This window comes from Epinephelus lanceolatus, chromosome 18, assembly GCF_041903045.1.
Source record: "Epinephelus lanceolatus isolate andai-2023 chromosome 18, ASM4190304v1, whole genome shotgun sequence".
NCBI lineage: Eukaryota > Metazoa > Chordata > Actinopteri > Perciformes > Serranidae > Epinephelus > Epinephelus lanceolatus.
The window spans coordinates 6,643,686-6,886,700 of record NC_135751.1 but is presented as its reverse complement, the minus strand read 5'-3'; the positions used below and the strand labels follow the sequence as shown (position 1 = coordinate 6,886,700).

Genomic DNA, 243,015 nt, shown 5'->3' with positions numbered 1-243,015 from the left:
GCAATTTCTTTTTTTCAGTTGTTTTCCATTTTCTGGTATTTGGGGATCAAATTGTAGTTTGAGCTTTCTATGATTGTATTCCTCCAGAAGTATAATCTTTTCCTCCTCTGACTAATATGGATTTGTTGTCTTTGCCATTTTTTTCACTGTGCAACTTTGTGAGATGATAACAGGCATCACAAGCATGAGTTCAAGCAAACAAACAATTTCCATGGAAAGTTTTACTGCTATAACAGTAAAAGAGTTAACATTTTTCCTTAACAAATGAATCCTTTTAAGGGATTCTGTGCAACTGTGTAAGTCCATCGGCTAAGTGTCACATGTAAGGAGAAAACTTAAGGTGTTTTGTGCAACCGGTCCCTGATTTTGTAGATCCACAGAGTGTTTTTTATAGCAATATAGCAATATAGCAAAACAAGCTTTATTCTATTGTAGTGTATTCAGTTGTGAAGCAGAAAGTGTACCCCTATACTCAGAACATTCTCTGGCTGCTGGTGCAGTTCCAGACTTTTTTTAGGCCATATGAATAAAATTTATACATTTTGAAACTGGGTGTAGCATTGCTATCTTGTATGTCATATATATATATATATATATATATATATATATACATATATAATATATATACATATATATTATATATATATATATATATATATATATATATATATACATATATATATACAGTACAAGCCAAAAGTTTGGACACACCTTCTCATTCAATGCATTTTCTTTATTTTCATGACTATTTACATTGTAGATTCTCACTGAAGGCATCAAAACTATGAATGAACACATGTGGAGTTATGTACTTAACAAAAAAAGGTGAAATAACTGAAAACATGTTTTATATTCTAGTTTCTTCAAAATAGCCACCCTTTGCTCTGATTACTGCTTTGCACACTCTTGGCATTCTCTCCATGAGCTTCAAGAGGTAGTCACCTGAAATGGTTTTCCAACAGTCTTGAAGGAGTTCCCAGAGGTGTTTAGCACTTGTTGGCCCCTTTGCCTTCACTCTGCGGTCCAGCTCACCCCAAACCATCTCGATTGGGTTCAGGTCCGGTGACTGTGGAGGCCAGGTCATCTGCCGCAGCACTCCATCACTCTCCTTCTTGGTCAAATAGCCCTTACACAGCCTGGAGGTGTGTTTGGGGTCATTGCCCTGTTGAAAAATAAATGATCGTCCAACTAAACGCAAACCGGATGGGATGGCATGTCGCTGCAGGATGCTGTGGTAGCCATGCTGGTTCAGTGTGCCTTCAATTTTGAATAAATCCCCAACAGTGTCACCAGCAAAACACCCCCACACCATCACACCTCCTCCTCCATGCTTCACAGTGGGAACCAGGCATGTGGAATCCATCCGTTCACCTTTTCTGCGTCTCACAAAGACACGGCGGTTGGAACCAAAGATCTCAAATTTGGACTCATCAGACCAAAGCACAGATTTCCACTGGTCTAATGTCCATTCCTTGTGTTTCTTGGCCCAAACAAATCTCTTCTGCTTGTTGCCTCTCCTTAGCAGTGGTTTCCTAGCAGCTATTTGACCATGAAGGCCTGATTGGCGCAGTCTCCTCTTAACAGTTGTTCTAGAGATGGGTCTGCTGCTAGAACTCTGTGTGGCATTCATCTGGTCTCTGATCTGAGCTGCTGTTAACTTGCGGTTTCTGAGGCTGGTGACTCGGATGAACTTATCCTCAGAAGCAGAGGTGACTCTTGGTCTTCCTTTTCTGGGTCGGTCCTCATGTGTGCCAGTTTCGTTGTAGCGCTTGATGGTTTTTGTGACTCCACTTGGGGACACATTTAAAGTTTTTGCAATTTTCCGGACTGACTGACCTTCATTTCTTAAAGTAATGATGGCCACTGGTTTTTCTTTAGTTAGCTGATTGGTTCTTGCCATAATATGAATTTTAACAGTTGTCCAATAGGGCTGTCGGCTGTGTATTAACCTGACTTCTGCACAACACAACTGATGGTCCCAACCCCATTGATAAAGCAAGAAATTCCACTAATTAACCCTGATAAGGCACACCTGTGAAGTGGAAACCATTTCAGGTGACTACCTCTTGAAGCTCATGGAGAGAATGCCAAGAGTGTGCAAAGCAGTAATCAGAGCAAAGGGTGGCTATTTTGAAGAAACTAGAATATAAAACATGTTTTCAGTTATTTCACCTTTTTTTGTGAAGTACATAACTCCACATGTGTTCATTCATAGTTTTGATGCCTTCAGTGAGAATCTACAATGTAAATAGTCATGAAAATAAAGAAAACGCATTGAATGAGAAGGTGTGTCCAAACTTTTGGCCTGTACTGTGTATATATATATATATATATATATATATATATATATATATATATATACAGTCAGGTCCATAATTATTTGGACAATGATACAGTTGTCATCATTTTGGCTCTGTACACCACCACAATGGGTTTTAAATGAAACAATGAATACCTGCTTAAAGTGCAGACTCTCAGCTTTCATTTAAGGCTTTTTTCAAAAATGTAGTATGAACCGTGTAGGAATGACAACCATTTCTTCACACAGTCCCCCAACGTTAAGGGCTCATAAGTATTTGGACAAACTAACATAATCATCAATTAAACAGTCAGTTTTAATACTTGGTTGCAAATCCTTTACAGTCAATGACTGCCTGAAGTGTTGGACACATAGGCATCACCAGATGCTGGGTTTCTTCCCTGGTGATGCTCTGCCAGCCCTTTACTGCAGCCGTCTGCACTTCCTGCTTGTGTTTTGGGTGTTTTGCCCTCAGTTTTGGCTTCAGCAAGAGAAACGCATGCTCAATTGGATTCAGGTCAGATGATATGACTTGGCCATTGCAGAACATTCCACTTCTTTGTCTTAAAAATGTCTTTGGTTGCTTTTGCAGTATGCTTCAGGTCATTATCCAACTGCACTGTGAAGCATCGTCCAATGAGTTTTGAAGCATTTGGTTGAATCTGAGCAGATAATGGTGCCCCAAACACTTCAGCTTTCATCCTGCTGCTCTTCTCAGCAGTCACATCATCAATAAATACAAGAGAACCAGTTCCACTGGCAGCCATACATGGCCATGACATAACAGTACCTCCACCATGCTTCACTGATGAGGTGGTGTGCTTTGGATCATGAGCAGTTCCTTCCCTTCTTCCTTCTCTTCTCTTCTCTTCCCATCATTCTGGTAGTTGATCTTTGTTTTATCTGTCCATAGTATGCTGTTCCACAACTGTACAGGCTTTTTAGATGGTTTTTGACAAACTCTAATCTGGCCTTCCATTTTTAAGGCTAACCAATGGTTTGCATCTTGTGATAAACCCTCTGTATTTATTCTAGTGAAGTCTTGTCTTGCTTACAAGAGCAGCAGGATGAAAGCTGAAGTGTTTGGAGCACCATTATCTGCTCAGATTCAACTAAATGCTTCAAAACTCATTGGACGATGCTTCACAGTGCAGATGGACATTGACCTGAAGCATATTGCAAAAGCAACCAGAGACATTTTTAAGACAAAGAAGTGGAATGTTCTGCAATGGCCAAGTCATATCATCTGACCTGAATCCAATTGAGCATGCGTTTCTCTTGCTGAAGCCAAAACTGAGGGCAAAACACCCAAAACACAAGCAGGAAGTGCAGACGGCTGCAGTAAAGGGCTGGCAGAGCATCACCAGGGAAGAAACCCAGCATCTGGTGATGCCTATGTGTCCAACACTTCAGGCAGTCATTGACTGTAAAGGATTTGCAACCAAGTATTAAAACTGACTGTTTAATTGATGATTATGTTAGTTTGTCCAAATACTTATGAGCCCTTAACGTTGGGGGACTGTGTGAAGAAATGGTTGTCATTCCTACATGGTTCATACTACATTTTTGAAAAAAGCCTTAAATGAAAGCTGAGAGTCTGCACTTTAAGCAGGTATTCATTGTTTCATTTAAAACCCATTGTGGTGGTGTACAGAGCCAAAATGATGACAACTGTATCATTGTCCAAATAATTATGGACCTGACTGTATATATATATATATATACAGTACAGGCCAAAAGTTTGGACACACCTTCTCATTCAATGCGTTTTCTTTATTTTCATGACTATTTACATTGTAGATTCTCACTGAAGGCATCAAAACTATGAATGAACACATGTGGAGTTATGTACTTAACAAAAAAAGGTGAAATAACTGAAAACATGTTTTATATTCTAGTTTCTTCAAAATAGCCACCCTTTGCTCTGATTACTGCTTTGCACACTCTTGGCATTCTCTCCATGAGCTTCAAGAGGTAGTCACCTGAAATGGTTTCCACTTCACAGGTGTGCCTTATCAGGGTTAATTAGTGGAATTTCTTGCTTTATCAGTGGGGCTGGGACCATCAGTTGTGTTGTGCAGAAGTCAGGTTAATACACAGCCGACAGCCCTATTGGACAACTGTTAAAATTCATATTATGGCAAGAACCAATCAGCTAACTAAAGAAAAACCAGTGGCCATCATTACTTTAAGAAATGAAGGTCAGTCAGTCCGGAAAATTGCAAAAACTTTAAATGTGTCCCCAAGTGGAGTCGCAAAAACCATCAAGCGCTACAACCAAACTGGCACACATGAGGACCGACCCAGGAAAGGAAGACCAAGAGTCACCTCTGCTTCTGAGGATAAGTTCATCCGAGTCACCAGCCTCAGAAACCGCAAGTTAACAGCAGCTCAGATCAGAGACCAGATGAATGCCACACAGAGTTCTAGCAGCAGACCCATCTCTAGAACAACTGTTAAGAGGAGACTGCACGAATCAGGCCTTCATGGTCAAATAGCTGCTAGGAAACCACTGCTAAGGAGAGGCAACAAGCAGAAGAGATTTGTTTGGGCCAAGAAACACAAGGAATGGACATTAGACCAGTGGAAATCTGTGCTTTGGTCTGATGAGTCCAAATTTGAGATCTTTGGTTCCAACCGCCGTGTCTTTGTGAGACGCAGAAAAGGTGAACGGATGGATTCCACATGCCTGGTTCCCACTGTGAAGCATGGAGGAGGAGGTGTGATGGTGTGGGGGTGTTTTGCTGGTGACACTGTTGGGGATTTATTCAAAATTGAAGGCACACTGAACCAGCATGGCTACCACAGCATCCTGCAGCGACATGCCATCCCATCCGGTTTGCGTTTAGTTGGACCATCATTTATTTTTCAACAGGACAATGACCCCAAACACACCTCCAGGCTGTGTAAGGGCTATTTGACCAAGAAGGAGAGTGATGGAGTGCTGCGGCAGATGACCTGGCCTCCACAGTCACCGGACCTGAACCCAATCGAGATGGTTTGGGGTGAGCTGGACCGCAGAGTGAAGACAAAGGGGCCAACAAGTGCTAAACACCTCTGGGAACTCCTTCAAGACTGTTGGAAAACCATTTCAGGTGACTACCTCTTGAAGCTCATGGAGAGAATGCCAAGAGTGTGCAAAGCAGTAATCAGAGCAAAGGGTGGCTATTTTGAAGAAACTAGAATATAAAACATGTTTTCAGTTATTTCACCTTTTTTTGTTAAGTACATAACTCCACATGTGTTCATTCATAGTTTTGATGCCTTCAGTGAGAATTTACAATGTAAATAGTCATGAAAATAAAGAAAACGCATTGAATGAGAAGGTGTGTCCAAACTTTTGGCCTGTACTGTATATATATCTTGAAATCCTAAGAAGCACTTTTTTTTTTTTGGTGAAGAATCCCAAAAGAAAGATGTATTCAAAACAAAATGTTTATGTTACCCTTAAATCGTTCAGTGGAAGGCACCTCTTTGGAGTTCACTATCAAAACAACAACTACTGATTTCATGATACTAACAAAATTTACAGTAGCACAGCTTTATTCTTTGAACTGTTGTGTTTTATTATTACAAAATAAGCAACTGCTACTGCAATGATATTTGGATCAATTCAATTTGGTTGCATGAGGATTCAACTTTAGGTCATTCTGAATAATTCAGTAAACTCCCCCTCTAGCCCTGCACTCAGGATACTGCCTGATAATGGGCAAAGATTCGAGTACTGAATGGTTTGGCTGTGCTGTTGAACTTATGTTATAAAACTTACATTACATAGATATAAAAGTGATGATGACAAAGATGATAAAAGATAAATGTGGCAATATTGTTTTTATTTTGAATGGCAGACATCATAAAAACAAAAAGTATCTAATGAATGGAGTATAAATAATTTACATAGGCCTGAATGTGGAAATGAATAGCCCAAATCTGGAGAAATTATTCCAATAATACTAGTATGAGGACAACTCCAAAATAAGTATAGGGCCGCTTAATCATCGAACATACTGCTTTGATGAAGTTTAAAAAAAAAACAAAAAAAACAGACTCTCTTTGTTTGCAATCAATCATCTAAATGGTAGAGGCCAAACTTATATCTACTTTTTTTTTTTTTTTAAACAAACCTCAAATATGAAGTTTTGACATTTTCTGAAAATGAGGTTGCTGAACCACATAAAATACATATCAGGGTAAAATGTAAGGTCTAATCTACTTGCTGTTTGTGCCAACTGCAGTAATTGGTGCCAGTGTGTACCAGAGTGCACTGTTTTTCTTTTTTATACTCCCACTTGGAGTCGCCAAAGTGATATTTTCAGATCCAACACACAGCAGCTTGAGACTAAGCAGTTGGAGGAGATACTGTGAGACCCATGCTCGTCCAGTCTGTTACAATGGCACAATGGTAAAATCCAAAATGACAATTTCTTTCAAAAAGATTTGTCATCATCTTGGATATCCAAGTTTTAACCACACACGTAGTCAATCCTGGCCTCTGAGAGGCTGTTCCAGAACTTCAGCTGACACCAGGTGAACATGGCCGCTAATGATGGGTCAGAGAGTCTCTGTAGACTTTTCTGTAGAATCTATCAGAGAGAGAAGGTGCTGTGGTTAAAATGGATTTCTCATTCTGTTATCTTGCTGAGTAGGGCAGTCCAACTTAGACCAACCATAGTGTACTGATAACATGCATGGATTTGGTGGGTTTACTGACATTGATGGGGATTAACCTCCAATGATTATATAAATATTAAACATGCTGGGTTTTAATAATGATCCTGGTCAGAAAAGTAAATAATAATAGTCAAAAAAAGTAAATAAACTCCACCTGAATACTGGGAACCATCCATCCATCAATCCATTTTGTAACCGCTTATCCTCTTGAGGGTCGCGGGGGGCTGGAGCCTATCCCAGCTGACATTGGGCGAGAGGCAGGGTACACCCTGGACAGGTCGTCAGGCTATCACAGGGCTGACACATTGAGACAGACAACCATTCACACTCACATTCACACCTACGGACAATTTAGAGTCACCAATTAACCTGTATGTCTTTGGACTGTGGGAAGAAGCCGGATTACCTGGAGAAAACCCACGCTGGGATCGAACCCCTACACCACCTTGATGCCCTACTGGGAACCAGACAATGGGGAATACTAACAGAAAATAAATCAAATTTTATTTCTTTCCTTTTTTTAAAATGAAGTTTCTAGTAAGATGTGCAGTCACCAATTTATCTATCAAGTACCATGTACCAAGTGGTGGCTCATGACCTCAGTACTTCCAAAATAAAGAGCTAATACTGGCTGTATTCCCCTGCCTGTTATATCATTCTCTGTCAATGATCTGATGTCACTGAGAGTAGTAGGGGGTGGGATTCAGTGTGCTTCATCCTTTTAAACTCCCATTAGTCATCTGAGATTCAGTGCTATAGCATTATGTAGACAGCTACTTTTTTGCATTACATGTAGTGTTATTTTATATTATTTCTTTTCCATTTCTACAAATGAACAACATGGAAACAAAGGAAACATATGACACAGCACGAGACAAGCAGGGGAAAACAAAAAATATATGAATATCAAAATAAATAAGCAAATAGATAAATAAATAGATTATTAATAATGATATATTTTTTTAAATAGTTTATTATTTTTTTTTTATGTGTGTGTGTGTGGGTGTGGGTGTGGGTGTGGGTGGGTGGGTGGTTTTTCATGTGAAAGAACCTACGCTCATTGGAGGGTGTCTCTGGTAGGTTCCAGAGGTCAAAGAGGCGCAGGAGTTGATCTGGGGTGGGTCAGGACAGCCAGGGCAGAATTTTACTGTAACACTTCAATCAATAGCCCAGGCTATTATTTGCTTAAATCACTGAAATCCAATGGCTTATTATTGGGACAGGCATCTATATGGGACAGGCCTTTAATTCCTTTTGCACCAAACTGTTGCTCAGCAAAGATTGGGAACTGCGATCACATTGTTTATTATTACTATTACTTGTATAAAAATTAGGCTTCAGATAACATATTAATTATGAATCATTCATTTGATGCCTGTGAATATTTCACAGGGGAATTGAAGAATGGACACATAATCTGAAGTAGCCAACAACCCAGTTTTAAACATCGGAAGAGCTTCTATAAAAAAAAAAAAAAAAATGAACTCCTTGATAACCAGACTAGGCATCTTATTGAAACAGGTATTTATTTATCAAAATGTGTATCCACACCGGGCTAGTAAAAAGGACTAGGCTTTTAATTGAAGTTTTATAATATTTATTCATTCTTTTTATTTATTCAATTATTTTTACTTATTTATTTAATTTTCTTTTATCTGTCTCCCCCCTGATTTTTATTTTTTCTGCCTGCTTTAGCCTGCCTCCAGGCCTGGGCTTGATTAGTTTACTTTTTCCCACCCTTGTCACTAATGATATACGTTGTCATAGTAAATTTGTGAATCCCACTTCAGCACTGAAAGTGGTTGAATGGGCTTCTTTACAGTGTACTTGCAGAATTAACAGTGCAGGCAGACATGACTGAGTTAGAGCAGAGCCACAGTCAGAGGAAGCAGCAATATAATAAAACCAACTGGTTCCAAAGGTTACACACCGACGCTTGTTATCTACATGGGTGGGAACAGTGAAGCCTGCTACCAGCCACACCTCTTTTTACACAGCAATCTTTCACCAGTACACATTTATTGACATTAAATATTCATATTCAATTTTCCCCCACCTTATCGGTAACATAACATAGAATCATAAACATGGTGTTTGTGGGGGTAAGGGTCACAGCATGAACCTGGATGAGCTGTTAGTCTGATCCAAACACATTTCCTGCTGTTATCACAGCAGAAGCTGCTCCTGCTTTATGAACTACCTGCTGGGTGTGTTTTTTTCTGATGTTTTTATTTAGCTTCTAACTATACCCAAAGTTAATAAAGTTTGACTGAATGGATTTTCATTTTAGGCTATTAAAAATAATCCTACATGTTTTGTAAGGTGGTGTATGATTTTAGTATCCACAGTGCTTCAGGTGCATAGACTCCCCTGTGTAGCTGTCATTACCAGCTATGACTGACAATGCTGACACAACACCTGTGGGAATTTGTGCGACTCAGCAAGTTAACAGCTTGAGTTGATTACTTAAACCTTCAATTAGCCTACTGATTTTTGTGAGGGGTGTTTTTTGTTTAATTACTGATTCAATGATATAAGCAACATTGTCATTAATTTAGAATTATATTTGCATCCACTTGATGAATCTAAGCCCAATATTCCCTCTTTTAGTTGTGTTGTTTGCTGTACAATCAGTTTTCAGAGCTTTTTGCTGAAAACTGCTTCAGTCAAAAAGACTCTATGAGAGTGGTGGGAGTGATACAAAACAGTCAAGTTTTGAGCTGGACCTCTGACCAAGGAGCTGAAAGTCATTACAAAGTTCTGTACAGCCGAGGGGAGCTCCAGATTCAGATGATAATTATCTGTAGGTTTATTATTACAAGTAACTCCTTTTACATTCGTTGGGTTTCTATCCAAATGTGGCACAAATTTCACCCGAACTTTCAGACAATGAGCACAATAAAAAAAATGTCCATGCTTTTCTATCCACTAATGTCATGCAGATATTGGGAGTTGGTTCATCGATTCTTCAAATTCTTTGGTCACTACACCACTGTAAGAGAGGGTGCAACACAAGTGGCAACCTCCGGGGGAACGAGCTGAGGGTTGAATTTTTATAGCACTTAAACATTTTATTAAGGCTTAAATTTACGCCTAATTAGGAGTGGGCTGCTTTGAGTGATAGGCTGACCAACGATGGTCACTTCTGGCTCCAAAATAACAAAATGGCAACAGCTGAAATGCCAAACACGTCCATTATTTTTACATTCTATGGCACAACAAGATGTCGTAATTAAAAGCACACTAGACAATGGAAATAGAGTGTTTTGAACCGCTAATGTTACAGCTCTGTGCTCTTGGAAGAGTTTTGCAATGTGGTCTCAAATTTGGTGCATGGGCAGTGACTTCCGGTGTCAGACACCACTGAAAAAAGCTGTTCTTTAATGTTGATATGATAAGCGGCCGGTCGCCGTTACAGTTTAATGGTGGATGGGTTCATCAAACAACACCTGTCACCCAGGCGAGTGGTGTTCACGTCCTGTAAGATTATTAAGCCAAACCCTGGTCTTTTTTCCTAAACCCAACCATGTGAATTTGTCGTTGAAGAAAAGAAAAACATCATTTAACGTCATAAATTTCCTGTGAAAACTGAAGTGTATTTTGTAAACAGAAAATGCATCTAACAGGCAGAACTTGACATGGCTTCCCAGAACATCAACAACCAACACACAGGCCACCCTGCACGTCGTATCGGGAAGTGGCAAGTCCATGACCAAACATCGCTATGCAACAAGGTCGCACTGAGAATGTGTTGTTTGGTAACAGCCCTGTGTTCATCCATACTATAAGAATGTTAAAAGACATCGAGAGACATACGACGTACAAATGTAACTAATCTGTGGTCTGCCACATTGTACAATGCCAACATTTATTCTGGTGTCTGGATTGTGAGGAACACTACAAGACATTGGGTGGAGAGAAGAGGAATAGTTGCAGTGAAGAAATCATCTTGTTAGAGAGGCACAAGACAAACCATATGTAGTGCAAAAATGTATAAAAATATCTTTTAACTCCATAGAGACTGAATGTTTCAACTAGTGATCAAGTGATGCATTATTAGTTCGTTGTAATTATTTTTAAATCAGAAAGTCTCATCGAGATCAATGACTTATTATAAAAGAGACCTGATGTAAACAACATTACAAGACAGTTTAGTCACTCAATCAGTCATCACATACACCCATATAGACACTATTTAAAACCACAAATATTATCAAAATTGTCTGAAATGTGACTACAACTTTAAAGTCCCAGTCCAAGATTTCACCTACAAATAATGATAACTCTATCATTATTTACTATTTCTTATTATACTCATCTCTAATCAGTATCATGTTTCATACACTGGACATAACTATAAACTTTCTGTGGCTCATTTGAGCAGCTAACATCATGATGAATTGCTATAAGTTTGTCCTAAAATTTTGACTAAGTGATTTTAAACAGACTGAATCAATGCAGCCATACTGATTAACAACATAACATTTATTAGGAAAATATACATGTAATAAGACATTTATTAAAGACTCAACAACACATCTTCCAAATATCATCAGTTATGAAGAATTTCTCATAAACACCAACAGTACAAAAAAGTTGAGCATCAGCTGAAGACACTGTAGGACAGGCTCTCTCCTGTCTCTGTGGGGAGGAAACAAAATGATGCATCGTTATTAATAAAGCATGAACACAACGTGAAGATGAGTTTTGTGTTTAAATCTACAATCAGATAGTCAGTCTGTGGATGATGTTTTTTTTCAGGGAAGTAAGCCTGCTATTGTTTAAACTAAGGGCTTGTCTTTAGGTGAGCAGTGAACTGTGGTTAATGATTCAACCAGTGATAACAATTTTAACTGCCAAAGCCACAGGTAGTGCTTTTAGTTCCGCATTTAAACCACATTAAACTCAAACAATATAAAGTCACACTCAGCTAGAAGAACGTCCTTACAAAAACAAGATCTATTTCTCAGAGATCTAGAATATCGTATCAAATAAAGATCATTTACACAGTTAAGGCCCATTTAACAAGGCCTATGATTTCTTTTGTGTCCATACCCTCATACCCAGATGCTTACTTCTATGCTTTAATCCAACATCAAACACACAAATACAGCACTATAAACTTTATTTTGTTAATGTCTGGATATTCCTTTTCACTGGTATAGCAAATAATACTACTACTAGTACTACTACTACTACTACTACTAATAATAATAATAATACAAAAGCTTTTGTTGGAACAAATTCAGCTGTATTATTATAATATTAATATCAATAATATCAATTAATTTAAATAATGTTGCTTGATGCTTTAGGAGTTGTGTTGTGCTTGCTTATGGTGCTCTGCTGTGTGCAGGTGTTATGTGCAACACATGAATGGCTGATGTGCAATACTGTTATGTGTAGTATGTGTTTTTATGTTTTTGTGGTGTATGCTTTTCATTTCTTCTAGATTATTATTGTAAGACAGCAACACTTGTCCAGCTCCTGAGATTTCCCTACAGTGACAATAAAGTATATAGTATCACATCATATCGTATATTGTGTTGAAACCACGTGTTGCCAATGGAAAAAATATGTAATAAGGTTATGGGGACCACTGCTACCACTGAGGACATTGTATTATTTCAGGTAATCAGGGCTGGGCAACACATCAATATTATACTGATTTTGTGATATAAGACTAGATATCATCTTAGATTTACCAGAAATAACGAGACTGTTCTAAACATTCTATTCTGCAAACACATATAAATAACACGAGGTGTTTTTACAATCTTCTCTCAGTTTTCGGGTTAAAAAATACAAAAGAATATATATATATATTTTCTTCAGAATTATTTTCCTGTTAGTTTGAAGGGATCTTTGAAAGAACCTTCTAAGCATAAATAAGGGACATTTACAGAAAATATACCTGCACAGCTAAAGTGCAGAAAAAAACCCAAACAGATTTGAAAATAGATTTTTTTAATGTTCCTTGTTTTGTGGTTAGTAAAGGTTTCTTAGTTGGATGGGGTCACAGTATAACTACACAGGGAATTGACCTCAGTATCGTTTAAATCCTGGCTACAGCCCAGGCTATTGCTAGCCTATATGTGCACATAAGTGTTGTCAAAAATACCCATGATTCCTTACATATAATTAATGAATATTTGAAATGGTATCATTACTTATTTTCTGCAGCATCCATACATCGGTGCCTGCAGTGTTTTCTCTCTCTTATTGTTAGTGTTTAATACAGTTATTCTGCAGTGCTCTGCTACTAACCAAGAAAAGAAATGTGGTCATCGTAACATGATAGCCTTGTTATATTTATCCTCTAATAAAAAAATAAATTGTACGCCCTAAATGTCAATTTCTCCCTGTGATATTTAAAATTGTAAATAAAATTGTAAAAAAAAACATGTTCTTTATTGAAACCTCACCACTTTTCACAATCATCATTTTAAAATTAGATTTTAAAAGTGTCAAATTTAAGTGTCAAGTTTCAGGGTCTTTATTGTAATTTGCACAATTACAGTAAAGCAATGAAATTAAGGTCTCAGGCTCCAATAGTGGTCTTACAGACAGACAGCGCACGCTGTTAGCCATTTTGAACACAGGCATATTTTCAAGGTGGCAGTTACTCATAAGGGCCCATTCTCCACCCAACACATTGTTGGAGGGCCCACTCTCTATTGGCCCCTCCACCTCACGGGCCCCTGTGCAACCGCACTGCCTGCACTGTCTATATTTACACCCCTGAGGCAGACTATATAAATAGGCCTATAAAGAAAAAAAAAAACTTTCAAAGTGGAACAAAGTCTAATTAATCAAAGACATAAAATAGTGCTGCACTGAAGAAATATAATATAATATAACACCACAGAGTAATAACTAATTTGACATTCAAAATACATCCAGGTAGTGTTACGGCCTCACCTGTCGGCCTATGTAGGTGAAGTCTCTGTTGTTGTGTGCGGCATTTCTACGTCACAGCCCGCCACTGAGGGGACAGCCGTGTGCGGGGTATCCTCCCGTGGGGTCAACGTTGCCATGGCAACAGCCACCTGCTCCGCCTGCGGGGCCCGCGGAGGCCCTCCGGCGGACCTGTGCGTACGGTCCGTGTGGCTGCTAGACGGCCCTCCGTTCCTCCGGAACGAGTTCCTGATGCCGCTGGACACTCGGCTGGAGAGACGCCTCACCGCGCCGCTGATGCCGCCCAGAGCGCCCTTGTCCTTCTTCAGTAACCCGACATCATCCTCGAGCTCCGCCGGGGGCACCTCGATGTTCCCAGAGTACCAGAACACCCACCAGATGAGGCTGAGGAAGATGACGATGGCTCCCGCATAGATGAGCAGGTCATAGAAAAATATGTTCACAAACACCCCGATGAGCAGCACAACCAGTCCCACAATGTCAAAGGCTACTGCGAGCCAGAAGCAGCACACACAGCGGCCCAGACCCCGGTACGCTGGCTCCATGTCAGCATACAGTGGGGCTGTAGGACTCCGAAGAGACGCACAGGTCTCTGACAGATACAGCTTATTTCCAGGTGCCTCTGTGCGCTGGCATTGAGTTACAGAGCGGCTGTAAGGTGAGTCAGGTGAGGTGCTCTACCCCGCTCAGGTCGCTGCCTCAGATAGGAGGGGCGTGGAGCCCACTGGAGGAGGAGCTGGCAGCACCACCTGCCCGCCCCTATAGGTGCAAGGTGTTTCTGTTTTCCATTTGATTCAGCTGCAGTTTTTACAGGTATGAGTGCCACCTGGAATATCTGTCCTGCTTGTGTTGGGACTGCCGTTATTCTGAGTCACTGACTTGATTGCAGGTATTTCTGTGGAAGAAAAAAGGAAGGTTACCGTCCATTTTACTTTCAGCAGACTGATGGTTAAAAAGTCAATGCGTGGACTGTCTTCAGCTGTAATATACACTGATGCATACAATTACAGGGGCATCTGTTATTTTGAGATCACTGCAAATAAGAGAAACACACATGAAGGATGAACTAAAAGAAGTTATTTATCAGATGTTAATTTGCTTTAACAAATAAAATGTCTGAAACAAATGACACTGGCGGGGAAAGCTTAGAAAATATTAAATACACTGTGAAGGTAAAAGTACTTATTGTCAAACACAGTCCCTTTCAGAGTGGTAAAGGTCCATTGTGTGAGATTCAGGGGGATTTAGTGATGCCTTGCAGTGAGGATTGCAGATTGCAACCAATTCAAACTTCTCCTGGTTAGCAGTAGCCTACTGTGCACAGGCATTTTGCAGGACAGGTGCACAAGTGGAAAAAAAGGCATCCTTCCCTCTTTTTTTTTTGCATGCAGAAAAAATTGTGTGCATGCAAAGTGCACTCTGCTGGGAGATTCCTATCTTCTAGAGCTTGAGGTCTGAATACACAAAGGACATTTGTGCACAGTTAATGAGCAGGGAAATTTTTGTCTAGCTTACTCAGGAGGTGTTTGAAACATTTTCTGAATAACTAAAATAATAAACCAACCAATATGACCTCCAAATTACAAAGTAGGCCTGTGTTCAGCTGCAACAATCAAGCTAAGTGCAGTCTCCTCTCCTCTCCTCTCCTCTCCTCTCCTCTCCTCTCCTATCCTATCCTATCCTCTCCTCTCCTCACTTTGTTCTCCAATCTTTTCCTTTGCTCTCCTCTTCACAATTTCTTTCCCCATTCACTTACCCTCATTTTTTTAATAGTAATGTGCTAATTCTTACAATTATCTTCTAAAGAAGCTTTAAGAAACCCAGAAAACAAACGTACAGCTCCTCCTCTTCTCCTCTGTGCTCTTTACGCAGTGCAGCCCCAAACTGCATGTCATTTTTGTTTACATAAATTATCAAAGATGTAACGTGGGAGATATAAACTTTATTTTAAGTTGAGTTTTGCTTTTAAAAGACACCAGTTAGACGCAAAGTAACTTGCCGTTTGTCTCTGCTCGCACTGGGCAGTTGGTGAACCTGAATCAGCCAGAGAGTTGGAGGGAGACGGAGCAATTTTACGCTAGACTAGTTTACTTGTTGTTACAGTTTTTCTTACAGTAACAGTGGGTTATTGCCTTAATTAGACTGGCTGTATTGAGATGTTTTAATAGTGGTTTATTTAAACAACAGTGACAAACAATGCTGAGGCTGAGGGCAAGCACACTTGTTACCTGGCTGTCCATGATGGCAGGTCAGGGAGATGTGATGCTGCTCTGCAAGGCGCTGTGTTTTGTGTGGCTGCCAAAAGTGAAGTTGAAGAGGGAGGGGCAGAGGCTCGACTACAATACAGTTGTCAGGCATACACCTCACTTTTAATTGGGAACTGATGCCATGGACCAACTCTAAAGAAAAGTAATTGAAAGGAAAAAAAACATGTCTTGAGAAAAGGGCACTTACTGTATCTAGACAGAGGTCAAAAGGGCAGGTGCTTGAGCACCACCGGTCTATCTGTGCACATGCCTGCTGATTAAAATTGCCTCTGTGTTCATTGTTCAGGTCTCTTCCTCTCTAAAGCAAATTGATCAGGAGATTGAAATCAGCCCGTTCTCCATCGTCAAACTCGTCATATGTTGGCACTTTGTCAATGAGTTCAGTGCCAGACACAGACGCAAAAAGGCACCTTTCGTAGCTACACCACTGGACAGACAGACTTAGTTTGAAATGCTGCTGTTTCACCTTTCACAGGGTGAGGAAACTGCCGGTAACAATGCTATAAAAGGTGCTGGAAAGTCCCTTGAGGTGGGTGTGAAAGGAGGTGGATGGGTCCATCAAACCCTGGACTTTCACCCAGGAACCCAGTGTTCACTTCCTGTTTGAATGTTGAGCGAAAACATAAGTTTATTTTGAAGAAGACTGTATGCATCTAAGGAGCAGAAAGTGTACAATTCCTGTGAAAACAAAAGTGTATTTTGAAAAGACACATAATGTAACAGGTATAAACTGACACGCCATCCTGGAATGTCAGCAACAGACGCAGGAGGATACCTAGCGCGTAAGGCCACGTGAAAGGCCACAGATAAAGTGGTGATATTTGATAAGGTGGGATGAGAACGTGTTGTTGAAATCAGTAAAAACACTGAATTAAGCAGTTTCATGGTACAAAGTAGTCTTTCCTCTACACTTTTTGGCACATCACAGACAGCCTGTTTGTCCAGCACCTGCTACGTGTGCTCGCTTATTCTGATCCTCACGTTCAAGAGGTTTTTACCGCAAGCTGAAATATCTACAGACATCCCCTCCTCTTAACAACAACCTAGTTAGGTGATTTAAACCAGTAAAATACCACAGATAGTTGCAAAGATGGGCCATCCTGTATAATACCACAGAACAACAGTGTTCCTTATTTGAATCCGGCTGGGGACTTTTGATGCATCCTCCCCCGTCTGTCTCCCTTCACTTCCTGTCTCTATCTCTACTGTCAGTATCAAATAGAGACATACATTTTTTGAATAATATTTGCATAGAGTCACCCCTTGTTACATTATTATTATACTGACATACAACTACATATATTATTTCACAATAATACATGAACTCTCATGTAGGTTAATAAATAGAGCATTGGTTGGTTCATAGTAATTTGATTAGTTCACAATTCTTATAGCTTTCTTATGTAGCATGAACATTGTTTGCATGTTTGCATTAGTGTTTTTTAATGACAAAGCTGTCATCTCACAGGACATTTCCTCTTGTATTTGCATATGGCACACAGACAGATGGCTGTGCTGTAGGTTACACTAGGTCAGACCAGTTCATGTGCTGGTCTTTGGCCTGGAGCCACTATACAAAGCTGCAGTGTGTGTGTGTGTGTGTGTGTGTGTGTGTGTGTGTGTGTGTGTGTGTGTGGATGGGTGGGTTTAGGGGTGGAGTCTGGGAGGTCGGCAACCGGCAGCCAAGTTGATCTGAAAACAATCAGAGATGGATATGTTCAGTTGCATTTCTCTGCCTCAGTAATCCTGTTCTAAAGGATTTAAACAGCCCACAATGAGCAGAAAGGCTTATGGAGAAGATGACAAATAAATAAATAACAGACAACAACAACCAACAGGGATACAATGAGACAGATGGGCAGCAGAAAATAACTCATATAGGATGGCCTGTGTAACATATTCGTCAAAAAAGATATTAAATTTTCCCCAGTATGTAGAGGGATTCATTCATGCCGTGTCCCACAGGGGAGCCCTGCCCTGCACAGCTGTAATTAGTGTTTAAAAGATATAAAGTAATGACAGCATATGCTCCTTTTGAAAGATGTTTATTGTATGTTTTAGCTTGTTTGGCTACAAGCATTTACCTGGAGGGTTACTCCAGTGATTTAGTATATAAATCACATATAACATGCATATAACATCATACATCAGTGCACTGTCCAGATGGAGGGCAGGCAACAAGAGGCAAAGAACACTGCACAGATGCCTAGGATTTGTGCTGTTTACGGCTGAACCAATCAATCAAATTGTGGAAAAACAAGCACCACTTTAAGTCCTGAAAATAATAGGACAGATAGGGGAGAAATCACAAAAAAAACCTCACTGAGAAACAGCGGGAGATGTGGATCAAAACCTCCATCGTCAGTCTAGATGGGTGAAGTCAACTAAGTTGTTGTTCACTTGAGTTGGATGTACTTAAACTGCCCAAAACAAGACAGCAGCAATTCCAGTCACAGACCCAACACAGAACAGTTGTAGTCTCCTAGACTCCTGTACACTTTCATCACCCTACCACGTAACGTTAGGGATGGAGGATGAGGTAATTTGTAACAATGATCACGTCCACACTGGGTAAATCGGTCAAGTTGCAAGAGAAATCACTTTTCTTAATTCTGTATGTACCGCATCTAACATCATTTTCAGTTTCCTGACGATACCTGTTGGCTGCAGGTTCATTCAAACCTTTCATATAGTCACTTTCATCTATATCCAATTTATGCAGTGTAAGGATTTACCACTTCCTGCCCTCCCTCTGAATTTTGTGCATCATAATAGTCACATAATTGCAAACAAGCTATTGCACTTGCATAAAATTTGGAGACCCACAGAAGCCTGGTCCCAGACCTCTGAATCACAGGCAACACTGTCCTTTTTGAGTAATTAAAGACATACAATGCATGATTTCCCTATAACATAATGTATAGACTCATACAGAAGTAATCTCTCTCTATCATCATTTACAACCCACTCAGCTGATGTAGTTAACTGCAGAGACCCTGCCCTCTGCCTGGATTTTCTAATTTTCTTCTTATTTTCTGTGCTCAGAACATTTATGGATGTGCACCCCCACAAGGATCAGGTGAGGTCAGCGGATTATAAAAAGGTAGCAACCAGGTGCCAGACTGTAAGCAGCAGGCATCCAGGAGACACAGTGCTGAAAAAAAGAAAAAAATATAGCAAGGTGAAATACATGCATAATATACCTTTAAAGTTAGGTCTACTGTTGTGCTCATTGGTGGCTGTGTCCCTGGTTGGAGACACAATTGGCCAAGTAGAGCTTTGTGAGGAGTGTTGTTGATACTGCCTACATGTCATGCTCTTGAGTCAGAGCTGGAAGATTGGCCACAAAAACTGTGACAAGAGTGAATAAGGTGGACCTAGCTATCCATTTGTTGTGAGCTGAATTAAAGAAATGATTCTTATATCAACATAACATTTAGCTAGCCTGCTAGCCAAAGACATGTTTCATTTATCATCCAAGATATTTACATCTTCACATGCAAAGTGTTAACATCTATTAATATCTGTCATCCTAATAAAAGCATTATGAAAATTGATGTGACAGATGCTTCCATGCCGTTGGCTGGCCCTGTGATGCCCTCCCTTTTTAAATGCAAGGACTGACCCAGTGGTAACCTCTGGGGCTGAAAAATGAAGCCAATGCTGAAGTGCCAAAAACTGCAGTTCCTCTAATGGCCACTTGGGGCTGGTTCCAAGAGCAAGTCAATCCCCATAGACCTCCATGGTAAAATGCCCAACTTTACAGCAGAAATAAACATGTATACAGCCTGGTACAAAAAAATGGTTTTGGTCTCTATAGCTAATTTCAACATTCATGACAACTATACAGGGGCTGAATATTAACTCACCTGTTTAAACGTTATTAAGGCTTAAATTTATGCATATTTAAGGGTAGGGCTGCTTAAATGAAACACAGCTCCACCCTCTCATCCAAATATGGTCATTTCTGACTCATAATCTGATATGGCGACGGCCAAAACTCAAGGCTTCAAAACAGTAGTCTGTAAACCAATAGGTGACATTATGATGGATGACGTCCATTATTTTTACAGTCTATGGGATTGACCCATGCCTACACTGTTGTCATATGTGCTCATATGACCTCTTACCTGGCTCTTGAATCTGTTCAGGTTCCGGCACCCCCCTCACATGACTATTACCCAGTTGGGACATCTTGCTGTAATGGGTCCATGTCAGGTTCACCACTGAAAGCTGATGAATCTACAGCTAATAGACTTTGGTATGTATTTCAACACTTAAATGATGAATAATATAAGTTCCTACTTATCTACTAACTAACTAACCACTAAATAGTCAACTACTACTGTTCTTTAAGGCTTTATTAAATCAAATAATAAAAACTAGAATTACCACCTCGCAATCAGTACAGTTTGTTGATGGGTACCCAAGATTCGTGTCACCATTTTCAGTATCTGACCACATGTCTCCCATTCTGTTCCTGATATATGTGTTTTGCAGAACATTATGATGTCACAGTGAAGTTGACTTTTGGCATTTGGATGTAATTCATGTGAAATTTTCTTATAACTAGTGTATGAATTCTTGAGTTATGGCCAAAAGCATGTTTTGTGAGGTCACAGTCACCTTTGACCTTCAACCACCAAATTCCAATCAGTTCATATTTGAATTCTAAGTGGATGTTTGAGCCAAATTTGGGGAAATTCCCTGAAGGCCTTCTTGAGATACTGCATCCACAAAAAGGTCCCAAGGTTACAAGGTCATTGTGATCTTGAACTTTGACCACAAAAATCTAATCAGTTTGTCCTGGAGTCCAAGTGGACAGTTGTGCCAAATTTGAAAAAATAAAATAAAATAAAATAAATAAATAAATAAATTCCCTCAAGACATTCTTTAGATATTGTGTTCATGGGAATGGGATGGACAGACAACCCCAAAACATAATGAGCCTGGCTAAGGCTAGCGTTGTCGCAGTAGCATAATAAGTAGTTTGAAGTGGTAGGAAAATTGTTTATTTAATATTTGGTTGAACAGAGCAAGACGCAGGAAGTGGAGGGCCGTATTACAAAACAATGATATTGCATAGTAGTACAACAATGTAAAACAGAAGTCTTGCCACATCTGTCTCCTCATGAATCACAAGAAAAATGGTTAACCTGTTAAGAAGCAATCATTTATCATGTAAAGACAGAAAGATCTTACTCTCTAACAGCCACAAGAAGCTACATGTTTTTAGCCAACTAGCTTGTGATACCAGCCTGCTATTATATCTTCCAGGTCGACTGCAAATAAAGCTGTAGCTACAACTGAGATCATGTCCTTGGTTTTTCTGGAAATGAGGGGGTTTAAACAGCCTGGTGGCAGTTTATGTTATACATTAACATATACTTTAAAGGCTTACTCCACATTTTCTTTTGTCTAATATATTCCATTTTGACTATTTTTAGGCCAATAGATAAATCAATTCATCAATTATCCAGAGTTTTATTCTTAGCACTTCACAGAGTTGATGTTAATAAAAAAAAAACATTTTTTCCAGATAAAGGTAAGGATTAAGTGTTTGTTATTGGGATGAGCTTATTCTAATAAACCATTTCTCTAAAAAAACACACTGTCACAAATCTGAATAGGACTGTATGTCTTTGCACATTAAAAGTTGACATTTAGGAGACACAAGGATTTTACAGAACATAGACCTTCATGATAAAGTGTTCAGACAATAAAATACAACTGTCAGCAAAAAAAAACAAAAACAAAAAACAACTACTACTTTTCTTTGGTGCCCGGTCAGAGTTTTAGACTTGGGGGACCGGATGACCTCAGTATTTCTAAAGTCCTGGCTACGGCCCTGAATGAAAGTGAATGAAGAATGAAGTGAGACATAATGGTAATTCAAATTAAGAATGTTCAAAATGGAGGCAGCAGCAGAGGCTGAGATATCCTGACTGTTAGTCCCCTGGTACAGTATGGGTCAAGTTCCAAAAATACTGGATCCCACACTCCCACAATGCAAGTCAACTCTCTCCAAAAGTGTGACCACACACTGCTTTCAAAGCAGATGGTTCATTAGTTTCCCATCAGTTTGTGCTCCACTTGGAGGCCCCTGCCATGGTTGATCTTGATGAGCATATTTTGCTCATCAAGGCTCTGTTTGAGCACAGGGATCCAGACCAGGCCAGTGACCAGGAACATCAGACCCACAGAGAGAAACAGTGGCCCCAGCAGATAGGGGAAGTTGCCCATATGCGTGAAGTAGAGCAGGGACAGTGCTGTGCCCGATCCAAACAGCAGTGTGCCAACACCAATGGCCATAATAGGCTTAAAGTAGAGGAGCCAGCTGGATGGAGCCAGACTGCCCTGACAGCCTGGTGACTCAATGTCCTGGAGAGGGTTGAGCGGTGTGGTGGCGTCAGTGTCCTCCCCATCCTGAGAAGAAGGATCCATGGTTGATAAGGTGACTGCTGTGTTGAGCATGGCCACACTGGAGGGCACTGCTGGAATTAGATACACCACATCACAGATCACAAAGTCTGATGTGTACAGACAATTCTGGCATTATTCTACATTTTCCTTACTGTCCACAAATCCCATGAAGAGCAACCCTACCCCGTTTGTGACTCTCAATCCAAAGCCTACTGGTTCCTACTGAAAATGTAAATCTTTACACTTTATATTGTTTCATTTTTAGCCATGCTAAAATTTGGACAGGAGGTTCACCACTTTGGTTCACGCTGAAATAACATTTGGATAAATGTCTTTTTAATGTGGGAAACACATTCATGTTGTTTTCAGTGTGAATTTTAATAACTTTGGTGATCCTGATTTTCCATCTACCGCCATTATCAGGGCAAGACTCTAATCTGTCCAGTGGTTTACAACCAAATAGTGTGGTGGAGGAATGACTACTAAAACTCAGAAATGAGTCAACAATTTAGCACTCCTGGTTCCCTTGTCTTGAAGTCACTGGATTTTTTGACCAGGTTTTTGTTTAGATGCCTGAAATAAGGTCTGTGGTGAACACAAGCTTAAGAGACTTTAAAGTTTTGTTCTTCCACACAAAAAATACATACGACATTAAAACTTCTGGTGATTGCATTTATGCTTCAAAACTCATAAAAGGGGTGTTCATTTGTGAAGATAATCTTGCTGAAACGTGTAAGTATTATAAACATTTGTTACCCACAGAGCTTATTTTCTAATAAAATCCAAATTCCAATGGATGAATCCCACTGGCTTTTTGTTGAGGGAACAAGGGCGAAGAGAACTTATGCATTGGCCAACATAAAAAAACATCATCCCTGGGCACTCTGTACCCACAAAACTAATGACGTGCCCATCAGCCTCAGCTGTACGTTGTGTCTACTAGTGTTAGCAAATGTTGGCATATCAGCACATGAAACTAAGATGACAATCAAACTTGATAAACAACAAAACTTGTAAACATCAGCATGTTGACATTGTCAGTGTGAGCATGTTAGCATGCTAATGTTAGCATTTGGCTCACAAGTCTCGCAGAGCTGCTAGCATGTCTGGAGACTTGTTAAAAAGGCCCAGAAATTTCCTAAAACAGCTGGTAATTGCAGTTTTTAGCAAATGTTACAAAAACAGGAGGATATAGTGCATTTGTTGGGAACTATTTTTAGTGGTGGATTAATCCACATTTGGTGCTCTAATTAGTATTTGTGGAGGCAGGACGATGTACGTAGGACTGAGTTAAAATACAGTGCAGAGTGTGCATTCATTGTAATGAAAGAACATGTTACCCAGGACAGCAGAGTGGCTCACTGATGTGTTCTTTGCTGGACTGTGGGAAAGCCGGGCCAGTCATAGAACCTTGGAGGTTTGCCATTGACTGAGTGGGTGATGATGTCACACCCTTGGTCAGTCAAGTGTCAGCGTTTCCCCATTGGCCCTACTTTTTTTTTTTGCTTATCCCCTGCAGTTTATGCAGATGATTACCCTTACAGTGGCAGATTTATCAGACTTGGAAACATTTATCAGTCACTACTGCTATCAACAAGACAACATAGACTCTAACACTGGCAGCTGCACATCCACCAAATCTTTGGAAAGAAAACAAATCATATTCATCCACAGACCTACAGACAAAGGAAGCCTTTTACACTGAGATCGCACTATAGGGCCACTACGAAGTCAATTCTTTATGCTGCCTTTGCATTTTTATTTTGTCTTCACATCGGGTGTGAATGAAACAATATGCACAAGTGAATTACATGTTAAGTTAATGTAAAAACACAATTAAACATAAATTCCTGCCAGGTGGCATGATGGATGCGAAATACATGAATTAAGCATCACAAATTAAGCGAATAGCATGATTTCGTGTCATACGCTAAGAGAGTTGAAAAATCTGAACTTTAGTGAACATTTGCATCGTGATAGCCAATCAGCACTGAGATCCTCCAGGGATGTATGATGCCAAGGATGTAACAGCGAAAGTCCATTCATTGATTCATTGATTTCACGCATGTATGAAGCAAATCAACACAAAATATTTCAGCGTTCAGACTCGAAAATTCGCACCGTATCTTATGTGAACACAACATTACACAGAACCAAGAGAATGCTGTTCCCGTGTGATTTCAGATAGCGTGCCAGCATCATGGAAGCAAAGGAGGTGTGACGGGTGTGATGTGTAACACAGCAGCATCAGCCTCCAGTGTGACTTATAACATGGTGGCAGCATTTTTTAAATAATAACAATGGCATAACATGGCAATAACAATCATTCACTGTCCCTGTTACGTGGCAGCTGATCTCGTCCTCTGTTCAGAGGAAAAGAAGCACCTGGACCTGGACTGTCTGCTGTTCTTCTTTGAGTTAGCTGCTAACTGCTTCCAGCTGCTTTTTAAATCTCTCACAGTGGGAGAATCTCCCACAGTACCGCACGCATAACACATTGTCAAAACATCACACCTGTCCTGTGCATGGTCCCATCCTGTTCCCTTTATACAGACACAATTCTGCACCGTTGCTACCTCCGCTGCCCCCCCCCCATTCCATGATTGTACTTTTTATACAGGACGGCGAGGCAGCATAATGGCGCGATATTCCTGCCTTGAACAGTAAGTGTAAAAGGTGCCAGAATGGAGGTTAGTGTCCTGTCCAGCATTAACTAGAAACTTGATTTGTTTGTATCTATTCACAAAAAAAGGAAGGAGTCAAGTTTGGAATTTGGCCACAATTACATTACAACTATTTAAAAAGTAAAATTCAGTACAGTTATCAGTCACAACTCTTATTGAGAAAATTAAAAACATCACAAGAAAAAACAAATCATGTAAGAAAACATCTTAAACCTGCAAACTTGAAGCATGTGGCATTTCTCAAACTATGCCTGACAATTCTCAGACAAACCTCAGCTACTGTAAACAACAGAGCCTTCCATCGAGTACACCGTATCAGTACACCACCAACCAAAGGACCCAGAGCAATTACGTTTAAACATTTTCAACAGAAAAAACAAATACAAAGGAAAGGGAGAGAAATGTTTGGTCCATTAAGCTGCTTAAGTTTCAGGGTCCAGATATTTTTCATGCTTGCCCACTATCACTCTGTCATGACCCACTGGTACACTTGAATTGAACAGAGCCATTGTTATTGTTATTAGTAATACTTTTCCTACTATGGTAAGTCAAAATGTCTGCTGGGGAAAAACAAGGTGAATTAAATGGCACAGAAGAATAACATATGTCAGACACACACAAAACCTAGTAATAAGATACATCATTGGTTTTGGTCTTTCCATTAGATTTGTTGACAGTAAGAAAAACAAAGTATAATGACACACATTATGATTAAGAGCACTAAAACATACACTGTATTTTCAACAATCTGTATAAATAAAGATCTCTATTGTAGTTTAATGAAAAAACTTTTCCGGAAAACTGTCTGCATAACCTGATTAATGAAATAGAGAATGTGCAAAAAACTTGAACTCTATCATAGAAACGATCACAGCAACTGCAATATCATCTCAGTCTGACAGAGAAAACAGATTTTGGTATGGATCTAGTGTGGATTAATGTGAGCGCTCAGAATTATTAAATGATAAAAGACTGAATCTCCATCTTACCTAAAGCCTATCTGTGCGTCTCCCTGTTGGACTGGTGCTGACACGGACTGAGTGACTGCTGCTGGAAAACTGCTCCCATCAAAGCCACACCCATGCCCACCCCTACCCCACGGCCCCCATCCATCATCCAGATGGAGAAATGAAATAAAATAAATAAATAATGAATAAATACATTCAAAAATGAATTAATGCATTTATAAATATAATGAAAACTTTAAAAAAAATGTATAAATAAATATATATATATATAAATAAATAAAGGAAAAGCTAAATAGGAAAGTAAATAAATATGTGAATTAATACAAAGGTAATATATACAGAAGCAAATAAAACAGAAATATTAATCTATGTCACATTTCATCAGTTAATTGTTGCCTACATGTATTTTTCAATACTATTTTTGGTACATTTAATGGCATTTTAATTTATTCATTACGTCACTCATCTATTCATTTATTTTTAATTTTGGCAGCCTCCATCCTCCATAAATTCTGTAGGAAAACTTTTTTTTTAATAGCATGCCTCTTGTGAATGAAGATTCCAAAAACAGCACACACTCCTTAATAAATTTAAATCATGTGAGACTGCACTTAACAACAGCAAAACCCTAACAAAACATGTGTTTACAAACTCTCAAACAACTCCTGCAGTATCATGCAAGCCTAATTTATTCAGTCGTAGTTATGCTTCTGTCAAACACGATCCCCTCTGACTTCAATTCATCAAGAATTTTCTCTGTTTCTGGATTCTTTGTTCACTGTGGAGGCATCAAGGAAAAGGATCTTCCTCCTGGACTCAGCGTTACCAGGGGAGAGGATACTAATGGTCATTTGGGGGTGAATTATTCTTTGAGTAAAAGTACCAATACAACAACCTTAAAATACTCGAAAATTACAAGTACCACTTGTACTCCAAGTATCAAAGTTAAAAGTAAACTGCACAAAAATGACTATACTGTATATAACAGATTGTTAATACAAATTTATCGGTCAGTAGCTTAGTATTTTAAGGATGTAGCTGGTAGGTGGACCTAGTTTATGTACAATTAGACAGCCACCAAGGTCATCAGGTAGGCCTAAATCTGAGGGGTAGTGAGATAATTAATGTTCTGGAAAGTTCTGCTCCACAAATCTTTAGTTAGATTACAGACTTTTCTCTTTGTTTTTTTTTTTCATGAAATTTGACCTTGTTGAGCCCGAACAGCTTTTTCAAAAACACAAATGAGGAATTTTGAGGGGAACTGTCTCTTTGGTGGAACTGCAAACATCTCATAGATCAGTAATTTTTAAAATTTTTGTGCTCATGGCCCCACAACAGCCTCCATAATGTGTGTTATCACACTTATCAGGATATAAGACAATAAAAATAAGAAAAAATAAGACAGGTAGCTTTTGTTTTACTGCCTACTGAGAGGTTTTTTTTCTCTTTTCTTTCGGTGGTAGATTGGCTTTGCTCGTGCTTTGTTTTAATTTGCTCCATACAGTAAAGCAATCCTTTATCCCACTCGCAGGTTTCTCCTTTTAAATGCTATCATCCCTCACACTGGCTGCCAATCAGGGCTTTTGATGTATCATACACTTAAAATTCCCATGCACAAACGGCGACAAATAGGCACCTAAAGAGGGTGCACAACATGCTGATACAAATAAATATTCACTCTTAAGTTTGTATAGACCTAGTTCAATATTGCCATAATAGTGTGTGGTTATTACAAAATCCCACGGCACACCTGGATTGTCCTTTGAGAACCATCGTCACAGACACCTGAAAAGTGACAGGTGGACACTAGAAACTGTTTTTGTTAGGGGTCAAAAGTCAAAAAGCTGAGGAATCTTGGGTTCAATCTAATATGTGTTGCATTTTATGAATGTATCATTAATATTATTATTATTATTATTACTGTTGTTGTTGTGATGATTATTATTGTTATTATGATTATTATTTTAGTGTAAAATATTAACATGCAAAGTACAAAATTTCCACCTGAAATATAGTGAAGTATAACATATATGGAGGAAATTCTCAGGTAAAATATAAGTAAAATATACATTACTTTTTGATGAAAACTGCAATATCAAGAAGACAGATGTGGTGTGAAGTTGTAATAAAGTTCGAAATTAAATAAAGCCATACCATTTAGAGCCTATGAAAAACAAATTCTTTCAAAGGGACAGCATAACAGATCAGTATAATTGATTCTAAAACTTGCCTGACAGAAAACACACAAAAGAACCAAAACAGAGTTAGAATTTTGAGAACAAAAAGTATTTAACCGAAACTTTATTCCTCAAAATGGGGGCGTATAGTGTTGGTGAAGCAGCTTTAACTTTAACCACTTTATCATTTTAAGAAAATCTAATTAAAATCTTTGCTCAGTATGAAATACAAGAACATTGTGATTCCTATGAAGCTCCTTTAAATTCAGATATATTTCAGCCATATTCACCTTCACTCCACTTGAAGTCAGTTTGTTTTACGATTCCAGCTCGCTCTTCAGCGGCTAAAATCACTTTTTCACTTTATCTTAACCTGACATGTGTCATTAACGCACAGTGAAATTGTATTCACAATTCACATTCAGCTGTAAATCAGGCAGAGTTTCAAAACGTCAGTAATGAGGACTACTTTTGGAATATGGGTGTCTTAAGGCATTGTAAAATTTAAGTCAGGAAGGGCATCTATGATTACAGTGAATGGACAACCCTATATACTGACTGAAGCAGTGAGCAGTGCAGAGACACCACCTGCTGGTATTTACTCTCTGTCCGTAGAATCAACAGGCCTACAGTATGTGACAGAGATTTAAAGTTCAAAACTGTCATTAAACAGATTCATCTTTTGGTAGCAGCCCTCTGAGGTTTTGAATCTGTCAATAAACACATAAATCAAACGTCCACTCATCTTGAATGTTGTTCAGTTAGTGAGAGCTTATGCTCCAAGTGTAGCCACACAAATACAGGGTTTTTAAGGTCAATACTGAACGTAATATAACCCCCTTTTTTGCATTTAAATAAACATACCTGTAAAGAATCCTTACATGTTATTATTGAAGAACTGAGGCCAATATATGTTGTAAATGAGACATTGTACAGTGTAAAAATAGACTTAATGGTAACACTGTTTCCAAGAGATCCAAAACATATCTTTGGTACTTCTGAACTGACATTTGTTACCCATCAGCCTATATTGGCTCAGAATATGAACCAAGCCAATTTACTGCACCAGTCTGGTGCTTGTTCTAAGGTTGTGAAAATGCTGTTGGAATGCAGGAATGTTGAAGTGCAAATGCATTAAATTTCATTGCTGAAAAACCTGGAAACTGAACTGCACTTCCTTAAGAGGCTATGAGCGGGAATACAGTGAGAAAAGCTGGAAGCTAAACTGTACTACTGGCACACAGCTGAAATTAACTAAAAGGCTGAAAAAGAAACGTTTTGTACTTTGAAAAACCATATAACACAAACGTTAATATAAGCATAGATGTCTTTTAAAGAGCATAATGTTCTGGCATTTGAATGGTTTCTGTGGCTGAAAGAATGCAGAGGTAGTAGTTCATCAAAAAAAATGTACATGGAAAGGTATAATTTGCGACGTGTTAAATTATCAACCATCAAGTCTGTAAAATAAAGTAGGGAGAACAGTTAAATGTCAAGTGGAGTATGAAGATTTGAAGATACTTTTCAATTTACTAAAACAGTTGAAGTTAAATTTGATATTATTACCATTAAAAGTCAGGCTTGTCCGGGCACCCCTCTGAGTCAAAGTTTCTATCTGGGGGCCTTAGGTTTGAAATTCCGGTCTTGACCAGGACTCCCAGTAAACCGTTACCATCTAGGGTCTTTTATTTTGAAAATCCTGAGTTTGAGTGGGTGATGTCATCCACTCTAAGCAGCGCAATACACACCAATTGTTAACTCAGAAGTGTCAGAAAACAGCATATGTACACTGCGGTAATCCAAAATTTGTAATAGTTCATAGTCTTGTAACCAGCGTAGAGTTTAAGTATGTGGAAGTGGTTTAAGTTCAAAGTGAAGCATGTTTGAAGATCTGAACATGCCATCCATTCACTACCATTATAAAAAAATTGCTGAAAAAAGCAGAATATTTTAAAAAGTATGAAAGGGATACAACATTTGAATGTAAGCACACGTCCTTAACGAGCTCAACACTTCCGATATTTGAATGGTTTCTGCAGCTGAGAATTCAAAAGTAGTTGATGTGCAACAAAGGCATGGAAAAATGATCAAACAGATAACAGTGACTGCTAAATCAGCATTCACACAAATAGTTCAACGTGTCCAGACTGTGTTTAAACTGCATGTAAAAGCAATCATTCAGTGTTTGTGAACTCTTTCTTGAACACCACAAAAGTTGAGCAAGTACATAAAAACTAAAATATGAAACCAGCCACTGGACTGTGCTCTGAAAATGAACACACTCTCTTTATCCAATTTATTATTTTATTGTCATAGTTGTTTGCTTTAATAACATTTGAACACGCTCAAGCACACTGCCAGAACGCCACGAGAAACCAAAAACTGGGTAAAAGCAAAGGGAGACATGTACACCCAAGATAAACATTTTGGTTTCAACTGGTTAAGTTCTTTCAAACAATTTCTTTGCAATTTACTTCTGAAAATCATCCTTAATATTCCAAGCAAAATCCTGGTCCACATCTGTTTACAGATATAACTTCTGCCATTTGTTGTCATTGTCATTCATGAAAGCAAAAAATAAAAAAGTGGAAGAAAACAAAAAAAATCATGTAATGATGAGTAGATCAGAGTAGGGAGGTGGGGAGAGGTGGAGGGAGGGCTAACCCGGAAATGGCATAGCTGAGCTCTCAATATGAGAAAGCTGACTCGTGTGGACTTCATCTTGGTGTCATTTGCTTAAAAACGGGTTCTTTTTCACATGAGTTTTTTTTTCTGAAGCTGTTCTTCGGCACGCAGAAGGGGGGCGTGACAGGGAGGTGCCGTCGCCGCTGACAACTGTGTGGGCGGGTTATTACCGAGCTCCGCCCATTCCTTTTCACCAGGACTCTCAGGCAGCTCTGAACTCTTCAGTCCCGCTCTGCGACCAGCTTCAGCACCTTACCAATGGCGATGGTCTTACCTGAGACACACAAACAAAAGACAACCATCACATCGCTGTCTCAGCTTCATTCAAACTGATGAGTTCTTTCAAAGTCAAATCCACTTATCAAATCAAAAGCTTTTTGAATCTCTTAGATCTGCCTTTCAACATTTCTAAGCAGGCTTATTAAAGACTGAAATTATTCCAATTCAAACGTATCTAATCCCCTTTTGTTGGCAGAGATGACAGAAACCATAGAATTTTTAGTGACAGCCTAATTAATGTTCACAACCTATAGCTCCAATGTGAAATTGAAAAGAGTTGCAGAATATTATGAAATATTAATTAAATGTATGTGACACATTGAGAGAACAGCTGCAGTCTCCTGTACTCCACCAGCTCCTATTTCACAACTATGAAGCTTAATTTTGAAGCAGGAAATAAGGTATAACAAGTTAAGTTTACTTTGAGCACTTTCACCTTTGATTTTGTGAAACTGAGCTGATTCCTTTTGTTAGCTGAGGAAGGGCTTGAACCCAGCAGTGTCACTTGTGGGTATATTTCCATTTAATGTTAGTATGCATGTGTTGTGTATTTTACAATGTATGTATATACAGTATATTTACGTTATGATTACTAAGCATTCTGTGAACAAACATATCCACTAGAAGGAATGAATTATATATATATTTTTATCTGGCTCTAAAACTGAGTTCATTCTGTGCTGTTTGCATGTGTGTTAAATGAAGGAGGTTTATTTTGGCCGAGTGGGTTCGGTTATAAAATGACATTATTTTCTAATAATGACAGCAAAAGTATGAATATTATTGTTAGCAGTAGAGCTAAAAATAATTAGTGAACTGATGGACAGAAAATGAATTTGAGAAAATTATGAGTACTTAATATTTTAAGTAATTTATCAAGCAAACAACAAACATTCTCTGATAACAGCTTCTCCAATGATTATCTGCTGCTCTTCTCTGTTTTATATCACAATATCAACTAGGGCTGAACTCACATAACTTTATTACTTAAACAATCTGTGGGTGCAGCCCTATTACAAACTGAACATATTAAAGATTAAAGGGATGGTTCGGATTTTTTGAAGTGGGCCTGAATAGGGTACTTAGCCACAGACAGTATTTTATGCATAGTATATATCAGTCAGCACACCCCTAGGTTGGGTTAGTGCACTGGAATCTGACACTGAAGATAAGCAATGAACTGCTGTGGACGGGTCAGCAACAAAATGTATTTTAGCCACCTAAAATAGCCCAACCCAAAAACATCAAGGAAGTACCTTCATCCCGTAAGGTAAACCGCCCCATCTGAGGAAACTCTTTAAAGGTCTCGAGGCAAATGGTTCCTGCCGTGCGCAGACGGGCGATGCAGACCTGGTCCTGTTTGACGAATCTTGGCCTTGTCTTACTCTTGTCTCCTGTCTTCTTGTCTACCAGACAGATTAAGGCCTGCAGACGGAAGTAACAAAATATCAGCACATACACAGTTATGACACAATCATTCATCCAAAACATCCTACAACAATAAAAATAAAATGAAGCGAGCTATATTTGTGCAAATGTTACTATCCCTCTCTTCAACCAATCATTATTCCTCAATAGCTTCAAACACTAATGTGAGACTGTGTGTTGTTTTTTAGGGAAGCCTCATTTTATCAGGGTAACAGTGAAGATATCATTAAGCTCTTACTGTAATTTGCACTTCTTCGATGCAGGTGTGAATGTGAAGGACTGCATTGTAACCTGGACAGATGATGGATTTGTGTTCGATGATGACAATCTGTTAGGACAAGAGGTACAGTGGTTATGAGAAAGCACATCAAAAAACAACAAAAATGTAACTTCAGTGAACACTCCCAGTGCACAAGCTGACTCGTCCCATTGCTCTGAGGGCTACATAGCACTTCCAATGGTGCAGTTTGCTCAAACGGATCCAGACAGCGGTAACGGAGGAGGGATTAACCAACACACCAGCTGGATGCTCAAGTCCTACAGTCAGGATATGATCCCTCAGTGGATTCCCAGTGGCTGACCCATTAACTCAACATGTGATGGCTGCAATACCGGGCTGAACCAGATGCAGGGAAGTAAATCAAAGTTTTTGTTGGGGTATCCTTACACTAATACAGTTTAACACCAAAATACATGGGACACAGTGGCAGGGCGCACATCTGCTGCAGCATGCCCAAAGCAGAGAGCATCCCTTATAATGAACTGAAGCTGCTACACTGACCATGGAAGCTGCACTTGCCCATGCAGGCACTGCACCGCTCAATGTTATTTTTATGCTGCTGGTGTATTTTTCTTTTCTACGCATGAATCCTTGGCCCTCCAACAGGTAAGAACTGTACAGAACTGTGTACAATCTGTTTAAAAATTATAAAAAAAAAAACATGAATACATCAGTGTACCATAAGCAATGTGAAGCAGCAGAGCAACCTTGTGAGTGTTTTTGCATTTCACATTAAAATCAGTCAAATCAATGCATCCTTTAGTTAAAACGATCCAGTTAATGAATTCAGTTCCAGTTAATATAGTGTATACTTCCAAAACCTGCATAAAGAGCTGTATTATTATTTTAAACATCAGTATCAGACCAGAATTTCACAATTGGTGCAATCCTACTCATGATATGCATAAGATTACTGCAGTATGCACAAAACCTTTTAATTGGATTATATGCAGGTTATGACAATATGAGTTTAGACTGTTTTCATTTCATGTATGCAGTCATTACATCACAGTCTACTTATTCACTCCGTAGGACAGGCTGAGATGTGTCAACTTGAATTCTGAGATTGACTCCTGATTGCTTTTGGTGCAGCTGCGTACACTTATTGCTGATTAGGACCACGTACAGTCAGCTGAGGCTCTGGGACAGTTGCATTCAGCTGATGAGTGATACTGACCTGGGCGTCGAAGGTGCGCCCTGAGTGGCAGAGGTTCTCAGCGTTACACAGGATAAAGCCGGGCAGGATCTCCTCCTCCTCGATGCCCTTCAGCCGCAGCTTGAGGTTTTCACCTGGCCCGGCGTCGTCTGTCTCCACATCATCTGACAGGAGACTCAACACCTCCACCACATGCTGCATGATAGACAGATAAACAAACAACATGGAATGAGACAAGCAGAGAGGCAAGGGCAGGGATAAAGACCAGTGTAGCTGAAAAGTGTATGATGGTGTAAAATAAAAAAAAAAACACTGAACACAGAGCGGTAGTTTTACAGTAGACTGAAGATTTAATCACTTACTTGCAGTGAAAGAATTAACTGTAAAAACAGTCCAGTGTTTATCACAGATTGAAGATTTATTTCTCAGCAATGACTGCGCGGAGACTACACTCAAAAAAGAGGATTTGCTTTGCTTGTGCTGTCCGTTTTTTTTGTTTTTTAAAAAGGGGCAAACTTGCATTTAGACTTTTTATTACAAAAATGCAACCAAACTGGAAAAGTGCTGTAAGTAGAGGGCACATCATAATATCTGTCAGTATGGTATTAATCACACTACTGTTCAAAATGAGACCTGACTTTTCTAAGGATGTCAGTTTTGAGCCACGATGAAGGCCAAAATGAGACCTGCAACAGATGGTAAGGTTTGTTGTTTATAGCAAAGATGATTTCTGGAAAACCTGCAACAGGTTTTCAACAATTGTCAATCACTGCAACCATGAAAGGTCTTCACAAAATATTAGGCTGACTGGTCCAGTAGTTCGCATTATTAGCAACAGACGGATAGACAGGCAGAGACATACACACCCAAACGTGTGATCCCCCACCAGGCTTTTGCCTGGGAGAGATTTTTAAAAAAAATTTCCATAGACTGTTTCAATGCTATTCCATTGCAAGGGCAACAGCTTTGGTCCCTGTTTACTTCCTGACAGTGAGTGCATTAACAAATGTTGTAGCAGAAATATAAAGGGACCCATCTAGAATGTTTATGTTGCTAAGGTTGTCTCTCGTCTTTCATGGTTCCAACTGATGGAAGTAAAGGCTTGTGGGATATCTTACCCTGTTGGGCATCATGACCAGCTGCTGTGCTTTACTGATGGAGCCTGACTCTAGTTTGCCGAGAATCACAGTGCCCATGTCCTGATGAGACAGATTAACAGAGTGTTACAGAGCAGGTGAGAACAATCATGTTTGCATCAAAGACAGGAGAGAGTTCAGCCACCAGAAAAACACAAATATTTTCAGTGGATACAAAGTGACTCTGTACACTCCTTAGACTCATGTCTGAGGCTTAAGAGTGCAACATGACAAGAAATAACTTCATTCACTGACACATAAACCTCGCTGTTCAGTGTGGATCCAGAGGTTGTGTCAGTCTGGGGAGAAGACTAATTCAAAGATTTTGCTAAAACTTGGATCTATGATGATTAAGTGTTGGACAATAGCACTGTCCATCTGCACATTAAACTTATACTCCCGCAACTCTGAACACAGTTCACAGTCTAGTATCTAAAGGCTAATAGTGAGCCAGGAGGAAATGATGGGATTAGAGATTAGAGAGAGTCAATCTTTAACCAACAGGCGGTAATATATATTCCTCTGCAGATTCCAACAACAACTGACGCACCTGTGGGTGCATTCAGCACTTGTCACCATAAACAAGGCATTCTAAGTCCTTTCTAAGCACCAGCATTTGAGAGAAAACAATTATCCACATCTAAAGCTCTATGCTTTTTGAATGCAGACTTCCACAAAACTGCAGCCAAAGAAAGCTGAATTGTGTTTGTCAATGCCTGGTGGCTGAAACCAACAATCTTTCTATGTGCTTCACTGTAAATGTATAATTTAAGCAAGGGGGTAAAAATCATATTCTTACCTTGTATTTGTCTACGATGGGCAATCTGACAGGGCCATCACTTGATCTGTTGAAATTTGGCAAACTGTCCAAGTGTGGAATGAATGGTAACCCTCTGAAATAACATCAAATATGGAGAGTAGTTAGGAGAAATGGATGAACAAGTCAATTCATTTCAGTATATATATATATATATATATATATATATATATATATATATATATATATATATATATATACAGTACAGGCCAAAAGTTTGGACACACCTTCTCATTCAATGCGTTTTCTTTATTTTCATGACTATTTACATTGTAGATTCTCACTGAAGGCATCAAAACTATGAATGAACACATGTGGAGTTATGTACTTAACAAAAAAAGGTGAAATAACTGAAAACATGTTTTATATTCTAGTTTCTTCAAAATAGCCACCCTTTGCTCTGATTACTGCTTTGCACACTCTTGGCATTCTCTCCATGAGCTTCAAGAGGTAGTCACCTGAAATGGTTTCCACTTCACAGGTGTGCCTTATCAGGGTTAATTAGTGGAATTTCTTGCTTTATCAATGGGGTTGGGACCATCAGTTGTGTTGTGCAGAAGTCAGGTTAATACACAGCCGACAGCCCTATTGGACAACTGTTAAAATTCATATTATGGCAAGAACCAATCAGCTAACTAAAGAAAAACCAGTGGCCATCATTACTTTAAGAAATGAAGGTCAGTCAGTCCGGAAAATTGCAAAAACTTTAAATGTGTCCCCAAGTGGAGTCGCAAAAACCATCAAACGCTACAACGAAACTGGCACACATGAGGACCGACCCAGGAAAGGAAGACCAAGAGTCACCTCTGCTTCTGAGGATAAGTTCATCCGAGTCACCAGCCTCAGAAATCGCAAGTTAACAGCAGCTCAGATCAGAGACCAGATGAATGCCACACAGAGTTCTAGCAGCAGACCCATCTCTAGAACAACTGTTAAGAGGAGACTGCGCCAATCAGGCCTTCATGGTCAAATAGCTGCTAGGAAACCACTGCTAAGGAGAGGCAACAAGCAGAAGAGATTTGTTTGGGCCAAGAAACACAAGGAATGGACATTAGACCAGTGGAAATCTGTGCTTTGGTCTGATGAGTCCAAATTTGAGATCTTTGGTTCCAACCGCCGTGTCTTTGTGAGACGCAGAAAAGGTGAACGGATGGATTCCACATGCCTGGTTCCCACTGTGAAGCATGGAGGAGGAGGTGTGATGGTGTGGGGCTGTTTTGCTGGTGACACTGTTGGGGATTTATTCAAAATTGAAGGCACACTGAACCAGCATGGCTACCACAGCATCCTGCAGCGACATGCCATCCCATCCGGTTTGCCTTTAGTTGGACGATCATTTATTTTTCAACAGGACAATGACCCCAAACACACCTCCAGGCTGTGTAAGGGCTATTTGACCAAGAAGGAGAGTGATGGAGTGCTGCGGCAGATGACCTGGCCTCCACAGTCACCGGACCTGAACCCAATCAAGATGGTTTGGGGTGAGCTGGACCGCAGAGTGAAGGCAAAGGGGCCAACAAGTGCTAAACACCTCTGGGAACTCCTTCAAGACTGTTGGAAAACCATTTCAGGTGACTACCTCTTGAAGCTCATGGAGAGAATGCCAAGAGTGTGCAAAGCAGTAATCAGAGCAAAGGGTGGCTATTTTGAAGAAACTAGAATATAAAACATGTTTTCAGTTATTTCACCTTTTTTTGTTAAGTACATAACTCCACATGTGTTCATTCATAGTTTTGATGCCTTCAGTGAGAATCTACAATGTAAATAGTCATGAAAATAAAGAAAACGCATTGAATGAGAAGGTGTGTCCAAACTTTTGGCCTGTACTGTGTGTGTATACATATATATATATATATATATATATATATATATATATATATATATAAAAAAAGCTAACAGCAATCGCTGGAAGCAGTATCAGCCAATCACTGATCACGAGGTCTATTTGAAGCCATCTACTTATTGTGTAGCACTATTTATTAATTTATCTATTATTAAAGGTTCAGTGTGTAGGATTTAATGGCATCTAATGGTGAGATCGCAGAACTGAAACTTCTGTGTTCAGCATGTAATCATAATGCTTCATAGTAACTAGTAGTTAAGTTATTTACAGCTTTTTAGATGGCCTTTTAATAATCGACGATGAACATAACTTTGGTTGTTGTTGTTGAACACACATTTATTTGAACAATCATTTTCTACATGACGACATGTTAAACAGAATTTGAGCTGGGCTTGACGCTAACTTTCTTCCCAAGGAGCACATGTGCTCCTAAGTTGAAAAGTAAGGAGCACACAAAGAACTTTAGGGGCACAATGTAAATTGATCAAGTAATGTGTTTTCCGTAATAAACGTGATGCAAATAGGCAAAATTATTTAATGAATTTGTATACAAAATGTAAAGAAAGGTAAAATCATCAAGTTTTGAAAAAGTATTGCAATTTAATTTTGTCTTTAATGTTATTATTTTATATATATTATCTTTGCAATATGATTATCTTATATAATGTTATTACTATCCTAAAACATTCTCCAGGTCCTCTGAAACTCTTATTTCCACCCTGCCCAGCAGTGGTACCATGGCAAACGGTCCCTAACTGTGGGGAGAACGGAGCAGGCCTCCCTGACAGTGGCTTAGAAAACCGCCCATAACCGTGTCACACGGGGAAGAGGGAAGGCGGCTGGAGTTCCTCCAACATTTGCGGTTAGATTATCATATTTTTTTATTGACAAAAACATAGGCTGCTTCGGCTGATTTTTTTATGCGCACGTGCCCCTAAATATTTTTTACAGTTCGCACACACCTATTTTTAGTCGCAAATGCGAGTGAAATGCTCGCACTGTTGAGCCCTGTTGAGGTATTCACAGAAAGACAGAGTCCCATCATCACTTTAAGAAAGCTGTTGTGTTATTACTGCAGTCAATCAGTGGGTCCGCTCCATTTCAGTGCACCAATGCACCATTTAACATGTAATGGCAAGGACAGGGAAAGCCGTTTAATTGGAGTATCATCTGTCTGCTGGTGGCAGCAACCACACCTGTCAACTGACAAAATGTATGATTTTCTTTAAGCCTGAATGACATTCATCGGTTCTCTGTCCTAACAATCTCCCTCGTTTTGTTTGTGTTTGTATGGGCGACGTGGTCGTGGTGATGTATACGATGCTCTCGCTGCTGTTATCTGCTGGCAACGATGACTGTCAAATGGTTTTCAGAATCCACCTACTCGGTGCATCAGTCTTACACCAGCATGCATGTATCTCCAGCTCAGACAAGTCCAATCAGATCACAGTTCACTTGTAAACAACCTCTGAAGGCCAAATGACGACTCTGCTCTTACACCTACCCCAGGTAGGTCCTGCCTACATTACTTAACCCTTTGCTGGATATATTTGATACCTTTGATACTTTTTGGGAGTTTGTCAGAACTGCCATAGTTGATGCCATTTTAATGGCTCTGTTTGGTGCCATCTAATGGGCTTTTCTGATCTGCCTCCGTAGAGGCCATAGGGGTGTAATGATCCATACCACAACACAGCAGCATGTCAAGTGGGCCAAACCCGACCAAAATACAGTCAAATACTGTGAAACCGATAGGATTTTAAAAAACAAACAAAAAAAAAAAACAACAAAAAAAAATATGATATGAAAATTTTGTCATACCGCCCAGCCCCAATCTCCGCTAGCTGCTAGGCTAATTTCTGCAATGTAAATATGCTTAAGCTAATAATGAGTGACTAGCAAAAAATAACTGTCTTGTCTATGAGCCTTGACAGTTATTATTGAGCCAAATTTGATACTTTTGTTTAATGATGTTGCTGTTAATCCATGTTTACTGGCTACTGGGCTGCCTTCAGGGCTTTAAGGCAGATAGTTCGGAATTTTAGAACAAAGATGATTGTTTGGGTTAAAATGGAAACATTTCTCAGAGAAAGGGCTTTCACTATGTATGTGTTATGTTTATCTTTTGTGGCCAAAAGCAAAGAAATGGGTGGCAGCTTCTTCTGTACCAGATTGTGTTAAATGGGCTTATAGTACTTATGGCCCCTGAATCCCGATCGTATTATGGCAGATTTTGTTATACTGGAAAATATTGTATCATTCGAAGAATCAATGTAATAAGAGATCACTAATCAAACCCTTTAGAACAAATATCATCTGATAACAATCAGTAGCTGATTGATTGAAACACACCAACTATACAGTAATCACAGGGACAGTAGATAGCTGATGAGAGGAAGCTAAAGGACTTACGTGTACCAGGAGCACATGTCAGTGGGCTCCTTCAGGTTGGCTCCCGTCAGTCCGGAGCACGGCATGAAGTGAATGTCTTTCTTCGGGTTGAAGCCCACCTTCTTCAAAAATGGCACTAGTTTCTCCTTACACTCTTCATACCTGAGGGTTCAACAACAGGACTGATGTCAACATCTTTAAGCAGGAATGAATACAGATATGGCTGCAGCCATGGACATACACATACATACATGCATGGATTCTGACAAAATAACATAGATCCTAGGTGACTGTGTTAGCATTCTTTACCTCTGGGTACTGCCACTTAAATATAGTGCATAAGGGGGACAAAAGTCCATTAAAACACTGCCGCCACCTCTGCGTCAGACTATCTACAAAGTGTGTTGGGAGGTGTTGAGAGAGATGGGGGGAGTATGAATAGCACGCAAGGTTAGGCTATACATTCCAGTCCAGGTCGAGTATAAAGTATATTTTTTTCTGATTGATCCGATGGCATTGTCCCTGACGTACAGTTGATAATGGGGCTGGGTATCAGTACTCGATACCTTTAAGGTATTGACCTAAATTCAAAATCAAAATTAAAATATTACGACACCATTACTAGGGTTGCAGATGTATACAGGTTGTTTTCAGTGTTGTTTTTTTTTTTCCTTTTGTGGTCAAAACAAAGAAGAAAGAGGTGGCAGCTTCTTCTGTAAACAACTGTGTTAAGGGCCTATGATATCTTCTCATATCAACCTCAGGCCCCTGAACTGAATTGAAATTGTATCGTGGGAGACTTGATATCAGCAAATACAGTAACACTGTCCAAAGAAGTGATATATCATAACGTGATGAAACTAGTAATTTACACATCTACTAAAAAGCTAAATAGAAACCCTAAAATGTCTTTCTCCAGGAAAAATCTAGCAAAGGAATTCAAGTTTTCTCAAATCCCCTAGTCCAATAATAAAAACTTGGTTTCTTGTATACAAGATGTTTAAGAAATCAGATTACTGCAGAAAGCTGGCAGTCGTGAAAGAATGCAGAAGCCCAGGTTGTCAGAATGCTCTGTCACATGCAAACTGCTTTAAAATTCCATTACACATCTGCTTTTTTCCTTTTCTTTTAGATGACTTATCAACACTAGGTGACTCATGAACTACTGTTTAGTGTTGTGAGTGTTTATGAGATTAGCCATTGTCCATACTTTTGCACTCCTACTGTTTGATCATTTTTAATTATGTACCCACCTCTCCAGGCTCCAGTTGACTGTGGGGTCATCCATTTTGTTCACCAAAACTATCAGGTGTTTAACACCAGCTGTTTTGGCCAACATGGCGTGCTCCCGTGTCTGTCCACCCTTCTCAAAACCAGTTTCAAACTCACCTTTTCTGGCAGAGATTACCTGAGGGTCAAGACATTTATTTGGTCAGTGCTTTTGTCTACAAGTGCTACAAAAACACAAGGTGTAAAAGGTGTTTCCTTGCTTCAGCTGACTAACAACTCACAAAAATGATCATATCTGAATCAAAGTAAACAACAACCCTTAACCTTTGTTACAGGTTACATACAGTATCTCACATAAGTGAGTACACCCCTCCCATTTGTGCAAATATTTCATTATATCTTTTCATGGGACAACACTATAGAAATGACACTTTGATATAACTTAAAGTAGTCAGTGTACAGCTTGTATATTAGTATAGATTTACCTTCCTCTGAAAATTACTCAAAACACAGCCATCAACATCTTAACAGCTGGCAACATAAGTGAGTACACCCCACAGTGAAAATGTCCAAATTGTGCCTCAGGTGTCAATATTTTGTGTGCCAACCACTATTATCTAGCACTGCCTTAACCCTTTTGGGCATGGAATTCACCAGAGCTCACAGGTTGCTTCAGGAATCCTCTCCCACTCCTCCATGATGACATCATGGAGCAGATGGATGTGAAGACACCTTGCGCTCCTCCACCTTCAGCTTGAGGATGCCCCACAGGTGCACAGGTGAGTTTAGGGCTGGATACATACTTGGCCAGTCCATCACCTTCACCTTCAGCTTCCTCAGCAAGGCGGTTGTCATCTTCTAGGTGTGTTTTGGGTCATTATCATGTTGGAAAACTTGATAATGAAAACTTGCAGCCCAGTTTCCAAAGAGGGGTGATTATGCTCTGCTATGAATTCATGTTTCCCTAAATGAACCGAGTTCCCCAGAGTCAGCAGCACTCATGCAGCCCCAAACCATGATGCTGCCACCACTATACTTGACTGTAGGCAAGGGACAGTTGTCTTGGTGCTCTTTCAGCATGTGTGGCACCTTGGTGCATGATCGCCCCTCTTCAGAAACTGGGCTGCAAGTTTTCATTATCAAGTTTTCCAACATGATAATGACCCAAAACACACCTAGAAGATGACAACCACCTTGCTGAGGAAGCTGAAGGTGAAGGTGAAGGACTGGCCAGGTATGTATCCAGCCCTAAACTTACCTGTGCACCTGTGGGGCATCCTCAAGCTGAAGGTGGAGGAGCGCAAAGTGTCTTCACATCCATCTGCTCCATGATGTCATCATGGAGGAGTGGGAGAGGATTCCTGAAGCAACCTGTGAGCTCTGGTGAATTCCATGCCCAAAGGGGTTAAGGCAGTGCTAGATAATAGTGGTTGGCACACAAAATATTGACACTTGAGGCACAATTTGGACATGTTCACTGTGGGGTGTACTCACTTATGTTGCCAGCTGTTTAGATGTTGATGGCTGTGTTTTGAGTAATTTTCAGAGGAAGATAAATCTATACTACTATACAAGCTGTACACTGACTACTTTAAGTTATATCAAAGTGTCATTTCTATAGTGTTGTCCCATGAAAAGATATAATGAAATATTTGCACAAATGGGAGGGGTGTACTCACTTATGTGAGATACTGTAAAGAGACTTATTTGTGGAAATTTAGTTTCATAGCAACTGAGAAAGATCAAAAACTAAAAAGTGCTTGCAAAGACGTGTAAAACTGACCGCCAGGGCCACCGCTTTCAGGAGCACTAGGAAAATGAATACTTCGCTACTGAAAAATTATGATGACAGTTGCTTTTGTCTCATTTGTATGTGATTTTTTTCTCTCCAAAACAACCCATATGATGAAAGAAGGACCTGGCCCTCAGGTATTTCTACATTATTACATTATGTATTTTAACCCCCATTCAAAAACTTTTGGACACCCCTGTATTAAGTGGTTGTGTGTCCTTCGAAAGACTACCTGGTGGACAAACATACTAGTTAAGTTCTGATCTGATGTACAACACTAGTCATTCTCTGAACTCACCAGAACAGCCAAGTCTGCTTGCGATGCACCTCCAATCATGTTGGGCACAAAGCTTTTGTGGCCTGGAGCGTCTAAGATGGTAAAGTGCTTTTTGTCTGTCTCAAAATATGCTCGGCCCACCTCCACCGTCTTGCCTTTGTCCCTCTCCTCCTGGTTGGTGTCTAAAGCCCAAGAGAGGTACCTGGGAGACAGAAAAGTAATATTCTACTGTTGATTTGGTCACTAGTGGGGGTGACAGAGGGATGTCGTATGCTGTAAAGCCCTGTGAGGCAAATTGTGATTTGTGATATTGGGCTTTATAAATAAAATTGATTGATTGACTAGTGAAGAATTAGAGATGGCTTCTAAAAACACTGACTTATGCACCAATACTGATATATCTGTTATAACTACATTGATGATCTACGCTAATGTTGGCCCAGCTGAATACAGTCACATGTGGTTCTTGACCATATTAAGTAAATCAAAAATTGAATATTAAGAGTCAAACTTCAGAACTATAGTGTACTGTAAGGCCATCACATTTTAATGGAAGAGTGCCCACTCACCAGGTTTCCCGGTTCTTTTCCTTGGCTTCTCTTTCGTACTTCTCTAAAGTTCTCTTGTCTACCATGCCTGTTAGATACCTGTTGGTGAGAAGCAGAACACCAGTGAACATCATGTCAAAGGTGGTGAATATAATTTCAAGGAAAGGTGGCAACCCAAAAACAGAGACTGCTACTCACATGATTTGTCCGCCAATGGTGGACTTGCCAGCATCTGGAGAAGCAGCACACAGAGTGGGTTTAGAATTCACAAAATTGTGACATTACATGTGTTAGGCTTTATTCTGTGCAACCAGATGAGCATGGATTACCTGAAGCTTTTTTTTTTTATCAGCTGTTTTTCACTGAATAATACCATAATTCCACACGCATATACAAATAATTAAATAAAAATAAAATAAAAAAAATAACCCCAGTCAAACCAACAGAAGAGAATTAAAACAAAGCAGACAATGCCATCATTACAACTTGGGAAAAAAAAATGTACGAATAATATCAAAACATCTTTTCTTTTAGTCCCTCCGACAGCACCCAATACCCATCGTCCCCTCTACCCTGCTGATCAGTAGAACAAACAAAACATGCATACATATACATATACATACATACATACATACACATATGCACACATACACATTTGTGCATGTGTGTGTCTTTCGGACCTGTGTGTTAATGACAAAAGAGTGAAAAAATTGAATTTCCCCTCAGGGGGATTAATAAAAGTATATAAAAAAATAAAAAATAAATAAAATAAATACATGTAAGTACGCATATGCATGTATACCTCTGTACATACACGCATACCCACATGCATATATACATACATACAAAGTCATACACATACGCACTTATACATAGTGAAAAAGCATATATAAACCAAACCAAAATAAAATAGATACATTAATTAATACACAAATAAATACATATTAAGATTACACACATAGCATACACATACATAAAAGTACATATCAATAGATTCCTCCTAATGAAGATATCATTCATAGTATCTATGTGTACCCTCCAGGCCTTAACTGTATCTGAACTCCTTGAAGCCTTTGAGTTGCCAGCCTGAAAAAGTCTATGCTGAGGGATAAGAGGCCATAATGACAGTTAAAGCTTGTTGGGAAGTACGTCACTGATGACACAGTGTGAAGACAGATTATCTGTGACAGCTGTGTAAGCAAATAACTAGGGACAGGGAACATAAACATGACAGCTGGAATAAGAGCTGGGCCTAACTAATATATCAGTAGATTGTAGGGCTTTTTTTTTTAACAGTCAGAGCTTCTATTAAGGTTTTCAAATAAAGCTTCAAATGTCTGTTGTATTTTATGATGTCATCACCCCCGTAACTAAAAATCCTCTATTTGAATCAAGTGATTCATCCCATTAGTTAATCTTAAACAAAACAAAAAAAACAAAAACAAAAAAACAACAACAACAACAACAACTTTCTTTATTAAAAAAGGTTGGTGATGCACCGATTTATTGGCTGAACATCGGTATTGGCTGATATTGGTCATGTTGACTGCCATCGACCTATGGACATCATTGATGGCAGTGGCTGATGGTTTTCTGTTGTGTCACATCAGTTTTGCACAAGCAGCTGGTAGCCACAACTAACAGTTTACAGAGGTTGCTTTGAGTTACTTTATGATGCATTCAAGCTCTACTCAGTAAAAACTGATATTGGGCAAAGGTAAATTATAACATAATTGTGATGTGTTCATATGTAATCTTGTAAAATGTAGTTTTTGGGGAGAAACTTGAATAAATACAGCTGTTTGAAAGAGAAATGTGTTAGATAGATATGAGAGGAAAATATGATATATTTTGTATAGGAGAGAGGCTGTTGAATGGATAAATGTTTTGTTTTTTAAAGATGTTTTTCATGTGAAAGGAGGATATTTTAAAGGCTGTTTGTTGTGTGATTGAATTTGTTCTCATTCAAGGATAGTGCAAGTATCATTCACTAAAAGGCCTACAGCAGCCAGGTGTACTAACCTACATGTCCGATGAACACGACATTGATGTGTTCCTTCTTGGGGGCATCTGGCGGTGGAGGTGGAACCTTCGGCGCTGGCGTTTCCTCTTCCTCCTCCATCATCTCCGGAGCCGTCTCCTCCATTGTCGCTGCCCCCGATGGTCCCCTGTCCCCACAAGACCCACCTCCTGGCTCCTCTTCATTTGGCTCGGCCTCCTTCTGGTCCCATGGCTCCTCTGTGGTCATCTCTGTGTCGCCGTTTTCCACTGGAGCTGCACAACCACAAACATGGTCGACATTATACAAGGCTTTTTCCTTTCGTGTTGACAAACTCCTTCAAACAACTCACCGGGTGAAATACTGACAGGACTTTATTTTCTCTTTTTATTTACTAAAAAAAAAAGTCTTTTCAGTATTAATTCTGAGCATTAATACTGAGGTGAATATCAACAATCAGCAGGATATTTGAGTTTTCCATGTACCCCCCCCCCCCCCCCCCCCCTTTTGTAACTGGAAACAATTTCTGAGCTGTCTGTGTCACAAAAGACTTTGTTTACTGTAAACTGCAATGATCAGTGTCTTGTCACAAAAGAAAAGACAAGAAGCAAAGACGCTATTTAGAAATAAAACAACAGTGACAAACAGTAAAAGCTGTGAACAATTAGCCCCATGCAAACCTGAGGAATAAAAATCCTAATTCATGTTAAAAGACAAATGGTCACTGTGCAGTGTACCATGTCACTACTGCAAAAAGCAGTAAAAACATATTTTACCTGTAGGAACCTGACTTGAGAAAATGCGATATAAAAACTAATGTTATGTTTCACAATTTACATAAACAGTCACTGTAACAAAAAATCTACAAATCTGCAGAACAACTCGCATCGTATTGTAGTTGCAAATTTGTGGTGGGTTTGACACTTTTTACACAGAGATCACACTATAAAGCCTCTTCAAAGTCAAAGTCTTTATGCTGCCTTGACATTTCTACATAAAATCAAACATAGGCAGCATCATGCCACTCCAAAGTGTGATTTTAGACAGTATGCTGGCATTGTGGAATCAGAGGAGGCATGACGGGCATGACATGTAACACAACGGCGTCGCCCTCTGGTGTGACATCAAACATATGCATCGGTAGCACTTCATTACCAACAACAACCGCATTAATACGGCAATAACAAGCATTCACTGTCCCCGTTATATGGCTGACCTCATCCTCTGCTGGGAGGGTATGGAGCTCCTGGACCTCATTGTTTTCCCACTTTGTGTACATTTTCAGTTGCTGTCCTTCTTCTTTGAGCTAGCTGCTAACTACTATCAACTGCTTTTTAAATCTCCTGTGGTGGGTCCCCTCCTGACGGCAGTCCCTTTCATACAGACCTTGTTTCGGCACTGTAACTATCACTGCTGCCAGTTCAAAGGTAACACAACTGTGTTGCCCGATTCCGTGATCATACCTGTAATGTAATATCTACACCGGGTAAAAGAGAGAGATGACTGGTAGCTCTTTATATTCAAACACAGATCAAAACCTTATGTCTTGGGGCATTGGTGGCTTAGTGGTAGAGCAGGCGCCCCATGTACAAGGCTGTTGCCGCAGCGGCTTGGGTTCGAATCCAGCCTGTGGCCCTTTGCTGCATGTCATCCCCCCTTCTCTCTCTCCCCCTTTCACGCTTACCTGTCCTGTCCATTAAAGGCAAAATGCCCAAAAAAATACCTAAAAAAAACCCCAACCAAACAAAAAAAAAACCTTATGTCTGGTACTCAGGGAGAATGGGAAACAACAAGATACACAGGAAGGCAATCCAGGCACTCCAAAAATATAGAAAACGAGGAGTATTAAAAAGTATTAAGTAGCCTTTTCAAATATACACCAGGTACTCAAAATACGGTTGACCAGTCAGTCATTCAAATAGTCATTCAGGCTTGAAGCATTGGCCTTAACTCTGCCAAGACCAGCAACTCCACGAGGCAAATTTATTTTGGCTTACTCTGACATTCTTCACCTAACCCTGACCAATCTTACTTCTCTTGCCTAAACCTAGCCAACTCAACCAACAAAGGTAATGAATACTAGCCAATCAGAGGGAGAGGAGGGCAGGTCATGCCTTTGTCATACCAGGAAAAGGAAATTTGCCTCCAGGTGAGACTCCAACTTGAATACAGTCATCCACTGAATTGATCCTCTTCCTGATATAGACTCAAGACAAGGCTTGTTTCCCACAAGGAAGCTACAGGGACTTTACAGCACTTTCCAATGCGATCTGATACTAAGGGTAAGCTGAGGTATTCCTCCTTCACTGACTGACACACTGGCGACTCTGGGACACACTAATAGATTTTTCTACAGGGTGGTTCCACCTATGCAGTTTGTCTGGAGTTGTGATTGGATAATTGGAGGACTGTGGGTGTTAATTTTATGAAACATGAATGAACTCGAGGGGTGGGCGGTGATGAAATTCTGACAGCTGGTTGCTGCAACATCTGCCAGGGGGGCTTTCCACATTTCTGTGTTTGCAATCTTCGTCCAATCAGGAACCAATTAATGAATTATGTTTTGCTCCCATGCCTCTGTTTGACAACAGCTTGACATACAGTGAACCTTTACACAACCATTACACTGGTAGCCACCAGCATGAGTGACAGCCACCACGGCATGCCAAGATTCTATAGCAAATATCATAGAAACATTAACAGTGCAGCAACAATGTTTGGTAATTTTCTGTCTGTGAAGTGCAGTGCTACAACAGAATGGCAATGAACACTTGGCACCAAAGACGGAGACAAAATAGGAAACAATGACAGTGGTCTGACATAAAGCCTCCTACACAGTTCAGCAAAACAGCAAAAATCAGATTCTGGTTCAGTGTGTGTTACCAGTTCTGGTTCCTTATAAAACTCATAAATCTTATTTGAAAAACAAACTATTTATATGTGCTTTGACAAATATATGTTTTCATTTATGCTTTTGTATTTAAGTAGGGCTGGGTGACATATTGCTGTTTTTTTCCACCTGGGACAAATAAAGTTACGATATTACGAATATCAAGCCATGCTGTCAGTGATTTTGTTTAAGCCACCAGCATGAGACTCGCTTTGACGTTTCAATTCTCTCACTCTCTCCCTGTCACAGACACACACACACACACACAAAAAAAGACTCTCAAACATGATTCGTCACACACACTGCCCTGCCTATCCCGACAGGGCTCTCCTGGGTGTTGTTTGATCAAACCGCACATTTAAGAGTGTCCTTTTATTGTGACCATCCAAAGGCACACCTGTGTAGTAATGATGCTGTTTAATCCATTTCTTGATGTCACATGTGTCAGGTGGATGGATTATCTTGAAAAAGCTGAAGTGCTCACTAACACCGATTTTAACACATTTGCAACCAAAATTTGAGTGAAATGTGTTTTGTGTACATAAAAAAATTTTTTGGGCCCCATTTAAATGATCTATAGCTCCTGGTAAAGAGTGTGGGACACATGCATTTAGGGTTTGTCCAACTCCACTTTTTCTACTTAAATGGTGGATAATTCGGGTATAAAGTTAGGCACCAGGGGCTAAGGGGTTGTATTTAATTTCCTCAAGTTCTGAAGAGTCAGTCAGAGCAGTAATGTCAATGTAGCAAATATCAAGGGACATTTAAACAGCAAAACTGAAAACTGTACTTACAAACTTGACAGAGGAAAGAGAACTAAACGTTTAGCTTCTAAAATAACCAATCAGGTTATGCTGTTCCTCAAGTGTACCTGTGCACATTGTCTCTCAATGTTGAGTCGAAAAGCAGCTCTGCTCTGATCTCTGCTATGTTCACATTTCAGAAAAGATAATTAATATTTTCCTAATTAAAGACATACTTCGCCCACCCGAAACCTATCTGTGCATCCCAGTTTGGGAAGTACTGAGCATACAACTGAATAAATGGGACTTGGTTTGTACTACATTAGTTGTGTGGGAGTTTGTACACAGATGTTTAGATAAAGTTTTGCTGTTGTTTACCAGGACCCTTATGACTTAAATTATTCAAGAATTTTCTCAGTTTTTAGATTCTTCGTTAACATTAAGGCATGAAAGACAACATGCATTTTGGGCTATCTAACCACAAGTTGACAGTGATTGGTAAGGGAATATCGATCAGTTAGATTGTATGCAATGTTAGACTGAAGATCAAAACGGGGTGTAACGTGTTGGCAAGTCTCTCTAAAAATCAGGCAAGCAATACTTAGTAGTACCAACGCAATTCGGCTGAACACTTTAAAATGAGTGCACTTCACAACATGATGTACGTCCATTATTCTGGTGGTGCTATACTAACAACCACTGCCATTTGTACACGTTTTCATTTCACTTCTCACACAATTCCATATATTCTGAAATTTTACTTTTGGTTTGTGACCATTAAAGGTGCTGACACACCAAACCAACATCAAAGAACTAGCAGCGATGAAAGCCAACTGTTGCGTTGTCTACGTCGCCTCATGTCGCCCTGTGTCAGTTGCATTTGAACGTGCTACAAAGACTACATCCGACGGCCAAGTAGCACGAACGTTCTGCACCTGCGTGAGAGGAAATAACGCAAAAAGGGAAACCAGAAGTCCGAGGAATGCATGAGATAAACAAAGTAGCGGAGTGAGAGAGTGGTACGTCCTGTCAGCCGAGGGGTTTCCTATCTGTACAGCCAAGCACCTCCATGGATAACATCCAGGCGGTTCTGGTGTTTCCTCCGCAGGTTCCACTTCACTCAGCTGCCCGACAAACCCGCTGCTTCTTCCCACTTCAACCTGAATAACAAACCGGGGCTCGGTGCTCTAGTTGGATCCAAACAGAGAGCCGGGGCTAGCTGGGAAGCTAGCAAAGGCTAACTGGCTGTGCTTCCCGCCGGTCATGCTGAGGCTAACACTCCGCTAGCCTCACATCTGGCCCAGGTTTCTTATTCAGGCTGAAGTGGGAAGAAGCAGTGGATCTGTCGGGCAGCTGAGTGAAGTGGAGCCTGAGGAGGAAGCACTGGTTAGCCCCGGTTTCACTACAGGCAGATTCACTCACTACAGAGGCGAGGAAATAAAACCTGAACAGCCAATCAGAGTGATCTCTCTCACCGACAAGCTCCGCCACCAAAGTGCCAACGGTGCGGGACACACCGCAAAAACTAGGGTGACAGACGCTCACCGACGGCCCGACTTTGACCGATGGCCAACCATCGGCTGTGCTAAGATGCATTTTTTATTCATGGCCCCTCACCACAGGTTGTATGGCTATGTGTTAGATTATATTGTACTGATATAGTGATAATATTACTTTATATATCATTTTAACCAAATATCCTGCACTTTTGTAAATTCCCAGTCTTACTTTACAATGTCTTATAAGTTCCATTAATGTCTAGTAAATCAACAAGAGGCTCCCTAACAATCAATTAACACAGGTCAGGACTATAGGGGCTTTTGAAAAACCTCAAAAATTCACTATGATGGCAGACCTTTACACATTTTCTGGGTTGATTACACTTAAAAATGACGAAGGCTTTATTACAACAGGGGGCTTTGATTTAACAATGAGGTTTAAAGAGACATCATTGTTTTACATATTGTTTGCAGATTTCTAGTGGTTTAGGAAATGTTTAATACCTTTGAACAGTTACATGACAGTATTTGCTCTGAAATATTAACTTACAATGTCAACAACAGAAACCTGCCAAATGTATGCACAGTCAACAAGCTTTACAACCCAGACAAGGGGGTCACACCTCAACTCTTGTGGTCTTCATGTGTAAACATCCAACCACAGTTCTCTGCTTCCCTTTCTTCCAACAACGTGACACTGTTTCCCCTGAAGACTAAACAAATACTACAGCCATTTAAGCATAATGGAATGTTTATATGAATGACAGCAGAATTAAATGACCCAATAACAATACTGGTAGAGTTGCTGTATGTATAATTTGGTCTGATACTTAATCTTGCTATAGGCTAATGTTATCAACTATTTCCAACCATTAACGTTCTAAATGGTTGAAATATATATATATATATATCATAATACATACAATACATATATATCATAATACTTAATCAATTCATAGCTCAACTGATTCTGTATGGTGGATTCACTGCAAGCCTCTCTGAAATGTTCCTGTACATTTTGTGGCGTTATCTACCACTGAAATAAAGCTGTGTCTGTTTAAAGTGATAATTAAAGAGTCCCAGTGAATGTGGTACAGCAAGATCCAGACAGCCTGAGACAAAGCAAAAGACAAACAGATGCTAATCTACAACAAAACTCACTGTTCAGTCGGTTTGTGGTCACCGTTGCCATTTTTTTTTTTTTATCTGCAGAACCCCCTCCCCACCCCATGGCAGATGTAGATACATAAAGCCAATACTGCAAAAAGACTAGAGAAAGGGGGAAAGGAGCTTCTGTATTTGGGTCTCTGTAACTCATGATGTAAGAGCCACTATAGGCTTTGTTAATCCAGTCTATTCAATGTGGGCCCACACATGTCAGGACAAATAGGCGAACAGTAACAGCATGTATGTGACAAAAGGCACAGAGGCAGTCTTAACACTTAAACACAGAGTCCATACATACCAGCACATTCTGACATCTCCATGTTGGATATCTTTTCAACAGCAACTGAAAAAGAAACAATGGTTAAGTTAAAGTTTAAGTTAACTTAAAGGAGTTTCACATATTCTACTAGGCTGCAGTGTGGATTGAATTAAAGGAAAAGTGTTGGAATTTGAAGAATTTATAATCAGACTGTAGCTAACAGAAAAGAAATGTATTTCCATAAACAAATCTCACTATGCCCTCAGAAGCAACTTTAAAGGGAACCACCACCTAAATTAAGAATTCCAGTATTATATCTCCATAACCAAGGAAAGTTCAATCAACATTTGTGAAAATGAGCTACTCTCTGTCAAAGCCAGAAACAAGAGAGGTAAGTCTCAAACTTGTGATGTCATCAAGTATAGAGTCTGGAGCTGCTCCATAGACAAAGAATGGAAGACTGATTTTGTGGACCCACAAAATGTTTTTCTTTTTTTATACCCAAATGAGCTTTGTTCTGTTTTAGTGTTCTCAGATCCTAAACAGAAAATGTTCCCATATAAACGGAATTGTCATGGTGACTGAATGTCGCGCTAACAACAACACTTCAGGGAAGAAAACTGGCAATTTATTTCAATTGTGGAGATAGATGAATTTGGGAAATTTGTTGATTTCTGTTGTTTTCAGCTGCAGCTGTAAAGTTAAAGGATATATAGTTTAACACTGTGGTCCGACCTATCTGATGCTTCTGCTGTGCTAATTTTACGTACTTTGCTGCTTTGCTATCATCTTTGATTAACTAAAGCTACAAACACAGAAACCAAGCAACGACTGCTGTAGACAGGGCTGCAGCAAAACATATTTCAGCCACCTAAAAAAATCATTATCAGTAGAAATGTGTGCTATATTGAAATATTTTCTCAGCTTTACCTAACATACACACCAGCCACGGTAGACCAGCACATCAGTGTTTTAAGTGACATTACTGTTTTTGTCAGTGGAGTCTGGTGGCTTTGGTATAACAGCTTTGAATTCCTGTCGAAAAAGGCTGTTTGACCCCAAGGTAAAGTGGTGAAAATATTCTAATCATAGCGTACACTTGTACTGACATTGAGTTTTTTGAGGTGGGGGGTCTTTTTAAGTGACTAAAAAATAACTTATGGAGCCATAATCTGCTAAGCACCATTTGACCTTATGTACATGACATGAGCGTTTTCTACCTGGGAGTAATTAAAAATAATCAGAACATCCCCCTGGGTGCTCTCAGTCTCATCTATAACACTTTTCCCAATTCACTGTCTGTGGAGCAGCTCCATACTTTATACTCTATGACATCACAAACTTGGGTTTAAGCACTCGAGCTGTTGGATTTGGGAGAGGGAACTAATATTTTTGGATAGTTTTAGACCCTAGGAGTAAAATGTTCCCCTTAAGTCACGCCCAGGTAAAAAGATAAGAACCCTTTAAATATGGAGAACTTGAACAGTTTTCACGTCAAGAACCTCCATAAGTTGGAGCACGAGCTTCCATTTGGTTATGATATTCATGAACTGTGTACATGGGGACAATAGTGGAAGGTTTTAAACCAATGACACTGAATTTGAGACAAAGTGTCTGTCAGACAATTTATTGGAGTTATGTGCAACATCCTAACGTTGAATAAAAAATGCTTTCCAATGAGGACTGCCGCGTTACAGCCTCGACCAGGTCTGTGGTCTGCTTTTACGCGGTTTCCAATGACACACTTTGCTCCACTCCTGACCAGCAGTGCGTCAGAACATCCACGTCACACCAAACACTCGCGTTCCCACTAAATTCTTTTCAATGACGAGCTTAGCTTTAATCATCAGGTAAGACTGGGCTGTTTCACAGTGACAACATGGATGTTTGCCAACAGCACCTCTGCCCTGGTTCCATTTACTGCTTAGAACAAACAGTTAACGTTATTAGCTAAACGGCATTGACCTAACACTGAGCGACACGGGTGCTCAGTTGTGAAACCAAAGCTAACCAAAATGCTAGCTAGCTACTCCCGGTTACTTGCAACAAGCTAATGCCGGCTGGGCTGATGACTTTAGACACAGTTATGACAGAACTCAACAAGCTAGAACACCACTCTACAGCCGAACGGCTGAGTAGCATTAACAGGACTGATAGACTGCATTTTAAGTTACAGTGGCTTATCATCTAAAATACTGGTATAACCACCAGCGCAGCAGCTAAGTTAGCTAGTCTGTCGCGCTTCAAGGAACGCGTGTCTGTACTGTGGCTAGCAAGCTAGCAACTACCCAGCCCAGGCTCCTGCTAGCAACTAGCTCAGTGCTAGCTAACGTAGCTCCCCCAACGTGACTCTGAACTCACCGACAGAATCGAGATTTTCCGAGTTTGCCTTCATGGCAAAAGACGGAACAAATTCGGCGGCATTCACATTGGGCACAAACGGTTTAGCATTCACATTTAGGGATGTGAATGCCGATTCAAGTTGTCCGTCGATTGTGGCCTCCACATCGTCCTCTTGTTCCCAGGAATCAGGGGCAGTGTCTCTCGGGTCCATCGTGGGTCTTGAATTTTCACTACTGTGAGATTTCAGCTGCGCAGTTCTTGGTCCACGGAAATGTCCGCCCAAAACCCGATGTTAAGGTCACCCCTTGGAGAAATGGAGAGCGTCCCAACTCTACGTGTAATGTTTTCTCTCCGTTACAGGTGAAAGAAATCAGCCGGTTTCTAACGGTTAGAACGACAGAGAGGATATTCGACTCAGCACTCCCAGAGACAGTCCGCGTGAGCTCATGCGTCCCGTCAGTCGACGCGCTACCCGCGGTGACCTCTGGGATATGAAGTCTCATTCAAAAGCGGAAAACGTTTGCCTTGAAACAATTTTGGGCTAAAGAAAACTACATTCTCCAAAGACTAGAAAGAGCCAGTTTACGTCAGTAGTTTCTGTCCTTTTCAACACAGAAACCGCAGATTCGTTTTGTTGTAGATGCTCATCAAGACAACTTAATTCTCTCACTAAGGGACTGTATTTTACTTGTCAGTGTATGAAGGTGGCTGCGATGTGGCCTAATTTTTTATACATGTATAATGAACCTCCCCGGAGCTACAAATATTTTTCCTTGAACCTCCCTGAGTGACCGGGGAAAATGCACGACCCTCCCTCCACCATAAATAATCACATTTCACAGTTGATGATAAATGGTGTGATTTGACTTTTTCGAGAAAAACATGCCTTTAAAACCAGCCTGTGGTTTTTAGGGTTTTGAGGGTATTTAAAATAAATATAAATTACAACCATTTAAGACTGAATGTCCCTCCAGTAAGCCAAATCCTAAAAATTACCCCTCTCCCTAGTGATTAAAAAATTCTTTGAGGTGCCTCCCCTGTTGTGCACCAGCCCCTCCCCTCTCATAAATAAGGAACAGTCATTTCACTAACTGTAACAACAACAATAAAATTGTTAAAATATTTGCCATTACTGAGAAGTAATAAGGAAAATGATAACAATGCAACTTACTGGGTTCATTATTTAATAAAATTATATTTTGTTTTGCATCAGACCAACCTCCATCACTATATAAAACCATTCCCTTTAAATTCCTTTTTCATTTTATCAACTAATGCATGTCACTTTCGGGCACAAGAGGTATATCACAGCTTTGTAACACAACATACAAACTACACTGAGAGAATTAATAAATAAGCATACAACAGTGTATTGGTTCAATGTCCTCATGATGATATATACCCCTGGGATAATCATATCTGATGAAATGGAACACAAGTCATTATATAGGTTACATAACAGGAATCATATCAAAATATTTTGTGGTTTTGAACATGCCCTCAGGCATTAAAGCAGTCCAAATTTCCAGTTCAACCAGAGGAAATGGCCTATTCATTAAAAAAAAGTCCCCGAAGGCATAAACTTCAAATTCAAAGGACACAACTCTGCTTTTAGATAAGCAGTATCTGAAGAGTGATGTTATTATTAATTGTAATATTATGGTTAGTTATTTGCCTATTTTAGATAAAGGCAACTCAATAAAAGCAACATATCTACAATATCATGCAATCCATGACTTACTGGCTGTGCATAAAAGATGTCATTGATTTTCGAGTCCTAAAATAGTCAATAACAATGAAATGATAAAGTAGACTTAAAAAACAGAAAAGAAAGACGAATCCCCTTTAAAGTTTTTTTTTGCGGAAACAGGTTTGAAGTTGTTGCATCTTCATCTGTAATGTTTGACCTGCATGTTTTGCATACTGCAATTTGTTTTTTGTTTACCACAGCATAGCTTTTCTATGCAACCAAAATTATCTTTGGTATCATTTTTTTCCCAACTGGCACTCAGTAATGTCATTTCTTCATGGTTCTCTACTGCACTTTGACTGGATGCTATCAGATTGGATCAGACATAGTGGATTAGGGAAATTAAATGTCAGTTTGCAGGGAATGCATAGCGTTAATGTTTGCTGCATCGGGAAAAGGACTGATTTGTGGCACATTTTTCAAATAACATACTGTTTAATCTTAAGGTTTGGGGGAAGGTATCAAGTATTCTCAAGTCAAAAAGCTCAAGTCAAAGTGAAGTCATGGGTTATTTGTGTTTAAGTCCAGTTGAAAATCATTTTTTTATTTCGTTGAGTCTAAAGTCATCAAATTTGTGACTCCAGTCTGACTTGTGTCAAAGTCATGTGACTCAAGTCCACACCTCTCTGAGTTTCACTCTTCAACTGCTGCTACAGACTGGTCCTCTTTTAGGTGTAAGACAGTCAGTGTACATTTCTACAGATTAAAACTTGTCTGGGTCTGTTCTGGCTACATTACAGATAGACTGTAGTATTACCCCTTTACCTTCATGTGTACAATTCTGTTAACGTCTCTTAAATGCATTTATTCACACAGCACTTTTCCATTTTGTGATTCTCATTTTGTCTGTAAATGTGCTCATTGTAACTAAAGCCTGAAATTGCTTTTGCTTTTCTTGTTTTCTTCCATTTACTGCTCTGCTTTCAGACATCTAGGGCTCACACACAATTGCAGATGTAATTAAGAATGTAGACTGACCAACTGAACCACAAACATGCCAGTTGCATTTAATGACCAATGCCCAGCAGTACAAAGGAAGACTTCAAATCAGATAGGGAGGTATTTTTAGAATTATAACTGATCCACAGAAAGCTGTGGCCTCACATTAAGACTAGAAAACTTTGAATTTATTCTGTTAAGAGACAGAATTTACACAAAATGTCAAAGCGTTTCTGCACTGTAAACTAATAGTAGAAAAGATTCAAGAGTAAAGATTCTGCTTATCAAATACAATCAATCATTCAGACAGTGACAGAGGCAGGACGGCCCAGGACATTTCACAAATCAAAAGTTCTTCATCAAACATGTTCTTATAGGGTTATAAAGTTATTGATTTAGCTTTGCATTATAATCACATAACAGAAATAATCATCAACACCATTCTGCTTCATTTACACCATGAAAGAAATAAAGAACAGTAGTAAAGAAATTATCTACAGAACAAGTGCAATAACGCTGAAATAGATTCTTTTGTAATCTTCATTCTCACTGTTATTTCCTTATCAAAGCACTGTATGTCACCCACATTTTACAACTCTTTATGGTAAATGTTCCACCAGTGCTAAAGGTTGGGTTTTGGCATTTCTCATTGTTTTAAGATTTAGTTTTTACATTCAGGCACCTCCATGAATACAAATTTTAAAACATTGTGCCAAACCTATTGAGACTTATTCGCTTCCATTCAGTTCCAAAAGGCGTAAAATGAATGAGAATCCCTCACTAATGAGAAACTGTCAATCCTGTTGTGTAAAGTTGCATCAAAATGCTTACTATCAGGTGACAGAACTTTCCATTTTCAGAGTAGTTCCCATTGTAGCCTTATATCAAGTGTGACGTCATAACACACTTCCATTTTCTGCTACTCCCATGGTTTCTTTGCCAAAATAAAGCTTTAAGAAATTTCCAACACTTTCAGTGAGACATTAAGGAGTCTAGACAAGGTGGCATTACAGTGATCTCACAGGTGTGTTATGTGTCACACTGTGTAAGATGGTGCGGCACACATTTTAGTTGACAAGATGTTGAAGGACCAGTGTGTAAGTTTTAGTGGCATCTAGTGGTGAGAATTGCAGATTGCAACCAGCTGAAACTTCTCCTGGTTAGAATTCCTTTAGTGTTCATTGTTCAGGATGTTTTCACTGGGAGCCGAATTATCCACTGAGGTCCCTTCCTCTCTAAAACAAACGACCAGGTGATTAAAACCAGTAAATACACTGAATAAAGCAGTTTAACATTATAAATCAGTGTTTCTCTTACGCTATTTGGCACGTTGCAAACGGGCCGTTCGCCCAGTGCCTCCTAATGTGTGCTCACCTTATTTCTGATCCAAACATTCAAGAGGTTTTTACCGGGAGAAGAATTATCCGCAGAGGTCTCTTCTTCCCTTTACCAGTGATTTCAACCAGTAACACACTAAATAAAGAATCTTCACATAAAAAACAGTGTTTTTCCAATACTGCTCATTGTGGAGGGACTGCTAACTACAGTGACTAGGGGGGACAAAAACACAACGATTCTTTTTTTTCAGGTGATTATGCACAAAAGACAACATAATTATTATATTGTATTCGATTTCTGCTGATATATCCCCCTAAATCCTACACACTGGACCTTTAAAACATTTTAATTCAGTGTATAGGCTACACATTTTTATAATTAAAGAATAAGAATCACTTTAGGCTTTTAACAATGATAAATGACAATTAAAACAAGCGTTATTCACTTTCATTTCTGTCCTTGCCACAGAGAGCCATTGGAGAGGGGCTAAAAAGCCACATGTGGCTTTGGAGTTGCAAGTTGCCTACCCCTGGTCTAATGCAATATTGGTCACAACCAGTCATAATATCAGTTTTGAAGGCATGTTTACGAGCAGTTACAGTGTGATGTCAGGACTGGGCAGGTCAGTTTGAAGCAGGCTGTCTTTGAAAACTTGTGTAGCAGTTGTGGGTGGAGGTGCCTCACTGTGAAATCTGGGACCACAGTTTAGACTGACATCCACAGATTTCACCACATTTCTCTCACAACTGACTGACTTTCATCTGGGATGACCAAAACCACACCGTGTATAGGGTCCTTTAAGATCTACCCTAAAAATGTCTGTCCTGGTATGATGGACACACTGGATAATAATGTTCACACATGTAAAACAGATTGCAAAAGGAATGCAGGACATGAACATCTCAAACCATGATAAACTGTTCTTGAAAACTGCCCGATTCATTTAGCTCACTTTGTGAACTTCTGCACACAGAAATCCTTTCAAGAGACATTTAAAAAATGCAAACAACATGCTCATCATCGGCCTGTGCTATCTGCCATTATTAGTCCCAAAAGACATCAAGGGAACAGGGGCAAAAGATGGACCTCAGCGTTGGCTGAGTGAATTTCCAAGCCCAGCAGAATCGACTTAATTGTTACGGAAGCAAAAAAGACACACACTGTTAGTAACTGAGTTTTAATAGCTACAAAATATTTGATAATAAAATTTAGACAGCACGGAATTCATAGAAATTAAGATATATTAAATCTTAATTATGTTATTTACATGTTATCATATATTTCTTGATTTGCAATTTCAAAAGCTGAATTTGAACACACACATATATATATATATATATATATATATATATATATATATATATATATATACACACACGTGTATATATATACGTATATATGTTCACAAGTTACATATGTTCAGAAGAGTTACAAAAAATAGATTCAGGTTGCTCAAATTCAACTAGTCAAATTCAGGTTGTAAAAAAATTGAAATAGCAACATCTAAGTTACCCAGGAAAGGATAGACATTTGAGCCTGAATGTTTTGATTAATCGACATTCTATCCAAATTTTTTTCAACTTCAATTCTTAGATCTAAATTTGGGCAATGTAAGCTGAACTTTTTTGAAAATTCTGAAACTTGAATTTTTGGTTCTGAATTTGTGAACATTGAAAAAAGTATTCATATTCAGCTTCTGAAATTGCAAATAAAAAAACAGTTTAATTTCTAGGAAGGTGAATTCCAAACAGAAAATTCAGATACATGGTTTCAAAGGAAATATTTCAATGCTATGAATTAAGTGGTGCTTAAATTTTAATTATTCAGTGGCTGTTAAAATTCAAATACTTTTGTTTCTTATTTGCTTCCACAATTGACAAAGAAAAGACAAAAAAACAACAACACACAAACAAGAACAAATAAGCAAACAAAACAAACTGAACAAACAAACAAAAACATCCAGTTGGCCCTCTATTATGGCAGTTGGAAAATGTTTGAATAGTAATCAGGACGGGATTTTCTTGGACAGATGTCTGGCAGGATGTATTTGGCAAGACAGAAATATTCCTACAGTTTAAGTGCCTGTGAGGCAACAGTCCTCTGTGACAGCTCACTTTTGCTCAAGCTGCATTACTGACAAAATAAAATACATTCACATAAAACCTTAACATTACTCTGATCTCAGCTGCATTTGCAATAATAAAGGGAATCTGATTTTGATACATGGAGCTGTGGCTGGAGTTTATATTGTAAAATGGAGTATTAGAGCCATTGTTAGAACACTATTTTGAAATTTTGAGAATAAAGTCACAGTATTTGAAGAGGGGGTCCTCACACTATCAAAATAAAGATGTAATTTTACTAGAAAAGGACACAATCTTATTGGAGCAAAGTCCTAATTCCTAGGAAAATACTTGAAATGAGAATAAATTTGTTGTGAAATAAACGTATTAGGCTTGGGTGGTATCAGGGTATTTAGACATTCCAAAGGTATGACTTTCAATACCTTCAAAAATGCAGATGCTCCCCTTTCTACTAAACTACTACAGTGATGCTGTAGTGAAGGGAATGATTGGACTACACAGTATGTACCACAAGAGGTCAGTCTCTACCAGTGGATCTGACAGCTAAGCTGAGAAAGATGGCAATTGCAAGTGGCGGGGATAACGTTACAGGATGAGTAAAAAAGAAAAATGCTTCTGCTCCTGTTTGGGAGTATTACCAAATGTATCTTTATCTTGTTTTTCCAACTACAAAAGCAGTTTCTTAACCGCAAGATTTTATCCAACACATCATCTGCGTTGACACCAATAATGTGTCGGTATCTGCTATGGCAATAAGTATCATTGGGTCCTCCAGCAAGAAGGACGCTTATTTCCTATCTATTCATTATTCTATGGGTTATAACTATTTAAACCCATCAAAACCTGTCTCAGTAGGGTAATCACATATTAATTAACACAGCATTGTAGGCTAGCTCAGACAATGACCTCTATCACCACTAGCTTAGCTTTCACATTTTCTTCATTAACACAAGTACCATCATATACCGTATATCCAGATAAAGTGTCAAGGATGGTATGAAGGTATGAAAAAATAGATACTGCCCAAGCCTAAAATGTATATTTCATTACTCAGTCGTAGTAAACAGAGAACAGTCTGTCCACCTCTATTTTAAAACACCAGAGCTGTATACTGTACTGTACTGTACATTGTATACTCGTAGGGAAATGAATGTAGTCAAAACACAAAGGAAAAATAGTAACTTTATATGTGTGTCTGTATAACTGTACAATAATACAATTTATTTTTGCAATATTGTGACTATTTCTCATGAAGTTAAAAAAGTGATTTTTGTCTCAAAATATTCAGACTTCATTCTTTGTTTAAGAGTTCTTTCAGTACAAACTTAACCGTAGTGTGTAGAGGCCGAAAGCAAGAGATTGCTATTATCTGTAGGCTTTTTTAAAAATCAAATATATTATGATACTCTACTCCTTCTATACAGATTTATTTTATTATAAATAATTAGTTAGTAATTTCATGGGTTAGATAAATGACGTCTGTGTGGACTATTTACAGTAAGGAATTTGGATTTCAGTGAGACTCATTGCTTTAATATCAGGCTGCTGTATTTCCAGTTCAGTGTTGAGGTGATGATTAGACGGGGACTCTGATCCTGAACCAATCATATTTCTCTTTAGCGCTAAAGTAATTCTATGTGTTACTGGCTCCTCCTCCGCTCTAATCCAACAAGACCCCCCGAATAGATCGGTGTAAAAACACAGAGCTGGGCTGAATGTCACTCTGAAAACTCTTGTCCAGCCTACCTTTAAAGGAAAAATCCACCCTAAAACACTTCAATCAGTCGTTTGACTCCTGTTATACCTGTGAATACAGGGCCAGTCAGAGATGATATGACCAGAGGTGAGTAGTTACATTTACTCCATTACCCATTTGAGAGATACAGACCAGGAATATTGTCCTGGTGTATGTGGCAGGTTATCTAATCAGGAGATGATGAATTGTCATTTCATCATAAATCAATATAGTTGTTAGTCCACTTTTTCACTTTTACCTGAGGAAGACCATCTGTGGTTAAAATATTTCCAGTCAAATCCACAACAAATGAAAGACTACCGGAAAAAGACAGTAATGTGCCGAGGTTTTTCCTTTTTTAAATTTTTTTAAAGAAATACTTCACCCACAAAATGACTATTATATTAATTACTCACGGTGTGTTGCCTTAAAATCAATAAGAAAACTGTTTTTCTCGCATGCTTCAATGGTGAACGGAGAATAAAAAAAAAAAAAACATTCTTCATGAACTGAAGTCATTGGTTCCACATTTAACTACATCAAAACATCCTTTTACAAACTCTCACACAACTCACGCAGTATAATGCAAGTCACATTTATCCATTCCCAAACACATGCATTTTTACTAAAAATTATGATTTAAAAAAACATTAGTACTATGGCTGGGGGATATGGCCTACAAATAATATTGCAATATTTTTAGGCTTTATTGCGATATAAACACACACACACACACACACACACACACATATCTATATCTATATTTTTTTTTTTACCTTTTTTCAAATCCCCTCTAATCTACTGTACTCTGAAGTTAATTAAAGTAGCTACTGTTACAATAAAGTGAAATAAGGTACTATTATAATAACATTAAATAAAGTATTCTTATAATTTAATAAATCAAAGGAGAACCACTGGTGCTTTTATTTTGAAACACCTGACTCATCTTGAGCCAAAGTGTTGATGTTTTGGTTGTGAACTTGAAGCTTCTGGTCAAGAGTTATTGTTAAAAGTTAGAAGAAAGTTAAACCATTAACGTGGTGCCATTAAACACGAGGATTTGTTCACTGCGAGTTGGAAACAAACAAACTGCTCTCCAGTTCATACAGTGATACATTTTGCAAGTCGCACTGGTGCTCCATGGTTGTAAAATGTGACTTAACAATCGTGGCCTGGAGCCCTGCAGATACAAAAATACACACCTTGCCTGCTAACACACTATCATTAAATTTGTTAGAAGTTAAACTGTTACCTCAGTGCCATTAAACATAAGCGGAACACAAACTAACAGCTCTTGAGTTCATATATTAATAATATCTGCAAGTTACCCTGGTGCTCCAAGGTCACAAAACATGACTAAATAGTCTGGAGACCTGCAGATACAAAAATACATGCCTTGCCTGCTCACACACTATCCCTGCCGGAAATGGGTCTGGGTGGGCAAAACATGACAAAACATGTTTGTGAGCCTTTAGTTTTCTTTTTTTGGAAGCGAGTGTCATGCCAATGGCTTAAAAAAATGACAAGAAATTTATACCCAATGTTCACAATATGGTCACTGTCTACATCCCACGTGGAACAAGCAGAGATACAACGACTATAATTAATACATCGCCCACCACCTACGTCAATACAGATAGTCTCATGCACGGCAAAGTAGCGTGCCTGGGCACGCACATATGTTTAAACTTTGCTCAAGCGGATTTCATAAGCACGTGCATGCTTAGGCACGCTCAGAGCCCACTACTCATAGGTGAAAGTGTATGATATTGTAACATTTTAGTGAAAATGCATGTGTTTAGGATGTACTGAGCATACAACTGGATAAATGAGTATGGGATTATATGGGTTGTGTGAGAGTTTATACACAAATGTTGTGATACAGTTTTGCTGTTGTTAAACGTGATCCCCAGTGACTTCAATTCATGAAGAATGTTCACCTTTTTTAGATTCTCCATTCACAGAGGAGGCATGAGATAAAAATACAGTTGTCTTCAGGAATTCAACGTAACATGCGGTGAGTAATTGCTATACAAATGGTCACATGGTGGGTGAAGTGCTCCTTTAAGTTGCTCACTACTCAAGTCGTTTTTTCAGTAAGTACTTTAATACTCTAACTCAAATAGTCATTTAAATGACTACTTTTACTTCTACTTGAGTCCTTGTTGTTGCAACGTAACAGTACTTTTACTCAATTACAGTTTTTGGTTCCTCTACCCACCTCTGGACATGATCTGTCAAGATATTTTGAGTGCAGCTACAGAGGAGTTTGATAGCAGAACATTTTTCATAAATGTACAGAAAAAAATGATACCATGAGAATTCAGCACATAAGAGGCAAGGCAGATGTGCTTATTTTTTTCCCCCAGACATATGTTTTATGTATACCAGTACACTGTGGAATGAGAGCAACCCTCTCATGTCCAGTGTTGGAGTGGTCAAAAGGCAATTCTGAAAATTGTTGGAAAACATATTTATCAGACTGCTGCAGCAACAGGCATTATATTAGAACACTATCACTAAATAACTAGAATGCACTGAACTGAGCATCACAGTAAAAGAATCCAGGGTGGACTTTGCCATTAACTGTGACAGAGACAAACAGCCCAGTCTAGCTCTCAATCGGTTTCCCTTCAAAATTGGAAAAGTTAGATTCTTAATGTAATAACACCTTTCTTTTTAACATCTGTTAGACTGGTACCATTTGGAGGACGGTTGGAGGACACCTGTAGAGAGAGTCATCCTATCTCTCACTCTGCTCCACCTCTGGGCCTTCAGGCTGCCTCTCCTCTGACGCCACTTCATCCTCGACCTGTGAGTGCTCCTGCACAGAGGATTCCTGGATTTTCTCTGGTGTGACATCACAAGCAGTGTGAGAGTCCTCTTTAGGTACGGGTGGAGAGGTGGGTGGGTGGATGCTACCACTTTGAGTGCTGCTCCCGTCCCTGGTTGTCTCCTCAGCTTGTCCAATGGAGCTGGTTTCACTAAAAGAGTCAGAGCCCACCCCTGAACGTCGGAATAACCTCTGACCTGAGAGGATAACATCAAAACGGGAAGTACACAAGGTGAGTGTGATGTCATTTTCCACAGATACCCAAAATTCTACAAGTGTCACTGGTAACAAAGACCTTGAACTGTGCAGAAAAAAACGACTATCCTCCATGCTCTCCAAAGATACAAATTACACTAAATTGTCAAATTGTATAACAATGCCTGACGAAGACCTCGGTTAAATTGAAATGTTGCACAGTTCAAATTCCTGGGAGCTTTTAATACAGTTTGCAGATCTAGTATCTGATTCCTGACTTATTTTGACATGTTGATCCAGCACCTGTACAAGTTTTTTGGGATCTGCATACCCTATATCCTGTCTGTCTTCAAAGAAAATCGGACATCAACCTGCATCTGTCAAACATTAACAAAGTAACTAGAAGCAGTAGTGGGGGAAAACATTTCTGAAGACAGAAATGGACAAGAAGCTAGAATAACTGCCTTGCGGTTGTATGCCTTCACAAACCAGTCAAGTTGCAATTACAGTTTACATCCATGTCTGTCCAGACTCATATGTAGCCATGACGGTAGATAATGCTTCATCTATGGATGTTGCTGCAAAAACACTACATATTCTAAAACATACATGCTTTACACACATCTTCAACCCGCAGCACAAAAGACTAGATTAGTGTCACCAATTCAGTGTCTGACCAAATGTCCTCCCTTCTTTTCCTGAGAAATGACGTTGAATAATAGCCAGTGAAGTGTTTTTGTCAAACATTATGATGTCACAGTGAAGTTGACCTTTGACCTTTTGAATATAAAACGTCATCACATAATTGGTGTATGAATATTTGAGCTATGACCAAGAACATATTTTGTAACGTTACAGTGACATTTGACCACCGCATTCTAATCAGTTCATCTTTAAGTCCAAGTGGACATTTGTGCACAGTATAAAGAAATACCCTCAGCACGTTCTTGAGATGTCACATCACAAGAATGGGACGGACGGACAGATAGACAGACAAACAACCAGAAAACATAATACCCCCTCTTTTCGGCACATAAATCCTGGAAAGCTATCTGCCACACTGGCAGGTAAATGTTTGTACCAAAGTGGTCATGTAATAAAAAAAACTATGCTGAGAGTTAGTGTTTTGGTGTAACTTGCAGGCGCAATACTCTGCTGTCATTGTCAGATTTTGACATACACGTACAATGTAGATGTGTTTTTTTTTTCCCAAATATTTGGGTACAGCCCTAATATCTAGATATTTTTGACCAAATACCTTGATACTGATATTGCAGCAATATTGTAGCTTGACTATTGGTGCTTTCACAAAATACTTAGACAATGAGATTTTTGATAAAGAATTAGTAATCATCAGTAATGTGTATATCATGACTAAGTGGGTAAAGACAAATATTTAGAACAGCTAGCACACTTTATTGTAATGCAGGCTTTAAGACCAGGAAAAGACAACACTTAGACATTACAATATCAAAAATCTAAGACTATATCTATTCATATATCATGGTATCAATAAATGATAAAACCATTTAATAACAGGATAACTGATGGACTTTTAATTTAAAATATGAAAGAGAAAAAGCTCAGTCTCACTGAGGGCAGCTTAACGTGTCATTTATCAGCTGGCTGGCCCAACAGACCTATCAGATTCTGATAGGTCTGTTGGGCCAGCCAGCTGATAAATGACACGTCAGTAACACGTCGGATGACACTTATGAGGAAGACAGGAGTCACAGTCGAAACTGTCAAGCAAGTAAAAGAAACATCTCCTACACTTTTTTGTCTGAAGATAAGAAAATATTGAACAATTCTAAAAAGAAGACAAAATGAACCTAATCAATCTACCTTAACAGTGGTATAAAAAAAGACAGTCCTACCTGGTAATTTCTTTGATGAGGAGGTGGGAGTTTCTTGTAGGTTGGGCCTGCCTGCCTGAGCCTTGGTGGAGTATGTGGTCTCTGTGGAGTCCAGGGAACCTATGGAGACACACACCATTAAAATGCATATGTATGTTACACACACACATACTGACAAAGATTGCCATAGTTTGATATTAACTTTTTATAAGAGCTTATCTGCATAATACACAGTGATATGGTTAGTATTATGGTTATGGAGCAACACATATCAAACAAAATGACAACTAGAAAAGTGCACTCAGTAGAGTGTGGATGTCTGCCGGGTGTGTCTGGGGTCATGTGTGCGGGGTACAGAGAGCGCAGGGCAGGCTGTGTGTCCAGAGTGTATGCATGACAGTAGTGGAATGAATCTCACTCAGCTGTCCTTCCCGGCTCTCCTACAGTTAAGATGGTGGTGAAGATAACAAAAACACGGACTCATTCAACTGATATTGTGCCTAACTTTAGTGGATTACACATGACAAGTATGGAATTAATCTGCAGATGCTCAGGTTCAAATTGAGACCAAACTTTTCTATGGATTTCAGTTTTGGACAAGACAAGACAAGGCTTGTTTTTAGCCTAGATGATAGCTGGAAATGCCTTCATCTACATGATTTTGCTGACAACTTGCAGCCGTGCCACCGGTTAAGAGGAGTGAGGAGTCAGCAGACTATGATGGTATAAAACATTATACATAACAGCTTTTTCATAAACTGTAAATTACTGCAACGATGAGAGGTCCTTGAGCATACAGTCATAAATGTTCTGACTGACTGGTCCAGTAGTTTGCAAGACTAGCTTAGTACTGACAGATACACCTGTATGCACGCACACAACCAAACACATGATAACCTCCAGGCTTACTCCTGGCGGATATAATGAACATTCAGTTTGTCTTAAAAGGTGGTATCTTTTACATCACATGCATATTTTAGAGTTGTATCTCAACATAAGCTCTTTACAACTGTCCACTCATGACTGTGGGACACTTCCACACAAGCCAACAACAAAGCAGTCATGTTAAATGAAGTCTGAAAAACTATAAGAAGGGCTGGGCGATATGGCTTTAAAATAATATCATGATATTTTTAGGCCATATCGCAATACACAATATATACCTTGACATATATATACCGCAATGGTGTCACTTTGGCGTTTGAGTGTGCCTGCTGCATGTCTACATTTACAACAATGAATTTCAGGGCATAAAAAATGTGGCATGTGTACGGCCCCTGGAAACACACAAACAGCTCTCCAGTTCATATATGAATAGTATGTGCAAGTGGCAGTGGTGCTCCATGGTTGCAAAATTCAACTAAATAGTAGCGGTCCAGACCCCTGCAGACACAACACATGCTTTGCCTGCTCACAACTATCACTCAATAGAATGTGATCTGGATGGATGGAGGCGCGTGTGTAAATGGACTGCACTTGTGTAGCGCCTTTCTAGTCTTATGACCACTCAAAGTGCTTTTTACACTGCATGTCAGATTCACCCATTCACACGCACAGTAAAACACTGGTGGCCGAGGCTACCATACATGATGCCACCTGCTACTCAGTAACCATTCACACACACACACACACACACACACACACTGATGGAACAGCCATCAGGACCAATTTGGGGTTCAGTATCTTGCCCAAGGATACTCCGACATGTGGGCTGAAGGACCCAAGGATCAAAATCCTGATCTTCTGACTGGTGGATGACCCACTCTACCTTTGACATGATCTATGTATCATGTTTGTGAGTCTTTCATTGTGTGTGTGTCTGAGAGAGAGACAGCCACAGGAAGAGAGTCCCGTGGCTAAAAAAAAAAAGACGGGACAACAAGCTGCCATACATCAAGTATATTTGATAAATCGGCCACCCTTAACTGCAAAGATATTTATGTGACATTGGACCTTGCGTTTTGGACCACCACAAAGCTTCCTTCAGGTTTTGTTGTGCTTCAAGTTCAACAAAGGGGTTGAGAAGTTACACCTGATGTTACACAGTGACTTCAAAGTGTCATCTATAATTGACACCATACAATGACACAGTGTACCTGCAGCCAAGTTGAAGGTCCTCCCCTTTATGGAGCTTTCAAATGGAGAGAACCAGTTTAAGACAGAGCCAACCAGAGGAATCTGTCGCAGCATCCCCTATAGGACAGAGACAAAGGAAGTCAAATGTGAACAGACTGGATTTGTATACTCACATATAAACCTTCACATACACACACACCCAAACCCACACTAACACTCAATGAAACAAGAAAGCAAAAGGACATGTTAGTCCTTACTTACCCTACACCTAATTTTACCCATTATCCAACTGTAAATCCTTACCTCACACAGCCTTTGATCCTGAATTCTAATCTCCACCCTAATCCTAAATGCAGAGCCTCAACAATGATTCGTTTAAGGAGTGAATATAAGCTTCGTCATTTTAAAAGTACACAATTCTAAATGAATTCTAGCAAAACATAAGACACACTCAAGGGCACTCACACACCTCTTCCATGAGTTTCTCCTCATTGGCCTTCTGCAGCTGCAGCTCTGCCTCCAGGATGCCTTTCCTCACCACCTCTGTCATGTTCTCCAATAGCTACACAAGAAAGAGTCACTGCCACTTACACAGTAAACATACTGTATATCACATTGATTACACATTCTTAAAAACAAAACATAATTGTGAAACAACTGAAGCTGAGTGGTTATTCCACTTTAACAATTTGGGACATAACTGAAAGGGCGCCTTTTGATACACTGACAAATTATCAATCTGTTATCATTTAATACATTCTAGGTTATTATGTATTTCTTCCTGCACTGTTGTTGTTTTTAAAGAAGCCCTCTATCATTCATTTTTGATGTAGTTAATGCTAAAATCTCACATCTCCTGCTATGAAACTGCTTTGTACCTCTGCTGTAAGGCATGGTGTCATGTCATCTACATGTTCATCAAAAAGATGATGAGTCACTGCTGGTTGCAGATGTTGAGACACACAGTGATTAATAGATGAAATGTGAGTTGTGATGTGAGTACCATGCTGAGATAAGCCCAAGCAGCAAACCTCTGAGACTGAAGAATGAAGCCAACGAATTGCAAAAAACTGTAGTTCCTTTAATGCCCATTTGAGGCTGGCTCCAAGAGCGTGTCAATCCCCATAGACCCTCATGTTAAATGCCCAACTTTACAGCAGAAATAAACATGTTTACAGCCTGGTACAAAAAACAGTTTTGGTCTCTTAAGTAGGCTTGGATATGATTTTCAATACTGCTAAAAATACAGACGCTACTCTTTCTATGAAGCTCATATGGAAAGGCTGTATTGAGCGTGTCCTCTTTTGTAACTACTGTTGTACAATAAAGTTAGATAAACTACTGTTACAATAAAGTTTAAGTATTGTCACAATAAAACAAAATAAAGTAATTTCGAATAAAAATAAATACAGTACTGTTAAAACGAAATACAGTACTGTTGTAATAAAGTATAATAAGAGTTATAATGGAATAGATCAAAGTGGAACCACTGGTGCTTTTATTCTGAAGCACCCTGCTCGTCTTGGGTTGGACGTATTGATGTTTTTGCTGTGAACTTGAAGCTTAGTTATTAGCATTTAGCAGAAATTTAAACCGTTACAGCTACACCGCTAAACATGAGGACTGATCGACTGTAATCAGAAACAAACTAACAGGTCTCCAGTTCATATATTAATAGCATTTGCAAGTCGCAGTGTTGCTCTATGGTTGCAAAATGTGACTAAATGGTTGGGGTCTGGAGCCCTGCCCCCCACCTCACCTGCTCACTTCAGCACCCAGTAGAGAGTGGTCTTAATGGGCAGGGAGTGCACTGGACATATCTTACTCGTGAGACTTTTTTCTTTCTTTCTTTTGTGTCTGTTAGAGGGAGAGGGCCATAAAAAAGAGCATAAGAACCAAAATGCTGTCTCATGCAAGTTGCTTAAGAAATGAAGTGAAAATTTCTACTCAGTGTTCGCAGTATACTATATACTTTTTTTTCTACATCCTGCATGGAAAAAGCCATGATACATTGAGTATAATCGATAAATCGCCCACCCCTATGTACCTGAGGTCAGTCTCTACTGGTGGATTTCTTTATATGACCATCTGCTCTGGGAAACATGCAAACTGTGTTGCCAATGTTGTAAATTTCTCCCTGAATTCAGATCAGATTCCTGCTTGAACATGTCCAGTTGTGTTTAGAAGCTGTTATTTGTGATGTTTCATTCTTGTTACAGTCATTCCCCAGCTGCTACGATGGTGCAGAGACGCCGAGATGCAGCAACCTGGTCATGCTGACCAAATAATAGAACACTGGGGTTTTTTGGAGGGGGCTAAACAGGTGCTAAACGGAGCCTGTTTAGACAGAGGGTGAATACAGGTGTTCCAGCACAAACCGTGTGAGGAACATAATGTGTTTTTTATCCTTAAAGCCTATAAACATGTTCTAGTAGAAACCTTAAATACACTGAAAAATACTGAGCATAATCAGTCCTCTTAAAAGATGGAGTAAGATTACACAATGTCCCTCAGTGATTATGATCATTCCTCTTACAAATAAGTACCGTTCCTGCTTTGTTAGTACTGGGTGAGAGGCTTCATTTAATCTTTGATTTGACTTTTTGTAATTATCTAACGGCCTTCAAGTATATTATAAAAAAATATAGCTGTTACCCTTCCGCTCTCCTCTATGTCCCTCCCGAGGGCCGCAACAGTATCCACCAACTCTGTGACATCAACGTCCTCTGTGACCATGCCAACAAAAATACAGTCCTCCTCTGTCCCAAACTCAGGGCCTGTGGAGACAAAACAAAACAGTGTGATAAATACTGAGATATATTTCTTACAGGCCTCTCAGATGTTTGTGAAGAGGTACTAACCAGTGGAGAAAATGATGTCAGTATCCAGGTCTTGTAGTTTCTTCAGCAGCTCAGTGTTGATTTTCTCCAACTCCTGCTTCCTCCTGCTCTCATCCATTCCTTCAGCCTGAGGCTCGTACCTGAACATCAACACATCCGTCACAGTCCTACCGAGCACCACAGCAAATCCCACCATTGTTAAAAGGACATTAAGTATAAGTGGAATTTGTAACACTGCTGGTTTTATCTGTCTGTTAAAGAGATGCTTTTCATCTCATTTAGACAGAGGTGTCTGCCACACAATTGTTGCTTGTGGCTTTATTCAGACATGGCAAGACTGACCATTATATTTGCACTATATTTCTGGTACACAGAAGGAGAACTACTTCAGAAATTTTTGTAGAAAGCAATGAAAGCATCTAGTCCATTTATCAACCACACTTTGACTAATAGGTCCTCACCTAACTAGCATCTGAATTATCACTGTAACCAACCAAACCCCACTCATTGCCTGTTCCAAGGGTACAAACTACAGGGGAGCAAGGGGGAGCTTGGCTCCTCCTAATAAGACATGAGTTCCACTATAAACATGATTTGTGAAATTTTGGGGGTTATTGACAATATGCTGTTTTTGCTATGAACTTCAGTTTTTCTGTATCTTCATCATTGAGGATCATGCGTAAAATCAGGCCACTATTGATGTATGATGGGTTGATGAGTATGATCGGGAAATTATTGTGCTCATCTGTATGAGATGGGTAATTTAATAAACGTTGATGAGGACTGGACCACATGTAGGCAGCGGGGCATGCTCTGTTTTTGATTTAATGCTCATGCTTTGTGGCTGTTTTGCTATTTCACCAAATTGTATCTAATTTGTGGTGATAAACTATAGAAAACAGCCCATCAATCTGCAGAGTACACTGTGCCCTGCTTTAGTTTGCCACATTGTATCATAATGTGATGTTTGGTTTTGACACCCATGCTGAGGTTTGTCTGAATGTCTGAATGATAATTACATGCTGTACATTTAGCAAGTAGGCCTACATGCTTGCAGCTACAAAATAATTCTTTGCAACAAGTGTCAATCGATACAGTATTATATCACAATATTTTACTTGGCAATATGGTGTTGATACATGGAAGGCAGGAATCAATATTTTATTACATAAATTACTGATGTTGCAAATACAAATTAAACTTTTGTTAGCCTACTAGAATGATAAAATCAATTCGTTTTTTTTTTTTCAATTTACTAGATACATTTTGCTTCAATGAAAATGACTGAAATGAGGTGAACAACTTTATAAGATGATAACAGATGTTGATAAAGTTTTTTCTTATTTTGCAATTGAAAGGATAAAATCAAATAGTAACATAAATATGTTATTTATGTTACTACAATACTCAGCATATTGCAAAACATTTAAAATTGCAATAGCATTTTATCATGACCCACGTATCATGATAGTATCTTTTTTTTTGTCCTCAACAATAGAGACATAAAATAATTTGTGGTGCCACAAGATAATGATTAACAAATCAATCTCATTGAAAACATTTGAAGTGATTATTCTGATATTGATTATAAAGTGTAGAAACTATTTTTTCATTTTTCTGTGTCTTTGTAAAGCAGCATATTGTGGCTGCTGGATTAAGAATATTAAATGTCATGTAACCAAATGTAAGGTAACAATGGTAACAATGGAGTCAAGGCAGCCAGAGTACAGCCAACAAAAGAGAACAAAAACAATCTCTTTCTCTATCTCTCATGTCACTTGAAGTAGATCAGCATATACACCGATCAGGCATAACATTATGACCACTATGATCTCATCCACAACACCTGTTAGTGGGTGAGATATATTAGGCAGCAAGTGAACATTTTGTCCTCAAAGCAGGAAAAATGGGCAAGCGTAAGGATTTGAGGGAGTTCTGAGCCAAATTGTGATGGCTCGACAACTGGGTCAGAGCATCTCCAAAACTGCAGTACTTCCGGGGTATTCCTGGTCCGCAGTGGTCAGTATCTATCAAAAGAGGTGCAAAGAAAGAACAGTGGTGAACCGGTGACAGGGTCATGGGTGACCAAGGCTCACTGATGCACGTGGGGAGCGAAGGCTGGCCTGTGTGGTCCGATCGAACAGACGAGCTACTGTAACTACAATAGCTGAAGAAGTTAATGCTGTTTCTAATAGAAAGGTGTCAGAATACACAGTGCATTGCAGTTTGTTGGGTATGGGGCTACATAGGCAGACCGGTCAGAGTGCCCATGCTGACCCCTGTCCACCGCTGAAAGTGCCAACAATGGGCATGTGAGCATCAGAAGTGGACCACGAAGCAATGGAAGAAGGTGGCCTGGTCTGATGAATCACGTTTTCTTCTCACGTGGATGGCTGGGTGCGCGTGCGTCGCTTACTTGGGGAACATATGGCACCAGGATGCACTGTGGGAAGAGGGCAAGCCGGCGGAGGCAGTATGATGCTTTGGGCAATGTTCTGTTGGGAAAACTTGGGTCCTGCCATCCATGAGGATGTTACTTTGACACGTACCACCTACCTAGGCATCGTGCAGACCATGTACACCCTTTCATGGACACGGTATCCCTGATGGCAGTGGCCTCTTACAGCAGGATAATGTGCCCTGCCACGAAGCAAAAATTGGTCAGGAATGGTTTAAGGAAAACAACAACGAGTTTGAGGTGTTTCCTTGGCCTCCAAATTCTTCAGATCTCAATCCAATCGAGTATCTGCGGGATGTGCTTGACAAACAAGTCTGATCCATGAAGGCCCCACCGTGCAACTTACAGGACTTAAAGGATCTGCTGCTCACGTCTTCGTGCCAGATACCACAGCACACCTTCAGATGTCTAGTGGAGTCCATGCCTCGACGGGTCAGGGCTGTTTTGGCAGCAAAAGGGGGACCTACACAATATCAGGCAGGTGGTCATAATGTTATGCCTGATCGGTGTATGATGAAGTTGAAGTCATTCCATGACTCTTGCGCATTTTGGGGTTGCAACCACATGACTGAGTGCACTTCTTGTAATTTGCTTTGGATAAAATGTAAATCTAATGTACATGGCAGGACTTTCAAAGCCTATCCATTCTTACCTGACAACACCAAGGCCAGGCCAGCTAAGGTCCTCTATGTATCTGAGTGAGGGTGAGTGTCGGTGGATTTCCTCTCTGAAGTCCTGTCTGAGGCACATCGTGGAGCACATCAAAGGCACCAGCTCTGACAGCTTCTCCACCAGTTCCTCTACGTTCTCCTGCTGGGTCCCCAGAACTGGACAGAACAGAGAAAGTCATGGTCATGCCTTCTTACTGGTGAGGTTTAACCTTGCTGACAGTATTTGACATACATTAAAAATATATTACGCAGACTGTCTTGCTTGTGTGCCTGTGTGTGTGTGTGTGTGTGTGTGTGTGTGTGTGTGTGTGTGTGTGTGCATGTGTGTGTGTGTGTTCAAGTTACCTGCCGCAGTCAGGAGGGGACTGAAGCGAACACATGTACCTTCGTCCTCAAGCTCCACTACATCTACCCCACTGGTGGGAACCAGCTGAACCAGTTGTTCACCCAGCTGCACCCAGGAGATATTGACAAGGAATACATCAACTGTGTGGTCACTGAGAGTTAACTTGTGAGATTACTCCCAACAAAATAGGTGGAATATTTGTGGTTATATGGTCAGCTCTGACTTCTTAAACTTTGGTATAGCACACAAGAGCCCCTTAAAAATTACAAACTTCTCTTAATTTTTTTTAGAGCCAAAACATTAAAACCACTGACGGACGAAGTGAATAACATCTATTATTTTTATTACAATGTAATGTTCTGCTGGGAAACCTTTGGCCCTGGCATTCATGTAGATGCCACTTCATGCGCTCCAGATCACCCAAAAACTGTTGCAGACCAAGTATCCCTCCTCATGGCAACAACACTCTCTGATGGCTATGGCTGTCCAGCCAGGCAATGCCCTGTGCCACACCCCAAAAACTGTTCAGGAATGACCAAAGGAATGTGACAAAGAGCTCAAGGTGTTGACCTGGCCTCCAAATTCCCCATATCCCAATCCGATCGAGCATCTGTGGGATGTGCTGGTACCCCACAGGACTCAAAGGATCCTCTGCCAACGCCCTGGTGCCAGACACCACAGGACATCCCCAGAGGTCCTGTGTCCATGTCTCAACAAGTCAGAGCCAAGTCTGAACCAAGGAGGCCCCACCGTGGTTCGCATGTGTCTCTGCTGTACATGTACCTCGAATACTCAAGCAAGTTGGTATTCGGGGAATTTGGAGGCCAGGTCGATGTCTTGAGCTCTTTGTCATGATCCCCAGGCCACTCCTGAACAGCTTTTGCAGTGTGGCATGGGGCTTGTCCTGCTGTGGAGGGGACACAGCCATTGTGGAGTGCCATTGCTCAGGTGTGTACTTGGTCTGCAATGGTGTTTGGGTGGGTGGAGCGTGTCAAGTGGTATCCACATGAATGCCAGGACCAAAGGTTTCTCAGCAAAACATTGATTTGTAACAAAATGCTCAGTGTAATTCACCTCACCTGTCAGTGGTTTTAATGTTTTGACTGATCGGTGTATAGGCTACGTATTTAAGGAGGAAACACTCACCCATCTGTTGAAGGAATCAAGCACCTCTTTCTCCCCAGCGCAGTAACCTTCCACTGAACCCCCACTGGATGCTATCAAAACAGGAAAAAGAGAAATGCAGACTAGAGTAAGAATACAACAATATACCATGATTACTTCTGTGTATAGTTACATTACTATCCCGCTACTTTCTCATTTATTTCAGAACTTTTATTTCAAGTTTAAAGGTAAACTATGCAGGATTTTCACATTAGACTAATACAGAAGTAATCCCTTTCTATCATCACTTATGACCCACATCATCATCAACCTGTTATTATATGACTTAAGTACCATTGTTGGGTTCTGTGATAATAACAAAGCCGATGATGACAATGAGACTTGGTTGAAAAGTAGTAAGTGGTCCTTTGAGCTACAGATTTTTTTATGGCACAATCCTTTTAAAAAAACAATTAAGTAATTCTAATAATCTCCACTAACACGAAAATAAATAAGATCAGCACAGACATTCTATCCTGTAGTGCATTACTGTTCCATTATTGTTTCCAACTGACAAAGGCTGTATCAATATTAGCTCAGTCATGTTTGTAGGTTCAGGGAGTGTGACTCTTACCAGCACTACTTTCCTGGGAAAACTTGAACAGTACCACAGGAGAGCTGAGTTCATCCTCCACCTGTTGGACACATAGAGCCACAGATGAGCCATCTAAGACTCAGGGATCATTATTATTACACTTAACAAGTGATCTGCTGTATGGCATGCAAAACAATTATCATCAGTTGACAGGGTGCGATGTAAACATGGATTAAAGATTTTGTTTTTCGTCCATGCCTACTGAAACTAACATATGTTTTATCTGTGGTAACTGTAACTATATGTCACACACATTTCTTGTTTGATTTGTCAAACTGGTCATTATGGGAGAGGTGCCCTGAGTCATTGCCTCTCAGTGTTATGGAGCAGCCAAAACCAAAGCTACAGCTCCAGTGTAGAGGATCTGGCTGACTTACTTTTTAGTGCAAACTGATCAATATATGTTGGATTGGGCATTTTAACTACTCCATTATCACTGTAGAATATTTCAAAAGCAAGTCTATGAACCATGCAACCAGGTTACTGATGCAGGCAGTACCTGGACACATCTGTGTTTGAGTAGATCACCTAGGGTTGGTGCGTCCTGTTTAGTATTACTGTACAATTTGTGTCAAATTGTGAGATGCTATTTTATCAGAATAAAATTCAGCAGACAAATGATGTCAGTGAAGTTGCATTTAGTACAATTCCTTACTTTTTGAACCACTAAGACAGGAAATAAACCCAAAGTGAAACCCATTATTGATGACATCCAGGTGAAAGGTTAGGGCAAGCATCATGCCTGGGTGGGACTGAGATGAAGGCTAGTGTGTCTGGGGTGTTGATGTGAGGGTCATGAATAATTCACAAGCGTGTGTGATGTTGTCAAGTTAGAAACCAGAAAAATAACTGTTATATCCATGAGAAGAGCCAAGTGGTAACTGCACAAAGAACAGTTTCAAGACCTCAATATGCTTCAGAGTGCTGTCGTAGTCTGAAACCTCCTCTCTTATGGCAGAATCACACTCAGGCATCGACTAGCCTGGTGTGTGGAGGTGTGAAAGAAGGCAGGATTTGAATTTCTGTTTTTCATTCTTCTTCACACTACTAAACAGTTTCTTTCATATTTGTGTGAAGGTCAAAATGCCTTGGTTGCCTAGGAGGACAGACTGTTTGAAAATGTGTGCCTTTATCCTTTTTGAACAATTGATCACATCGTGTCCCTCTCTATAGCCCCTTGTACACAGCCTGTTCAAGGCAGGAATATGGCGGCATTATGCCACCTCGCCGCTGCGTATAAAAATACAATCATGGATTCGGGGGAAAGAATTGTCTTGCCTTTGAGCTGGCAGTAGAGGTAGTAACAGCACTGAATCAATGTACAGTACAGGCCAAAAGTTTGGACACACCTTCTCATTCAATGGGTTTTCTTTATTTTCATGACTATTTACATTGTAGATTCTCACTGAAGGCATCAAAACTATGAATGAACACATGTGGAGTTATGTACTTAACAAAAAAAGGTGAAATAACTGAAAACATGTTTTATATTCTAGTTTCTTCAAAATAGCCACCCTTTGCTCTGATTACTGCTTTGCACACTCTTGGCATTCTCTCCATGAGCTTCAAGAGGTAGTCACCTGAAATGGTTTTCCAACAGTCTTGAAGGAGTTCCCAGAGGTGTTTAGCACTTGTTGGCCCCTTTGCCTTCACTCTGCGGTCCAGCTCACCCCAAACCATCTGGATTGGGTTCAGGTCCGGTGACTGTGGAGGCCAGGTCATCTGCCGCGGCACTCCATCACTCTCCTTCTTGGTCAAATAGCCCTTACACAGCCTGGAGGTGTGTTTGGGGTCATTGTCCTGTTGAAAAATAAATGACCGTCCAACTAAACGCAAACCGGATGGGATGGCATGTCGCTGCAGGATGCTGTGGTAGCCATGCTGGTTCAGTGTGCCTTCAATTTTGAATAAATCCCCAACAGTGTCACCAGCAAAACACCCCCACACCATCACACCTCCTCTTCCATGCTTCACAGTGGGAACCAGGCATGTGGAATCCATCCGTTCACCTTTTCTGCGTCTCACAAAGACACGGCGGTTGGAAGCAGAGATCTCAAATTTGGACTCATCAGACCAAAGCACAGATTTCCACTGGTCTAACGTCCATTCCTTGTGTTTCTTGGCCCAAACAAATCTCTTCTGCTTGTTGCCTCTCCTTAGCAGTGGTTTCCTAGCAGCTATTTGACCATGAAGGCCTGATTGGCGCAGTCTCCTCTTAACAGTTGTTCTAGAGATGGGTCTGCTGCTAGAACTCTGTGTGGCATTCATCTGGTCTCTGATCTGAGCTGCTGTTAACTTGCGATTTCTGAGGCCGGTGACTCGGATGAACTTATCCTCAGAAGCAGAGGTGACTCTTGGTCTTCTTTTCCTGGGTCGGTCCTCATGTGTGCCAGTTTGGTTGTAGCGCTTGATGGTTTTTGCGACTCCACTTGGGGACACATTTAAAGTTTTTGCAATTTTCCGGACTGACTGACCTTCATTTCTTAAAGTAATGATGGCCACTGGTTTTTCTTTAGTTAGCTGATTGGTTGGTGCCATAATATGAATTTTAACAGTTGTCCAATAGGGCTGTCGGCTGTGTATTAACCTGACTTCTGCACAACACAACTGATGGTCCCAGCCCCACTGACAAAGCAAGAAATTCCACTAATTAACCCTGATAAGGCACACCTGTGAAGTGGAAACCATTTCAGGTGACTACCTCTTGAAGCTCATGGAGGGAATGCCAAGAGTGTGCAAAGCAGTAATCAGAGGAAAGGGTGGCTATTTTGAAGGAACTAGAATATAAAACATGTTTTCAGTTATTTCACCTTTTTTTGTTAAGTACATAACTCCACATGTGTTCATTCATAGTTTTGATGCCTTCAGTGAGAATCTACAATGTAAATAGTCATGAAAATAAAGAAAACGCATTGAATGAGAAGGTGTGTCCAAACTTTTGGCCTGTACTGTATGTGTGAAAGGGACAGCAGGCAGGACTGAACCATAGGCAGGACGGGGGTAACGTTTGGACGATGTATTATGTTGATAACCCACTCAGAAAAAGAAGAAGGTAGCAGCTAGCACCTAATCTAAAAGCAGGAATGTCCACGAATTCGGAAGACAACAAGTACCAGGAGCTCCTTAACCTCAGAGCAGAGGATGAGATCAACTGTCAAATAACAAGGGCAGTGAAGGATGGCTCGATATTAGAGGGGCTGGCAAGTAAACTTCAAGAGTGGGGCATTGCTCAGGACAAGACGCAGATCATGAGCAAACTGAAGACCAAAATGCACCACCAGGTAAATGACCGTAATAGCAGGAGTAGTAGAGGACATTTGGAATGGCCATATTTCTTATGCCTGGTTCACACTACACAACATATTTGTCCATTCTGACAACTTGTCACTTTGTCACTTTAGGCGATTGTCTTTTTATTGTCATAAAATCATGCCGTGAGTTGGCCGACAAACATGACACACTACATGGTGGTCCACACCAATAATCCCAGATTGTCTTTCAGGACGTGTGTAATGTCATCAGGTTATATTTGTCCTGTTTTTATTACTTTTACTATTATTTCAGTCACTGTGTCTGTTCATGTGTCAGCTGAAATGTTGTTATAGTAATGTAAAAAGTGCCACCAGATGGCGGGAGCTACATTTGAAGTACTGTACGTAAACATACAAGTCACTAAATCCTCCACAACAAGTTCCTGCAAATGTTTCACAATAAAAGCCTATTTAGAAAATGAAGGGATTCTCTCAACCGATGTTATAAGGGGCTTTTAATTTGAAACACATACAGGGAGTGTTGAGTTTGAAATGACAGCGCAATGCATTAACTTCATCAAGGCAAATGGGAGCGGGTAAAAAGTAAAAATATAAAAATACAGAGGGAATGATAAATAACAACCCGTTCATAATGTAGTCTTTTTCAAATGAAGCTGGTTCCCCCTGCAGTTGTGGTGAGTAAAAGCCACTATTTTTTTTAATTTTTCTTACTTTATGTCCATCTCCATTATAAAGAAATTACATTCTTTGCTAGCTTGATGCTAAAGTGCCTCTGCTGTTTCACACCATAATTCGTGAACCAAGCATTAGAGACCCACTCAAGCAGCAGCTTCACCATGAAACAGATAAAAAAAACTTTTGTTTGTGGGTAACTTGTCTTTTCATCTATTATTTTATGAGTGTGTTTTCCCTTAAAGTGCTGTGTCGATGACATGGCTTGAGTGCTGCTGTTCTCTTCTGTATCATCATCATCTAAGATGGCACCGCTGATGGTAGCCGCCATTGGGAGAAGTTTGTCTTCGGGGGCTTTTGACCAGAAAGCTAATTCTTGGGTAGGTTTAGGGAAAAGATAATGGTCAGAATTAAAATGAACAGCCCTAAAGACTAACTTTTCCCATGACATGACAGCCTTGGTGCCGCAAATGTAAAAAGTAGTCAAATATTTGTTTATCGTGATCAGCTTTATAGTCGTTACTTTTTAGCTGTATGTTTATTCTGTGTCTGTACATTGAGAGCTACCAAGAACCACAGTCAAAATCATTTATATGCACAAACTAATTCTGATTTCTGATTCTGATTCATTAAAATACCTGCTCCCCCCATAAAAATAAGGAAAACAACAAAAGTCCACACTGTGATGAGAAAAAAATCAAGAACATAATGATGCATTCTTTTCACCCCACCTTTGACTGTGGCCGCTAAGAGGTTAAAAAAGCGTTTGCCTTTGGATGTGGACAGACAATGCATTGCATGACCTTGCACATTTGAATCATACTGAGAGTTTCAAATATCTATTAAGGGCAAACTGTTGGTGAGCTGAGGCACATGCACCAGCTTCAGGGTTTCCTCCTCTCAGTGGTGGACCCCACAGAGCAGTGGACAGAGCCAGTGAAGAGGGCTATGGTTAATTGGAATCAGAAGTATATAACCTTAGGATTATATAAATATATGACCCAGCATTACATATAGCAACAGACTTAGACAGCACCCAAGAGTTAACAACAGGCATGCCTGAAACAGATAACTGAAGGTTAAAGTCCACACCAGAGGCCCATACATACAACTGTACAGTTGGAAACAGCAGGAAGAAGAGACAGAAATTCAGACAAAGAACCGAAGCAAGAAAAGAATAAAGAAAAGATCACCAGATGGGATGCCTCTACTTGTGCTCTGACGGTCATAGCAAACACTATGCCAACAGAAATTTATTGGTCAAACAGAGGTAAAGAAGAGCTCATGGTAATAAAAATCCTAAAACCTATGATAAAAGCAGAGAACATCTTTTTAACCACACCAGAATCAAGACAGTCCCAGCACAGTTAAGGTTAGTCTAAGACTAGATACTGGTGAACATTAATGTTATCAAACCAGTATTCAGAAGACCACTATGAATGCCATGGATGCCATGTGCCTGGTCTATTGGTTACCAAAGAAATACACACAACATTCACTGCTGAGAATTAGCTGGACAAACAAAACACAACCCACAGTGCTACAGAGACAACAGAGAATGAGTCACAATCATTATAGCAACATTTAACATTATTTGAATTCAGCTGACAGCCAGTATCAATTGCTCTGGACTTAAAAATTGAAGGAGTCCCTTTTGATTAGAAACATTGCTCCTCCATGTTGACTTACTGGGACACCTGATTAAAAGATGCCTGTCTGTGGAGATATTTCAAGCACTTCCAGGTGAGAGGAGACCCAGAATAGGCTGGACGGACTATACAGCATATTTCAACGACGAGGTGGTTAAGTTATTGAAAGGCACTGATGTGAGAAAAGCCCCAGGTCCTGACGGTATATGTGACCGTACATTGCATCACTGCGCTGAGCAGCTTGGTTGTGTTCTTAAACATATTTTTCAAATGATAGTTGATTCTTTTCAGTATCCCAATACATGGAAAATATCTCATATTGTGCCACTACCAAAGAATAGTAAGCCTAGACAGCCTAATGACTTAAGGCCAATTGCCCTCACTTCATTGATAATGAAAATCCTGGAGAAAATAATTAAGAATGAGATTCTCACAGCTATCGAGGGTAAACTCGACCCTCTACAATTTGCTTACCAGGCTGGAAAGGGTGTTGAGGACGCTAAGATTTTTATTCTTAACGCCTTGTATAAACATCTGGAGAAACCTAATGCCCATGCTAGACTGTTGTTTGGAGATTTCTCCTCCACTTTTAATCACATGCAACCTTGTCTTTTAATCGAGAGACTGATTTCTGATTTTAAACTACCACATCAACTTGTTTTATTGATTTTAGACTTCTTGACCAACAGACAGCAGAGGGTCATTGTGAATGGTCATTTGTCTGACATTGTTGTAACTAATACCGGTTCACCACAAGGGTGCGTATTGTCACCTCTTCTTTATATCTTATACACTGACAGCTGCAGATCATCTTGTGACAGCAGCTTCCTTGTTAAGTTTTTGGATGATACTGTGTTGTTGTCTCTCTCTCCCTGCATTTGTAGATTGGTGCAAGGACAACTTCCTAGAGTTAAATGCATCCAAAACTAAAGAAATGATGATTGATTTTAGACGTAACAAGAAGGCCTTCACTGAGAGTGTCATAGATGGAGAGAAGATTGAAATTGTCAGCTCCTATAAATATCTACGCACTGTGTTTGACAACCAGCTTAAATGGGATGTTAACACTGAAGCTCTGGTCAAACGTGGACAGCAGAGGACTCATCTCCTTCGAATGTTAAATTCTTTTTCTGTCAGTCCAGTGATTCTTTGTCGTTTTTATCAGTCCTTCATTGAAAGCCTTTTGACTTATTCTTTTATCTGTTGGTTCAACAACCTGTCACTCAGGGACAAGAATAGCCTGAACAGAGTTGTGAAAATTTGTTCCAAGATTATCGGACTTAAGCAGAGAGACCTAGGTCCTCTATGGGAGCAACAGGTTCTGAGGAAGTCACACGGCATTCTAAGTATTTCCGGGCATGTTTTAGCAAGTGAATTTTCACTATTGCCTTCAGGGCGTCGTTATGCCCAACCTGCTTGTAAGGGTAATCGCTTTTCCAAGTCTTTCATCCCCTCTGCTGTCCTATGGTTAAACACATCCTTATGAATTGTATTGTGTGTATTGTGCATTGTGCATTGGGTACTGTGTACCTCTATGTATTTTTATCATCCGGTATTGCCGGTATTGATTACTTTTTAATGAACATATTTATTGGTATTTTCTTCACATTTTAATGTAATTCATCATGGCGACTAACAAAATTTGCACACAGCTTTTAATTTTCTTTCTATGTTCTATGTGTTGTGTGTGTGTTGTTGTGCGAGCTGTCAAATGAAATTGCCCTTTAGGGGATTAATAAAGTTGTCTTGAGTCTTGAGTCTTGAGTCAATAGGCCTGAGAATGCCTCCATGAGCTGGGTGTCATGGGTAAAGATAAAGACATTTAGACTGCTTTGCAGTGGTGTAGTGGTGCTCCAGCGCAGAAACAGAATATATTTCCCATAATGCAGTTAAAATACATTTATTCAAATGCTTGAAGATCCAATCATCACTAAAGTGTACATCATGTAAGAGCGAAAATAAAAACAAATGGATTGGTCAGAGTTATCATACTGACATTTAAAGTGTGTTAATTGATTCATGACGTCAAATCTTTCACTGAGTAACATGTAAGAAAACATTGCTGTTGAGCAGCACAATGAATTAAAATATTTTCTCTCAGTCTGAAGCTAGCCAACTGTTAGCTAGTAAAGATGAAAAGGCAGCAAAACATCTTTTATTTTTATACTTCTAGTTGACCAAAGTATGTATTGGTGAGTTCAATTTGCACAACGAAGTGGGGATTTCTGAATTTCCAGTTGGAGATCTCAACTAGAAAGCCCCCTGAAGTCAGATATCTGACTCAAAACGTCAGAGGAACCTCACCAACTAAGAATCGGTAACCACACTAACAGGCAAGTTAACATGGTAACATCTACATGCTAACATGCTCACTATGACAAAAAAACAAAGTGCTTAAAAAAAATAACATTTTGACCTGATGATGCTGCTAGAGAAAAAGTCAGGGGATGGCCAAAGTTCAATTCATCCTGTTGGGACCATAAATGTTCATACATTTCTTGGCAATCCATCCAGTAGCTGCTGAGATAATTCAATCTGGCCAAAAGTGGCAGCCTGACTAACCGACAGACAGACATTGTTCTTTAGTCTCGCTCCTAGCTTGCATAAGAATACAACAAAACCACTGGCTTTTAATAAATCTGCAAGAAGATCTTTAATCCACACAACTCTTGTTGAGTGTCATTACTTTTAATATCTCCACTCTTTATAATTCAGGCTCACTCTTTTTTGAGTATTGCAGTAATTAGCTTTTTGTTTTGATGATAGTAAAAACGTGCTAATTCTAAAGTTGTTATTTTTGTAATTCAACATGACTTAAAACAACCTGTACAGCTATACTGATGTCATCTACACTTATAGCCATTTATCTGGCCATTTCTCTGTCACTATTTACTACTACCCAGAGGGTAAAGCTGTCAATGAGCACAACAAATCTACATATCTAAATCACTGAACAAATTGGGGACACATGCAGTGATTCAGACAGTAGAACCAGCTAGGATTTCTAAAACCCTTAAACCACCCCTAAACCCCTAAAACCACGCTGTCCCTGGATCCTGGACTTTGTGACTGCCAGAACTCAGGAGGTCAGTCACACTTCAAACCCCATTATCCTCAACGCAGGTGCCCTCCAGGGTTGTGTACCTGGCCCCTGCTGTACTCCACTCATCATGTTTGCAGATGACGCAGTAGTGTTAGTCCAGATCATCAACAATTATGAGAAGGCCTACCTGGAAGAAGCGGGGGAACTATCACTATAGTGCAAGGCCAACAACTCCTACTGAACGTCAGTGAATAGGACTCTTATGGAGAGGGTGGGGAACTTCGGGTCCATGTCAGAGAGAATTTGACATGTCACATTACCTGAAGAAATTCAAGGTCTCTCTAGGAGTCCCAAAGACCTTATACACTGTTGCGGTGGAAAGCATCCTGACAGAGGCCACCACCAACTGGTATTTTGACTTAAAAAAAAAAGGAAGAATTGCAATGCAACAGCACATGACACATTCATTAATTATTCATGACCCTTGTATTTCTTCCAAAGGCAACAAAACATAATGAGTGTGGAGAGGCATTCCCTGAAGTACCTCAAAGAACATGCCTGAGTGGTCCACATCCTAAACAATTAGGAAGAAGTGAACAGTCCATCAGCCAATGGAGACCCAAATACAGCTGAGCTGATGTGAGTGAAGGAAAATGGTCAGGAGTGACAGGAAGAAAGAAAAGGAAGAGAAAGAGGGACAAAGGGGAATGGGGAAGTGAGGGAGACAGGCAGAGGCTTGGTCCCACCTACAATAGAGAGCATGAGAGAGCCCAGAACGTCCCGCAGTGAAGCCCCGGAGATGGGCGGGAACGGAGACACCACGCCCTGGAACCAAGGCAACCCACACTGACTAAAACTACAGCTATACACACACATACAGAAGAGATTCACACATGGACCTGCAAGTTCATTTGCATCTTACTAACACAGTGGTACTTCAGACTCAAACTGCAGCATCTCCACAATGAATGTGGCTGACAAAACTGAAATTCCTCCTTCTTTTACCAAGATACTGTGAGTTTGAGTACCAGTGTGGAATGATTCCGATCCCCAACATACTGATTGTTCACTGCATAAGTACTCCAGCAGTGTTAATGTATAATGCTACATATCCCAGCCACTCTGCTGGGATGAATTCACATCCCATTACGTCTTAGTGTAGGGTTGTATCGAATAGTTCAAAGCTTCAAAGCTTCATTCATGATGTTGACATTTGAATTCTAAATTAACACATAAATGCTACTCAGTTCATTTTTTGTTTATTTTTTGCATGTCTATTCAATCTGTTTAAACCTACACTATGTCTAGACAGTTGCAAATAAAGATTAGGCATTATTAGTATACTATTTTTAGTGGCAGATTTTGGGGTTTGGTGATAGTTCAATGTCAAAATTTTCCGACAGGCCTCAATTCTTAAGAATTAACAAAATAAAATCACAAAATGTCAAAAGAATACATATTCTTACACCTATATTCTTCATAAAACTAAGACTAGATTTAATCGCCTTATTTACTCACTTCATTAAATCTCCACAAAAACAAAATAAAACTCACCAAAATTGTCTTGGTTAATCTTTCCACTTGTTCGAACAATCACCAACTCTTTTGGTCAAAATAAACCCTTAACTCACCGAGTAAGATGTAAATATGCTGGCTCTGTATGCTGTCTCTCTTGTTCTTCAAAGGCAGACCAAATCAGCAAAATAAAATAACAAATATCGCCGCCACATTACATTAGGTAGCAAATGTACTTATATAACCTAAAAGATGTTTTTTTTTTTCTTACCCTAACCCAGTCATTGTATTGCCTAAATCTAACCATGACCATTTCACAACACTAACCAAGTGTTACAGTGTGTTTCAGCTGTGAACTGTGTGTCTCATAGCAACATACAGGGTTGTGACAATTCAACTGTATTTAATGACCTGGGAAGAGATCCAGTTGTATGTCATAAAATACAGCGACAAACATTCATGGCTTTATTCTAAAACTTCAGTGAAAGCTTTGAAAGTATGACATTCGGTACAGCCCTACCTCAGTGACTGTATGGATGCAGTGTTTGCCTTTAGTTTATACCAGTGAACAAGCCTTATAGCCAAGTCTGTACCCCTGAGACTGTTTCAGTATCAGTTTTACCATGGTCAGAGCCTCGACGAGAGAGATCTCTGTCTCAAGCACATCCTATAAACACAAATGGATTTTGTCTTTGAACAGCTCAGCTGGGGTTATACATGTTATTTATGAATACATGAAGAGGCCCTGATCCTTGTACCAAAAAGAAAAATTGCACTGGAGCGGTATATTATGCAAATAAGATGATTAATTAGCCAATATTTCCATGTCCATGTATGTCTATTAACTTTACATGTGGGTGTGATAATATCTAATAACTGCTTACCTATGGGCTAAATCTAATCAGGTTCTCTAGTATACAGTAAATATTACATTTATCACTGCTCATAAGTTAGTGTGCTTAGAAAAGGTCCAAACAGATACAAAGGCCTCTAGTGTCATGGTGGTGTGATGGGGCTGTTAAGGAAAGGCTAATCAAAAATAATGAACTATATGAGTTGTCCCTCTGCCAGCCATGACAATTACTAATATCATGAACATCTTCACAGTTTAAAGCAGAAGTTTATCCATCAAATTTTAGTTCACAATTGAGATCAATCAGCTTTCAAATTGATTTTTACCTCCAGCAACTAACAGAAAGCAGTTACTCTATTAACCTAAATATAAAAAAAATGTGTCATCTACATCTTTGTATCTAATTTCATTATCAAATGATAAATTTGGTGATATTTCATATTTTTCTTCTTGTAAACAAATCCCATGGCCAAACCAACAATGAACGTATCTACTATCAAGTATTGTGTTGGTATCCAAAGCCTGATATATCAGTTTCCTCAATGCCATACAGCTCCATTGTTCCCCAAAACAGTGAGCCACACTCAGTACGTTTACATGCACAGTTAAGTGGAGCTAGGGTTACACCTCAACAAGGCAATTAAATTGGAATATTGTCCTTGTCCCAGTATACAAGCACAGGAAAAGAATCGATTTATAGACCGAGGTATGCCCAATTCCGCTACAATAGGTCGTGATGTGCCCCCTTTCAGCTTGCTAGAACTGGACCTTTTTCTGATTGCCTATTATGTTACAGACCAAACAATCAACAAACAAGTTAGTAATAGTTTGCTAGCAGCATGTGTTTTGTATGTATTCTAAAATATTTAACCCTTTCAGCTGACACAGAATGAACTGTGCCTCCTTGTGTGTCCAAAAGTGCACAGCCCTGGATGTACATTTCACCATGATGTAACCGACTTCTTCTTCTGTTACGCATATAATGCTTTCGACTTCCTGGTCAAAGCCCGGGGCGGAAATTGTGGAGTATGTGCAGAGTGCCTTGGCCAGTTTGGGTCTGATTGAGTGTATACATGCAGAAGTAATTCCACTCCCAATCACATTATCTGGGTGTGTTAGTCCGACTTTGAGGAATTCCATTTAGTACAATTTCAGTCGAACTAACATGTTTACATATATCTTAAAAGTTTTTGTCAGAATAACAGAATAAATCAATTTTCTCTTGTGTCATGTAAACATATTGGCTGTTGCACTAGTGACATGTTCTTTCATTCTCATAAACTCACTCTAGTTTATTCTGACTCAATCCCACAAACCCATTAAAGCATCAAATGGGGATTAATCCATCAATGAATATAGTCCCAAAAGTTGTACTACTTACTCCTATTTGAGTAACATTTGTTTTAAAAACACAGTGACCAGCTGTTTTAGGAAAATACTGAGCTTTTTACAAAAAAAACTATGCATTGTGCTGTTTTTAAAGATCTAAATCTTTAGAATCAATGGGTTTGGGGCTGAGGGCCACAGACAGGGTAAAGTATTGAGAGACAAACTAAAACATTGATGGTTTTGGTCTTTTCACGACAATAAGATAAAGCATAAAATAAAGGCAGCAGCCGAATTGTGATATTCTTCAGCAGGACTGCATTAAAAAATGAAAACAGCTGGGAAACTATCAACAAGTACTGAAACATATTAAACTTTATTACTTTGAGGTCTGCATAATGTATTGATTATATACCTGTAGGGAAAAAGAACATTTCTGGAAGGTTTAATAACTTCACAGTGAGCTTAACATAATCCTCCTATTTTTTTTTAACATCAATATAATATTCTAAAATATTCCTTAACTAATGTTTTTCTGTTATCAGTGTTGTATTTTGTGACTTTATGTAACTTTATCTTAAGTTTTAATGTATCCTCATATACTAATATGCATTCTGTTATAACTACACAACAGTGAGTATATACTTTTCTCATATGATATCAGTACAATATTAAAGTGACTGATGAGTCACAAGTGAAGGCATCCACAGCACGCAACATACTAATTACAACATTACAGGCCGATAACAGCAGTTTACCACAATGAAACTAGAGGCCAAAGTCAGATACTGCTACTACTACTACTTATCTGAGAATGTTTTCTTATAATGGCTGTTTTTTCATTATCTATTTTGTTATAAATCTCTCTCTATGACCATCATACCCAAAATGTCCTACTTATTAGTTAAGATGACTGGTTTCCTAAAGACTGACCTCCTTCAAATCTCAGGTGTTAAATGGTGATCAAACCCAGGCAGGGCAGCATGTAGTGGGCAGGCTGCAGCACCATGACATACACAATATGGCTCCATTTTTAGCAAGGCGTAATGCAAAGGTGCACAGAAATATCGCTTTTTGTATATTTAGTGGTGAGTTACAAACAGTAACTGCACAGACTGTTATTTTTCAGTCACTTTACTCACAGTGGGGTTTCTCTGACTCAGTACTGTCTTCCTGTCAGTGCATATTCTCACAAAAACTAACAAAATATCTGTTCACCTTATAAAAATTGGGTTATTATATATGGCAGAACATTAAGAGAACACCTACTGATGTTTTGATGGAGGTGAGAGCTTTTAGCTTCTGCAGGAGTTGCTGGCTCTAGAGGGGAGAGACATAAAGGTGAAATGAGTGAGCTCTCGTATCTACAAAAGACAAGAAAAAGATTTTATTGCCTAACTCCATAATAATGGCAGTGTGTGCTATATTACATTTCTGGCAATATTCAATTTCTTTAAAAAAAAAAATTAAAGGAATAGTTAAACTTGTGAAGAAAGAAGCTTATATAACTATTTACAGAACTGGAAAAATGACAGTTTGTGGTTTAGGAGGTGTTAAGTGATGCTTACTAGAGCTGTGGCATGTCTGATCTTTTCCACAATGCCATTGTGACCAAGGTACTGCAGGGAGAGCCAGAGAGGCAGTGCTCGAAGCTTCGCTACCGGCTGGCTGGAGGTCAAACCTGCTGCCAGTGACTGAGACACCGAACACAGAGACACAGAGCAGTGAGTCATTTAGACAAAGACATAGACAGTGGTCATGGAGAGCTAAGAATATTCTGGGGGTGGGGATCACCAGAGGATTCACGATATTATATTATCACGATACTTTAGTCATGATACAATATTATTGCGATTTTAAATGTTTTGGGATATGCTGAGTATTGCTATAAAATACCTCAAGGCAATTGAATCGAACGCAACTGGACTTGGCTTTGTCTTAGAAGACGTTTCACCTCTTATCCAAGAGGCTTCATCAGTTCATGCTTGTCTGACTAGGCTGGAACTAGTCTGACAAACTGGTGTGGAAGCACCCAGGTATTTAACCTCTGGGGAGGTCTTCACAAGGCCAATGATGTCACTGGTTCGTTAGTGCTCCAATGGTGTGTCAACGACAGTCGTTGAAACTCCTGCTGCAACGGTTGTCACTGGAGTCATTAGAGTCACATGAGGCCATTTGTGAACGACCGTTGTTTTTAGAGGTTAAGTTGTTAAGCCTCCTGGGCAAGGATGAAAGGACAGCATTATAGGTGGGGGATAGGTGGTGTCGCAGACCTCCTCCTCTATTGAGATGGCTTTTCCAATTTCACATAGATGGCTTCTTTTACACCTCTTTCAAACCATCGGTCTTCCCTGTCCAAAATGTGCACATTGCTGTCTTCGAAGGAGTGTACTTTCTCCTTGAGGTATAGATAGACAGCTGAGTCTTGCCCTGATGAGTTAGCCCTTCTATGTTGGGCCATGCGTTTGTTTAGTGGTTGTTTTATTTCACCAATGTACAAGTCTGGGCATTCCTCACTGCATTGGACAGCGTACACTAGGTTGCTCTTCTGAGTGTGTGGTGTACAATCTTTTGGGTGTACCAGTCTTTGCCTGAGTGTGTTACTGGGTTTGAAATACACAGGGATGTGGTGTTTGCTGAAAATCCTCCTGAGTTTTTCAGATACCCCAGACACATAGGGGATGACAATGTTATTGCGCTTGTTCTTTTCTTCCTCACCCACCTTGTTCTTTCTGGAACAGGCTGCTGATTTCACAAAGGTCCAACTGGGGTAACCACAAGTTTTTAGAGCCTCCCTCAGATGTTCATGCTCTTTCCCTTGGGCCTGAGTGCTGGTAGGTACGTTATCAGCTCTGTGTTGTAGGGTCCTGATAACACCGAGTTTGTGTTCCAGTGGGTGATGAGAATCGAACAGTAAGTATTGGTCTGTGTGAGTGGGTTTCCTGTATACCCCAATGTGGAGGCCTCTGTCCTCTGTAATGTGCACATCACAATCCAAGAAGGGCAAACTATTCTCCTTAACATCTTCTCTTGTGAACTTGATGTTTCTGTCCACCGAATTAATGTGTTCAGTGAAAGCTTGTACCTCTTGAGTTTTGATTTTAACCCATGTGTCATCCACATATCTGAACCAGTGGCTCGGTGCTGTTCCCTCAAAGGAGTTCAATGCTCTGTATTCTACATCCTCCATGTACAGGTTAGCCACAATGGGAGATACCGGTGAGCCCATGGCACAGCCATGTTTCTGTCTGTAAAAATTGCCATTGTATTTGAAATAGGTAGTGCTCAGGCAGAGCTCCAGTAGTTGGCATATCTGGTCTGGGCTGAGCTTGGTTCTGTCGTGGAGGGTGTTGTCATGTATCAACCATTGCCTGACTGTTTCCAAAGCATCCATGGTTGGAATGCAAGTGAACAGGGAAGTCACATCATAGGATACCATTGTATCATCTGGATCCATTTTTAAACCTCTTACTTTGTTCACAAAGTCTATGGAGTTCTGGATATGGTGGGGCGTATTGCCCACCAAGGGAGCCAGGATGTTGGCTAAATGTTTGGCAATGTTATACGTGACCGAGTTAATGCTGCTGACAATGGGTCTGAGGGGTCTGCTATAAAATACATTAAGATATTACCTGTTTTCAAATAATTTCCCCAAAGGAAAACTTTGTCAACATTTGTGTTATCTAATAAGATGAAGTTTTTAGTCTGTTCATCTCAGTTTAGTCTTTTTTTTCTTCTTTTTTTTTTGCAGCAAAATGTATAAGATAAGATATACTTTATTGATACCCAGAGGGGAAATTCATTCAATGTATCGGACTTAAACAGCTACTGATTATATCATTTAAGCAGGCTACCCAATTTGTAACTTCATTTGTATTGGTAATATTAATAATTCATATAAATAAAAAAACGATACTTGGCACTGTGTGACAATACAATATTAACGCACAAAATTATCGCGATACTATGCTGTATCGATTTTTCCCCCAGCCCTAGAATATACTGCAATTAATATTAATGAAATTAAAAATAAATCTTAACTTGGGCAGTTAAAATAGTAGTTATTGATGGAAAAGGTTACATCATTTCGAAAATAATATCTCCTCAGCTGGGATTAGGTAACTAAAAGTACAGCAAAACCTGCCACAAAACTCCCAGAAACAACTATCACTCTGTGCTGACTCAATTTGTATGAAATGATATGAGCCTACCAGTGCTGGGTCCTCATGTCTGTAAAGGGTGACAGCAGTTACAGCAGGTAGTCCCAGCCACTGACCTGGTGTCAGTGTCATACTGTCACTTTTGGTGGCTGCCTGCAGGGGAAAGAACAGTGAACACAGGAACACATGTCACAAGAGAAAGTCACTGTAAGGTGTCCCTTCTTGGGTGTCTGGCTTCTCTAATCAAAATGAGGCCAGACACTAACACAGAGAGGGGAGGCTCAGAAGTTGGCAGAGGTAAAAAGTGGAGACTTAGATTCTTGCCTGTTTTTCTTTTCCAACACTGCCACTCTCTCTCTTTCAGGTTTTTACACTAAGATTATACATCTTTCCAGACATGGCATTTGCAACATTGCTGGCTTCATTTCTTTGTGAAAGTGATGACTTTTGTGCTCTCCACTGCAGACGTGACAGAGAGATCAATAATGCTCATGTGCTTTTTGGCATCTGGTCCATGGAGTGAAGCTGTTGGAAAATTATGATGGGAAGGAAGAAGACTTTCTGCTCTGTTGTAGGCAGCAGTGGACTTTGAAACTTAATTCGCAGCTGAAACATTTCTTTCAAGTTTATCTTAAAACAATATTCACATGTCCATATGTAAACTGAAAGAGTTTTTGGGAACACTTTATATTAAGGTATACATATTCACCATTAACTAATTGCTTATTAGCAGTCATATTAGTAGCATATTGGATTTTTATTAGTTATTATAAAACACTTACTAAAGAGATTCCCTTTATAACCTCCTAATTACTGTGTTATTGATAGGAAGTAAGAGAGCTGTTGCACATGAATAACAATCTCAATATGCTTTGCTCAGTACAGTTTGTAGTTAAGGTAGTAGTGCTATAAAAACAGTCATTCTAACTTAATAACTCTTACTCCTTCTACTCCAAAAAGAAGGGCCCCAGCTAGCCGGCAGATTAGAACCTGAAACCTTATTGCTGTAAAGCAATAGTGCTAACCACTGCACCGCCATGCCACCACGAAGGAGGGCACATGCCAGCTGGCGGCTAGGCCCCGATGTGTGGAGTTTGCGTGTTCTCCCTGTTCTCTGGCTTCCTCCCACAGTCCAAAGACATGCAGGTTAGGTTAATTGCAGACTCTCAATTAGCCATAGGTGTGAATGTGACATGAATGGTTGTCTGTCTATGTCTCAGCCCTGTGATAGTCTGGCAACCTGTTCAGGGTGTACCCCATCATTCACCCAGTGACAGCTGGGATAAGCTCCAGCCCCTAGCAACCCTCAGCAGGAGGGTCCATAAAGTGAATGAATGAGATGTGGTCTATTTTTATGTAATGTAACAAAAAACGTACAAGTGTTTAAAGTGTCTAAATAAGTCAGAATATGTTTGCATTTCTGAAGTGATATTTCACTCATAACTAATTAACTAGTGGTTTGACACTCATCAACCCACACAGGTTGCCTAGTACAACTACTGCAAATAACAGATTCAAGTCTTCAGTTATAAGGCAGTGCATTTTTAATAGATGTGTTTGTCCATTAATAAAGGAGAGATTTCTACTTGTGCTGACTTTGTTCTTCAACCACTGAATAGAAATAGAACCTTTGTGTCTCAGCTGACCTCCATTTCTGTGTGACAAGGGATTTACCAAGTGTGAAGAGAAGTCAACTCTATAACATGGAACCTGTGTGGGTTAATAATAAGTGTCAAACTACCAGATAACTGTTTATGAGCAAGACATCACTTTAGAATGGGGAACATACTCTGAGTTAGAAAGACTTAATTAACTTACTTAAGTTATTTAGACATTATAAACACTTGCAGCTTTGTGTTTTGTTATATAACATTAAATCATACTTATTAAGTGTTATTAGGGCAGTGGTACTACCACCTTATACGGCCCAAAATTAGCAAAGCATATGAAGATCGTAATTCATGTACAACAACTTCTTTACATCCCATCAATAAGCAGCAATTATGAGGTTATTGAGGTAAAACTCTCAGTTAAAGGCCTAGTAGTTGCAGAATATGGCCATGCATAAGGCATTAATAAGTGTTTTATGACTACTTCTACTATGTTCAACTTAATATGAAGTATCACCAAGTTTTTTTATCTGCATTCCATCCATCCATATTGGCTGTGAAATTTTTTCTTCCTAATGTGATTACAATGTAGGTAATGGAAGACAAAATCCACAGTTCTCATTTGTGTAACAATACATTCCAAAGTTCAACCAAAGCTGACATGGGACATCAGGAGACCAAGTTAAGTAGGTATCTTCCATGGTTAAGTAATAGCAGCATCAAGTTCTCACAAAAGGCATCTGTCCCCGTGTCTCAGTTAAACAAGGGAACACTGTCTTTGGAACCACAAGGAGGGAATTTCTTATAAAAAAACATTGTAACTTTGGAAGATCCCCATTTAGGTTTCTAACACAAACTAAAGAATTCTCACATTAGCTCCAGCCAAACTTTAAAATGAATAAACATCTTAAAGGTAGGGTCTGGAGGATTTTCCAGTTGCTGTTTGTAAACACACATTCAAATCTGGCCCCTCCTATCAGGCTCAACTCTCCCGGGTGTACGGAGCCCGGAGGTACGGAAGAAAGCTTCACAGAAGAGGTTCAGGCAAGGCTCGCGCTGGTGCACACTCGGACACACTCAGGCACGGCACCTGCGCTCTCTCATTGGCTGGGGAAATCTCCGTGGTCCGAGCAGTCCGAGCTCACAAAAACATCAAAATACAGTTAAAGGGCAGGAGCTCTGCAAACAGAGTCACCACCACACATGAGTAGAAGCCCATAGGTGATGATTAAGCAGGATTTCATTTGTATATGTCTATATTTTGTTTTGTTTGAAAATCCTCCAGATCCTACCTTTAACACAGGACATGGACTGTGAATTTTGTGTCCCATTACTGACACTGAAATTGTACTCAAGACTACTTCTATTTAAGGTTTGTGTTGGAACATATTTACATGCTTTAATGTTCAAGAAACACTTTATTTCCATTAGGCTGTCTGTGCTGGAACATCTGTATTCACCCACCATCTGAGATGCTCTGTTTTAGCCCCTGTCTCTTTAAGCCAACTCCCAAAACACCCAGTCTGCGCTGATTGGTCAGCATTTCCAGATCTTCCATATCATCTGTGCACCATCATTGTAGCTGAGAAATGACTGTAATGGAAAATAGTGGCACTTTCTACTGTGTAAAATCACCAATAAAAGCTTTTAAACTCAACTGGACATGTTCCAGCAGGAATATGATCCGACATCACATTACCCCAATCCTTGTTTCTCTTCAATGGCTTCCTGTGCATTTTAGAATTAATTTTAAGTTTTTAATGGTCACTTTTAAAGCTTGTCTGGGTTTGGCCCCAAGCTACCTCGCAGAGATGTTGACCCCACATGAGCCAGTTCATAGCCTTAGATCTTCAGGTGGGGCCCTTCTGGTCATTTCAAAGTTGAGGCTTAACTCTTAAGGTGACCATGCTCCATCATCCCTTGGATTTGGAATGACCTGCCTGATGAAATACAGTGACTTCTTTTAAATCACTTCTTAGAACCCACTTTTATGGACTTGCTTTCATGTGATGTCATCTTCTTTTATCTAATCTTGCTTAAAATACTGAAGAAATGTGTCATTTTTTACTTCATGCCTTTTGGCAATCAGGTCATCTATTACTTGCTTAGCTATACACAGTAAATGGAATTTTGACCAGGGGTGCCCAAACTTTTGCAAGCCACTGTAAGACACAACATACGAAATAATAAGTCCCCTTTTAGAGGAAATCTGATTGAGACCAGTATGGACAGGAAGAACAATTACAACCAATAACCCATGTCACTATTATTTTAAGATAGACTTAAAAAAAATGTGACCCTATCCTTTCATTAGTACCTATGGTGGTAAAAAAACACTAGATTAATTAATTAGTATTTTAACATTAGATTACCATGATAGCAGAGGTGATCTGACCCAGTGCTAGGGTTGCCAGGTTGACCCTGAAGGAAAAAACACAACACCAGAATAAAAGTTAACATAACAGTAGTGACAACAGGGACTTCCTGTTGTCATGGCTGAAAACATGAACCATTTCTGGGTGTCAACCTTGGGGGGATGGCATGTAGCCCTGAGCCAACTCCATAAAACCATAACAGCTAGGTTACACCACTGTTTTACTGTGCGTTCCAATACCCATACTACCATACTATATAGTACATCAGAAAAAGATTTAGTGTGTCCCAATACATTCTGAATGTTTTGACCCACAGTCCTCTGCACAGCGTACAATATGTCACATCAACTGATCTGCAAACAGATGTCAGCTTGACAGCTGATTGACAGCTGTCAGAAGTTTCAATAACGGATGACAGTGCATTCAAGTAACTGATGACCAGTCGAATAGGAGTAATGGGAATATTAATTGTTTAAGTGAACCAAATAATCATAAATACATCACAAACAACAATAGGACATAACTATAAAAATTACAATGAAAGAGAACTGCAGATATTATTCACTGTCACAAACATGTTTGAATCTACAATCTGTGCAGTTATAATTTTTAGGTTAACCTACAAACACTGCAAACTAACAACAGCAGAGCTCTCTGGGTTGATCTCAGTCTCTGGCGAACTCAGTAAGTGGCATGTTTTTTTATCTCCAAGGTAACAGATATAAAAGCCAGAGGGTTAAAGTTCAGGGTGTAATTTTATGAGAAAGTAGTATATGCAGTACGGTGTGCATACTGCATGAAACAGTATGTACTTAATTAAGGGTAGCTGCAGTACCTACTTAAAGTAAAAAGAAAAAGTATGCACTTCAGAAAGCACCCTTAGTTTCTCTCCTCTGCTATGTGGATGTGAGCTGCAGGTGTGTCTGTCGGTTTGATCGAGGGCGAGGTTGAGACACACACACATATGCGCATACACACACAGACCAGAGAAGGCAAGTGGACAGGATGAAGCTTGTGCTTCTGCGAAATTCACACAAGATCCAGCAATGCAGCACCTTCCTGCAGTGAAGGAGGTGTGGATGTGTTTATTTGTGGTTTATAATGTTACTGCCATTAAACAATCAATAAAAGATGTTTAACTTCTCTGATTCACTGCTTTGTTCTCGTTAACACCGTTCCCCCCCTTCATTCACTTTCTAGCTCCCTTGACCACCTCTGCTCTCTCAGTCTTGTTGAGCCGAGCACGAGAGGCCAGGTTTGATTATTTTCTTTACAATCAATAAGCGACAAATCCTGCATAGTATACCTTTAAGCTGCACTGATAATAACACTAGTGTGGAGGATGATATTTACAGTTGCATGAACACTGTGAGAGTATTTCAGTGAATTCATGTTAAACATGAGGTGCATACATTAAGACTATATAATGCAGAGATTTAAAGTATTGACCCACCCCTCCACATGCAGCCACATGCTGTACTGATCACACAAGTCTTTCAGACGACCCAATTTGTCTGTATGTCCTGCCCCAGGGGTGCCTGGGAAAAAACATCAGAAAGTATCATAAGCAACTGGTTTGTGCCACATGTGTAGATAGTGAATAGAGCAATATTTGAACTGTGATTTCCCCTCACCTGCATTGGCAATCAACAGCAGAGGAAGCTTCCCAGCTTCTATGTCCTCTTTGATTAGTTTGTCCAACAGGGCAATGTCCTGACAGAGACAAACACGATCAGTCAAGTTTTTTCTAACTATCTGAAAGTGTGTTTTGAAAGTGTTCATCCATCATTGGGATTTTCTTACCATTTGGTGTTGGGATCCAAAGATGGTATTGCATGGGACTGTACACAGACTAGAGAGAGGCAGGCCAAGCTAATGACACAGAGAGAATGACATGAAAATCATTTTCTATTACGTATGCAACTGGACATAATACAATGTAATCTGTATGACAATATAATACTGAATACTGACATCAGACAATTTTGTGTGCTGTTAAAATCATAGGGCCCTATCTTACATCCAGTGCACAGTTACAAGTATAAGTAGCAAATGTGAGCGCATCTGTGCGCCCATGGGCGTGTAGGTCTAAAAATGAAATGTGGTCAGGCACATTGTTGGTGCATTGCTATTTTGAGGCAGCAAGAAGTGATTGCACTATTGAAAAATGAAAACCTGGTCTAAAAACCAGAAGAGCTCAGTATTTTTCTGCTTCCTAAAGGGCACATTATTCAGATAGTATGATACATTTACAGGGTGGGGTTCACAGCACGTGTACACTCTGCTTGTTATACACACAGGGACAGCAAATGGGTTGCAGGTGAGTGAAATAATACATCATTAATTGGGAAAATATCACTGACATTCTGTAAAATATGAACATAGCAGAGAGCAGAGCAGAGCTGCAGAGCTGCTGTCTGACTCCACATTGAGAGACGCTGTGCACGTTTACACACAAGGAGCAGTTTAACTTTATTGATTATTTCAGAAGCTAAAAGTTTAGTTCTGTTTCCTCTGTCAAGTTTATAACTTCAGTTTTAGTTGTGTTGCTAAAATGTCTCACAATATTTGCTGCAGTGACATTACTGCTCTGACTGCATCACCCTCAGCAGATAACTGCTCGCTTCTCCAATTTACCACACCATGTAAATAGCAGTGCACCAGGTCCAGGCACACCTGGCTTTTAAGGGGAATGGAAGACAACACTGATTGTGTGAATTCATGTTATGCCCAAAACACCTGTGATTAATTAAAGGACTAACTACAATCCCTTTGTCCCTTGTGCCTTTCTTTGCTCCGAGACTATGCGCCTTTTAACCAATGGTGACGTTGGAAACACACTAAATGTACTGGTGCCATGCACTTTAGAAAATTCAAATTGAACCCACATATATGGTCTACCAGCACAATACAAGTAGTCTATCCAAAGGAGACTTGTTAAATACATTACTTTGTTGATATTCAAGAGTAACTGCCTCCACGTGAATAAAGAGCCCTAGATGGCATCTCTTGCTTTTATAGCCCCTTCGTATAGAATCTGAATATTTCTAAAATCTCTGTGGATACACCTAAATATTCACATTAGATTTTCACACACATGGGCTTTAATCTTATCTTATCGCATTAATTTGGTGTGCCAGTTTGTGTTCCAGCCTTCCTACCTGGCTGCACAGATGCTGCCCCAGTCCGGGTCTGCCAGAGGCACTCTGGTAGATGACTGGCTGTTTGGAGCTGAGGATTGCATAGCCCTCAGAGGCATACTCTTCATAACGGGCATTAATGACCAGCCGACACACTTTGACTAGGCCATCCCTGTCATCCTCATGGAAGTAGGCTGAACCGTTCTCATACCTGAGGGTCACATTTGATTGGTGTCAAACAGAGTACTGGAAGCAGAAAGCAACATTAGCCAAGCTACAACAATATACTGAGTCACTCAAAGTTATTACAAAAATGGTAAAACTACAGAATTTGAGATTTAGCATTGTGTATTAATTAAACAAAAATATAAAAATAATAAGTGTACTACAATGGCTAACATGATCTAATTTCTGGGTGAGGTGAGGTTTATTATGTGTTATTTTATGACTGTAGTGGCTTAACGTATTAAATATTAACTTCCTGAGACCCCAGCTTCTGTTTGGTATGCATCTTCAGTTTCTCCTAGCTATTTGGGACTACTAGGACCTGACAAGTATAAAAACCTAACTTTGTCTTTGAACCGGAAGTAGCTTTAAAAAAAAAAGAAAAGATGTCCTCCTATGGGGGCGTTTGGTTTCTTTTTAATAGTCACAAGTGTGTAATATAGATTTAAACTGTTTACTTCAATGCCTAAAGAAACTGTTGTTAAAATTGTTGCTAAAATTACAAACAATGCAACATTTGTTCAATGTTTTGTAACTCTCTGGGTTAGGGGTCACTCTTCCAAGTTAGAATCTGCTCAAAACTCAAAACATTTTTATGCCTGAGCATGACTGTGCAAAAGCAAAATTGAAAATAATACAACACATCTAAAAGCCTTGTGATTTGTTTGTTTTGTTTCTCTGTATGAATTCTCCCTGCTCCATACTCTAAACCAGGAGTGTCCTTTTTGTCTGTAGGAACAGTCTTCCACACCTAATTGGCCTGTGTGGAATGCTGCAATAATACAATTATAAAGTCCCATTGTCCTCAAACAAGTATTCTCTAATTAATGGGGTCCTAGCTTGTTACTGTTGATAAAACTGGTCAAGTTTGTTTGCCATATCAAACTACAAACATTCCTGAGCATTAATAAACAGGTTTCAACCATAACTTTTGATCAGGTTTTGTACCTTATCCACTTTTATGTCAGAATTGGCTGTAGACTGGCTTGGCAGAGAAGCCAGCTGTCATGTTTTTGTATGGGTTAGTGTATTGTGCTTTTGCTACCACCAGATGGCACAAAAAATGTCCACAAATGAGGACGATGGGCCTAAGTTAAGCAGTAGCATCAGGTGCAGCAATCCGAAAATTCAATGTCCTCATGAGGATGAAGGGTCGCATGAGGTTAAAATGAAAACATGATGGTACCAGAAATCTAGAGGTTTTACAGAATCAGAATCACCTTTATGGGCCAAGTAAGTGTGTACACATACTACAAATCTGACTCTAGTTTCTATCTCTACAGTGGCTAAGATAGTAAGACCCTGTGCTCCTGCTGATGCTGGTTTTTACTGTGTACTTATTATACCACCAACACAACCAAAACAGAAGTGATTCATTGGATCTAAAGGTATCCTGCAGTGTTGTAGCCACAGGCCTACCTGAACAGTCTGCAGAGCCACAGTGTGGTGTCAGACAGGATCCGAGTAGTCAACTTCCGTAGCCGCTCTCTGTCCAACACAGATATGTAGGCTGCCAGGCTGTGACCCAGCAAGGCCATGTGACCCTGTTCACCCACATTCTGCATCCTACTGGAAACATCAAACAGCAGCTTTATACATATTATACTGTGGCCTATTTCCTCCATTCCTTACACTCTAAGAAATAAGGTCCCAAAAGGGTTCTTCCTAAGGTCTGAGTTCTATCTAGAACCTTTTGCTTTTTTTTCCAAAGAAAGGGTTCTTTGTTAGAAAGAGTTCTTCAAGGACAGTTGAAAGCATGGGTGTTAAAAGCTCCTCACCCTCAAATATTCAAAGTTACCCATGTTCCATATGGTATTTTAAAAATATAAATGTATCTGGAATCCCCTTAATTAATTCATTTTACTTGTGTTCTGCCATAGTTGATATCTTTACCATAGTTTTAGGCCATAAAATACCACATGGTCTGCTATAATTCTTTTTTTTTTGTATTCTGTTCTAAATTGGAACAGAGTTTCAGTTTCCAACTGTACTGCACCATTGAAATAGTAAAGGATATTTGTTTTTATCGCAAAATACAAGCAAGGACAAACTATCAATGATAAGACAACGACAATGACTATTACATGCAAATCTCCATCCTATCTTTCCAACCTGTAAAGTATGTCATGCCTATTGATGTCATCAAGGTTCTCAGGTCAAGTCGGTGAAAACCTGCTATTTTTTGTGTTTTTCAGCTGGTAACCAAGTTAGGATTCCGAATGAATTTTTTTGCAGTCGAAATGCTCCAAACAGTTCAAAGTTTCATGCACAAACCGGAACAGAACCCATTCCATGTTGGTGGAAAACAGGTTATTGGGGGTTTTCTAGGTATAACCTTTTAGGTTGGGTTCCAGGTAGAACCTTCCGACAGGTTTCCAGTTGAAACCTATATAAAAGGTTCTACCTGGAACCAAAAAGGTTTCTCCGATCGGAACAAGCTGAAGAACCCTTTATGGTTCTAGCTAGCACTTTGATTTTCTAGGAGTTTCCTTTTTTTCCATGGAGGAGTATCTGTTTTCTGATTTCAGTAAAACTACAATAGCTTAGTTGTAATAGTTCTCCTCCAGTGTTTCTTTGCTTCCTTCTACCAATCCAGTCATTCTGATTATTGTTTCATATAAAGAGCCTCTCTAGAACAGTCTAGAGGTAAACATGCACCATGCCTGTGATGTAAAAAAAATGTGTTGTTTTATGATCAGAACAGTGGGTAAACAGCATGCCTAACATGACTCAGCTTTTTAACTGTCATTACTTAACACCTTAATGTACTAAAATCACCACAAATGTCAGAAACTGTACCATCTTACTCAAAGTTAGAAATAATATGTTACTCATTAGGTTACCAGTTAGGTTATTAGGTTATTCATTTCAACATGACTTAAAAAAGAAGATTGTATCCAAACACTAAATGGTTAATATGTGAGGTACAAAATGCTGAATAGGTATAGGTATGTTTTTTTTTTTCCACTGATTAGTTTCTTACTGTTGGCTTGGTTTGTCCTCTTCCTCCTCCTCATCATGAATGAGGTTGTGGACAAGGTGCAAAATAGTGGCAACATCCTGACCACTGCTCGGGAGCACAAAGAAACAAGTGATAAGCTTCAGTTCTTGAGCTTTTCTCAAACCTTAACTCTTCTCATGCCTCCAATTTACACACAAGTCTTTAAACACTGACATTGTCCTCTCTCACATAATGTAGCCTACCTCTCCAACTTAAAATAATGTTCAATGAGCAAAACTGCCAAGTCACCCAATACTCAGTTTACTCAAATGTTAACTTCCCCAAAACAGGAGGTTAGAAGTTTTAAATTGCTATTTTTCCCACAATTGTAATAGTACTGAGGGAAAATATTTCATAACATTGTGTGTAGTCTACTCTCAATAACTGTGAAACATCCTTTAAATAATGAGCAGTTCACCCCAGAGTCAAAAAATAAATATTCCACTCAGTGTCATGCCTAACAATGCCCCTTGAATGTTCTAAAACCACTGTCAGCCACTACATGAGTGTGTGTGTGTGTGTGTGTGTGTGTGTGTGTGTCTTACTCTCCCTGCAGGGGTCCAGGGATGCTGGTTCTGTTGAGGCGCCACTTCTCTGGCCCTACCTCATTCTCTCTAAATAGAGGCACAGGGTAGAAACACAGACAACATATAATGTTGAATTCATGCACTCACTGGTTAGAAATTCAACCTTAGACTAACATCACAGGATCATCAGAAAGTCATTGATGTACACTGTGGTCATTTTACCAGCTGTCAGATTTGATACTTGTTGAAATTAAAGAAATAAGTCTCTCATCTTACCTCTGTCCATCTTCCAGGATTCTCATGGCTTCACTCAGATTTTTGCCCACTTGAGCCAACGTGGAGTCCACCATCATCTAAGGTGTGTGTGTCTGGTATGTGTGCGGTGCGTGTGTGTGCTATGAGCAAGGAAAAAAGAATATAAGGACAATAATTTTAAAGTCAGTAATAAAAATGCTGCAACACTTTTAAGTGTGTGTGTGTGTGTGTGTGTGTGTGTGTGTGTGTGTGTGTGCATGCGTGTGTGTGTGTGTGTGTGTGTGTGTGTAATACAGACAGCACAGTGAGAGATAAAAACTGAGCCATAAAAAGACCAAAGTTTAGCTGTAGTTATCTGTTCAGAGTAGAGCTGGGTCAATTTTCAGTTTTGCTGGTCCGGTCTGCTGTAGCCTACATCAGCAACCTGTTCTGATGTCATCATAAAGCTAAATCCAACTCATTTTGCATTATCAAAAAATAATATGACAAAGTAATTAACACAATATTGTTTATAAACAGACTAATGTAGCCACTTGTGTCTAGAAGGCTCGGCGCAATTTACTGCTGAACCCAGGCAACATAAGTAAGATCACATTTCAATAGAGGTGGGAGCAATGTGTTTACTAGAAAGTTTATTTGTATCTTGAAGTGACAAGATGGGACACGGCAGAGTTAGCCTCAAAGAAAACGAAAACTGTACCAAAATGGCAACATTTTGGATATGAAGCTGACAAAGGAGGTGAGCCAAAAAACAAGGCTACATACGAGGCTACGTCAGTCTTCCTGCTGATTGTGGCGCTACCTCACCGTCTGCTTGTTATTATTATTCAGTGTTTATTGGCTGTTGGCAAACCAGCTCAGAGGTGTATTACCACCACCAAGTGGACCAAAGTTGCTACACTCTCATTCATGGGTTCTGTCAGCTTTTTAATCTGTTCAACTTCAGAGCGGCTGCTGAGTCAAGTGTAACACCTAGTGAGAAAACTCAATATACCAGTCCAGTCCAGTGTTTGGCTCAATATCAAACCTTTTTTTTTTTTCAAACTCAAAACAGTTTTTACACTGGCTGGACCCTTGCTGAGAGAGCACAACCCAAAGGTCTGTTCTGTCTATCTCTTTAAGACAAATATATTATCTGCTAATACAAATGGTGCAGCAAAAATGTGTAAGTATAATCTGTAGTTCGGTCCAAGAGCCAGCGAAAATCCACTGAATGACATTAAAGGTGAACTGCTGAGATGGAGGAAAATTTACCACAGTTCATTTACACATACTACGCACATTGTTATGATACAGAGCTTATTGAAAATTGACAAAATATCCCTTTAAATAAAAAAAAAAAAAAATACCAGCGATGTCCAAATGAAGCTTCATGAACCGCCAGTTGTATTTGCTGAGCCCACTAGATGGCGCTCTTTGTGTAATGAAAAAGGCTCAAGGGATGGCAATGCAGTTTGGTTTCAACCCTTTGTTGAACAAAGAGTGCCAAAGTGGACCCAAAAAATAAAGAAAATTGTTCATGAAGCTTTATTTGGCCATTGCTAGTTGAGACCAAACTGCATTTCCATCCCTTGAGCCTTTTTCATTACACCAAGAGCGCCATCTAGTGGATTCAGCAAATACAACTGGTGGTTCATGAAGCTTCATTTGGACATCACTAAAAAACAAAGCACTTATGAAGCTGTGTACACCTTGCATAAAAAAATACAGAATATCAATACAAGACCAGCCTTTTATGTGCCATTTATGTGCTGTTCTCACACCTGGTGTGGCCATTTCCATTGATTATAGTGGAGTGTCAGCTGCTCTGTTAACAGTACGAATCAGTCTGTATCCACAACACAGCCAAAGTTTCACAGTTATAGGCAATCTTATTTGACTTTGCAGAAAGTAGATGGCTTCATGTGCATCTTTTGGTTGGGAGTAAGTAAACATTTTTTCACAAATACAAAAAAATCAACTCCTCTATTCCAGCAACAAATAAAAGCTGAGCAACTCTCTACACTTCACAGGCTGTAATTTCAGGCCTCAAGGAAGGAATATAGTAGAGCATTCAAATGGGTGTGGACACTTGATTTGCACATTCACTGAGTGTTTACTTTGGGAAACTCCTGCACAGAGAACAACGACACACAGTATATTAACGCTTTACCTACTTTTTAAAACTTCACTGGTTGATCTGGTAACTGACTGTACTTAAAGCTTGATACAATTTAAATTAAAATATCAGATAATATTACTACAGTTAGGCTTGGGTGGTATCTATTTTTTCCTACTTTTTTGGCTTTTTATGCCTTTATTAGAGACGACAAGTGTCAAGTGGGGAGGGCAGGGGGGTGGCATGCAACAAAGGGCCGCAGGGTGGAATCGAGCAAGGACAGTGCCTTTGTACATAGGGAGCCAGCTCTACCCATTGAGCTACCGGGCACCCAACAACAGTAAGCCTTCTTAAACAAATCTTGCTGGGTTTAAATACTTATGTCTCATCAAATAATGAATTGATAAGAAATAAGCACCCGTCTTGCTGGAGGACCTGGTGACACTTGTTGCTGGAATAGACACCGACACATCAGAGGGCTGAACAGAGATAATGTGTTGAATAAAATCTTGCTGCTAATAAAGTGCTTTTGTAGTTGGAGGAAGTTATCTCAAGATACAGTGATATGTAGCAATACTCCCAAACAGGAGCAAGATGTTCTTCTTTTTTACTAGTCCTGTAATATTATCCCACAACTCACAGCCACCTTTTTTTTCAGCTCACCTGCCTGTTCCACCAGTGGAGACTGACCTCTGGTGGTGCATGCTGTGCACTACATCACCACAACACAGCATCTCCCTATCAGTTTAATCAAAAACGGTGTGGCTGTATTTTTGACCCTTGGGATTTCTAAATACCCTGGAACTCTTTTCTGATATCTGTGATTTGAGGAAATTTAAAGTTTTAGTATAGAGGTAATGCATTTTTTTTTAATATAAGTGATGGCATTTTGAAGATAATACATTATCACAACACGGATACTTTCAAAAAAATAAATACATACAACATTTTAATATTTTGTGTTATGTCCAGAAAATAATTATTAATAATTGTCTCTGACTCAAGAAAAATAACTGATCTGCAGTGCATGCTAGTATTACAATTACTACCCCTTTTCAATACAGAAACAATATCAATAACAGTTATCACACTATACACTGTCTAACAAAAGTTAATTTCAAAATAAAATTTGATTAAATATCTACATGTACCACAACAGTTTTTTTTTTTGTTTTTGTTTTTTTTTTTAAACTGAGGCTAAAATGTGCAATTTTAAGACATCACTCAGAAAACTTTGGCTGGATATTTTTCATTAATTTGGATATTTTGTATTTATCCTATCTACCCACCCCTTTTTTCAATTGTTAATGTGTTTATTTTATTGCAGTTTCATTAGTTTTTATTAAAGTTTTTATTACAATATTCAATTACAGTTAAATTCACATTTTCACATTTTAAATCAAATGACATTTTAAACTTATTAATTTCTCTGATATTAAAATAGTAATAAATAAACTACAATTACTCAATTATGCATACATGTACAGTATGCAACATTATTAAAAAAATCCTGATATCGATATAGCGTTCAATATTCTATCTATCTATCTATCTATCTATCTATCTATCAACAATGCAGTTCTCCTTAACATATGGTTATCAAAGACTTATGACAAGGAAATGTAATAGAAGCACAATATTTTACAGTACAATAAATCTAATTTTCAAAAATGACATCAGTGCACTTAAAGGGTAAACTTCATTAGAAATTTCATAATTACAAATTAATCCAATCATCTTTTTCTGTTCTTTTTAAAAAAGAAAAACAAACTCTGGTGCATATCAGAAAATGTGTACGCTGATACTGAGATCTATACTGGCCTATAAAATGGGCCAACCAATATATTGGTCAGGCTCTAGTGCATACACATTTTTTCAGTTTTAATATAGCTCTGTTGTATGTTTACTTTGTGTCTAACTATCAGCCTTGTTTTTAGTCTGATTGTTAAGCACTTTGTGAGGATTTTTTATAAAGTGACACAAATTAAAGTTAAATTACTACTACTACTACTATTACTACAGGTATTACAGCGCAGTGCTCTATTGTATATATATATAAGTTAATTTGTATTTAATTTTGCCAATCATATTAAGAATGTCTTCATGTGTGCATGCAGGTGTGATGGTTTTGACAGGAGGATCAGAGGCGGATCCTGTGACTGACTGTTTAATGAGCAGCAGTCCACCAAGCTGCTGTTTGTCTCCTCTCCTGGCAGAACCGCAATGTCAGCACAGTCTCTGAGCGGACACATTAGTGATAAGAGACAGCAGCTGCAATGTTACACAGATAATACACGTTTCATGGAGCTTTCTTTCAGCTAACAGGTTACACAGCACCAGGAAACAGCAGGGAAGTAGTGTGTTCGCTGCCTGTCACAGGTGACACACACAGAAACACACACACACATAAGCTAGCTAGCAAAACACACACAGCTTCTTCACACAGCTGACCCACCAAGCCAAGCCAAGCCCTCCTTACCTTCACTGCACACAGCTGACAGCCGGACCCGGTCTGCTGCTGCTGCTGGAGGGGACTCAAACAAGCTGTGGCAAGGCAACGCTGCGGCGTCCCTTCACACGTCTTCGGGAAAGCTTGCTGAAATGTTGAATTTGACACGTATTTACTGCTCTCACTTGTTTCTGGATTCCGCAGACTGAAGTGAACCGGACAATTTACTTCCTGGATTGGCGCGCGACGTGCGTTCCACGCTGGCAGCGCCGACGTCACGTTTTGCCACAGAAGTGGCCAGTCAGGTCGGGTAGCTGCTGATGACGACAGCGGATTTTTAATGTCCGTGAACACAACCTCAGGGAGGAGATCAGCTGTCGTATCATGAAATAGCATCAGTAGGCTATTTAAATTCATATAAACTGACTTGGAAATTAGTCTGACACGTGGACAAATGTAGGTCGTTATTATTATTATTATTTTGCTTGCTTTGCTTGCGAGATTAACTAAACATTTAAAATTTAAAATCTAGATCCTGTAATAGGCCTATGTTAAGCCAAAAATAGCCTATTTTTTAAAAGTGGTCGGAGACAAGTTAACGATACGCTCACTGTCTTGAATGAGTTTTTGACTGTAGGGTTTGTTGGATTTTAGATTGGGTCTGGATTATCAACTCCGTGAGAGCCTCAGACAGAGGCGTCACACCAAATTCTGGGTCCAATACTTAAACTCTATGTGGGGCCCCTCACCCTTTCTCTTTTGACCCATGTTTCTCCCATGCACTTACTTATTTAGTTATTTATTATCAATCAATTTTATTTATAAAGCCCAATATCACAAATCACAATTTGCCTCACAGGGCTTTACAGCATACGACATCCCTCTGTCCTTAAGACCCTCGCAGCGGATAAGGAAAAACTCCCCAAAAAAAAAACCCTTTAACGGGGAAAAAAAAAACGGTAGAAACCTCAGGAAGAGCAACTGAGGAGGGATCCCTCTTCCAGGACGGACAGACGTGCAATAGATGTCGTACAGAACAGATCAGCATAATAAATTAACAGTAATCCATATGACACAATGAGACAGAGAGAGAGAGAGAGAGAGAGAGAGAGGGAGAGAGACAGAGAGAGAGAGATGCAGGTAATGACAGTAGCTTACAACAACATTAATGAAAGTAATAATATTATAGTTATAGTTCTGGCTACTGTGGTACAATATGTTGAAAGTATGTATTAATATCTGACAGTATACTTGTGTGTAATAACAGTAGAAGTATGACTAATGACTAATGATGGCAGCAGCAGCAGGAGGCATCTGGCAGGACCACGGCAGCAGCACAACCACACACGTCACGCTGTCCAGGCACCGCTGCGGTATGAGTTAATCTGAGAGACAGTGGAGCACAAAGGCTCCGGAGAAGAAGCCGAGTTAGTGACATCCAGAATGGCCGAGTTAGCAAGATGCAGTAATAGAATACGAGAGAGAGAGAGAGAGAGAGAGAGAGAGGGAGCCCGGTGTATTATAGGGGGGTCCTCCGGCAGACTAGGCCTAAGTCAGCCTAACTAGGGGCTGGTACAGGGCAAGCCTGAGCCAGCCCTAACTATAAGCTTTATCAAAGAGGAAAGTCTTAAGTCTAGTCTTAAATGTGGAGACGGTGTCTGCCTCCCGGACCGTAACAGGAAGATGATTCCACAGGAGAGGAGCCTGATAGCTGAAGGCTCTGGCTCCTTATCTGCTTTTGGAGACTTTAGGGACCACGAGTAACCCTGCGTTCTCAGAGCGCAGTGTTCTGGTGGGATAATATGGCACTATGAGCTCTCTAAGATATGATGGAGCTTGACCATTTAGAGCTTTATAAGTTAACAGTAGGATTTTAAATTCAATTCTGGATTTTACAGGGAGCCAGTGCAGAGAAGCTAAAACAGGAGAAATATGATCTCGTTTCTTAGTTCCTGTTAGTACACGTGCTGCTGCATTCTGAATTAGCTGGAGAGTTTTTAAGGACTTACTAGAGCTACCTGATAATAGAGAGTTACAGTAATCCAGCCTTGAGGTAACAAAAGCGTGGACCAATTTTTCTGCATCTTTTCGGGTCAGGATAGGCCTAATTTTCGCAATATTACGCAGATGAAAAAATGCAGTCCGTGAGGTTTGCTTTAAATGAGAATTAAAAGACAAATCTTGATCAAATATTACTCCGAGGTTTCTTACAGTAGTGCTAGAGGCCAGAGCAATGCCATCTAGAGAAACTATGTCATCAGATAAAGAGTCTCTGAGTTGTTTGGGGCCAAGAACAATAACTTCAGTTTTGTCTGAATTTAACATCAGGAAATTGGTGCTCATCCAATTTTTTATGTCTTTAAGGCAGTTATGGAGTTTAGTTAATTGATTACTTTCTTCTGGCTTCATCGATAAATACAACTGTGTATCATCCGCATAACAATGGAAATTTATAGAGAGAAGTGTATTACAAAGTCAGTTTGCTTTCTTTCCCTTTCATTTTGTGGAGCCCTGATTTCCCTTTTCTGGGGAAAGACATGTCACTGTGTGTTGGTGCTCCAGCAGCACAAACAGTCCCTCACATGGCTCTGGCTGTGATTAGAGACAAATCTTAGTGCAGGGGTGGACTAAACCATTGTGCTGTTGTACCTTTTTTTTTAATAAAAAGTTCAAACATTTCCAATCCATTTATTCAGCTAATTTCAATTTAATTATGGCACTAATTCTTAGAAATAGAAAATGGCAAACAAAACCAAACTTTTCATGTCTTGTCATGCTTTTCGAGCCCCCTTGTTTGTTCAAAAGAAGTCTAACCAAGAGTCAGAGCACTGCTCTTATCTTGAGAGTCTAACTGACCCCAACCATAAGTAACGTCACTCTGTTTGATAATATGCTGGTGATTTCTTTGTGAATGACTTTCTGCAAACACACACCGGAGGTATACAGTAGGTGCAGTGGTAGACCAGGGTTGAACCATTTTTGACTATTTCACAGTGGTGGAATGTAAGTACAGTACAGGCCAAAAGTTTGGACACACCTTCTCATTCAATGCGTTTTCTTTATTTTCATGACTATTTACATTGTAGATTCTCACTGAAGGCATCAAAACTATGAATGAACACATGTGGAGTTATGTACTTAACAAAAAAAGGTGAAATAACTGAAAACATGTTTTATATTCTAGTTTCTTCAAAATAGCCACCCTTTGCTCTGATTACTGCTTTGCACACTCTTGGCATTCTCTCCATGAGCTTCAAGAGGTAGTCACCTGAAATGGTTTCCACTTCACAGGTGTGCCTTATCAGGGTTAATTAGTGGAATTTCTTGCTTTATCAATGGGGTTGGGACCATCAGTTGTGTTGTGCAGAAGTCAGGTTAATACACAGCCGACAGCCCTATTGGACAACTGTTAAAATTCATATTATGGCAAGAACCAATCAGCTAACTAAAGAAAAACCAGTGGCCATCATTACTTTAAGAAATGAAGGTCAGTCAGTCCAGAAAATTGCAAAAACTTTAAATGTGTCCCCAAGTGGAGTCGCAAAAACCATCAAACGCTACAACGAAACTGGCACACATGAGGACCGACCCAGGAAAGGAAGACCAAGAGTCACCTCTGCTTCTGAGGATAAGTTCATCCGAGTCACCAGCCTCAGAAATCGCAAGTTAACAGCAGCTCAGATCAGAGACCAGATGAATGCCACACAGAGTTCTAGCAGCAGACCCATCTCTAGAACAACTGTTAAGAGGAGACTGCGCCAATCAGGCCTTCATGGTCAAATAGCTGCTAGGAAACCACTGCTAAGGAGAGGCAACAAGCAGAAGAGATTTGTTTGGGCCAAGAAACACAAGGAATGGACATTAGACCAGTGGAAATCTGTGCTTTGGTCTGATGAGTCCAAATTTGAGATCTTTGGTTCCAACCGCCGTGTCTTTGTGAGACGCAGAAAAGGTGAACGGATGGATTCCACATGCCTGGTTCCCACTGTGAAGCATGGAGGAGGAGGTGTGATGGTGTGGGGGTGTTTTGCTGGTGACACTGTTGGGGATTTATTCAAAATTGAAGGCACACTGAACCAGCATGGCTACCACAGCATCCTGCAGCGACATGCCATCCCATCCGGTTTGCGTTTAGTTGGACCATCATTTATTTTTCAACAGGACAATGACCCCAAACACACCTCCAGGCTGTGTAAGGGCTATTTGACCAAGAAGGAGAGTGATGGAGTGCTGCGGCAGATGACCTGGCCTCCACAGTCACCGGACCTGAACCCAATCGAGATGGTTTGGGGTGAGCTGGACCGCAGAGTGAAGGCAAAGGGGCCAACAAGTGCTAAACACCTCTGGGAACTCCTTCAAGACTGTTGGAAAACCATTTCAGGTGACTACCTCTTGAAGCTCATGGAGAGAATGCCAAGAGTGTGCAAAGCAGTAATCAGAGCAAAGGGTGGCTATTTGAAGAAACTAGAATATAAAACATGTTTTCAGTTATTTCACCTTTTTTTGTTAAGTACATAACTCCACATGTGTTCATTCATAGTTTTGATGCCTTCAGTGAGAATCTACAATGTAAATAGTCATGAAAATAAAGAAAACGCATTGAATGAGAAGGTGTGTCCAAACTTTTGGCCTGTACTGTATATGGGTCTACAATTTATTCATGTACAGTTTTAAGGTACTTGTACTTAAGTTATGTATTTCCTTTTCATTCTGCTTGATATGTGTACTTCACTGAAATTCAGAGCGAAATATTTCACTATTTATGCCAGTATGTTTATTTGACATCTTTGAGTCACATGCTCTTTATAGATTTTTACATAGAAAACAAACGGCAAGCTCATAAAATATGACGAATTGTTACAGATTAAACTGCCCAACAGTATGTAAAATAGTTGAACTCCACCTAAGCCAACCACTGAAATATCTAGCTATCCAAACAAGTGTACTTAGAATCAGTGTTTTTGGCTGTATTTAAATCAATTTTGCAAACTGTACATATTTCATAAAACCCATGAATAAATCTATTCAATAGCTGATGCATTGGAGTTTATTATATGGCAGATTGACTATTCCAGTATAAATGAATATTGATTTATTGGGAAAATCACAAAAACTGGTACGACTATTCCCAGTCTCCCCTACTTTTAATACACTACTCAACACTGAATTCCACATTTTGCCCATATTATTTACAGTTATCCATCCATCCATCCATTTTCATAACCACTTATCCACTTGAGGGTCGCGGGGGGGCTGGGGCTATTCCAGCTGACATTGGGCAAGAGGCAGGGTACACCCTGGACAGATCGCCAGACTATCACAGGACAATTGGACAATTTAAAGTCACCAGTTAACCCATCCCCAACCTACCCAGAGAAAACCCACACTGACACAGGGAGAACATGCAAACTCCGCACAGAAAGGCGCCCTCCTGGGATCGAACCAGGAACCAGGTGACAGTGCTAACCACTACATCACCATGCCACCATTAACTGTTATTTACGTGACATTTCAAATGCAGGACTTTTGCTTGTAATGTAACATTCTGATATTGCATATTGCTACTTTCACTTGAATAAAAGATGTGAATACTTCCTTCACCACTGACCTGGAGTCTGAGAAAATGCATGCAAACAGTAACATCTACTGTGACACACACACTGTAACAGAATAAGATGATTTAAAAAGTAAAAAACACCAAGAATAATTTTTAACACCAGATGTAGCCTCCAAATGCCTGAACACAGATACAGGAGCTACACAGAGAACATGAAGGCAGCATGACTTCATTCATTTTTCTGCAGGCTCCTTATACTAATATATTTTACAGTAGCTTAGTTATGGATGACTTATTCTTTTTAAATGAGTTTATGGGGACTTTACAGAGTGATTCGTGAGTTCGCGAAAGCAACTGCATCCAAACTCCACAGAAAGGTCACTACACAAACATTAATATGCCTGTCTGACAGCTGGTCCCACCCCAAACCCAAACTCATAACTGAGCTCATTGTTAAACGTGGCAGGTTTTCCAGCCCGGCAGGTGACTCTGAATAAACAGTCAATGATCCACTACATGCAGCTGGTGTATCAGATCATATGTTGTGAGATGATTGGAGTTTTGTGAGGTTACAGTGGACAAGGTTTATGTTTTAGGACAGCTTCAAAAAACTGTATGATTATGGAGATTTTAAGGCCAAAAGTCAGAGTCAGTGGCCTAATTTAGGTGTGTATGACTTAAGTCTATAACACTTAAAACTGTACAAATAATAGTGCCGCAAATGTGTCACAATCATGTTACAAGAACCAAACAGTGCACAGTTGGATGCCATTTACTTCTTTTGAAACAGGTCCAGTATTTAGAGAGAGTGTTGCAGTCAGCAGCAACTACTCAAGCTGCAGTGTTACCACTCTGGGCAGGTGCACACCGTCAGTTTTGACACTGACAGGCTCAGATTGTTAGGTGTCTGACAACATGGAACGCAGGGCCGTGCCGCCCATAGGGCAGTTTAGGCAAATGCTATCCACCTTATTTTTCACGGAAACACGGAGGCAAAACAGAACGCAGCCAACTTCCATTTTGTTGTGCCACACTTCCGGTCCAGCACTCTTGCCACTCTGTAATTGGGAATCCCCTTGTCATTTAATTTAGCTATATATATGTATATATCAAATTTTTCACGTCACTATATCACTGCTTAGACTAATCTGATGTTTTTAAAGTCTATAAACACAATGACTGAACAAACATTAGTATTTTCTCTGTGTGTAATTAATAACATGGTTATCGTAGATTAGCTGGGCTAACCGTTAGCTGTTAGCCGTTAGCCGATAGCTGTGTCTGTAATAACTCACTAAACTCACAAAGTGGCCCGTGAAAAAAATATTTTCTCCAGCGGATGTCTTAGTTACAACATGATTGAGCGAATTGGAGCAGTTTCATGTCGTATCCGACAACGGGAGGTTTTTAACGGATGACGATCCTGATGTTAGCTTTGCTGCTAGTGTTAACGTTAGTTGTCCCTGTCAGCTGCAGCCACTGATGCTTTCTAGACATCGTGATTTCCCAAAACTGAATAAATACCACACATAGCAACACAAAACTGCTTTGCTAGCTCAATCATGTTGTAACGGCTGGATGGTTGATGCGTATATGCTGATTCGGGTGCTATCAGAGCCGATCCGCGCATCACTATGGCTTAACGATCAACTCAGTCAATTAAAACAACCCGTCCTGTGTTAGGAGTGTATGTCGCTGACAGAAAGAAAGAAAGAAAGAAAAGGGGAAAAAAGATAGAAAAGCGACGTACACCTCACATATTTATTTCTCACAGTTGCGCACACGTGTGGCTGGCATGCAGAAGCACCGTCTGTGTGTCTGTGTGTCGAGGGTGCGAGCCGCAGCTTCAGCTGCTCAGGTAGAGAGGCTGTGTAGCCCGGTGTGTTTTTTCACTGATTCGGTTCTGCAGGTTCTCTGCTGGTACACTGGAGACGGGGATCAAGCAGTTTGTCTCACTCGGGATAGATTGTGCTTTTTTGGTTCATAGTTTATGATTGACGTGCGATTTATTCGCGTTTAGAGGGAATAAATTTCTGTTATAATGGAAACGTGGGCACAGTTATCTAACGTTATACAAAATACACAGACTAACTAACTAACTAACTAACTAACTGATTGACTAACATAAACAACTGAAAACTGAAAAAAAAATTAGCTTGCACCGTTAGCTCCGGTAAGGGAAAGCATGAGGGAAAGCGGCTGACCGGAAGTCACGCACAAAAAACCGGAAGTTGATCACTATTTACTTCCGTGTTTGAAAATAAGGTGGATAGGCGCTAGCATGTCAGAGGGCGCCAGGGAGTGAGGTGTTTTGTTTTTTTTTCTTCCCCATTCTATTCGACAAATTAGACAAGAATACACTACAAGACAACAACAGTACATATAGCCATACGTCTTTAAATAATAATGAAATAATATTTCTAATTTAAATTTCTGCCTGCTTGGCATCCTTCTGCCTGTCTGGCAGGCAGCATCAATTTCGCCACGGTCCCTAACCGCGCCCCCCTCCCCCCTCCCCCCGCTACCTGCCGTCTTCTGTAATGTGATGCTGCTGAGTGACAAATTGACAGTCGGGTGCCATCGTCATGAAGAGGCAGAAGCTCTCTGGGGCGCAGTACAAAAACAAAGAAAAGAAGAGGAGGAGAAACGTGAACGAGACCGAGGTAATGATGTGATGTGATGAACACTTCATTTAAAATGGTAGAAACACAACTTGCAAGCTAACGTCAGCTCATTAGCCGCTAATGATTAGCGGTTAGGCTACTACTACGTAACGTCAATGTTACTGCGACTTCATTTGCCACTTGTTTTAGGAATACTTTAAGCATTCAGCTAGAGTTAATGTCAGTTAATGTTGCGCCCATCTTAGAGAAAGCTGGAAAGAAAGACTCAAAGTGTTTGATGGAATGAATAAGCAACATAATTTAATATATTGGCCTATCTTTTCTTTTAATGTTTAGTGTGCTGCTGCACATACCACTCACTGTTTACCAACCAGACATATATTCATATACTGTATATTTATGTTTTCCAATTTTCAGATTTGTGCAATTTGTGATGTTACAGTTGCATTTTTTATATTTTGGCTGTTTGCTGTGTTTACAATCTCATTAGATCAAGGCAGGCTGTAATGTTAGGTGCTATTATGGTTATTCCATGATGGTTTCACAGTCAACAGCTATTTGATTAATACAGGGTTAAACGCTAAGGTTTTTTTCACTTGCCCGGTCGGGCAAGTTGGTCAGAGATCTACTTGCCCGAAGTCAGTTTTTACTTGCCCTATAAAAATTGTTTAATTTAAGCGGCTATCAAATAACAAAGACTGCAGTTATTTTTATGTTATGTAATCTTTATTCACACTGTATTTATTAATTAAAACAACATACGTCATGCATTGTAGCTTAATTCCTACACAAAAATGACAGTGTCAGGGCTTAAAGTGAAAAATTTGTCAATTGTTCTCCGTCTATAATTTTGCGCCCTACTTGAGCCATGCCCACCTCTATTTATTTTTCACCCTTCTCTCCAGTTCTGCTGTATTAACACCGGGTTTAATATATTTTGCTTCCATCTTTCTGCCCTGCTCTACTCTACTTCAACGCTACTGAGCTCTCTCTCTACTCTACCAGTCGACTACCACATCCACCTGTTGCACAAAACGCACACGGCAGTGTTTCCCCTAGGATGGAGTTGTAGCAGCGGAGGTGAAGCACACGTATGAAAAATAATTTTCACATGCGTGAAACGTTTTTGTATGCTTGCAAAGCACAGCCTGCTGGGATGTTTCTATGTATCTACTGGCACCAGAAGGGCTCTTTAGGACTAAGTACATACAGTACATGTGTGCACAGTAATGAGCAGGTGAAATGTCTGTCTAGCTTACATATGAGGTGTCTCAAGATTTAGGAACATACAATTGTATTGAATATAATAAAGTAAAAAGTCACTTGACATGCTGCTGTTTTGTGCTTTGACCTATTTAAGTGTTGGAAGTTGTTATTTACCTGACAACGCCTGAACGCAACACAAGCTCAGCATGTGTGCCGTGCTGCGCTGCTGTGCGAGCAGCGTGTTTGTCTGTGCGTAACAGCAGTCTGTTGATGGTTATTTACACACTGTCCATTTCAATAACTTTGTCAGCTGACAAACTGCACCGGGCTCGGGGTCAGGTTTGGTCAGGAAAATGCGGCCCAAGCCACTCTAGCGTGCTCACCTGTGTGTGTGGCGGAACTCCGCCGTGCACCATACAGAGAGCAGAGGAGAATTGTTAACGCGTGACCATGTAGAGACAGAAATGACACAATGACATAACACCATAAATAGTATATTGTTATGTTATTATATGAAGCGTCCGTCGCGCAAAATAATATCAATGGGGGCTGTGGGCAGGACATTGTTACACAGCTGTGCCTGTGACTTCAGGCAGAGAGACCGCTGCATCAGAGCAGAAGAGCACGTTTTAAAATACATTTATTTTATTAATTAGTTATTAATTTTTACTATTTTTAGCAACTTGCCCGATCGGGCAAGTCAGTTGTTAGTTTACATGCCCGACCGTGAGTTTTACTTGCCCCAGGCAATCGGGCAATCCTTATTGTTGAGCCCTGCAATATATTGTAAAAGCCCAGTTTGTCAAATATATGTATCTCCTCTTTTTAGATGTACTTCTGAAGTATTTGTCCCCCACCTCTGCAAATCCTGGGCCTACTAATGTAACTGCAGCCACCTCATCCACCTCAGCACCAAGTGATGCAGCCTCAAGTGCATCTCCCTCCCACACACAAACTGCCAGTGGAGAAATAAGATTATTTAGAGAATGTAGACTGTTAAGAGATTAACAAGTTTTTATTTATTTATTGTGAACTGTAAGTTAATATAACTTAAGTAATGTTCATGTTTATTGCAATGCGACATTTGTATAATAATTAATAAAATCCAGACATTTTTTCAGGAAGTTTTTGAAATGTTTCTTAAGTAGTTTTTGAAAACCGAGGTTTGAACCAAACCGTGAGTCGGGGGGGCGCCAGCAAATGTCTTGCCTAGGGTGCCAAATTGGTCAGGCACAGCCCTGATGGGACGGATCCCTACAGACAGATGAAAAGCTTCTATTTGTTTTTATGTCCAAGTCTCGCTCAAGGAGAAGTTCTGTTCTGAAATCTGACGAGAGGTGACGAGTTGGAGACAGAAGTGCCAGGAAGAGTGGGTTGTAAGCACAGCTCAGTGTTGTCTAGAAGATTTTCAGTGTCATGGGTGAATATTAAGCTGATTTTAACAATGTGGGAAAGTGCAAGATTTTAGAATGAGACCTCTCCTTTAGCGAGACTTTGTTACAAATTTTTTAGACAAAAGACTGGATCAGTAAAAGGTAAAGTAAAACTGTTTAATTTCTCTGTAGGTATCATATCCATAATGTTGCCAGATACTTAGAATAACAAACTGAGCCTGTCAGTGGCAAAAACAATAATACAAAATGATAGTAATAACAGTTCCTCAACAAGTGGAACACTTAACCCTTTATGTGAAAGTGCAAAACTGCTTTTGGTGCATGACCTGTGTAGGACTTATTTGGTTCTTATTTTTAAAAATTGAGTGCATAAATAATTGCATTAACTGTAGAGGATATTATTTGCTTAAACCACTGAACTCAGCAGGCCTCAGCAAAGATCACAAATACTATCAAACTGTTTAATTAAACCAATTATAAACCATAATATTACTGGTATAGAAATTTAGCTTCAAATAACATATTAATTATGAATCATTCATTTGATCTAACTCAAACAGACAGTGCATCAGAGAAAGAGAGAGTTCCGACAATCAGTTCACAGCGCTCGGGGGTTACGGCACCCAGTTTACCAACACAACACCACTTTATCTTGTTAAAACAAAACTCAGTTGGATTAATTATGAAAATCATTTTTGATTCATTTTACCTGTGGACCTTTACAGACTGACATAATATGAACAACTTAGCAGGGAATCGAGGAATAGACACATACTCTGACTTTATGACAGCTTCAGAGGAAGGGAGTCACCGCTAATTTTTTTTATTTTTTTTTTATGTTTTTGGTCTCTCTTGTTTACCAGGCTGGTAAATCTGAATGAATTATTGTCTTTTTTTTAGTGCTCATGGATATTTCTGTATGTGCAATCAAAGCAGCTAACATTAGCTCAAGTAGATAGCCAACGACTGGGTCCTATACATCCAAAAACTTCTACAAAAATGAACTGCTTGGGAACCAGGCTTTTAATTGAGACAGGCCTTTATTTGTCAAAATGTATAGCCACGCCGAACTAAAAAGGGGACTGGGCGTTGAATTGGGACTAGGCTTTTAACTAAAGTTTTATAGTATTCTGAATATTAAAAATGTGCATTCTAAAAACACCATTTGTACTGCAAACATCATGTGGTTACCACTTATTTGTAACATTTTCTGTTTCTTTTATTACTCTGGAACATCAGTAGCAGCTCATCTACACTTTCTCTTTTTCATTGGTGGAACATTTTCTTAACCCTCCTCTTTGCAACCTAACTGTGTCAAACTGCTGCAGCAGAAATATAGCATCCTTGAGATACATGGGGACACACAATCTGAGTGAAAATCTGTTCTACATCTGCTTATTTACAAAATCTAGGAGATTGAGTGAGATTTAAAATTACATTTTGCAGACTGTACATAAATAACTTTCATATAATGAGACAATTAAGTGAAACAAATCTTTATTCATCTTTAACACCTCTACATGTGAGACAAACTTGTCAGCTTGCTGGACTAATTAATATTTGTCATAATGAACTGCATGTCATGTGCAGGCTGTGACTCAAGGTGATGAATCCACAGAGAATTATCACCAGCTCTGTAGTTCCCCTTAGCTCGGCCAAAGCTGAGTATTGTTTCAAAAATTACGATACAAGTACCAGGGCCAGTAGCCTTAAAGTGATACTGACACAAATAGAAATGTGAATGAAAGCATTTCAGTTGTGTAAAATGCCACTACTCCTCCTCATTCAAACTATTTTTACACAAATACATTTTGAGAAGGTTCGGATTATTAAAATATATATTAAATAACTGTACATACAACTCTGTCAAAAAATACACAGTGCATGACTCACCACAGCAAAGGCTATATGGGACTGGTTGTAGCTGCTACATTGTGAGCCAATCAAACAACGCAATAAATATTTGCGCATAAAGATGCTTGCTGTGATTAGCAATGAGCAAAACCATAAAAAATAGTCTTTATTTCGAGATATGGATACAAATAGGTTCAAATGCATCTATTGTTTGACTAGAGAAGTTTGACTGAATTATGACGGTCGATACCTTCAAGGTATTGCATAGCCCTCAGCACGGCAGAACTTTTTTGCCTCTTTTAGCTCATTGTTTTGGTTTTTTGACCCACAAACTCAGCTCTCATTTGTTACTTAAGCTACAGGCAACTATTTTCAGTGAAAATAAAATTACTGTACACTACCTGCTAAGCACTAAACAGCAGACACAGTTTGAGACTAGTTTGTTAACATAGTGAAACATTTAGGGACTGTAAGAAAATTATTGGGTTTGAAGGGGGATGGAATTTTGTGCTTGAATTTTTTTTAAAAAGCAGTAGCCTCCTATTAATAATAATTTCACGATGCTCTCCCCTTTGCCCTAATCATTTTAATTGGTCATTTAGCAGCTAAAGAGACTGTTTTTTTAGGAGTTAATTGAGACCAAAAACAGAGCTAAAACAAGAGTGAGCATTAAACTGACAGTCTATGGAAAGCCCTTTCAGCAAAATCAGTCAGGCTGATGAGCAGCAATTTACTTTTCACTGGTGGAAATGACTTTTTGACATGTCAAAATATCATTTTGACTAGTTAAAGGTTAATTTACAATATCTGTGAAATAATTGTGACGTGTTACAAATATATATTCACATGTGGAATTAACATTTCAACTAGTCAAAACTAATTTACAGATATCTTTAATTTAATTACAGATCATTCCTTTGTCACAACTAAGAATAACAATGACAGCATTTTCACGTGTTGAAAAAGGATTGTGACCAGTGGAAATGTAATGTCCCGTTTCATATATCAACAACTGCATGTTTGATATGTCTGACATAACAGACTTTTTGATATGTGAGCTTCATATCATTAAAATATCACAAAACCATTTGTGTTACTTAACACCAACACTTAACACTTGTATCACTTACAGGTAGCACATTGATTTTGGATATGTAGCTAAAATTTGAATATTAATTTCAGATATAAACGTATGTCACTAAAGATATCTACTATGACATTTTTGACAAGTGATAATTCCTTTTTTGATACCTTAACATTCAGTTCTTACTACTTATAAATGGAACTGTAGATATCTTAAACATAATTGTTACTAGTATGAATATAACTTCCACTAGTTGCAAATGTATTTCAGATATCTGAGATTACATTCTTACTAGAGTTCCAAGCCGACATATCAATAATTTAATTTTGACTGGTCAGAATTCTGCTCTTTGCAGATGATGTGGTTCTATTGGCTTCATCACACCATGACCTTCAGTATGCACTGGGGCGGTTTGCAGCCGAATGTGAAGTGGATGGGGTAAGAGTCAGCACCTCCAAGTCTGAAGCCATGGTTCTCTGCTGGAAAACGGTGGATCGCCCCGTTGGGTTGGGAGTGAGTTACTTCCCCAAGTGAGGGAGTTCAAGCATCTCGGGATCTTGTTCAAGAGTGAGGGTAGAATGGATCAGCTGTTTGGCATGGCGTCTACAGTGATGCGGGCGCATTGCCGCACCGTCATGGTAAAGAGGGAACTGAGCTGGAAGGCAAAGCTTTCAATTTGCTGGTCCATCTACATCCCACCCCTCACCTAACGTCATGAGCCTTGGTGACCGCAGGAATGAAGTTGCCAGTACAAGCAGCTGAAATTAGTTTCCTGTGGCTGGGCTCAGCCTAAGAGATAGGGTGAGGAGCTCGCACATCAGGAGGGAGCTAGGATTAGAGCCGCTGCTCCTTCACATCAAAATGGGTCAGTTGAGGTGGTTCGGGCATCTGATCAGAATGCCTCCTCGGCGCCTCCTGTTAAAGGTGTTCCAGGCACATCCAACTGTTGGGAGGCCCCGGGGCAGACCCAGAACACGCTGAAGGGAATACATATCTTGTCTGCCCTGGGAACACCGCGGGGACCCCCAGGAGGAGCTGGAAAGCACTGCTGGGAGAGGGACACTTTCATTTATGATATCTGTAATGTAAGAACAATTATAGATCTCTAAAATGAGCCTTGCCATTGCATATAGTGAGTACTGAATTACTGATATCAAGTATTTTCAGTAAGGGAGAACTGAGTTGTATACATCTTTATAAAGAATTGCAACTACTCAAAATGACATTATGGATATGCTGACTTGGAATTATAACACACCTGAACTGAATTATAGATAGCTGTGACTGAGCTTGAATAAAAGTCAGTGGTAAAAGATGACTAGTTGTAATTAGGTTACAGATTCTACAGTGAGCATTTTCACTAGTAAGAAATAAATTGTTGATATTGATATTGTCATTTTGAATAGTGAGAACTACAATAGTGAGTTGTAGATATTCTAAATTAGAACTGTACATTGAAGCATTGAATGTAGAGGTGTTTACTATAAAATTGGGACAGGTGTCTATATGGAACAGGCTTTTAATTCCTTTCACACAAAACTGTTGCTGAGCAAAGATTGAAAATACTATCAAATTGTTTATTTAAACCAGTTATAAGCCATATTACTGGTATAGAAATTTAGCTTCAAATAACATATTAACTATGAATCATTCATTTGATCTAGCTCCAACAGACATTGCAGTGCATCAGAGAAAGTTACAAGAATTGGTTCACCTCACCTGGGGGTTGCGGCACCCAGTATACCAACACAACACAACACCACTTTATCCTGTTAAAACAAAACTCACTTAGATTAATTATTAACTGATTAATTAATTTGGCACTTTTGATTCTTTTGATCAGAAGACCCTTACAGACTAGAGTAATATAAACTTACCAGGAAATCGAGGCTGGTACCACAACTGATTAAATGTTATAAGGGCTTGCCTTAGACTGTCATCAGGTGGATGCAAACATGACTCCAAATCAATTCTGATGTTGCTGTATCTGCTGTATGCATAAATAGGCAATAACTGTATTTGCAAACATGTTTAGCGTGACTTTATTAAGTGACAGTGTGTTAATGTCATGTTTACAACCCATTGAAAAGAGAAAAAACTGCCCCCAAGTGGCCAAAAATAAATTAGCACAGCTTTAAAGATGACCATGTGCAAATAAATGTTAAATGAGGATGCTGAAGTTGTATGAATGAAAGCAGCTGTATGATGCTGACACATCAGTTACATTTAGAGCCCTCGTCTTAGTATGATGTCACAGAATGAACTCCACCACTGAGGCATGTAAAGTGCACATTCACATTCAACTGACAAGACTGATTTATCAAAACTAGAAAGCTCTTTTGTGTCATCTGTCATCAAAGTGACACTACAACGGCTCAGTTTTGGGGGGGCAATACAGTCCTCACACACTTAAGCTTCATTTTCACAGAAGGCTTAGAAACATGCACTCATGCTTTACAAATATTCTATGTCATGCTTGCAAGGCCCCAGTGGCAACAAGCATTCATCGTTTCAAGTATGCTTGCAAGGGAGGAAAAATATAACTCTTCAGGGACTTAGGCATTCATAAGCATAATAATATAGATGATATATATGTTTGTCTACTATGCAAATAATGACATTCAAAGTCTATGGGGGTGTATCACCACTCCCTTCACATGCTGCTGCTTCAAAACTGCACCAACAAACTACTGTAGAATCTTTTTGTGCAGTTCATATTCAGTTTAAACCTAAATATGATTTAAAAAACCATGCACTGAGGCACACTTTATCATTTGTTTCCTTTTTGTTGTTGATTCCATGATATGACACTTGCACCTCAGATTCTGACTAAAGGCAGAAGCTCCAGTGCAGGGAACAATGTTCAATATGCTTTGAGTTCATAAAATGTTACAAGTGAGAAAATCAGATGACTTGGAATATTTGGGATGACAAATCATCTGCTTCCAAATGTTTCATAATGCAACACAAAACACACAGGCCTCTAGTTTGATGGCAGAAATCAGGTGGACATAGCAAATATGGCAGCAGCAGCACTTTAATATGAAGCTTTTATCGGACAGAACACGCAACCTAATGGTCCCTATGTACTACTGATATCATATAAGAAAAATATCAGAAATTTACTATTTAATATCTACAACAGAACAGAATGCAGACTGACTAATCATAGTTTAGCATCGGCCAGCTCCAACAAGGGTCTGACAACTACTTTATTGTGCTCCATGGACTCTCATGCAATTGTTTTAGATTTTCTTCATTATCAGGCTCGCTTTGTGGAATTTGGGCTTGTTGTGGTTAAACATTGCATTTGGGGCACGTGTAATAGAGATACTCTTTACCTGGAGAGGTTGGGTGTGCTGCCTTTGCATATACCATTGTACTACACTGCCATGAAACTAGAGTACACTTAGTTACCACCCTACAACCTGAGTCTTTGAAGTATCTGGACAGCAATATTTCATAAATTCAAGGAGTACCTCCTGAACCTCAAATATCTGTATCATTTCAAAGTCAAATGATTTGAGATCATAATGAATGACATGCTAAGAGTTAGACCAAACAACCACTGAAAATTATCCTCAGCACATTAAAGTTTTTTTTTTTTTTATAGAAAAGTTCACTGAGTAGATTCCATGTCTTTTTTCAGTGGATAGAAATGTTCTTTCTGGTTTGGTAATACTGTGTGTCTACAGGGTGAACAGTCCCTGCTTCAGTCCTGTTGAGATGACAGTACAGTACAGTGTACCGCAATGAGACTGTAAAGGAAGAATGGGAATGCATTGCGCAGTGTAGGCCTACCAGAGGCCATGTTCATGAAGTATTTCATCTCACCATCACAAGTTCCCCAAAAGAGGCAATAAAACTGACAGACTAAGAGTTTGGTCTTCAGCTGACTTATGAAGCTGCTGATGAACATTTTCTTGCTGTTTGTGATTTGGTAACTCGGGAGCCCTCTCCACCATCTCATAGTTCTTTTTTACCAATTTACAAACTGGTTTTAATGATAAAATATTGTTGGAAGGAGTGAGAAACATCATCCTCGTAGTCTCCTTTTCATGTCAGTTTTTCCGTAGTTAGAAAGAGAGGCAAAAGGGCACAACTACAGCTACTGGCTAGGTCAAATTCCACCAACAACCTCCATCTTCCCGCCATTTACTACTTCTAGTCTCATGATGTACCTTAACAGAGTGGGTTATAGCTTTAAAGTGTTAGCAAAAAGTTAATACGTGAAATACGATTAGCTAACTAATATGATAAACTCTGTTTACTAGCCCAGACTGAACCACACATCAAAGCTGGTGCTGCTCCAATACCATTTGTATTCATTTGTATGTTTACTGCTGGTGTAGAGGTGTTGCCAGAGTCCAGTCCTTTGAATCTGCCCACACCACCAAGTTCATGATTCTTCTGGCACTGTAACATGAAACAGTGGCTTCTCGGTTAAAATAAAAAACAACCCATAAGCGCTGCAGAACTAATGCTGTTGTCAAGCTGTTGTCTAATATTGTCAAGGGGTGTACTGGAACCAATGAGAACTAACAACAATGGTAAGTGCTGTAGATATATACTCTGCTATTGAAGCTGTTCTGAAATCAACATCTTTTGTCAATATCACCCGACATTATAGTTTATTTCCCTTTGCTATGCTCCACTCTCAAAACCCCAGCAAAACTGGTATGCTGGCATGGCTACACATCACTGTGGACTTAAAATGGTATTTGATTCAGACTGATATGTTGGCCTCTCATGACTGGTTAGGGAAAATCAAATCCCCCTCCCACAGAAGTCGGTTAGGGCCCAGACACACCAAACAACATCAAAGAACTAGTGGTGATGAAGGCCGGCAGTTGTGCAGTCTCATATCGCCCATGTCTGGCCAAAAAGTTGCCTCTGAACCCACAGCAAAGATTACAGTCAATGGTCAACTCCAAGGCTGATTCAACATGCTGAAATAGCCAAAAACCCACCCACAATGTCAGACTAGTGCCAATGATGCAAGACATGTCACAAAAACTAGGGCAACATATGCTCATCAAAGGCCCAACATTGACTGATGTCTGATCGTCGCCTTGGTGTGTCAGGTCCCTTAGAGAGGAAAAAGTATAATGAGTTGACAGTTCTGTCTGATATCAGGCAAGTAGAGGTGTGTAATTCAGGGAACTTAAACCAATAACATGAGCTCCTGCATTGTTTCACTTGGTGTGGTTAGGGTTACTGTGGTTATGGTTACATGGCAAGCCATGCAAGCAATTTGATAAAACTTTAACTATTGTCGGATATTCAGCCAGTAGCTGTTTTTAAGAAAGCGGCAGTTCTCCTTGCTGCCTCGACCAACCTCAGTTCACACAGGGAACAGAGGCAGCTGTGGTAACCACTCACTGTCTGAAAGTACCATTGGAGCAATAACTTCTCAGAGTGAAGAATGACATTGGTATTTTTCTAACTTTCTCTTCCTCAAATGATGATTCCTACGAGAACACAACATTTTCTCAGAGTGTTCAAACTGTTTTTGTAACTCCAAATGACAACTTTTCTGCCTGTTTTTGGCTGGGCTCTTCTCACTGGCTGAAAGAAATAGGTTATGTCAAGCACTTCTGAGCGCCAATAGCTTGTTTGCAATCACATGACTATTATGAGATGCAACATTCAGATGGAGGGCAGGAAGTGATGAATCCATATACTGCTTGAACTAGATATGGAGGAACCAATAAATGTATACAGGAGTCTAGTGGACTCTGATTTGTGTGCAGTTGGGTCCATGACTGAAACAACTGCTGTCTAGTTTTTGGCCAGATGAGAAGATGTGCTGAAGTATAATTGTCTTTTATATTTCAGCTCGGTACATGGACGCATTACTGTCAGGCTAATGTTACTAGCTAATGTGAGCTAACTGTAGCTACTACTTTCTTTCGAATTGGTCAACTGTTCCCAGAAATAATACTAAATAAATTACTGAATTATAAGCATTTGTGCAGTGTTGGTGGTCTGCGCCAGTTCCCTGCCCTCCAGCTGGACAGTGCACCGATGTATGACATCATAGGCAAATAAGCTATTAGGCTTTAGCAACATCTTAAATCACAAGGTGATGGCAGTTTGTGGGTTTGCTTATATCTTGTTTTTTACTATTAAACTCATGCTTACTAAACTAATGCAGAGAGAGCTCCAGAAAAAACAAGCACAGGCATCCAACAAAACTGTTAGACCTGACTTTGCTGCAACACAATGTATCGTCATGCAGCAGTTACAATCAGGTTAACGCAAGCACACATTTGCAGGTAGATTACTTTGTACGGTCTACTGTTTACCCTGGTATTTCAGAAGTAATATGACCTGTCACAGGTAGTAACTTAGAATGTTAGATGCCTAAGCCTAAACAAACAACTTGCATACTTGCATTAAGGCCCAGACACACCAAACCAACAATGGAGAACTCATGGTGATGAGAGCCCCCTGCTGCATTGCCTCTTGTCCAGGCGCCTCATACAAAAAGTTGCAAATGAACAAACCAAACCAACGGCCAACAGGCATGTGTGCTCTGCGTCTGCGTGAGGACATACGCCTTCATGCCAGCAGACGGCAGTCTGTAATCCTTATTCAAAAAGGGAAACTGGAAGACTGTCTTGATGCTAGTTTGCAAGTTAGCTATTAACAACACAATCCAACGTTTAAAAAGAACAAAGTGTGTGCCAGAGAACAGTAGCACAAACCATCGGTTTGCATTTCTGGTTAAGAGTTCAGTGGCTGAAGAAAAATAATCTTAGCTTATGTAACAAGTTTGTTCCAACCCCACTCCTTCTTGACTTTAGCTCTTTGTTTACATTTGTCTTCTCGTGCACTAAGCTGCCAATCAGAGGGATTTCATTCACTGACGGGCTCTGTTGTACCAATGCCAATTCAACATTATGAGTCTGTGGAAAAAAGGCCAACTAGCACCGACAAGGGCAGATGGTGCTGGACACACCGTACCGACAAGAGTGGCAGATGCTCACCGGCGGCCCAACTCTGACCTACGGCCAACTGTCAGCTTGGTGTGTCAAAACCTTTAATGTGGAAAAAAAAGTGGAAAAGTTTTTTCGTCTTAACTCACCATTATAAATAAATGTTGATTGCACAGTGTAATGACTATAGCAATGACACTATCAGTGTTTCAACTGGTTATCTATAAGCCCCACATTCACTATGCAATTCTGTACGATCTCCTGGGAAAGTAAATGCTCCATTTATGGCACAAAGGAAGTGTGTCAACCATTATGCAACCAAAACAGGAGAAGGATAGTGATTTTGTATCCACATAAGCAGAAATGGTGGACAGCAGAAGTAACGTGATAGTTGCTAGGCTCTGAGGAAAACAGAAAGAGATCCCATTGTCTTTGCAACAGCAATACCAACAAAAAAATACCACTTAGAAACAGTGGAAGCAGGGGTGTGTTGGTGGGTGGGGGAATTTAAAAGTTGTCTGTTTCCACTTTAGAATATTTTTGCTGTCCAACTGTGTGCTTTGGACCAAGTTGAGACATTGGTTAAAATCCAAATATATTGTGCATTTCCCATATGTATGTGGCATAATGGTTTCAGAGAAGACAGACATTTACCTTATTATCCAATCCTCCCAAATTCACAAATGTATATATTCTGCCTGCAAACTACCTGCAAGCTACTCAAGCTTGAATTTGACTGAGTCAACAGGAAGTGCAGCATACACCAGTACCATCTTAAATGGTTCTTTTCACTTCTCTCCTCGTCCCAGACTTTCTTTCTTTTCCGTCAGTGTCTGAGGAGATGTATCATCACTGCTCCTGTTCTTCTCACAAGCACAATGAAGTTTTTGCCTCTCTGTCCTTTTTTGTCATGAATCCCTCTCCTTTGTCTCACTCTAGTAACCCACCCCGAGAACTTTCTTCATGTGCTCGTACACCACGTAGGAGATGCTGACCGCTGGGATGACTTTGAGGAAGTTAGGGGTGATGCCGCGATACAGGCCCGGCACACCTTCATGGGATATGATGTATTTAAACTGGCCCAACATGGACAGCTTGGGTACACCCTCAGTGATGGCTGAAAGAGGAGGATGGATGGAGGTTAATGTTAGGTCATCGTCATGCTTAGTATGTTTAGAATATGTCTGAATCTACACTGCATCCCACCTTGTGCCTGCATACGTGTCCGAATGAGAGCGAGGGGATAGGACGCCAGCTGGCCACAGGTACTAGAGACAGTACCACAGCCCAGCAAGACCAACACTCCTGGATCCGCTGAATCTACACAGTACCTCTGGAGCCAGGCATTCTTCAAAGTCTTAAAGCATGAGCCATTAGAAGAAGAAGAGTAGAAAATATAAGAGAGAAATTAAATACAAATACTTTGTTTCAAAATCCAGTGTGTAAAATGCATTTAAAGACAGTCCTTTGGATGATGATTTAAACTGGTAGTCTGTGAGTCTCTCATTTTTCTGTGCTTCAAGGCTGTCATAGCTGGAATGTTACTGCACAGGGATCATATATTGGTCCAACAGTGCAGGTGGGACTGGTATGTTGCTCACTGCTTTGGATCACAGGATTCCCTTCTCCCTCTTAGGAAAGATATATTTAAAGGGCCAGTGTGTAAAATGGGTTGAAAACAGTGACATCAGTGGTCAAATTCTAGATTGCAGGGCTCACTCGCTCACCCCTCCCGTCGGGTAAATGATGGTAGCCTCGTAGGGACAAAAAGCCTTGCGCAGACACAAGTTTTTCAGGAGTAGGTCTATCTAGCGACAAGGTGAATATTTATTTAGAAATCTAAACCATGTTACGATATTGTAATGAGTCACTCACGAGCAGGAGACCAGAGTAGCATTCGGGAAAAAGGCCAGTTTATTTGAGCACTCCAAAAACTCCGGTAACACTCCAGGGGGTAAAAGACTCCGTCCCAAACTCTGACTCTTCTAGCGTAACACACACACTTCATACACACATACTCACTTACAGTACCTAGCGGGTACCCCCTCCCCTCTCTGCTCTACCAATCTCCAGCCCGCACACTGACTGACAGCGTAGCCTGTAAACAGAGCTCAGCTGTTTATTTAGCCTAGCAATATCTCTGGACTGTAGTAGCTGCAATGGACGACTTTGAACGCGATTTTGAAGAGTTTCTTGTAGCGGACACAGACCCAGAGCCATACCTGTTTGAGCCGGAGCATACAGATGAGAGCCGGAGTACACTGAGCGGGCGAGAAGAGAGGCTGAATCCTCCACTCCCATTTTGCTGCACAGAATGGGATTCGGTGCTACCATCGTTGGGGAGATATATCATCAGGAGGAAAAGCGCCGCAGAGAGTGCATCACAAGGAGTGAAGTTGTGTCTTCTTTTCCTCGCAGATGACGGTTCGGGTTCATTCTCTCCTGTTGCGTGGTAAGTGTGGTCCATTCGCAAACTTTATAACTAAAAAAACTTTTCACTACTCTCCATCGACGAACTACTAACACTCTCTGCTGTTTCCTCCTCCTTCTTCCTTCCTTCCGCTGTCTTCGTTGGTTTATTTATACACGCGAAACGCGTTCTCTGGCTGGCTGGATTGTCCGCTCGGGCTGCCTTACATACATGGCGGCACAAGATGGTGACCTCTCTAAAGCAAGGCCCTTGCTATATATATATATATATATATATATATATAAAAGCATAATTATAAGGCTACGAAAACCAAACGAATTTTATTTTATAGCGATTATACACTTATATAAACATATTAATGGGTAGAATATTCAGATTCAGATTCAGATTTGACAATAAACCATGCCAAATATTACACACTGGCCCTTTAAAACATGAGGCTTGTGATATTCTATTTTAGCCTTTTCATGTGTCTTGTGTCGACAATACACAAGAAGACTTAAAGTCTGACAGTCCATACAGCTTAAGGTGCATTATCATCACCCTCTTAGTCTCGCCACCAGACAATCAGAGATCTCCGCCTTCTGATAGTCTGGGGACACTCCTTTCTAAAGTGTGTTTAACACACCGGCGAAAACGGCCGGCAACAAAGCAGGACACGCCCTCCCGGAAATGTGCGCTCCCCCTTTTCTCGTCCTCAAGGAAACAAACACACAGAAAGCTTGAAAATGGATGCTGAGAGATTTAACTCCATTTTATCAAACGTGTGCTCAGTCCACAAGATTGTGGAAATGAAGGACTTACAGCGACTTGAGCCATTTTGTACCGCTACACGTGTTTCTAGTCGGACTATGTTGACAAGCACAAGAGTTCAGCGAGCCACTGAAGGACCGCCCTGCGGATTTACTATTGGTTCTGCAACGTAGGGAGTTTTTTTAAACTCTGAAATTGTATCCGCCCATCTAAACACAAAATCAGGGAGAAAGTCATCAGTCTTTAGTTAAGCAAAGCATCTAAAGACTGACTTGTGAGTCTATCACCCTCTAGACTTGAGTAAAACTGACCCTGATAGCCCAGGAACACCACATCATATTATCATCCATAATCAGATTTGTGATATGGCCAATAGAGGCGTTTGTGATATGGCCAATAGAGGCGTATATATGTGGCAACCATAAAACCTCAATTAATAGTCTGGGCTATTATTTGTTAAAATCACTGAACTCAACAGGCTTATATTAGGGACAGGTGTCAATATGGGACAGGCCTTTAATTCCTTTCACACAAAACTATTGCTCAGCAAAGATGGGAAATACTGACAAATTGTTTATTTAAACCTGTATAAATAGATTCAGATAATATATAAATAATGAATCATTCATTTGATCTAGCTTCAACAGACAGAAATCAGAGAGTTACAGTACTTGAAGATTACGGCACCTGACATACCTACAAAACACCACTTTATCCTGTTAAAACAATACTCACAACTTGGATTAATTTTAATGAAAAAAACCTTTTGATTCTTTTGACCTCTAGTGGACCCTTACGGACTACAGGGATATAAAAAAAAGACTTTCAAGGTAATCAAGGAATGGCCACATAATTTGAGGTAGCCAACAACCCAGAGTTATACATCCAAAGAACTTCCATTAAAAAATGAACTGCTTGGGAACCAGACCAGCCATGTAATTGAGACAGGCGTTTATTTATTAAAATGTGTAGCCACACCGGGCTAGTAAAAGGGACTGGGTGTTTAATTGAGACTTGGTTTTTAATTTAAGTTTTACGGTAAGTGTAAATGAAATTGTACTTAGATAGACCCTTAAATTGACTAAAGTGCAAGCTTAGCCATAGAGCTTCATTGTTGGCCAAAAAAACCCAATTAAACACACACTGTAATTTATTTTGACTAAATTCCACATGCACCATCCTGCTGCCAGAATTACTCACTAGAACACCAAATGTGGATTAATCCACTGTTGGAAATAGTCCCCAACAAATCCTTGTGTTTTAGTAACATTTGCTGAGATCTACAGTGAAATTACTGAAGTTACTGAAATTACCTCTGTTTAAAGATCTGTCTTTAGTGGGAACCAACTGACTTGGGACTAAGAGCCACAAAGTTAGGAAGACCAAAGGACTTAGGGTCTCTTCATAGGACACACAAAAAAAATAAAAAAAGAGTTCATGCTTGGGAGGTTGGTATTTTTTTAACCAGACCAGCAATCTTAATTACCTATCAATTCAATGACCTTTATAGTTATCTCATGTAGTCTGTACCAAAATCATTTACTGTGGAAGAGTGGCTAAATAACTGTAGGCACATGTATACACACCTCATACACAGCCAAGTCAATGCCGGCATAAGGGATGATGCCCAATGTGTTTGGCAGGTAGCCCCTGTAGAAAGCTCGGACTCCCTCTGTCTTCAGGATCTGTCTGGCACAATCAGCCATACCTGAGTATTGCCCCGTCTTTCTTATTGTCAGACGAGTCTTCAGCACCTACTCGACAGAGGGGGTCAGGGAAGATTGAAGAAGGTAGAGTGAGAACAGGAAAAGATATTATTGGACAACTAGCAAATAGCAACAACAAATAGCACTGAGAGGTTATTTTCCATCCATTCATTCTCTGCTGTTTATCTGGGCCTTGCTGATGGTAACAGTGGAGTAAGCAGGACAGTCTTCCTTTTCTTCTGGGAAATTTAGAGGAGTTCCAGAATGCGATTGGTTTTAAAATTCCCTCCAGCAACAGCTTTCTGGGTGTACCCCAGGGTCTTCTTCCAAGTAGACCAGCCCAGAAAACTTCCAGATTTCTGAATTAACTCAACTCAAAACAGCAGGTTCCACTCTGAGCTCCTTACACTGGTCCATGCTCCTGACCCTGTTACTAACTTGAACTCATTTTGTCCTTTTGTATTTGTGACCACATTCTTGAGGTCGCTACCCAGAGCTGATGAGAACAGGTGAGGGATGGAACGTAACCAGAACTCTGGTTTTGTGCTGTTATCAATCCCCATTTATTTAACCTAGTCATTTTCTTCTCTATTGCTGCTTGATGATGGGTGCTGAAGAGTTTTATGACATGAGTTGGAGGAAGTTCTATCAATGACACTTAAGGCCTTTGCACACCCGGTCTTCATTTTTCATATGTAATTTTTAAACCTGTCATCCCACTATGCACAGGAACTTTGCACAGTGAATCTGATGCACTGACAGACACATCTGCTCCCTCCTCACGGCTGGAGTTACCTGCCTGGCTTTTGGCACTCTCTGCTTGCATGTGGTAGTCATCTGGCAGAGTTTTCCTCTCTGCCTCCGCCACTGTCGCTCTCTCCCTCTCTCTCTCTCTCTCTCTCTCTCTCTCTCTCTCTCCCTTTGTCTGTCTGTGGTCTTCATCCTTTATTACATCCTTCTCCTCACCCTCCTCCTCCTCCTCCTCATCCACCTGGGGTAGGCTATCTGAAATCTGATATCCGTTATGAAACACTGTGTACCCTGTTCCTCTTTATTGTTGCGTATGTGTATCACAGGTGATGCCACATTTTCTTCACTGCTTCTTGGTCAAATAACTGTCTCAAGGCTTTTGATGGATGCTAAAATACGCAGAAAAACGAACCTGTTCTGAAAAGATTTATGACGAACGAAAGTTTCAGAGTCAGTGTGTAAAAGTGATTGGCACAAAGTGAGGTTGTGTTCATTTTTAAAACGTGTGATTTGGTGTGCAAAGGCCTTTAGTCTTAAGTGCAGATTTACGTGTAAAGTCTGCTTTTCATGCTTTATCATTATGCTGCTATGGTACTTTCTCCAATGACAAGGCAACTGCTCCTGTTTCATGTAGAACAGAGCTAAGGAGACTCTGCTACCAAAGCTTTATCATGTAAGGCATCAATTTTCATGATCATTCACACACTCAGGACAGGGTTCACTAAGACTCTGTACAGGAAAGAAATCTCTATATAATTAAAATGACCACATCAGATATCTGTGCTGTTAACGAAATCTGCTGGGAGCTGATTGGCCCCAATGCTAAACTTAAAGCCGTTCAGCACATCCTAATGCTAATGAGAAATGGTGCTCGGCTGTCAACCCTGGTTAATGAGTCCTGTAGCTGAGGAATAAAAAAACGATGCTTGTAATTTCTCATAAAGCAGCCTCTTGTTGATTACAGTGCCATTTTAAAGGTGCTTTTCTGCACAATAACTTGATTTGCATTCATTTAAAACTGAGTACAAAAAAAAAGTTAAGCTCCAGAAACAGTGGTAAGAAATTTGCACAGCCTTCTAGAACTATCTTAATGTAAACCTTTCAATTACACAAATTTCAAACTGACCTCCATGGGGTAGATGATGGTCTGGGCGGTAGCTCCTGCCAGAGAGCCAGCAATGAACCTCTCTTGTACTCTTAAACCGCCCCCCTCTCTACTTCCTCGGATCAGCCACTTGATCTAGAGTAAGAGACGAAAGAGGAGGAGGACGAGAAGGCATTACACATGGAAGAAGATGTTGGGAGGGCAAAGAAGAGTGGCAGTGATAGGATGCAGCATGAGGGAAAGGAAGTGCATAGATATACACTGAATGTGGTTATGTGGTCATGTATGAAAGTGGATTAAGGAAAGTAAAAATTGGAGAGTTCTGACCTGTTCATAGGCCATAAACTTAATGGCAGATTCAGGGGCAATCTTGAGGACATTAATGCCATTTCCCCTCCAGAGTGAGAAGACACCTCCCTCCTGGACCATCCCCCTTAGCCCGGACCAAAGATTAATCCCCCGAGATGTAGAGCCATGTACCTGGACACACAAACACTGCTAGATCACTCATCTTTATTACAGCCAGTGTTTGGGCAAATATCTACATCCAACCCCAGGTGAGTTCAACTGCAGAACAAAAAAAAACAGAATACTATCCAGAGGACACAGAGCAACGTGCTCATTCATGTGGAGCTGTGTTTGTATCCAACTGATGAATATAAATCCAATATTCACTCTGTATTTTCTCTGGTTTTGGTCTCTTCTAACTCCTCATAAAAACAAAATCTGTCTCTTTCGCTACTAAATGCTCAACTAGTCTCTAACTGTGAATGTTGTTTGGTGTTGAGCAGTTAGTGTACAGTGTGTTTTCATTGTTTTTTTTTTTTTACTGAAAACAGCCGCCTGCTGTAGCTGATAATGATGCTGTAAGAGCCCTGAGAGTGAACCAAAACAACAAAGTTAAAGTGGAGATATACTTGCTTTAAACTATGCGTCTGTGTGCGCATGACAGCTGCCCCATGTATCCTACATCCATTTGGAGCTTTGGTTATGCACATGCTCAGAAATTAATGCTACGTGTACGCAAGTTGCATTACCCATATGAATGGTAAGGGCTGTGTAACATACATACTGTCATGACCTGCATGGGGCCGCACATGCCATCTGCAATGGTGCCACTGTTTCATTCATGATCTTAAAATTAACAATATACAAGGGTCCCACAACTTCTTAAACTCATGAAAGGTTCATGGGTTTGATATTCAGAGACCAAACACGGCATAGTTTGAGACATGGATTGGGGGCAATTACTGTTACAACACTGAGAATTTTCTAATGAGATGAAGCAGGTTTTACAGAAGCTCACAGACAAAAGACAAAATAAGTATAGGCTTGAATGTATGATGGCAGACTTCAAAATCTGTTCTTGCACAAATTAAATAAATTCAAGCAATTTCAATAACCCATGTCTATTTTTGTCTCTTTTTAAATACTTTCAAGGCCTTGATTTTGCCCCACTCAAATTCACCAGCGTTTAAGGATTTACAGACCTATGGGAGCCCTGAATATAGTAATCTCCTAAACCTTTGCCATGTTTATTGTTTATATCGTGCAAATCTAGATATTCTACACAGTCCAATTCTGTTTATGACGCAGTTGGTTACAAGAACGTGTGGTTAAATACCAAGTACATCTCCGGCCTGACGGGCCATAAAACCACAGCCTTTGTGCTCCACTGTCTCTCAGGTTAACTCGTATTGCAGCAGTGCCTGGACAGCGTGACGTGTGTTTGTGCTGCTGCCGTGGTCCTGCCAGATGCCTCCTGCTGCTGCTGTTATCATTAGTCATACTTCTACTGTTATTATACACATATGATTATTGTCACATATGTATACTATCAGATATTAATATATACTTTCAACATATTGTACCACAGTAACCAGAACTATAACTATAATATTATTACTTTCATTAATGTTGTTGTAAGCTACTGTCATTACCGTCTGTCCTGCATCTCTCTCTGTCTCTGTCTCTCTCTGTCTCTCTTTCTGTCTCATTGTGTCATACGGATTACTGTTAATTTATTATGCTGATCTGTTCTGTACGACATCTATTGCACGTCTGTCCGTCCTGGAAGAGGGATCCCTCCTCAGTTGCTCTTCCTGAGGTTTCTACCGTTTTTTTTCCCCGTTAAAGGGTTTTTTTGGGGAGTTTTTCCTTATCCGCTGCGAGGGTCATAAGGACAGAGGGATGTCGTATGCTGTAAAGCCCTCTGAGGCAAATTGTGATTTGTGATATTGGGCTTTATAAATAAAATTGATTGATTGACTGACCTCTGACCCTATTACATGGTGTTGACCAGTATTGTGTTGAAATTACATGATGGCAGTAGGTTGTTCAAAGAAGTCCATGCTGACTGTAAGGTTTACAGTTTACAAGATATAAACTGTGGTCTCCTCGGTGAATGTTTGGTATTTCTTGATCCATCCATTACCCAACATTCTCTATATGCAGAGTTACTGGCTCCTTATACTACCTGTGTGGTCATGACATTAACCACTGTCCATTGCATGACATCGTTGAACTAGTGAATTCATACACTGACCATGACAAAGGATTGCATTAGCACTGTCTCTGTGGAGCTGGCAGGTAATTTCTTCATGTGATGCAGAGTTAACAGGTTGTGGTCATTTCACTTATTTATGTGAGACCAGGTTGTTTAAACTACACTTACAGTAAAATAATGCTACCATAAGGACACATTGTATATTAATTATACAATTATTGTCATATTGTTTATTATGGGATATCTGGATTTAACCTTTAATCAGTAATCACTTAGTAATATTTCACTGGCTCCTTGCAGAAAATGACCATAATAAATCAGAAGGAGGTTTCAGAATGTTGCTGATCGATGCCAGTCATTCCTTAGTTACTTAAATGGCTGCTGACATTTCAAGCTTTCAACACAGGCAAAGAGCCAGGCTTGCCTCGTGTTTTAGCTGCTAATGCTCCAACCACCCACCTGAACTACCCACCAAGTGCTTTGTTTTATCTCTGTAAGTGAGTGTACGTGAATGTCAGTGCAGCATTTGAGGGATAGAGTTAACTTCTGCCTCTAAAAGATAACAACTGACATCTGACAACTGGCTAGCTGTTTCTCAGCTTTCCACAGGAATTTAAAATAAATGAAGGACATGTAAAAGAGCATTTTCTGATAGTGGTGTGGTAATTCGCCTAATCAGTCAGTGTCCAAGTTTGGTCACTTAAAGGCCCGATGTGTAGAATTTAAGGGGATACATTGGCAGAAATGGAAAACAACATAATATGTATGTTTTCTTTAGTGTATAATCACCTGAAAATAAGACTCATTGTGTTTTTGTTACCTTAGAATGAGCTGTTTATATCTACAATGGCATGCAAAAGTTTGGGCACCCCTGGTCAAAATTCCATTTATTGTGTATAGCTAAGCAAGTAAAAGATGACCTGATTTCCAGAAGGTCATGACACATTTCTTCAATATACTTTTTCATTTCAATCTTTTACAGTTTCAAAATTTACAAGTTACAAAAAAGGAAAAGGGCCTGAAGCAAAACTTGGAATACCCTGCATGGTCAGTATGTAGTAGCGCCCCCTTTGACATCACAGCTTCTAAACACTGATTGTAAGCAGCTAAGAGTCTTTCAGTTCTTGTTTGGGGGATTTTCACCCATTCTTCCTGCAAAAGGCTTCTAGTTCTGTGAGATTCTTGGGCTGTCTTGCATGCACTGCTCTTTTGAGGTCTACAGATTTTAATGATGTTTAGGTCAGGGGACTCTGAGGGCCATGGCAAAACCTTTAGCTTGCTCCTCTTGAGGTAGTCCATTGTGGATTTCGAGGTATGTTTAGGATCATTGTCCTGTTATAGAAGCCATCCTCTCTTCATCTTAAGCTTTTTTTTTACAGATGGTGTGATGTTTGCTTCCAGAATTTGCTGGAATTTAACTGAATCCATTCTTCTCTCTACCTGTGAAATGTTCCCCGTGCCACTGACTGCAGCACAAGCCCAAAGCATGATCGATCCATCTCCGTGTTAACAGTTGGACAGGTGTTCTTTTCATGAAATTCTGCACCCTTTTTCTTCAAACATGCCTTTGCTCATTGCGCCCAAAAATGTCTACTTTATCTTCCTTAGTCCACAGGACTTGTTTCCAAAAAGCATCAGGCCTGTTTAAATGTTCCTTTTCAAACTTCTGATGCTGAATTTTGTGGTGAGGACACAGGAAAGGTTTACTTCTGTTGACTCTTCCATGAAGGTCATATTTGTGCAGGTTTCACTGCACACTAGAACAGTGCACCACTACTCCAGAGTCAAACAGAGGTTTTGATTTGCCTTTTTAGCAATCCTATGAGCAGTTCTCACAGAAAGTTTTCTCGGTCTTCCAGACCTCAACTTGACCTTCACAGTTCCTGTTCACTGCCATTTCTTCGAACTGAGGAAACAGCTACCTGAAAACACTTTGCTATCTTCTTATAGTCTTCTCCTGCTTTGTGGGCATCAGTTATTTTATTTTTCAGAGTGCTGGGCAGCTGTTTAGAGGAGCCCATGGCTGCTGATTGATGAAACAAGGTTTCAGGAGTATTTATAAAACTCTGAAATTTCCATCACCTGGCCTTTCCTACGATGATTGTGAACAAGCCATAGTCCTAACAAGCTAATTATGGTCTGAGACCCTGGTAAAAGTTGTCTGAGAGCTCTAATGTCTTGGGGTGCCCAAACTTTTGCATGGTGCTCCTTTCCTTTTTTGTTCCACTCTAAAACTGTACAAATCAAAAATAATACACTAATCTTGCCTAAAATGCTGAAAAGCATGTTTCATCTTTAACTTCCAGCCTTTTGGAGTTCAGTTCATATTCTACTCACTTAACTATTTACAGTAAAAGACATTTTGACCAGGGGTGCCCAAACTTTTTCATGCCAGTGTACATAGGGAACGGGTCCTTATCTACGGAGATCGCCATGTTGCACCGCCATGTTTCTACAGTAGCCCAGAACAGACAAAGCAAGCACTGGCTCTGGATATGGCCATTTACTTTATTGTGTTTTTACTTCAGCTATCATAGTAAGTAGACCCTCCACGACGAGTGTTTCAGAAAAACATTTTTTTTTATCGTGAAACTGCTATATTCTGTGTTTTTACCAGTTTAAATCACTGGGTCCATTTGTTTTGGAGAAGAAGAGACCTTTCCAAAGAATTTGGCTCACAGTAAAAACCCTTTGAATGTCTGGATCTTAAGTTATCGGAAAAAAAAGACGCACATAGTAGCAGGTGCTGGACTAACACTGTCCTCAACATGCCAAACAGCACTGGAGACACACTGTTATGTAATGTGAAACTGCTCTATTAGTGTTTTTACTCATTTTAACCACCTGGTCTGCTTTTGCAGAGGAAGAGACTGCTGCGGATTTGGCTTACAGTAAAAAACAACAGGGAATGTGGATGACAAGCAGTTGCTAATGTTGCAGTTTCACTGTGTGAGTGTAAGGATGCTGTACTCTGATACTCATTTACTGAGGCACTATTATACACAATGTACCCATATAGTTTACATTAAAAATGCTTAAAAAGTTCCTCCATCACTGATTTTTAACTTTGTGTATCAGTGGGAGTGGAAGTCAAATGACCCACCTGCAGGAAGACTTTCAGTCGGTCCAGAGGAGCAGTTCCTGTCCGGGACACGGCCCCTGCCATCGCTCCAGCAACCAGCTGTCTCCATACCAGGCCTGACCGCCGCTCCCGCTCTGAGAACTCATCTGGCACCGTCAGGTGTTCCCCAATGTCAAACATCTGTAACATTAGAAATTAATCTGAATTAATCATTATCTTATATTTATTTTCAGTGAGGGGTATCTTGAATCCTCCTTATTGTGAAATAGATACAAATTGTTTTAAATAAAAACAATACATTATACAGTTTTGCATCATCTTCTTCACTCCCATTTACCAGATTTACCACATCACTAACCAGAGGTGGGTCTTGTTTTGCAAATCACAAGTAAGTCTCAAATCTTTGCCCTCAAGTCCCAAGTCAAAACAGGCAAATCTCATGTCAGATCCCACGTCAAGTCCCAGCCAGGCAAGACCTGATTCAAGTCCTAACTCAAGACAGGCATGTTTCAAATCAGGTCCCAAGTTAAGTCCTAATTTAAAGGGCCAGTGTGTAAAATGGGTTGAAAACCGTTGGAAACAGTGACATCAGTGGTCAAATTCTAGATTGCAGGGCTCACTTGCTCACCCCTCCCATCGGGTAAATGACGGTGGCCTCGTAGGGACAAAAAGCCTTGCGCACAAGTTTTTCAGGAGTAGGTCTATCTAGCGACAAGGTGAATGTTTATTTAGAAATCTAAACCATGTTACGATATTGTAATGAATCCCTCACGAGCAGGAGACCAGAGGAGCGTTCGGGAAAAAGGCCCGTTTATTTGAGCACTCCAGAAACTCCAATAACACTCCACTCCGTCCCAAACTCTGACTCTGCTGGCGTAACAGACACACTTCATAACTTTACACACATACTCGTTTACGATACTGAGTGGGGAAACCCTCCCCTCTCTGCTCCGCCAATCTCCAGCCCGCACACTGACTGACAGCGTAGCCGGTAACAGTGCTCAGACGTTTATTTAGCCTAGCAATATCTCTGGACTATAGTAGCTGCAATGGACGACTTTGAACGCGATTTTGAAGAGTTTCTTGTAGCGGACACAGACCCAGAGCCATACCTGTTTGAGCCGGAGCATACAGATGAGGAACTCCATGTGTTTGATGCTGAGCGGGCGAGAAGAGAGGCTGAATGCACAGAATGGGATTCGGTGCTACTGCTGCCATCGCTGAGGAGATATATCATCAGGAGGAAAAGCGCCGCAGAGAGTGCATCACAAGGAGTGAAGTTGCGTCTTCTTTTCCTCGCAGATGACGGTTCGGTTTCATTCTCTCCTGTTGCGTGGTAAGTGTGGTCCATTCGCAAACTTTATAACTAAAAAAACTTTTCACTACTCTCTATCGACGAACTACTAACACTCTCTGCTGTTTCCTCCTCCTTCTTCCTTCCTTCCGCTGACTTCGTTGGTTCATTTATACACACGAAACGCGTTCTCTGGCTGGCTGGATTGTCCACTCGGTCTGCCGTACATACATGGCGGCGCAAGATGGCGATCTCTCTAAAGCAAGGCCCTTGCTATATATATATATAAAAGCATAATTATAAGGCTACGAAAACCAAACGAATTTTATTTTATAGCGAACATACACTTGTATAAACATATTAATGGGTAGAATATTCAGATTCAGATTCAGATTGACAATAAACCATGCCAAATATTACACACTGGCCCTTTAAGACAGGCAAGTCCAGATTCAAGTCCCAAGTCAAGACAGGCAAGTCCCATTTTAACTCCTAAGTCGAGTCCTTAACAAGTATTACATATTTTGCTCTTCTCTAAATGTAATCCCATTTTTACAACAAAGCAGTAATATACTAAACTTACAAAACTGATAAATTCTTTTTAAAGTATGTCTTTTTTTTGTATTTTAAGTCCCAAGTTCTAAACTTTAAGCTTCAAACAAGTCATAATGTGTTTTTCACTAAATGTAATGCCTTTTTAATGACATATGGAAAATATATTACATTTTCAAAACTCATGAATGATTTTTGTAAATTTGATTTATTTTTTGTTAAAACAAGTTTGCTGGAAGTTGTTACGTCTCAAACAAAGTGGATCTGGGAAATTAAGTGTCTTTGGCTTTGGGGGAAGGTATCAAGTATTTTCAAGTCAAAAGTTTCAAGTACAAGTTAAGTCACGGATCATTGGTAATAAAGTTCAAGTCAAGTAGCAAGTCTTTTTTGGTTTTGTCAAGCTGTGTCTAAAGTCAACAAATTTGGAACTTGAGTCTGACTTGAGTCCAAGTCATGTGACTCAAGTCCAGCCAGTCTACATCTAAGGGTGTAAAGAATTCAGATACTGTCATTATTATCAACTGGAACATGACTATCACTGGAACCTGGTGACTTACATGGGAGTGTTTCCAGTGGTGGACGATCTCCTCCATGTTGTGAAAAGGGTTGAACAGGAAATGATCACGCCATTCATTCCAGTTAATGGTCATAGTGCCATCCCTGTCCATGCTAGGAGAGAGTTACATCGGAACAGTATAACTCTTACAGTACAGTGTCAACAGATAACAGATCCTTAAAAACTTCTGGTGGCACCGCTTTGCTGCGACCCAGGCTGCCTCGTGCTGCTGCCTCAGTGTTTCTGTTTTTTTTTTTAGTGTCTTTGTTCATGTGGGTCATCTTTTAACATTTACTCTCTACTAATATGGTGTTTAACCACAACACGGTGCTCAACTAGTGCAACACGATGCTGTTCTTACTGAGAGGACTGCTTTTGAACTTAATTGTCTGGCTTGCAACATGCCACTCCACACCAGTGGTCTGGGACACCTTGCCGGCAGCACTCCTGCACTACATCAGAGACCAACTCCTGCTTCTCCGCCCCAGCCACACAACTGCCCCCCAGCTACTGAGGGAACTGCTGGCCCTGAATCCGACAGACAGACCACCTCTGCCGTTAGTGCTTCTCTGAAATGTCTGCTCTGTGAAGAGTAAAGTGGAGGAGCTCAGAGTCAACACCACAGTTTGACACAAGTACCCGGACTCATGCCTGCTTGTGTTCACCGAGACATGGCTACAGGAGGATAAGACTAACTCGCTCATTGCCCTGGATGGCTGTTCTCTGGTGGGCACTGATAGGAACAATAACTCAGGCAAGAGCAAAGGTGGTGGTACCTGCATTTACGTCAACCAAACGTGGTGCTCACAATACACCACAAGGGAGTCAGTCTGCAATCCCAACATTGAACTTTAAGTCTCAGACGTATTTAGCTTCCATGTGAATTTGGGAACATTTTATTATGCACTGTTTATATCCCGCCCAGTGGAAACGCTGCAAATGTAACTACTACTATAGCAGACAGTGTTCACAGACAGAGTTAAAATGCACTCCTGAAGCACCTCGTTTTATTTTAGGTGATTTTAACCATTGTAAAACTTGAGGCTGCGTTGCCTGGATTCAATCGATATGTGGACTGTAATACTAGAGGCAAAAATATTCTGGAGAGATGTTATGGGAATGTCAAAAATGGCTCTACAGCTAAGAATAAACCCCCTTTAGGCTCCCAATGGGGGCTTATGTGTGCAGAATCCACTCATCATCACCGCTGGTTCCTCGACTCCTTGCCAGTTCCAACCTACCTACAGCCGGATCCTCACAGGCGTGTTGGCTTCCTTTGTGTGGTCACCTGGTATTAGAACCTCTGCTCATCTGACATCGCTGCCTGTCTGCTACCTCACAGTACCTTTGACCTGTTTGCTGTTTGTGTGCGTCCAACAGATGCCAGTGACTCAACATTCTCTCTGCTCAAGTGTGCTACGCCAAAAGTACTGGACTGAACCTGTGTCCTGAAAGGCCCCTAACCAGGAAACTGACTCTCACTGTTGTCTCACTACGTCAAGCCAGATTGTCAATGACTCATCTCATGTAAGTACTTAGTAGTGCCCCATTTGACATGTATCACAGCTTCTTAACACTTTTTGTAACCTTTTGTAACCTTCCTGCAGGTCTTTTGCAGTCAAACAGCAGTTTTGATTTGCCTTTCTAGCAATCCTATGAGCAGCTCTCTCAGAAAGTTTTCTTTGTCTTCCAGACCTCAACTTGACCTCTACAGTCCCCCCCCTTTTTTTTAAAGATATTTTTTGGGGCATTTTCAGCCTTTAATGGATAGGACAGACAAGTGTGAAGGGGGTAGAGAGAGAGGGAGTGACATGCAGCAAAGGGCAACAGCCTTGTACATGGGGTGCCTGAGGAAACAGCTACCTGAAAACACTTTGCTATCTCCTTATAGTCTTCTCCTGCTTTGTGGGCATCAATTATTTTAGTTTAGAGTGCTAGGCAACTGTTTAGAAGAGCCCCTGGTTACTGATTGTTAGGACAAGATTTTAGGAGTCAGAATATTTAGAAAACTTTGAAATTTGCATCACCTGGCCATTCCTAATGATGATTTTGAACAGGCCAGAGCCCTAACAAGCTAGTTATGGTCCGAGACCCTGGTAAAAGTTGTCTGAGAGCTCACGTCTTGGGGTGCCCAAACTTTTGCATGGTGCTCCTTTCCTTTTTTTCATTTTAAAATTGTACAAAACAACAATACAGTAATCTTGCCTAAAGTGTTGAAATGCATGTTTCATCTTTAACTTTATTCCTTTTGGAGATCAATTCATCTTCTGCTTACTCAACTATTCACAGTGAATAAGATTTGACCAGGGGTGCCCAAACTTTAGCATGCCACTGTATGTACTATGTCTTATGTCCCAGTTTGTGGAGCAATACAGTTAGTCTTGAATCTTGAGATCATTAATGCATCACAATGTAAATCCTTTTTTTTTTTACACACAAATATACATAGAAAGCTGTGAAACCATCAGTGTAATCTGAATACCAGGTTCTTAAAGGCTAAAAAACATTATTCTGAAGGTTTGTTGGTCGGTCAGCTGTTCAGCTGTCATCAAAAGCAAGATATCTAGATGACTACTGGCCAGACGGTCACAATATTTGGTGTAGACTAGAGAGCAGCTTTTTCTCTCAGGCTATGAGGCTCTTTTACTCCACCTTATCTTCTTCACACTGCCTTTAATAAATGACTCCTCACATTTACCTCTGCTCTACATGTTCTATACATTACACTAAAATTAATAAATTGCATCTGTGATATTTGCACTGTCCTGACTTGTTAACTTTATGTTAAAGTCATTTTTGTCTATCCCGCTGTATGTCTGACACTGACAGGAAAAGGTTTACAAATGTATGTTTTTTGGATGCTTCTAACAGACACCGTGCACCAGAGGTGTTTTCACCAATAATGTCTTTACATCAGATGACTTTTCAAACGATTTCCCTGTTGCAGACATATTTCTGTCTTTGATGGCTCTCTCTCTCTCTCTCTCACTCTCTCTCACACACACACACACACACACACACAGAGACTGTACCTCTGCAGTATCCTGGAGGCTTGCTCCGTGGTAACCTCCACACCAAGCTTGTGCAGTGAGTGCTGGATCTCCCCAACATCAATTCGACCTACAAGACAGAACACAAAGTGTTAACATGTTTGTTCAGTTGATAATATTAAATGTATTTTAGGCTATGTGGATCACAGGAAAACAAGTAGCAGGAAGTGGCAGAGAACTTAAAGGGAAACTTCAACGTTTTCCAACCCGTACCCTATTTTCCCATTTTTGTGTCTAAGTGACTAATTAAAACAAAAAGTTTTGACATTGGCCCAGAGTTGAGCAAGACCACTGCAGCCAGTAGCAACGAAACAGGCTGCAATGTAATCTCTGAGGGCAATTGTTCAAAAGTTTACATCCACTTAAAGTTTATTTTTTATCAGTGACAGGCTCAAATTGTTATTCTAAGTATCTAACAACGTGTGTGTGTGTGTGTGTGTGTGTGTGTGTGTGCGCGTGTGTGCGTGCGTGCGTGTGTGCACTTATGTGTATTTGTGGGGGTTTAGCGTGCCCACACCATCATTGTTGCGGTCAAGACTGTGGAATATGTTCCACAGCCTCTTCTCATGAGCCCACAGGTACTGGGAGAACTCCTGGAAGTCCAGCAGGCCATCATGGTTAATGTCGCTCTCAAGGACTATCTGTGGGGGCAAAGGGAGACAGTCAGCCATTCAGCAGGGAGTACAGACAGGTAACAATAGGATGGAGGCAGGTAGAGATGGTGTGGGTAGAGGTGAACAGGTGATTGTATAGACGCCAGGGAAGTGTAGGGGTCAGGGAGTGTACAGAGAGTGCAAAATACACACAAGTGAGAAGAGAGGAGGAAAGAACAAGTCACTGTGCTCCCAGTGAAAGTTGAGCAGTAAACAACATCTTACCTGGCTGCAAACATAATTTTTCCTCTCTTGATTATGCCACAGAGGGAGAGAGAGAGAGAGAGAGAGAGAGAGAGAGAGAGAGAATACAAGACTAGTTCTTGTGCACAGAGGGTTGGAAAACACACTAATATGCTGTTATTTTTCTATGCTTTGAAGATGCAGTTGGTAACTTTTATAAGAAACAACTTTTTTCATATTTGCTGAAACTGTGACTGTATCCACACAGAAGCACATGAGACAGATAGTCTTCAAAAAGCAGGTTGCTCCTCCCAGTTCTTGCGTTTCTAATGGCATTTGCTAGAATCAACCACAGCTTGCAGAAAAGAAAAAATCAGAGCCAAGGAGTCTCTAACACAGCTAATCACTGCTCATGAATTGTGGTCAAATATGAATCAGGATTCTGTTAGTGCATTGCATTCTTGCCTCAGATGTTTTCAGGAACATACACTGCTCAAAACAACTAAGGGAACACTTAAATCACACATCAGATCTTGATGAATGAAGTTGAAAACCTTTACTGATGTACATTGTGTAATTTGTTGAGAACAAAATGACGTAACAACTGCCAATGGAAACCAAAATCATCAACCCACTGAGGGCTGGATTCAGAATCACACCGAAAGTCAAAGTAAAAAATTTAAATCACAGCCTGATCCAACTTGTATGAATTTTATCACGGCAACTCATAAAGTAACTCAGTGATATGTGTGGCCCCCGTGTGCCTGTATGTGTTACATAATCATATAAATGAATGATAAAAAAACTAATTAACTTGATTAGATGAATAAACAATAACATAATACATGACATTCTAAAATGATAATAAAATGTACAAACTAACTTTCTAATTGAACCAGGGATGCACCGATTTTGAAATTCTGGGTCGATATTGATGCTAATGTTTGAATAAAAATTTGGCCAAAAGCTGATACCAGTGTTTTTATTTTGGTGTTTCTTTTGTTTTTTGTTGTTATTTATTCTTGTTTTGTACCAGGGAAACACAGAAATCTACACTATAAAAAAGAACTGTTTTAAAATCACTCAGTCATTCTTTACACTACCTTTGAATGAGCATAAATTCAAAAATCTATAAAACAACCTTTACCATAACCTTCTTTCACATGAAAAACATCTTTAAAAAATAAGCAAAAAGCCTTTTTACTATATATGATACATCATACTTCCCTCATTAATATCTATTTTATAGTGCTGTGAAAACATCAATAAATTTCTCCCAGCTGTATTTATTCAAGTTTCTCACCGACAGCTACATTTTACAAGATTACATTGAACACATCATGAGAACAAAAAAACCCCATTAAAGGTTTTTTTGGGGGAGTTTTTCCTTATCCGCTGTGAGGGTCCAAAGGACAGAGGGATGTCGTATGCTATAAAACCCTCTGAGGCAAATTGTTTCTTGTGATATTGGGCTTTATAAATAAAATTGATTGATTGAACATTATAATTTACCTTTGCCCACCGGCTGCTTACAGGTAATGAAAACTAGCTCTCCTCCTGCTAATTTTAACACACATTTGTTGTTTTTTTTCATGTTCTTTCTTTCCACATTCATTCCACTCAGTATTGTAGTGGTAGCTATACCTCAAATAAAAAATGTTTTATCATCTTGTCAACTAAAATGTACGTCATACGTCTACGGCCAGGCACCTCTTCCTCTAAAATTTTGCTCAACCTCAATCATGGTGGCTAATCAAAGTACCAAATCATTTTTTAATTCATTCAAATCTTTATTTAAGACTCAGATATCAATTGAGGGAGACCCTCATTTTCAATGATGCTGAGCATGAACAAAAGATATTAAAAACAATCAGCAATAAGCAAACAAAGAACCATCATGCCTACCAATTAAAACAGAATCATACAAAACAAGAAATAACTATAGCAATATATTGCTAAAGGTAGAAATACAAGATGATAAACATGCTATGGTGTACATATATATATAGTTAAAAGCATTTACACTCAATTAGAGCAAGGAAGATCTGAAATAAGGCATTTAAATAGCCACAAGGGTGGCAGAGTGTGCAAGTTTAAGGTCCTTTGCAGATTATTCCACATTTAGGGGAATGACATTCTTCCAAGTTCAGTTCTGATTAAGGGAATGTGAAGCAAAAACCTACTCTGTGAGCGACTACCAGGATTATGTGAGTTAAAAGGGATGAACTATACGGTGGAGGCATCTGTGTCAAAGCTTTAGAAATGAACCAATACCAATGCTGTTCCCACCTCACAGCCAAATGCAGCCAGCCAACCTTTAGGTAAAGCTGGCAGTGATAGGTGGCCACTGCAGAGAGACCTTGTGGTCAAACTAAGGGTGTACCCGACTCAGAATTATGTCAGTCAAAGACTCAGAGACTAAGTGAGTGGTAAATTCACTACTTCTAAGCAGAAGGCAGCTGGGCAGCTGCCTCTAAGTCGCTCAGTCTCACCTTGGGTCTGGGTCAAGTCCCCAGAAGTACACTGCATACTGACTGGCAAAAAGAAAAAAGAAAGAGAGAGAAGAAAACCGACTGCTCAACTTGAAGGATCTCAGTTCACTAAGGGGTCTCCCACACAGATGATTCTAAAAAATTGCTGATTAAGACCTACACTCACCGGCCACTTTATTAGATACACCTTGCTAGTACTGAGTTGGACCCCCCTTTTGCCTTCAGAACTACTCAGGTAGGCTGTGGTGTTTAAATGATGCTCAGTTGGTACTAAGGGGCCCAAAGTGTGCCAAGAAAATATCCCCCACACCATTACACCACCACCACCAGCCTGAATTGTTGATACAAGGCAGGATGGATCCATGCTTTCATGTTGTTTCTGCCAAATTCTGACCCTACCATCTGGATGTCACAGCAGAAATCAAGACTCATCAGACCAGGCAACCCTCATCTGGTATTGTTTAGTCCAATTTTGGTGAGCCCATGCAAACTGTAGCCTATCATCATGAACCAGACAAAAATGGCTGTTTTGATAGTAAAGGCTGATGACCACTGCACTAGCACTTGGTTTGATTTAATTAAGCCAATAATTAACAAACTAGTACCAATTTAAATAGTTCTTCTGAGTTAATGTAAAAGGTCTTGGAAATTTTCAGGAATTTAAGTGGAAATTATTGTTGTGACAGCTCACTCAGAGAGGTGCTTCTGTCACAAACATTCTGTTGTGGTAAGAGTGCAGTTTTGTGTAAAAATGAGAACCAAAGAGGTAAACTGACACCTGATAAAAAAAACTGCTTAGCAACTGTATTTGTGCCACCATGAAAAAAGAGCACTCAGACTTGAAATTATAATTACTGGAGAGTCCTGGTGTTTTAGATGCCATATTATGCCGTATGGCTCTGGCTGGGGCATGTCATGCTCCCCTCTCTCTTCCTCTTCATTTCCTGTCTACATCTCTGCTCCCTAATACCAAATTGACAAGAACTGCATACACAATGTAACAATGTATAATAATGTGATGAGCGCAAATATCACTTTTCATTCACATTCATTCCTCTGCTGTAAAGTGATGGCTGACAACTGCTGCTGAAACATGGTTCTGTATTTAAGGAGCTTGTGTTTTCAGTCAACTGTTTGCCTATTTGTTACTAGGAGACCTAACAACTTGAGTGAAATCTGGTGGAAGGCTTGGCTACAGAGCAAAGAATAATGGGTTAGGTTTTGGTAGCTGGAGCTCAGTTTTACTTCAGGTACTCTGTCTTGTTTGCTGGGAACACTCGTCAACCACTAAGCACCTTTGAACATAAGAGCCCTCAAATGTCAAAAGTGTGCTTTCAGCTAAATACCCAGCTAATTTTGCAACTGTGTATGTTATTGTACTTCTAAACTTGTGATTATTGTGATTATTATATTTATACAGATTGAAGTTACAGGGACACTGCTCATTAAGAGACATTTTAGCAATCTCGGCCAATTTTCAACTGCAGCCCCTATTATAACGACAGTCCCAGTTAAATGTTAGACTTAAGGAATGAGGACACTTCTGTGAAGTGAATTAAGTTTGGCTGGCTCTCATTTTTTCAGGGTATTCATGTATAATTAGCCCTTTACAACATTAATACACACAGTTTCAGATTTTCTGCAAACCCTGCAAGCATCTCTCCAGAGACTTGCATGTTCCCGTGAGGAGAAGCAGAGAAAATCTGCTTTCGCCTGTTTTCAAAGTGGTGCTGACAAATAAGGAAATGCTTATGGATCATTTAGGAAGCTTGTGAAAACTATATATTGTTTGAAGGATTACTTAAATAAAGCCTGGTTAGACCTTGAATTGCTACAACCTCTTCTCATTCCAAGGTTGTCAAATACCTATGCTTTGTCAGAACCCCTCAGTGTCTCATAGAGACCCACAGGGCATTTTTTAGTGCAGGGTGATGCACAGCTTAAATACATTGTAGCACATGGTGTATGTTGTAAAAATGGTCACCGTTAGGCAACAAAACTACTTTGTTAGGGTTAAAAAAATACTGTAAAACTTATATTTATAGCTCAGGCTATTGTTTGCTTAAATCACTGAAATCAACAGGCCTATATTTGGGACAGATCTTTAATTCCTTTCTCATAAAGCTGGTGCTCAGTTAAGATCAGGGAATACAAACACAATGTTTAATTAAATCAGTGTGAATATTACTTATACTTTTATTACGTATAAAAATTAGGCTTAAGATAATATATCAATCATGAACCATTTACTCAATCTAGCTGCAACAGACAGCGCATCAGAGAGTTACAGCACTTGAGGAATATGGCACCTGGCATACCGACACAACACCACTTTATCCTGTTAAAACAATAGTGAGAACTTGGAGTCATTTTTATAAATAACGCTTTTGATTCTTTTGATATGAGGACCGTTACAAAGTAAAGGAATATGAATAACCTACAAGGTAATCGAGGAATGGACACATAATTTGAAGTTGCCAACAACCCGGTTTCATATATCCAAAGAACTTCTATTAAAAAAAATGAATTGCCTCGCAACCAGACCAGGCGTCTAATTGAGACAGGCATTTAATTGTCAAAATGTGTAGCCACACTGGGCTACTAACAGGGACTGGGTGTTTAATTGGGACTCAGCTTTTGGTGAAGTAAAAATGAGAACAGACTGTGCTGCCAGCATGGGTCAGGGCCTGTATTTATCAGACTTACAGTACAGGCCAAAAGTTTGGACACACCTTCTCATTCAATGCGTTTTCTTTATTTTCATGACTATTTACATTGTAGATTCTCACTGAAGGCATCAAAACTATGAATGAACACATGTGGAGTTATGTACTTAACAAAAAAAGGTGAAATAACTGAAAACATGTTTTATATTCTAGTTTCTTCAAAATAGCCACCCTTTGCTCTGATTACTGCTTTGCACACTCTTGGCATTCTCTCCATGAGCTTCAAGAGGTAGTCACCTGAAATGGTTTTCCAACAGTCTTGAAGGAGTTCCCAGAGGTGTTTAGCACTTGTTGGCCCCTTTGCCTTCACTCTGCGGTCCAGCTCACCCCAAACCATCTCGATTGGGTTCAGGTCCGGTGACTGTGGAGGCCAGGTCATCTGCCGCAGCACTCCATCACTCTCCTTCTTGGTCAAATAGCCCTTACACAGCCTGGAGGTGTGTTTGGGGTCATTGTCCTGTTGAAAAATAAATGATCGTCCAACTAAACGCAAACCGGATGGGATGGCATGTCGCTGCAGGATGCTGTGGTAGCCATGCTGGTTCAGTGTGCCTTCAATTTTGAATAAATCCCCAACAGTGTCACCAGCAAAACAGCCCCACACCATCACACCTCCTCCTCCATGCTTCACAGTGGGAACCAGGCATGTGGAATCCATCCGTTCACCTTTTCTGCGTCTCACAAAGACACGGCGGTTGGAACCAAAGATCTCAAATTTGGACTCATCAGACCAAAGCACAGATTTCCACTGGTCTAATGTCCATTCCTTGTGTTTCTTGGCCCAAACAAATCTCTTCTGCTTGTTGCCTCTCCTTAGCAGTGGTTTCCTAGCAGCTATTTGACCATGAAGGCCTGATTCGTGCAGTCTCCTCTTAACAGTTGTTCTAGAGATGGGTCTGCTGCTAGAACTCTGTGTGGCATTCATCTGGTCTCTGATCTGAGCTGCTGTTAACTTTCGATTTCTGAGGCTGGTGACTCGGATGAACTTATCCTCAGAAGCAGAGGTGACTCTTGGTCTTCCTTTCCTGGGTCGGTCCTCATGTGTGCCAGTTTCGTTGTAGCGCTTGATGGTTTTTGCGACTCCACTTGGGGACACATTTAAAGTTTTTGCAATTTTCCGGACAAACTGACTATCATTTCTAACAGTAATGATGGCCACTCGTTTTTCTTTAGTTAGCTGATTGGTTCTTGCCATAATATGAATTTTAACAGTTGTCCAATAGGGCTGTCAGCTGTGTATTAACCTGACTTCTGCACAACCCATTGATAAAGCAAGAAATTCCACTAATTAACCCTGATAAGGCACACCTGTGAAGTGGAAACCATTTCAGGTGACTACCTCTTGAAGCTCATGGAGAGAATGCCAAGAGTGTGCAAAGCAGTAATCAGAGCAAAGGGTGGCTATTTTGAAGAAACTAGAATATAAAACATGTTTTCAGTTATTTCACCTTTTTTTGTTAAGTACATAACTCCACATGTGTTCATTCATAGTTTTGATGCCTTCAGTGAGAATCTACAATGTAAATAGTCATGAAAATAAAGAAAACGCATTGAATGAGAAGGTGTGTCCAAACTTTTGGCCTGTACTGTACAAATTATTGCCTTACTCATGTAATGTAGTGACAGTGAAGGAGGAACATTAAAGAATATTAAAGAGCAGCTTATGATTGATCATGTGTGTTCAGAACAATAGCCAATCAGAGACAAGGATATTTGTTCCTTTGTTCCTGACACTGCATCTCTCTATTTTTAATTCTGTTGCTCACACCAGAAGCACCGCAACGGACAAGGAACGGCTAATTCAGGGGGTTTCAATGAGGAATATCCACAGGGTACTTAGCTACTTATTTTACTACAAAAACCCAAATTAGGTGGCATCTGGCTGGAGGGAGATCACCAGGAAGTAAGAATTGTGTGAGATGCTAGCAAGCCAGCTTGTTTTACAAACTGGAGATGGTGGTATGATATAATATGGGAGCTACAGTACTACAATATCTGTATATTACTCATAATAGTATTGTTGTTAGTATGAATAAAAAGGAAGTACGTACTCATCCATCATCTACTCTGAGACCACAGCTGCTGGGTGTGTGGTTTATTTACATAACGTAACAGAGTTCCATATTTAACAGATCCAATGTGGACAGAGAATGTCTGATGTATCGCAATGTGGCGCGATAGTGTGATGCTCACATCCAGTTAGGACACAGTGTCACATTTTACATTTTTTTAGAATCTCTGAAATCTTCAGTAGAATTTAACAAGTGAAATTATCAAACATACACAATCCATATTGTTTGGATGTATCCATAGAGATTAAATAAGTGGAAAATGGCTGAACTGGAACCAAAAGGAAAAGAAACTAGAGCCAGTGAAAGATTCTGCAGCTGGTAGAAAAGGTACATCAGAGAAACCCTACAATAAGGAGAATTTAGTGCCACAGTGACAAGTGCAGACAATGAAGATGCAAGTGATTGCAAGCAGAATTTATACTTTGTCTGCACCACTGATGAATGCAAAAGTGATGTAATGCCTTGTCAACTGTTTAAATCAAAGGCAAATGATAGGCCTAAATGATTATATTCAGAGTTACTTGTCATGATGATTCAGTCCAAATGTGTCTCAAAAGGTAAGTGCTAAAAGGTAAGTGCTAAGTACTTCTGTTTCTGTACTGCAGTCATTTCCACTCCTAACAAACTTCACACACCTTCGGAGCTTTCTTTCATTTTAATTGCAAGAAAATTGATAATTAGCTTTTATTCTTAAGTTTGTGAGTAAGAGTTAAAGTGAAGAATGGAAAACTTTATCTTTCACTGAAGTCCAAAGTTTCACTTTGAGCAGTCTGATAAATATGTGCCCTGCTGTTTCCTCAGTTCAACAAACAACCAAACCAAGCGAGAGCTTTTTAAGTGGGATTTACAATGTTGATGTCATCTGTCTGTGCCAGAACCAGAAAAATAGTGACACAAAAATTGTCACATAATGGAAAGAAAATCAGTATTATCAGCACCAATTCTTCGATCATGGGTTGTCCCATTATCCCCTATCTTAATCACCTATCAAACAGCACAAAAAGAGGACACAGTTGCCCTTACTGTCACTTTTTTGACAAGGCATACATGAAACGTCTTAGTCTGTAAAGTAGAGTGAAAACGCAATAAGAGCCTATACCAAAGGCTTACAAGTTTGGGTTATGGCAATGTCTCATTTTCACAGTTTTGTTTTGTGTCCTTGTGTTTGCTCAACGCAAGGAAATGCATTTCTTTACAGATGATAGAAACACCACCACAGAAATGGCAGAGAGCTTAATTCTGAGGGTTTTTGGATGCCCAGTCTTGTGGAATATACACATGGCATCAAACTTTTAACAAAGAAAAAAATGTTTCATCAGTCTATTACATGTGTTTTATGCTAACTTCCTGTGGCACGGTACATACGGTCTGTCTGAAATCTGCCACAGAAGTTAATTTTTTACAATGTACAATGGACTTCCAGTTGACTACATACATACATACATACATAAACAGAGCTATGTGTAACCGGAGTGTGATATCCAGGTTACAGGTTGTAAAATTCCTGCAGCAGAAGTCTATGCTCATGAGACTTGAGTTATGTAGCCATCTTTATAACCATTTAAATAACTGCCAGCTTTGGGCTTGAGGACAAAAACAAGTAGATCAAAGTGGTATAAAGCCAGACTGACAAATCAGTTGTCAGCCAAGGTCAGCACTGAAGCAGGTTTGTTTTACACAGACACTGTTAAAATATTCATCCACAAAGGGTTCAATTCCACTGCAAACTGGGACAGGTTGTCTTTATATGGTGTCAAAACCAGGCCACACAAATTAGTGATTGACCTGCAAGGGGTTGATTCATGACATGAAAATGACAGTCTCACCCAGGGGACTTGACTGCACTGTCTGATGGTCCTATTACTATTTAAAGGCAGAAAAATGGTTTATACCACAGCTACCTCCTGCAGTCTGTAAAAGGGTACTCATTTCAAATACCTCACTATATACTGATATAAATTGCAAACATGTTGTCTCTTATTAAATATATAAAAAATGAATTATAGAAGAATATTAATAAAGGAATGTTCTTGTTCTTATATAAACTAATAAAATGGATTCTGTTTAGCTGCTTCAGTTTCAGGGTCCTGGTATTGTTCATGCTGGCTCACGTCACATTAACCAGGTCTGTATTCAAATGTAGGGAAAAATTATGAGCTTATATCAAAATTGTGAGATTTACTAAATCAAAATTATGAGGTCACACTTTTGACTTGAGAAAATTCTAAAAAAGTTAATTGTATTGTTTTTTAACTATTAGATACTAGTAAAAATTATGAGATAAGACTTCTAAATTACTAGATGGTGAGTCTATTATTTGATTTATTGAGCCAAAACTAAGCAATAAGTCTAAATTATACATATTGGGATTCAAGGTGCAATTTTTAACTTTGAAATATCATGCACCGTTTCGTTTTTATTGCTCTATCTTTTCATGCTTTCAGGCATATTGCCTAATTGTCATGCCATCCACCATCCCCTCCACCTCCCAAAGACAAAGTCAGCTCACATACTACGTCACTTTAGAAACGTTGATATGATACTTTGTTTGCAGAAATTCCAACAGAAATTCAAGCATTTTCTTAAGGTGACTGGGCTGGACACAAACGGAGAACCTGAGGTCATGTTTTGGAAAATCTTGGTTTGAAAGTGTGAAACAAGAATTGAAAGACTGGGAAAGAACGACTCTGTTTGACTTCAGTTGCTGTACAAAAGTCCTGTGGTGACACTGTAGTGGCTGCCTTGGTTGTAATGAAGAAAACAAAGAGTGTCACCTCACACACTGCACTCAGCGCTCTCATACTTTATTGAACAGCATTGCAACTCAGGGGGTGTGCTGCAAGAGAGAAGGGTCTAGTTGGTAGCCATGATAACAGGTCTAATTCTCAAAATGGAAAATGAGGAGCTTCTGTGCTTCCTCCGCTACAGTATGTGCTTTAGCCAAGAAACACAGGAACATTCTTTATGACAAGAAAGCAGATATTGCTGTGCCAAAGTTTCTTGATCACAGTTTCAAACTGACTGATTTCTCTTCATCCATCTCTCTTTGCAGAAAATATTTATCCCGCATTCATTTTATAAATAGCATGAAATAAATGTTCATGCAAAAACCCTGAAATGTAAAAAATATCTTTCTCTTGCGATCATTATCATCATGGGGAGTTTACTTTGGACAGAATTCCCCAAACAAATGGAAACCAAACAATTTGCCTCTAAATGTTCTACATAATGGCTCAACTCAAACTTTTCTTTTTTTCTTTTTTTTTTTTTTACGTTTTCTGTGACCTAATGTGGAATTCAAATTTAGAGTTCACCATCCCAGTCACCAGAAGAAATTGTTAGCATCAGGCTACAGGGTGTTTATTTAGCAACCTGTCACTGTCTAACAAGTGGCTTTTTAGGAACCAAACATAGGTTGGTTGTTTTCCTGACCCATCACTGTTTTTCAAACGAATTTGTAGACACCAAATGTCAAACTGTAGCTGTTTTACAAGCACCTTTTTAGTGACTAAATGTGTTTTTTAATGACCTATCACTGCTTTTCAAGCATATCTTTTTAGCACCAAATGTGGGTGTTTTCAACAACCTGTCACTGGTTTTACTGTAGCTTTTCAGGCACCAAATGTGGGTGTATTTTTAGTGACCCATCACTGTTTTTCCAAGCAAATGTTTAGGCACCAAATGTGGGTGTTTTTTTTAACAACCTGTTACTGTTTATCCACTAGTTTTTTTAGGCACATCACATAGCCTGGATGTTTTTTGGTTACCCCTTGCTGTTTTTCCAACCTGTCACTGTTTTGCAAGTGGTTTTTTAGGTCCCAAACGTGAGTGTTTTTCAGCAACCAGCATTACAAGTGGATTTTTAGGCACCAAACACAAACTTGAGTGTTTTTTAGCAACCTGTCACTGTCTTACAAGCAGCTTTTTGGGTACTGAATATGTTTTTTTGTTTTGTTTTGTTTTTTGTTTTTTTTTAGCAATCCATCACTGTTTTACATACAGCTTTTTATGTACCAAACATGGGCGTTTTTAGCGACCTGTCATTATGTAACAAGTGGCTTTTTAGGCGCTAAACATGGTTGTTTTTTGTGACCTGTCACTATTTTTCCAGCGGCTTTTAGGCATAAATGTGAGTATTTTTGAGCAACCTGTCACTGTTCTAAACTTGGGTGTTTTTAGTGACCCATCACTGTTTTTCCAGCAGATTTTTAGGCTGTCCCTAAAAATATGGGTGTTTTTTGCAACCTGTTACAGCTTTACCACTGGGAACAGTGGCATGAACAGCTGTTTTTTACTAACATGCTGCATCTCCAGTTGGGATAGTACAAGGAGAAGCAGGTATTTTAAGCCAAAACATAATCTTTTCCTATCCACAAAAAGTGTTGCTTGTGTCTAAATATAACCAGCATTGCTAAAATGTAAAGTTTTAATGTATGCATTACATAACTTACAAATGTAATGTTTTACAGAAATGTACAAGGCCAACACTTTTTGTGATGACACTATTACTAGGCATCTGACAACAAAAGGGAGTGCTTCATTTTTAGGAGCTGTTTTGTTTTTGATTTGTACTTAAGGTGGACTACCTAGATTTGCTTTGAAAATAGCTGTCTTGTTGTTGGAGTTTTGAGGCAACAAGCCACTTAATTAGATGGCAGAGATAGTTCAGAGCAGGGCTTTTATATTAATTTAAAAAATAATAATTTCCAACACAAAATTTTGTAATCCAACAAACTACTGTAAAAGTGATATCCTGGAGAAACACCCTTTCGTTTTGTTTTTACAAGCAAAATGACAATAAAGATTTGATTGATTGACTGATTGATCCGGGTCAGACTGCAACCTTCAGCTTTAAAAAGATAGGCCGACTTAGAGCTTCCTAACTTGAAGCACTGTGTTGACAGTAAACCAGCCTATAGCCTACTGTAGGCTACACAACTAGAGGAGGTTCACTAACACACACAGAACAACTTTCGCCACTGGGGAGGTAAAATATTAGGCATTATGAATGCTGCACATATGGAGGAAGAAACACACAGACGCCTCCCCTCTTTATCATCCTTCATACATTATTAGCAATGAGGATAGGTTGACTTGAAGTGAGTTTACATGCTACATGTTGTAGCCTAACTACGTTATGTGCTCCCTCTATGTTTGCATATCGGCCTACAGGCTATAAATAATAGGCTACTTTACATGTTTTGCTATGTATAGGCTACCACTCCATCACTGAACGTCTCTGTCCTGCATGCCGGTAAAGCAGCTGTGAATGGGACAGCGTAACCTCGAGGTTTAGCCTGTGTGTTTGAGCTGAAGTGTGTGTGCACCTGTAGTCAGCATATGTTTCACTGCCTCTCGGTGTCTCACCTCCTCCGCCTCTCCCCGGTGTAAACCTCGAGCTGCCAGTCCGGTCCGTAGTTCATTGATGTCAACCTTGCCATCGTTATTCAAGTCCAGCTGCTTGAAAAGCTCCGCATATTTCCTCTCTCTGTCCGGGTCCAGAGATGTTCCGCTATCTCCGTTTTCTTCGTTTCCTCCGTGGCGAATCTGGGCGCAGACCCCCTCCTCGTCTTCGCCCATGTGAAAGAACAGCAGCCGGTTTGCTCTACTGGTCCACTGTTAATTTCCCAGCCGAGCATAACACAGTCAGAACCCACACGAGAGCGAGATTTGTCCTTGTTGCCAGAGGGACCGGACCGCTACCTCACATCATAATGGGAACAGTGATGGCTAAACGGAGGAGAGCTGAACGGCCGCTTTTTTTCTGCTGAGGAACTTCCCTCTGGGATGGAGGGAAGGATGGAGGGCTAAATGGATGGGTGGATGTCGCTGTGAGATTAATCTCCGTATGAGTTACATACTCTGTCACACCGGCATGCGCATAAACTCACTGAGATGAATTCAAGTTTCCGTTGTAGCTCGCGATGAGAAGCCGGTTTTACCGCATTCTCCCAACGCAGCACTGCTCATACATCTGTGTGCACGCAGAGAGCCTGATAGAACGCCGTCAGGGTATTTAACCTCTGCGTATCAGGTCTATTTGTATTTTACTGTCCATTAAGGTAAAGAAATCCAGACCGACCTCGAGGGAAAATGACTTAACGCATTTACCTCCACACATTAATCCACCCACCGTCGCGGCTGCTCTTCTAGCCCTATATCACGCGATACGCAGAGCATCTTTAGCGCGCGCGCTCACAGCACTTCGCACGCGTCACTCCAGCACAGGGACTGTGAGAGCAGATGGAATATTTAGACCTTTTACTTCAATTATATTGGACGACAGGGGCGTAAATATAGACAGTGCGGTTGCATTGGGGCTCTTGGGGTGGAGGAGTCCGATTGCCACCTGGAAATATGGCCATGTTCAAAGAAGAACTCACATTGAACTAAAAATTGTGTGATTTTCTTCATATGCTCTCAAAAAGGCAAACCCATCTTCATCATGGTTTTCTGTTTTTGTAAAATAGTATCAATCTATAACAAAACGACATGCTTATTTTACATTAACTTTAAAAAACTATAATAATAAAAAAAACGATTTATTCAAACTGATAATTTCATGTTTTCTTTTGTAGTTTTTCATCATATATGTAATGAAGATTGCCGGATAATACATATGTTGATGTTGTCCAATATTGAGTCTCTGTTTCGTCATGTAGCGAGAAAATACAATGTACAGTAGACTGGTTTAGCTGCAAAATCTCTCAAGACTGAGTTTGGCACATCTGAAAGTGGATATAACATAAAAGCGGCAGTAAGACACACTGTTGGTAGAATATATAGCCTATGCCTAAAACTCTGTGTGTGCTTCATAACTAGTAAGTAGGGCACACTGGGGCCCGTCATTATAGCATGCACTGGGGCCCATCATAACGACCTTGTACCACTGGTGGAGGAGACAGTTTTGTTTTTTGATCACGCATGTAGGCGTAATTTCAACTATTAACCATAGACTATATAAAATACTGGTGAGCTCAAGTGGAGTGTCTAAGTCTAAAAACTATCGGCCTATCAGCCTGATGAGTCACAATCAATCAGTCTCAGTGTGATAAAACTAGAGATTTTAGTCATTCTGCAATTAAAAATGTTAGAGCATAAAGCATTTGACAAGCTGAATACCATATAATTTCACAATTTAGCCTATGGATTTTATTGTATTCTCTAATAAGCACATCACAGAAAAAACTAGCAACTAGCTTTAAAGTGTGGTATTGCTACAAAAAATGTTCAGTAAAATATGTGAATTTTTCACCCACAGCTGCTAACCTATAAATGAACCAAAAATTTAAAAAAAAAATCCAATATATATGTCAATATGATCATCTTAAAGTCATTCTGCATATGAGTATTTTCACTTTTGATACATTTTTTTCCTGACAATACTTTTACAACCATTTGCATGCAGGACTTTTACTTGTAACTGAGTTTGATTTATTCATAGGAGTAAAGTTAGCACATAGTAGCCAAAATGAATAATAATAGTTTAATAGCAATTCTTTTACTTGAGTGGAATATCTGAAAAGGCTTCTTCATCCATCCCTGATGTGGAAGTTGTGTTAAGTGGCAGGCCTGCATCACTGTAAGTAAAATGAACCTCTGATAGCTTATTGGCTATAAATAGCATTAATAATGGGGATTGTGAGCTGTGACGTGCAGCAAAGGATAGTAAAGTGCCCAGTCAGCATTCACAGGATACGACAGAGAGGGAGAGATACAGACAGAGGGAGAGTGATTACAGAGGTTGACAGATCTTTATTCATGTCACATGGACTTTAGCCTAGTTTTCGGATTTATATTTAAAATTTTAGCTGACACACTTACCCAGAGACAACATATGTAGATTAAATTCCTCCTTCTTCCATTTCATCCAAAAGTATTCACCCTCCCTGGCATTCTTCCTATTTTGTTGCATCAGTGCAAATGATTTAAATAGATTTTTATTGAGATTTTTTGTCATGTCAAAATAGCCAAAGTTGGTGATGTTAAATTAAAAAAAAACTTGTTAAAAATAAGTAAATAAAAAATAAACTGAAATGTGGTGTGTGTGTGTGTGTGTGTGTGTGTGTGTGCATTCACCACCTTTACTATGATGCCCCTAAATAAGACCTGGCACTGTCAATGAGCTTGAGAAGTCACATAATACATATAAGTCCGCCTGTGTGCAATCAAATATCACATGATCTCAGAATATACTTGTTCTGAAAGGCCCCAGAAATTGCAGTACCACTTACAAAGAAGCACCATCAATCAAGCGCCACCATGAAAACCAAGGAACTCTCCAAATAGGTCAGGGAACATTCTGGAGATGTAAAGATTAGGGCTGGGTTATAAAAACTATGTATGAACGTCCCATTGAGGACCATTCATGTTATTATTTCAAAATGGGGAAAACATTGGGCACCACAACAAGGACCACATTTGGGGTTGGGGGGGGGGGGGGGTCCAGAAAAAAGAAGAGAATAGTCAGAGGGAAATATTAGTTCCATAGGTCTACATAAGGAATAACCACTAGCCTATAGGTATATCAGCATTTTTTACAGCTGGATCAAAGACCAGAACAATAACCGCTGGGAACAGGTAGTAGTAATGCTGTGATACATTGCATTGGTTAATTGCTGTGCAATTCTCTATGTATATGTTTCTGTCCCTATCAAATAAACATGAAAATGAAGGTATAGACCTACATATACCTGCTATTTGATAAAATGGATGAAGATAAAGCAATTATGAAAATAATATCTAATAAACTCTTGGTATACACGTCAGAATTAACAGCTATGGGCAGTCTTGAGAGTAGAGGATGTTATCACAAACAAAGGATTTCAGATTTCCCTGCTGCAATGTACAGTCTAAAATCAACACAAACCATCAGTGAGGACAACTTTATCAAAATCCAGTCTGATAAGTAGTGAAGGCAGGCATTACTGTAGGCCTTGAGTCCAAAAATAAGTTAAAGTAAGAAATTACAGGATAGGGTCTCAAAGGAAGATATCTAATTTTAAGATTGGACATAGCGCAGAGGACTTAATGCAACACTTTATATCATAAAACAAGACAGAAACTGTTTTAATCTCAGAAAAGGTTGAGCATGTACTGTTATGATGTTCAAAGCATGTTAAAAAAAGAACCATTAAGGCTTTATAGGGTTGGTGGAGGTAGAGAATAAACAGAGAAGCACAGGGAGGGCGTTCCATTATCTTTAGTAAACAGTAGTGGCGGGCGGATCAATAACATGTTTCATTTTGAAGATTGATCGTAGTGTCAATAGGAGGACCTCTCCTCTACGTCATATTATTTATATTTCAAGAGTAAAACTGTTGGTGCAATATTCCGCTGTCAGGAACACATCTAGTGCATTCATTATTTGTTTCTCCACTGCTTTTTACTCAAAAACAAAACATGGCATGCACTCCAACTAGTTTAATCTGACACATAATAGCAGTGATGGATTAATGGAAGAGGAAAAAAAAACATGAGGAGGAGAACTTGGAGCTGCAACCATAAAGAAGGAAGGAGGGAAATGCCTCAGCATCCAGACTCCCAACAGAGACAGGGTTCACCAGCGGTCTGTTCAGAGTGGCTCAGAAAAGAATCCACGTTTTAAAGTAGTGAAATTAATATTTAGTTGAATTAGATCTTCAGTATTGGCTAATGTTACATTTTCAAACTGTAATTTGTCCTCATTAGCTTTCGGATTATCCACCTCATAAATTATGAAACAGTGCTTTCCCCTACATGAACGTACATAAGCCACTATCAGCAGGCCTATTAAAAGGTATTATATCGGTGTCGATATTAGCGATTCTATCCTTGTATCACTTGGTATCAGATCAAAACCAAATTTTAGCTCTTATGAAGTGTCAGAGAAGCACACTGTGGTGAGATGGCTCCAGAAGGAGTTGGGAAAAGTCAAGCTGTTCGATGTCAAATGATCCAGTTTGATAGTAGTGGAGTGCGTGTCAAAGAGATAGATTTAAAAGGCACTGAAAGTCTGACTTTTAGGGGATGGGATGAATATGTATCCAATGACATGTTTCTCATTTAACAAGAGAGACCCAGTAAAATGTGTTGACAGAGTCTCATACAGAGTGTAGGCTGGGAGACTAATAAAGTGGAAAGTGGAAACAGACAGGTATAGGATGAAGAGGTTTGACAGGAGACTCAGGAAATGCTTGAGACCAAGTCCATCATTCTACACTTTGATTTAGAATACTATCTGTCTAGGGTGTTTTTTGGCCATGTATCATAAGACAGTATATCCCCAAACCGCTTCTATTTAAGGACTGTTGGAAATTCGGTCATAGTCTGTTTGTACGTAGGAGTGATTCTGACACATGTGGTAAATGTGGGGAGAATGAATGTAAAGAATGTGAGAAAGAGTGTGTGTTCCTTGCAAAGACAACCATGCAGCATGGGAGGCTAACTGTCCAAAGAGAGTAAGGGAGGCAGAAACAATTAGAGATCGTATAATGAAAGGAAATAAAGTAGATAAGACAAAATATGGTGTGAGACAGGAAGCCAAAGAGGTCAAGTCAGCCAGGAAACACGAGAAATAATGCTTGTGTAAGGACCAGACAAAGTTTTTAGCCTTCTGGCAACAGCTATTAACTGCACTGCTGAATGTGAAAGAAAAACCTGAGAAAACTGAGATAATCAGATCAGATGCAGCGAGGAGGTTTCTGGATGCTGTGGGTGTCTCTGGAGAAGATGTACGGGGGCTTTTGAGAGAGGTTTTTATGAGCTTGAATGGGAAGGGATTGCTATTAATAGTAGTAATAGTATCATTTTGTATATTGAGCGGATACCTTAATGTAAATCCAGCGGGGGCGGTATTGCATTTTTTTTCGTTGCCTACCGCCCTAAAACCAAAGAAGAAGACGAAGATGACGTCAAACTGCGACTGTTAACGCGGCCGTTCGTTCGTCCGACCTGCAGACCCAGCCCACTGACAGGCTCAGCTAGTGGGCTGCACGCTGCACAACAATATCTCTATGCTTTAATACACCTCTAACAATAACGACACTGAAGTCAGAAGAGGATAAGATGCCTTTGCCTGTGCAAGTGTTTAACTTTCAGGTACGTGTTTTGCAGCCATCCAATATCGCTGGAAAATAAACATAATAGGTTTTCAGGACAACGTAGCTAGCAGTTAGCTAATAGCTAAGTTAAACTATTGGAACCTTAGCTGCGGTTTAGTTCCTGGCTAAAGATCACAAATTAAGACCACCATCATTTTTTGTTATGCGTATGAATCATTTGCAAAACAATATCTTGTTTGAATAAAACATTGGCGAAGAATTAAAGTTAAGTTCTGAAAATGGTTGGCATTATTGCTAAATGTAATGTTATTGTGCATCCCTGGCGTTACAGTGCGCTAACGTTAAACTTAGTGAAGAAATAACGTTACATATATATATGTTTTTTGTTAAAAAAAAGTGCCGAATCTAGGAGTGACCCTTTATTTTTATGAAACATTTTAAATGCATGCATGTTTGCTAGTAAATCGTCTAAAATTGGGAGATTATTTAATCGAGTCTGGATCTGTAGGCTAACAGGCGAGTGAAGGCCTCCATTGGCTAACGTTATAACGTTAAGTTAGCTAATAACATAGTGACGATTTTAGCATTGTTGTCACGTTAAACGCTGGCAAAACAACAATTGACGCCAACTAAGTTGTTATTAGAGCTGTAACCGGTGTAAAGACATCTTAAGTTTTATTTTTCATATAAGATAAACATACTATAGACTGAAGTACCCTTTGTGTTTATTATTGTAGCTTGTAGCTAACGAAAGCTAGCATTGCGAAGCCAACTTCCTGTTATTAGCAGTTTGTCACATTAGCCTTTAATTGTAGCTAGCATTACTGTATTCATAAGCCGTATGAGTGGGCGAATGAAGCATTGTGAACCTTTGGAGTTCTCCCTCTGTTTGTGCGGACAAAGATTTGAAGCTTTGGGGCTTCAAGTACCCCCAGAACAGTGGCTTTTAATGGCTTGTAAAGCTTAAAGCAGCCCTCTAGGACAGAAGTACTACAACTCCTCTCTGATATTAAGAAGTTTTTTTTTTTTAGCCAAATGCTGGTGAAATATGCAAGTGGCTGGTAGATTTTGGAATCCAGGTGGAGAAAAAGTTCATTTTCAACCCTGCATTCACCCATTTCTGATAACGAATACAGTACTGATGCATTCTAACTTTGCAACTTTTGCAAAAAAGTTTGTTTTTTTCTAACTCAGCATCAGTAACTTATGTCTGAATGTATCAGCCTGTTATTACCCTATTTTGCTTTGCCTGTTGGCAACCATTTAGAACAAGACCTGTTGTCCTGATAAGAACTGTAAGGGCTGTTGGATCCAGTTAACATATATTAGAACATGGCATTCTTAAATACTTAATTCTGATTGGTCAATCAACAAAATTCTGCGGTGTTTATTTCTTGAGGTATCATCGCTGCTCTGCTGCTCCGTTGCTAGGGATGCCATAGCAACGGCCTTAGACTGTGGAGCCATGGATACAGAGTACAGACACATTTCTTTTTGCGAATTTTGAATCAATAAAACGTGCTTTAATCATTATTTTGTGTCACATCACTGAATGTTTTAATAGTAAGCCATGTTCTAAGCAGGATAATGTATAGTGAGCCGGTGACTGTTGGAAAAGTAGCTCCCTTCTGTCGGGAGTTATTTTTCAACAGTCACCGGCTCACTATGCATTATCCCTTATGTATATCCATTGTGCAGAACAATGTCAATTCTCACATGGCCATGTACTAATATATTGACAGCTATCATTAGCAGTCTAAACCAGCTTTGAAGCTGTTTTGTAATTGTAGTTAGGTAGGATTAGATATTTAATTACAGCGGGACATAGCTCATTGCATTGAATTTATTTTTATTTTATGTTTAAACCCTTGTGAATATTAACAATTTACCGTCTCATAATCAATCCCTGTGTAGAGCAAATGAATACTGTACCTTGATCTGTGCCATGCTGTTTAATAGCTCGATGTTTGGACAGCTCCTGGTCCTTAAATGAGGCTTGCTTTTTGACCCAGCTTCACCACTAGCAATGGAAGCTCAGCCTGGTGATGTGTTCGTAGCTCACCCGCTGGAACAGGCTGCAGCACACATTTTGTTGTGGTTCATTGGTTGATGGTCTTGAATTTTAAGTATTCCATCTTACAGCATCACAGCAGAGGATTTGCTCTTGGCAAACCGACTCTAGTTGTCTTCTCTTTTTTTCCATACAGTTCTAGTATTATTTTGATGTTTTGCAGCTATTACATGGATCATGTCTTGTGTTGTGATTTCTGCCAACCTCTGTGCCTGATGTGTTTCTCTCAGGGGTCTGTGGAGCCCATGCAGATAGACGCAGACCCCCAGGAGGACCAGCAGAATGCTCCAGACACCAATTACATCGTGGAGAACCCAACACTGGTACTGCCCTGACAGACTTGCATATGGACACTCTCACTCTAACACTAACCCTTGATGGTGGCATGCAATCAAACTGTTTGTCCATTGACAATAATTATTTGTGTGGTGCTCTTGTGGCAGTGATGTTAATCCCTGTTGTTAAGGAATAAGGATCTAATGCTGCCCCTTAACATAGATGAGTGTTGACTGAATCACTGTACTTTTTTCCAGCTGCATCATTGTACACAGAGTAGTATATGATAACAGCATGGCAGACTGCAAACCTCTACAAACAAAGAAAAAAAAATCACTTTTCAGCAATGTTTTACCTCCATGTTCTTGTTTTGGCTCAGCTTGCTTAAAACCTTGACTAAGGTGGTACCAAAAAAGTACCAAGTACAACTTTTGCTAATGGAAAACCAAACAAGAATGGTTCTTAGTAAGTTGAACTGTGCTGCACCATGCTGTGGAAATGAGGCTTAACAGACTATAAAATTATAATGTAACCTGGACAGAGGATCAGTTTTTGTTTTGTTTTAACTGTCCCTCCCTGTGTGTAGGACCTGGAGCAGTATGCAACCAGCTACAGCGGATTAATGCGCATCGAGAGGCTTCAGTTCATCGCTGAGCATTGCCCTCAGCTCCGGGTGGAAGCCCTGAAGATGGCCCTCACCTTTGTCCAGAGGACCTTTAATGTCGATACTTATGAAGAGATCCACCGCAAACTCACAGAGGCCACACGGTATGAAAGTCAAAGATCCACAGGCATAAGAATGCTGCTTTTGGAAGAGTGCAATCCTGATTTGAAAACGGATCATGTTAGCAAGCTTAACAGGGTACTCTTGATAAAGAGGTTGATGATTTCAGCTCTCCGTCCACCCAAAATGAACATATTGGCCTTTTAGACTACAGGAACTCAGAGGGGTTCTTTGCAAAATTTAGAGTGAATGAGTTGTCTTGACACGGTTCTCAACATGGAGGTGGCTGAAAAGTTAGATGACAGCACACACATGGCGCGTGACTTAAGTCTCTTCTCATGATGCCATTACTCTGCCATTTCTGTACACTCCAAATTATGGTTTGCTGCTATAGTAATGCTCTTAATGTCCTAAACAGAACCGTAAATAACCTGTACTTTGATGTGTAGCCATCATTAAAAGTTCTGCTTTTGTTCCCTCCTGCACTTTGCCTTCCTTAACCTAAATTTTGTCGCCAATCAAGAGGTGGCACGTTAATTTATACATGGGGGAGAGGGATGCAAAAGCTCATTTGCAATACAGCTGCATTGTGCAATTTGTTTTCCACCCGATTTTTCAGAGTCACCTCCCAGTCTATTCAAGAGAGAATTAAGCAGTGGGGTGGGTTGATGGTATGGAGTGTGACTTTCAGTTGCTATTAGTCATATGGCAGTCCTTTGGGAGTGAACAGCCCAGTAGGGTTGGATCAGTGTAAAAATGTTCAAACTGGTTTTACTGGGGTGGCCACATTGTACTTCACTACAATCTGATGGAAAACAAAATGCCTTATTAGTCAATAAATAATGATCTTGTCTACATCAAATGTTAATATTTTTGTGTGTGTGTGTTTTTCTTAACCTTTAGGGAAGTGCAGGGTGTGCCGGACACAGTACCTGAAGGTGGGGTTGTTCCTCCTCCCCTAGACTCTGCCTGGGCTGAGTCCACCAGGAAAAAGGCTCTGCTTAAACTGGAGAAACTGGATACTGATCTCAAGAACTACAAGGGAAACTCCATTAAAGAGAGCATTAGGTACGATGGCACGCGGCATGATTGAATCTTATTAGTAGCATCAGTGTTCTTAGACAAAACTCAAACAGTTTTGTATTTAAAGCAAGCAGGCAACCTTTGGGACTGGAAGGTGAAGCCAGAGTGCCAAAAAAGTTCATCTAATGGCCATTTGAGGATGGCTCAAAGAGCGAGTCAATCCCCATAGACCCCCATGTTAAAATGCCCAACTTTACAGCAGAAATAAACATGTTTACAGTCTGGTACAAAAAATGGCGTCCATGGCGTCAAAATTGGTTAGGTAATGGTTCATATTGAGATCTTTTATTTAAGTGTCATACACCACAAGATGCCCAGCCCACATGGGCTCACATGACACTACAAAACATTATAAACAAGAGCAAAAACATTATGGCACAAACCATATATTTAAAATGTCTAACATAAAGTGCCCTCATATGCAGTTGGTAAGCATTTGACACAAACTGAGCTTACTGAAACACTTTGTCTATAAACACAAACTCAAGTCATCAGACTTGGAAAACACATGAGAACATTCTGCAGTCAATTGAAAGAAAAGCTTAAATCTGAGATTGTGATGAAATGGACAGTAGAACAAAAAGTGTATTTCATTTTCAATCTCTCCGAGGTCACACAGGTGACATTTTCTGTTCTCTGGAATTGAATGGATGCGTCCAATCTCCACTGACATTGGCAGGATACCACATCTCAACTGAGCACAGATGGACCTCTGAGCTCTGGCCAGGTTAAGGGTGACATAGTGCTCCAAGTGCTATTGTAACCGTGGTGCAGCCTCAGAATCACAGAGTATAGCTACAGCTGTAGCTGTTGCTATTTCTGCATGTTTTCAGTTCATGAAAGCTAATTTAAATGTTTTGGTCGCCTAAAAAGTCTTGTTCAGCATTTAGTTGCACTAAAAGACCTTCTAAGGAGTTGGATATTCAGTTTTTCCACACACAGTTAAATTCAGCTGTAAATGCACCCTGCTCACCAAGACAGCAGCTAGGGTTAGAATTATTTCCACCATCTCATCCAAATAGGATCAGATCTGACTCAAAAAAAAAAACAAGATGGCGACAGCCAAAAGGCCAGACTTGTGGCTTTAAAATAGGAGTCCACAAACCAGTGGGTGATGTCACTGTGGCTATGTCCATTATGTTCTACAGTCTATGATACAAAGTCTCCACTTTCCATGAATTTTGTATGAAGAAGACGGAAAAAAAAATTACTGATTAATAAAGGAATAGTGGCCAAGATTTGAAGACCTAGGTTAAAATGGGGTTAGATATACAACAAATTACCATTTCATGTACGGATAAATATTAACTGATTTCTTATACTGTTCTATGAAAAAGATAATGTTCTGAGAACAGCCAGTAACAGCTACCACAGGCAAAACTATAGAAAGTAAGTATATATCATTTCTGGATGATATAGTAGTTGTCTTACCTTGTTAGAGTTGGCCTCTTGAAAATATAAACCAGCTGCCAGGAGTATTCACAGTCCCTGATCGTGCAGAATAACAGCAGCTTTAAAGTAGGACCTGTGCCTTAGGACCAAGCCAGTGCAGACACCAGCACAGACAGGTGGTTTGTAAAAAGAATGTTCATGGTTATTAGTTTTGCCAGCTTGGTCATTGGAAATTCTTTGGAGAGCTAGCTGATTACCAGTCATTCTTTTCTTGAAATGACCCTCTGTCCTTTTCCTGCATCTACCACCTCTTTATCTCCCTCTGACCTGCCGTCTGTTCTGTCCTTCCTCCCCCAGGAGAGGCCATGATGACTTGGGGGACCATTACCTGGACTGTGGTGACCTCAGTAATGCCCTCAAGTGCTACTCGCGAGCCAGAGACTACTGCACCAGTGCTAAACATGTCATTAACATGTGTCTGAATGTCATCAAGGTACAGCATGATGAAATCGCGTTTTGCTGCTGCATTCATGTCTTATGGTGGTAACCATGTTGCTGTTATTGGTTAGGACAGGGGTCAGCAACCTTTACTGTCAAAAGAGACATTTTTGAACAAAAATTAAAAAAAACAAAAAACAAACACACTGTCTGGAGCCACAAAACATTTTTGCGTCTTATTAGGAAGGTAACACAGTCTGTTGTGTCTAAAATAGTCTGTCAACATTCCTAATAGGTCTAAATGCGCATTCATTAATATGATTTAGCAGAAGGTGGCTAGTCAGCAGTGGGCTATTAATGAACATATTCATTTAGACATGACCTCAGCAACACTTGTCTGGATGTACTGCCTTTTTGGGGGTCTCATCAAGTATGGAGTGATAAGCATTTTAAACCAGAGATATGTATTATCAAGTAGTTGAGTCGTTTTTATGATTTCTGCCACATAACGGAAACGCAGAATGGGATAGCAACCACTGGGAGAGGTTTCAGCCATTTGACCTTAACAACAAAGCATATGAAGTAAATCATCTTCTCTGTGCCCACAGGTTAGTGTTTACCTCCAGAACTGGTCTCATGTTCTGAGCTACGTCAACAAAGCAGAATCCACGCCAGAGATAGCAGAGGTGAGCACCATCCTCAGCGTCTTACTTTTAGTTCATCCCTCAGTGCCGGGACTGAATTAAATGTAAAGCTTTTAACAACTATGTCACAGAAACACTTGTCTTGAGAGAAGGATATCATTACAATAAACAGTCAGACTGCAAGTGTTTCACAATGAGACAGAAAACCATCCGTGCACCCATTTTTTAAACACAAGGTGCATTTTGATTTTCATTTTTTCTTCCTCTTTGTTTTTTAAGTATTTTTACTGAGGCAACAAATGCATTCTGCTGATGCTGTTTCTGTTTCTTTTTGTTTAGCAAAGAGGAGAGCGAGATAGCCAAAACCAAGCGGTCCTCACCAAATTAAAGTGTGCTGCAGGTAAGAATTATGTTCTGTGACAGTATTGTCTCCCAGTAGTCATCACTTGAGTTTGGGGATCAGCTGAGAGGGAGCTGTCTAGTAACCACGTCTTCAAATATGAACTGGTTTCTTATACTGTTAAATAAAAAATGCTCCGAGAGCAGTCAGTGACAGCTGTCACAATAAAACTCTATAAAAAGCACTTACCGCTCGCACTGTATAAAGCAGTTATGTATCATTTTTGGAGGAAGTAGTTGTAGTCTTACCTTGTTTATTGGTGTTTCAGGCCTGGCAGAGTTGGCCTCTCGAAAATATAAACCAGCTGCCAAGTGCTTCCTGCAGGCTTCCTTTGACCACTGTGACTGTCCAGAGGTGAGTGATGCCAGGCAGTAGTGCCATGGTACTACAGCGTGGTTAACCCAGGGAACTTTAAAGCAGTGCTTCCCAACTAGTGAGTCATAATCCAATCTGAATGGACCACAAGCCATTTGCAAACGTGTCCAGTTTGTAAAAAAAAAACAACACTATTTTGAGGTACAGTGAATTTCCCGCACATGACTTTATTTTGAAGTGCCGTTTCATGTTGTTGAGGGAGTAAATAACAGACAGCTACTTAACAGAGACAACAAAATAGCTAGACAACATGGCCTAACACAAGTATGATATTGAATATATTTAACTTTGTGGACCTTAAAATAATAACTAAGGATGAATCTGGACGCCGTGGCTGGACCAGTTGGGAATCACTGCTTTAAAGGACAGAATGGTCTACATTTCACTACAGGGCAGTGGGGGACAAAGCCAGTCTTATGCAAAAAAAAAAAAAGAAAAATTCAAAGTTCAACTTGAAACTAATATGATGCTTCAGCAGTCTGTGTAGGCCAAATCAAGTAGGGATCTCCTGAAAAATGCTTGATTATGTTACAAAACCTGATCAGTAATATGTGTTTGTGGGTGTGTTCCCTACAGCTCCTGTCACCCAGTAATGTAGCTGTGTATGGAGGCTTGTGTGCTTTGGCCACATTTGACAGACAGGAGCTCCAGCGTAACGTCATCTCCAGCAGGTAGGAATAGTTTAGTACATAGTAAGTGAAAGATATCTTGGTACTTGTATAGAATATTGTTGTAATAATGTTTTTTTTTCTGTCATCAGCTCCTTTAAGTTGTTTCTAGAGTTGGAACCTCAGATCCGTGACATCATCTTTAAGTTCTATGAGTCTAAGTATGCATCTTGTCTCAAGCTCCTGGATGAAATGAAGGTGAGAGCAGAAACATCAGTAGTAAACTAAAGATACACACCGTGATGGTAGCTGTTATAGAATAACTGTCGCTAAAGAGTCAGCAATTTGAGACTGTACAGAGTTTATAGGAGAACATGACAGGACAAAATATTACATTATCATCTTGAGTTTATGTGTTGGGATGAGTGACTCTGGTGTTTCCTCCAGGATAACCTCCTGTTGGACATGTACCTGGCCCCACATGTCAAGACACTGTACAGCCAGATAAGGAACAGAGCCCTCATTCAGGTGACACAGACAGTCCATTCACTTGTGTTTCTAATGATACCCACAGGGTCTCAAAAATATCAAAAAAGCTTTGTATTTAATATTCATATTCATTACATGGCCTTGAAAGTATCGAATTTTGATGGCAAATGTCTTTAATTTTTTTCTTGTTCTTTCGTAGGATTAAAGTAACATCATAAGTAACTGTCAAATGTTAAATTTTTGTGTGTGTGGTGTTACAATTCACTGTTTGATGTGATATATAAAAAGGTGTGTATTGCTATAAACAGGGGATGTCTGTTTTGTCTAATTTTGTTTCAGATAGCCTAATGCCCATTAACTGCTAACAAACCCCTCAATTTTTAAGGGGAAAGAAAAAACAGTGAGTAAGTCGCTTCATTTTGAGCTGCACGAATCCTTTAGCATTGTTTACTATGTAAGCACCACTAGTCGTGTTGACACTGCTTGGTGTGCCTACAGTGATAACGTATGCTAAAGTTTTGCGGCTTATAATCGAGCCACTTACTCATCAGGGTAACCTCGGGGGAGACGGAAGGGTGGGCACAGTGTTTCCTCAGCAACACCTTTAGGTCAAGATGGCGTTACTAGCAGTAATTGTTGGATGAAGGGTGCTGCTAGCTAACGTTAGCTCACACCCGGCCCAGCTGGTGCACAGTGCAGTAAACTGAAGAGTAGAAAATTAAGCTATAGGCAGACATGTGTAACTGTTCAAAAATATTCTTGATAGTTAACTGATTGCTATTCTGAACTCTTGACTGTGGAGTGTGCGCAAGCTCTGTCAGTCATCAGGAAAGAAAACAAAACATCTCCTACCTTGCTACTATCAAGCTAATATTAGCTTGTGTGTTCAGTATTTCAGCCCCTACGTGTCAGCAGACATGACTAAGATGGCGCAGGCCTTCAACACCACAGTAGCAGCTCTGGAAGACGAGCTCACCCAGCTCATACTGGAGGGGCTTATCAATGCACGCATCGACTCCCATAGCAAGGTAAGACACGCACACAGACAAAATGGTGAAACGAGTAATTTCTCATTTCAGTCATTACAAACTGCTACACTGACATGTTTGCAGATTCTGTATGCGAGGGATGTGGACCAGAGAAGCACCACATTTGAAAAGTCGCTCCATATGGGCAAAGAGTTCCAGAGACGGGCCAAAGCCATGATCCTCAGAGCTGCTGTGCTGCGCAATCAGATCCATGTTAAGGTACCAACACTCTTCATCACAGTGTATACTGAGTAACATACACTTAATACTGTTAATACAAAGAATCAGAATGTGTTTGAGAACTATATTGATGGTTACGTTGAATTGAAACGCTGTGACACACCACTGATAATAAACGGCAGGTGTAACACTTCCTGACTCATGTTATGTCCAATGCTCAGTCTCCACCCAGAGAGGGCAGCCAGGGTGAACTGACTCCAGCCAACAGCCAGACCAGGATGAGCACGAACATGTGAGGAGGAACTCCTCGTCAAAGTCTGCACACTGACTCTGCTTGCAACAGCCGCAGACTGGAGGGGAAGGGTCACCCACTCATTCATCAACACCAACCCCCAACCCCAACCCACCTGTTGTCTCTCTGCTAAAGACAGAAATGCCACACAATATAAGACTTTAATGTTGCGAAATGATCTCTGTTATCCCCACCAGGTGATGTGGGGGAAATCCTTTGTTAGTCTGACAATATGGAGATTTGGACAAGAACAAAATGTGTTTTGTTAAAGCTCAGCACTTAAGCTGTATGTTACTGGTAGGAGATGCACTTTGCTCTGCTTACACATGATGGAGGCCTCATTAACAGAAACAAGGTTTTAAAATAAAAACGCCTACCAAAACATACACTCACTTGCTGTTTTTACACATTACTCCTGTTATCAACCAATAGCTAGAACTCACAGTCAGTACAAACATCTTTGGAAAGTTTAGATTCTTGTAGTTTGATTAATGGAAACCATCTCAAGATACTACCACAACAGCAGGTACAATCAACGATTCTGTCAGACCACCAACAAACAAACAATTATACGACAAAGCCTCATTATAATCTACTGATCGTTAATATTCCAGCAATGTGAATGTGGTACATTCACAAAGGTCCAGATGATCAAAATCCAGTAAAATATTTAGGCCAAATATTACATTTATAAAGATCTATAGACTGCTGTTGCATAATTTCAAATGTTCTCTTTTCACATGTTGTCTATAATATCTCCAGTTTGCTTGTAAATATTTCCAATTGCTCAGTATCTAACTGGCCGCTGCACTCTGACCTTTTGAATGACACCTCACTTGAGCCAATAGGAGCCTCCATGTCCTCTCTATAGCATACAATAGCAAATGAGAGTCTGGGTTGAGAGAAGGGCCTGCTTCTCTTTTTGGTCTGTAGATCTTGGTCTGTAGATCTGACCAGTAGGCTAGCTCTGTCTAACGATGGTCATTGCAGTTTGACAAAACTGGAACAACCATCGTTAATCAGTGGAGATGGCCTACGACACCACTTATCACCTACCTACAATGCAGTCCTGAGATCCCTCCCCAGACAACTTAATACCCACATGTGACCTTAACAACTCTGCAAGGGTTTACACCCACACAGCCTGCGACTCTCCACCAGTCAGTTACAACTGAAGAAGCCTCTTAGATGAGAGGTGAAGTGTCTTCAAGAAACTCAAGCAAGTCCAGTTACCTACAATAGTCATCCAGGTCATGGTAATTAAGTACTATGAGACTCTCCACCAACAAAATCCTTTTTGAGCTACATTCAGTTCTTAATTCGATGCCTGCAACATTGTTTGAATAAAGTTTGAACAGGAGCATGTGTAGCACCGTATTATATCACCTTTTCTTTAAACAACACTCAGTATTTGGGAACTTGGGAAATGAGAGTCTGTGTTTGGGAAAGTGAAATTCTTTCCCTTTCTTGCTGTGTGACCTAAGTTGCTCAACACTAGGGTCTCTGTTGTCATATTTTGCACCTCATAACACACTCTATGATAGGAGACAGGTCAGTCTAGTACCTGCACTATTTTACTACAAAGCCATGCTATTGGAACATGTGCAGAATGTTGCTCATTGTCTTGCTGGAATAAGCAGGGACATCCCTGAAAAAGACGTCCTCTGGATGGCAGGATATGATGCTCCAAAACCTGTATGCACCTTTCAGCATTCATGGTGCCTTTACAGATGTGCAAGTTACTCATGATGCCATGGGCATTAACATGCTCCCATACCATCAGAGAAGCTGGTTGAATGGTAGAAAATTTATGATTCTTGTCCTCTGAAACCCGAAGGACACAATGTCCGTTATTTAAATAAAAAAAAAGAAACACTTTGAAATATGGACTTTTAATACCATAGTTCACTTTTCCACTTTGTGTCAGTCTATCTCAGATGAGCCCAGGCTCAGAGAAGTCGGCAGATGTCCTGGATGTTCTTGGCTTTCACTTTGCATGGCAGAGTCTGAACTTGCATTTGTAGATGCAGCAACAAACTCTGTTTACTGACAATGGTTTTCCAAAGTGTTCTCGAGCCTACGTAGTAATACCTTTTATACAATCATGTTGGTTTTTACAGCAGTGCGGCCTAAGGGGGCAAAGGTCATGGGCATTCAATTTCGGTTTTGAGTCTTGCTCCTTAAGTGCAGAGATTTCTGTGGATTCTCTGAAACTTTTGATATTATGGATTGTAGATGGTCAAATCCCTTAATTTCTTATAAGTATGCACTGAGAAAAGTTGTTCTTAAACTGTATCCTTTATTAAACAACGTTGAAGTCACAATGAGATTTAAAATCTTTTTCAAGAGCAACCTGGCCAAGAGGGTGGCATTGTTACAATAGAGTGCTTACCCACAGTTTTTGTCTAACCTTGCTTGTGAACAACTGAGCCTTTTGAGGATGCCCCTGTATACCCAATCACAATACTTTAATCTGTTACCAATTAACATGTCTACCTGTGGAATGTTCCAAACAGGTGTTTTTGAGCATTCCACAACTTCCCAGTCTTAAGTTGCCCCTGTCCCAACTTTTTTGGAACATGTTGCAGCAAATTCAGAACAATGTTACAAAAAACACAGTATGTTACAAGACTGAACATTTAATATCTTGTATGTGTATTCAGTGGAATATAGGTTGTAAATGATTTGCAAATCATTGCATTCTGTTTCTATTTACATTCCACATAGTGTCCCAGCTTTTTTGGCATTGGGGTTGTACTTCAGTGTGTACCATTACTCAGTGCCAGTATCACACTGATTGACTATTTGAGAAAAACGTAAATATGTTCCCTTTCAAATGACACCATGTATATGCATGTACTCCAATAGTTCAGGAACAGCCTTCTGTTTACTTTGGGTTTTCCTTGGATAGGAGTTCCAGGCTCATTTTACAGGAATGGTACCGTAAAAGGGGCTGCTGCTCTGCTTTTTGAACTCAGATGTCAAATATGGTTTGAAATATCTGAAGTCTAGAATTTGAGTCTGGAAAAGAAAGGAATTATAAAATGCAAACTGCGTGGTAACCTAAGGCTGTGACTCACAACAGAGATGTAATGTAAGGCTAATTCCCACTGCAGCTAATGTAAGCTAATATATCTGGCATATCGTTACTACAGCAGGGGATTGTACAGAGACATTATTATACGGACAGTTTGTATGAGATTGGTAAATTTTACTTTTTATTTAATACCCACACTATATTGTGCTAGTAGAACTGGAAAATCAGAAATCTGAAACAAATTTCTAGCAAAGAAGGTTTAGAATAGAGTCGTATCCGCTCCTTTCAGTGTTTATGTACTGTATGTAGGTTGAGGTGAAGGGTCTGACGACAGTACGGCACCACAAACTGATAAATACAACACATGACATGATTAGTTGTGGAATATTTTAATTTGAATCTCTTTCCAGTGTATCTACTAATACTGTAGATTCATTATACTTTTCCTGCACAAAGTCTCCCTCCAGCAGTTGGTTCAGTTAAATAATGAAGGCACATTAACTTCAGAATTATTAGGACAATGTTAGAAATCTCAGACTGAACTACAAACTGAGGACAATGAAGGGGGACTTCCTCATTCTCTTTGTGGGATTTAAGTGCATAAACTCAAAATAAAGTGACAAACACACTCAGTCAGGCAGTACAGTAACACTGACTTTACAGGTGCAAAGTCAAACTCAAAGTGAGGATGAAGCTGCAGTGTTTACACTGGGCTGATGGGTAATGGCGTCAACTTTTACAAATCATGATGGTTTTTTATCCAGGACATCATCAGGCTCTCACCATCGATGAAATAATATGTTGTTGGATTGTCGGTTAATCTGTATGACTCAGGACATTTCAGGCAGCAGGTTCAAGCTGAATGTGGTGGGAAGGGGTGAAGTGGGGTGACTGGGTGGAATGGGGTTGAAGTGTGTTGAGGAGAAGGAGCCTGGCTGACTTCAGTAGGCGTGGTCGGCCACAAACAGAGACTCCTGAGCTGCAGCTCCCTTCTGTCCAGAGGACACATACTGCCCCATAGCTGCCTTGCTGTTATTCTGTGGAGAAACACAAAACAAAGAGGGATTCATCAAAACATGATTTTTTTCTATTGTTTGTGAAACGTAATCACCTTTTTCATGACTTTATATTACTAGGATAGAACTCATGACTGCTGATGTTCTTCTTTTCAGCAGGTTAAAGTACATGTTTTGAGTGAGTGTGTGTGTGTGTGTGTGTGTGTGTGAAAGAATGTTTTGTTGAGTTTTCCTCCATGTGTATAGCAGTCACAATACAAACATAGACATGTGAACAAACTGTACATGCCAGCACAAGTATGGGTACCCTTATACGGTGTGTGCATACTGTATGTACATAAATACAGTACAATACATAAGTAAGAATGACAAGAACTAGAATTACTGCAACGTGGTTGTATGCTACATGAACCAGTCAAGTTGCAGTTACAGTTTACATCCATGTCTGTCCAGACTCATATGTAGCCATGTATGGATGTTGCGGCAAAGAAGCTGTAAATTAAAAAACATGGGTGCTTCACACACAGCACAGCTGTACAATCAGCACAGTTTCAAGGTGGGCACCCAATATTATTGTCACCAGTTCAGTATATGATCAAATGTCTCCCCTTCTGTTCTTGAGTTATGGCTATAAACATGTTTTTGAGGTCACTGTGACCTTGACCTTTGACCACCAAGTTCTAATCAGTTAATTCTTGGGTCCAAGAGGACGTTTGTGCCAAATATGAAGAAATTCCCTCAAGGTGTTTTTCAAATATCACGTTCATGAGAATGAGACGGACAGACAGACAGATGCTTGAGAGTTGCTGGATGGATGGACAACCTGAAAAACATAATGCCTCCTGCCACTGCTATTCCCCGTCTGCGGAGGTATTAAAACAAAGAAAGATGACAAACTAAAAAAGTGCACCCAGTAGAGTGCAGATCTCCACCATGGCCACGAGACGATTTTTGTAATTCCAGCAGTGCATTCAAGCTTCCCAAAAAAATACAGGCCTCGTCTATTCTTGACAAAGCTGTAGTGTGATGTGCACAGAGCAGACTGAGTTTTCCTCCAAAAATACTGTATGTCAATAATAACTGACATTCATTTTGCATCATGCCTAGCTTTGGTGGATCATCACACACTGGGTTTGGAATTAATCTGCAGATACTCTGGTTCAAAATAAGACCAAACTTTTCAGTGAATGTCAGATTTTTAGTCATGGCAAAGGCCAAAATGTGGCCTGCAACAGATAGTAGGCTTCTTATTTTTAGCAAGGACAATTTACGGAGAACTTGTGATCCCGACTGTGTTGAAGAGGAGTGAGGAGTCAGCAGTTCATGACAGTATAAAACAGTCATTAAAACAAGTTTTTAAACAACTTTGAATTACCGCAACCATGAGAGGTCCTTGAGCATATAGTCAAAAATGTGCTCACAAAATATTAGGCTGACTGGTCCAGTAGTTTGCGAAATTAGCTGCAAACAGACTTACACACAGTCACACACAATGACCAATTTGTGTATTGTATCAATAAATGTGTACAAAGTACCATTTAAACAAGAATTTCTATTTAGTTGTGGATGCTTAAACTAAACTACAAGTGCCACTTTACTCTGTTTTTGCATCTCTCTTCTCCTTCCTCCTTACCAGGGCTCTCTTGATGTACTCATCCTGGCAGGCCTTGCCGTTCTCCTTCTTGCCTCCCCAGGCCTTCAATGCTGAGGCCTGCAGGGCCCTGCCATAGGAGAAGGTGAGGGCCCAGGGCCTGTGCAGTGTACACTGGTTGATGGCGTTCAGGTTGAGGGTGGCCTCCTCCTCACTCTGACCGCCTGACAGGAAGGTCACACCTGTGTGGAGAGGAGAATGGAAAGGAGGAAGGTCAGGTGGAATTAAGGTAAACTTGTGATAACCATGATTGCAGATATTTATATGTCCATCTCACCTGGCACTGCAGGGGGCACAGTGTGGCGCAGGGCGGTGACAGTTGCCATAGCAATCTCTTGAGGGCTGTACTTTGTGGGGCAGGAGTGTCCGGCAGTCACCATGTTGGGTTTGAGCAGTGTTCCCTCCAGATAGACATGGTGGTCAGACAGTGCCTTGTAGACAGCTGCCAACACCTAGAAGACAGAGAGGAAAGCTGATTTCCATTCCCCTGCTTCCAAAAAAACCTTACTACTTCATAAACAGTCACAGGTCTGACAGCAGAATGGCTGCTGTGAGTTTGTAAAGTCACTTTGTGTAAGAATAGAAAATGTAGTACTTCAATACCTGTCCCTCAACTCAATGAAACATGCCTGAAAAGCTGAAAGCAACAAATGGAGTTAATTGTTTAACTTTGGTTCAGGAGCAGGACCACGCCTCAACCACACCTTTAATCACCTGACTAACATATATATACCAGCACAGCGCTACCACAGGCCTGTCAGATCTCTCGAACCCACCCTCCCTCCCCTTCTGTTCCTCTCCCTTGTCAATCTGCTGTGTACCTCTCCTCATCTCATTCTAGGCATCGACTGGGGAGCTTCCTAACAGCACGGGCTCATCAGGACACGAGACGGAACCCCCACACTGAGTCTCTCCGCCCACATCTACACCTCACCCAGTCCGACCCTCCGATGACGTCATCTCCATCCCGTTCATTCATCTGCAAATCTGCACTCCCCCATTCATAACCATTTCTCTGACAATTACATCTTCATTAAATCTTTAAACTGCATATCGTTGTGGCGTGGTCCTTGCTAGTGAAATACAGTTTATTAACGTAAAACTGTTGTGTAATATTTCTCTATCTCGGATGTTGTTGTGTCCTACACCCAAGCAGCTAGCATGGCTAAACAGACTGGATGAATGGCAATGTTGGTCATTGGGTCTACCACTTTGGTCAAGATAGAAATATATCTCAACAGTTGATGGATGGATTGCTATGAAATAGTGTTGATCCATTCACGGTCCCCAGAGGATGAATCTACTGACTTTGGTGTTCCTCCCCTCATCCCACCATGAATTTGACACTGGTGGTTTAGACTGAAACACCACAGCAATTATTAAATATATTTCCATGAAATGTGGTTTCACCAGGAATGTCTCATAATATTGTGATAAAAAAAACATCAAAATGATTTGAAAGCTGTTATAATCACACTAAATTCCAAACATAGTGGCGTTAAAAGTGAATATATTTTATCACTGATGCTGGCAGTAGCTAAAACTGTGGAGGTGGTGATGAAGTAGACAGCTGACATCCATTGCTGCCCTTGACTGAGCCAATCATTTTATGGCAAACAATCAAAATTCAGTGGGTTTTTTTTGCTTTTGCTATGAAAAAAAACCCTTCTGAACAGCTTTATGGCTGGCACAGTACTCAGAACTAGATTGCATTTGTAGTGTTCTTAGGCTGCTGTGAAACATGTAACTCCAGTGCCTTCACTGTTAACTCCACCGCAACGCCTTTTGTGTGCCTTTGTTGACATCCATACCAGCAGCAGCAAACATGACCAGACATGATCCAAACAGCTCAAATCAGAATGAAAATATGTGCCACATAAACCAGACTGCTGGCCTGCCTGCACACATTTGTTTTACTGACAACATGCCGCATTCAGGGTGATGACAACATTTTCCTGCATTAGTAAGAGTCACAGTTGCAACCAAGCCATCATATCAGAGGTAATCCACAATAATTTCAAAGGTCAATCTCCGTCAAGTTCTCCATCTGTTACAGCTGACACCCCCCACCCCGTCCCCTGTTGGATCTGTTCCCTCCATCACTCACCTTCTCAGTCACATACTGGCAGCGCTGCAGGTCGTGGTCACCGTCTGGAAGAATCTCAGGCTCCACGATAGGCACGATGCCATGCTGAGGAAACAGTGGATGGAAGAGAACATAGCAACCAGTGTCATGACAACAGACAATAGCACTTCCTCTCTTGGGGTTGTGACTTGTGTACCAACTGTTACACAGTTAGAAGGAACCTGATGGGCTAACTGGGTTGTGTAATGGATGTGTTGCATCACTGTACTACGAATGTAAATGCGTGTTGTGTGTTTCAGTGCGTGTGCGTGTGTGTCTAACCATCTGGCAGATGCTGGCGTAGCGGGCCAGTACGTTGGCGTTCTCCATGATGGCCAGGTTGGACGGTGTGGTGGGGGTGATCTTTAACACACATCTCCACTTGGCAAAGTCGGCGCCATCCTTCTTGTACTGAGCACAACGCTCGTAGAGCCCATCCAGACCTGACAGAGAAACAGCACAAAAGGCGGGTTTGAGTGATGGAAGGCGTGGAAACAGAGGCAAGAAAAGACATCTGACAGTTTGTAAGCAATAACAGAAATCTTTCCAAAGTCAACACAAATACAACCATTCTTGTATTTGCTATAGAATTTAGCTCAGTCACTACATATTAGGAGTTTGTTAGCCAAATACAGCTCCAATGCTGCTCATCAGATTCTAGTTATTATATTGAAAATTAAACATTCATGAGTACTTCCAAAACCCTGTTCATTTTCTGCTGCTGTGCTCCAGGTGCAGGTAAACAGAAGCTGAATTGGATGTTTGATATCTAATTTCTTTGTTAAGAATTTAATTATGAATGTTAATACTATGGTCACTGAGAATGCTCACACCTGATTAACTAGTAGGAGTTTCAGGTAGGCTTACCCTAAGAGCTTGGAGCTAGGGTTATTTGTGTAACCACCTCAAACAACAACAACAACAACAACAACAGAGACTGCATGACAGCCACACAGATTTTATTTTAAAAGTGTTTCATATTTGCATGAATCTGGATCAACTAAAGGTCGGAAGAGGAAAAAGAGGAGTTTGGTAGTAACTTTGTTGTACAGCTGGTAGCCTGAGGGGCAGCTGCAGGGGAAAGGAGACGTGAACAAAACCCAGAAGAAAGATAAAGAGATGAGGAATCCCAGGTAAGAGTGAGAGAGAAAGAGACAGACAGTGTTAGATAGCAAAGGAAATGTGACGTACAATGTGTAAACTACTACATAAATTCTAATCCACAGTGCTATCACAAACAACAATCTTTGTTGTTTGTGTATTTTGTCACTGTTGAGAATACCTGCAACAGATCAGTGCTAAAACAGATTAATCTCACGGGTCAACAGACTGTCTAAACTGCATCCACGGGCATGTACAATACAGGCCAAAAGTTTGGACACACCTTCTCATTCAATGCGTTTTCTTTATTTTCATGACTATTTACATTGTAGATTCTCACTGAAGGCATTAAAACTTTGAATGAACACATGTGGAGTTATGTACTTAACAAAAAAAGGTGAAATAACTGAAAACATGTTTTATATTCTAGTTTCTTCAAAATAGCCACCCTTTGCTCTGATTACTGCTTTGCACACTCTTGGCATTCTCTCCATGAGCTTCAAGAGGTAGTCACCTGAAATGGTTTCCACTTCACAGGTGTGCCTTATCAGGGTTAATTAGTGGAATTTCTTGCTTTATCAATGGGGTTGGGACCATCAGTTGTGTTGTGCACAAGTCAGGTTAATACACAGCCGACAGCCCTATTGGACAACTGTTAAAATTCATATTATGGCAAGAACCAATCAGCTAACTAAAGAAAAACGAGTGGCCATCATTACTTTAAGAAATGAAGGTCAGTCAGTCTGGAAAATTGCAAAAACTTTAAATGTGTCCCCAAGTGGAGTCGCAAAAACCATCAAGCGCTACAACGAAACTGGCACACATGAGGACCGACCCAGGAAAGGAAGACCAAGAGTCACCTCTGCTTCTGAGGATAAGTTCATCCGAGTCACCAGCCTCAGAAATGGCAAGTTAACAGCAGCTCAGATCAGAGACCAGATGAATGCCACACAGAGTTCTAGCAGCAGACCCATCTCTAGAACAACTGTTAAGAGGAGACTGCGCCAATCAGGCCTTCATGGTCAAATAGCTGCTAGGAAACCACTGCTAAGGAGAGGCAACAAGCAGAAGAGATTTGTTTGGGCCAAGAAACACAAGGAATGGACATTAGACCAGTGGAAATCTGTACTTTGGTCTGATGAGTCCAAATTTGAGATCTTTGGTTCCAACCGCCGTGTCTTTGTGAGACGCAGAAAAGGTGAACGGATGGATTCCACATGCCTGGTTCCCACTGTGAAGCATGGAGGAGGAGGTGTGATGGTGTGGGGGTGTTTTGCTGGTGACACTGTTGGGGATTTATTCAAAATTGAAGGCACACTGAACCAGCATGGCTACCACAGCATCCTGCAGCGACATGCCATCCCATCCGGTTTGCGTTTAGTTGGACGATCATTTATTTTTCAACAGGACAATGACCCCAAACACACCTCCAGGCTGTGTAAGGGCTATTTGACCAAGAAGGAGAGTGATGGAGTGCTGCGGCAGATGACCTGGCCTCCACAGTCACCGGACCTGAACCCAATCTAGATGGTTTGGGGTGAGCTGGACCGCAGAGTGAAGGCAAAGGGGCCAACAAGTGCTAAACACCTCTGGGAACTCCTTCAAGACTGTTGGAAAACCATTTCAGGTGACTACCTCTTGAAGCTCATGGAGAGAATGCCAAGAGTGTGCAAAGCAGTAATCAGAGCAAAGGGTGGCTATTTTGAAGAAACTAGAATATAAAACATGTTTTCAGTTATTTCACCTTTTTTTGTTAAGTACATAACTCCACATGTGTTCATTCATAGTTTTGATGCCTTCAGTGAGAATCTACAATGTAAATAGTCATGAAAATAAAGAAAACGCATTGAATGAGAAGGTGTGTCCAAACTTTTGGCCTGTACTGTATGTATAATGGCATCCATGACTTGGTCTCACTATGGGAAGTTCTGCAAGCAGTAAAGCAATCAGCCAAAAGGGCAAACATTAAGGTGCCTCTGTCGCTGTCTCAAGGGAATGTCTCTGTTCCTTTAAGAGAGTAGCCTACTCTCCAGTGTTTGCTGTTTTGGTGCACCTGTTGCCTGAGTTACCTGAATAAGCTGTGTTCCACTGAGTGTTTATTTTCGTCCTCTGTACATCTTTTGCAAAGATTAAGCTACATTAATAAATTACACATATTGGCTTTTTGCTCCTGGAGCTTCTATTGCACTTTGCAGTGGGTAGTGATTGTGGTTGTTGTTGATTCTGCACTGCTGTCTATCTGTCCTCTGCCTGCAGTGAAGCATCATCAACAGCACAAGACTCTCACACTGAGCTGAAATGAAACAAGTGCTCATAATTTTGGCAAAAAAAACATACATGAACAGTCTCATACTGCATTTTTGCTGTCAATTATGGCATGTTGTGTTTTACTGCGGGCAGGGCTCAGACCCTGCTCTTACACACACTTAGGAGCTGAGTGGAGGAGAAAAGGCGAGCGGAGAGTTGGAGACAGCTGCACTCTGCATAAAACCACCTGTGTGACAGCTGATGTTAAAGGATCAGCTCCTCTGTATAGCTAAAAAGCTGATCCCGATTAGTTAAAGAATTCCTTCACTGGCCCCAAATCCCAAACTATGAGATCAGATTGGGACTTGCGTATAATAACCCTTGACAACATTTGCTTTGAGCATACATATACTGCTATATACATATATATATATATATATATATATATATATATATATATATATATATATATATATATATATACACACTATACATCTTACTGCCCTCACTGTAGTAAAGAGCACTTCTGTACCTTGAGTGGTGGTCTCTCCATTGGTGCCTGCGAGGGGAACCACACCCTTGTCCACCTTGATGCCCACCACACTGCCCTTCTCTTTGACCAGCTGGGGGAAGAGCTTGCCATCGTCCGTCTTTTGGTAGAGCGTCTCGTGGAAGAAGATGACGCCACCGATGCAGGGGTTGACCTGGTCATCGGCGGTGAAGAGGAGCTGGCGGTAAAGCCTCCTGTTCTCTTCCGTGTTCTCAGCGTTGATGCTCTGGAAGCGCTTGGCCATGCTGCCTGGAGGTGCCAGGAAACAGGGAAAAGGTGGGTACAGTTAGAGACAAAGGGTGAGGGTGTCTGGCACAACTTCACCCAACTTGTGAGTGCTCTCTGATAGACAAACGTCTTTAAAATAACCTCAAACATATTTTGGGCATTTCTGTTTATTAATGCCAAAATTAATTTCTACATCGAACGTGATACACCTGAGAGGAGCTCAACTCAATAGTATCAGCCATGCTGATGTATCACTCAGGTATGGTATACTATATTACAAAGATATATGTTAGTGGCATAGACTGCATAAAAAAAGGTTTGTAGCGATCATGACATCATCCAGTGGTTAGTGTACTCCCGTTTTGGCATTCTGGCTATCACCATCTTGTTTTTTTGGGAACCAGAAGTGACCTTAAATGGACAAGAGGGTTGTAATAACCCTGAGCCTAGCTGCTGGCTTAGTTACCACAGAGTATTTACTGCTATAGTTAACTGTGAGCATGCTAATGCTAATTATTGCTAACAACAGGCTTAAAACCGTTAAAACAAAATGTACTTACTGGAAAAAAACAGGTCTTTAGGTACAGTCAAACACTGAATGAGACTTCTTTAGATGACAAAACCACTGCAATTAACTTTCATGAACTAAAAGACAAACTGAAATAGTGACAGCTATGGCTATGCCTGTACTTTGTGAATCAGGGGTTATGCCATGGTAATGTTTAGGGCTGCCCCCAACGAAGAGTTTTCCTATTTTAGTCGTCATTTAGGGCTATTAGTTGATGCTCTCAGTGGTCATCAGTGGTCATGAACAGGGAAATTTGCTATAGAGACCAAAACAGTTTTTTGTACCAGGCTGTAAGCATGCTTGTTTCCGCTGTAAACTTGGGCATGTTAACATGGGGGTCCATACGAACTGACTCGCTCTTGGAGCCTGCCTCAAAGTGGCCATTAGAGGAACTGCAGTTTTTGGCACTTTGATTCTTCAGCCCTGGAGGTTGCTTCTTGGTTAACGGGGTACACTGTATGTGCTTTTATATTTTCAGCAGATTCTACTAATGTGAGCAGTTACAGTAATTTTACAAAAACCCAAATGTCTTCAATTGAAAGTATCAACCCAGCAGATAGATATTCTAACAGTTTTTATTGTGATTACTGCGTTACTGGACTGGACTGTTGGTCATTGTTGTCAACAGAATGAGTGTGACTCTGCTCTCCTTTGCAGTTGTACCTGTGGATTCATCAGCTGCCAGGATGCCTTTTCCAGGAGCCACAATCCTCTGAGCGATATCACTGAGCTCCTTCTTCTGCTCAGCTCCCAGAAATGGATACGCATGAGTCATGTTGGCTGGGATGGAGATAAGAAGAGAAAGAAAGAGACAAATATTTACTTTTTTCTTAATAACTTCATATATCGGAAACAGAAGGATATTGTGCAGTCTTAACAAATCAAACCACAATATGTCTACACTCTATTCTCAACTTCTGATAAGGAAATGTTACGAGACAGCCAGTACTTTTTCTTTCTTTCTTTTAAAACCGTGTTCTCTGCAAGGTCTGATAGCTATTTACTAAAAGCATTCTTCACTCCATGAGGAATCAAGCAAGTGAGAAAAATAGCTGAACTGCTCTATTTATTCATTTATACAGTATATTTTTTAATCTCCTCACCTGATTATAGTGTTGCTGTGTTTTTTAGTTTACTTACCTGTTTATTCATGAGTATTTTGTATTTCACCCTCCTTATTCTCTCTTATCACAACAGAAAAGCAACATCTGAACACATTCTTTGTAAATCCTTACCCCCGGCAAAATTTTCAGGTTCCAGGCAGTAGATGTATTATGTGCATTTTAGTTGTTGACATGTTAAAACATTATTTGGTATATAGGCTTCACATTTTTACAGTTAGAGAATGTAAGAATTTCTTTAGGCCTACAACACTGATAAATGAAAATTAAAATGTTAAAAAAACACAACAGTCATTTCCATATAGTTTTTTTGGTTAAGGCCACAGAGGGTCACTGGAGAAGGGCTTTAAGGACTCATGTGGCTGCAGAGCTGCAGACTGCCTACCCCTGGTTTTACCTATGTAATGTTAAGGACAACAACAAGTACTGGAAAGTACTTAAAATGCCAATCCCTACTATGAAGCAGTTCCACACTTTATACCCTATGACACAGTTTAGAGTTTTAACACTCTAGTTTTCGCATTTAGGAGTTGTTCATGTTCACTAATGTTTTGGAACTGTCTTAAATCATAGGAATAACATGTATGAATTTTGAAAATGGGCGTAGTTCCCCTTTGACTTCAGTAGGATTGTGAACGGAGGACTTCTAAGGAGGACCATTTTTTTCCCCTACTGCCTGACGGCCTCGAGACACCACTTTGACAGTAAGTGAATGAACAATATTACACTGCGAACATTATGACACGGTCCGCCCTCTGATTAATCACTGTCACATTCTTTCAGAAAGTGTGAGACTTTGCTGGAGACGACTCCTGTCGCTTACTAGCTGCTGCTGTGCTTTTAGGAATTATTAATTTTGCCGACGATATTTTCCCTCCTGTACTCCATTACAGTCACATTAACAGTAGTAATACAATGTAGCAGTCTCTCCTGACGGCACTTCCGCGTCCTTGCCAAACCATCTGAAGGACTCTGAACAGTACAGGAAGTTCCCAAATACAAATGGAGCTCCAGAAAACTTCAGAAAACAACACTTCTTTTTTATTAAGCTACTTTACTGAGGCAAAGTAATATTTTGTGGCTTTAGAAAAAAAGGTTTGTGATAGGAATAGGAACAACAAGAAATGCTTGAAAAAAAAAGCACCAATAAAAGGTACGTTAAAGTAGACTAATGAACTCTACATGAAGAGAATATGACCAAAACTGTTAGCTTCTTGGTAAGAGTTTTAAAATTGAAAGGTTTAAAAGAAAACTCACCAGGTTGCGTGTACGTGCAGTAAGGTCAGGAGGCAGCGGAGAGATGCAGGAAGCTGCTGTCGTAAAAGGCCAGAGATGGAGAAAGAGAAGAGACAGCACCAACAGTAGAGTAGCTCACCGGGGCGGGACCTTCAGCGAACACTGCCCAATCAGAGCTCAGCTTTCATCAAGACTGACGCAAAGCTTCATCCAGTAGGAGGATGTTGTACATGTGTCGTCGGGTTCTGACGGGCTGAACGAGTGATGCTGAAATAATGGGCGTTTGTAAACCCTCAGTATTGTTTTTCAGGCAATTGGTTCATAAGTTGATCAAAAAACAACCCGGAAAACGACACTGAGCAAAATGGGCAGCCCGACTCTACATTTCAGATCATCCCATTTAAACAATGCGGGAAAACAAATCAGACACTATTATTAAAGACAAAGCTCAGCTTGGTAAATATATCATAGGTTTGTGTCAGTATTCACTATTAGAGAAATCTACATTTTATGAAGGGACATTAAACAGAGTTTAAATTCAAGTTCATAAATAACTGACAAAATGATAAGTTGCTGAAAACAGCTATTAAAAAGCACTTAGAGAGGAGCAGAGGGCTGATTTTACTTTGATCCAACAAGGTCACTCTCATTTCAACTCATTTGTGCCCAGGAAAACTGTCATTTTTATACTCAGCATATTAATAGCTGCCACAGTATTTTTAAAGATCTTGTCATCTTATGTTTTTGATGAGAGTTTCTTAAGTTTTTGTGTGCGTAAGACATCTGCAAACTCTCTTCTGGTCTGGGCAGCTGCCTGGAGGCCTAACTGCTCAGACACGTAATGGTACCGGAAAGACTATTTCTTTCACAAGAGGATATGAAAGGCTTTGCGATGAACAGACTGCTGGTTGTTGGTTTCAGATATGCTTGTTTGTTTCGTTTCGTTTATTTCATCTGCATTCTTAGTTACAATGGAAGTGCTTTTTGCCTGTAGGACACAGCTGAGGGCTTAGAACCCTAGTTACACAGCACCAGGCGTACGTGAGGATCTTCACATGCAGAATGCGTGAGTAATACGTGCCCTGGGCATCATTATGGTGTGGAAATCCCTCTGCTGCAGAGAAACTCATCCACAGTAGTAAAGTGTCAAAATCAGTGACGTGTTTCACCCTACAGAATCACTTGAACATTTCTATTATTAGCCTAATTTGATACCTTTACCACAGAGTCATGACCACTGAATGTAATAGGCCTATGTGATATAGGTACACATCTCTCCATCTCCATCATAGAATGATTCTGCTCTTCAAACATGAATAGGTTACTTCACCGGCTCATTTCTTACCATACTGATGATGCTACAGTCCAGCTGTCTCAGTAAAGTCTGAGAAAATCACGTCACATCACATGATTAAGAATCATTGGCTGGACGTGGAATCAGTTACAGTCTGTGACCCTCAGTCACTCAGATAGCATTGTTATACAACCTCAATGCTACTCCACAAAGTGACTGTTTTTTCCCATTTAGGGTAAAGAGAAAAAAACTGAAATGGATTCATATGGACTGAGTGTAAAGATGTTGGGTTAAAGCTCCCAGCTCTCTCTTGCTTGTATATCCTGTTAACACAGTAGCCTACAGAGTATGAGTGTTGAGAAAACAGTTACAAAGAACAAACATTTGGAAACATACATTGCTATAAACGAACAATAAAACACTTCAAGAATCAAAGCTCATGGCCAAAACAGCAGTAACTAATTAGGGTGCCAGGCTGCATCAGTCTTGGGAGCAAATGAGATAAGATGTCAGATTTTGTGGAAGGATTTTTGTCACTGTGTTTCTGGCACAACTTCCCCTACTACCAAATGCATGGATAAGAGAGGTATAGCCTACCAAAGGCGTGACTCCAGCAACACTTGTAGTATTTAGAACTCCAAAATACTTGTTGTACTTAAAGCCACAAGTCAAAATATTATTATTATTATTATTATTATTATTATTATTATTATTATTATTAATAATAATAATAATAATAATACATTTTATTTATACAGCGCTTTTACAGCTCTCAAAGACGCTTTACATTTAAAACCACAGAAAAGAAGTACATACATGAAAGTGCGAAGAGATAAACAGAAGACAAGGACAATATAAAACAACAAGGTGCAAAATGCATTGGTCCTGCAATAAAGTTGTTCTAAATATCTAATAAAGTGTTGATTTTTGTCCTCTACATATGACCTCAGCTGACCCCACAAAGTTTTTATACCCAGAGTGTGAGGGTATCAAAAGTTAGGTATTTTAGGTATAGTATCACTCAGGTCTTTAAAAGGTATATATAACATTTCTGCATTAAACTTTCTAAAAAATGACTATACCTAAATTATCTTTAATGTTTCTAACAATGTTCAAACCCAGAGAAATCTGTCATTTTATTCAAGGTAATGGTATATTTAATTTGCAGGCCCCTTAAAGGCGTCATATAACCTTTACACCTTCTACTTGCTGTAACTTCCTGGGAAACACAGAAAACTCCAGATGTCATTGTGAAACCTACACTGCCACAGAATTTTACTCAGTAACAGTAAGGCTTCAATCATGCAGAAAGAGTTTTTCAGGTTTCCAAAATGTGAGGTGCACTGCACTGGCTTTCTTAAAAATTGAATGCCACTAGTGAAAAAAACAAAAAACAAACAAACAAAAAATGCTTGCTGTGTCTTTTTATTGTTGCCAGGCCACCACCCCATCACCTCCTTACCCTAACCTTCCTGTGTAATCAATCTACCGCTTTATTTTTTCACTGTTATTAGTAGCTAGTTACTAAAGTGGACAGGCAGAGGGTACCACACATCATTTTATCATTAACTGTATGATACTTTGCAACACTGTAATCCAGTAGATACCTAATCTATTATTATTTTAATATAAATCCATTTTACTACAATATAGGGTTGCAACGGTATGAGATTTTCTCAGTACAATAACCATCTTAGAAAATACTATGGTCATCACAATATCACAGTATTACAGTCATTATTATGAGTCAGAATGACCCTTAAAGAAATGAAAACAAAAGGATTATTTTTGGTTGAACAAATGTTTTATTACTATAATTGAAACTTGAAACCAGTTTGTTAATTAAAGTGTGTGCAAAAACTCTCTTTTGAAAATAACTCAAATAAAGGGGAGATTCTCCATCCAGTTGCATTTTTTACTATAGATAAGCAAATGTACATATGATAACCATCAATTTTCATGTCACGGCATACCTTGAAAGTGGTATATCGCTCCAACCCTACTATCCTGTGCTACAACGACAAGTGCCACATGCCAGCCACCACGCTAATGTGTAGGGTAATGTTATAGAAATAGTAATGTTATGTTATTTTATAAAATACAGTATTTCTCACCCATACATTTCTTTGTGGTGGCCTGCCACATTATCAGCATTGGCTGCAACATTTTGATTTTCCTTTTTTTACTGTTTAAAATTGGTAAAATCTAATCTTCATCCTAGAGCTGTGTGCACAGAACATCCAACTCTTGCTGTCTCTCTGTTATCATCAGACCATAAATGAGTCAAGAATTGGCAAGCTAGCGCAACCCTCAGTCCCTCTGCCTCACTCCCCCTCTCTGGGAGACTATTTGGCAGAGAGGCAAGCAAGCCGCAGTTCTAGACATGGACCTTCAGTTAGCTTTAGTTACCTTTTGTAGCAACTCCACTTTAGCCAGTCACAGCGGGCTGGTGGCCAGCAGCAGATCTGGGTCTAACCTGTGTAACAACAGCAAGAGAAAGTTTGCTGATCCAGCAGGGAGTAGGGGTTTTCAAGGGAGGGATCCCTCAGCATTGGGGTTTGTGCTGGCTTAATTCATGTTGCTATAGAAGATAACTAGGCCTTACTAAAGCTAAATGAATGCCAGTGTCACCCCCAGTCAACTAATGTTACCACCATAATAGAATCTACTTTTGTGGGAAACACTGAACAATAGGGCTGCAACAATTAGTCGACTAATCGATTACTAATCGACTATTAAAATAATCAGTGACTATTTTAGTAGTCGACTAATCTGTTTGAGTCAGTTACTTGTTGTACTATAAAAGTACACCAAAATACCATTATTGCAGCTTCTTAAGTTCAGATATTGGCAGCTTTACACACTCTCCCATGATGCTGAACTAAAACCCTTTAGCGTGAGTGCGAAACAAGACATTATATGACATAATTTGGGGGTTTGGGAGAGACAGACCAACATTTTTCAACATTTTAACACATTTTTCAATAAAATGATTAGTCGACTAATCAAAGAAATAATTGACAGATTAGTTGACAATGAAAATAATTATTAGTTGCAGCCCTACTGAACAACGTTCAACACCCTTATAATGTTACTTTTAGTGTGATTGTTTTGACCACGTATAACAGAGCTGAGCTACCTTCTGATTGAATTCGCCACATAAGAGCTGCATGGGTAGACTCATCTAATGGTAAGTTAGCAATTTAATGTTACATGAGTTAACATTACTTGTAATTATTTCATGAGAATAAATATAGATAATATGAATAAATGTGACTAAACATAACGTGAATTAGCCTAATACATTTCCTCATCTTTTTCTGCCTGGGTCACATCAGATAGATTTTCTTAAGAAATGGTGGTTGCTTAACAAGAGAACAAGATAAGATACACCCCTAATTCACAATGTCATCAAAATTTTGTAATTGTTTTGATTCAGAGACCCCCAGTAGCAGAAATTACATATTGTGCACTGGACACTGTTGTCTACAGCAACCCTTTAAAAAACTTATTTTGAGTTTAGAGTTCAATGAGGAGAAATAAAAGAAAAGAAAGAGATGGTACATCATTAACAGTGCAGTGCATACAGCTGTAAAGAAGATAGATGTGACTGGATGTACTGGTACTCTCTTGTTCTGCCACATGGTACAGTACACTACTGGGTGCTGTTCTCTGCCGCATCTTCTTCAGTTAAAGGCCATATCTCTATGATCCATCCATCCATCCATCCATCCATCCTTCCAGACACCCCTCTCCCCATTGACGCTTTCCAGTTCCATGTGGAGGATCCAGAGGCATTCCCAGGCCAGACGATCCTGATCAGATGCCCGAACCACCTCAACTGACCCCTTTTGACATGAAAAAGCAGCGGTTCTACTCCGAGCTCCCTCCGGATATCTGAGCTCCTCACCTTATCTCAAAGGCTGAGCCCAGCTACCCTTAATAGGAAACTAATTTCGGCTGCTTGTATCTGTGACCTCATTCTTTTGGTCACCCAAAGCTCATGACCATAGGTGAGGATTGGGGGCAGAGATGGACCAGTAAATCAAAAGCTTACCCTTACAGCTCAGCTCCCTCTTCACCATGAAGGTCGAGCACAGTGGCCACATCACTGCAGATACTGCACCAAACTGCCTATCCATCTACGCCCCATTGTACCCTCACTTGTGAGGAGAGACCCCAAGATACTTTTTTTTGGGCATTTTTAAGCCTTTATTTGATAGGACAGAGAAGCGTGAAGGGAGAGAGAGAGGGAGTGACATGCAGCAAAGGGCCACAGGCTGGAGTCGAACCCGGGCCGCTGCGGCAACAGCCTTGTACGTGGGGCGCCTGCTCTACCACTAAGCCACCGACGCCCCAAGACCCCAAGATACTTGAACACTTTCGCTTAAGGCAGTAACTCTCCCAACCCAGAGGGAGCAACCATCTACCATCATTTTCCAGCAGACAACCATGGCCTCAGATTTGGGGTTGCTGACTCTCAACCTGACCACTTCACACTCCATCACTCTACCAATAACCTTTAAATGTAGAGAAATTTAAATCCTGACAATTTAAAAGAAAAAAAGTTAATGTTTTGTAGAGTCAGCTCCTATTGGTCCAATTACACTGACAAATAAATACACTCAGACATACTCCGATGTTGGCTACCCACTAGTTGCTGAAATATAATATAATATGTTACATTTCTGAAGGGCAGTGAGCTATTCAAACTGTCTACGGACTCTTTGAGCTGTTTTACAATGTTTGTCCCAAATACACATTTAGATTATTGTAATAATGTTTTCAACTATTAAATTGCAACATTTCAATAGAGAAAAATATGAAAACAACCCCCAACAACATATGTTGTGCAACATACAACAACATATTTATATCAACCCACTTCAGTGAAATGTCAACCCTAGAAAATACTGCTATACCTTCAAAATCATGCACCAGCCCATCAGACTTGGATTTTAAAAGAAGTATTTGGTTAGTGATCAAGGGCCTCATTTATAAAACTCTGCAGAGAATCCGCTCTAAATGTTTGCATACATACAAATGAGGAAATGTACGTATGCCTAAAAATATTCTGAAACATAAAACCATGCCAGCACACAGTTTTCTTTTATAAATCTCAAATGAACTTGGCATTGTCCGAACACGGAGCAGCCTCTTATTTAGCCCTCTACACACCCACATTTAACCAGAAATGGTCAATGCGAAACACCTCATTAATGCTGATGCCTAGACATGATCAGTGGTTCTTTATGGTAATTCATGGCAATGACTTAGAGGAAAATCAAGAAAACAAATATTCCTGATGCAGAAATCGAGGTGCTTGTGGGTGAGCTGGAGGTTAGAAAGCACATAGCCTGTTGTTTGGTGGGCAGTGGGGTCACAAACTAAAGAAAAGGCAGCAAGTGGGAACACGTTGCTGCTGCTTGAAATGCAGTGAGGTCATCAAACAGGACACTACCTGACATTAAAAAAAAATCAGATCTAAATGTGGATGCAAAAAACAAACAAACAAAAAAACACCTGGGGTCCGTTTCACAAAGCAGGTTCAGTGAAAACTCTGAGTCTGTTAACCCTGAAATGAGGGAAACTCTGGGTTTTCCGTTTCAGAAAGGGAGGTAACTTAAACCAGAGAAAGCGGAGTAACTCCAGCCTGTTTCAGAAAGTGAGGTAACTGAAGCTCGGTGTCAGTTACTATGGCAACTGACTCTGTGAACCTAACGTGGTCGGGAGCAGGTTTTCTTCAATGAACCTCGAGTTTCTAGCTGTCTCCTCCCTCTTACGCCACACACGCAGTGTGATTCATTCATTCGTTTGTTTAGTGTCGCGCGGGTTTCAGCGAGTTTGGTCATCTGTCCTCAAGGTAAAGCTGGATCCTAAAGTGTGTTCTAGTGCTAAATCTACTTTTTTCGACCATGGCGTGTCTGTTCTTGGAGGACCCTGTGGACGAAGAGGCAGTGTTACTGAGGAGGGAGTTACACATTCGTTGGGAGATTATTCACAGGCCCAGAACTGACATAGCCTATTATCATTTTCAGAACATTTTCTTTTTGAACGGTACCGTTTCACATCACAGTCCATCATTTAGCCTATCCATAATAACCTCATCCGTCGTGACATAACCAACGTCACCAACCGTGGACGTGCACTTTCATCTACCCAGATTCTTTGTGTTGCTCTTCGTTTGTTTTGCAAACGGGAGTTTTCTGTATAATATCAGAGATGCAGAAAATATCAGTAAGGCCACTGTCTGCAGAGCCGTGAGAAAAGTGCCCCTAGCTCTGAAACGTCTATTAAACTCTTTTGTTGTGTTCCCTGGACATAAACCTGTGAGGCTCATCAAGGAGGAGCTCCACAGGATTGCAGGTGAATGATGTAGAAATCAGTTAAAATTTATGATAATAAATCATATTCAGTTAATGACATGGTGCTGCAACCTCAGACTGGGATTAGTCATTTTAATTTCTTTCAGAATTTCCCGGTGTGATAGGGTGCATTGATGGAACCCACATTCCCATCATTGCTCCTTCACAAAATGAAGGAGACTATGTCAATATGAAGTCCATTCACAGCATTAATGTGCAGGTGGATTGACTGTCTCAAAATGTCAGACAGCATCACACTGCAAAAACTCAAAATCATACCAAGAATATTTCTCTTATTTCTAGTCAAAATGTCTCATTTCTAGTCAAAACAAATCACACCTAAAAGTAACTTGTTTTTGGACAATTTTCACTTGTTTCAAGCACATTTTCACTTGAAAAATAATGAGGTGGGATTGCATCTAAGTGAACTAAATTTTAGCTTTAACACCATTCCACCTGTTTGCATCTGTAGCCTAATATTATTGTGATTGCATAAATGTATAAAATAAATTTAAACTTACGCATTGACTCGAGCAGTAATTTTCTCCCACGCCGACTTCCGTTCCTTCGCTGCTGCAGCTTCTTCCTGAAAACAGCTTCAAATTCGCTGTATGAGCGCATTAAAATATCCAACTCCAGAGGAGTAAAAAAATGCAGACATTTTCTTGTCGCTTGTTGCCATGGTGAATCGTGGTATCGGGGCTCCATTGATGATGGCTTTATAAAGTCGTGGTGCACGCGCTTAACTCAGAGTGAACAAACTCTGTGTTGATTGAACCGATTGAAATCACCTGTTCTGAAACCCGTAACCCAGAGTTTCCCATCTCAGAGTTCCTCAACTCAGAGTTCAGGGTTAGGCTCAGAGTTTGTTGAACCTCCTTTCTGAAACAGACCCCTGCATAGTCCATATATGCAGGTGGTGAGGATGTGCCGGGTGAGAGGCGGAGTACCAGAACTTCTCCAGTGCGCTCTGTGTGCCTGACAGCACACTTGTGTTCCCTGCAATGATTTTACAGATTAATGCCAACTGTTGATGCAGTGTACTGCAGTTATTCAGTGCTGTTTGATGTTATCTTGGATTTCTACAACTGATGAGGTTAATTTAATCAGTTAGCCTGGTTGAGGTAAAAATGACTGTATATTCATGCTTATTATCAGGTGAGGGAAAGCCAAACTTTCCTGAATCCTGTCCCCTGCCACAGCCTGCGCACTGTGCTTTCCACAGCTGACTATGTGTAGGCTATCAGCAGCATTTAGTCAAGCCCCGACCCTTTTCTCTGCGTTCCGGTGGTGGGGAATGTGATGGTGATGAAATATTGAGCAGGAATTGATTTGAGATTTAAGGTGCAATATCTTTCTCAATCAAAATGTGCTTATGGAAAAGTTCTGGCTCACTGGTACAAACACAAATAACACTGCTGCATTTGAATGTTTATGAAGTGGATCTATAAGAAACGTGTATGAGGTGAATTTAAATGTGTCAGAAATCATTATATGTATAATGATTTCTGGCACATCTAATTTTTTCATAATCTGGCCTAAATTCACCACCTCACCATCTCTGTCGCCAGTTTTCCTGTCTCTGAAATGTGCGTACGCAGGGGTTAGAGTTTCCCTAAATTTACATACATTTCTCATCAAGTTTTACTTTATAACCCCAATTTATGCTTAGAAAGTGGTGAATGCACATGTCAAGCCTGCAGTGGTTATAAATCAGGCCCACGATGGTTGGTCTGGATATTTTAGCCCTTTTTTCCTGCTCTCTGTCTACTGGCATTTTCTCCCTCAGTATTAAACATACTATTGTTTGACCCCCCAGGACTTTAGAAAAAGGGTCTCCACTCCCATTACTCCTATTAAAACCGTCAGATTTTTGAAAAAACTTAATCTGGTGTTCGGTCTCCCCACAACACTGAGACTTATAATAGTTTTTACTGTACAGCAATCTTATTTGCCCCACCCTCTCTTGCTCTCTCTTTGTCTCTCTCTCTCTCAAACACACACACACACACACACACACACACACACACACACACACATCTTGCTCACCCACAGGCAAGAATTTGAGCTGTTTGTCTTCACATTTGTTTTGGCAACCCGACAGCTTGATATGCAGGGCAGGTACTCACAAGGCTGTTCTCTACACCCTGCCTACAGGACTTCACCATGTCATACCATTGAACAGGTTCATTTCTGCATTACTGGCAATATGTGTGTTTTGCAAGGTGTAGTATTAAGTCCAAACAAATGATGGAAGCTGAGAAAGTTTTTAAAAATGATTCGTAGTGAAGATACTGATTTTTGTGTCCATAAGGACCTCAAATACTAAAGTACATACCCTACTCATTGTCAGCTGAACATTTTTGAGTTGGTTGTCTGTTGCATGTGGTTATGAAGCAGCTATAATTTAAGATCATTAAAATCAACAATGAATCACATAATCACTAAAAGGGTTTACTTTCAAGGTTCACTTATTGTCATTCTACAACACGGGGTTGTAAAAGGAAATGCAAGTTGTAGTCCCTTTATGCTACATATGAAAACAATACAAAACAAAATCAAACAAAATCCAACAAAAATATTTTTTATGATAGAGTGTGGAGGATGAGGTGGAGTTGATGGGTCTTTAGGCCCACACACACCAAACTGACATCAAAAATAGGGATGTCCCGATCCGATATTCAGATCGGTATCAGCCGCCAATATTAGCAAAAAACGTGCATCGGCATCGGATCGGACTGCATGGAAAAATGCCGATCCAAGAACTCTGATCCAGTTTTTCACGGAGACCAATCCAGGTTTTCTGCTCAGCCCAGCCCTCCGCGATTCAAGCAGTCCATTCCAGTGATCTGCTCCAGCACTTACTATCAATCCACCAGGCCAGCATGCAGACGGCGGACACACATGGAGGGAAGGGTAGGAAGAGTAGCGGTCAACTTAGTTGACTGACTATTTGTTTTCTGCTCTGGTTTTTTGAGAGTGATATATTTATTTGTTTTACACTCTTACTGTTTAAGTAAAGAGCACTGATGGCATTGTTTTGAGCACAATTAGTGAAATTGGAGCCATGGATGGACTATTGCTTGTTTAAACAGTTGTACAATATTGTGTGCCTGTACACCAGGCTGGCACTGACACTTGTTAAATGTCAACAATGTCTTGTGGTGTTAATCTTTTTTTTTATTTATTAGGGGGCCAAAGCACAAGTGTGTGGAGTCTTGCTGCTATTTTAATTTCAATGTTAGACATTTTAAAGATTTCTTGTGTTGATTTATTTTCTATTTATTAAGGGGCCAAAGCAAACCAGCTATATTTTTTATTTAATGTTAACGTTCAAGTTTAAAGTTTGTTTATTTAACCCTGTTAACAATAAACGGGTCAGTTTCTCATACCAACTGTTGTGGATCATTCTAACTAACCCGATTAAGTAGTTGTTCTTGTTAGAGTAATATTGCTTGATCAAACCTTTTCTAACATGACTGATAACAAAATAAGTGAATATGTATAATACGCGCTTGGATCGGATCGGTATCGGCCAAAACTCAAGGCTGTAATATTGGTATCAGATCGGAAGTGAAAAAGCTGGATCAGGACATCCCTAATCAAAAAAGTATTGGCCAGGAAGGCCAACTGTTGTGTCGCCTCAAGTTGCCTGTGTCTCACCCAAAAAGATGTGCTTGAATACACCGCAAAGACTACAGCCAACTGCCTACTTGCATGGGTGTTCTGCACCTCTGAGAGGAATTAACTCTCCACCCAGCAGGTGGCAGTAGTCTGTAGCCTTTTCATCATTCAAACAGAGAAACCAGAAGACTTTCAGGACAGATTCAAGACACTAGTTAGCCACTTAGCACATTGACAACATAACCCAAAGTTAAAGGAACAAATGATGTTCACTGTGCACTAGCGAACTCTAACATTAACCATTACAAACTATTTTTGCTACAAAGCTCAATGGCTAATTTTTGTTTTTTAAATCAATCTCACTCCCTCTTGACTTTAGCCATTTGTTTGCTTTCTTCTCTTCCGTTTCTCTTCTCATGAGTTAAACTGCCAATCAGAGGAATTTCTCCTACTAACGGGCACCACTGCTCTGATGCTGATTCAGCTGCCAGATGCTCACTGATGGCCCAACATGGAATAATGGCTGATGGTTTGGTGTCCCAGAGTCCTTTACAGCCTGAGGAAAAAGCTGCTCTGTAGTCTGATGGTACAGCAGAAAAAACGCTTGCCAGACGGTAGCAGGGTGAACAGGCTGTTGCTGTCCTCTGGGCTCTACACAGGCACCTCACCTTGCCAGTATTATGTGCTAGTATGACAGATGCTGGATAGATGGGTACCAGTGTACCAGCCATTGCAGAGCATGCATATCCCATGCCAGTTTAATGTTTCCAGTTAGGATGGTTTTTAATGCTTCTCTGTAAAAGTTAACAGTAAGAGTTAACAAAAGGCAAGGATTTTGCTCTCTCACGTTTCCTTATGAAATACAGCCATTTTGAGCTTTTCCTTTTGCAGGTTGGAGATGTGTGATGATGACCATGTCAGTTTCCCCGTGATGCTGATTCACAGGAACCTGTGACTGGTAAGTTGCTCCATCAGCTCCACTGATTTAGATGGAGATGTGTATCTCTTTCTCCATTTTTCTAAAATGAATGCTCAGCTGCTTGGTTTTGCCGACATTCAGCAATAAGTTATTTTCTGTGCACCACTGTTGATTTCCTTGCAATATGAGGTCTTTACAATTTCGGCCTTTGCTATCCTTGGAAATGCAATTTTGTGAACAAGAAGGAGCTGAACACACAGCCCTGGGGGTGTCCAGTACTAAACATTATGGTGGAGGGGGTGTGATTGCCAATCCAAATTAACTAGCGTCTGTTTATCAGGTTGTCCAATAACTAGATGCAGAGTGTAGTACTAAAAGCCCAGAGCGCTAAGTTTGCTTATCATTTTCATGGAATGCTGAGCTGAAATAAACAAACATTGTGATATAGGTGTTGTTTTCAACAGAGCTAGGTGGAGGCCAGTCGAGATCAGTGGCACTGGCAGTCATAATGATTTATGATACTATCTTGAAAGTGACAGTGTGACAAAAGCAGCAGATCATGTCTTTGGGTTCTTTTTTACTGATGAATAGCTTGCTAACTTGCTGAATGATAGCTAGGCTAACATTACTTACCGAGTGTCCATGTCTGTGATGTCTAGCCGTATTTTACATCTAGCTAACGTCACGTTATGTTACATGCTAGTTAACCTAACTATGAAATGGCATTGTTTTTGTGTCAAAGGTTCCCAAAGGAACCAGGAACAAGAAGAACGTTGGCCATAGTTCTCCGAAGGAGTGAGTTCAAGCCCAGTGACACAACAGCTTTGTCCAGAAGATTTTGACAGAACTGGACAAACTGTCCGTTTGAAGGAAGGTGTGGTCCCTTCAGTGTTTTGCTGTTCCAGATCATCTGAATAGAGTAATTGTCTTTTTCAAGCAATGAGATGCAAAAGATAAGTCTTTTAAATAAAATAAATTAAATACATAAATTCATGAATAAATAAGTTAAACAAATAAATTCCAGTTTCTGGGAAATTCACCTGTGCTTAATGATAAAGTTCGGTTGCCATTAAGGCGCCCAGGGAGCAATTGGGGTTCAGTGTCATGGTCATGACACATCGACTGCCAGTGTATGTATGCTAGTGGTGGGGATTGAACGAGGGATTTCCAAGCTGGCATCCTTAATACTAACTAAGATATCCCGCCACCCAGGATATTGGGATATTGATATTAAACTTTGATGTTAAATGTCCTTTGCTTCATGTAAAGGTGCACAATAAAGCTAGGTCAACCAGAACATCTCTACAGGCCTGTGACCCAAGTTATGATCCTGTACCTGTGTCTGTCGTTCCAGAACTGCCAATTCCAACAAACTTGGCAAGTGAAAGAAAGCATTTTTTTAATCCATGGGACTTTTCCAGCATACTTGGAGTTGTATTGAATAGTGCTGCCAAGTATCGTGAGAGAAGGACTAAAAGTACTGTGGCGTCACTGGTAGATGAGTTAAGAGAGAAAATTATGATTTCAGAGGAACTCCAGCTAAAGCTTGACCACTATTCTGGTAGGTTGGACTCATATTGGCAGTACATAACAAATCAGACTACAAGGACATTTACCTACAGACCAGATTTCTGATCTGAATTGCAGTGCAAACATGGTAAACGGTCATTCACACCAACATAATGCATTCATTGAAATCAAATACCAAATTGTTCAGTCTGTTTTTCTTTATATCCCAGATCTTCCAATAGAACTCCTAAAGCAGCACCATGCTTACACTCCGGCTCAAAGGGAGTTTGCTCTGACACTACACTTGCATGGGCCCAAAGGGTACAGCTACTTGAGAGATACCATGCACATCCCACTTCCTCATCCTCACACCCTGCAAAGGTAAACTCCCCATCTCCAACCTTTACAAATTGTGTTATAGTTCTGCATCAGCCATATAGTGTACAACACTGTTTTTTTTATACACAGGTGGTTGCACTCTGTCAATGGCAAGCCTGGGCTAAATACTTCTTTTTTGGATATGCTCAAAAAAAAAGAGAGGAAAATCAGGCAAAATATAGTCAAGTGTGTCTTATGATGGATGCCATGGCCATCAGGAAACAAGTTCAGTACAACTCCCACACTCAGACAATGTCTGGCTTTGTGGATCTTGGCATACCTGTGAAGTTTTGGATTTGAAAATAAGGGAAATTTTTCGGCACCCGCCGCAAAACTGATACCAGTGAAAGTATCACGGTTCTGAGTAGTATCACGATACCAGATGTGCCTTTTGTCATTTATAAAAAGATAAATCACTTTTCTATAATACATCAATGATATTTCAATGGAATAAATTACTTATTGACTTATTCATACTTCAAAAACAGCATCAATAAGTGATTAACATGGGGGGATCAAAATAAAATAAAAAAATAAAATAAAAATCAACCAGCCACCCTCCTCCCCTGCAAGTCCCTCCATAAGTAAAGAACAGTCCCTAAAGTGCGGTGAGGTTTGTGGGCCGTTACCTGTCACAAACAGAGAAATGTGAATGGCTCCTTTCTCCTCTGACACGCCACATACCTGTGTGCCGCCACGGCTCGGTTGTCCAGGTACTACTGGGCAGTCATGACACCAACGAAAGAGGAAATTACTGGACCTGGAGTCAGACTTCTCTGTCGCCGGTAAGCCGTTATCTTGCGCCGCAGAGCAATATGAGCCTCCGCCGTATTCCTGTACTCCTCGCGAGGCTAGTGACAGAGTTCAATTTGGAGAGGCAGAGGAATGTTTTTTTTTTTATTATTATAGGCTATTATAATACGGGAGATATATGGGAAAATACTAATACGGGAGGACAGCGGGAAAGAGGGGTAAAATAGGGTAGTTTCGCGGCCAAAACAGGAGACTTGACAGCTGTGGATCTTGTTGACGGCACAGAGGAAACCAGTGTGGCTAGTGAGGCCCTTGTGTTCATGGTAGTTGGACTGCTAGGTCACTGGAAGGCCCCAATTGCCTACTTCCTTACAAATTCATTGAAACCAAGAACTCAGAAGTTTTTGCTGGTGCATGCATTAGAGGCACTGCATGAGCGGGGTATCAAAGTCCTGTGTGTGACAATGGATGGACATGCAACCAATATCAGCATGTGCACAATGCTCGAATGCCAGCTGCAACTGAAGTCTTCGGATGCTCTGACTACATATTTCCCTCACCCTTCGACAGGTGAGCGAGTTTATGTAATGATGGACTTATCATATGCTCAAGTTGGCCAGGAACATGTTGCAGGCATACAGCCCCATTTTGAGCTCTGCAGGACAAGTAAAATGGAGCTACATATCACAACTAAATGAAGTCCAAGAAAAAGAAGGTCGGCAGGCTGCCAACAGGGTCACAAGCAAACACATCACACTCTGATCCTTGCTAATTTTAGTTATTGTGTGGTTAGGGGTAAATGTAATGGCTAAACCTATTTGAATATGGGAGTTTTTGTTTTTCAGATGATTGACCGCTTGTTCAACGTCATGAACAGCTGAAATCCACGCGCCAAAGGCTTTAAGGCGCCTTTGGGTTCCTTCAGCTGGGCAAGGACATCAGAGTTCCTGAAAGAAGTCTGGCTGTACCTGACTCTGCTGGCAATGAAGGATGGAACACCACTTTACTGCTCCAAGAGGTTAAAAAAAAAAATCCCCTTCTCTCCACCACTGTCAATCTCTCCCTCCCTCTCTCTCCATCCATCTTTCCCTCCCTCCCTCTCTCTCTCCACTTCTGTCTCTTTCCACCCCCCCTCTCTACACCCCCCTCTTTCTATCTCTCTCATATATGAGAGAGAGATATATCTTTCTCAGCAAGTAAGTAAAACATTCAGTTCTTTATTCTGATAAGTTTTATTTGATGTTCCAGTTTGGTTTTTGTTTTGTTGTCTGTTCTCATATTCTATTTCCAGAAAAATGAAGGACTTGAAATCAGGTTTGGGTGGGTATCAGGAAGTTACAGTAGACCTACAGTGTTTAAGAAGTCCAAGCAACATACGGGGCTCGTCATCGGCATGTTAAAGCATGTTTTATTGAAACTTTGCAGCAGCAAAGCTTTTTGGTAATTACCAAAACGTTGTGTCTTAAAGGGATAGTTCGACATTTTGGCAAATTCGCCTATTGCCGTAAACCCTATAGTCATATGAGTAGGTACATTACCTTTAATTGTCAGTGCGTGCTGTTCTGAGATCGGTGGGGCAGAGCTGCCCGCTGAAATGGAGGTGAATGGTACAGGTCCCTCTCTCCCTCAAAACTAATCAAATACGCCATTAAATGACTCCAAAACGCTCTTGTGGACAACTTGTAGCTTACACATTCACCACGCTATGAAATAATAATGTAATATTATGAGACAGAGTTGTTTTGAAGCCAAATGCACAGCCGGAACTACATTCCAGACATACAGTACTTGCTGGGCGGAGTGATTTCAAACAGCGTATATTGAGTGCAGTTACTCCCATCATCAAAACAACAAGTTTGTTGAGAAGAAGCCAGAATATACAGAGGAAGAGTTACAGGTTTTGGAAGAAGAGAGAGCAAGAAGAGAGGCTGAAGCTGCCGAGCAACCAGGGGCTGAGGGGAGACCCAGAGCCGGTGGTGTAAATGTGGGGCTTACTGGCCACTTTATTAGGTACACCTGTGCAATATAAATATAGAGTACGCCTCAAAATAATCACCGGAACACGGGGAGAACATGCTAACTCCACACTCATAAATCACCACAACAACATAAAATGTTCCCTAGCAGTCTGTTTATTCCCAACAATGAGAAGTAATGCCAGTCACTTCATTATATGCTCTGGGCAAGCACTTATCCATAACATAACCACAACATTTGCATTTTAGCCTTATTTACCATGCTTGGGTTGTAGGCTAATGTTACTCAACATGGAGGTAACGTTACAGCAGAGAGATTGCTGAGCAAAATACACAACGATCACTTACCACGTCTGCTCGTTTTGTGATGCCGACAGATGGTATGACAGTATCTTTCAAGAAAAGCGTTTGAACCATTCCTGAGCTTCTGTGCTCCATCCTTTCAGCGTAGTCCTCCGGTAAAAAATGGCAGGAGCACACAAACATTTTCCGGACCATTTCCACAGGCGTGTTGGGATCGATGTCCAGCACAAATAGCCATTGTTTCATCCTGTCCGTATTACTGGTTGAAACTACGTGAAACTTCACTTTGCTCCATGTCTTCGGCTTGTTACTGCAAACTTTTATAATGCATGTGTAAACCATGATTTACAAAAACACTTGTAAACTTTCCTCAAACCTTCTGCTGCGTCCAGCTGACGATACCACAAATGGCTACAAGCAATAACAACAGCACTGTGTTTACTGCTCAGTGGTTTACTCAAGAAAGTAGTTCCGAGTATTTGCTTCATGTGTCGTAATGTTATTTAATTATACATTATTATTTCATAGCGTGGGGAATGCGCAAGCCATGTGTTGTCCACTAGAGTGTTTTGGAGTCATTTGATGGTGTATTTGATTAGTTTTGAGGGAGGTATTCCAGAAAGCAGGTTTAGTGAAAACTCTGAGTATGTTAACCCTGAAATGAGGGAAACTCTGGGAAACTTACCTCTCTTTCTGGAAACTTCAGTTCCAGAAAGAGAGGTAAATCAAACTCTGAGTCAATCACCATGGCAACTGAGTCTGTGAACCTAACCTGCTTGTTGGCAGGTTTTCTTCAATAAACCCTGAGTTTTTCTCTGTCTCCTCCCTCTTACACGCTGTTTCATTTCCTCATTCATTCAGTCCGTGTCAAAGCTTGTATTGAAGCGCGTTAATTAGCGGAGATTTAACGTCCGTCACAGTCTAAATCCTGCTGGATATTAGTTTGTTACTCAGGACTGTCTTAAGTTACTGAATTTATGCACATCAATCATTTCTTTGGACATCGTTTTTTGTCTTAACATTCAAATATTACACAGCGAGAATTCACCCTCAGGTCAGAATCAAACCTCTGTCCTTTTTATATTTATTATTTTTTATAACACTGTGCACAAGGATCAGACTGTCAGTCTGTTAGAGCAGCTCCGAAATGTTTATTGCACATTATGTGTAGGTCTAATTATTTAAATTTTAAAAATCGGTATGAAGCTTTAGACACGTAGTATCAATGACTAATGATCTCCATCACTGATGTCATTGGTCGCACTGATGGAACATAATTCCTATAGCCTAATATTGGGGATTATGTTAATATTTCTGAGTGAGCAATGGTGCAGCATTTCACTGTCTTTAAATTTACTACATTCATAGCTGAAATAAAGTCACTGAATGCTGTTGAGTCAAGATACAAATACTCGTGGTCCCTAAAGTCTCCAAAATTAGATCAGGAGCCAGAGCCTTCAGCTATCAGGCTCCTCTCCTGTGGAATCATCTTCCTGTTACGGTCCGGGAGGCAGACACCGTCTCCACATTTAAGACTAGACTTAAGACTTTCCTCTTTGATAAAGCTTATAGTTAGGGCTGGCTCAGGCTTGCCCTGTACCAGCCCCTAGTTAGGCTGACTTAGGCCTAGTCTGCTGGAGGACCCCCCTATAATACACTGGGCACCTTCTCTCCTTCTCTCTCTCTCTCTCTCTCTCTCTCTCTCTCATATTCTATTTCTGCATCTTGCTAACTCAGCCATTCTGGATGTCACTAACTCGGCTTCTTCTCCGGAGCCTTTGTGCTCCACTGTCTCTCAGATTAACTCATATCGCAGCGGTGCCTGGACAGCGTGACGTGTGTGGTTGTGCTGCTGCCGTGGTCCTGCCAGATGCCTCCTGCTGCTGCTGCTGTTATCATTAGTCATTAGTCATACTTCTACTGTTATTATACACATATGACTATTGTCACACATGTATACTGCCAGATATTAATACATACTTTCAACATATTGTACCACAGTAGCCAGAACTATAACTATAATATTATTACTTTAAATAATGTCCTGCATCTCTCTCTCTCTCTCTCTCTCTCTCTCTCTCTCTCTCTCTCTCTCTGTCTCATTGTGTCATGTGGATTACTGTTAATTTGTTATGCTGATCTGTTCTGTACAACATCTATTGCACGTCTGTCCGTCCTGGAAGAGGGATCCCTCCTCAGTTGCTCTTCCTGAGGTTTCTACCGTTTTTTTTTCCCCGTTAAAGGGTTTTTTTTGAGGAGTTTTTCCTTATCCGCTGCGAGGGTCATAAGGACAGAGGGATGTCGTATGCTGTAAAGCCCTGTGAGGCAAATTGTGATTTGTGATATTGGGCTTTATAAATAAAATTGATTGATTGATTGATGTCCAACATTTTAAAAACTATGTATTTTAACCTCAACATCTTTTCAAGTGTAAATCACCAAACATATTATTACTGGGTCAGACTGTGAGTTTACAGTCATGTCTTTATGTCTTTGATCTATAGCCTAGCCTATATGTTTTAAATCTTCCTATTTTTCAGTTGCTGCCTCCTGTGTTTTTCCCCATCAGATTAAATCTGAACAAATATAGGCCTATTAATATAATGTAATGTATCTACAGCCTGATACACAGTCAGATCCCACCACTTTATTTTCATTAAGGAAATGTAAGTCTGATAAATGATGAATAAATGGACAACACTGAATAAAACTTTTTTATTAACTTTATGGTTAACTTATTTACATTTTCCTCACTCTGACTCAGGCTCTTCTTTTAAAGATAAACGTGCACCGTCTGCTACACATGCATTAATATAGCTACATCCACTGGATTAAAATGGAGGCTCTGTCTTTTATTTACCTGTTGCCATGGTGAATCGTGGAGTCGGAGCTCCATTGATGATGGCTTTTTATTGTCGGCTTAACTCAGAGTGAACATACTCAGAGTTGACTGAACTAACTCAGATCAGCTGTTCTGGAACCGGTAGCCTAACTCAGAGTTTCCCATCTCAGGGTAAATCAACTCAGAGTTCAAGGTGAGACTCAGAGTTTGTTGAACCTCCTACCTGGAATACCCCTCTGTACCGTTCACCTCCATTTCAGCGGGCAGCTCTGTCCCACCGATCTCAGAACAGCACGCACTGACAATTAAAGGTAATGTACCTACTCATATGACTATAGGGATTACGGCAATAGGCGAATTTGCCAAAATGTCGAACTATCCCTTTAAGCAAGGTTATTTTTCTCAATCATTTTTTACATACAGATTTCGTGACAATCACATGTTTATTATTACATTGAACACTATATCAGGTAAGTATATCGGGTAAGTGCATACTGGTTTTAATTCCACACCTATTTGAAGTACAGTAAGTAGCGCCTTTTATTTGTCGGATATAACAATCAGCAAAGCTGAGTTTGGTGTTACTGGAGTTGTTTTCAATTAGAGCAAATGGGTTTTCTACCCTTATGACAGAAATGTGTTCTGTTTACATGGTACACCTACAATATAGTGAAATCAGGCAATAAGGGTGAGATAATGGTAGAGTTCATTTGCAAAAACAGTTAAATGCCATTCTTAAAATGAATAAACACCACCCCATAGATACTCCCTAGAGTGTATATAAAGCATTATTGAGGTGATTTATGTGAAAATAATAAAGTGAAATGTTTAGATTATTATTTAATATATACATAAATATAATACAAAAGAATGACATATAAATGGGTATAGCTATTTTTGCAAATGGAAGTATTCAATGCCAATTTTTGTAAAAAAAAAAAAAAAAAATTATAAACATGGTTTATTGGCATTTTAATAATCATCACAAAACATTAAACATTACATAAACATGAGTTGTTCCAATAATGAACACATCCAACAATTTTTGTAAATATTAATTTGATTTATTTTCATTTTTAAGGTTCTTATCTGTGACTGGCTTCATCATCAACATAGACACCATAATCATGATGATTTAAGAGCTGCTTCAGTCACAGCGATATGTATGCACATACCGCTTCAGCCAAGACATTTGGAGCTCCTGTTTAACTCCATCAGGGCAGCAGGTAGGAATTCCCTGTTCATGTTTCAGTTATAATTAAGAGGGATGGGTCTAACATTTCCATCTCTCTCTCCCGCCCTCTCTCTCTCTCCACCCCCCTCTTTCTCCCTGTCTCTCCACATCTCCTTCTCTCTCTCCACCCCTCCCTCTTTCAACCTTTCTCTCTCCCTCTCTCCCTGTCTCTCCACCTCTCCTTCAACTCTCTCCACCCCCCCTCTCATATATGAGACACAACAATTTTATCTGGTGATAAAAACTGTAATGTCACTTGTGTCATTACATTAAAATTCAAGGTGGATGGAACAACAATCCAAGTCCAGTTCGATTCCAGAGCATCTTCTGCCATCTCATGGTCCGCTGTGGGGTTTCTTCAGGGAACACTGGCAACGTGACAGCACAAGATGGAACAGTCTCCTTGCCTATTGTGGACATGTCATCTGTGGTCACGGCAGATGACGCTGACACTGCCTCCTCTCCATTCGAGGATGTCTGTACTGTGATACTAGACCACAGTTACCTGCCAACGCGCTTTGGGGGTCTGACGGCCAATGCCCTGGTGTACATTGGAGGATTTGTTGTTCGGCAGGTGATGTGTGCCGAAACAGCTTGGTGTCGGATGCTGTCCCAGAATCATTGTCTGACAGTTACCACCTGTTGACCCTGAAGAACATTGGAGGTCTTGTGATTCCATCCATGGGTACTGTCATCGTGATCCGATTAGACAAACCACAAACATTTCATGAGTAGCTGGTCAATGCAGTCTTTCCCTTGTCAACCATATGGTCAGAGCCAACATAGGTTCTGAGGACGTGTTCAACCTTGGTGACCATATCATTGAAACACAGGACGGCATTGACAATCATCACTATTCCATCATGTCATTGGTGGTCAGCTACTTCCACAAGTTGAGGTAGCATCACATTGCCAAACTTCACACTCTGCAACTGCAAAGTGGTAGTTTGTGTAACAAGCTCACTAAAACTGTATTGTATCAAGGCCATTGACAATAGTGCACAGGCCAGATGTCATGTGCAGGGGGGAAAGGGGGGAAGGTCCTGAGGAGGATGAAGATGCTGTGTGGCTGCGCTCCATGGCTGGCTCCCTCAAACCATGAGTCCCTTTGTAAATAAATACACTGCTGAAGGCTAAAGATTTCCCAGTTTCTGTGTTGCCTTCCTGGGTCTCTCAGTCATACCATTACACCTAGCCTGCAGAGGTCCTGGTGCTGTCATGCTTTTTTTTGTCTTTTTTTTTTTTTTGTTCACATTTAAGATGTATGAAGAAAGTTTAATTTGAAGGGGAACCTTCCCTTTAACTATTCTATACCAGCCAAATATAGAGGATTTGAATTCTCTTATTTTAATATGAAAAGTAGGTTATGTGTGCAATGTGGATGCATAAAAATGGATGAATGAAAAAATTTCAGCGTACAATATGACATTGTTAGCATAATGGCAATAGTCTGCAGAAGCAAGGTTATGTTCGAGGGGTAGGCTTGTTTATTAATGAATTAATTAAATCCACTTACAATAATAGGCATATCTTCTAGAACTATTTATTTTACAATATATTAACACTATGGGAAAATCTACACACTGTATTGCACAACCAGTCAACCAGGGTTTCAACATGTTTATAATAAACCAAATTTCGTGAAAATTGGTTCAGAATTAAGTGGGTTACAGTAAGAGAAAGTTTGGTATATATAAAATAGAATAATAGAAAACCTTGAAGCATAATATACAATACAATATCAAAAGATCGACCAATCTATCTATCTATCTATCTATCTATGTATATATACAGTACAGGCCAAAAGTTTGGATACACCTTCTCATTCAATGCGTTTTCTTTATTTTCATGACTATTTACATTGTAGATTCTCACTGAAGGCATCAAAACTATGAATGAACACATGTGGAGTTATGTACTTAACAAAAAAAGATGAAATAACTGAAAACATGTTTTATATTCTAGTTTCTTCAAAATAGCCACCCTTTGCTCTGATTACTGCTTTGCACACTCTTGGCATTCTCTCCATGAGCTTCAAGAGGTAGTCACCTGAAATGGTTTTCCAACAGTCTTGAAGGAGTTCCCAGAGGTGTTTAGCACTTGTTGGCCCCTTTGCCTTCACTCTGCGGTCCAGCTCACTCCAAACCATCTCGATTGGGTTCAGGTCCGGTGACTGTGGAGGCCAGGTCATCTGCCGCAGCACTCCATCACTCTCCTTCTTGGTCAAATAGCCCTTACACAGCCTGGAGGTGTGTTTGGGGTCATTGTCCTGTTGAAAAATAAATGATGGTCCAACTAAACGCAAACCGGATGGGATGGCATGTCGCTGCAGGATGCTGTGGTAGCCATGCTGGTTCAGTGTGCCTTCAATTTGTATTGTATATATATATATATATATATATATATATATATATACACCCACAAACCATTTAACCCTGAGGACGGCTATGAGCTGAAACGCGTCTGTTCGACTGCTGCTGTGCAATCCGCTATATTAAAAAGTATTATACTTATTAGCGAGTGCTGTCGGGTTTTTCCGCTTTGCTGTAATTTTTGGACCAGCACCCAATTACATTTTAAGACTTTTGAGTGAGCATGCCAAGTTTGCGGAAGACTTATCTCCATACATGACAGTACTAGCCAGCCGGCCTTGACCTCCCCAAGATGGCGGCGACGTTGACGCATCGCTGAAACGGGCCGAAGCCATCAACGAGGTATCTACTGTATATGATATCTGGGGCATTCTACCGAATGTGTTAGGCCGGAAATATTTTGAAATTTTGTATGTTTTATTTCCAAAACTTTGTCCCTATATATATTGTATCATATGTACAGGTCACATATCTAGTAAAATGACTGTAAATTTTTATATTGTATTTTCAGACTGTTTTGGAATGTTTTTCCTCTTCCAAAATTTGTCACTACTGAAACATATAGTATTATATTATACAAAAAAATATTTATCAACCTGTTATGCTTGTTCCTTCCCTTGTCTAAAGATTTTAATTTTTACAAATTTTTGCTGAAGGTTTTCACAATTAAATCTATAAAAATTAATATTTTAACAAATTTCAAAGTTCAAATTATAGAATTCTTCAAAATCTAAATGCAATCTTTCTTTGTAAAATGCATAACGCTGATCAGACTGATTTCAGAGTTAATAATTGATGAAACAGAACATAAATGTAACTGATTAGCATCATGATACTTTAGTTGATAACTAATATACTAAAAAAAACACCCAGTGTTTCGGTAGTGACTGTCCTGTTTCCGTAGTGACCATTATTCTATTTTTAAGGTTGCATCATATTTCCTCAAATGTATGCCTTATGGTGGGAATATTACAAAGACAAATGTTTTGTGGTCAATAAAACAATTTAATTTTTGAGAGCAGAGCAGAGCAGAGCAGAGTAGAGTAGAGCATAGTGGAGAGGAGTATAGTGGAGCAGAGTATAGTAGAGTAGAGCAGAGTAGAGCAAAGTAGAGCAGAATAGAATAGAGCAGAGTAGAGTAGAACAGAGAGGAGCAAAGTAGAGTAGAGTAGAGTACAGTAGAGCAGATTAGAGCAGAGTATAGTAGAGTAGAGCAAAGTAGAGCAGAGTAGAGCAGAATAGAGTAGAGAAGAGTAGAGTATAGAGTAGAGCAGAGTAGACCAGAGTAGAGCACATTATAGAGTAGAGCAGAGCATAGTAGAGTAGAGCAGAGCAGAGCAGAGCATAGTAGAGCAGAGCAGAGTAGAGAAGAGTATAGTAGAGTAGAGCAAAGTAGAGCAGAGTAGAACAGAGCAGAGTAGAGCAGAATAGAGTAGAGCAAAGTAGAGTAGAATAGAGCAGAGTATAGTAGAGTAGAGCAGAGCAGAGTAGAACAAAGTAGAGCAGAGTAGAGTAGAGCAGAGTAGAGAAGAGTAGATTATAGAGTAGACCAGAGTAGAGTAGAGTAGAGCAGAGTAAAGCAGGGTATAGAGCAGGGGTAGGCAACCTGTGGCTCCGGAGCCACATGTGGCTCTTTAGCCCCTGTCCAGTGGCTCCTTGAGCCTTTGAAAAAAGAAGTCTATGGAAATTCATTCTATGAATCCAAATGTTGCTGAACCTCGATAGCAGTGGCTGGTTAGCTATGGATGCCAAATCCAAAAAAGTAAATTGAATAAAATAGAGAATGTAGTAGTGCATGGACAGATTTGTTTGCTCTCACTGCCAGCTCTGCAAAATTGAAGTACCTGCACGGTGTCCACCTTGTGGTAAAACATTTTAACAAATGCTTATTTAGACCATAAGTATACGCTAATTTAGACTTAATAGGCTATTTACCCTGATTATAAGGCTCAAACATGTTTTGTGGCTCCACACAGATTTTTCAAATTATTTTTGGTCAAAAATGGCTCTTTTAATGGCAAAGGTTGCAGACCCCTGGTATAGAGTATAGCAGAGCAGAGCATAGTAGAGTAGAGTATAGTAGAGTTGATCAGAGCAGAGCAGAATAGAGTAGAGCAGAGTAGAGGAATTTATAGAGTAGGACAAAGTATAGTTGAGCAGAGTAGAGCAGAGCAGAGTAGAACAAAGTAGAGCAGAGTAGAGTAGAGCAGAGTAAAGAGTAGATTATAGAGTAGACCAGAGTAGAGTAGAGTAGAGTAGAGTAAAGCAGGGTATAGAGTATAGTAGAGCAGAGCATAGTAGAGTAGAGCATAGTAGAGTAGATCAGAGCAGAGCAGAATAGAGTAGAGCAGAGTATAGCAGATGATAGAGTATAACAGAGTATAGTTGAGCAGAGTAGAGCAGAGTAGAGTAGAGCAGAGTAGAGCAAAGTAGAACAGAGTAGAGCAGAATAGAGTAAAGTAGAGCAGAATAGAGTAAAGCAGAGTAGAGTAGAGAAGAGTAGAGTATAGAGTAAAGCAGAGTAGAGTAGACCAGGGTAGAGTAGAGCACAGTAGAGCAGAGCAGAGAAGAGCAAGACTTTAGACCACAAAATTATGGGGTTTAACTACTGACCATTCCATTTTGTCACTACCGAAATGATCATGTCACTACCGAAACTTTACCATAGGTTTCGGTAGTGACTGTTTCGGTAGTAACAATCCTAGCTATTTTTCAGGATAACTAAAGAATGCTAGCAGTCACATGGCTAACAAGCACATGTTTGAAGAGTTGTTCACATAGAAAAACATAATATTTTGCATAACCCTCCCAAATTTTTACATAATTGAAGAGAACATGTTGGGTAGTGACAATTTTAAAAGTTACACACTGATTTTCAGACTTTGGAAGACATTTATTTGAAAAATGATGGGAGTCAGCAACTTACCATGCAGCCATCTGGGAGGGGGGGGTGCAGTACTACCCCCCTTCTCAGAAACTCAGGGGTGTGGCTAAAATCCAGACTCAACCAGTGCATTAAAACTCTTGTGTTTCGGTAGTGACATCAAAACAAGGGACACTATTTTTTTTAGCATAGTTTCTTAATTTAAAAAATTAATCTCATAATACATCTAAATCTTTCAACTTCTGTTTAAACTTAATCACAAAGATGTTTTAAATTACACTTTTGAAAAAAATCTGAAAAATGTTTTAAGTGTTATTTATATGAATTGAATTTTAGAGGTCAGGGTTGGGGACAGCTACTTCCCAATAGAAAGTACCCTATAAATGATGATTTTGTATATATTTAGCTTATCACTTTTTCATTTAATGTCCTGGGTTTAAATAGGTCATAACATAGTCTTTGTAAATATCATTTCAAGTATTTTTATTGAAGCATTAGTACATATAGTACAGCTATTCAAAGTATGCATTCAAATGGCTTCAGATTTTACAACATCAAATAACATACAAAACATCAATACAGATCCAAAGAAAAAAAAAATAATAAGAGGGAGAGAGAGGAAAAGCCCCCTCCCCAGAAAATAAAACCCCGCCCCACCCATCAGCCCACCCCTCCCACGTCCCCAGCACTACTTGTAATTCTCAAGTTTATGTTGAATATTTTTCAAGAAAAGAAATAAATGGTGACCAAATCTTCATGAAATGCTTCAGTCTGTCATTCAAAACATATCTGATTTGTTCTATGTGGAGTGTGTCAGTTAATTCCATGATCCATAGCTTCACTGTAGGGGCTTCGGTATTCTTCCAAAATTTAAGTATAAGTTTTTTGGCTGTTATTAACCCATATGAGACAAAGTGCTGTTGAGAGGTGCTTAATCTCTGGGAAGTCTCTGATATTCCCAAGACAATCATTTCAGGGTCTGGCTCCAAGGATACATTCAGGGTAGCAGAAAAGATGTTAAATATTTGAGTCCAGAAGTTTTCTATCTTAGGACAGAGTACAAAGTTATGGGTTAAAGTGGCATCTTGGAGCTTACATTTGTCACAAATGGGAGAGGTATTGGGGAATATTTTGCTGAGTTTAGATATGGAATAATATAACCTGTGCAGCACTTTAAAGGGATAGTGCAACCAAAAATGAAAATTCAGCCATTATCTACTCACCCATATGCAGTCGGAGGCCCTGGTGAAGTTTTAGAGTCCTCACATCCCTTGCGGAGATCGGCGGGGGGAGCGGCTAGCATACCTAATGGTAGACCGCACCCCAGACTAATGTCCAAGAACACAAAATTGAATCCACAGAGTATCTCCATACTGCCCATCCCTAGTGATCCAAGTGTGCTGCAGCCGCGACATAAAAAGTTGTTTCGAGAAACGTCATATGAACTCTGCTTTTAGCCTCACTGTAGCCTGTAGCTCTGACTGCTTCTCTGTGCTCCGCGTTAACATGTGCGCACTCAGGGTGATCAGTGATCTCTGAAGAGCAGCAGTCTCGTCAGTACTGATGTCCAGATTCTCAAGTGCAGGCATCGCCAATTCCCAGTCTGAGCAGCAAAGACTTTCCTCATCCGATGGCATTGCTTTGCATTTGAAACAACTACGCCACCAGGTTTCCAGTGCTCGACTCCGGTTTTCTGCGGCTGGCTGAGGGTTAGGCTCATGAGCTGCAGCGGCTGCTTCATCCAGTAGCCTGAGTTCCGTGCGTATACTTGGGCTCAAACAAATACGGCTCAACAAAGAAATGCTGTTCCTCCTCAGTTTCAAAGTCTTCAGACATGTTGGGCTGTCCTTTGCTAAAAGACCGTAGTGCAAATTATCTCTTAGCTCTGTGGTTACGTTGTCTCTCCCTGTGGTGCACGTGTCATGTGATGTAAACACGGGTGAACAAAGCTCATGCTTTCGCTGGTCTTGCGCAGGCATGCACACGTGACCGCGGAGCACAGAGAAGCAGTCAGAGCTACAGGCTACAGTGAGGCTAAAAACAGAGTTCATATGACGTTTTTCAAAACAACTTTTTATGTCGCGGCTGCAGCACACTTGTGAGCACTCTAAAACTTCACCAGGGCCTCCGTCGGCATATGGGTGAGCAGATAATGGCTGAATTTTCATTTTTGGGTGCACTATCCCTTTAAACTGTATTAAGCGATGCCTGGCACTTATTGAACAGGAATGAATATACTGTAGACTCTTGTCCCATCTGTCTTGAGAAATCTGAAGGCCCAACTCCTCCTCCCATGAGCATTTATAAATTTTGCATGAAGGTACGTTTAAATGTTGTAACACATCATAGATGTAAGATATCAGCTTCTCTGAGTCTGCCTGTTTTGCCAAACAATCATCCAGTACATCTGGACGAGCAGAGGCGTAGCCCTGCATGTGTGATTTTACATAGTCCCTGACCTGGAGAAATCTGAAAAAAATATTAGCATTCAGATTGTATTTCTCACGCAATTCCTGGAAGGAGGCAAATATTGCATTTACATACAGATCTCCCACATTTTTAATTCCCAGTCTTTCCCATTGGGTAAAAGCAGCGTCCAAGGTAGAAGCTTTGAAAGTCGGGTTGTTTGCAATTGGAAGAAGAAAGGATACATTTCTCAATTTGATCCCAGTTCTTATCTGTTTCCAGGTGCGGATGGCATCCTGTATTAAAGGATTGTAGTTGTATATTGATTTATTCAGAGGTGTAGGTGATAATATTATTGCACCAATATTAAAGGGTGAACAGTCCTCCTTCTCCATCTTTAGCCAGTCAGCTTGATGAGGGGAGTCATCCAACCACAAAATTGTAGTTTTGATAATCACTGCCCAATAGTAATGGGAGAAATTGGGTAGAGATAGTCCTCCGCTTTCTTTGGATTTACATAAATGTCGTTTATGTATTCTATGTGTCTTAAAGTCCCAAATAAAGTTGGTGACCATGGAGTCGAGTTTCTTAAAAAATTATTTCGGTAGATATGTTGGTGCTGTCTGAAACAAGTAAAGCAGTTGTGGGAGAAAGATCATTTTTATAGCATTTATTCTGCCGAGGAGTGAAATGGGCAGCGTTTTCCAAAATTGGATCCTGGATGTAAGTTTAGCAATTAAAGGAGGGTAATTTGCTTCAAATAGAAGAGAGTGTTTCTTAGTAATATATACTCCTAGGTATTTAAGTTTGTCTGTTACTATTCTAAAAGAGAACTATCGGAGTGGGGTGATATCCTGAATGTTAATTGGCATAATTTCTCTTTTGCTCCAATTAATTCTATAGCCGGAGAATGTGCCGAATTGGTCTATTGTGGAAAGTAGGTTTGGGACACTAATTTGGGGCTTCGTGATGTACACTAAGACGTCATCCGAGTAAAGGGACATTTTATTTGTGGTGGTTTTGGTATTATAGCCATGTATACCTGAATGGGACCTGATACTCTCTGCGAGTGGCTCTATGGCTAACGCAAATAGTATCAGAGAGAGGACGCACCCTTGTCTATTCCCTCTGAACAGGTGAAATTTTTGTGATAACGTTTGGTTGGTTAATATTCTGGCACTTGGATTAGCATACAGAAGCTTTAACCACGAAATGAAGTTTACACCTAATTGGAAAAAGAGATAGGGCCATTCAACCTGATCGAACGCCTTTTCTGCATCCAGCGCAATGATTGCAAGGGGTTCTTTGGGTGTTCTGTGTGTATAAATTATATTGAAAAGGCACCTCAGGTTGGAGAATGAGTGTCGTTTGGGTAAAAACCCTGTTTGGTCCAGGTGTATTAGTTTGCTAACAACTATGCTGAGTCTGCGAGCTAGAATTTTGGCAAGAATTTTTTGGTCTGTGTTCAGAAGAGCAATTGCCCTGTAGGAACCCGCTTCCTCCGGGTCTTTATCTTTTTTGTGAATTAGAGTGATAGTTGACTCTTCAACAGTAGGAGGTAAGGACTGCTCTTCAAATGACTGTGTAAACACAGCTTTTAGCTGAGGGGAAATCAAATTGTTATACTTTTTATATAGTTCATTACCTAACCCATCAGGGCCAGGAGTTTTTCCAGTTTTTAGAGTTTTAATAGATTCTGAGACGTCCCTTAACGTTATTTCTGAGCCTAACTCTACTCTTTTAGTTACTTCTCGCTAAGTGTTGGAAGATTGCCCGAGTCCAAGAAGGACTGCATTGAGCCTGGAGCCACTGTTGACTGAGATGAGTATAGTTTTTGATAAAACTGTTTGAATCTTTCATTAATGTCTTTAGGCAATGCGAGTAAGTCTCCCTTATCAGACCTGATTTTGTGGATGGCGCGATCATTTTCTAATTTACGGAGTTGTCTTGCTAATAATTTTTGGGATTTATCACCAAATTCAAATTGGCTTTGTTTCGTGTATTGAAAAGCTCTGCTGATTTTGAGTGAAAGTATCTGATTTAGTCTGTATTTAAGCGCCGAGATTTTGTTATGTTTTTCTATTGAAGGGTGGGCTGCATTTTCTGCATCTAATTGTTTTATTTGTTTTTCTTGTTCAACCTGTTCTGCCCTTCTTCTCTTATTTTGAGCAGCCTGAAATGAAATAACGCAGCCTCTGAGAAAGGCTTTAAAGGTTTCCCAGAGCAGTGCTGGAGAAATCCCAGGTGTGTCGTTTGTTTCGAAAAAAAAATTCTATTTGAGGTTTCAAGTATTCACAGAATTTAGAGTCTGTAAGCATTTGAGGGTTGAGCCTCCAGCTTGTCTGACCTCTACCTATCCCCTCCAAAGCCACTGAAAGTGTAAGAAGGCAGTGATATGAAATGATTATGTTGTGATATTTTGGATAATGAATGTATGGCATAAGGTTGGAATCGGCTAAAAAATAATCAATTCTTGAGTACACTTTATGTACGCTGGAATAGAATGAATATTCTCTTCCAGCTGGATTAGTGGTCCTCCATACATCATGAATATGTGTGTTCTTTATGTAGGTGTTCAGTAATTCGCTAGATTTCGATGTGTTCACTCGTCTATATGAGGACCTATCCAAGTATTGGTCTAACACACAATTCAGGTCACCCCCGATTATTAAACTAGACTGGGGCATATCTGGAATTAGAGCAAATATTTTCTGGAAAAAATGTGGGTTGTCAAAATTTGGCCCATATATGTCTTTGTAAATATCTATGTCTGAATACTCAATTTTATTATTTTTGTTGTTTTTTTTGTTAAGGGACAGCACTTTGCACACAATCGGTAGAATGCCCCATCTATGGGTGGTACACTCTGCCATGACAGTGATATATAAAATGTCAGCAATGACATCAACTAGCTGGCTGGCACGTTCTTAGTGAATGTGAGTAAAGCTGCTGGTTCCTGATAACATCCTTGGCCATGTACTCTCATCAAGTTTTTTCTTACATCCACTGTGGATACTGACAGTAGTCGGTCCTACAGGACAGACTTTGCAGCTGACTCTTTATTGAAGAAATCAAAGCTTAACAGGTGTTAAATTCATCTGGCAAGGTGGCCTCACGCATAATGGGGCCCTCTTGCTTTTGCAGCCTGTGACATTCAGGATTACCTGCCACATTATCTTTGGTGTTGATGGTGTTAGTGACAAAACTACAGAGAATTATCACCCAACTCTGCACTTTCCCTCAGCTCTGTGGAGCTCTTTTCAGGCAGCTGTTATCAGTGACAAAGCTCTGATAAAGCCACTGTACACTACCTGTCCAGCATCAAACAGTACAGTTAGGGACTATTGGGTGAACACTGTGGAGCATTCAGCAGTCAAGAGCTGGGAGTAAGTTGAAAACAGAGTTAATGGGAGGTTGAATATTGGTCTTACAGAAAGACCTCTCAAAATGGATGCTAACGTGGCTCTGTGTCTACTGGATGTGTAAGGAGGCAAGTGTGTTAAGATCATGATATCAACTTAAAAGTGATGTTGTGTACAAGGCTGCAAGTTTCAGTAAAAGTATAGGTATCAGCAGTAACAGCTGGCAATTTGTTCACATTAGCAAGTAAGTTAATGTTAGATAACATTAGACAGCTGAAACCACAATATCACAGGTCAGTGTTTCCTCTAAGATTAGGATTTTTTTCAGCTCTGGGGGGCACTGAAGTTATCATATATGGATTAACCATATATCAGACCATAAATGAGGCAAGAGTTAACTAGGTTGCACAGCTCAGCAGCACAGCAGCATAGACCTTAGCTACTGCAGCACCTAAATTCAGCCAGCGCAAACCCCAAACCTGGGTTTCACGGCAGGCTGGTGGCCAGTGGCAGTGCTGAGTCTAACCTGTGTTACTCTTGCAACAGAAAGTTAGTTGATGTAAGGACTCAGGTCTCACTCTGGCTGAAAGAAAGTTGCTACAGAACGCCAAGTGAAGGTCCGTTTCCACTGGGCCACCAATGCAAACTGGTGCTGGCACTGTCACTGGTGGGTGTCCATTGTGTTAACGTAAGTGGACTCCATTTCTTCGCAAACGGTAATGTTGCAGAAGTCAGTCCACGTACAGGCTGTTAAAGCCATCTGAGAAAGTCAGGGAAAGTTCCCATTTTTTAGTTAGGTCACATCCTGTTCACCCATTGGCTATAAAGAATTAGACATGTAAAAAGCAACAAACAAAACTTCTAAAGAAATAATTAAATAATGTACCTGCTCCAAGTGGCACCATGCATGGTGTAACTACTTTGTGATTACTTTATGACTCCTTCATGGGAATACATATGAGTTTATTTACGACAAAGTTGATCAGAGCAGGGCGTGGTTACAGGCAGCCAGTCAAAATAGGAACCAATTACAAAAGGGTAGACAGACAGGATATCAAGCCAAAGAAGGCAGGAACACTACCTCCCTCTGCAGTTACAGTGCATCACACCTGCAGTCATACTGAATCCCTTGACATCTTCAGCTTGCCACATCACACTTGATTACCATGAGACGAAGCACCCCCCTCCAAGAACAACAGTCCTGCCATCTGTTCAACTCCTCTATCAATGTTAACAAGACAACATGGACTCCTGCTGAGAGTGACAGGACTCCTGTGGTTACTCTACAAAACCTACTGCTGATGTGTAATCCCTCAGGTTTTAGCTTTAAAAGCATTCGTCCAGTGAAAGCCTTTTTCACCGGGGACTTAGCCTAGTTTTTCTCTTGACTTTTATCTGTGTTTCATCTTGCCAAAAAAATGCAGCACTCTACTGTTACAGGAGTAGTGTGTAAGATTTAGTGGCAACTAGCAGTGAGGATTGCAGATTGCAACCAGCTTAAACTTTTCCTGTGTGCCAACTTTAAACTCCTGGTTAGAATTCCTTCAGTGTTCATTGTTTAGGTTTTTACCGAGCTTTCCCACAGAGGTCTCTCTCTCTCCAAAACAAATGGACCCAGTGATTTAAACCAGTAATAACACTTAATATAGCAGTTTCACGTTAAAAATCTGTGTTTTTCCAAAGCTAATAAGCTTGTTGCGGAGGGGTTGCAAACAGTGGTGGTTGCGAATGGCCCTATCTACAACATGGTGATCTCCATGGACGAGGACCCACTCCCTATAAATGTCTCACTCTTAGGTAACAAAATCACAACAATTTTTATTTTCAGGTGATTATACAATAAAAAAAACATGCTCCACCCTCCTGCACCTCCTTAAATTGCTCATAAGGAATTAAAATCTCTGGTACTGGTGTTTAACCACTGCAGCTTCTTTTTGAACTAAAAGACAGGGTTATCTGGATCACCTGAGTCAATCAGCAGTAGGTACCTGCAGATGCAACGTATCCTCATATAATGATTAGCATGTTATCGTACACTCTGTGATAGTCTGGCAATCTGTCCAGGGTGTACCCTGCTTCTCACCCAGTGACATTTGGGATAGGCTCCAGCCACGCTATGACCCCTACCAGGATATGGAAAATGAAATAAATGAGATGAAATGATATCCACACAACAGTTCGTATCCTGCAAATTATCATCCCACGAATTATGTCATATCCTCAATGTAAAATTATGGAGGTTAGGTTTAGGCAGGTAAAATTACTCTGGTTAGATTTAGGGAAAAAATCATGGTGATGATGTACCTTAACATGACTCAAAGTTCCTTTATAGCAATGGTTCCCAACTGGTGGGACATGGTCCAAAAGTAGGTCACACAGGTCCATTCTGAATGGACCACAAGTGACTCAGGAATGTGTCAAGTTTGTAAAAAACACTTTATTTTTGAGTACAGTGAATTTCCGGTACAGAGCTCTTATTTTGAATAGCCGTTTCCTGCTGTAGAGTGAGTGACTACCAGACAGCTACTTGACAGAGATGGCAAACTAGCTCAAGACATGGCCAAACGCAAGTATGATGCTGAATATATTAAACTATGTGGACCTTGAACCAATGACTAAGGAGATATCTGGACCCCATGGCTGGACCAGTTGGAAACCACTGCTTTTAAGTTCTCGCAGTTCTGAACACTGGTCTCCTGGGGGAAAGTCGCGGGGGAAAGTCCTTTGTTTTCCATGTATATGTATTAAAAGACCTAGATACAGCGTTGGAGGATGGACCCATGAAAGTCGTTCAGTGGTGTATTAAACCAAAAAAGCTCTATTTCCTTGGTATGAGATACTGGTGCTTGATTGGTATTTATCATTTGTCACTTCATTTACTCTCTAATACCAATTCTATGCCCTTTTGTGCTTATGTTTATCAGTTACTGTGTCTCAGGTGCTGCCGGAGCAGTTTGTGAGCTCGCTCTGATTTGATCCAGAGCATCACACTAGCAGAGCCAAACCAATAAACTGAAATGTGCATTTTTGCAGTGAATTGTAAAAACTTTATCCTTACTAAAGCTTACAGCTTACAGCTTTTGTGGGAAATTAACAGTTTTTAAAGTAGTCTGTCAGATAATGATCGGAAACAAAATTAACTTTTATTTTGAAAATTAAGCATTAACTGTGTGGCATTTATGTATTTCCTCATACATATTTTGTTTTTGTGTGTGTTTGGTTGAAAGACAGTGGTCACAGGTACCATATTTCAATAATGAAATAAAAACAAAATGAACAATGCATTATTTAAATCACCATCTACTTAAAGTGGCTGCAGCTTTTACTTCTGTGAGCACATTTTTGTTACATTCACATGTGGAAAATACGCTTTCTTTAGAACATGCATCTTGCAATGATGAAACCATGATGTAAGCCTACTGCTAAGTCATTCATTCCTTTTTTTTTCTTTTTATAACCTTGTCATCCTTGCTTCACAATGTTCACCCGCTAGTCTCTAACTTTGGTGCTGATCAGATAGTGTACAATGGGTTTATAAGAGCACTGACAACAGCTGCCTGCTGCTTTGTGGGTTGGTAAGAAAAGAGTTTGTGGGCTGGAAGACCAAAACAATGAGCTACAAGAAGCTAAAAAGCTCCATAGAGCTGAGGGGAACTAAAGAGATAGTGATTCTCTGTGGGTTCATCACTAAAAGCAACACCTAAACACATTACACACAGTCAAGTTTATTTATATAGCACATTTCATAGGACAAGCATAAATTCAATGTGCTTAAAAAGGCAAAGCAGATAAAATCTATACATGCCAAGAATATACCATTTCATAAGAAATACATATATAAAACATATAAGATAAAAATAAACAAGAACATTTTATACATATAAAATAGGACAATATATAAAATGTTATAAGATGAAGCTTTAAATACAAACACTAGGCCTGATTAAAAGCTTGTGAAAAAAGATGTTTTTAGTTTGAGTATGAATGAAAAAATCTCAGGGGATGGCAGTGTAGTTTGGTTTCAACTCTTTGTTGAACAAAGAGTACCACTTTAGTCTTTTGATCCATTGTCAATATAGAAAATCTGAATAAATTTTGTTTACTACAGCTTTAATTTAAAGTTTCTATGCTTTTTGCCCTGAACAAAATAAATGCTTCAGAAAATATATCTATGTATGTATGTATCTGTATAGATGAAGGTGAAGATGTATACTATGTGTGATGCTACAGATCTGTACCACTTGGTGTCAGTGTTGAGGAAGTTTTCATCTAAATGAACACAGGGGAGCTCTCACTGTGACACCAACACTTCCTCTGGACTGACACGTTGGCAAATAACCAGCTTCACTACCTCTCACAGATCAGTCTGAAGTCATCGGCTGCTGAAGTGATATAAACATGAAAATATTTCCCCAAAATAATTTTACAAATGTGTTAATGCTTTTGACCCTAAAGAAAGTCCCTGAATTTAACTGCAGCAACAACAACAGATGAATATATGAAATGCAAACACTGTAAATTCACACTGAAAACGTATTTTTGCGGCAGCCATCATTTGCTCCTGAAAGCATTTTACTGCATAACAGTTTGGTCAAAGGGAGTAAGAAATTCTGTTACAACAACTGCACAGAGGACATCATTCCAGTCTCAATCACTGGTACTGGATGTACAACATGTACTCATCAAAAGAAACAAACATACATTCAGTGGGCACTTTATTGGGTACACCTCGGTAGTACTGGGTTGGACCCACTTTTGCCTTCAGAAATGCCATAATTCTTGGTGGCATAGATTCAACAAGGTGCTGGAAACATTCCTCAGATTTTGGTCCATATTGACATGATAGCATCAGTTGTTGCAGATTTGTCGGCTTGCACATCCATTCTGCGAATCTCCCATTCCACCACATCCTAAAGGTAGTGATGTCCAAATGAAGCTTCATGAACCACCAGTTGTATTTGCTGAACCCACTAGATGGCACTCTTGGTGTAATGAAAAAATCCCAAGGGATGGCAGTGCAGTTCGGTTTCAACCCTTTGTTGAACAGAGTGCCAGAGTGGACCCAAAAAATAAAGAAAATGGTTCATGAAGCTTTATTTGGCCATTGCAAGTTGAAACCAAACTGCATTGCCATCCCTTGAGCCTTATTCATTACACCATCTAGTGGGTTCGGCGAATACAACTGGTGGTTCATGAAGCTTCATTTGGACATCACTGCCCAAATGTGCTCTATTGGATTGAGATCTGGTGACGGTGGAGGCCATTGGAGCACAGTGAAGTCATTGTCATGTTGAAGAAACCAGTTTGAGATGATCTGAGTTGTGTGATATGGTGCGTTATCCTGCTGGAAGTAGCCATCAGAATATGGGTGCACTGTGGTCATAAAGGGATGGACATGATCAGCAACAATACTCAGGGAGGCTGTTGCATTTAAACGATGCTGAATTGGTACTTAAGAGCCCATAGTGTGCCAAGAAAATATCCCCCACACCATTACACCACCACCAGCCTGAACCATTAATACAAGGCAGGATGGATCCATGCTTTCATGTTGTTTCTGCCAAATTCTGACCCTACCATCTAAATGTCGCAGCAGCATTCAAGACTCATCAGACCAGGCAATGTTTTTCTAATCTTCTACTGTCCAATTTCGCTGAGCACGTTCAAAGTGTAGCCTCAGAGTCCTGTTCTTAGCTGACAGGAGTGGCACCCAGTGTGGTCTTGTACTGCTGTAGCCCATCTGCTTCAAGGTTTGACATGTTGTTTGTTCAGAGATGGTCTTCTTCGTATCTTGGTTGTAACAAGTGGTTATTTGAGTTACTGTTACCTTTCTATCATCTTGAACCAGTCTGGCCATTCTCCTCTGACCTCTGGCATCAACAAGGCATTTTCGCCCAGAGAACTGCTGCTCTTTCTATTTTTTAACCGTCCTCTCTAAACCTTTGAGATGGTTGTGTGTGAAAATCCCAGTAGATCAGCAGTTTTCAAAATACTCAGACCAGTCTGTCTGGCACCAACAACCATGCCACGTTCAAAGTAACTTAAATCACCTTTTCTTCCCATTCTGATGCTAGGTTTGACCTTCAGCAGGTTGTCTTGATCATGTCTACATGCCAAAATGTTTTGAGTTGCTGCCACATAATTGGCTGATTAACTATTTTCATTATCGAGCAGTTGAACAGGTGTACCTAATAAAGTACCCGGCAAGCATAGACTCAAAAAGCATATATAAAGTAAGAAAAAAAAATAAGAGTGAGAGCGTGTGTGATGGCATACAGTATGTATTTATGTACTTGTATATGTTAGTGAGTGCATGCGTGAATGTAATTTGTTATTCACATCCTTGGTATATTTTGCCATGTAAATAGCTGATAAGTTAAATGTGTCACAGACTGGCTCAGAGAATGTAACAGTGAGGGAGGAAACGTGCAGGGATGATGCATGTCAGATGAAGAAAGAGAGGACTAAACGCACAGGCCAGCTTTAATAATCTGGAAGGCCCAGGTAAAGCAGACTAACTGACAACTCTCTGCTGTCAGGTCACTTTGCACTAAGATTGGCAAGGACATCCTTTGAGACAGTGGGAGAGGCGTCACAGTGGGTTACCCCCATAGACTGTATAAAAATACCAAGGTTACCCCAGGGCCTGGGTGCAAAAGGTGTATGGCAGAAATGCAAAAAACACTGCTAGTCTGTTTACAGGTGTAAAGGTAAAGAGAGAGAAAAATTAATAGAATCAAATTAAAAAAGATAAATGTTTGCAAGGTAGAGGGGTTACAAGGAAAAAATAGATAAAAAGGGGGGGTGAGTAATTGGGATACAGCGAGTGAAAATGCTGCTCAGGTAGGTGCTTGTGAAGCATCTGTCCTGGACCCCTGGGCTACAAAATGGGGTCAGAGCACCACCAGGAAGCCCTTATTCTTGCCAGCTGGGTTGGGTCAGCTGGGTCAACAATATTATTATTGTTATTATCATCAACTTCAGTGTGACCCCAATTTTCTACCCAACACACATTTTCTTGTATAATTTTAGGCTGCCCACAGAGTCACACTAAGCAGTCATGGGCCTGATCAAAGGCTAATAACAAGATAACATGAAACAGTGAGGTCATGAAAAATGTGATTTTGCCTAATCAAGTGGTGTGTGTGTGTGTGTGTGTGTCCAGGACTAATGCTTTGTTATTCTCCATGCCTTCAGGTCCTTCGCCAATGGGGTTGGGACTTTACCCGGACGGATCTTCTCGATCTCGTTCAAGAGTTTGTGATAGCAATCTTCAAACCCCCTTCAAGAACGGAAGACCAGGCCAAAAATGGTTTGACCGCTTCATGCGGGACCATCTGGAACTGACTATAACAGTTCCCAGATACAAAGGCAAAAGCCACTTCTGACCCAGCCATTCTCACTGGCTGGTTTGTACTCCTCAAAAAACAGATGGTTAAAGCCGATTGCATGGATAGGCCTGAAAATATCTATAACGTAGATAAAACAGGCTGTGTCTCAGAGATAGAGCGGGTCGTCATCCACCAATCGAAAGATCAGCGGTTCGATCCCAGGCTCCTCCAGGCTGCATGTCGACGTATCCTTGAGCAAGATACTGAACCCCAAATTGCTCCCGATGGCTGTTCCATCGGTGTGTGAGTGTGTTAAAACTGAGTAGCAGGTGGCACCTTGTATGGTAGCCTCGGCCACCAGGGTATGAATGTGTGTGTGAATGGGGGAACATGACTCGTAGTGTAAAAAGTGCTTTGAGTAGTCACTAGATGACTAGAAAGGCGCTATACAAATGCAGGTCCATCACAGATCCAGCAGCAGGCAAAGTCCTGTCAAGGAGAGGCAGCAAGAATGTGTACCAAAACATGGGCGCGAGTGGGAGGGAACAGATCACTGTCTGCATAACAGGGAATGCAGCTGGACAGATTCTCCCACCCTATGTGGTATACAAGGGGAAACACCTCTATGGATCTTGGTGTGAGGGTGGTCCCAAGGGTGCCCGCTATGCTGTGACAGACCATGGACGGATGGAGAGGGTCATATTCGAGGACTATTTCTCACACCTCTTCCTCAAGGATTCTGAGAAGTGGTCCAACTTAGCTTTCCCACGGATAATAATATTTGACGGACATTCTTCTCACGTCTCCCTCAGCCTTGCCTTAAAGGCAAAAGAAAACAATGTGGTATTGCTGAGACTGCCCTCTCACCTAACCCACATTCTCCAGCCACTCAACAGAACAATGTTTGGGGAGGTGAAGAGGCAGTGGCGAACAAAGCCGCAGAGGCACTCCTGTATGACCAGAGACAAGATCAGGAAAGAGGATTTCCCATCCAAACTGATGGTGGTGTTGGAGATGGGTGGGTTTAAGAGCACTGGAATACAACAATACTCCTCTGCACAACCTCGCCCAGCCAAGAAAACACTGAACTTTCCAGTGAAACCCTGCGCCACTACTGTATCCCCTCATGAAAAAACACTACTGAATCACTATTCATCACTACTACTAAATACCTACACAAAAACTACTGTTTCACTACTTGATTGCTATTGAGCTGTGTAGTGATTTGAATAGTAATGAGTAATGTATTGGGTGATTTCACTACTGATCACTACTGACAATTACTACATGATGCCTATTCAAATTCCTGCACAATTGCTACTTAATCACTTCTGTCTCACTATTGGATTTTGGGAAATTACTATATAATCACTACTCATTCCCTTCACATTTATTATTGAATTACTACACAATGCTTACACATTTACTGCTGTATGTCTTCACAATCCCTATGGAATTACTACATATTTCTGTGTATGTAGTGTTTTATCACTACTGAATTACTTTTCATTTCTACACAAACCCTTCTGAATTACTATTGAAACTCTACATGATTATCACTTAATCACTTCTGTCTCACTATTGGATTTTGGGAAATTACTATATAATCACTACTCATTCCTTCACATTTATCATTGAATTACTACACAATGCTTACACATTTACTGCTGTATGCCTTCACAATCCCTATGGAATTACTACATCCTTCTGCGTATGTAGTGTTTTATCAGTACTCATCACTATTGAATTACTTTTTATTTCTACACAAACCCTTTTGAATTACTACTGAAACTCTACATGATTATCTCTTGATTACTTCTGTCTCACTATTGGATTTTGGGAAATTACTATATAATCACTACTCATTCCTTCACATTTATTATTGAATTACTACACAATGCTTACATATTTACTGCTGTATGTCTTCACAATCCCTATGGAATTACTACATCCTTCTGTGTGTGTGGTGTTTTATCACTACTCATCATTATTGAATTACTTTCATTGCTGCACAACCCTTTTGAAATTACTACTGAAACTCTACATGATTACCACTTAATTACTTTTGTCTTACTATTAAGCAATGACTACATATAAACAACTCATTCCTTGACTTTTACTCTTAAATTACAACATTCTTACAATTTCTGATGATGAAACTGTTCCATTCATTACCATTTACCAGTTCAGTATCATGGTTCAGTTAGTATTCAGGTGAGATGTGAAACCAGGGTGTAAAATATCATACAATTTTATTGCAAATTATTACATACATTAATTACATATTTGATCAGGAACATGTCTTGTGCCATTGAATGCACTTAAAATAACAGCTAGACTACCCCCAAGGAACCCTCCTCCAACCAGAACTACGGAGTTGTCTCTTTGAACTTGTCATAACCAGACACCTGACTATCGTCTGTGACACACAAACAGTATCTCTATGGGCTTCTTCGGGTGTCTTGTGAATGCACTTAAGAACAGCTAGACTACCCCCTAGGAACTGCCCCAACACACACAAAAAGACCAGTTGGTTAACAAAAAAAAGGGACTAGGACCCACACAAGCGTAATCCTATGTATGCTAGTATCTCCAGGTGCTGTTTGGTGGCAGCCAACAGCGACTCCACGAGGATAAGCATCCCCATGTCGTCACTGGGGTGCACCTACAAACACAAAACAATGACAAAAAAAATTTAAATATTATTTTGAAAAATGTGACCTTTATTGTCAAACATACTGTGTTGAATAATTTTCTATTTATGATATGAAAATAATATATTCTACTTACACCATCACAGCACCACAGCTTACGGTTGTTCAGGGGGAAGCGGTCAGCGTGGTGAAAATATTTCACACCTTAAAAAAAAAAGGAACAAGAAAAGAAACACAGTTTTTGAAAAACACATTTTAAAAAGGCAATGTCAACCTTCTTATTAGAAAACCATAATGGGTATAATATTAGAAATTATATGTAAAATATATAATTCTCATAAGCCTTCATAAAACTGTTTAGAACTATGTATCGTTATTTTCAAACATACGGAGACGTGCTGACACGCGGTGAAATTCATGCCGGAAAAACTCTTGGATATCCCCCGGGACTGTCAAGTGTGGGACAAGGTCCCAGCGAAGACCTAAACAAAATAATAATGGTTAATGACAAAATCATATTGACCTGTACACATCAGCCTCATTAAAAAGAATACATGAATAACCTACCTGTGCAATCGGCCAGACGCTGCAGACAGTGGTCAGGTATTGGCCAAAAGCTATGCCTCCTTGCTTAGGTGTCTTGCTGGCCGTTAGGTTGTTGCTAGGGGCTATGACACAGACAGCATCAGAGATCTGAGGAAGAACAGCATTTTCATCCTCAGTCCTGAGCTGGTCAGCGCACACCCCTGGAGTGGACATGACGTCAAAGGTGTGGCAATCCTCTGGCATCAGCACAATCCCATCTGCAAGGGAGCGCAGATGGGATGCCCCTACAAGAAGAACAAGCTGGAACAAAAGAAAGGATTTTTTTTCTTTTCTTGTATTATTAAATCAATTATGTCCACAAACACACGAAGCTTTAATTGCATTGGAACATACTTTGTTAAACACAGTAGGCTATATCACAGAGCATTGGACAAATGTAATTCATTTTCAGACATTAAACATGAGAAGATTATTTCAATTGGACATTCTCATTTCCCAGAGGACTCAGCTTAAGCATTAATGAGTGTTACACGCCAGTAATATGAAGATATTTACGTGTTTTGTGGTTAATTCTACCGTGGATCTGTTCATTCCTGCATGCGGAGGCAAACAGGCAGATGAGCTTTGTTTCCTGCTAGACTGAGTGCGACTCATTCATCCAAACTTTGCAAACATGGTCGGGATTTGTAGAGGACATATATATGTTGTTCACTATAAAATGCGGTTGCTATAAATAAATGCATCTCTGTGCAGAGAGGGAAATATGAAAAAATGCTCCGTTCGACACCCCTCTCCCCTAAGTTACAACACATCACTCTCTGGCCGAGTCAGAGAACAATGGCGGCTAACTAGCCGTTACGCTAACTACCCGCTAAATTACGCTAGCTTACTAAACTAAGCTAATGGCAAAACATTGCCATTGAATATTCCACAGTTTAAAAACAACCAGTGTGAGCTGACGCAACACCTAAAATACCGCACTCTCCTGCTGAGTCGAAGGATGCTGGGGGCTAAGTAAGTCCTACGCTACCTAGCCGCTACGCTAACTAGCCGCTTTGCTAACGAACGGCTACGCTAACGAACTGCTACGGTATCTTACTGAGCTGAGCTAGTGACAGTACATTCCAATTGATATAATGTAGGTACACACATAGTTTATATAGCATACAAACCCACATATAATGTCAGAAGCACGAGCAACATTCACAAAATGACTACGCTACAAGCAAGCTCCTACCACTTACCGTAATGACTGCCGTGTCCTTCGGTGAAGAGGGACAAACAATCACAACGCAGCGCCGGGGAACAAGGTGGAGGCACCAAACGGAATGTCATTGGATAACATGATCCTTAGCTAAGCCCCGCTGCCTTGGTTACTGTTGCTATGTCTTTCAAGCATTCACTGCCACACTAGTCTCCTAACATCCTGTTGAGTAAATGAACATGTGGAAAAAAGCACAGGTGGTGGTCACCTCCACCTCCACCTCCACCGCGTCTAACAAAAGGCAGAGAAGCTGGTCCTGAGTCAGGTCGCTGGATAACCAGAGCCTCAGGTCATCACTCACCCCCAGGTCCCCAGGGCCTAGAGGCTATTAATGTTACCCATAATGTTGCAGCAAATTGGAAACACAGACATGGAAAGGGAGTTGTTGACAAAACTAAAAAAATAAATGACTACTGATTGTTGTTTTTGTTCGTTAAATTACAAGGTGTGGAAATCACAAAATCAACGCCAAATTGAAAAATTTGAATCAAAATGGCCAACTTCCTGTTTGGAGTAGAGCATTGGTGGCAGATACTTTTTTGTGCATCTGGGCAACTTACACATATGTACACATTTTCATCTTCCTATTCTTATCTCACTATAATTGTCAGGGCAGTGTTTCCTGACTAGTCCAACAGGAAAACAGTTGTCACATCTGACTGATTATAGCTCTACCTCCTCTTAGAGACTTAAACAATTGCTTTTTTTAATTTATCTACAAGGACTGCAGATAGGGCAGAGGACAGTCTGCCACTTTTATTTGGAAACTGTTATTATTTCTTTTTATTTGCTGAACACCATATTCTATTATTCAGATAAAGACCCCAAAAGATATTTGTGTCCTGTGCTGGTTTAATTTCACCAGGCTACAACTGATTTTGTAAATTGTGTGTGTGGTTGGATAATTATAAAGTAATAAATCATTTCAATTAAAAAAATTCTGTTGTGTTTTCAGTTACTGTATTATATCACAAATATCCTTTAATTTTATTGAATTTTAAATGTATATGAATGATCAGTGGAATATCCCGAAATGAAATCCCTGAGAAATTACCTTCGCTTCTATATATAAAAAACAAAAAAACAATTTTACAGTAGGCTCTCGTTGTCTATTCTGAACACTATGATACTTAAGATACACACAGAGCCTCATGAAAAACTACTGTGTGTATACACATCAAGTATGTATATTCAAGCACTAAAATCTAATTGATCACTATTTAAAATATGTAGTGTTGCTGTAGTGTTGTGACTACATATTTACTATACAAGCAAGTAGTAAAATGTCTACATAATCACTATTTGAAAGCCTGTGTAATGAAGCAGTAGTGTTTTAACAGCTCTTTCACTACTCTGCTTGGTTACTACTGGAAACAGCCCTCCACCCTCATCAGGCATCAAAGATGTCTTCCTGCAACACATCATGCCAACAAAGAAGAGCAATCTAGCCAAAAGACAGCAAATCAACACTCTAAAATATGGAGAGTCTCTAACATCTGAAGAAGCCTTGTTGTGTCTAGAGGAAAGTGAAAGGAAGAAGGCAGCAAAAAAGAAACAATCAAAGGATGGTGAGACCAAGAGCAAGAAGGCTCCTCTGGAGAAGACAAACGCATCGGAGGCAGTGGGCAATGAGGCAGTGGGTAAAGAGGCAAATGAAACCTGTGCCACAACCTTCACAGTGGAGAGAGACATGTACTATGCTGTCATGTTGACAAAACCAGCAGCATATTACATCGTACGATCACTCAACGAGTCAGCACCACCAGAGGGTGAACGGTATGTGATGAAGTTCCTAGACAGAGGGCCAAACAACAGATACTTCCTCCCATCCAGGGCCAAGATTGAGGATGTAGAGTGCAAGTTCATCCTCTGCAAAGTAGACCTGGAAGGACCTGGACCATTCTATTTCCACAATTTGTTTAATTGTAAATACTGAAATTGACTCATTTATTATCCTTGAAATATTAGTATTGAACCTGGAAACTGTTTTTCTTTTAGTCATTAGGTCTTCAGAAATCTTGATAAAAACATCTGCACTTTCAACCAGCTGGCTAGACCAGAAATTTCGGCCAATTCTAAATGCCAACAGTACAATTTATGATAGAGATACAGACAAAATGACAACACATATTGAATGATGAAGTATTGAAGAGTAATTTCCATTATAATTTTGATTTTGTTCATGAATAGTTTTTTTGGCTACATTCCATGTTGTAAGTTTAGCTTTTTCTGTGTTGACAACCAGATTTGGGTAAGGGTTACTTTAAAAGTAATCAAAGTACTTTACTGCATACTCCCTGAGTAAAGTAACTTAAGTACTTTTAAAGTACTTCCAATGTTACTCCCTGAGAAAAGTAACTCAAGCACTTTTAAAGTACTTTTGAGTATTCTACATTTCCTATTGGGCAATGGACCACAGGGCGCTAAGCCTACATTTTTTTGTCTCCAAAATTAAAGTTATGGACCACCCTTCACTGAGATCCAATTCTCCCATCACAGCCGTCACTTTGACCAGTAGAAACACAGAACGGTCTGCTGCCATAGACAACTGTATGACAACAACACCCCAGCATTTTTAATATTTCCTCTAGGGATGTTACCACATAGAGTAAAAGGGGAAATGATGGCGTGAAACAGCAGAGGCACTTTGTCAACCCGCTGAGTTAATGTCACTGTCATTAGCATCAAGCTAGCAAACAATGGTACATAAAGTAATAAGCTTTTACTCACCACAACTGCAGAGGCTCTCAGCTTCATTTGAAACAGACTACATTATAGACGGTCCGTTATTTATTAATCCCTCTGTGTTTTTATATTTTTACTTTTTATCTGCTCCGTTGTCTTCATAAAGTTAACACACTGCGTCATCATTTCAAACTCAACACTTCCTGATTTTCAAAAAACAAAATCCAAGGCAACTCTTCTCTGGTACAAAAGTTAAAAGGCCTTTATTAAATGGCTAGTTCATGATGAACATTAAAAACACCAACATGTTTCGGTCATGCTCACTGGCCTTCATCAGGGTAGGATTCATCTGCTGTTGTCTTTACTTCCTGATTTTCCTTCAAATTAAAAGCCCCTTATAACCTCGGCTGAGAGAATCCCTCCATTTTCTAAATAGGCTTTTATTGTGAAACATTTGTAAGAACTTGGTTGTGGAGGATACAGTAGCTTGAATGTTTGCCTACGGTGCTTCAAATGTAGCTCCTACCATCTGCTGACGCTTTTAGGTGACATGCAGCCAAGGGCCACAGGCTGGAGTCCAACCCGGGGTCTGCCCATTGGTCCGACAGCCCATTGGTCCGATAGCCCATTGTTTCGACCATATTAAACCCATTGTTCCGAAGTCCCGTTGTTCCGAAATCATCATGATGCCCTGTGGTTAAGGTCTGGTTAGGTTTAGGCACAAAAACCACTTGGTTAGGGTTAGGAAAAGATCATGGTGTGGGTTAAAATGAAAAAGAAAGTGGCAAACACATAAGCTGTGAGCCTGCTTCACCTCAAGCCTTTCCCAGCTGACCCAGAGCCGGTCGCAGCGCACCATCAAGGCAGAAATACGCCCACCGGGAGCCGTTCAGCACCACGAAGAGCTCCCCACACAACCCGGACCCCAGTGTTAATAACAGGAGGTTATGGTGTTTCATTCTCTCCTCTCTATGACACTTGTATCTCAACCAGTAGCCTACTTTTGTTGCGTTTGCTGATCCTCTATGGTAGACAAATACAGTATAGCCTAGTATAATCACATATCAGAACAACGGGACGTCGGACTAATGAGGGGTCGGAACAATGCTACGACACCGTCGAACCCGGGCCGCTGCGGCAACAGCCTTGTACATGGGGCGCCTACTCCACCACATTACTGCCATTTTATAGACTACAGAGGTGTATATTTGATCAGAAATCCATCCATCCATCCATCCATTTTCAACTGCTTATCTGAAGCCGGGTCACAAGGACAGCAGGCTGAACAAAGTATTCCAGACACTCCTCTCACCAGCAACACTTTCCAGCTCCTCCTGGGGGATCCTGAGGCATTCCCAGGACAGATGATATATGTCATCCCTCCAGTGTGTTGTGGGTCTGCCCAAGGCCTCCTACCAGTTGGATGTGCCCGGAAGCCCAGGAGGCATCCTGTTCAGATGCCCAAACCACCTCAACTGACCCCTTTCGACAAGATGGAGCAGTGGCTCTGCTCCTCCTGTCTGACCTCCTTACCCTATCTCTAAGGTTGAGCCCAGCCACCCCACGGAGGAAACTCATTTCAGCTGCTTCTATCTGCAATCTCGTTCTTTTGGTCATTAACCAAAGCTCATGACCATAGTTGAGGGTTGGGACATAGATGGACCAGTAAATTGAAAGTTTGCCTTCTGGCTCAGCTCCCTCTTCACCACAACAGTCCAGTGCAGCGCCTGCATCACTGCAGACACCATGCCAAACTGTCAGTCCATGTCACGCCCCATTCTATCCTCTCTTGTGAACAAGACCCTGAGATGCCGAAAGTCCTTCGCTTGGGGCAGTAACTCACTCCCAACCCAGAGGGGGCAATCCCCTGTTTTTTCATAAATCATTATACAATGTAGCATTTAAGATGTTATCTGATGATCTGTATGACAAAATTAAATGTCTGACTTTGTTTTAAACAGTTTACATCCCAGTACATTATTTGCACTGAACTTCTTTCATGACAATTGCAGTTCTGCATTGCACATGGTCAGTAAGTCGGCATCAGTGCAGTCGCTGTTGGAGGGTTTTATAACTTTTCACTCTTCGCTAGTTGGTTTGGCACGGCACTTAATGGTGCGGATGCTCCGCATGAACGCGGAAATGGAGTGGAAGTGGATAGGGAGAGGGTCTAGGGGTGGTTTGGGGAAGGCCCAAGGTGGTGTTAAAGTTTGTAATGATTCAGTGCTCAGGTGTTAGGGGCAACATTGGAACTGGGCCTTAGTTGTAACCTTGAGTGAGGGACCCCAGCACTCCTTCCCCCATGCCAGAGGAGCAACGTCTCCCAGTATGCTCGGCTGTGGGACCCCAGGGAAGAGATTGCAGAAATAAATGGAAAAACAGTAACAGAGAAAAGGAGCTGGAACCCAGCTGGAGAAACAAAACAGAAGAACGTTCTCAATCAAACATCAAACTCTGCCGTCCTCATTTTCACATCAATCAACATCACTTTTCAAGATGAAATCTCTGCCCTCTGAAAAAAAAGTGACATCCACACTTAGAAAATGATTGATAACAAAATTGAAACATATGGTACATTTTCTAGGACTGCAAGTGATTTACGTCAGTCTGAGACAATGATAACACTTTCTCACAAGATTTTGCAGACACTAAAGCATGAATTTGAAGACAAAGCAGTAGGAGTGCTGCTGGGTCTTAGTAGAGGTGACATACAGGTGCTCTTTGGATGCTTAAGTTGTACTGTCTTTCTTCCATCTTGTGAAGGGCTCATTGCATGAGTTAAGTATACTCTCAATCCAAAAAATATAAAATGCAAGTCTCCTTCAAAAAGAACCAAGGCACACTATAGGAATTGTGGAACATTCACATGGCAATCTAGATCTAATCAATCCATCTATATTGTCATGTAAAATAAAAGCATTTTAATCCTTGCACAAACCCTACAGTGTGCCTGAGGCGTGAATTGTTGCTGCCTCAGAAAGATTCGACATTTTTCAAAATTACGCTCACCATGGAACACCTTGTAATTCACCTCTCTGCAGAGAGGAGTTTTTAGAAACGCACAGAAAGATGAGATAAGGAGGTCTTTTTAAATTGTCTTTCTGAGGTCGATTTTTAATTTCCCGGTCACCCTGCTTTGTTTCTTAAAGTATTCCTGGTGATGACTTTGGTCTCAGCCTGCTGAGGCGAGAAGGTAATAACAACTATTTAAGTGAGAGCATTCATTCTCATATTATTCAGAGACTTGCTTGGGGATGGACAGATTGATAACTGCTTTTCACATTATATGGGGCCTACTTAGAGAGACAGACAGATTGATAACTGCCACACATCACTCTGAAAGCATGGCTGGAGAAAGGAAATGGTTTCTGAAAAATGAGAGAGTAAGAGATGAGAGAGATAAAAATAGGGAAACACATATGCTTTTCAAGGGCCCTAAGGAGAATTTAAAATATACATTTATAAACTAAATAATTAGATGAACCTCCCTGCTTCTCGACTACAGCAGAGAGGGAGGGGGAGACAGAAACAGACAGAGGGAGTATAGGGAGGATGAGATGGAGAGTAAGGAAAAGACATAAAAAGAGAAGGGCAATCAACCT

The 243,015-nt window shown here is 40.1% G+C and overlaps 6 protein-coding genes, 1 long non-coding RNA gene and 1 pseudogene across 9 annotated transcripts; 2 read left to right on the top strand and 6 right to left on the bottom strand.

Moving 5' to 3' along the window:
• Window positions 1-11,434: 11,434 nt before the first annotated feature.
• On the bottom strand, window positions 11,435-14,563 carry LOC117268143 (uncharacterized). Its single transcript, XM_033644343.2, has 2 exons — window positions 13,892-14,563; window positions 11,435-11,611 (listed from the first exon to the last, which is right to left on the bottom strand). Exon 1 carries the CDS (start codon window positions 14,431-14,433, stop codon window positions 13,900-13,902), a length of 534 nt encoding a protein of 177 aa, XP_033500234.1. The 5' UTR covers window positions 14,434-14,563; the 3' UTR covers window positions 11,435-11,611; window positions 13,892-13,899.
• A 16,130-nt stretch (window positions 14,564-30,693) lies between these two features.
• Window positions 30,694-55,609, bottom strand: gspt1l (G1 to S phase transition 1, like). The gene is made up of 14 exons (XM_033645292.2): window positions 55,188-55,609; window positions 52,866-52,910; window positions 46,292-46,543; window positions 44,468-44,501; window positions 44,291-44,368; window positions 43,743-43,923; window positions 41,676-41,830; window positions 40,444-40,584; window positions 36,171-36,264; window positions 35,354-35,434; window positions 34,257-34,430; window positions 33,038-33,127; window positions 32,628-32,796; window positions 30,694-31,366 (listed from the first exon to the last, which is right to left on the bottom strand). Exons 1-14 carry the CDS (start codon window positions 55,378-55,380, stop codon window positions 31,314-31,316), a joined length of 1,740 nt encoding a protein of 579 aa, XP_033501183.1. The 5' UTR covers window positions 55,381-55,609; the 3' UTR covers window positions 30,694-31,313.
• Window positions 55,610-57,901: 2,292 nt separating this feature from the next.
• Window positions 57,902-110,469, bottom strand: pdxdc1 (pyridoxal-dependent decarboxylase domain containing 1). 3 transcript variants are annotated; one of them, XM_078161233.1, is made up of 24 exons: window positions 110,250-110,469; window positions 105,694-105,812; window positions 105,436-105,504; window positions 104,873-104,956; window positions 103,309-103,458; window positions 101,686-101,875; window positions 100,328-100,396; window positions 100,159-100,237; window positions 99,978-100,062; window positions 98,522-98,570; window positions 94,591-94,692; window positions 91,948-92,073; window positions 91,649-91,699; window positions 78,029-78,089; window positions 77,437-77,507; window positions 76,290-76,395; window positions 75,926-76,100; window positions 72,837-72,955; window positions 72,631-72,752; window positions 70,445-70,537; window positions 69,996-70,092; window positions 67,921-68,019; window positions 65,717-66,045; window positions 57,902-59,093 (listed from the first exon to the last, which is right to left on the bottom strand). In XM_078161233.1, exons 2-23 carry the CDS (start codon window positions 105,768-105,770, stop codon window positions 65,759-65,761), a joined length of 2,361 nt encoding a protein of 786 aa, XP_078017359.1. In that variant the 5' UTR covers window positions 105,771-105,812; window positions 110,250-110,469; the 3' UTR covers window positions 57,902-59,093; window positions 65,717-65,758. The 3 variants fall into 3 exon arrangements, with proteins under 3 accessions (XP_078017359.1, XP_033499894.1, XP_033499895.1); XM_033644003.2 differs by having other exon boundaries at window positions 57,902-66,045; XM_033644004.2 differs by having other exon boundaries at window positions 57,902-66,045; window positions 103,309-103,455.
• Window positions 110,470-125,952: 15,483 nt separating this feature from the next.
• LOC117269071 (mitochondrial adenyl nucleotide antiporter SLC25A23-like) lies at window positions 125,953-162,995 on the bottom strand. The gene is made up of 10 exons (XM_033645917.2): window positions 162,158-162,995; window positions 149,182-149,305; window positions 148,647-148,734; window positions 145,616-145,727; window positions 143,234-143,392; window positions 137,952-138,104; window positions 137,646-137,759; window positions 135,650-135,817; window positions 132,086-132,236; window positions 125,953-131,996 (listed from the first exon to the last, which is right to left on the bottom strand). The coding sequence occupies exons 1-10, from the start codon at window positions 162,368-162,370 to the stop codon at window positions 131,815-131,817; spliced, it is 1,464 nt and encodes a 487-aa protein (XP_033501808.2). The 5' UTR covers window positions 162,371-162,995; the 3' UTR covers window positions 125,953-131,814.
• A 4,710-nt stretch (window positions 162,996-167,705) lies between these two features.
• gps1 (G protein pathway suppressor 1) lies at window positions 167,706-178,214 on the top strand. The gene is made up of 14 exons (XM_033644478.2): window positions 167,706-167,869; window positions 170,134-170,226; window positions 170,766-170,947; window positions 171,807-171,971; window positions 173,736-173,871; window positions 174,425-174,502; window positions 174,800-174,860; window positions 175,129-175,214; window positions 175,812-175,906; window positions 175,996-176,101; window positions 176,291-176,371; window positions 177,223-177,360; window positions 177,445-177,579; window positions 177,762-178,214. The coding sequence occupies exons 1-14, from the start codon at window positions 167,837-167,839 to the stop codon at window positions 177,834-177,836; spliced, it is 1,464 nt and encodes a 487-aa protein (XP_033500369.1). The 5' UTR covers window positions 167,706-167,836; the 3' UTR covers window positions 177,837-178,214.
• A 3,028-nt stretch (window positions 178,215-181,242) lies between these two features.
• On the bottom strand, window positions 181,243-192,873 carry LOC117268228 (fructose-bisphosphate aldolase A-like). The gene is made up of 8 exons (XM_033644480.2): window positions 192,734-192,873; window positions 191,019-191,135; window positions 189,542-189,808; window positions 185,944-186,104; window positions 185,644-185,727; window positions 183,814-183,988; window positions 183,519-183,718; window positions 181,243-181,906 (listed from the first exon to the last, which is right to left on the bottom strand). The coding sequence occupies exons 2-8, from the start codon at window positions 191,128-191,130 to the stop codon at window positions 181,811-181,813; spliced, it is 1,095 nt and encodes a 364-aa protein (XP_033500371.1). The 5' UTR covers window positions 191,131-191,135; window positions 192,734-192,873; the 3' UTR covers window positions 181,243-181,810.
• Window positions 192,874-213,805: 20,932 nt separating this feature from the next.
• On the top strand, window positions 213,806-214,901 carry LOC144458599 (uncharacterized; annotated as a pseudogene).
• A 19,598-nt stretch (window positions 214,902-234,499) lies between these two features.
• Window positions 234,500-236,798, bottom strand: LOC117268875 (uncharacterized). The gene is made up of 5 exons (XR_004502675.2): window positions 236,709-236,798; window positions 235,486-235,764; window positions 235,308-235,400; window positions 235,055-235,122; window positions 234,500-234,929 (listed from the first exon to the last, which is right to left on the bottom strand). It is a non-coding gene; the product is annotated as an uncharacterized LOC117268875 (long non-coding RNA).
• Window positions 236,799-243,015: the final 6,217 nt, after the last annotated feature.

Excerpts from the sequence above, each read along its gene's own strand:
- gspt1l (XM_033645292.2), bottom strand. The coding sequence starts at position 55,380 with ATGGACCCGAGAGACACTGCCCCTGATTCCTGGGAACAAGAGGACGAT. Across the intron at positions 52,911-55,187 it reads GGAAAATCTCGATTCTGTCG|TTGCTGTTGAAAAGATATCC; the intron begins GTGAGTTCAGAG and ends TTTCTTTTTCAG. Across the intron at positions 46,544-52,865 it reads GGAGATGTCAGAATGTGCTG|CTCCAGTGGAAAACGGCGAC; the intron begins GTATGTATGGAC and ends GTGGTTGTGCAG.
- LOC117268143 (XM_033644343.2), bottom strand. The coding sequence starts at position 14,433 with ATGGAGCCAGCGTACCGGGGTCTGGGCCGCTGTGTGTGCTGCTTCTGG.
- gps1 (XM_033644478.2), top strand. The coding sequence starts at position 167,837 with ATGCCTTTGCCTGTGCAAGTGTTTAACTTTCAG. Across the intron at positions 175,215-175,811 it reads ACCACTGTGACTGTCCAGAG|CTCCTGTCACCCAGTAATGT; the intron begins GTGAGTGATGCC and ends TGTTCCCTACAG. Across the intron at positions 175,907-175,995 it reads CGTAACGTCATCTCCAGCAG|CTCCTTTAAGTTGTTTCTAG; the intron begins GTAGGAATAGTT and ends TTCTGTCATCAG.
- LOC117269071 (XM_033645917.2), bottom strand. The coding sequence starts at position 162,370 with ATGGGCGAAGACGAGGAGGGGGTCTGCGCCCAGATTCGCCACGGAGGA. Across the intron at positions 149,306-162,157 it reads ACCGGGGAGAGGCGGAGGAG|ATAGTCCTTGAGAGCGACAT; the intron begins GTGAGACACCGA and ends TTGCCCCCACAG. Across the intron at positions 145,728-148,646 it reads GCCTCCAGGATACTGCAGAG|CATGGACAGGGATGGCACTA; the intron begins GTACAGTCTCTG and ends ACTCTCTCCTAG.
- LOC117268228 (XM_033644480.2), bottom strand. The coding sequence starts at position 191,130 with ATGACTCATGCGTATCCATTTCTGGGAGCTGAGCAGAAGAAGGAGCTC. Across the intron at positions 189,809-191,018 it reads GGCAGCTGATGAATCCACAG|GCAGCATGGCCAAGCGCTTC; the intron begins GTACAACTGCAA and ends TGGCACCTCCAG. Across the intron at positions 186,105-189,541 it reads TGGAGAGACCACCACTCAAG|GTCTGGATGGGCTCTACGAG; the intron begins GTACAGAAGTGC and ends TTTCTCTGTCAG.
- pdxdc1 (XM_033644003.2), bottom strand. The coding sequence starts at position 105,770 with ATGATGGTGGACTCCACGTTGGCTCAAGTGGGCAAAAATCTGAGTGAA. Across the intron at positions 92,074-94,590 it reads GACATGAGGACCCAGCACTG|TCACTGGCAGCAGGTTTGAC; the intron begins GTAGGCTCATAT and ends TCGGTGTCTCAG. Across the intron at positions 68,020-69,995 it reads GACCTTCAACTTGGCTGCAG|GTTCCCTGGACTCCACAGAG; the intron begins GTACACTGTGTC and ends GTGTCTCCATAG.